At 42.6% G+C, this 279,503-nt stretch overlaps 3 protein-coding genes and 1 long non-coding RNA gene across 5 annotated transcripts; 1 reads left to right on the top strand and 3 right to left on the bottom strand.

Annotated features, from left to right (window-relative positions):
- Positions 1-17,096: 17,096 nt before the first annotated feature.
- Positions 17,097-27,158, bottom strand: LOC135509233 (uncharacterized). Its single transcript, XM_064929721.1, has 4 exons — positions 27,038-27,158; positions 26,544-26,760; positions 25,186-25,377; positions 17,097-19,446 (listed from the first exon to the last, which is right to left on the bottom strand). The coding sequence occupies exons 2-4, from the start codon at positions 26,740-26,742 to the stop codon at positions 19,118-19,120; spliced, it is 720 nt and encodes a 239-aa protein (XP_064785793.1). The 5' UTR covers positions 26,743-26,760; positions 27,038-27,158; the 3' UTR covers positions 17,097-19,117.
- A 1,104-nt stretch (positions 27,159-28,262) lies between these two features.
- Positions 28,263-39,155, bottom strand: LOC135509230 (1-aminocyclopropane-1-carboxylate synthase-like protein 1). 2 transcript variants are annotated; one of them, XM_064929719.1, is made up of 16 exons: positions 38,954-39,155; positions 37,947-38,668; positions 33,970-34,712; positions 33,727-33,786; positions 33,410-33,480; positions 33,144-33,213; positions 32,891-32,957; positions 32,615-32,712; positions 32,403-32,480; positions 32,191-32,291; positions 31,713-31,802; positions 30,590-30,635; positions 30,301-30,442; positions 30,082-30,224; positions 29,798-29,951; positions 28,263-29,580 (listed from the first exon to the last, which is right to left on the bottom strand). In XM_064929719.1, the coding sequence occupies exons 2-16, from the start codon at positions 38,620-38,622 to the stop codon at positions 29,156-29,158; spliced, it is 2,964 nt and encodes a 987-aa protein (XP_064785791.1). In that variant the 5' UTR covers positions 38,623-38,668; positions 38,954-39,155; the 3' UTR covers positions 28,263-29,155. The 2 variants fall into 2 exon arrangements, with proteins under 2 accessions (XP_064785791.1, XP_064785789.1); XM_064929717.1 differs by having other exon boundaries at positions 37,947-39,155.
- Positions 39,156-42,581: 3,426 nt separating this feature from the next.
- On the top strand, positions 42,582-265,280 carry LOC135509231 (furin-like). The gene is made up of 15 exons (XM_064929720.1): positions 42,582-43,374; positions 66,458-66,743; positions 155,350-155,448; positions 177,396-177,500; positions 184,175-184,303; positions 184,850-184,926; positions 213,852-213,940; positions 219,154-219,326; positions 223,649-223,861; positions 229,034-229,134; positions 255,812-255,915; positions 256,021-256,318; positions 256,835-256,962; positions 261,083-261,211; positions 261,943-265,280. The coding sequence occupies exons 2-15, from the start codon at positions 66,555-66,557 to the stop codon at positions 262,653-262,655; spliced, it is 2,547 nt and encodes an 848-aa protein (XP_064785792.1). The 5' UTR covers positions 42,582-43,374; positions 66,458-66,554; the 3' UTR covers positions 262,656-265,280.
- On the bottom strand, positions 80,967-97,127 carry LOC135509232 (uncharacterized). Its single transcript, XR_010450912.1, has 3 exons — positions 97,000-97,127; positions 81,283-81,443; positions 80,967-81,194 (listed from the first exon to the last, which is right to left on the bottom strand). It is a non-coding gene; the product is annotated as an uncharacterized LOC135509232 (long non-coding RNA).
- Positions 265,281-279,503: the final 14,223 nt, after the last annotated feature.

Genomic DNA, 279,503 nt, shown 5'->3' with positions numbered 1-279,503 from the left:
CTGAGACAGGAGTGGTCAGGAGACACTGTGGCCCCATCCGAGGACACCCCCGGACAGTGCCAAACAGGAAGGATATAACCCCACCAACTTTGCCAAAGCACAGCCCCCACACCACTAGAGGGATATCTTCAACCACCAACTTACCATACTGAGACAAGGCCGAGTATAACCCACAAAGATCTCCGCCACGGCACAACCCAAGGGGGGGGGGGGGCAACCCAGACAGGAATATCACATCAGTGACTCAACCCACTCAAGTGACGCACCCCTCCTAGGGACAGTATGAAAGAGCCCCAGTAAGCCAGTGACTCAGCCCCTGTAATAGGGTTAGAGGCAGAGAATCCCAGTGGAAAGAAGGGAACCGGCCATGCAGAGACAGAGCATTTCCGTTCAATCATATGACCCACTGAAGAGATGAGTCTTCAGTAAAGACTTAAAGGTTGAGACCGAGTTTGCGTCTCTTACATGGGTAGGCAGACCATTCCATAAAAAATGAGCTCTATAGGAGAAAGCCCTGCCTCCAGCTGTTTGCTTAGAAATTTGAGGGACAATTAGGAGGCCTGCGTCTTGTGATCGTAGTGTACGTGTAGGTATGTATGGCAGGACCAAATCAGAGAGATAGGTAGGAGCAAGCCCATGTAATGCTTTGTAGGTTAGCAGTAAAACCTTGAAATCAGCCCTTGCCTTGACAGGAAGCCAGTGTAGGGAGGCTAGCACTGGAGTAATATGATCACATTTTTTGGTTCTAGTCAGGATTCTAGCAGCCGTATTTAGCACTAACTGAAGTTTATTTAGTGCTATATCCGGGTAGCCGGAAAGAAGAGCATTGCAGTAGTCTAACCGAGAAGTGACAAAAGCATGGATGAATTTTTCTGCATCATTTTTGGACAGAAAGTTTCTGATTTCTGCAATGTTACGTAGATGGAAAAAAGCTGGTCTTAGCTCATTGATCCATTTACATTATTGTAAAGTTATATTATTGTACAGTCTTGTATAGTCTAAGAATAATGGATGCTTCCACAAGTCAGTGATACAGTCCAACTGTATCAGTAATTAAATACGATCAGAGGGAGAATACAAACATAACATTGAGTGTGCAGTGAACATTTGTTAACCTCTTACATCTATGGGGGCGCTATTTCATTTTTGGATGAAAAACGTTCCCGTTTTAAACAAGATATTTTGTCACAAAAAGATGCTCGACTATGCATATAATTGCTACCGTTCGAAAGAAAACACTCTGACGTGTCCAGAAATATAAAGATATTCTCTGTGCGTCCCCTAGAATGTGAGCTTCAGGCAAAACCAAGATGAGATGGCATCCAGGAAATGACAAGGATTTTTGAGGCTCTGTTTTCCATGGTCTCCTTATATGGCTGTGAATGCAAGAGGAGTGAGTCAACCCTTTCTGTCGTTTCCCCAAGGTGTCTGCAGCATTGTGACGTATTTGTGGGCAGATCATTGGAAGATTGACCATAAGAGACCACATTTACCACGTGTCCGCCCGGTGTCCTGCGCCGAAATTGGTGCGCAAAAGTCACCTGCCAGTATTTTTCCATGCGATACAGAGAGGAAAGCAAGCTTCCACGAACTGCATGTCAATGAAGAGATATGTGAAAAAACACCTTGAGGACTGATTCCAAACAACGTTTGCCATGTTTCGGTCGATATTATGGAGTTAATCCGGAAAAAGTTTTACGTTGTAGGTGACTGAATTTTCGGTTCGTTTCGGTAGCCAGACGCAATGTAGAAAACGGAACGATTTCTCCTACACACAGAAGCTTTCAGGAAACACTGCGCATTTGGTATGTAACTGAGAGTCTCCTCATTGAAAACATCAGAAGCTCTTCAAAGGTAAATGATTTTATTTATTTGGTTATCTGGTTTTTGTGAAAATGTTGCGTGCTACATGCTACTCAAAATGCTATGCTAGCTTTGCATACTCTTACACAAATTAGTCAATTTCTATGGTTCAAAAGCATATTTTAAAAATCTGAGATGACAGTGTTGTTAAGAAAAGGCTAAGCTTGAGAGCAGACGCATTATTTTCATTTTATTTGCGATTTTCAGAAATCGTTAACGTTGCGTTATGCTAATGAGCCTGAGGCTTTAGTCACAAACCCGGATCCGGGATGGGGAGTTTCAAGAAGTTAATTAATCCAGTTAATGCTGGCTCCAGTCTTACCAAGCAGATGTTTTACTGTAAATGACACGATCACTGGAGTGTGAACTTGATCTTTCATTTGATTCTGTTTTTCTTTGGGGGCAAAATGGATTTTAAAGAACTGATTTTAGCATTAAAAGACTCAGGCCAAGTACCATCATTGGGCCACGGGTGTGAAAGAATCAGCAGGCTACTGGTATTACTGATCTGGCTAAAAGATTATTGTCGCTCTGCTGGTTTCACTTTTATAGACACCTTCTGGAAACAAAAGACACTAAAGGAATGACGTAGTCCATCCAAATCATCTTTGCTCCTTGATTCTGTCCACGCATTTCAAGGCTGCATTGAAACATTGATTATCAAGGAGCTAAGACCAGTTCAGTTAATCCATACTATTGCGACACTGAGTCGTCATAATGCTGCATCAAATGCACATTATCCTATGGGCGTTGGCAGACACAATATAAGTAACTTAATGTATGTCCCCCTAATTGCCCTGAATACCTCTGTTGATCCTACAGCTATTGTATGCAGTAATCATGAGCCTATGAACCATAGTTACACTGTTAGCACTGAGGCAGTGCGCAATAGTAGGGAAACCACTTTGTGCAGCTCACCCTGTACTATCAGCTCCAATATAAATAACATGAGCAAGTCTACTTCTGATAAGCTTCCCAGTAAAGCATTAAATGTCACGCCCTGATCTGTTTCACCTGTTCCTGTGATTGTCTCCACCCCTTCCAGGTGTCGCTTATTTTCCCCAGTGTATTTATTCCGGTGTTTCCTGTCTCTCTGTGCCAGTTTGTCTTGTATGTTTAGTCAAGTCAACCAGCTTGTTTTTCCTGTACACCATTTTCCATTCTCATTTTTCTAGTCCTCCCGGTATTGACCCTTGCATGTCTCTGTCACGGCCGTTAAAAGAAGAGGGCCAAGGTGCAGCGTGGTGAGCGTACCTATTCTATTTATTAGAAAAGACGCCAAACGAAACAATAAACACTACAAAACAAACCGTGACGCTAAAGGCTATGTGCCATAAACAAAGTCAACTTCCCACAAACACAGGTGGGAAAAAGGGCAGCCTAAGTATGGTTCTCAATCAGAGACAACGATAGACAGCTGTCCCTGATTGAGAACCCTATCCGGCCAAAACATAGAAATACAAATAATAGAACATAGAATACCCACCTCAAACCAAATAGAGACATAAAAAGGATCTCTGAGGTCAGGGCGTGACCGTTTCTGGACTCTGTACCTGCCTGCCAGACCATTCTGCCTGCCTTGACCATGAGCCTGTCTGCCACTCTGCACCTCCTGTTCTCTGATCTGGTTTTTACCTTTTTGCCTGTCCACGACCATTCTCTTGCCTACCCGTTTGGATTATTAAACATTGTAAGACTCCAACCATCTGCCTCCTGTGTCTGCATATGGGTCTCACCTTGTGCCTTGATAATTTAAAAAATCAAGCAACACAGAAACGTGCAAAAAAAGCTCATATTAACATATGCAGCCTGAGAAACAAGGTCCATGAAGTCAATGACTTGCTTGCAACAGATGACATTCATATTCTGACTATCTCTGAAACTCACTTAGATAATATCTCTGATGATACAGTGGTAGCAATACATGGTTATAACATTTACCGAAAAGACAGAAATGCCAACGGAGGCAGTGTTGCGTTCTATATTCAGAACCACATTCCTGTAAAGCATAGAGACGATCTAATGTTAAATAGCGTTGAAGTAATATGGCTACAGGTTCATCTGCCATAAAATGATTGTGGGGGCTGTCTTGTTAGACTTCAGTGCAGCTTTTGACATTATCGATCATGGCCTGCTGCTGGAAAAAGTTATGTGTTATGGCTTTACACCCCCTGCTATATTGTGGATAAAGAGTTACCTGTCTAACAGAACACAGAGGGTGTTCTTTAATGGAAGCCTCTCCAACAAAATCCAGGTAGAATCAGGATTTCCCCAGGTCAGCTATCTAGGCCCCTTACTTTTTTCAATCTTTACTGATGACATGCCACTGACTTTGTGTAAGGCCAGTGTGTCTATGTATGCATATGACTCAACACTATACATGTCAGTTACTACAGCGACTGAAACAACTACAACACTTAACAAATTGCTGAAGTTAGCTTCGGAATGGGTAGCAACGAATAAGTTAGTCCAAATATTTCCTAAACTAAATGTATTGTATTTGGGACAAATCATTCATTAAACCCTAAACCTTAACTCAGTCTTGTAATGAATAATGTGGAAATTGAACAAGTTGAGGTGACTAAACTGCTTGGAGTAACACTAGATTGTAAACTGTCACGGTCAAAACATATTGATACAACATTAGCTAAAATGGGGTGAAGTCTGTCCATAATAAAGCGCTGCTCTGCATTCTTAACAGCAATATCAACAAGGCAGGTCCTACAGGCCCTGGTTTTATTGCACCTGGACTACTGTTCAGTCGTGTAGTCAGATGCCACAAAGAGGGACTTGGGAAAATTGCAGTTGGATCGGAATAGGGCAGAACAGCTAGCCCTTAAAAGTACACGGAGAGCTAACATTAATCAAATCCATGTCAATCACTCATGGCTCAAAGTGGAAGATAGATTGACTTCATCATTACTTGTTTTTGTAAGATGTGTTGACAAGCTGAATGAACTGAGAAATCTGTTTAAAATACTAGCACACAGCTCGGATACCCATGCATACCCCACAAGACATGCCACCAGAGGTCTCTTCACAGTCCCCAAGTCCAGAACAGACTATAGGAGGCGCACAGTACTATATAGAGCAATGCCTACATCAAACTCTATTCCACATCAGTAACTGATGCAAGCAGTAGAATCAGATTTAAAAAGTGGGGACTGTGAAGCAACACAAACATAGGCACAGACACATGCATAAACACACATGATAACATACGCACTATACACACACATACACATGGATTTTGTGTTGTAGTTATGTGGTAGTGGAGTATGGGCCTTAGGGCACACACTTAGTGTGTTGTGAATTATGTAATGAATGTACTGTAATGTTTTTAAAATTGTATAACTACCTTAATTTTGCCTGACCCCAGGAAGAGTAGCTGCTGCCTTGGCAGCAACTAATGGGGATCCATAATAAATACAAATACAAATCAAGTAATATCTTTTATTTAGTTTCCAAACCACCTCCCTCCATGTCTCCAATAAGACGGAACATTAATTAGAAAGCACTATTTAATATGTTATCTCTGTGGAGACAAACACAGACAGACAAACAAAATTTGCCCAAGATCAGTCTTGTTTAAATTCATCCAGAGGATGAATGTGGTATCTCTTCACCTGGGGAGACTCTCGCTTCGCCACTGTGCTGTATCTGCCTGCCAAGTCATTAGACACACAGTGAGCGGCCCCAGTAGAAGCAGTGGAGTTGTTTGGTCTCTGTTCTCTCCTACTCATCTCTGCCTTCCACTGTTCCACAGACCTGGAAGGAGGAACAGTACTGTATAGTGGTGGTGTTTGACTGTTGAGAAGGATGTTAGGTTATGTACATATAGTTAACTGGGATACAATGGGCCACACAAAAAGGCAGGTATATCCATATCTGAAACTAAAAATAAATTGAAGGAAAAAGTTTAAAGATCTGCAGTTCACCATATCTGTGGACATGAAGATATATGTATAGGAACCGATGATGGATTATGAAAACATAACCCAGAGTTCAAATTAGGAATTCGGAAGTGGGAGAGCCGTATTTGGAGGGGTAAGGGTTAAGGTTGAACCAGGGTGTGGACATGAAGCTTAGGTTAGGATTAGGGTGGAACCGGGGTGTGGACATGAAGCTAAGTTTAGGGTGAGTGTTATGGTTAGGGTAAGGGTTAGGGTTACTCATGTAAGTATGTATTACCATTCTAGGGTTAGGATACTATTATCCAACTTTCTATCCTACTCCTCTTTGGACCCATGCGGTGCTGGAGGTTGGCTCTGGGTAGCTCTGGCTCAATATAACCATCGAACCCAACCCCATGTTCTGTATAGTTATAGGTGAGCACATACAGACAAAGAGACAGAAAGACAGAAAGAAAAAGCTGCAGATGTATGTCCAATAAACAAGCAGGACCCCCTGAGACCCCCATCTGACTTGTTATTGATCAACTCAACGGCTGGTTGATGGATGCATGGAAATACAGCCTGGCAGAGACAGACACCTGGCATGTAGCTGACTGTTATGAATGTGGATTTGGGGAGAAGTAGAAGGACTGGGAAAGGAGAGGTGTAATGGATTACTTCCTGTGTCGACCATGTAAAGAGAGCCGTGACTTGGGTGGCTTTCCAGGGTGCTGAAGGTCTCTGTGGAGGTCTTCTCACATGTTGAAGGGTAAGTGGTACAATCCTACTATGACACACTGCATAACCAAAAAAAGACAAGCTCTGATGAAGACCATGAGGCCGACACATATGCTTGAATAAAAAATGAGAAAGAGCTATGTGCAGGTTTCTTTTTTCTTTGAAATAATCACATTCCTACGCACCTGCAACAAAGATACCTCAGATGTGCGAGTGCTTTTTGAATTTCAAATACAGACTATACAATCCAGTGAAGGCTCTTCAGAGGAGGAAGGGGAGGACCATCCTCAGTGAATTTCAGAAAACATTAAATAGTGAAACATTAAAAAGAAAATGAAAATGTGAAACATTGAAAAAATTATACTTTTCAGATAAAATTATTAAATATATTCACGTCACCGAATAATTGATTAAACCACATTGTTTTGCAATTAAGTTCTACAGTAGCCTCAACAGCACTCTGTAGGGCAGCACCATGGTGTAGCCAGAGGACAGCTAATTTCCGTCCTCCTCTGGATACATTGACTTCAATACAAAACCTAGAAGTCTCGTGGTTCTCACCTCTTCCATAGACTTACACAGTAATTTTGACACCGTTCTAAGACAGCATTGAAGTCCACAAGCGAAGGGAAAAGGTGAAAGGAGAAGAGCACGTAGATGCACAAAGGAATTATCCAACTATCAAAGGGAAGTTTGTATGTGGCTGCTATGAAAGGGAACTGTGTTTGAGTGTGATTGGCGGTATATTCATTCTGCCGATTCTGTTAAAAAAACTTTTTAAACTTCTTAAACGGAAGCAAAAGGAAGAAAACAGGGATAAACATGCAATTACAGCCTCGTATATTCTTGGGTATGACACTACAAGCTTGGCACACCTGTATTTGGGTTGGATGGGGAGTGTTGGAGCACAGCTCCATTCATCTTCCCCTTGATCCTGATTAGTCCCCCAGACCCTGCCGCTGAAAAACATCCCCACAACACCCCGACAGCATGATACTAACACCACCATGCTTCACCCTAGGGATGATGCCAGGTTTCCTCCTTACGTGACAATTGGCATTCAGGCCAAAGAGTTCAATCTTAGTTTCATCAGACCAGAAAATCTTGTTTCTTATGCTCAGAGGCCAATATGTGCCTTTTGGCAAACTCGAAGTGGGCTGTCATGTGCCTTTTACTAAGGAGTGGCTTCAATCTGGCCACTCTACCATAAAGGCCTGATTGGTGGAATACTACAAAGATGGTTGTCATTCAGGAAGGTTCTCCAATCTCCACAGAGGAACTCTGGAGTTCTGTCAGAGTGACCATCGGGTTCTTGGTCACCTCCCTGAGAAAGGCCCTTCTCCCCCGATTGCACAGTTTGGCCAGGCAGCCAGCTCTAGGAAGAGTCTTGGTGGTTCCAAACTTCTTCCATTTAAGAGTGATGGAGGCCACTGTGTTCTTGGGAACCATCAATGCTGCAGAAATGTTTTGGTACCCTTCCCCAGATCTGTGCCTTGACATAATCTTGTGTCAGAGCTCTACCTCGTGACTTAGTTTTTGCTCTGACATGCAGTTAACTTTGGGACCTTAAATATACAGGTGTGTGCCGTTCCAAATCATGTCCAATCAATTGGGTTTATCACGGGGGGACTCCAATCAAGTTGTAGAAACATCCCAAGGAAGATCATTGGAAGGTCAATTTCAAGTCACATAGCAAAGGGTCTGAATACATTTTATTTATTTTTTTGCAAAAAATGTACTTTGTCATTATGGGGTATTGTGTGTAGATTGATGAGGAAAATAATTAATGTAATCTATTTTAGAATAAGGCTGTAACGTAACAAAATGTGGAAAAGTCAAGGGGTCTGAATACTTTCCGAATGCACCCTACCTGAATTTGTCCATTAGAAACTCTCATTTGCAAGTGTTGGACTAATGATCACACCCTTGATCAGCTAGGTACAGGCAAGATTTTGCAAGGCTGTATTGAATGTGTCAATGTCTGTCACCTTGATTACTCAAATGTCTCTCGACCTGTGCACCTACGTTGTAAACTTCCATTCATAGGCTAGGTTGTAGCAACCTCATGATGGGTACAGGGAAAATTTGAGTATCATGTAGTAACCTAAACGTATAAATGTTACATTGAGCTGAGTTAATGGAATATGAATGGCAGTCATCCAATATACTGTGTCCAGAGTCTCCAGCGACGGTCTGCGGTCTAGAGTCTCCAGCGATGGTCGGCAGTCTCCAGTGACAGTCTAAAGTCCAGAGCCTCCGGCGACGATCTACGGTCCGGTTCCTCTGGCGACGATCCACGGTCCGGAGCCTCCGGAGACGATCCACAGTCCGGTGCCTCCGGCGACGATCCACGGTCCGGAGCCTCCGGAGACGATCCCCGCACCAGAGCCGCCATGGAAGATGACGTATCTGCGAGCGGAGTGGGTACTTCACCCCGCACCGGAGCCGACCCCGACGGTAGATGCCCACCCGGACCCGCCCCTATTGAGTCAGGTTTTGCGGTCGGAGTCCGCACCTTTGGTTCATTTGGACTCTGATACTCAGCCATTTATCAACACTACCTGTCAGAACAGTTCCCTATCCCAACCACTCATACTGCCCTCATCTGTCTCTTCCTCTCTCTTTCCTTCTATTTCCCCCTCTCTCTCCCGCTCTTGATCTTTCACTCTCCATATCTTTCTCCACTGTCTCCCTCTCTCTTCACCCTGACCTTGCTAATAGTCATTAATGGAATGATGGAGATTCATTACTTGCTCTCTCCCCCCCTCTCTCTCAGGTAGAGGTTCCATAATCACAGGCTGGCAGAGAGGGGACAGGGGAGGTGAGTGATGTCTTCTAGAGGCCTTGTTGGGGTTGGCCCTGCGACGTCACCCTGTGTGATGGGACTGTGTTGGAGTCCCCTGTGGAGAGTGGCAGGGCTTCAACACTGAAGTACACACACTGAGCATCACTACTCTTATCATTGGTCCTCAAATGTTCTACTCTCAAGTGCAAACATTGTCAATGTTAAAATACATTTGATTAATATTTCCCTCTTCCTGGTGCACAAATAAAGCTTTATGTTGATTAAGTGCAGATCTTTTTCTATTAAATTTTTCTGTTCTGTAGAGACTAGACAATATAGGAAACATATTTATTCAAATAACTTATTTATTACAAAGAAATCAATCCCAAGAGAAGCCTGCAGAGGTGAAAGTAAGCCGGAACGGTCCAGTAGGGAGGACAGGCAAAATAAATAGTGGGGCTACAGATTTACACCGTACTGGTAAAACATGAGCCTATCACAATAATTTAAACAAAGATGCCAAGAAAACTGTAAGCGTAGACTATTATTATCATTACGCATGTCAGTTGCATGAAAAATGTATAAATTAACTTGGAAACATGTGGAAATACAATACAAAATTTGCCAAGGCAGAGAAGAGTGTCCGAGAGCAAGACGCATGCGGACAGCAGTGGATGCATTAATTCAGGATACAAGTGTAGGCCTATTTGACAATCATCAAATGTCATTCATAACATTTTGTGACAGATGTGTATATGCCACATGAATAGGTTATATTTTAAATCAACAAATCTTTACTATTAGGCCAACAAAGATCCTTTAAATTAATAATTTAATGATTAGGCATAGGAGGTTAAAGAAGTTAAATCTACTTTCACTCCTGGAAGCCTGGTAGTATGTCTACAGACAGTACCCCACACCAGGAAGCAAAACATGGGTCTGATCAAGAGGCAGACACTCCACACGGTTCTGATCCACTCTCCGTAAAACCAAATCAAATTCAAGCTGGATTCAGGGACACCGGAGTAGTGTGGGTAATACAGCCTGGTGTCTTTAATAAAAACAATGCTCTTTAATTCTGTGTTAATTAACTGTAGATTTCCCTGAGTGAAGAGAGGGGCACCCGTGCGCCGGGGGGAACTCCAGCCACATGAACACTCACTCAGAGGATTTGTTTTGTGTTTAATCGCCTCTGTATGTTTTTTTAGAAACCCATACAAATGTACACAGCCAGCCCATCACCAGCAGGCTTGTGTCTCCTGGAAGAACCTTTACAGGAGTGTGCTCAGGCTCTTTCAAGGCACCAGTACTTTGTGCTACTGCTACAACTGGACAGATGTGGTGGAGCTCTTCAATGCTTATCTGGTTATAAGCAACAGTGTTATGGAACTCTACAGAGGTGGTCAGTTGTGTTTGAAAAGTTGTAGCCACCCTTTCCGAGAAAGAAAGGGTGGCTACAGAGAAAGCATAGGTTCGTCCAAAACCTGTAGATATTTCCTCTTTCATCTCATCTTTCTCTCCATCAGTGTATTGGGCAGATCGCTGACCACGGGAGAAAGGTGTGAAGAGAGAGAGAGAAAAAACTGTCATCCTGCTTGTCTGAGTGTGAAAAGAGCAGCGTTGTCTGTCAGCACCAGCTCCCAGGCCCCCCAGGGCCCGCAACCCCTGACGGTCCCCTGTTCTGGTCTCCACTCTCCTGGAAGATTCAAACAGCACTGTTCCCAAACATAGTTCTGGTTATTATTTTCCTGTCCTTTAACTAAAACATCCATTATGGGAAATGCCAGGACGACCGTGCCCTTTTCAGTGGAGTTGGTGTCATAGCTCAGACGGAGACAATGGCAACGTAACACACGTTGATTCAGGACTGATTTAGAGGGACTGTTCTTTAAACCAATTCACAGGCTAGTGATGTGAGGGGAAGGGAGAGAGGGAGACACTGGCGTCATCTGGAGGTTCGCTGGTTAAGTTGGCGATAGAAATAACGTGGAGAAGAGGAGCAGGAGTGAAGACTGTTGTCTTCTGGAGGTTGGCTGGTCCAGTTGGAGTGAGAAATGACAAGAAAACATGACTCAGAATACAACAGGGAGACATTATTTTACCAGCCTGGCTTTCTCTATCACACACACACACACCAACCTGTTGGTCATGAGGGTTCCCCTCTGAAGGAGGCATAGGTGTGTGGACACACCTGCTTAAGAAAGTGTTTTGGGATGGGGTAGATTTGGTGGTACATCATTGCTTCCATATCAACATATTTTACCCCCTCTACCTTCCAATCTCAATTTAACTCCCTAGAACACATCGTTCTAATACAAAACAGACACAGAGAGACAGAGCGAGAGGAAGAGAGAGTGAGACACACACAGAGAGAGAGAGACAAAGAGAGAGAGAGACAGAGAGTGAGAGGAAGACTGACAGAAAGAGCGAGAGAGAGTAGTTGAAATTGAGAAAGATAGCAAAAGAGAGAGACACAGAGGGAGAGAGAGAGACAGAGAGACTGTTTATTCAGTCAGATGGTCTAACATGGCTGGGATCATGGGAGCCTGGATGTGTGTGCATGCGTGTGCGTGCATTTCAATGTGTGCTAAACTATCATCATTGTCAAGTTATTGCAACATTGTAAGCCTACCCAAAACTATTATCAAACTCCCCCTTACATAGCGAAGTGAACTAGGAGATAACAGTGAAAAGGGAGAATACCTTTAAGATGGAACAGTGAAAAGTTTCACTTTAGGTTATCATTCTAATCACCTTTTTTAACAAATCTTTTTTTATACAAGGAAATGTCTGTTTCGATATACTTACTGTCTCCTACAACAGCTCTTTACACTATTCTAAATTATTCGCTTACACAAAACAGTAAATGCAGAAATGTTTCTGCCACCAGATTTCTGTACCTGTCTCTCTCACCACCACATCTCTCTTTCCCCAACCTTCTCCTCCAGATAGCTTTGTGAATGTGAACAACAGTGTAAAGAAAGTGTGTGACTACTTCGGCAGGTATAGGGCCAGGCCCATTATTTCAAACAAGCCTATGAGTAACTTCGCACCACGCGTCCCCAAAGCAAGCACACTCTATATGCAAAACAGATGCATGCCGTTAAAGAAACTGGCACAGAGTGATTATATTTGTCATTTAATTTCCTTGGTCACCGGGAGATAAGGGACGGGAGACTGCAGTTGACCAGGCATGAATAGAGAGATGAGAATGGAGCCACAGGCCTACACAAAAAGACACACACTAGCTAGGTCTCCATCCAATTGGCAAGAGATTTTCATGCCAATATTCTAAAATCTGCATAAAAACAATATGCACATTTTCCCACCAGACATGTATTTGCATCAAATAGACTTGTTGCAGATAAAAAGATGTGTGTGATGACATAGTGCACATAAAAATTACTTTTGTGGTTAAATTCCCATTTAGACGTTAAATCGGTTTCCATCGCATTTTCAACTCTACTGATGGTTTTGTCACCAAAACATTTTTATGTTCCATAGCGAATGTGTCTACTCTGGTCTTGGCATGTGTGTTCTAGCCAACTGCTCACAGTTACAGTGAGGGCAGGCTACCTACATATTATGCATTTTATTATGGACAAAACAGAGAAATGATTTGTATTTGTCAAACGGCAGCCAATGTCACCAAAATAAGACCCAAAATATTTATTGAAAGGTGCATCAAGCTCTTCATTGTGCACTTTCAGCACCATGTGAAGTTCTTCATAACATATTCATCTGTAGCCAAGTCAACTGTATGCTTTCCCGAGTCGTAGTATCATTGCATGACTCAAGGTTTACTTTCATATGATGGTTATCATATCAATATTTGAGCATAAGGTGTTTCCACTGACTTTTCTCACATAATTAGATTTACTGACACAAAAAGATTACCGTCAAATTTTGTTGTTTCCATCAGGCATTTTTTTTATCCGACATGTACTTTACATAAAACGGTTGGATGGAAACCTGGTTACACACACACACACTGGGCCTATACAGAAAGACACAAACACACACAGGCCCACACAAATAGACAAAAAAAAACATTGACATGCACAATAGACAAAGACAGTATAAAGGCCTTTGGAATATATGTACTGCCCTCATACACTGACCACACACATACGTACCTACACACATACAGACACTCACATACATACTCTCTACCAAAGGGATGACTGTGACCTTCGCCTCACAATCTCTGAAACATTTTCCTTTGCGCTCTCTTTCTTTCTCTCTCTCTCCTGTTGAAGCGAGTGTAATCAGCAGGGGTGGTCTCACTGGCGTCATGCGCCTCGGAGGCACAAAAGCGCGTGCCCCCTCATATTTGTCCTGTTTCAAACATTTTCAAATGTTAAACTAATTATTAAACTTTACACTGGAGCAAAGAGATGCCTAGCAGGGCGCTAGATAATCTAGTGCAGGGGTGTCAAACTCATTCCTTTGAGGACCTTGTGTCTGCAGGTTTTTCTTTTTTTCTTTCAATTAAGACATAGACAACCAGGTGCGTGGAGTTCCTTACGAATTAGTTACCTTAATTCATAAATCAAGTACAAGGGAGGAGTGAAAATCCACAACCACTTGGCCCTCCGTGGAATGAGTTGGAAAACGGTGCTCTAGTGCCATGCAGCATCATCAGCGCAGGAAAGAGAGTGACACACAGCCTTTGATTTGATTTTAGCTGCCGGTAATGAGCAGGAAGTATGTTTGTAAATTAATTTGATCAAGCTATGTAACCTATTGATTCCTTCTTGATGAATAAACAAAACAAAAACGTTTTGTTTTTTCTCTGTAATACTACCCACCTAGCAATTTTATGAAGTTGGCTTTAGCTAGCCAGCTACATAGGTTCCTAATCTCATCACCTTACCATCAATTGACAACAATTATTGGGTTATGATACTATATACCAGTGTGGCAGTTGTAATAAACTCCTATGGCATAAAACATCTTTAAAAAATCTATGTGCATCATTAATTAAAAGAGGTAAATATACATATTTTTTTTACATAGAATTAGGCATAATCATTATGGCTCTGGCTGTTTCAGGTGGTTGAAAAATGCAGGACCACCTCCCCTGACGTACTTCATGCCCCCTCTAAAATAATGGGTGCATGACGCCCCTTGGCGGTCTGGACGAGATGGGACACCAGTCACAAAGAGCAAAGGCACGCTTAACATTCACCAGGAGAGACGCACAGCCAGGGTCCTCCTCGCCAGAAGGGAGAGCCTGAAGGACACCAGGGCACTGAGTTTACTCTCCTCATGTCCATGTCCACCTTTATCTCTGTCTTTTTCTCTCTCTCTCTTTTACTCACTCTCTCCCTTTCTCTGGGAGACCAAACATCTTCGGATGTTTCCATTCACTTAGATACTGTAGACTGACCATTTATATTGAATGACTAAAATGTAAAATGCAAATGGAATTGAAGGTAGAGATCCCATAAGAGGGAACATAACTATTACATTATAGCAGAGAAAGAGAGTTAAAGAGACAGGGGAGGCAGAGAGAGTGGGAGGGAGGGAGGGAATTCTGATGGGCATTTTATCATGACAGGTCTGTGACACAACACAATTCAAACATTTGGTAGACTACAATGAAGAAACGTTAAACCATCTTCTGACTTCTCAAATCCTCACTCCCTCTCTGCCTCTCCAACATCTCATAATTTCCACCTCTGTTTATCCCCTGCTGTCTTGTATTTCTGCATTTCCCCTCAGTGTCTCTGCTCTAACATAACAGCATTTAACTGTCAGAGAAGTTACAAATATGCACAATGAATTATAGAAACCACAGAAAAATACAACTGCAGAGAACACTGAGTTCCTGCTTTATTTCATAATTTATCATCCCCCAAGAGGGAGACAGAGCTGAATAACAGCTGACTTATTAAATCGACCGCCGCATCCTGGCTCCTACTAAATATTCAGAAATATTGTTCTGGATACTTCATCAGGGTTTTTCAGGGTTTGTCTGTAATATATCAAGGCACCCACAAACGTGTGTGCACTCAGTCACACACGGACACATCATATGAGTCCATCTTCCGTCATTTCAATACTCATCAAATGACAACAAAAATATAACACGTTACACTAGCACCACCAAAAGGCCAAGTTGGCAAACAACACTAAACCACCTCGTCCTCTCTCTCCCTTTCCCTTCATCCTAAGCTATTCTTTTTTTCTATATTACTCTCTTTCTCCTTTGTCCATCACTCTTTCTCTCGCTCCATCAGACTGTCTCTCTCTTACCCTTGCTGTTTCTGTCTCTATCTCTCAGGATGGGGTGAGAGGAAGGTGAAGTGGGTAGAGGAAGTAAGTAGTAGAGGGGTTAAGTGCTACTGGGTTATATAGAGGGGCAAAGTCACACGATAAAGGAGTCACACTCACACTATAAAAACTGTATTTTTTACAGTCAGGGCCAAGTCTTAATGCTATGTAGGTATGTGTTAGTGTTTTTATGCAATACTAACAAGTAATTGTTCAAATATACCTTTCAAGCAAAACATCTCAAACTAGTGCTTGGTTAACATTTTTTTTTCGGAGGGGGGGTGGGCTATTGGCACACCTACATAACGTTCTGTTTTTTTGTGATAATCCATTAATGTAACATATCATCTAATGAAATACTTAGTTGACTATATCAGCACAAATGTTGGTATCATTTGATATAATATTTAATCATGAAAATACAAATAATTGAAAGAGATGTAACGGAGTTACATGGTAACGGAGTGCAAAATAGCCCATATTGTCTGTGGATATGTATTTTTAGGACAATTTCCTGATACAAAATGTTCTATATATCATGGACCATATGGGAGTCATAAAATGCATACAAATGATTTAAAGTAAGATGATTTGTTTTGTTTCTGGGCAGCTGTGACTATCACCCACCACTAATAGTTTTTTTGCATGACAGATACAGTATATTTGAACAATTACTTGTTAGTATTGCACTAAAGGACTAAGAAATACATTCAGATACATGTATAGCATTAAGATTTGGCCTTGATTATAAAACAATATCTGCATATTTCTATAGTGGGAGTGTCACTCCGTTATCACATGGCCTTGCCCAAAGGTCTCAAAGGGCCAGGCAGAGAGCCTCAGCTGTGGCTGATCAAATCAAATCAAATCAAATCGTATTAGTCATGTGCGCCGAATACAGTGAAATGCTTACTTACGAGCTCCGAACCAACAATTCAGTTTAAAAAAATATAGATAAGAATAAGAAATAAAAGTAACAAGTAATTAAAGAGCAGCAGTAAAATAACATTAGCGAGACTAGAAACAGGGGGGGGGGGTACCGGTAGAGTCAATGTGCGGGGGCACCGGTTAGTTGAGGTAAAATGTACATGTAGGTAGAGTTAGAGTTATGAAGGGCCCTGCTCTACTTAAATTAAGAGGCCAGGGAAGGGTCACATCTCCATGTATACACAATGTTCAAAAGTGGAAACCTGAACTCTTGAAGAGCAATACAGCACAAGGGAGGTACATTCAGTGCAGCTGGGTGCACTATACACACAACAACACTACACAAGACCCAACAACACACAACACATAACAAACCGACACGTGTGTCACAACACAAGGCAACACACCGACAACACAGCACCACACTGCATGTTTGTTGTCTATGTAGAGAAAAAGAGCGCACTTGATCTTGATCACACTCTCTAGCACACACTCTTGAGCAAGACAACCTTCAATGACATTCCACTCTCATTCCAACACAAATTAATCTCTACCCTGTTGATAAATTGTAAAAGAGACCCAAATCCTTGGCGGATTTAATAACACACTCATTAACAGGCACCAACAGGGCGGAACTGCCTTTTAATTAGAGCAACACCTGATTAGCGGCCAATTAACAAAGTCAGAGCCTGTTAATTCTCCCCTACTTTAACAAGGATCAGAACGTAAACATGTGGCATGATGGCAGGCAGGCAGCCCACTCTCTCCTCTCCTGTTGGGGAAGTAAGAGAAGAGAAAAGACTGAGAGAACTAAAGAAGGGCTGTGAGAGAGACTGGTAGACAGTAGCTTGGCAGTGCTGAGTAGATGGCTGACATGATTCAACTGTACTGCTGTATGTGATGGTTCTACTGCTCATAGGGGAAGAGGGGCGTAATAATAAGGCTTTCTGTTGGACTGGAGTGTGCTATGGCACTGTTCTCTGGTGATGCCAGGAAGACATCTGGAGCCTGGTAGAGATACTGGTTAACAGGGCTGAGTAAATAAAAGCAGCAGTTTTTTAAAGGTACAATATCAATAATATCACAGTCCCATTGCAAAAACTTTGCGATATCAGTCACTTTATAGTGGTGATGAGTATCAAGCTTACTGAGAAAAGGCACATTCACATAGGACTGTCTTAGAAGTATTAGTTAAACTGTTAAACTGTAAATGTATGTATCACTTTCATCTAAATTCAACAAGTAGTGATCCCACTTTGTACACAAACAACCAAAATGTGTGACTTTCCGCTAATTAATGTTGAATACTTGCGAACAGAACACTGCTGCCAAGCTGTATCAAAAATAGCTTTTTCAACATCAAACCTTGGTCATACTCACCACATGAGGCTGCTTTTGTAACATAAATATTTCCTTTACTACACAGAAAATCTTACTGAAAGTGTGCTTGGCAACAAACAACTACAAATAATAAAGGGGGCCCATTATCAGCAAACATCACTCCTGTGTTCCAATGGCACATTGTGTTAGCTAATCCGAGTTTATAATTTTAATGTACTTGTCCTCTTTTTCAGTTGTGCACCGCGGCCTCCCACTCCTCTTTCTATTCTGGTTAGAGCCAGTTTGCGCTCTTCTGTGAAGGGAGTAGTACACAGCGTTGTACGAGATCTTCAGTTTCTTGGCAATTTCTCGCAAGGAATAGCCTTCATTTCTCAGAACAAGAATAGACTGACACGTTTCAGAAGAAAGTTATTTGTTTCTGGCCACTTTGAGCCTGTAATCGATCCCACAAATGCTGATGCTCCGGATACACATTTAGTCTAAAGAAGGACAGTTTTATTGCTTCGTTAATCAGAATAATAGTTTTCAGCTGTGCTAGCATAATTGCAAAAGGGTTTTCTAATGACCAATTAGCCCTTTAAAATTATAAACTTGGATTAGCTAACACAGCGTGCCATTGGAACACAGGAGTGATAGTTGCTGATATTAGGCCTCTGTACGCCTATGTAGATATTCCATTAAAAATCAGCTGTTTCCAGCTACAGTAGTCATTTACAACATTAGCAATATCTACACTCTATTTCTGATCAATTTGATGTTATTTTAATGGACAAAAAATGTGCTAATGGAAATGTGCAATTGGACAAACAATGTGCTTTTCAAAAACAAGGACATTTCTATGTGACCCCAAACTTTTGAAAGGTATATATATATATATATATATATATATATATATATATATATTCCAGACTCTGACATTGCTCGTTCTGCTATTTTTTGGATTTGTGTATTTTGTTTTGTTAGGTATTACTGCACTGTTTGAGCAAGAAACATAAGCATTTCGCTGCATCTGCGATAACATCTGCAAAATATGTGTGCACAACCAATGAAATTGGATTTGATTAGTCTAATATTACATATTCTCAGAGTGTGTCTGTAAACATTCTCCTACAGTGGATAAATCTCTGATACAGACACAGACTAGAAGCTCCTCTCCCTGGTGAACTGCTAGTGTGAACATGGACCCCTATCAGCTGTGTGCCCAGTCCAGTCCCATTCTGCAGTCAGCTCAGTCTCTGAGCCTGAAGAAGGTTACACTAATCACTGTCCTGTGTACTCTCTATTCCTCCTCTCAGGGTACAGACATGTACCTCCTCAGCCCTCTCGCAATGTCTTCATCACTCTGGTCTTCATGACAACGCTGGTGACTCACGATGAACGAGCGCTGGGCGTACGGTACCTGGGAGGCGCCCCGCCACCCATCGGCAGCCTTCATGAGATCTGGCAGGATGTCCGGGACCACACACTGCTCCACCAGGAAGACCACAGGCAGAGCAACCAATAGCAGGACCCAGCCCAGGGTACCCAGCCAGAAGGAGGAGCCCAGGCATGTGAAGTCATCGCTGATCTCCACCCGGTGCTGGTAGGTGAAGAGGGACCAGCTGAGGAGGAAGAAGAATCCTAGAGAGAGACAGAGAGGGAGGAGAAGAGCGGAGTCAGTCAAGTTATCATCAGTAGATAGGAGTCTAAGGAGTCTAGACAGAGGAATCTGAGTGTTTACTGAAGGCAATACACAGTCAATCCATCTTCACTAATATACCTGTGTGGAAACACTCGACAAAAGCTCCTCCAACATAAAATAGGAGTGAGCAGAGGAGAAACTAGATTAACATAAGCAGTGACAGGGAAGGGAAATCTTCTCTGAAAACATGTTTTGTATTGTATAAAGCAACATAGATAGATGCTTGCAGGACCTTACAGTGAAATGCTTACTTACAAGCCCTAACCAACAATGCAGTTAAAATATATATATACACTGCTCAAAAAATAAAGGGAACACTAAAATAACACATCCTAGATCTGAATGAATGAAATATTCTAATTAAATACTTTATTCTTTACATAGTTGAATGTGCTGACAACAAAATCACACAAAAATTATCAATGGAAATCAAATTCATCAACCCATGGAGGTCTGGATTTGGAGTCACACTCAAAATTAAAGTGGAAAACCACACTACAGGCTGATCCAACTTTGATATAATGTCCTTAAAACAAGTCAAAATGAGGCTCAGTAGTGTGTGTGGCCTCCACGTGCCTGTATAACCTCCCTACAACACCTGGGCATGCTCCTGATGAGGTGGCGGATGGTCTCCTGAGGGATCTCCTCCCAGACCTGGACTAAAGCATCCGCCAACTCCTGGACAGTCTGTGGTGCAACGTGGCGTTGGTGGATGGAGCGAGACATGATGTCCCAGATGTGCTCAATTGGATTCAGGTCTGGGGAACAGGCGGGCCAGTCCATAGCATCAATGCCTTCCTCTTGCAGGAACTGCTGACACACTCCAGCCACATGAGGTCTAGCATTGTCTTGCATTAGGAGGAACCCAGGGCCAACCGCACCAGCATATGGTCTCACAAGGGGTCTGAGGATCTCATCTCGGTACCTAATGGCAGTCAGGCTACCTCTGGCGAGCACATGGAGGGCTGTGCGGCCCCTCAAAGAAATGCCACCCCACACCATGACTGACCCACCGCCAAACCGGTCATGCTGGAGGATGTTGCAGGAAGCAGAACGTTCTCCACGGCATCTCCAGACTCTGTCACGTGCTCAGTGTGAACTTGCTTTCATCTGTGTAGAGCACAGGGCGCCAGTGGCGAATTTGCCAATCTTGGTGTTCTCTGGCAAATGCGAAACGTCCTGTGCGGTGTTGGGCTGTAAGCACAACCCCCACCTGTGGACGTTGGGCCCTCATACCACCCTCATGGAGTCTGTTTCTGACCGTTTGAGCAGACATATGCACATTTGTGGCCTGCTGGAGGTCATTTTGCAGGGTTCTGGCAGTGCTCATCCTGCTACTCCTTGCACAAAGGTGGAGGTAGCGGTCCTGCTGCTGGTTTGTTGCCTTCCTACGGCCTCCTCCACATCTTCTGATGTACTGACCTGTCTCCTGGTAGCACCTCCATGCTCTGGACACTACGCTGACAGACACAGCAAAACTTCTTGCCACAGCTCGCATTGATGTGCCACCCTGGATGAGTTGCACTACCTGAGCCACTTGTGTGGGTTGTAGACTCCATCTCATGCTACCACTAGAGTGAAAGCATCGCCAGCATTCAAAAGTGACCAAAATATCAGCCAGGAAGCATAGTGACTGAGAAGTGGTCCGTTGTCACCGCCTGCAGAACCACTCCTTTATTGGGGGTGTCTTGCTAATTGCCTATAGTTTCCACCTGTTGTCTATTCCATTTGCACAACAGCATGTGAAATTTATTGTCAATCAGTGTTGCTTCCTAACTGGACAGTTTGATTTCACAGAAGTGTGATTGACTTGGAGTTGTGTTGTTTAAGTGTTCCTTTTATTTTTTTGAGCAGTGTATATATACAGTGCCTTGCGAAAGTATTCGGCCCCCTTGAACTTTGCGACCTTTTGCCACATTTCAGGCTTCAAACATAAAGATATAAAACTGTATTTTTTTGTGAAGAATCAACAACAAGTGGGACACAATCATGAAGTGGAACGACATTTATTTGATATTTCAAACTTTTTTAACAAATCAAAAACTGAAATATTGGGAGTGCAAAATTATTCAGCCCCTTTACTTTCAGTGCAGCAAACCCTCTCCAGAAGTTCAGTGAGGATCTCTGAATGATCCAATGTTGACCTAAATGACTAATGATGATAAATACAATCCACCTGTGTGTAATCAAGTCTCCGTATAAATGCACCTGCACTGTGATAGTCTCAGTTAAAAGCGCAGAGAGCATCATGAAGAACAAGGAACACACCAGGCAGGTCCGAGATACTGTTGTGAAGAAGTTTAAAGCCGGATTTGGATACAAAAAGATTTCCCAAGCTTTAAACATCCCAAGGAGCAATGTGCAAGCGATAATATTGAAATGGAAGGAGTATCAGACCACTGCAAATCTACCAAGACCTGGCCATCCCTCTAAACTTTCAGCTCATACAAGGAGAAGACTGATCAGATACAGCCAAGAGGCCCATGATCACTCTGGATGAAATGCAGAGATCTACAGCTGAGGTGGGAGACTGTCCATAGGACAACAATCAGTCGTATATTGCACAAATCTGGCCTTTATGGAAGAGTGGCAAGAAGAATGCCATTTCTGAAAGATATCCATAAAAAGTGTTGTTTAAAGTTTGCCACAAGCCACCTGGGAGACACACCAAACATGTGGAAGAAGGTGCTCTGGTCAGATGAAACCAAAATTGAACTTTTTGGCAACAATGCAAAACGTTATTTTTGGCATAAAAGCAACACAGCTCATCACCCTGAACACACCATACCCACTGTTAAACATGGTGGTGGCAGCATCATGGTTTGGGCCTGCTTTTCTTCAGCAGGGACAGGGAAGATGGTTCAAATTGATGGGAAGATGGGTGGAGCCAAATACAGGACCATTCTGGAAGAAAACCTGATGGAGTCTGCAAAAGACCTGAGACTGGGACGGAGATTTGTCTTCCAACAAGACAATGATCCAAAACATAAAGCAAAATCTACAATGGAATGGTTCAAAAATAAACATATCCAGGTGTTAGAATGGCCAAGTCAAAGTCCAGACCTGAGTCCAATCGAGAATCTGTGGAAAGAACTGAAAACTGCTGTTCACAAATGCTCTCCATCCAAACTCACTGAGCTCGCGCTGTTTTGCAAGGAGGAATGGGAAAAAATTTCAGTCTCTCGATGTGCAAAACTGATAGTGACATACCCCAAGCGACTTACAGCTGTAATCGCAGCAAAAGGTGGCGCTACAAAGTATTAACTTAAGGGGGCTGAATAATTTTGCACGCCCAATTTCAGTTTTTGATTTGTTAAAAAAGTTTGAAATATCCAATAAATGTCGTTCCACTTCATGATTGTGTCCCACTTGTTGTTGATTCTTCACAAAAAATACAGTTTTATATCTTTATGTTTGAAGCCTGAAGTGTAGCAAAAGGTTGCAAAGTTCAAGGGGGACGAATACTTTCGCAAGGCACTGTATATATACAAAACATTAAATAAAAGTAACACTTAAAGAACAGCAGGAAAAGAACAATAGCTAAGCTATATACAGGGGGTACCGGTACAGAGTCAATGTGCGGGGAAACCGGTTAGTCGAGATAATTGAGGTTTGAGGATAGAAGCTGTTTAGAAGCCTCTTGGACCTAGACTTGGCACTCCTGTACTGCTTGCCATGCGGTAGCAGAGAGAACAGTCTATGACTAAGGTGGCTGGAGTCGTTTACCATTTTTAGGGCCGTCCTCTGACACTGCCTGGTATAGAGGTCCCTGATGGCAGGAAGCTTGGCCCCAGTGATGTACTGGGCCGTACGCTCTACCCTCTGTAGCGCATTGCGGTCGGAGGCTGAGCAGTTGCCATACCAGGCTGTGATGCAACCTGTAGAACCTTTTGAGGATCTGAGGACCCATGCCAAATCTTTTCAGTCTCCTGAGGGGGAATAGGTTTTGTTGTGCCCTCTTCATGACTGTCTTGGTGTGCTTGGACCATGTTAGTTTGTTGATGATGTGGACATCAAGGAACTTGAAGCTCTCAAACTGCTTCACTACAGCCCCGTCGATAAGAATTGAGGGAGAGGTTGTTATCCTAGCACCACACGGCCAGGTCTCTGACCTCCTCCCTATAGGGTGTCTCATCATTATCTGTGATCAGAACACCCACTGTTGTGTCATCGGCAAACTTAATTATGGTGTTGGAGTTGTGCCTGGCCGTGCAGTCATGAGTGAACAGGGAGTACAGGAGGGGACTAAGCAAGCACCCCCGAGGGGACGCCGTGTTGAGGATCAGCATAGCGGATGTGTTGTTCCCTACCCTTACCACCTGGGGGCGGCCCATCAAGAAGTCCAGGATCCAGTTGCAGAGGGAGGTGTTTAGTCCCAGGGTCCTTAGCTTAGTGATGAGCATTGAGGGCACTATGGCGTTGAACGCTGAGCTGTCGTCAATGAATAGCATTCTCATATAGATGCTCCTTTTGTCCAGGTGGGAAAGGGCAGGGTAGAGTACAATAGAGATTGCATCATCTGTGGATCTGTTAGGGTGGTATGCAAATTGGGGTAGGTCTAAGGTTTCTGGGATAATGGTGTTGATGTGAGCCATTACCAACCTTTCAAAGCACTTCATGGCTACAGACGTGAGTGCTACGGGTCGTTAGTCATTTAGACAAGTTACCTTAGTGTTCTTGGGCACAGGGACTATGGTGGTCTGCTTGAAATAAGTTGGTATTACAGACTCATACAGGGAAAGGTTGAAAATGTCAGTGAAGACACTTGCCAGTTGGTCAGCGCATGCTCGGAATACATGTCCTGGTAATCCGTCAGGCCCTGTGGCCTTGTGAATGTTGACCTGTTTAAATGTCTTACTCACATCGGCTGCGGAGTACGTGATCACTCAGTCGTCCGGAACAACTGATGCTCTCATGCATGTTTCAGTGCTACTTGCCTCAAAGCAACCATAGAAGTAATTTTGCTCATCTGCTAGGCTTGTGTCACTGGGCAGCTTTTGGCTGTGCTTCCCTTTGTAGTCTGTAATAGTTTGCAAGCCCTGCCACATCCGATGAGCGTCGGTGCCGGTGTAGTACGATTCGATCTCATTCCTGTATTGAAGCATTGCCTGTTTGATGGTTCGTTGGAGGGCATAGCAGGATTTCTTCTAAGCTTCCGGGTTAGAGTCCCACTCCTGGTAAGTGGCAGCTCTACTCTTTCGCTCAGTGCGGATGTTGCCTGTAATCCATGGCTTTAGGTTGGGGTATGTACCTACAGCCACTGTGGGGACGATGTCATTGATGCACTTATTGATGAAGCCAGTGACTGATGTGGTGCATCGGAAGAATCCCGGAACATATTCCAGTCTGTGCCAGCAAAACAGTCCTGTAGCTTAGCATCTGCTTCATCTGACCACTTTTTTATAGACTGAGTCACTGGAGATTCCTGCTTCAATTTTTGCTTGTAAGCAGGAATCAGGAGGATAGAATTATGGTCAGATTTGCAAATGGAGGGCGAGGGAAAGCATTGTACACGTCTCTGTGTGTGAAGTAAAGGTGGTCTAGAGTGTTTTTCTCTATGGTTTCACATTTGACATGCTGGTGGAAATTTGGTAAAATGGATTTAAAAGCCCCTGTTCCAATAATTTACACATGCACCCTTTCTTCCTTTAAGGCCTGCGCCCTGGACCCATACTGACCTGTGGGTCCCAGAGTGAGGAGCAGCAAGACGGTGGGGTAGAGGGCCTGGCCTGCCATGAGGAGGGAGCGGGTGTTGGAGTAAGAGCGCACTGTCTGGGATGTCCAGCAGAGGGCGAACACGAGGCACAGAGCCCCTGAATTCACAGCCATGAGGAATGACAGCACCCCAAACACTTGCTCTGCCTCCAGGGCTGAAGACACACACATACAGTGGTTATAATATGTAAACAGTGACACATGATTTTACAGTGACTTGTAATAATTTCTGCTTCGGACAGTGTTTCTCAGTTATGTGTACATTGAACTCTTCTTCCTCTCAGCAGTGAACTAGAGTTCATGTCTAAACCTGTCTACAACTGCAGGCTATATTCAAGTCCAACATAGAAGAGAGAGCAATAACAGCCGGCTATGTCACTTCTGAAAAACTCTTCAAGATCCCAATAATGATTCCAAACGGAGATGAATACAAGGGCCATTGTCAACGTCAATACAATGACAATACACAATGGCATGTATTGTCAAATGAACTGCTGATCTATCATTCTAACATTGTCCATCTTTGATGTCATACTAAACAGGGAACAACAGTGAGAGGCCATTGATTTAATCAGATACCCTTGCTGCCTCAAAACCACACTGAACAGCGAACCTAACAAACCTGTCAGGCCCTAAAAGTTCATCAATAGAAGAAAAGCCTCCACACAGCATACGTCACTGCCGTTAATATACATTTAATGGGTGCAGGAATATAGCAGGGGAGCAGCATGTACTGTATGCAAAGCTTTTCTATCTTTAACATCAGTTTTTCCTTTACCCCAGCACTGGTGGAGGAATTTGGGATGTGTATATTACCTGTTGTACACCCTCTTCAGGCCTAAAAGTTTAATGTGACCCTCCCATCTCCCTCTCCTCCTGTTCTCTGAGAATGTGAATGATTGTTTCAGGAGCAAGTTCATACCTGTTCACATTACTGGGATTCTGAGGGAAAACTCCACAGTGCCAAAGGCAGGCAGCCAACCTTAAGTGTAACTAAAATGTTCAACTACACTCACAGTTAAGCCACTCCTTGTACGTCTTCTACCTTTAGCATTCCATTTGGTGCAACCACACAGTTTGAATTAGCAACCAGGTCTCTGATTTTTATCTCAATAAGAATAACCTGGTAAAATAAAGGTAAAATAAATGTTTCTAAACAGATGGTATTACCGTGATTAATTTAAAACATTATAAATGAAATTGTATAAACATGTCACTGACGTTAATACACCCTGCGTACACAGGAGTAATAAGCATTTCTCATTCTGAGTCAAACAGAGCGAAAGTTGATGCTGATGGTCAATGTAGCTTCTTGACTCACCGTTAAAGATGATGTCCCCAGTCTGGTCACCATCACTGTCTGTGTTGGTGCTGTTGTTGCCTACAGACCACAGTCCCTGGTCATTGAGCCAGCGAGGGGTCCAAACAGAGTAGGCCACGCACAGACACCCTGCCAGCCCCACACATGACTCAGCCAACCTGAACTGACTCACTGAGTCTCCCACCTCTAACACCTTCATACTGACAGACTGAGAGGCCTGAGAGAAAAGAGAATGAGACAGGGAGACGGGAAGAGAGCAGGGAGAGGGGGAGAGAAGGGGTGATGTGGCAAGACAGAGGGTGGAGCATTCACAGGTAAATCTACTACAGTATCAATCTGTTTAAAAACCTTCATCCTTATCAGTAACAGTTCAAAGTTTAAAAGGTATATAAAAGAGAAATTCAATTGGCGCCATAAATCAACAGAGCAATGTAGAGTGAATCAGCTACATGACAGTAGCAACAGACAGATTGTATAGTACATTTTCATCTTACCTTTAATTTTGTTTTGTTGATACAGAGGATCAGACAATCTTGTTATGTTGAACTCTGTCTGAACTGTGGACTCCTGAATGCTGGATTAGAGTGTGCAATGAAGCTTTGTATAAATCTTCCCAGCATGAGGAGCAGGAGCAGGTCAGATGCGTGATGGACTACTGTACAATGAGTTCACTGCCATCAAACACTCAGATACAGTGACTCACACTACCAGTGTAAAAGTCAGGAACGCACACATAGTGGTGGAATATGACACTAAATATTTTCCTCTGTGTTGCTCTCTGCCACCCCACTACAGTGGAAACCCCCCACTCAGTGTTTGAGTTCCCTCTGCATCTCTTGGCTGTGACACAAAGGATCATGCCGTTTGGAAAGTGAAAACAGCTCTCTCTCCCTCTACCATATCCACCGTGGTAGTGAAAGGTCAATAGTCAAACAACTTCTTAATTTTTTTTACTGCATTTATATCTGTTTTGAAGGGTGAGGACACTTTTAAAGCTTGGTCCCTGTTCCCTCACTCTGCAGGTGTGTACAAAGGACAGGTTATCATCATGGGGGGGGGGGATACCCACCACCACACACACACACATTAACACACACAAACACTTCGTGTGTCACATCTCGCCCACAAGAGTAAGTAACATGATGCTTTTACCAGATCACAATCAACCACAAGCTCCCACTCAGCCATGACATTATAGATTTCATGTGTTGGTGAACAGGGGCTCGTATGTGTACGTGTGAATGTGTGTGTGTGTGTGTGTGTGTGTGTGTGTGTGTGTGTGTGTGTGTGTGTGTGTGTGTGTGTGTGTGTGTGTGTGTGTGTGTGTGTGTGTGTGTGTGTGTGTGAACTCAGGAAAGGAAACTGCACTCTCTCACACACACTGGGTACCCCCACACAAATTAAGACATCCAGCTTCCTTTTCTAGCCCCCAGCCAGAGCAGGGTCATCTTGGAAAAACCCCACCTGCCCAGAGCCAAACTGTCAACAACAGCCTATGCAACTTTTACTGGTCAAATACTATGTATCAAAAGGCAGGCAAAAACAGATTATGTTGTGTCCTTGGAATATCTACAGTAACAAAAACAGGCAACATTATACTTCAATAATTTGGGTTTCAAAACTATTTAATCTGAGTTTCACTTCCTTGATTTACCAACTAAAAAATGAAGTCTACAGTATTTAGGCTTTCACTAGAATTGATTTGGAAAACCACGGTACTTCTCCACAAGTGGTAAAAATAAGGCTTTTATTGAACGTTGACCAATTTATCAACATTAAGACTTAGTGAAATATTCAGAACCATTTACTGTACATATGTATACAGTATGAACAACAACTGTCTTAAAAGCTCATGAATGGTACTATAGATGACCACGTCAAAAACATATAACCATATTCAAGGTTAATCATTAAAGTGGATTACAGAACAAAAGTACAACCAGAAAACGAGTTATAACTAAAGTATAAAATGCATTTGACAGAGACTTAAACTTAACTCTGTATATTTGTTTGAGTCAACATTGGCATTCAATGAACAGAACTGCAGAGATTACAGCACAGCCTGATACACTGACTTCTGGCTGAAATAATGAAGAACAGCTCTTATAACAACAAAAAATTAAGACATTCTGATGTGGACAAACTGGGGAACCTTTGTCGCCTATCCTGACTGATGTCCTTTCCTGCCTCCTGTCCTGTCCTTTCCTTCCACCTCCCCTCTCCCCTAACCATCCTCTCCTCTCTATCCCCTCCTCTTCATCCTCTCCTTTCTATCCCCTCCTCTTCATCCTCTCCATCCCCTCCTCTCCATCCCCTCCTTTCCTCTCCATCCACTCCTTTCCTCTCCATCCCCTCAATCCCCTCCTTTCTTCTCCATCCCCTCCTTTCCTCTCCATCCACTCCTTTCCTCACCATCCACTCCTTTCCTCTCCATCCACTCCTTTCCTATCCATCCCCTCCTTTCCTCTCCATCCACTCCTTTCCTCTCCATCCCCTCCATCCCCTCCTCTCCATCCCCTCCTTTCCTCTCCATCCCCTCCTTTCCTCTCCATCCACTCCTTTCCTCTCCATCCCCTCCATCCACTCCTTTCCTCTCCATCCACTCCTCTCCTCTACTTTCTGGCTCTGTCCAGCAGGTCTTTGAACACATCCAGAAGTTCTGGGTCCTCCCCAGCAGACAGTTCCGGAGTGTTCTTCTCAAGCCAATCAGAGGTGTGGATCTGTTGCCTCAAGGCACCAATCAGGGAGTCCAGACTTTCTGCGGGGTGGGACTTCTGGCAGTCAAGCAAGATCAAATCTTCACTGACCAATGGGATGGCATCAGGGATGTGATTATCCTTCTTCTCTGGCTCTTCTGGTGATCTGTTCTTGGACAAGGATGTTGACTTAACAGCAAGAGGTTTGTGTGAGTCTGTTGTGTCCCCCTGTGTTGTCTTCTCTATCCCTTTCTCCTCTGTGGCCTCATTGGTTGTGCCCGTGTCAAGGGTGGATGTGACCCCATCTATCTCCTCCAAGGCCCTCCTGATCCTCTGCATGCCTACAACAACCACATATAACACCATCTCTTTGATTTAGTTTTCATGTCATTGTATGACTTCACATATTGAGATGAAGAGATGGGAATTAGAGGAAAACAGGATAGAAGAGAGAAGAGGGCGAAAAGGGCGAAAAGGGAGGAGGAAAAAATATCAACATCTCCCTATATCTGTTTTCCTCCCCCGCTATCATGAGAAGAGAAAAGCATCTGAATGTACCGAGCGTAAGGTGTTGCTGTCGGTCTGTGAAGACAATGCGGAACCAGCCGGGAGTGGAGCAATGGAAGGCTTGGCCACAGCTCAGCACCACCTTGTGTCTGAGGAAACACCTCCACAGGGACAGTTCCTCCACAAATGACGGCTCATACAGGTACTGACCAAGAGAGAGAGAAAGAAAGAAAGAGAGAGAAATAAAGAGAGAGAGAGGAGGAACCATGTCAGGAAGAACCAAAACAGAAGCTCCACACCATGCAGTAAACCCCAACCTGTTTCAGTATTCTTACCTTCCTGAGGTCAGCCCAGATGTAGAAGCCAGCAGGCCGGTGGAGGTAGGGGACTCCCAGGCTCTGTAACTCCCCCGTCATGTACCTGTGAGCTGCCTGCATTCTCAGCCTGTTCTCTGGAAGAAACTTCCCATTGATCCAATCTACAGAGTAGAACACAGGTAGATTGAACTCCCTACTTGGATGGTATGTCCTCTCATCTAGTGTGTGTGTGTGTACCTTTGTCCTGGAGCAGGATTGCCATCTGGTGCTGTATGGGACCAGGGACACCATGAAACATCCCCAGTTTATCGAGAGCTTCCACCAAGTCCCTGTTATCAGAGTACACAGTGCCCACACGCACTCCTGCCATCGCAAAGTCCTGCACAGGGACAACACACAGGAGACAGGGGACAATCTAACAGGATGAACGCATAACCCCCAAATAGTCCCCACAGCAACATGTACGTACAAACACATTCAGACACATGCATATGCACGCACACACACCCTCCCTTTAAACTCTTACCTTGCTCATCCCCCACATCACATGTGTTCTCTGGGGGTCCGGCAGGCTGTAAGCACACCATTGTTAATGTACACTACCGTTCAAAAGGTTTGGGTCACTTAGAAATATCCTTGTTTTTGAAAGAAAAACACATTTTTTGTCCATTAAAATAACATCAAATTGATCAGAAATAGAGTGCAGATATTGTTAATGTTGTAAATGGCTATTGTAGCTGGAAATAGCTGATTTTTAATGGAATATCTACATAGGTGTACAGAGACCCATTATCAGCAACTATCACTCCTGTGTTTCAATGGCACGTTGTGATAGCTAATCCAAGTTTATCTTTTTAAAAGGCTAATTGATCATCAGAAAACCCTTTTGCAATTATGTTAGCACAGCTGAAAACTATTGAAAAAGCCATATCTCAGACTGGTCAATAAAAATAAAATATTAAGATGGGCAAAAGAACATAGACGCTGGACAGAGGAACTCTGCCTAGAAGGCCAGCATCCCTGATCACTGTTGACGTTGAGACTGGTGTTTTGCGGGTACTATTTAATGAAGATTCCAGTTGAGGATTGTACGAGATGTTCAGTTTTTTGGCAATTTCTCGCATGGAATAGCCTTCATTTCTCAGAACAAGAATAGACTGACGAGTTTCAGAAGAAAGTCATTTGTTTCTGGCCATTTTGCGCCTGTAATCAAACCCACAAATGCTGATGCTCAAGATACTAATCAACTAATCTAAAGAAGGACAGTTTTATTGCTTCTTTAATCAGAACAATAGTTTTCGCTGTGCTAACATAATTGCAAATGGGTTTTCTAATGATCAATTAGGCTTTTAAAATGATGAACTTGGATTCGCTAGCACAACGTGCCATTGGAACACAGGAGTGATGGTTGCTGATAATGGGCCTCTGTACACCTATGTAGATATTCCATTAGAAATCTGTTTCCAGCTAAAATAGTAATTTACAACCTTAACAATGACTACACTGTATTTCTGATCAATTTGATGTCATTTTAATGGACACAAATAGTGCTTTTCTTTCAAAAACAAGGACATTTCTAAGTGACCCCAAACTTCTGAACGGTAGTGTACATTTAATAGGCAGAGTTTGTGTGCGTGTGTGCATCATACCTGTCCATGCTGAGGACGCTATGGAAGGTTACTGTGTCTTCAAACACTGTCAGCATGTACACCTCATCTACAATGGCGTGCAACTTATGCCTTAGGCAGGGGGAAGGAATGGAGAGAACAGAGAGGAAAAGATAAATCATTTATCATAAATTTCTATTGCACTGTTTTATGATGTATACTGTTCTTTAACATAAAGGCAATACAAGCAGGCAGTAAAAGGCCTCTATCAGTAGGGAGCCGGAGGGAGCAGCGCATTGTAGAAACGGGCTGGTTTATGGTTACTACAGCTCAGTGCAGCTCAATGCATAGGGAGGTCTGTAGAGGGTGCTAATGCTGAGTGAACCACAGACTACAACCAATGGTTCTGGGAGAATCCTCAGCCCTTAGCTGCACTTTAAAATACAACTACAGTGTTATATGTGCAAGAGGGGAGAAAATATTGCACAATATGGAAATATGATATGAGGACAAAACTCACCTCTTGGCAAACTCCAGAAAGCCAGTCATCTCTTGAGGGGAGTAGACATCAGCCAGGGGATTATGGGGGTTCACCAGGACCACGGCCCGCACATTCAACCCCTGACAGACAGGGCCACAACAAGGGACAGTTACACCAATGAAACATTCAAGTACCTGTATCTTTGTTTTATCAATGGATAACTATTCTGTTTTATGGGGGGGGGGGTCAACCTCGCTAATCGCCTCCCTCATAGCTTCCTCCAGTTTGTCCACAGTGAGGTGGAACGGCCGACTGCCACTGCCACTAGGCTAAAAGCACACACAAAAAGCACTTCAGAAAATATATTGCCCAGAAAAATGGAGCCATCAAATAACATTTACAACAATACAACACAGGGTGATATTATGGTATAGGGTGTATTACGTTAAGAAAGGAGACCTACCTCACAGTCGAGATGAACATGGAAGAGCTGAACACCGCTGTACAGATGCATATCCTCAGTGATCACTCCATAGAATGGAGTTGGAATGAGGATTGCATCTAACACACACACAGACACATTGTCAGGATAAACCTTAAATTCAACCACTGAAATCCATGAATTAAACACCATATCTTACACAGTTTGACAAGGCATGGATTATATTTAAAACTATAATATGTGAGACATAGGTGAAATGACTGGACATACTTCTTGAGTCTACGGAGTTGAACTAACCTTCCGGGTCACAAAGCACTGCGGCTATGGATGAGAAGAGGGAGCCACAGCCATTCATCACCACAACCTGAACACACACACACACAAATAAAACACTAGCTTTATGAGTAAAAACATTCTTCATAATTGAACTATTCACACCCATAGATGAATCCAGCAATCACAGCCTTATTCCCTAATGGCCAGGATTATACACTAGATCAGAGCCATTATACAATACTACTAAGGGCTGAGGCGAGCTCAGTTCACTCACATTGTCAGCTCTCAGTGGCCTGGGCGAACCACAGTAGTGGGACAGGAACCTGGACACCTCTTCTCTCAGACTAAAGAGGGGATATCATCACCATCATTATTAACATCCTCATCATCCTTATCTTTATCGCTGCTGTAATCAACATCTTTCTTGTATGTAATAAAAATGTTATTGAATTGAACTTCAATTATCTCTAACGAATACAAGTACATTAACCATCCTTTTCCACATGACATATGAAGTCCTCATACAAGGTAATTTCTTACAAGCGGTGGCCTTTCCAGTCAGGATACTGCAGCAAGGCTGGGTCGATATGAAGCATGTCAGGCTGGGTCATCTGTGGCAGGGAGGCAGAAGCACAAACAGGGTTTTGATTTAGGGACGGAGAGAGAATGGTTACATTCCATTGGAGTGTAATGCAATATAGTTACAGTAAGTACAGAACCACATTCTCCAAAAGACACATCACCAGCTATAAATAATGTATCATTCTGATTGACAAAGTCAGTGATTAGCAATGTGGAGCAACCACATGAACCACTCTCCCTCCCCTATTTTCTCCTGTTTCTTCCCCCTCTCTCACCCGTTTGTGCAGCAGATCATAGCACAGCTTGTTCTCACTGGTGCCCATGTTGATGATGCCCTGGAGATGAGAGACATCAAAATCTATCAATCTATCTTTCAGTCAATCTATCAATTGTTATCTGTCTAGCACTTTTTACAGAAACATTTGCCACAAAGTGACATGACAAGTGGTATGACACCACACACAGGTCTGGAACGACTGTTCTCAACATGCGGAGCAGCAGCAGTGTTGCAGACTCACATTGGGGTTGTCAGTGTGCTGGTATTTGTCAGCGTGGTACTGGGTGTAGCCCTCCTGTAGAATGCCCTGGTGCTGTCTAATGGAGTTTCCACGGCGAGACAGGTACACACTGTGGCCAGGGGTCTCTGCACCACTTAGTGTGGCCAGTATGCTCTCAGGTTTAGTGGGGCAACGGGCTGGGATGGATGGTGGTGGTTCTGTAGTTGGGGCAGGACAGCCAAATGGGACAGACGAAGTAGCTGGTGCAGATAGGGTGTTAAGTATAGCGGTATGTCCAGAAGTGGCAGAGGGTACAGTTGAGTCAGTAGAGAAAGTAGGAGCAAATGGTGGAGCAGTAGGGGCAGTCTGTCTAACAGCGGCCAGGGCCCCAGTGAACATGCTGAACAGACGGAGCTCATGCTGTCTCTCCTGCTCCGCCCTCCTCTCCTCCTTCTGCTCCCGCCTCTCCTCCGCCTGCGCCTCCCTCTCCAGCCGTGCCTCCTCCAGGGAGATGAGCCGCTCCTCAGCAGACCTCTGCCAGCTTAGGAAGCTGACCAGGGCCTCGTCCAGGGGCCCCCGGCCCCCACATCCACCCCCTCCTCCCCCACCAGCCCCTCTACCTGCACGCCGACGCTTCCTCTGCCTCACAGGGGCTGCAGGTCGGGAACCCTCTGGGTCACGCTGGTTCCCTGTATCCCGGCCATCAGGACCAGCAATGGAGGCCCCTGTGCCTGAGGACCCAGCCTGGTTCTGATCACTGAAACCTGAAGATGGAAAGAGAGAGAGGAGAGGGAAGAAGGAATAATAGATCACAAAAACGTATTTTGCTTATTAAATCCATACTTACACGTACACTCCCCTACGTATTTATTTAGACAGTGAAGCTAAAACTTTAATTTGTCTCTGAACTACAATATTTGGGATTTGGAATCAAATGTCTCATGAGTCAACAGTACAGAATGTCACCTTTTATTTGAGGGTATTTTTATACATATCTATTTTAGTTTAGAAATTTGAAGGTGTCATAAGTATCGAGACAAATTCAGTTACACGTGTATTAAAGTAGTCCAAAGTTTAGTATGTGGTCCCATATTCCTTGGGACTCTTCAAGCTTGGGACTCTTTTGTCATTTTGGAGTCACTTTTATTTATATTGGATAATCATGAAGGAATCCTGAATAATGATGAGTGAGAAAGTTACAGAGGAACAAAGACCATAACTCCTAAAAAATGCTGTTATTGTGGCCTCGTGGTGAGAGGTTAGCATGATCATTGTGTCTCTAACTTTCTCACTCATCATTATTATTCACAATTAATTTACGATTATACATAATCATGGTAGCATCCACATTAATGTAGAAGTGTTCAGAGACATCTTCTATTCTTATTTACAATAAAAATGGGTCCAAAATTACACAAATTATTATTCACCCATTCAGTTCCTATTGGGCAAAAGATACAAAACTGCAAATGCAGTCACAAACTTGATATAGTCATTGATTGCTAAGAATATGGGACCAGATACTAAACTTTTGACAACTTTAATACACTATAAGTGAATATGTCCGAATACTTATGAAGAAAAAAATATATATTCAAATGAAGGGATTAGATACATAAAGTGATTTAACTTCTAAACGGTAAAACAGATATGTATGAAGGAAGCAGTGGCAGTCGGTGCCATTTAAGGTGATGGAGGACGCAATTTTTTTTCATGAGTTTGGCCTTATTTCTATTATAGCATATTAGATGACTTTCATTCATATTCTATTCAACCAGCTTAATGTAACATCGATAGGTTTAGGCTACTACATGATACTCAAATTTTCCCTATACCCATCATGAGGTTGCTACAACCTTGCCTATGAACGAAAGTTTACAATGTAGGTGCACAGGTCGAGAGAAAAATTTGAGTAATCAAGGTGACAATACCGCCTTCAACACACTTGACTGCATCTATCTGATCTAGTCATCTGATCTAGGGTGTAATAATTTGTCCAACAGTTGCAAACTAGAGTTTCTATTGGACAAATTCAGTTATGTTTATTCCCGTTTCGTTCAAGAAACGTTATTCAACAGAATTGGCGGAATGAATAAACCCCTGATCACACAAGAGTTCCCTTTCATAACAGCCACATACAAACAGTATAATTCCTTCTCGCATCGAAAGTGCTCTCCTCCTCTCACATTTTACCTTTGCTTGTGGACTTCAGTGCACAACACATCAGCTATCTGTGACCAGGCGAAAAAACCTTTCCAAGCCAAAACTTTATATCATAAGTGCTAACCGCTACACACAGCCTACATCGTTGTCACCATATTTGCTAACGTCATCGTCAACATAGCTACTAGAACTAACGCGTTAGTAAACCCGCTAAAATAATACAGTACGGTGTACAGTCAGCAAGCAGTTTAGCAGTTACACTGGCAGGTACTGGTGGCAATAAATGAAAAAAATCTAAAGCTTACCTTGACTTGGTAGAGTTCCATTGTTGGATAGCCATAGCCAGCTAGCCAACATAGCATCCCTCTCTGTTTGAGCCGGGTGTTTTAGGCTAAGCTAGCTAGCTGCATTTACTATCTAAGTGGAAGTGAAAACAAAATACAACAAAATATAGCTATCTCTCGCTTCTCTTTCATTTTTGTTCAAAACTGTTCAACTATTGTCTTTGTCAACTACTCACCACAGTTTATGCACTGCAGTGCTAGCTAGCTAATGCTTTCAGTACAAGATTAATTCTCTGATCATTTGATAGGGTGGACAACATGCCAGTTCATGCTGACAGGTTGGAGGACATCCTCCGGAAGTTGTCGTAATTAATGTGTAAGTCAAGGGGTTAGAACCACAAGCCTCCTAGGTTTTATATTGAAGTCAATGTACCCAGAGGAGGATGGAAACTAGCTGTCCTCCGGCTACACCATGATGCTACCCTACAGAGTGATGTTGAGGCTACTGTAGACCTTCATCACAAAACAGTGTGTTTTAATAAATTATTTGGGGATGTGAATATATTTAGTATTGGGAAAGGGGGATACCTAATCAGTTGTCCAACTGAATGTATTGCACTGAAATGTGTCTTCCGCATTTAACCCGACCCCTCTGAATCAGAGAGGTGCGGGGGGCTGCCTTAATCGACATCCACGTCTTCGGCACCCAGGAAACAGTGGGTTAAATAACTTGCTCAGGTGCAGAACAACAGATTACTACTGTTTCAGCTCGGGCATTCGATCCAGCAACCTTCCAGTTACTGGCCCAACACTCTAACCACTAATCTACCTTTTGTTTTATCTAAAAAGGAGCATTTTTTTCATGTTGCACTTTTTCATTTACTGAGGTGGATGGGAGGACCTCCTCTGAGGAGCCTCCATTGGTATGCAAATACCCTCAAATAAAAGGTGACATTCTGTACTGTTGCCTCATAGAAAACATTTGATCTCAAATCCAAAATGCTGGAATATAGGGCCAAATGTACTCATCTTCACTGTACAAATAAATACATAGGCAGAGGAGTGTATGGTTATCTGACCCTGCTGGTCATCTATGAACATTTGAACATCTTGGCCATGTTCTGTTATAATCTCCACCCGGCACAGCCAGAAGAGTACTGGCCACCCCTCATAGCCTGGTTCCTCTCTAGGTTTCTTCCCAGGTTCCGGCCTTTCTAGGGAGTTTTTCCTAGACACCGTGCTTCTACATCTGCATTGCTTGCTGTTTGGTGTTTTAGGCTGGGTTTCTATACAGAAACTTTGTGACATCAGCTGATGTAAGAAGGACATTAGAAATAAATTGATTGATTAATTGATATGTGCACAAATCAAAGTGTAATCATGTAGTGTGTTTTTGCAAGGACAAAGTTCAGTTCGAATTGCGCAATGATACAGTGTACCAAGTGTTGGGACTACAACATAATAGTTGTAACTCATACCCTCACTTTTAATAAAAGTACCGAATGAATATCCATGCAAAATTATACAGGGCAAGAGGCATTTTTAGCCAACCTGAAGGAGAGAATCGCGCGCTCGTCGTGCGCTCTCCTCTCGCCATCTCGACCGGATCCTCTTGGTCCAGCCCGGCAGACTTCCCATCGGTGTCATGCTCATCTCCAGACCCGGTATGGTACAGTAGCTCTGGGGGCGCAGCATCGGAGTTCAGCAATCCGTCCTCGGACTCTGCATGCTCACATTTGATCTCAAGCAGCTCCCCCAGCCTGGGCGGATGACCAAACAAGAACCCGCCCGAAGCAGTGGAACCAAAGGCACCACCTGGCAGACCATGGATGTATGCGTCTGCCCCACTAGGCGGGCTCTGGAGGACTTGGTGGGCTATAACGGCACCGCCCAATGAGGAGTAGGATATGGCCGGTCGGTTCGTTAAGACCCGGTCCATAACGTCATAAAACTTCCACGACCTCCCGCCGCGTATCATCCTGTGGTTGTCCTTAATGCGGCGGTACTCCAGCTTCATCTTTTTTATCTTCTCCCTGCACTGGTCGCCAGTGCGATAGATACCGTTCTCCCGCAGGACGTCCGCTATTCGGTTAAATACATGTTGATTTCGGAGGCAACTTTCCAGCTCCAGTTGGACCGACTCATCTGACCACAGCTGGAGGAGTTCGGCCACCTCTGGGTCGGACCAGTTGCTGCCCCGCTCATACTTTCTACCGCGGAAGTCCATTCTAGACGCCACTTTGACAGATGACAGGTCTTCTGAGTTATATTTTCTATGGAAATCAAAACAAAACTCTTGTTTTTTTCTCTCCAATCAAAGTAGTGATAGCCAAGCATTAGCCCGAGTTTGGCTGAAGGCTAATAAACCTGCTCGTACAGGCTATCCTATTCCCTATTATTTAGGCCTAACCTGTATTAGCTAATACATGATTTGTAGGCTAAAATTATTTAAATCGTATTATGAAGCATTCAACTAAAGTAATAACAAAATCGGAGCCTACAACCTCAAAACTAAGGTTTGTTATGCTTACAGTACTGCCAAGCTTCAGTAGACCTACCACTGCTGTCAGCTGTGACAGTTCACGCGACACTTCTGTCTATCCCGGTCTAGACCGGTTCAAGCGTGCCACAAAAGGACTACGTGTTCTATTTTTGACACAGTTAGCAACAATGTCACATAAAATAATAAAATATGGGAAGCGTATCGTACAAATTCTACATCCGGGTTGACGGCACATGCGTGCTGTCCTTATTCCGGGATAACTTTGACCCGTGTTAACAGTTGAGCCACGAGGCTGGAAAGAAACGGGCTGGTTTATTTCTCTTGAACCCGGCTGCTTGTCATGGGGTTTGTGTGCGAGCAAGCGTGTCAGAATAAAAAGGATGGCTCTTTTGCACCATCTAGTAGTCAACCGTACAACATTGAACGGAACCAATTGTTTATGCATGAACGTATGGTATAAATCCGGGAGATGGCGGTCGTAGACAACAGTTTGTGGTTGCGCAAGGTGGCGGCGTTCCACTTATGATCGAACGGTGATGTAGAGCTGTAGCACAGACACAGGGTTGCCATGTACATTCTTTTCTAGTAAATTGGAATACTTTTAAAACGATGCCGCGTTGAAAATGTATTGGTCGTGGTTTGCGGGTTATTGAGCTATTTCTAAGTTTCACCGCGGCCGCAATGGCATTTCTCTAAAAAATCAGTCGGAGGTGGTTACATCAATTCGCACGGAGATGGTTAACTTTGCTAAAAGAACGTTATCAAGGGAAGTGTTTTACGTATGCTCAGTTATTGTGTCTCGGGGGCTGCCTGAGTGGAAATGTGAAATGAGCGTGGTTCTTTTATGAAGAAAAGTACTATATGAAACTGACATTAAATGTGGAGAATGATACAAATAAATGTGCCCTTGTGTAGCCTACCTGGAGCTGGCAAAACAATTTAATAAATAGCCTATAACTTCAGTTTATTGTTGTTGTAAACATGTGTCGTTATGCAATTATTAATGGACATGTTTAGTAAATTAAATTAGAAGTCATCAAAGCTCTATCAAAATTCCCCATCAGTTGTTAGAACGCATTAGATTGATGGTAACAGTAGTAAAATTAGGCTAAAAATAAACATATTCAGTTCATATACAGTACCAGTCAAAAGTTAGGACACATATTCATTCAAGGGTTTTTCTTTATTTCCACTATTTTCTACATTGTAGAATAATAGTGAAGACATAAAATCTATGAAATAACGCATATGGAATCATGTAGTAACCAAAAAAAAGACATCAAAACTATGAAATAACACATGTGATCATGTAGATTTTAGATATGGATTGGAATGGAATCATATAGATTTGGAATCATATAGATTTTAGATTCTTCAAAGTAGCCACCCCTTGACTTGATGACAGCTTTTCACACTCTTGGTGCAGTACTCCATTGCTCTCCCTCCGGGTCAAATAGCCCTTACACAGCCTGGAGGTGGGGTTTGGGTCATTGTCCTGTTGAAAAACAAATGATAGTCCCACTAAGAGCAAACCAGATGGGATGGCGTATCGCTACAATATGCTGTGGTAGCCATGCTGGTTAAGTGTGTCTTGAATTCTAAATAAATCACAGACTGTCACCAGCAAAGTACCCCTACACCATCACACCTTCTCCTCCATGCTTCACGGTGGGAACCACACATGCAGAGATCATTCTTTTACCTGCTCTGCATCTCACAAAGACACGGCGGTTGGAACTAGAAATATCAAATTTGGACTCATCAGACCACAGGACAGATTTCCATTGCTCGTTTTTCTTGGTCCAAGCAAGTCTCTTCTTATTATTGGTGACCTTTAGTAGTGGTTTCTTTGCAGCAATTCGACCATGAAGGCCATGATTCATGCAGTCTCCTCTGAACAGTTGATGTTGAGATGTGTCTGTTACTTGAACTCTGTGAAGCATTTATTTGGGCTGTAATCTGAGGTTCAGTTAACTCTAAGGAACTTATTCTCTGCAGCAGACTCTGGGTCTTCCATTCCTGTGACGGTCCTCATGAGAGCCAGTTTCATCAAAGTGCTTGATGATTTTTGCGACTGCACTTGAAGACATTTTCCGAATTGACTGACCTTCATGTCTTAAAGTAATGATGGACTGTTGTTTCTAAATGCTTATTTGAGCTATTCTTGCCATAATATGGACTTGGTCTTTTACCAAATAGGGCTATCTTCTGTATACCACCCCTACCTTGTCACAACACAACTGATTGGCTCAAACGCATCAAGAAGGAAAGAAATTCCACAAATTAACTTTCAACAAGGCACACATGTTAATTGAAATGCATTCCAGGTGACTACCTCATGGAGCTCGTTATTTCATAGTTTTGATGTCTTCACTATTATTCTACAATGTAGAAAATCGTGGAAATAAAGAAAAACCCTGGAATGAGTAGGTGTGTCCAAACTTTTGACTGCTACTGTACATATTATTAATATTTAATTCAGTGATTAAAATGATGACCCCATCCGTCGTAGCTTATTTCAGCAGGCTATTGAGAAACACAAGCATTTCTTACCTCTAAATCACCTACCTATTCATGTTGATTTAATGAGTCTGTTCATTTTAACTAAGCAAGATGCTAAATTGTTTAGTTTACATATTGCCAACATCTTGTCTAGGCTACTGTAGACTATCTGAAATGAGATGTAGGCCTATCAGAGGCTATAGGCTACCTACCTTTATCTAAGCAAACCATGGCAAAATGTAATTACAATCATAAACCCAGATTTTAGTCTGTAGCCTATGCCTGTTGAAATGACAAGTCAATCTCGCAAATGGGCGGTTTATAGTATGGTATGTGGATGAAAGTCATGCTTAGGCAAATCAACTATAAAGGGGGAAAAATGGCTAGAGTTTACACTTTTTTAGTTATTTCATGAAATGTTTGTATTTGTATTTATTTAAGTATGGGGGTAATTGCCATCCCCCTCCCTCTTTTTAACTCACCTTTTTCTTTCTTTGCTGTTCCTTTTCCGTACAATCCAATATGTACAATTGCACTAAATATTATTTGAATAATGCAAGATTTTACATCCCAGCAGTCTTTAAAAGGACATTCAGGGGCAAACGGTGATCAAACGTTGTTTTAAATTAATTAAAAAAAATATATAGTTTGGAATATAATATTGGAATGAGATATATAGTTGAAGTCGTTGGCTGTGTCCAAGACTCGCCGTTGCATCATGCTTAGGAACAGCCCTTAGTTAGCTATGGTATATTGGCCAAATACCATAAACCCCTGCGCCTTAATGCTTAATAATGGCAGTCAAACAAGTTACATTTACATCCATTGATGGAAAATTATCTCGTGAGTTTAATAAGGTCAAATGATCTTTTCTCTTGCAACATATTAAAATTATTTTATTGCACCTTGTCATAGCTGCCAATAATTATTATTTTGAGGAAAACCTAATTTTGCTTCGAACGTCATTACAAGTTACTATGATATTCCTTCTTAATAAATGTCTCGATAACGTTATGGCAAAAGGGTTTATTGTATACATATGGCAACATCTCTTTTGCGTTGAAAACGTTTTTGGCTAGTTTCAGGACTTTAGAGTAGGTTTTGATAATCATTGTTTTAGAAATGTCAGCTTGCCTGGCAACCCTGCAGAGATATAACAATGAAAATAGTGGAGTGTGGACGTAGCTACTTCCTGTGTTTTTTGCTATTTTATTATAGGTAGCAAAGTGGACAAATATATCAGTTTCCCGTATAAAGAAATGTATAACCTTTTCATAATTTTAGAACATGCATTGAATATATTAGTGTGTTCGAGTAGAGCAGTATGCATATCACGGAACTGTTTTGAACGCCCTAGCTAGCTACATAGAAAAAACAACTGGGTTTTGAAGTACTACTCGTTCGAGACAACGATTAATAAGACGAGGAAAGTCTACTACGAACAAAGTGTAGCAGAGTGTTAGGTGTGACAATATTGCAGTACCAAGGTACACGGGGGACCTTGAGTGTTGTCTGAGTATGTCACACACGTAACTCCACAGAGTTCCTGAGCAACGCCGCGGGAGGAGAGAGCTGTCAACCGGGCAGCTGAGACGTGACGTGGACATTTTATCCGACAAATTGGTGCAAATGTCATAGCCAACGTGTATTGTTTTGCTCTTTGAGGAAAGAGGTTGGAGAGGTATCCCGAAGTGGCGGGGTGGGAGGGAACGAATTAACCAGGGAAGCATATATGGTAATATAAACTACAAGGCAAGAGCGCATTCTCTGGCTTTTATTCCAGTGTTTGACAGAACTGTCGATACTAGATAGCTACTTCACTTACCAAGTTGGAGCTCGGAGTTCGGGGTACGTTGGTGCTATAGCTACACAGGACCAGCTGACTGATGTGACTATGTTTTATTTGATGACATGAAGTCAGCCCTATAACGCTTGCTGATTGAGTGCACGTCCCCATCAAAGAAATAGCTCTTGGTAAGATCTTGGCATAATGTCAAATATTGATTTATTTGTCTGTAGTGTGTGATACATTTATTTGCCTTAAACATAGTTGATTGTTTGTGCGTGTGTGTCAGTGTATGTATTTGGTCCTTCCTTTTATAAATGTTCCTTTGTATAAATGTCTGAATCAGTTTTGTATTGTACATCTGATTTGCACATGTATTGCTGTCTTATTACTATGTTATAGGCGTTTTCTGTAGCCTATGTCATTGATATCAAGATCAGGATTTACAGATGAGCTGACATAATACTACTGGTCTGGATTTAGATGAATATCAAAGAAACAAATACAGTCCTGATTGACAGGATTATAAAGAGAGTCAGGCTTTCTTCTAAAACTGAATTTCTGTGACCCAGCTAATCCCTCTTCTGGTTATTGTATATCTGATTTTTCATGCCACAAGAATCTCAGTAGGGTAAAAACAAGGTCATACATTATTGTAGCATGCAACACCAAAGTGAAGTGTGCAAGAGTTGTACATACGCAGAGCTTTCCCAATAGGATTAACTCCATGACCCAATTTTCACTTTTTAGAGTATATGTTTTGGGTGCTCATCATGTCCAATATTCAGGAGCTCTTGTTTTGTTTGCCTGTGAACTTCTCTTCTGACTGGTTGAACTCGGGGTGTAACTGTTGAACACTTCGACCGGACAATTTCTAGAGTGACCTGAATCCTATTGACATGACACTCACTTGGAAATAGCCTTTATTTAGATGACACAGATCAATAGGGAGGGCCTAGATGTTTTGTTCATCAGTATTAAGGAGGTATAAAGTCAATCATAAGGTAATATAATGAATGGTAAGAGGCTGACATACAATTATCCAGAGGAATGCATTGACCCAGGCTGTGTCAGTGGATTAATGAACTATACAGTACTATGAGCTGGTGGCAGCATTCATTCTATCTTTGTGCATTCGTAAGTAGAGCCAGTCATGAGCTAAGTGGGACTGAAAAATAGTGGGAAATTCAGCAACTTGTCAAGGACAAAGAAAGTTCACTTAAAATTTTTTTTTTCTGTGGGTTTAAAACAAATAATTTGGGGGGGTTCACTACCGTTGTCCTTGAAGAGTTGCTGCATTATTTCTTCCTTTTCAGTTTGCTCCTCTGTACAGTGTGAGCTAAGCTCAGCGAGAGAGAGAGTAGATTGAGTTTTACCTAGTTATGCAGTCTCAGTGACTCACCTTTACTCAGCAGGTCCACACACTGATGAAGAGATCCGAGGTCACTGCCTGCCGTGCGGTGGCCTCTAGCCAGGTGTGTGTGTGTGTGTGCATGTCTGACTATGCTTGCAGTTAGGGTGTTTGTGTGCTTCCCACTGCTGTGATGATCGTTGTTCCACTCCCTGATCATTGTGTGTCTCTAGAGAAGATGTGTGGTGGTATGCTGTGCTTCACTCCTCTGCAGTTCAGTAGAAACTAGGGCTGAGGAATTGGTGCTTTTTGAGGTTGCTTCGGTTTAGGTATAATTATAAAGTAAATCATTTGATTATTTTTTTGAACATGAAATGTTTTATAAAATAAAGGACGTTACAATGATTTTAGAGCTTTTTAATTCAAAAGCCAAAAATAGTGAACATTCAATTGTCAAAATATTGAAGATATTCCATTGTCTCTGTCAGGTCCTGGTTTGGTGGATATCAATTTTTTTTAAATAGGAAATTACTATGAAATAATAAAACATTTCAGTTGTGTATTTTTCTTAGTTTTTATTTGATTACTTATTTGTCTCTTCTCAGCTCAGGCAGTCAGCCAGTCAGGCCATCTAATGTTTTAGTCATCCTATTTAGCTAGCCTGCCTAAGTATGTTGCAGAGCTGTCTGACAAAATAATGTTACTAGTTATTCAAAGTAAATAAGGTATACTTTTATGAACTGCATCTGTCCCTGTGGATGTTGTGTTGTGTACATTCCTCTCTCATGCGGTGTATGCGGTCTGTGTGTATCTGACCTAACGAAGCAGGCGCAAAAGTGTATCCGTCCAGAGATCTGTAGACAATTACAAGACAATCATGTCTATGCCCTTACAATGGGAGTCGTTGTCTCAAAGGCGTGAAGACACGCTTTGTCCAAAATATACCTATATAAATGCATTGGGCTTATTTTGGAAAGCTTTTGGCGAGAGTGAAACCTCTCGCTTCACCTCTTCCTCTCTGATCCGTCAATGAGCCAGAAAAAGCTGGTGCAATGGATTATGGTCAATGTGGTTATTTACCACGTTTCTGCGCTGAACTAGTTTGAATATTTGCTTAATAAAAACTACAACTCCCTTTAGCCCAGCGTCCCACATAGTTCACTTTATTTCTCAGATTTCTCTCGAGAATGATTTGATTTCTCTGAAGAGAAACAAAATGGATTTCAGGTAGTTAAACCAACGTCGGCCAATTAGCTCTTTAATAACAGAAAAAAAAGATGGTTAATCTCTCAGCACTAGTAGAAACTCCTTGAATATAAGCCTTTCTAAGATTAAGTCGTTCAGAGCTGGGTAGATGTCATGGTAACAAACTATAGTTTTGGCAAGTTGGTTAGAACATCTGCTTTGTGCATGACAAGTCATTTTTCCAATAATTGTTTACAGACAGATTATTGCATTTATAATTCACTCTATCACAATTCCAGTGGGTCAGAAGTTTACATACACTAACTTGACTGTGCCTTTAAACAGCTTGGAAAATTCCAGGGAATTATGTCATGGCTTTAGAAGTTTCTGATAGGCTGATTGACATAATTTGAGTCAATTGGAGGTGTACCTGTGGATGTATTTCATGGACTACCTTCAAATGCAGTGCCTCTTTGCTTGACATCATGGGAAAATCAAAATAAATCAGCCAATACCTCAGAAACAAAATTGTAGAACTCCGCAAGTCTGGTTCATCCTTGGGAGCAATTTCCAAATGCCTGAAGTTACCACGTTCATCTGTACAAAAATAGTTTGCAAGTATAAACACCATGGGACACGCAGCCGTCAATACCGCTCAGGAAGAAGATGTGTTCTGTCTCCTAGAGATGGACGTACTTTTGTGCAAAAAGTGCAAATCTATCCCAGAACAACAGCAAAGGACCTTGTGAAGATGCTGGAGGAAACAGGTACAAAAGTATCTATATCCACAGTAAAACGAGTCCTATATCGACATAACCTGAAAGGAGGCTCAGCAAGGAAGAAGACATTGCTCCAAAACCGCCATAAAAAAAGCCAGACTACGGTTTGCAACTGCATAGATCGTACTTTTTAACCATAATGACCATTGTTATGTTTGGAAGAAAAAGGGGGCGGCTTGCAAACCGAAGAACACCATCCCAACCATGAAGCACGGGGGTGGCAGCATCATGTTGTTGGGGTGTTTTGCTGCAGGAGGGACTGGTGCACTTCTCAAATAGATGGCGTCATGAGGAAGGAAAATTATGTGGATATATTGAAGCAACATCTCAAGACATCAGTCAGAAGGCTAAAGCTTGGTCGCAAATGAGTCTTCCTAATGGACAATGTCTCCAAGCATACTTCCAAAGTTGTGGCAAAATGGCTTACGGACAACAAAGTCAAGGTATTGGAGTGGCCATCACAAAGACCTGACCTCAATCCTAGAGAGATTTGTGGGCAGAACTGAAAAAGCGTGTGTGAGCAAGGAGGCCTAAAATCCTAACTCAGTTACACCAGCTCTGTCAGGAGGAATGGGCCAAAATGCACTTATTGTTGGAAGCTTGTGGAAGGCTACCCGAAATGTTTGACCCAAGTTAAACAATTTAAAGACAATGCTACCAAATACTAATTGAGTGTATGTAAACTTCTGACTTTAGGCTACTCATTCTCATCAACAGGAGATTGTTTATTGTTACTCGCTTGTATCATTTTACAAAATCAGCCTGGGGTCAGCCTGTCCGTGCTCAGACCATACGCCGTACACTGCATCAAATTGGTCTGCATGGCTGTCGTACCAGAAGGAAGCCTCTTCTAAAGGTGATGCACAAGAAAGTCCACAAACAGTTTGCTGAAGACAAGCAGACTAAGGACATGGATTACTGGAACCATGTCCTGTGGTCTGATGAGACCAAGATAAACTTATTTGGTTCAGATGGTGTCAAGTGTGTGTGGCAGCAACCAGGTGAGGAGTCCAAAGACAAGTGTGTCTTGCCTACAGTCAAGCATGGTGGTGGGAGTGTCATGGTCTGGGGCTGCATGGGTGCTGCCGGCACTGGGGAGCTACAGTTCATTGAGGGAACCATGAATGCCAACATGTACTGTGACATACTGAAGCAGAGCATGATCCCCCTCCCTTCAGAGACTGGGCCGCAGGGCAGTATTCCAACATGATAACGACCCCAAACACACCTCCAAGACGACCACTGCCTTGCTAAAGAAGCTGAGGGTAAAAGTGATGGACTGGCCAAGCATGTCTCCAGACCTAAACCCTATTGAGCATCTGTGGGGCATCCTCAAACGGAAGGTGGAGGAGTGCAAGGACTCTAACATCCACCAGCTCCGTGATGTCGTCATGGAGGAGGACTCCAGTGGCAACCTGTGATGATGGTGGCCACACAAAATATTGACACTTTGGGCCCAATTTGGACATTTTCACTTACGGGTGTACTCACTTTTGTTGCCAGCGGTTTATACATTAATGGCTGCGTGTTGAGTTATTTAAGGGGACAGCAAATTTACACTGTTATACAAGCTGTACACTCACTACTTTCCATTGTAGCAAAGTGTCATTTCTTCAGTGTTGTCACATGAAAAGATATACTCAAATATTTACAAAAATGTGAGGGGTGTACTCACAGTTTGTGATATACTGTATGTAAGAATGCTTTTCATCGACTACAGGTCAGCATTTAACACCATAGTACCCTCCAAACTCATCAATATGCTCGAGACCCTGGGCTGTGCAACCCTCGACCCCGCCCTGTGCACCTGGGTCCTGGACTTTCTGATGGGACGCCCCCAGATGGTGAGGGTAGGAAACAACATCTCCACCCTGCGGATCCTCAACACTGGGTGCACAAGGGTGTGTTCTCAGGCCCCTCCTGTACTCCCAGTTCATCCATGACTGTGTGGCCATGCACACCTCCAACTCAATCATCAAGTTGGCAGACGACACTACAGTGGTAGGCTTGATTACCAACAACGACGAGACGGCCTACAGGGACGAGGTGAGGGCCCTCGGAGTGTGGTGTCAGGAAAATAACTTCACACTCAGCGTCAACAAAACAAAGGAGATGATTGTGGTCTTCAGGAAACAGCAGAGGGAGCACCCCCCTATCCACATCGACCTGACAGTAGTGAAGAAGGTGGAAAGTTTTAAGTACCTCGGTGTACACATCACGGGACAACCTGAAATGGTCCACCAACACAGACAGCGTGGTGAAGAAGGCGCAACAGTGCCTCTTCAACCTCTGGAGGCTTAAGAAATTTGTCTTATCACCAAAAACACTGACAAACTTTTACAGATGCACAATCGAGAGCATTCTGTCGGCAACTGCTCCGCCCACAACAGTAAGGCTCTCCAGAGGGTAGTGAGGTCTGCACAACGCACCACCAGGGATAAACTACCTGCCCTGCAGGACACCTACACCACCCGGTGTCACAGGAAGGCCAAAAAGATCATCAAGGACAACAACCACCCAAGCCACTGCCTGTTCACCCCGCTATCATCCAGAAGTACATGTGCATCAAAGCTGTGACCGAGAGACTGAAAAACAGCTTCTATCTCAAGGCCATCAGACTGTTAAACAGCCATCACTAACATTGAGTGTCTGCTGCCAACATACTGACTCAAATCTCTAACCACTTTAATAATTAAAAATTGGATGTAATAAATGTATCACGAGTCACTTTAAACAATGCCACTTTATATAATGTTTACATACCCGACATTACTCATCTCATATGTATATACTGTACTCTATACCATCTACTGCATCTTGCCTATGCTGTTCGGCCATCGCTCATCCATATATTTATATGTACATATTCTTATTCATTCCTTTACACTTGTGTGTAAAAGGTAATTGCTGTGAAATTGTTAGATTACTTGTTAGATATTACTGCATGGTCAGAACTAGAAGCACAAGCATTTCGATACACTCGCATAAACATTTGCTAACCATGTGTGTGTGAACAATAACATGACCAATCAATTGGTCGAAAGAACAGACGATTCTCGTTGAGCAAGATTTGTTTCGGGACAGCCCTAGGTTCTACACACACATTCAGGTGTGCAAGCTAAAGAGAGAGAGTGTAAATTACAGAGCAGAGGGGAAGGAGAAAATCAAATCACTCCCCTGGATGTCACCCTGTATAGCCACAGTGTTCCTGAGCTCATTAGAAACAGAGCTGAACCTCAAGAGTGGGGGGGGGGGGTCTGACAGAGAAGGCGAAAGAGGGAGAGAGCGAGAGAAATAGAGAGAGGAGCAAACACACAAAATGATGCAACTAACATTCTCTCTCTCTCCACCCTGTCTCCTTTAGTCTACTACAGTGATGGACAAAAGCCTCAGATCAGATTAAAACAGCCCTTCCCTTCCATTAGATAGCTTCATTCCAGAATGAACGTCAAACTGTCAAAATTAGATATACTGTAGGTGCTCATTACTGGACTGAAATGAGAAGAGGCTGAAACGAATGGGGCAAGCATTCCAATAAAATGACATTTCTGATAATTATCATTAACAGTGCTTGCTGAAACATCTGTATACTAATGACAGACCTGCAAGTCTGGCTCCCTGAAACTGTGATACAGCCCATTACTGTGATCAGGGTACAATGAACAATTTGTTAATTTCTTCTCGTACCTCAATGAGGCTGCTATCCTAGAAGATAAAGTAGACTAGACCTAAAGGCATTTCTGTTCTGCTTAAAATGAACATTTGCTGATTCATTCTTTGAATTAAGCTATTATGTTTATTGTTTGTTTCCTAAGAAACAACTGACTTTCAAAAAGGAAGACACAGCTTGCATACATCCTGTAGTATTAAGAAAAACAGAGCAAGCATTTCAATACTCACCAGGGCTATACATTAGCTGGAGCTCCCAAATTTAAAAAATATTTAGTACCAGAAAAAGAGATTGATTAAAATGTATTTGATTTAGATATAGCCTACATTAGTCCAATATTAGTCTGATTAATCAGGCTTTTATACACAATTAATTGGTACAGTGCCTTGCGAAGGTATTCGGCCCCCTTGAACTTTGCGACCTTTTGCCACATTTCAGGCTTCAAACATAAAGATATAAAACTGTATTTTTTTGTGAAGAATCAACAACAAGTGGGACACAATCATGAAGTGGAACGACATTTATTGGATATTTCAAACATCACTCCCCAATTTTTTAACTGTAAAAATCAAAAACTGTGAGTATTGTTTTTGGTTATGGTGTTTGAAAAAAGCTGTTGTTTTGTAGCTTAGGGTGTTTTTGAATACTTATTGTTTCTTTTTCCAGGCCCCTTTTCCTGCTCCCCCATTACCGTGTGTTTATAAAATAACCTAGAGTTTGACGGTAGATTTCAGTTGTCGTGCTTATTTCAGAGTTCACACTTTTCCTTTGTCACAATAATAATTTGCATGAGTTACGAGTCTCATTAATCCCCCCTAGACTGTCAAAATTATTCGGGATATGTCCCCTTAAGTTATTCTTTTGATTTGAAATCACTTTGTTAAAGCGCGCCACCTTTTGCTGCGATTACAGCTGTAAGTCGCTTGGGGTATGTCTCTATCAGTTTTGCACATTGAGAGACTGACATTTTTTACCATTCCTCCTTGCAAAACAGCACGAGCTCAGTGAGGTTGGATGGAGAGCATTTGTGAACAGCAGTTTTCAGTTCTTTCCACAGATTCTCAATTGGATTCAGGTCTGGACTTTGACTTGGCCATTCTAACACCTGGATATGTTTATTTTTGAACCATTCCATTGTAGATTTTGCTTTATGTTGTGGATCATTGTCTTGTTGGAAGACAAATCTCCGTCCCAGTCTCAGGTCTTTTGCAGACTCCATCAGGTTTTCTTCCAGAATGGTCCTGTATTTGGCTCCATCCATCTTCCCATCAAATTTAACCATCTTCCCTGTCCCTGCTGAAGAAAAGCAGGCCCAAAACCATGATGCTGCCACCACCGTGTTTGACAGTGGAGATGGTGTGTTCAGGGTGATGAGCTGTGTTGCTTTTACGCCAAACATAACGTTTTGAAATTGTTGCCAAAAAGTTCCATTTTGGTTTCATCTGACCAGAGCACCTTCTTCCACATGTTTGATGTGTCTCCCAGGTGGCTTGTGGCAAACTTTAAACAACACTTTTTATGGATATCTTTAAGAAATGGCTTTCTTCTTGCCACTCTTCCATAAAGGCCAGATTTGTGCAATATACGACTGATTGTTGTCCTATGGACAGAGTCTCCCACCTCAGCTGTAGATCTCTGCATTTCATCCCGAGTGATCATGGGCCTCTTGGCTGCATCTCTGATCAGTCTTCTCCTTGTATGAGCTGAAAGTTTAGAGGGACGGCCAGGTCTTGGTAGATTTGCAGTGGTCTGATACTCCTTCCATTTCAATATTATTGCTTGCACAGTGCTCCTTGGGATGTTTAAAGCTTGGGAAATCTTTTTGTATCCAAATCCGGCTTTAAACTTCTTCACAACTGTATCTCGGACCTGCCTGGTGTGTTCCTTGTTCTTCATGATGCTCTCTGCGCTTTTAACATTTTACATTACATTTAAGTCATTTAGCAGACGCTCTTATCCAGAGCGACTTACAAATTGGTGAATTCACCTTCTGACATCCAGTGGAACAGCCACTTTACAATAGTGCATCTAAATCATTAAGGGGGGGTGAGAAGGATTACTTATCCTATCCTAGGTATTCCTTGAAGAGGTGGGGTTTCAGGTGTCTCCGGAAGGTGGTGATTGACTCCGCTGTCCTGGCGTCGTGAGGGAGTTTGTTCCACCATTGGGGGGCCAGAGCAGCGAACAGTTTTGACTGGGCTGAGCGGGAACTGTACTTCCTCAGTGGTAGGGAGGCGAGCAGGCCAGAGGTGGATGAACGCAGTGCCCTTGCTTGGGTGTAGGGCCTGATCAGAGCCTGGAGGTACTGCGGTGCCGTTCCCCTCACAGCTCCGTAGGCAAGCACCATGGTCTTGTAGCGGATGCGAGCTTCAACTGGAAGCCAGTGGAGAGAGCGGAGGAGCGGGGTGACGTGAGAGAACTTGGGAAGGTTGAACACCAGACGGGCTGCGGCGTTCTGGATGAGTTGTAGGGGTTTAATGGCACAGGCAGGGAGCCCAGCCAACAGCGAGTTGCAGTAATCCAGACGGGAGATCACAAGTGCCTGGATTAGGACCTGCGCCGCCTCCTGTGTGAGGCAGGGTCGCACTCTGCGGATATTGTAGAGCATGAACCTACAGGAACGGGCCACCGCCATGATGTTGGTTGAGAACGACAGGGTGTTGTCCAGGATCACGCCAAGGTTCTTAGCGCTCTGGGAGGAGGACACAATGGAGTTGTCAACCGTGATGGCGAGATCATGGAACGGGCAGTCCTTCCCCGGGAGGAAGAGCAGCTCCGTCTTGCCGAGGTTCAGCTTGAGGTGGTGATCCGTCATCCACACTGATATGTCTGCCAGACATGCAGAGATGCGATTCGCCACCTGGTCATCAGAAGGGGGAAAGGAGAAGATTAATTGTGTGTCGTCTGCATAGCAATGATAGGAGAGACCATGTGAGGTTATGACAGAGCCAAGTGACTTGGTGTATAGCGAGAATAGGAGAGGGCCTAGAACAGAGCCCTGGGGGACACCAGTGGTGAGAGCGCGTGGCGAGGAGACAGATTCTCGCCACGCCACCTGGTAGGAGCGACCTGTCAGGTAGGACGCAATTTTAACGGACCTCTGAGACTATCACAGTGCAGGTGCATTTATACGGAGACTTGATTACACACAGGTGGATTGTATTTATCATCATTATTCATTTAGGTCAACATTGGATCATTCAGAGATCCTCACTGAACTGCTGGAGAGAGTTTGCTGCACTGAAAGTAAAGGCGTCCAATTTTTCAGTTTTTGATTTGTTAAAAAAGTTTGAAATATTCAAAAAATGTCGTTCCACTTCATGATTGTGTCGCACTTGTTGTTGATTCTTCACAAAAAAATACAGTTTTATATCTTTATGTTTGAAGCCTGAAATGTGGCAAAAGGTCGCAAAGTTCAAGGGGGCCGAATACTTTCGCAAGGCACTGTATATACACCCTGAGAAACCTGTGTGCAAAATTTTGTAAATGTTCCTTATTGAGAAATCATGTGACTAAACTGAATAAAAATAAGAAACTACACTATGAAACAAAGATAAATTAAATAAAGAATGATAGTAAGAAGTTTTGGGGCACCTTAAATGAAATTCTGGGGAAAAAGGCAAACTCAGCTTCATCATTCACTGAATCAGATGGCTCATTCATCACAAAACCAACTGATATTGCCAACTTCTTTAATATTTTTTTAATTGGCAAGATTAGCAAACTTTAGGCATGACATAACAGCAACAAATGCTGACACTACACATCCAAGTACATCTGACCAAATTACGAAAGACAAGAGTTGTAATTTTAAATTCCATAAAGTTAGTGTGGAAGAGGTGAAAAAATGATTGTTGTCTATCAACAATGACAAGCCACCGGGGTCTGACAACTTGGATGGAAAATTACTGAGGATAATAGCGGAAAATATTGCCACTCCTATTTGCCATATTTTCATTTTAAGCCTACTAGAAAGTGTGTGCCCTCAGGTTTGGAGGGAAGCAAAAGTCATTCCGCTACCTAAGAATAGTAAAGCCCCCTTCACTGGCTCAAATAGCCGACCAATCAGCCTGTTACCAACCCTTAGTAAACTTTTGGAAAAAATGTGTTTGACCAGATACAATGCTATTTTACAGTAAACAAGTTGACAACAAAGTTTCAGCATGCTCATTGAGAAGGACATTCAACAAGCACAGCACTTACACAAATGACTGATGATTGGTTGAGAGAAATTGATGATAAAAAGAGTGTGGGGGCTGTTTTGTTAGACTTCAGAGCGGCTTTTGACATGATCAATCATAGTCTGCTGCTGGCAGAACTTATGTGTTATGGCTTTACACCCTGCTATATTGTGGATAAATAGGTACCTGTCTAACAGAACACAGAGGGTGTTATTTAATGGAAACCTCTCCAACATAATCCAGGTAGAATCAGGAATTCACCAAGGCAGCTATCTAGCCCCATTACTTTTTTCAAACTTTACTAATGAATTGCCACTGGCTTTGAGGAAAGTCATAGTGTCTATGTACAGTGGGGCAAATAAGTATTTAGTCAGCCACCAATTGTGCATGTTCTCCCACTTAAAAAGATGAGAGGCCTGAAATTTTCATCATATGTACATTTCAACTATGACAGACAAAATGAGAAAAAAAAAATTCAGAAAATCACATTGTAGGATTTTTAATGAATTTATTTGCAAATTATGGTGGAAAATAAGTATTTGGTCAATAACACAAGTTTATCTCAATACTTTGTTATATACCCTTTGTTGGCAATGACAGAGGTCAAATGTTTTCTGTAAGTCTTCACAAGGTTTTCACACACTGTTGGTGGTATTTTGGCCCATTCCTCCATGCAGATCTCCTCTAGAGCAGTGATGTTTTGGGGCTGTTGCTGGGAAACACGGACTTTCAACTCCCTCCAAAGATTTTCTATGGGGTTGACATCTGGAGACTGGCTAGGCCACTCCAGGACCTTGAAATGCTTCTTACGAAGCCACTCCTTCGTTGCCCGGGCGGTGTGTCTGGGATCATTGTCATGCTGAAATACCCAGCCATGTTTCATCTTCAATGCCCTTGCTGATGGAAGGAGGTTTTCACTCAAAATCTCACGATACATGGCCCCATTCATTCTTTCCTTTACACGGATCAGTCGTCCTGGTCCCTTTGCAGAAAAACAGCCCCAAAACATGATGTTTCCACCCCCATGCTTCACAGTAGGTATGGTGTTCTTCGGATGCAACTCAGCATTCGTTGTCCTCCAAACACGATGAGTTGAGTTTTTACCAAAAAGTTATATTTTGGTTTCATCTCACCATATCACATTCTCCCAATCTTCTTCTGGATCATCCAAATGCTCTCTAGCAAACTTCAGATGGGCCTGGACATGAACTGGCTTAAGCAGTGGAACACGTCTGGCACTGCAGGATTTGAGTCCCTGGCGGCGTAGTGTGTTACTGATGGTAGGCTTTGTTACTTTGGTTTCAGCTCTCTGCAGGTCATTCACTAGGTCCCCCCGTGTGGTTCTGGGATTTTTGCTCACCGTTCTTGTGACCATTTTGACCCCATGGGGTGAGATCTTGCGTGGAGCCCCAGATCGAGGGAGATTATCAGTGGTCTTGTATGTCTTCCATTTCCTAATAATTGCTCCCACAGTTGATTTCTTCAAACCAAGCTGCTTACCTATTGCAAATTCAGTCTTCACAGCCTGGTGCAGATCTACAATTTTGTTTCTGGTGTCCTTTGACAGCTCTTTGGTCTTGGCCATAGTGGAGTTTGGAGTGTGACTGTTTGAGGTTGTGGACAGGTGTCTTTTATACTGATAACAAGTTCATACAGGTGCCATTAATACAGGTAACGGGTGGACGACAGAGGAGCCTCTTAAAGAAGTTACAGGTCTGTGAGAGCCAGAAATCTTGCTTGTTTGTAGGTGACCAAATTCAAATTTTCCACCATAATTTGCAAATAAATTAATTAAGAATCCTCAATGTGATTTTCTGGATTTTTTTTATCTTCTCATTTTGTCTGTCATAGTTGAAGTGTACCTATGATGAAAATTACAGGCCTCTCTCATCTTTTTAAGTGGGAGAACTAGCACAATTGGTGGCTCACTAAATACTTTTTTTGCCCCACTGTATGTGGATGACTCAACACTATACTGTACATGTCAGCAACTACAGTGACTGAAATGACTTCAACACTTAACAAAGAGTTGAAGTTAGTTTAAGAGTGTGTGGTAAGGAATAACTCAGTCCTAAAAATTTCTAAAACTAAAAGTATTGTATTTGGGACAAATCATTCACTATACCCTAAACCTCAACTAAATCTTATAATAAATAATGTGGAAATTGAGCAAGTTGAGGTGACTAAACTGCTTGGAGTTACCTTGGATTGTAAACTGTCATGATCAAAACATATTGATACAACAGTAGCTAAGATGTGGAGATGTCTGGCCACGATAAGGCGCTGCTCTGCCTTGACAGCACTATCAACAAGGCAGGTCCTACAGGCCCTAGTTTTGTAGCACCTGGACTACTGTTCAGTCGTGTGGTCAGGTGCCGCAAAAAAGGAAAATTGCAATTGGTTAAGACAGGACAACACAGAACGCCCTTGGATGTACACAGAGAGCTAATTTTAATAATATGCATGTCAATCTCTCATGTCAATACCTCAACATGTCAATACCTCAAATATAATTTTATTCAACATTCTGGCTTGTAAAGACTTTTGCGTCTTTTTTACAAAGACTTGTTTCAGACTGTAACCATGGTAGCAGTCTGATTTTTAGGCAAGGCCAATATCTGAATTCTACTTTTGAAATACCTCTCCTGGATTAGCTATCCAGGAGCCCCTTTCCCTTCTTACAATGCCATCTTAAAACATACTGGTCAAGTTAACAAGTTGTTATCCAGCTAATGTCGAAAAACCTGAATGTATTTGCATTGTGATTGGTCCCTGAACCCCAGGACTCTATTTTGAAATAAATAAAAGCCTCCTTAAAGGTGCAATAACAAAGCGGCACCCCCTGTTTCTGTAAAAAGCTGAGGAATGACAGTGAGTGACTGTGTGACTAGCACCCATTGTCTCTCTCCTCCCTGCTGTAGCAACCACCACAGAACCATGTTGACTGAAAGTTCTGTTACTGAAATCCCTAATTTGTTTGGGAAAAATATTCCCTATTCTCTCAACCCTTGCTCTCTTTACGTGACACATGTATGCATTACATGCAAATTACCAATAGTGCCTGACCTATAGCATATCATAATCACACTAATAAACCCCAAACACTGTAGTACATGTAACAGAAAAGTGGATGCAGATGACATGACAAAAAAATCAAAATGGGGGAATGTTTGGTCACTATACTGGGAGGTAAACGGGAAGTCAATGTGTGGAATAAATTTGGACTAATTGTGGAAAATATGTAAAGAAAAATAAGTTAAGGAGCAAGTGCTGACCGTTTGGAACAACATCAACAACGCAAAATTGTTTTTTAGAGACCATGCAATTCAGTACTCATTTATAAAACAAAAGCAACTTAGATCAAAAGAGTCCATATTAACAAAGGAAATTGAAGGACTAACAGTACAGTTTGATAGCAATAAAAATCTGTAACATAGAGGCTCAGAGTAAGTTAGAGGAAAAACAAAAAGAAATGGAGGAACTTATTCAAGAAAGATCCAGGGTAATATATTATAAAAATGAAGCGAACTGGATGGAATATGGGGGAAAATGCACCAAATTATTTTTCAATTTTCAATATAGAAATGCTGCCAAAAAAAAGTATTGAAACTTGTTACAAATGATGGAGTCACGCATGATTCACCGAATTATATTTCGAAAGAGGGAGTAAAGTACTTTAAGAATATGTTTTCGTATCAGTCTCCTCCATCTCCACTAACCGAAGCTAATTGTATGGCTTTTTTTCCTAATAATAATAATGTAAAATGAACATCTGTGCAGAAAGACTCATGTGAAGGCCAAATTACAGAGGAGGAACTTCTTGATGCAATTAAAGCCTTTACGCTGGGAAAACTACAGGGCTGGATTGGCATACCAGTGGAAGTATACCAAACTTTGTTGGGTATACTCAGAGGACCATTATTAGCATGTTTTAACCACTCCTATATAAATGGCAGTTTATCGGACAACCAACAAGAAGGTCTGATATCATTATTACTGAAACAGGACCAAGTGGTATATATAAATTTAATAAATTGGAGGCCTCGTAGACTTCAGTGTTGTGATGCAAAAATCCTATCTAAATGCTTAGAGTTTAAAAAACTATTGTCAGATAGTATTCATCCTAATCAGATTTTTTTTACATGGATGATACATTGGAGATAATATAAGACAAGTACTGGAAACAATAGAATACTATGAAATATCGGGGACACCAGGCCTGGTTTTCATAGCTGAGGCTTTTGATAAAGTATGGCTGGAGTTTATATATAAATGACTAGAATATTTCAATTTTGGGGAATCTCTTTTATTAAATGGGTTAAAGTTATGTATAGTAACCCTATGTGTAAAATAGTAAATAATGGCTACATCTCAGAAAGTTTTAAACTGTCTAGAGGAGTAAAACAAGGTTGTCCATTATCGGCATATCTATTTATTATTGCCATCGAAATGTTAGCTGTTAAAATTAGATCCAACAATAATATTAAGGGATTAGCAATCCGTGGCTTAAAAACAAAGGTGTCATTGTACGTTGATGATTCATGTTTTCTTTTAAAACCATAATTATAATCCCTCCACGGCCTTATAGAGGATCTAGATACTTTTGCTAACCTCTGGATTAAAACCAAATTATGATGTGACATATTACGCATTTGATCACTAAAACATTTTTTTTTACAGTACCGTGTAGTTTACCAATAAAATGGTCTGATGGGGATGTGGACATATTCAGTATACAAATCCCAAAAGAAAGTAATGATCTCACTCCAATACATTTTTATAGAAAGTTAGCAAAAATAGATAAGTTCTTGCTACCATGGAAAGGAAAATACCTGTCTATTGTGGAAAAATCACCCTGATTAACTCTTTAGTCATATCACAGTTTACCTATTTGCTTATGGTTTTCCCTACAACTAGTGACCTGCTTTTTAAATTATATGAACAAAAAAGATTCAATTTGATTTGGAATGGCAAGCCAGACAAAATTAAAAGGGCCTATTTATATAACGAATATGAATTCGGATGGCAGACATTATTAAATATTTGAGCATTAGACCTCTTACTACAGGTATCAGTCATACAAAAGTTATACTTAAATCCAAACTGGTTCTGTAGTAAATTGGTAAGAACAGCTCTCTAATAAATTGGTAGGAACATCTCACCCCATGTACAAGAATGGTCTTTTTCCATTTATTCAGATTACAACTGCTCACTTTCAGTTTGAAAAGGAAATAATCTCCAAAATATAGTTATTTTTTAAACAAGTCTTAGAAAGTTGGTTGCAATTTCAGTTTAATCCACCTGAAAAGACAGAACAAATCATACAGAAAATACTGTGGTTAAACTCAAATATACTAACTGCTAAAAAAATATATTTTTTTTATTTTTTGGTGGATTTTTTTTTAATGTATAATTTTAGTGAATAATATCAGAAATAGGACTGGTGGAGTTGTGTCACACATGCAGCTAACACAGACATATGGAAATGTCTGCTCTACCCAAAATTACAACAAACTAATTGCAGCATTACCACAAAAATGGAAAAGGCAAGTAGAAGGGGAATTAAGTAAGGAACTTTTCTGTCTGCCCTGCATTAAAGAACATAAAAGTTTAAATAAATGTGTGATAAATAAAAACATATACCAATTTCGTTTATGGACCAAAAAATTGACAGCTGTGCCATATAAATTGCAAAATAGTTGGAAAGAGATTTTCGATGTACCCATTCCATGGCACATGGTTTATGAATTGACATGCAAAACAAATTCGAATTTTTCTATTTAAATTACTATACAAAATTATTGCAACCAATAGAATATTATATATATGGCGATACAATCTTCCCAGCCAGCTCTGCAGATTTTGCTGTGAGGAGGCAGAGTCATTAGATCATTTATTTTGGTACTGTCCATATGAACTTGTTTTTGGTCACAGGTCCAGGAATGGCTGAAGAATTGCAACATTTGCCCAGAACTAATGTTGCGGTTAGCAATACTGGGTGATTTGAAAAGTCATAGTCAATCAATCAATAATATAATAATTATTTTAGCAAAAATGTTTATCTTTAACAGTCTGTAGAAGCCATGAGAGTTGAAAGGTTCAGTACTTTTGTGAAGCATCACAGCACAGTTGAAAAATATATGGCAAATAGAAATCCAAAATGGATGATGTTAAGAGATAGATGGGAGGGATTGAATGGAGCTGAAGTGTGGGACTAATAACAAGATAACCAATGTAAAACATATGGGGTCTGAAAAATGAATATAGATTCAGAAATGTAGTGAAATAGCACAGTTACAAATCGAAATCAAACTGAATGGACATCATAATTAGAGGAAGGACTAAAAACAAACAAAATATAACTATTGTAAAATAGATTGTGTCTGTAAATTGTGTATAATATGTATAAACTGAAGGTAGAAGCCTAACACTGAACCAAAACCGGCTGCGCGCGTGCGACATCGTGTGCCATCGTGCATACATTTATTTTGTCCCCCTACACCAAACGCGATCACCACACGCAGGTTAAAATATCAAAACAAACTCTGAACCAATTACATTAATTTGGGCACAGGTCGAAAAGCATTAAACATGTATGGCAATTTAGCTAGCTAGCTTGCACATGCTAGCTAATTTGTCATATTTAGCTAGCTTGCTGTTGCTAGCTAATTTGTCCTGGGATATGAACATTGAGTTGTTATTTTACCTGAAATGCACAAGGTCCTCTTACTCCGACAATTAATCCACACATAAAACCGAATCGTTTCTAGTCATCTCTCTCCTTCCAGGCTTTTTCATCTTTGAACTTATATGGTGATTGGCATCTAAACTTTCATAGTATTACCACGACAACCGGCAAAAAAGTTTGCCTTTAAATCACCCACATGGGTATAACCAATGAGGAGATGGCACGTTTGTACCTGCTTCTATAAACCAATGAGGAGATGGGAGAGGCAGGACTTGCGGTGCGATCTGCGTCAGAAATAGGAATGACTTCTATTTTAGCCCTTGGCAACGCAGATGCTCGTTGGCGCGCGCGAGCAGTGTGGGTGCAATAATTGAATAACATGGATTTCTAAATATATTTTGCAACACTCGCGCACGCGACGTGTCTGGTCTGGTCAGCATGTAAGTGTTATTGTTTTGTGTTGTGTTATTAGTTTACTCCAATTGGGGGAAGGGTGATAGGGTTTGTGGGGAATATCAATGGTATATTAAAAAAAAAAGTATGTATATCTACAGTGGGGAGAACAAGTATTTGATACACTGCCGATTTTGCAGTTTTTCCTACTTACAAAGCATGAAGAGGCCTGTCATTTTTATCATATGTAAACTTCAACTGTGAGAGACGGAATCTAAAACAAAAATCCTGAAAATCACATTGTATGATTTTTAAGTAAAAAGAGGCAGGTGGAGGGGCTTGGTGTATGTGTAAACCATAGAGGAAGAGGTGAAGCACTAAAATCTGTCCAAAATAAGGCCAATGCGTTTATATGTGCTTATTTTGGACCTAAGTTTGTAGTCTGCCTTCCCGCCTTTAGGACAACGACTCCCATTGTTAGGGTGGAGATGTGCGTCTTGTCATAATATACAGATCTCTGGTGTAAATGGGAAGGCGCACACAGCAAAGAAGAGCATGAGAAAAAGCGGACATAAACGTTCATAAAAATGAAAAATAACAAAACCTTGATTCTTGCGATACAGGCATTTGGAATATCGTGCAAAAACATACATTCAAATTAATCTTATAAATTCTCTGTATCGCCCAGCCATAGCATTAGTGTAACCTGCAACCTGCAACCTGCAATAGATCCTCCCAATTAAAGTTAAGGAACGCAGTGTCCTTGATGTTTAGTGAAATGTTTTTTGACAGATCCAGATTTTAATGATCACCCTGGGACTGTGGGAAACCAATGGTTGTGTGACTCCACCTAAAGACTAATCATGATAAATAAATTGCCTTCAACTGTTTGAATAATGTGTGGTCCAGGTAGTGATGGGGTAAAAAATTGATATAGTTACATATTGGGATATTATTTTTGATGAGATATTGTATCATTTTGACAATATGGCAAAAACAATAATTGCGCTAGTTGGCTGTACCTGCACCAACTCCAGTATTTTCCTTCATAGCTTGTTCTCCATCTTCTTTTGAAATAGGGAGCCAATTTGTTTTCAGCACTTTTATTTATATGACTGATCAAAACTCATTTTCTCATGGCTCTCTCTTGTCCCTCTGCAGAAGTCATATGCTGAGCAATATGTTTGGAACGTAGAATTTCAATAATTGTATTTGTCACATGTGCCGAATAATAAAGGTGTAAACCTTACCGTGAAATACTTACTTACAAGCCCGTAACCTCTAAGGGATTGGTGTCCCTAAACCGGGGCAGTTGTTGCTCAATATGCAATAATGTGACTAGAAGGACATTGTAAACAACAGCCAACATGTCTTATATAGGCAGAAAGCTTACATTCTTGTTAATCTAACTTACAATAACCAATTTACAGTAGCTATTACAGAAAAAAATACCATTCTATTGTTTGAGGATAGTGTACAACAACAAAACACTTTTATCAAGCCAACTAGTTTGATACATTCACCTCTGAAGGTAAGTAAATGTACTTACATTCAGTAAACTTGCTCTAATTTGTCATCCTGAGGGTCCCAGAGATAAAATGTAGCAAAGTTATGTTTAAGAAAATCAATTTTTATATTATAATGTAGGAACTGGGGTCTACAGTTTGACCCACTGCTGTCTCCGTCTCCACACCCACCACGCCCGGAGGTTAGATGTGTAAAAGTTTGTCTATTTTCTGTAGGGAAACTAATGATCCATCATGTATGACATTCCTGGGAGTATGTCAACTTAATTTTTTTATTATAATAGCATTTTTGTATGTTCTCTATAGGTATTTACTTGAAAATGTATAAATTGACCAATTCGGCACATTTGGGCAAACTCCTGGCAGACTTGATACAAAATATTGTGTAGTGAACTAATTATTCACTGGATCAATCTAAAACTTTGCACACACACTGCGTGTGGACAACATCTAAATTACACCTAGAATCCTATCTCAATGTATGGCCTTTCTGTTGCATTTCAAAGAGGTATTATCTTTTACTTGATCTAACGTGTTATATTATATATCCTACATTCATTTCACATTTCCACAAACTTGTTTCCTGTCAAGTGGTATCAAGAATATGCATATCCCTGTTTCAGGTCTTGAGCTACAGGCAGTTAGATTTGGGTATGTCAAATTAGGCGGAAATTGAAAAAAAGGGTCCGGTCCTCTTAAACAAAAGTGCAGTTATTAGAAAATAGAGTTACTGAAGTAAAAAATAACAATAATGAGGCTATATACAGGGGACCGGTACTGAGTCAATGTGCGGGGGTACAGGTTAGTCGAGGAACTCTCAACGCGCACTACTTCAGCCTATTGATGTTAATGGGGGCCTGTTCAGCCCTCCATTTCCTATAGTCCATGATCAGCTCATTTGTCTTGCTCACAGTAAGGGAGAGGTTGTTGTCCTGGCACCACACTGCCAGGTCTCTGAGCTCCTACCTATAGCCTATGTCATCGTTGTCAGTTATCAGGCCTACCACTGTTGTGTCGTCAGCAAACTTAATGGTGTTGGAGTCGTGCTTGGCCACGCAATCGTAGGTGAACAGGGAACACAGGAGAGGACTAAGCACACACCCCTGAGGGGCCCCAGTGTTGAGAATCAGCGTGGCAGATGTGTTGTTGCCTACCCTTACCACCTGGGGGGCGGCGCATCAGGAAGTCCAGGATCCAGTTGTAGCAGGAGGTGTTTAGTCATTTTGCCACAACTTTTGAAGTATGCTGGGGGTCATTGTCCATTCAGAAGACCCATTTGCGACCAAGCTTTAACTTCCTGACTAATGTCTTGAGATTTTGCTTCAATATATCCACATAATTTTCCTCCCTCATGATACCATCTATTTTGTGAAATGCACCAGACACTCCTGAAGCAAAGCACCCCCACAACATGATACTGCCTCCCCCTTTTGCCTGCAAACATAATGATGGTCATTATGGCCAAACAGTTCTATTTTTGTTTCATCAGACCGGACATTTCTCCAAAAAGTACTTATCTTTGTCCCCATATTCAGTTGCAAACCGTAGTCTGGCTTTTTTATGGTGGTTGTGGAGCAATGGCTTCTTCCTTGCTGAGCGGCCTTTCAGTTTATGTCGATATAGGACTAATTTTACTGTGGATTTTACTGTTTTACTGTTTCCTCCAGGATCTTCACAAGGTACTGGTTGTTGTTCTTGGATTGATTTGCACTTTTCGCACCAAAGTACGTTCATCTTTAGGAGACAGAACACTTCTCCTTCCTGAGCGGTATGACGCTACGTGGTCCCATGGTGTTTCTACTTGCGTACTATTGTTTGTACAAATGAACGTGGTACCTTCAGGCATTTGAAAATTGCTCCCAAGAATGAACCAGACTTGTGGAAGTCTACAATTTTTTTTCTAAGGTCTTGGCTGATTTCTTTTGATTTTCCCATGATGTCAAGCAAAGAGGTACTGAGTTTGAAGGTAGGCCTTGAAATTCATCCACATGTACACCTTCAATTGACTGAAATTATGTCAATTAGCCTATCAGAAGATTCTAAAGCCATCACATCATTTTCTCGAATTTTCCAAGCTGTTTAACCTCTCTAGGGTATGTGGGACGCTAGCGTCCCACCTGGTCAACATACAGTGAGATTGCAGAGCGCCAAATTCAAATACAGAAATACTCAATACAATAATTCAGAAAATATACAACTATTTTAGATAGGTTTAAATATTAACTTCTTGTGAATCTAACCACGGTGTCAGATCTCAAAAATGCTTTACGGCAAAAGCATACCTTACGATTATTTGAGAACATAGCCCAGAAGACAAATCATTACAAACAGTAACCAGCCAAGTAGAAGAGTTACTTACACAAGTCAGAAATAGAGATACAATTAATCACTTACCTTTGATGATCTTCATATGGTTGCACTCAGAAGACATACATTTTTTCAATAAATGTTCATTTTTTTCGATAAAGTCTCTTAACATCCAAAAACTCCATTTTATTTGCTCGTTTTCTTCAGTAATCCACTGGCTCAAACACAGTAACACCAGGCAGACAAAAAATACAAATAGTATCCATAAAGTTCGTAGAAACATTTCAAACGATGTTCATAATCAATTCTCAGGTTGTTTTTAGTCTAAATAATCGATAATATTTCAAACGGACAATAACGTAATCAACTCTCTCGGTCACGCGCATGTAAAAGCTCTGTGACACGGCAGGGTCCACTCATTCAGACTGCTCTTACTCCCTCATTTTTAGAATACAAGCCTGAAACAATTTCTAAAGACTGTTGACATCTAGTGGAAGGCATAGGAACTGCAATTTGAGTCCTAAATCAATGGATACTGTAAGGGCATTGAATAGAAAACTACAAACAGAAAAATCCTACTTCCTGAATGGATTTTACTCAGGTTTTCACCTGCAAAATCACTTCTGTTATACTCACAGACATTATTTTAACAGTTTTGGGAACTTTTGAGTCTTTTTTATCCAAATCAATTATATGCATATCCTATCTTCTGGGCGTGAGTAGATGGCAGTCTAATTTGGGCACGCTTTTCATCCAAAATTCCAAATGCTGCCCCCATAAAGAAGTTAAAGGCACAGTCAACTTAGTGTATGTAAACTTCTGACCCACTGGAATTGTGATACAATGAGTTATAAGTGAAGTAATTTGTCTGCACCGTATCCTAGAGAAGTTAAAGGCACAGTCAAGTAGCCACAGTATTTTAACTTCTGACCCACTGGAATTGTGATACAGTGAATTATAAGTGAAATAATCTGTCTGTAAGCAATTGTTGGAATAATTACTTGTGTCATGCACAAAGTAGATGTGCTAACCTACTTGCCAAAACTATAGTTTGGTAACAAGACATTTGTGGAGTGGTTGAAAAACGAGTGTTAATGACTCCAACATAAGTGTATGTAAACTTCCGACTTCAACTGTACCTGGGTATGTGTGCGTATGCAAATGTGTGTTTTTCCCCCTCTTTTTCTCCAGGTCACTGCTCTACTTGGTTGCTGTGAGGGAGCTCAGGGCTGTGACTGGTAAGCAGTGAGACTTCTCCACCCCAGACAGTGCCCCTGCTCTCCTTTTCATGGATGCCAGGCTGGCCCTGCTGCAGCTTGGGACTCTCCTGGGTCTCCTGTCCTTTGCACTGGAGTTTACTTCTGAACCGACCGCAGCCGAGGAGGTCTACACTAACACCTGGGCAGTCCATATAGAGGGAGGACCACAAGAGGCTGACCGCATCTCCAGGAAACATGGTTTCATCAACCACGGCAATGTGAGTAGCACAGCAGTGGACTCTGTGGAGCCTCTCTAGTCAGAGTGTATGACCTGTCTATGCCCTGCATCTGTGGTCAGTTGAAGCCCTGTTCTATTGTCAGTGACAACCTGCTCAACAGGCTTCAATGCACAACAAGACACAAAGACATAACAGCCTATTAGCCCTCATGTTTTGAGAGTGCATGTCATGGCTCATCAATGCCTTGAGTTCAGCTGATAGCTGGCAACTAAAGCCTGCACTTCTTCTCGTTAATTGGGGCATACCATACCATGCATATGTGTGTGTGTGTGTGTCTGTGTGTGGTAGTTTACATGCCTCTGCTCAACACACAGCTGGGCAGTCTGTTTACTCTGGGTTCTATATGGAGCATCCTAGGAAAGAGTTATTTTAGGATTACAGGGGAAGTATGATTGTAATTGGGGAAAAGAAACAAGGAGGTTAGTCTGAGACTAGCCTGTCTAGTCCTGTCCTCTTTTGAGCCTCAGCCTCCTTCCATATCCCTCGCTTTGTGGAGAGAGCGGGGGAGAGGTAGAATTTGTGTGTGCGACTGTTCGTGTGTTTGAGTCAATTGGAATTTGATCCTTTTTCATAAACACACACACGCCCACACATGTTGATCATTAGTATATATTTCTCTGGACTCCCCGGTTATGTGCTTTGTTATTGCCAGTTAGTAGTCCTTCTACTCCTTCATCTTTTCAATCACAGTTCAGTCGTTCCACAGTAGACTTCACTCTATATTCACGTATGCATACAGTGAGCTTCACTACACACACCACTGAACAGCCGTCTGGATTCATCCGTGGGAATACATGCATAGGAGGTTCTGAACTCCCAAACCTTCCTTCACCCTCTCCCCCCCGAAAATAGGATTTTCAGAGCGGTTTGCAAAATTAATTTAGGCTTATCTTCTGCTTTCTTTATGTTGCTGTCCATGCAGCTTCTGTCTTGAGGACTGTTTTACTAGCACAGACTGGAATATGATCCGGGATTCATCCAATTGCATTGAGGAGTATACCACCTCAGTCACCAGTTTCATCAAAAAGTGTGTCGACGACATTGTCCCCACAGTGACCATACGTACATTTCCCAACCAGAAGCCATGGATTACTGGCAACATCCGCACCGAGCTAAAAGGCTAGAGCTGCCGCTTTCAATGAGCGGGACAGTAACCCGGATGCTAATAACAAATCCTGCTATGCCCTTAGACGAACCATTAAACAGGCAAAGCGTCAATACAGGGCTAATATTAAATCCTACTACACCGGCTCTGATGCTCGTCGGATTTGGCAGGGCTTGCAAAATATTACGGACCACAAAGGGAAACCCAGCCACGAGCTAGCCAGTGACTCGAGCCTACCAGACGAGCTAGATGCCTTTTAAAGCTCACTTCGAGGCAAGCAACACTAAAAAATGCATGAGAGCACCAGCTGTTCTGTGATCACGCTCTCCGTAGCCAGGTGTGTGCAAGACCTTTAAACAGGTCAAAATTCACCAAGCCGCGGGGCAGACGGATTACCAGGATGTGTGCTCAAAGCATGCGCGGACCAACTTGCAAGTGTCTTCACTGACACTTTCATCCTCTACCTGACCGGGTCTGTAATACCTATATGTTTCAAGCAGACCACCATAGTCCCTGTGCCCAAGGAAGTGAAGGTAACCTGCCAAAATGATTACCACCCCGTAACACTCGCGTCAGTAGCCATGAAGTGCTTTGAAAGGCTGGTCATGGCTCACATCAACACCATCATGCCGGAAACCCTAGGCCCACTCCAATTTGCATACTGCCCCACATATGACACAATATCAATTGCATTCCACACTTCCCTTTCCCACCTGGACAAAAGGAACACCTATGTGAGAATGCTGTTCATTGACTACAGCTCAGCATTCAGCAGCATACTGCCCACAAAGCTCATCACTAAGCTAAGGACCCTGAAACTAAACACCTGCAACTGCAACTGGATCCTGGACTTCCTGACGGCTCGCCCCCAGGTGGTAAAGATAGGCAACAACACATCTGCCATGCTTATCCTCAATCCAGGGGCCCTTCAGGGGTGCGTGCTTAGTCCTCTCCTGTACTCCCTGTTCACCCACGACTGCGTGGCCAAGCACGACTCCAACACCATCATTAAGTTTGCTGACGACACAGCAGTGGTAGACCTGATAACCGACAACGATGACATAGCCTATAGGGAGGAGGTCAGAGACCTGGAAATGTAGTGCCAGAGTAACAGTCTCTCCGTCAATGTGAGCAAGACAAAAGAGCTGATCATGGACGATAGGAAAAGGAGGCCAAACAGGCCCCCACTAACATTGACGGGGCTGAAGTGGAGTGGGTCGAGAGTTTCAAGTTCCTTGGTGTCCACATTACCAACAAACTATCATGGTCCAAACACACCAAGACAGTTGTGAAGAGGGCACAACAACACTTTTTCCACCTCAGGAGACTGAAAAGATTTGGTATGCGTCTCCAGATACTCAAAAAGTTCTACAGCTGCACCATCAAGAGCATCCTGACCGGTTACATCACCGCCTGGTATGGCAACTGCTCGGCATCTGACCGTAAGGCGCTACAGAGGGTAGTGCGTACGTCCCAGTACATCACTGGGGCCAAGCTTCCTGACATCCAGGACCAATATACTAGGCGGTGTCAGAGGAAGGCTAAAAAAATTGTCAAAGACTCCAGCGCCAAGTCTAAGTCCAAAAGACTCCTTAACAGCTTATACCCCCAAGCCATAAGACTGCTGAACAATTAATCAAATGGCTACCCAGACTATTTACACTTGACCCCTCCATCCTTTTTTTGTACACTTCTGCTACTCTCTGTTTATTATCTATGCATAGTCGCATTACAAATTACCTCAACGAACCTGTACCCCCGCACGTTGACTCAGTACCGGTACCCCCTGTATATATCCTCGTTATTGTTATGTATTTTTTGTGATACTTTGTGCTTTTTTTAATTTAGTAATTATTTTCTTAACTCGATTTCTTGAACTGCATTGTTGGTTAAGGGCTTGTACGTAAGCATCTTTTTTTTACCTTCATTTAACTAGGCAAATCAGTTAAGAACAAATTCTTATTTTCAATTTTCAATTCCCCTAGGAACAGTGGGTTAACCGCCTGTTCAGGGGCAGAACGACAGATTTGTACCTTGTCAGCTCAGGGGTTTGAACTTGCAACCTTCCGGTTACTAGTCCAACTCTCTAACCACTAGGCTACCCTGCCGCCTCATGGTAAGGTCTACACCTGTTTTATTTGGCGCATGTGACAAATAAAATGTGATTTTATTTGATTTTTTGATTTACCAGAAATTGGAGAACGTGATATATTTAATTTGCCTCTCTTTGTCTAGCCCATCACCACTCGATTGTCTCCTTGGCTCTGATTGTTTACTTGTCAAAGTAGTGTCTCGCTCTAGGCTGGCTTTGATTGGAATTCATTGGTTATTGAGTTAATCTAGCAGGGATTGCTGTTGGTGTGCTATGAAAGGATTGTGCTGCAGAGTGAGAGAGACAGAGGCAGGGAGGGAGAGAGGGAGAGAGAGAAACAAATGGCCTTTTTCAATATATCTTTTTTAACGGTTTTCTTGAGTTGAAGGAGAGGCGGACCAAAATGCAGCGTGGTTATTTGTATACATCTTTAATAAAGATGAAACCACAAACAGTATACAATAACCGTGAAAAAACCCTAAACAGCCTATCTGGTGCAAACAGAAACAGACACAGGAACAATCACCCACAAAAACCCAACACCAAACAGGCTACCTAAATATGGTTCCCAATCAAAGACAATGACTAACACCTGCCTCTGATTGAGAACCATATCAGGCCAAACACAGAAACAGACAAACTAGACACACAACATAGAATGCCCACTCAGATCACACCCTGACCAAACAAAACATAGAAACATACAAAGCAAACTATGGTCAGGGTGTGACACCATTAGAAATAATAGCCTTAAATAATGCCTAATTGAATAGGGCTATTAATTGCTTAATTTTCTGCTCCGAGACCGTGTGCATGCATATTTCAAGCAATCAAACTCCACAGATTGAAATGCATGAACACGCCAAATACACACGCCGCACACAGTCTCACACACACAGTTACACATACACAGTCACTCAAACACACACACACACACACACAAACACAGTCTCACACTGTCTTTCCCACAGAGGATAGTTTTGTGTTTATGTCTTCATCGCGACCACTTTATGAAGGTACTTCTGACTGACAGGGACAAGGGAATGATAGTATTGGATTCCGATGCCGTTTCCCTCTGTGCAGCCCTCTGGTATAGCCCCCACTACCACCAGTATTCCCAGTTAGTGCCCAGTCTAGAGCATGAAACACCTGTAGATCTCCCAGACCAACCCTCTGCCAGTAAAGCGCAGGGCAGACAGACACTTATCCAATCAGAAAGCTAGGGCTTGAAGCACTGGCAGGGGTTTGATTGTGGTTTTGGGTTTGATTGTGATTTTTAGTAACTTAAATTGGCCTGTCTTTTTTAACCTTGGTACAGATCATCGCCTTGTGGTGATGTGACTTGAGCTTAATCAAGTCTCTCTCTCTCTCTCTTTCTCTCTCTCTCTCTCTCCTTCTAACTCTCTCGCTCTGATCTTCACTCTTTCCCTCTCTTCCCCGTCACTCCCTCCCTCCTAGTCACAGATGCTGAGGCAGTCTCAGACTTATCAGTATAAAATAGTGCTGAGTGATTAACTGGAATTTCTGATTTTTTTATTTTTTTAAACAACTAATTGACTGAGGTCTGTTCATTTATTTGAATTCCATTTTGTTTGGGTTCTTTTCTGTGAGCTCACTGTGCAGTTTCTCTATCAAATATCTATCGAATCAGATCAAACATCACCTGTTGTCAGATGTGTGCATACTGGTAGCGAAGTCAGGTGCAGGAAAGCAGAGATTTGTGAACAAGCGCACACTTTATTGAGGCAAAAGTGCAAAAAGCGCAAAACAGTCACAAGAATAATGTTTAATAATAAACATCTTCGTGAAATACCACAGAAAAAACAAACCAGTCTGGCGCATTAAACAACACACACGTAACACAAACAATCTTACACAAAGACATGATGGAGAACAGAGGAGTAAATACATGTAGATTGATTGGGGGATTGAAAACCAGGTGTGCAGTGAACAAGATGGCTAGAAAGCCGGTGACGTCGACCGCCGAACGCCGCCCAAACAAGGAGAGGAGCCGAAGTCGTGACACCTGTGCAATGTAGTAGGGAGTTGTAGTTTCCAACAGGCCAATATTCTACATAGTTTAACCCAGAAAATGTGGCAATTATCTACAATGACCATAATCCACTGCACGCCTACTTGTCCGGTCTGTGTAGGGCAGACACGGAGAGAGAGAGAAGAGACAGATAGTGGTGAATCACTAAAACAATACAGAAATACACTATGGAAAAAGAAGGAACAGCACGTCAGAAATCAGCTCAATGTAATTGAAGAATCCATAGACTCTAACCACTTCTGGGAAAATTGGAAAACACTAAACAAACAACAACACAAAGAATTATCTATCCAAAATTGAGATATATGGGTAAACCACTTCTCCAATCTTTTTGGCTCTGTAACAAAGAATAAAGAGCAAAAACATATACATGATCAAATACAAATCTTAGCATCAACTATTAAAGACTACCAGAACCCACTGGATTCTCCAATTACCTTGAATGAGCTACAGGACAAAATAAAAACCCTCAAACCCAAAAAGGTCTGTGGTGTTGATGGTATCCTCAATGAAATTATAAAATATACAGACAAAAATTCCAATTGGCTATACTAAAACTCTTTAACATCATCCTTAGCTCTGGCATCTTTCCCAATATTTGGAACCAAGGGCTGATCACCCAAATCCACAAAAGTGGAGACAAATTTGACCCCAATAACTACCGTGGGATATGCGTCAACAGTAACCTTGGGAAAATCCTCTGGATTATCATTAACAGCAGACTCATACATTTCCTCAATGAAAACAATGTACTGAGCAAATGTCAAATTGGCTTTTTACCAAATTACGTAGTACAACAGACCATGTATTCACCCTGCACACCCAAATTGACAACCAAACAAACCAAAACAAAGGCAGCCTTCTCATGCTTTGTTGATTTCAAAAAAGCCTTTGACTCAATTTGGCACGAGGGTCTGCTATACAAATTGATGGAATGTGTTGTTGGGGGTAAAACATACGACATTATAAAATCCATGTACACAAACAACAAGTGTGCGGTTAAAATTGTTAAAAAACACACACATTTCTTCCCACAGGGCCGTGGGGTGAGACAGGGATGCAGCTTAAGCCCCACCCTCTTCAACATATATATCAACAAATTGGTGCGGGCACTAGAAAAGTCTGCAGCACCCAGCCTCACCCTACTAGAATCTGAAGTCAAATGTCTACTGTTTGCTGATGATCTGGTGCTTCTGTCACCAACCAAGGAGGGCCTACAGCAGCACCTAGATCTTCTACACAGATTCTGTCAGACCTGGGCCCTGACAGTAAATCTCAGTAAGACCAAAATAATGGTGTTCCAAAAAAGGTCCAGTCGCCAGGACCACAAATACAAATTCCATCTAGACACCCTGGAGCACACAAAAAACTATACATACCTTGGCCTAAACATCAGCGCCACAGGTAACTTCCACAAAGCTGTGAACGATCTGAGAGACAATGCAAGAAGGGCATTCTATGCCATCAAAATGAACATAAAATTCAACATACCAATTAGGATCTGGCTAGAAATACTTGAATCAGTCATAGAGCCCATTGCCCTTTATGGTTGTGAGGCATGGGGTCCGCTCACCAACCAAGACTTCACAAAATGGGACAAACACCAAATTGAGACTCTGCATGCAGAATTCTGCAAAAATATCCTCAGTGTACAACATAGAACACCAAATAATGCATGCAGAGCAGAATTCGGCCGATACCCACTAATTATCCAAATCCAGAAAAGTGACGTTAAATTCTACAACCACCTAAAAGGAAGCGATTCCTAAACCTTCCATAACAAAGCCATCGCCTACAGAGAGATTAACCTGGAGAAGAGTCCCCTAAGCAAGCTGGTCCTGGAGCACAATTAGACCCAACCAAATAATGAGAAAACAAAAAGATAATTACTTCACACATTGGAAAGAATGAACAAAAAAAACATTTGTGACCTAGTGCCACAAGAAAAGGGTATCCAGTAAAGAACAAACACCATTGTAAATACAACCCATATTTATGCTTATTTATTTTCCCTTGTGTACTTTAACCATTTGTACGTTGTTACAACACTGTATATATATAATATGACATTTGTAATATCTTTATTGTTTTGAAACTTCTGTATGTGCAATGTTTACTGTTAATTTTAATTGTTCATTTCACTTTTGTATATTATCTACCTCACTTGCTTTTGCAATGTTAACACATGTTTCCCATGCCAATAAAGCCCCTTGAATTGAATTGAATAGTGAGAGATAGCGAGCAGTTGCTTCGCGAGGTGAGCAGGTGAGCAGTTGCTTCTACAGGTGAGCAGTTACTTTGTGATGTATCTCTACCTGAAAATACATGATCTAAGCGATTGATAGTTGGGATTCAGCAGTCATAGAAGTATGCCTTATTTACTTTGAAGAATGACTAAAATAGTGATTTTGCCAGACAGCATAGGCAGCAGCTCTATAGAGATGAGATGATGACTTTGAATGAAATAATAAAGTCATCAAATAAATCAAATGTAATATACACAACTGAAATATGTTTTTAAAGTAATAAATTATTCTTAATAAGCTATGAGCAGTAATGGGCAGTCACTACCATCATGGGACTTTTAGTAATTATTTTATTCTGTGTTGTCACAGCATTCAACCCACATAATGCATAGTGCATTTAACCCTTGTATTGCGTTCATGTTTTTGTTATTCACCCAATGGTCCCATAACAATATTGGGGTTTTAAAACAATACAGCCATAACAATTTACGTAAAGATACTTACTACTTAGATGTTGACTTATATCAATTACAATCAATATAGACAGCATATGGTTAATATTTGGCTTTTACCATCTGCAAGATCATATTTATCAATTAAAAGCACTATTCGGGGTTTTTGTCTGTGATTTTTTTGTAAACAAAAATCAATTATAATCAAGACATGGGTGGAATAATCATGCTTATTTTGAACAAATATAAATGAAATAAATTTTACATACAGTATTTTATGGAAATGTTAAATGAGCCCCATTGAACACAAATGAAGGCCGGTGTACACACCACATGACGGACAGTTTTACTGTGTGTGTGTGGTGTTTCAAATGTATTTCTTGCACTTGATGCATGTGTACTGTGTCTTCCTGTCCTTCTTGGGTCCACCAGCTGCAATCTAGAATGATGAAAACACTTAGTTCAGGAATTTTACTAACATCTCACTCACATAATTGTTGGTTCTGTGGGTTGGGAGGATGGGGCACCAGCATCCTCCTCCTGAATCCTCCTCATGATGGCTGCAGAAGCTGGGGTCCTTGGGATACGTTGCCTTCTGTGGATTTGAGGTCTTACCCATGCCTTGCCCAGCTCCTCGAAAAAGAGCCATCTCCTCTGGAGCTTCCCTCTGTTTCAATCTGGGTTCAATGCTATCCCGATGACAAACGCGGTGTATGCCGAAATGTCCAAGATGTTGAAGAATATCACAAGTGACCAGCGTCTTCCTTTGCAGCTGTAGCCAGTCACCGGCTTGTCTACATTTTTCACCCCTCATTTTGTGGCATTGTAATCCATTATGATTTCTGTTTTTTGATGTTCCTGGCCACAGATTCTCCCATCCCTATGCAGCGTACTCATGAGTACCACATTTTTGCCTTTCTTTGGCACGTAGGACACTAGGGACGTGTCGGCCGTGAACACAAACTTAAGAGGAATTTATAGGCCTGTTCCGTGTATTCAACAGCTGAGATGGGAGCTCTGGCTCGTTTTTTTGTACTGTTCCTACCATCGTCAGCTTCCTCTTGAGGAGCTCCTGTCCCAGCTTGTGTGAAGTAAAAAAGTTATCGCATGTGTTGTTGTGGCCACGGAGTCCCTGTGTCACATCCAGGACAACCCGCATCCCTTGGTTCTTCTCAGGTGCTCCTCTATCTGGCTTCCCTGTATACACTTTCAAGTTCCACTCATATGATGAAGCAGCATCACAGGCAGCCTAGATCTTGAGTCCATATTTTGCGGGTTTAGACAGTATGTACTGCCTGAAGGGGCAGCAGCCTCTAAATGGCATAAGCTGCTCATCAACCGTAAAGTTGGGCCCAGGGTTGTAAACAGGGGAAGGCGGTCCACCCACTTGTTCCACACTGACCTGATTGCAGCCACCTTGTCTCTCTGCCGCTGAGCTGGTCTGGTTTATTGGTTATCGAAGCAGATAATTCTGGAAATAATGTTTTCCAGAGACATTGTTGCACAGAAAGCTTCTCTGCCATTTTCTGCATCCCACAGGAATTCTGTGGATTCCCCATTGAAAACACCAGCAAGGATAAGCACCCCAAAGTATGCATTTGCCTTTTTTTTGTTTATTGTCCTGCTGAAAAGTGAATATGTCACCCAGTGTCTGTTGGATAGCAGACTGAACCAGGTTTTCCTGAAGGATTTTGCCTGTGCTTATAGCTGTATTCTGTTTAGTTTCATCCTAAGAAATTCTCTAGTCCTTACCGATTCCAAGCATACCCATAACATGATGCAGCCAGTTTTGTCACCAAAGCCCCATACACTACCGACCATTGCGACCTGTATGCTCTCGTTGGTTGGCCCTTGCTTCATACTCGTTGCCAAACCCACTGGCTACAGGTTATCTACAAGTCTCTGCTAGGTAAAGCCCCGCCTTATCTCAGCTCATTGGTCACCATAGCAGAACCAACTCGTAGCACGCGCTCCAGCAGGTACTTTGGTCGTCTTTCCTTCCAGTTCTCTGATGCCAATGACTGGAATGTACTGCAAAAATCTCTGAAGCTGGAGACTCATATCTCCCTCACTAGCTTTAAGCACCAGCTGTCAGAGCAGCTCACATATCACTGCACCTGTACATAGCCCATCTGTAAACAGCCCATCTATCTACCTACCTCATCCCCATACTGTATTTATTTATTTATCCTGCTCCTTGACCCAAACTGGTGCTGGTAGTAGGGCAGCTTTGTTGTAAATTCCCGTGGAATTTTATGCATTTTTCTTGTAGTTTTAACGGAAAACAGATATAACATTGTATGTTTAAACATTAAGAAACATTTTCCATTGGTCACATCCCTACCCTGCAGTGTATCGCACATGTGCTTAAATAAAGAGAGTGATGGATGGGTTGTGTAGGTACAGTGCCTTGCGAAAGTATTCGGCCCCCTTGAACTTTGCGACCTTTTGCCACATTTCAGGCTTCAAACATAAAGATATAAAACTGTATTTTTTTGTGAAGAATCAACAACAAGTGGGACACAATCATGAAGTGGAATGACATTTATTGGATATTTCAAACATTTTTAACAAATCAAAAACTGAAAAATTGGACGTGCAAAATTATTCAGCCCCTTTACCCGTTCAAGGGGGCCGAATACTTTCGCAAGGCACTGTAGGTAGAGAGGCAGGAATCTATATATAAATGAGTAGGGGAGAAGTTAAAAACAAACAGAAGGGACCAAAAGAACTGGAGGAACTTATTCAAGAATGGAAAAAAAATTAAAAAATAAAGGAAATTGGATGGAATATGGAGAAAAAAACACAAAATTCTTCAACACAGGAACACTATCAAAAATAAGTAACATGAACTCGTTACTAAAGACGGAGTCATCCATGATTCTCCAAATTATATAAAAATAGGAAGCTAAATATTTGAAGTAGATGTTTTCTTTTCTGTCTCCTCCTCACCCTATGAATAACGATACTATAAGGAATTCTTTCCAAATAATAATAAATAAATAATTTAACAAATGCAAATTACAGAGGAATAACGTTTTGAGGCTATTAAGTTCTTTCATTCTAGAAAACACCCAGGGCTTGATGGCATACTGGTAGAGTTATATCAAGCCTTTTTTTGATATATTCAAAGCTCCTTTATTAGCTTGTTTTAACTGGGCTTATAGAAATGGTAGCCTGTCAGGTACTCCGCAGGATGGTCTGATTTCACTATTATTAAAACAAGACCCAGATGGCAAATATAAAGATCCAGTCCATCTTAAAAACTGAAACTGACAGGTTTTTTACTTGGATAATACATTGGATACATCTTTACGACAACTACTAGATATAATAGAATAACATACAACAACTAAGAAGCCAGGCATGGTATTCTTAGCGAATTTTGAAAAAGCCTTTGATAAAGTAAGACTGGATATGATGTATAAATGCCTGGATTTCTTTCCATTTTGGTTAGTCTCTTATTCAATGGGTAAAAGTAATGTATAGCAACCCCAGGCTTAAAATAGTAAATAGCTGCTACTTCTCAGAGAGTTTTGAACTGTCAATTGAAGTTAAACAAGGGTGTCCGCTGTCACCATATTTATTCGTTATGACCATTGAAATGCTAACTATTAAAATCAGATCAAATAACAACATTAGAGTATTAGAAATCCAAGGCTTAAAAATAAATGTGTCCATGTATGCCAATGACTCACATTTTATATGAAGTCTGCAAGCTAGACACCTGCAATGTCTCATTGAAGATCTAGATAACTTTGCTGGCCTCACTGGACTAAAACCTAATTATGATAAGTGTACCATATTTCATACTGAATCTTTAAATTACACAACTTTTACATTACCCTGCAGTTGGCCTATAAAATGGACTGATGGTGAAGTAGACATACTTGGCATTCATATTACCAAATATATAAATGAGCTCTCCACAATGAATTTCTATAGAAAACTAGTAAAAATAGACAAGATCCTGCAACCACAGAGAGGTAAATACCTGTCTATTTATGGAAAAATGACACTGATTAACTCCTTAGTCTTATCTCAGTTTAAACAGTTACCTATGGCGCTGCCTACTCCTGATGATTCATTTTTTAAATCATATAAGCAAAAAAATATTTAGCTTTATCTGGAATGCTAAACCAGACAAGATAAAGCGTCCCTATCTATACAATGAATATGAACTGGGTGGGATGAGATTAATAAATATGAAAGCACAAAACCTCTCTCTAAAAGCTTCACTTAACAAACGTTTTACTTCAAAATAGTAGATTACTAACAAAAGGTCATTGTTTGTTTAGAAATGCCCTTTTTTGCCTTTATGCAGATTGTCATTTCAAATGTTTGATTAATTGAAAATGAAACCAAACCAAAGTTCAAAGTGTCTCTCTTTTTCAAACAAGCAATGTAGAACTTGTTAGATATTCAATTTCATCCCCCAGAAAAATAAAATGAATATTACAACAAATATTATGGTTGAACTCAAATGTGCTGGTTGATAAAATACCTGCGTTTATGGAAAAGATGTTTGAGAAGGGTATTTTGTTTTTAAATTATATTGTAAATTGGAATGGTAGAGTTATTTACTTCGTGGAGCTATCGGGATTGTTATGGGAAGTTTTGCTCAATCCAAGATTACAACTAATTGATTACAGCACTACCCCAAAAACGGTGGAAGCAAGTGGCAGCGGGTGGAGGTTGGGAACTGGTCTGTCTGCACAATTTGCCATGTTATTGCCCTCGCGTAGCCGGTTTCTGGTCTCAAGTTCAGGAATGGCTGAAAAAGCATAATATTAATCTAGAATTGACCTTAGAAATAGCATTTTTGGAAGATTTGGAGAGACCTGGCCAGTCATTTACTAATATACTAATATTCTTAGTAAAATGATTTATCTTCAACTCACAATCTGTGGAATCTATTCAATTAGAGATTCAAATTGTATGTTAAACATCACAGCAAAGTTAAAATCAAATCAAATGTTATTTGTCACAAATTGTTGAACAATTCACAACAATACACACAACCTAAAAGTAAAATAATGGAATTAAGGAATATATAAATATTAGGATAGGCAATGTCGGAGTGCAATAGACTTAAATTCAGTAGAATAGAATACAGTATATACAAATGAGATGAGTAAAGCAAAATTATGAAATATTATTAGAGTGACTAGTGTTCCATTATTAAAGTGGCCAGTGATTTCAAGTCTATGTATATGGGGCAGCAGCTTCTAAGTTGCAGGGTTATGTAACCAGGTGGAAGCTGCCTAGTGATGGCCTAGTGATGGCCCTGAGATAGAAGCTGTTTTTCAAGCTCTCGGTCCCAGCTTTAATGCACCTGCACTGACCTCGCCTTCTGGATGGTAGCGAGGTGAACAGGCAGTGGCTCAGGTGCTTTTTGTCCTTGATGATCCTTTTGTCCTTCCTGTGACATTGGGTGCTGTAGCTGTCCTGAAGGACAGGTAGTTTGACCCCGGTGATGCATTGGGCAGACCGCACCACCCTAATGAGGGGCTTGCGGTTGCGGGCGGTACATTTGCCGTACCAGGCGATGATACAGCCCGACAGGATGCTCTGAATTGTGCATCTGTAAATGTTTATCAGGTTTTTAGGTGCTAAGCCACATTTCTTCAGCCTCCTAAGGTTGAAGAGATGCTGTTGCTCCTTCTTCACCATACTGTCTGTGTGGGTGGACCATTTCAGTTCGCCAGTGATGTGTACGCCGAGGAACTTGTAGCTTTTCACCTGCTTCACTGCTGTCCCGTCGATGTGGATAGGGGCGTGCTCCCTTTGCTGTTTCCTGAAGTCCACGATCAGCTCATTTGTTTTGTCTACATTGAGTGAGAGGTTATTTTCCTGGCACCACACTCCAAGGGCCCTCACCTCCTCTCTGTAGGCTGTATCGTCAACGTTGGTAATCAGGCCTATTACTGTTGTATCGTCTGCAAACTTGATGATTGAGTTGTAAGAGTGCAAGGCCAATCAGTCATGGGTGAACAGGGAGTACAGTAGGGGGTTGAGCACGAACCCTTGTGGGGCCGCTGTGTTGAGGATCAGCAAAGTGGAGGTGTTGTTTCCTACTTTCACCACCTGGGGAAGTCCGTCAGGAAGTCCAGGGCCCAGGGCCCCGAGCTTAATGATGAGCTAGGAGAGTGCTATGGTGTTGAATGCTGAGCTAAAGTCAATGAACAGCATTCTTACATAGGTATTCCTCTTGTCCAGATGGGATAGGGCAGTGTGCAGTGTGCAGTGTAGGGATAGGGCAGTGTGCATTGCCTGTGGATCTATTGGGGCGGTAAGCAAATTGATGTGGGTCTAGGGTGTCAGGTAAGATAGAGGTGATATGATCCTTAAATAGCCTCTCAAAGCACTTCATGTTGACCAAAGTGAGTGCTACGGGGGCGATAGTCATTTAGTTCAGTTACCTTTGCTTTCTTGGGTACAGGAACAATGGTGGACATCTTGAAGCAATTGGGGATAGCAGACTGGGATAGGGAGAGATTGAATATGTCTTTAAACACTCCAGCCAGCTCTGAGGACGCGGCTTGGGATTGCCGTCTGGGTCTTACTCACGTTGGCTACGGAGAAGGCGAGCCCACAGTTCTTGGTAGCGAGCTGCGTAGGTGGCACTTATCCTCAAAGTGGGCGAAGAAGCTATTTAGCTTGTCTGGAAGCAAGACGTCGGTGTCCATTGAATATTCCTTAGCACGGGTACTTCCTGTTTGATATTCTGCCTATAGGAAGGGAAGAGCAAAATGGAGATCAGTGATCAGATTTGCAGAAGGGAGGGTGGGGGACAACCTTGAAGGCACCCCGGAAGTTGGAGTAGCAGTGGTCGAGTGTTTTAGCAGAGCAAGTACTACAGTCAATGTGTTGATAGAACTTTGGTAGCGTTTTTCTCAAATTTGCTTTGTAAAATTCCCAGCTACAATAAATGTGGCCTCAGGATATGTGGTTTCAGTTTGCATAAAGTCCAGTGAAGTTCTTTGAGGGTCGTGGTGGTATTGGCTTGAGTGGGATATACACGGCTGTGACTATAACCCGAAGAGAATTCTCTTGGGATGTAATACGGTCGCCATTTGATTGTAAGGTATTCTAGATCGGGTGAACAAAAGGACTTGAGTTTCTGTATGTTATCACAATCACACCATGAGTGGTTAATCATGAAATATACACCCCCGCCTTTCTTCTTCCAGTAGAGTTCTTTATTCCTGTCGGCTTGATACACTGAGAACCCATCAGGTTGTATGGACAAAGACAGTGTATCCCGAGAGAGCCATGTTTCCATTAAACAGAGTAATGGAAACTTTACAATCCCTGATGTCTCTCTGGAAGGAGATTTTCGCCCTGTGCTCGTATACTTTATTATCCAGAGATTGAACATTAGCGAGTAATATACTCGGAAGCGGTGGATGGTGTGCGCGCCTCCCGAGTCGGACAAGAAATCTTCTCCGTTGGCGGTGTTTTGGATCAGCCTCTGGAATCAGTTCAATTGCCCTGGGGGGTACTAACAAAGGATCCAATATCGGGAAAGTCGTAATGCTGGTGAGTTACCGCCGTTCTGATATCCATAAGTTCTTTCCGGCTGTATGTCATAACACACAAAAACTTCCTTGGCTAATAATGTAAGAAATAACACACACAAAAGACTAAGTACTGCAAAGTTGCTTAGGAGCTAGAAGCAGAGCTGCAAAATCTGTCGGCACCATTTTACAGCTCGCTAGTTGAAAGATATGTGGCACGTAGAAATCCGAAGAGGGTGGTCAGCAGAGATAGGTGGGATAGGCTGAGGGAAACTGAGGGTTGGGATGTGGAACCGGAGACAAGTGGGAGTGAAGTTTCTGGGCTGGGATAGAGTGACGGTCAAAGAAGAAAAAAAATACATTTAACTGACACTAAAAGTGAACGTTGAGATCCAATAACTGTTTTCCTGAGGCTGTTGCCACACAAGCGCTTGTACTCGCGTACACAGGCATACACACACACACTCACATTCAAATGCACACACGTGCATACACACACACACACACACACACACACACACACACACACACACACACACACACACACTTAGATAGTGCCACACATGCATACAAACACTTGCTCTTTAGATTTTGTGGTCCTTGACGTCTTTTGTTTTTGCATTATTGTTTTTTGTTGATGCTTTTTTGTCTTTTGTTCTTTTTGTTGGCACTTAGGGTGGGTGGTGGTTTTGGTTGGGTTAGAGGGGGACGGTAGCTCAGGAGGGATGGAGATTTGGTGGCAGGGAGTGGAAGGGGAGGTTTTTCAAAGGAGGACTGTGCGGGGGGTCTTGGATGGTTGAGGGTCAGCTCTTGAGGGGAACTGTGGAGGGATCTTGCATGTTTGGTGGCCTGGTGGTTGGGAGCTTGTGCCGGTGGCCGATAGGTCGCTGGTTCGGGTTCCCGATTCGACTGGGTGGGGGATCTGTCCTTGTGCCCTTGGGCGGGGCGCTTGACCCAGGTTGCTCATGTGGGTCGCTCTGGATGGGAGTGTCTGCTGGATGACTGAATGTAATGTAATATGTTGAGCAGCTTCACTGCTGGTAGATTGTATGTTTTACAATTTCACAACTGAAAAAAGTGAGTGTAAGAACTTGGCAACAGAAAAGGAGTGGGAGAGAATGGATGGACGGTGGCTAAAGACAGAGTGAGAGGAAGAGGCAGAGGGAGGATTGCTAAGCAACATTTAAACAGTTGTCTGAAATTAGATTATGGAGCTATACATTCTTAGTCTTTGTTTTGGTGAGGCACCAGCCACACCACAATAAGGTGCCATATTTCAGCCTCTTGTCTCTGAGTAGGTGATAGGAGGCAGCAGGGATATAGTAAACATAGCTAATGCATTCCTGCAATGTCTGGGCTAAAACCGTAGACACACACTCACACACACAGCAGCTCTATTTGAGGGGATGGTTGGGTTAGATAAAGGATGCATGGCCTGGGGATGGTTGAGTGAACAGGGGGAACGATGGCTTAGTCATCCTCACTTCCTCTCCCTCTGGTGGCGGTTGTTCCCTGGGGCCAGCCAAACACATGCACACACATTGTCTGTGAGAGAGCTGGCAGAGGATGTGTTTAATCAGGAAGTCATGAGATGTTAACAGAGATGATTACAGCATCGTCAGGTAATATCTTTTTTGGTTCAGTGTTGTGCTAAATGGTTTATTGTTCAAATAGATTGTGCTTATGCATATGGTCTAGGTTTAAATCATGTCATGCAGTGTTTCTTATAAGCCAATCAGCTCATTGTTCTGTGAGAGGTGACACTGACTCACCTTGCTCAGTGGAGAGTGGCTCCAATGTCACATTCCATCTCTCTCACTCACTCACTCACTCAATCATTCACTCAATTAACAAAACAAGCTATGCCATTGCACAGCTGTTGGATTCTACAAGCAAGCGCCACTCCCTTGGTTACTGCTTTTTTGAAGATTGTTCCACAATATAATATAACCATCTGATATTACGGTTTCAATAAATAATCTTAAATGGCACTTGCTATTTTATTGACAATATACAGTGCATTTGGAAAGTATTGAGACCCCTTCACGTTTTCCACTGTTTTCCTAAATTGTTTAACTCCCCCACCCCCCCTTCTTCTCAATTTATGCCTAAAGACATACCCTAATCTAACTGCCTGTAGCTCAGGCCCAGAGGCAAGGATATGCATATTCTTGGTATCATTTGAAAGGAAACACTCTGACTTTTAGGGAAATGTGAATTGAATGTAGGAGAATATAACACAATATATCTGGTAGAAGAAAATACAAGGAAATAAACATAAACATACTAAATAAACATACGTTTTTGATTGTTTTCATCTTTCAAATGACCAAGAACAGCCAAACATACAGATAGGATGCTGTGGTTGATTTGAATGAAGAACATAAGATGGCAATAATAGATGAGCAAAGTGTTGGACAGATAACTTCAGAAATGAGTGAGCTACATGACATTGAGCATGAAGTCACCCAGGTGTCCCACACAAATGTGATACATTTTGAAGGAAAGAACTATATTCAAAATACATAAATGCTATTCTAACACCCCCCCAAAATATTTTTTTATATATATATAAATAAAATATATACAGTATATAAAAAAAATATATAATAATAAAACAAACGATTAACAAGGGTAACTATTTACATATTTTCTATTTACAATATTGTGAAGACCCTCAGTCCTCTACACAATATTGTGCTGCTGGTGCCATGGCCCACAGCAGTCTCTTTCTGCTCTAAAGCAAAGGCTTACTGAACAGGTGGTGCAGGTGATGGGGCATTTCCTGTGACAAAGGGCACAACGACGTCTCCCTACTGTGCCCTTTTTGCCCTGAGGCACATTCATGCCTGCAGAGATGAATCTGGGCAGGTGAACACCACTGGTTGGAGCAGAAGGGACAGAAGGTGCTGCAGTGGACTTGCTGTAGCTAGCAAGCTCCTGGATGAGCAGCTCCCTGAAGGCTAGCTGTGAGATGGGGGGCTGTCCACAGCTCTTGGCCATTTCCTTCTGGAGGATGAAGGAATTCACCACATCAATGTCAATGAAATGATAGAAAAATGTATTGTACCATTTCATGGTCTTGTGGAGAACATTGTAGTATCCCATCAGCGCATCTGACAGGTCCACACCTCCCATGCTCTTGTTGTAGTCCTTCACAGCAGCTGGAATGGGGACCATGCCCCGGCACCATCCTTCACACGCCTGACGACATGATCTCCACTGAAGGACTTGTGGATACTGGAGCGCATGACCACCTCTCTGGTAGCCATCCACTTCACAAAGGCCATCTTCACGGATCCATTGCATGGTACCCCGCTCAGCCAGCTTAGGCATGTCGTTCACCTTTGTCTTTGGAAAGCCCACTCTATTGGTCCGAATGGTGCCACAAGCCCACACATCCCGCTTTCTCAGCTCTGTAAACAGGGTAGGGCTTGTGTAGAAGTTGTCCACAAACAGTTTATAGCCCTTCCCCAGCAGTTGAAAATCCAATAACTCCATAACGGAATCATAACTCAGTCCATTACCGGTAGCAAAACTGTTTTTCCCCTCATAAACAAAAAAATTGCAAGTGTAGGCACACACAGAATCAGCCAAAACAAACCGTTTGTAACCTCATTTGGTTGGTATGTTAACGCATGTATTGTTTGAGACTGATTCTGGCCTTTGAGGCTACCATCCTCTCATCGATGGACAGGTTCTGGGCGGGCTGAAAATAGGTCTTGCAGGCCTCAACGATGTTGGGGTAGAGAGGTTTGTTTTTGCACAGCCTATCAAACCTTGGTGTGCCTCTCTTCTTGTCATTCTTCCCATCAACTTCTGGGTCACTGATGTGAAGCGCCCGTGAGATGGTCAGAAACCTTTTACAAGACATGACAGTCATGGGGAAAGGCAGTTGATAGAGAGCTGACATTTTCCAGTAGTCCCTTAGAGTTTTCAACTTCACCAGCCCCATGTAAATGACCATTGAAAAGTAGCAGAAAAGGTCTGACATGCGTCTTTCTTTCCTGCCTGCTTCTTAGCACCATACTTATTGGTGTTCGACACCAGGGAATCAACAACTGACGAGGTGAAAAACAGTTGAAAAAGTTGAAGGGGGCTGTACTTTGCAGTCATGTCTAGTTGAGGTCCTGGCTGCCTTTTGGGTCTATAAACTGGTGGATTTGGTTCCACATCATCTAACACGGAGTGCCAATGACCCTCTGGCCCTCTGTCTGCAGGTTTCTCTCTTCCCCACCTCCACTTCTTTGTCACTGACTTCACATCTCTAGATGGCCAGGTAGGTGTGGAGCCGGAGGCAGCGGGGGTCCGGCTGGATGAACCAGCTTCATAGGGAGATGGACACCTAGACATTGGCGGCTCATAATCAGAATCACTGCCACTGTGAAAGATTTTTAAAAATCCGTAACAATACTTTCACGTATGAGCCCTGTATCAACACGTAAATAAACAGATATATATAAAGTACAGGGAACATAATCACTATGGTGATACACATACACACACAGTATAGCCAATGTGCACTTTACACATTTCATTACAGATGATATTTTTATATATTGCAAATAAAATAAGAAAATCAACAAAAAAATCTCAAATGAATAATATTTGATAGTATTAATTTCAAACAATGACATTAGCATTATAACTTACCAATCCAGCAAGGCATCCTCGCCATGCAGAAACATGTCTTCCGCCTGGGAGACAAAACTAGTCCCGCTGAAAGATTCATCTTCCTGAAGCAACTCGGTCTCGCTGTATCTATTTCCTCTATAATTTGGGTTAAATCTGTATACCTAGACTTTGTTTTAGCTTTTCCTGATTTATTCTGCATATTTTAAATATATAAACTTGTTGAAAATGCTATTGAATATGTACTGCTATGCGTAACACCCGTGGCTCCGTCAGGTAAGATTTGCAATGGCGAATGAACTTCTTTTACGCCAGAGTTTACGACAAAGGCTGGTCTTCAAACATATAACCATTACATATTGCCGTTTACCTCAGCTCATTGGCTATCTTCTAAGCAAGATTTCCAGATGATCAGTGGTCATTGGGACAAAATACAGTCAATAGACCGGGCCTACCATTGGTGTGCAATGATGTCATTGATTGGTGTCTTCAAATCGGTTTGTTTCGGTCAATACATCCCGGGAAAAGAACCATCAAGTATGGTTGTGTTAGTAACAACGGGAGGATTGCAATGAAACCAACCATGACTGGATAAACGTTTGTTGGTTGTGTGTAATTACCACGAACGCTTCGTCCAAAGTTGAATGAGACGGAAATCATGACGCAAGCGGTTTACAAATGTTCCGTGTTAGGCTATAAGAATTGATTTGATCAAACAAAACCAACATTCACTGTGTAGTTAGGACACTTGGCATTGCCACCAGAGGAAGATCTTCACTGGTAAGAGATTTATTTTATTGTTATTTTTGACTTTCATGACACTAATGCTTGATTGGAAAATGCTAGTAATACATGTGTGTGCGTGGTGCCGTCCTCAGAAAATAGCAAGTTTGCTTTTGCAGTAACGGCTTTTTGAAATCTGACACAGCGGCTGGATTAATAAGACGTTCATCTTTTAAATGATGTAAAATACATGTATTTACAAGAATGTTTACTATAACAAATGGTGTATTTAGAATGTTAGCTCTCTGCAGTTTCACCGGATGTTGGCCTGGTGGGACGTTAGCGTCTCACCTACCCTAGAGAGGTTAACCACGACTGGATCAGTGTCCTGAAATTGTTACGTTACAGCCTTATTCTGGAATGGATTAAATTGTTTTTTCCCCTCATCAATCTACACACAATACCCCATAATGACAAAGAAAAACAGGCAAATGTATTACAAATATAAAAACGCAAATATCACATTTACATAAGTATTCAGACCATTTACTCAGTACTCTGTTGAAGCACCTTTGTCAGCGATTCCAGCATCGAGTCTTCTTGGGTATGACGCTACAAGCTTGGCACACCTGTATTTGGGGAGTTTCTCCCATTCTTCTCTGCAGATCCTCTCAAGCTCTGTCAGGTCAATCGGGTTCAAGTCCTGGCTCTGGCTGGGACATCATGGACATTCAGAGCCACTCCTGTGTTGTTTTGCCTCTGTGCTTTGGGTCGTTTGTCACGTTGGAAGGGGAACGTTCGCCCTGGGTCCTGAGTGCTCTGGAGCAGGTTATAATCAGGGATCTTGGCATTCAGGCCAAAAAGTTACATTTTTGTTTCATCAGACCAGAGAATCTTGTTTCTGAGAGTCCTTTAGATGCCTTTTGACAAACTCCAAGCAGGCTGTCATGTGCCTTTTACTGAGGGGTGGCTTAGATCAGCCCACTCTACCATAAAGGACTGTTTGGTGTGCTGGACTGTTTGGAGTGCTGCAGAGATGGTTGTCCTATGGTTTTTTATGCTCAACAGTTTAACGTGTATATCAAGAATGGTCCAGAATTGGAGTCGACATGGGCCAGCATCCCTGTGGAACGCTTTCGACACCTTGTAGAGTCCATGCCCTGATGAATTGAGGCTGTTCTGAGGGAAAAAGGATCAACTCAGGTGTAACTCAGGAAGATGATCCTAATGTTTGGTATACTCATTGTATATGGATGATTTATAAAGCCAGGCACATTTAACAGTTAGGCTATTGATTATAGATCTAATTAAGTTGAGGTTTCCTTTCTCCTAATTTTTCTAAGACAATTCAAGGGCTGTTTCCTCATCTCCTCACTCTGCTGCTGGCTCTGCCGCATTGTTCTCAACACCAAAATGCTGGTTAACTTCGCTATTATGCACATAGCAACATTTAGGAGAAGGTGCCAGTTCAACGGCGCAATGAAGATTGATTCAGGACAGCAACCTTGGAGAATGCGCATTTGTTATAAAATAATATTATATTTATTAATGTTGCATCATTATTCTTACATAGTATAAACATATACAATTTCAGTACATGTCTTAGAGTGATGGACTGTGCCATCCCCATAACCTCTGTAATGGATTAGTTCTCTGAGACAGGCATGAAGGCCTTGCACAGCATTTTTTTTTTTTACAAAAAATATGTGACTGCTTGACTAAAGAAATCTTGATCGACCAACAGCCTATCAACCAAACGACTAAAGGGATCAGCCCTACTGTTGATATCCTATGGCAGGTCATGATTTGTTGAAGTTAACTAACAGAAAAAGTGGATTGTTCTCTTTTCCGTGATGGTGTGTGATGATATGAGTCATTGACAAGAAACTGTTGCTTTCACTTACCACATTCAATCAAAATGCAAAACTTTAAAATGTAGCTGGATGTCTACAAGGTGTCCTCTACCAGTGATATACAAATGATTCCAATATTGTGTTTTTTGAGCTGTGCTAGTTTTAACAGGACATGCAACCTGATTTCTCCCCTCTCGCTCCATTGATTTCAACGTGTTATTGAGTAATTGTCAAAACAGCATTGCATTTCCCTTTCTACTTTGGCAACCTCCATATTAGAATTCAACTGAAAGGTAGCTGACTATTTTCTGTAGGTTGTCCTCTAACCAGTCATGTAAAACATATCTTCAGTTTCCATTTGTTAATTAGTTGTGTTAGTTTCAACAGCGCATACAACCTAATTTCCCCCTAATCAACGTGCTGCGATTTATCTTTAGTGGTGAAATGCCAGATATCCAGGGCGGCAGGTAGCCTAGTGGTTAGACCGTTGGGCCAGTAACCGAGAGGTTGCTAGATTTAATCCCAGAGCTGATTTGGTAAAAATCTGTCGTTCTACCCCAAAACAAGGTAGTTAACCTACTGGTCCTAGGCCGTCATTGTAAATAAGAATTTGTTCGTAACTGACTTGCCTAGTTAAATAAATTAATATCATCATGGCAGTTTGCCCTGCTAACCATCAGCAGCAGATTTGAATTTAGAATCGAAAATGAATGTGTTTATGTAACAAATGTTAGGGCATCGAATCATATCGCATCAAACCGAATTGCATCAATTTGTTCCTTTAATCGCACTGAATCGTTTCAAACTTAAACATATTGTGTCGGAGCCCATGTATCTAGATTAGAGGTCGACCGACTATGATTTTTCAACACCGATACCGATTCCGATTATTGGAGAACCAGTAAAAGCCGATACCGATTAATCGGCCGATTTTAATATATATAGTTGCAATATTGACAATTACATCAATACTGAATGAACACTTTTATTTTAACTTAATATAATACATCAATAAAATCAATTTAGTCTCAAATAAATAATGAAACATGTTCAATTTGGTTTAAATAATGCAAAAACAAAGTGTTGGAGAAGAAAGTAAAAGTGCAATATTTGCCATGTAAAAAAGCTAACGTTTAAGTTCCTTGCTCAGAACATGAGAACATATGAAAGCTGGTGGTTCCTTTTAACATGAGTCTTCAATATTCCCAGGTAAGAGGTTTTAGGTTGTAGTTATTATAGGACTATTTCTTATATTATATTATATATTATATATTATTATAGGTCTATTTCTCTCTATACCATTTGTATTTCATATACCTTTGACTATTGGATGTTCTTATAGGCACTATGGTATTGCCAGCCTAATCTTGGGTGTTGATAGGCTTGAAGTCATAAACAGAGCAATGCTTGAAGCACAGCGAAGAGCTGCTGGCAAATGCAGGAAAGTGCTGTTTGAATGAATGCTTACGAGCCTGCTGCTGCCTACCACCGCTCAGTTAGACTGTTCTATCAAATATCAAATCATAAACTTAATTGTAATATAATAAACACACAGAAATACGAGCCTTACGTCATTAATATGGTCAAATCCGGAAACTATCATTTTGAAAACAAAACGTTTATTCTTTCAGTGAAATACGGAACCGTTCCGTATTTTATCTAACGGGTGGCATCCCTAAGTCTAAAAATTGCTGTTACCTTATGTCATAATTATGTCCAATTCTGGCAAATTAATTACGGTCTTTGTTAGGAAGAAATGGTCTTCACACAGTTCGCAACGAGCCAAGCATCCCAAACTGCTGCATATACCCTGACTCTGCTTGCACTGAACGCAAGAGAAGTGACCAAATTTCTATAGTTAAAAGAAATTAATGTTATACTTGTGTATTGATTTTAAGAAAGGCATTGATGCTTATGGTTAGGTACACATTGGTGCAACGACAGTGCTTTTTTAGCTAATGCACTTGTTAAATCATCACCCGTTTGGCAGAGTAGGCTGTGATTCAATGATAAATTAACAGGCACTGCATCGATTATATGCAACGCAGAACAAGCTAGATAAACTAGTAATCATCAACCATGTGTAGTTGACTAGTGATTATGTTAAGATTGATTGTTTTTTATAAGTTTAATGCTATCTAGAAACTTATATTGGCTCCTTGCTGCACTCTCGTAACAGGTAGTCAGCCTGCCACACAGTCTCCTCGTGGAGTACAATGTAGTCGGCCATAATCGGCGTCCAAAAATGCAGATTACCGATTGTTATGGAAACTTGAAATCGGCCCTAATTAATCGGCCATTCCGATTAATCGGTCGACCTCTAGATAGTATTGAATCATCTTGAAAGGGAATTTGTCTATGAATTTGAGGGTGGTTACATTTCTCCAGCCCTATCCCTCAGCTTTTTACCAAAACAGTGGCTGGGAGTGTGCTTTGTTATTGTTTCAACTGCTGATTGCCGCTGTAATAAAGCACAGTGAATGACTGTATAAGATGATTACTATTGAATTTTTTGTGCCACCAACTGGAACTTAGTGCCAAGAGGGGAAAATGTTAGTCTGGAGCCCTGCAATGTGTTCTCCAATCTTATTAAACATTTTAGTAAGAGGCTCAGTGTTGTTATCCTTCTAAGGGGAGGGTGCTGAAAACATGTGCCAATAATTTTGACCCCTAACTTTTTAAAATGTATTTTGTTACTTGTTGAACAAAATCTCTTTCTCTGAGCAATTGTATTAGTATAAACAAATATAATTAACCAATTTTCTGAGGATATAATATAGCTCAGTAGTTATTTATTATATTTTAGTACTTAGGCTCATCTTTATTAAGGGTGCCAATAATTTTGGACCTGACTGTATGTCACTGCCTCTCCTATTCTTTCTTTCTTTCTTTCTCACTCTCTATCTCTTTGTCTATTACCCCTGTCTCTCCCTCTATCTTTGTCTTTTACCTCTCTCTCTCAATCTCTCTTTGTCTTTGTCACATAGAGTAGGCCAGAAGGCTAAACTGGATAACCTAACCTCTATCAAAATAAAAAGATGGCGGAACCGCAAAAGTTCTTCTGTGCAAAGGTGTTTATTTACAAGTGATTCCGGAACAAAAAACAGTACTGCCATCAACGTCTACCTTATGGGACAGCTTAAAACAAATGCTGCCCCATCCACAGCTCAATCCAAACTGCCTTTCCATGACTGAAAGAGAGGCTCCTTTTGTAGGGCTAGCCCCTCCCCTCAGAACAATTAACCCTAATTAATTAATCAATTAACAATAGAAACCTACATTTTCCATGAACTAAACATACTAAAGGATATACATTGCAATACGGTTTTAAACAATATCACAACATAACATTTACAACATTACATCACTACTGACAATATCTTTCAATATGCCCATATGCATTAATGAGCCATTTGGGACAGGCACTATAAAGCCAACCCAATTCCCTTAGCTCGGGTCCTTTTCCAGCATACCCGGAAGCTACAGAGATGGAGAGAGAGGAACAGAACAAACAAACAATGCGCTCATCCACAACATTGATAAGTATAATAATTATTGTATCTCTCAAATATGAACATTGACAAGTGTGAAATGCATGCACCAAGACAGAAGTTAATTTGTGTGTCGACCCACATTGTTAACTTATCTTATAATGGTGCAGGGAGGAGTGATGAATATGTGTGTGCGTTAAAGACCCAAATGCTGCCCGCGGCCAGTGACGGACTTCTACGTCACAGTCTTTTACCTCTCTCTCTCTATCTCTCTTTGTCTTTTACCTCTCTCTCTCTCTCTCTTTGTCGCTTACCTTTCTCACGCTCTCTCTATCTCTTTGTCTTTTACCTCTCTCTCTATCTCTCTTTGTCTTTTACCTCTCTCTCTCTCTCTCTCTCTTTGTCGCTTACCTTTCTCACGCTCTCTCTTTCTCTTTGTCTTTTACCTCTCTCTCACGCTCTATCTCTCTTTGTCACTTACCTCTCTCACGCTCTCTCTCTTTGTCTCATACCTCTCTATCACTTTTTGTCTATTTCCTCTCTCTCTAGCTCTCTTTGTCTCTTACCTTTCGCTCTCTCTTTGTCTCTTACCTCTCTCACTCTGTCTGTCTCTTACCTCTTGCCCTATATCTCTGTCTCTTACCTCTTGCTCTATCTCTCTTTGTCTCTTACCTCTCGCTCTCTCTCTTTGTCTCTTACCTCTCTCGCTTTCGCTCTCTCTCTCTTTGTTTCTTACCTCTCGCTCTCTCTCGCTCTATCTCTCTTTGTCTCTTACCTCTCGCTCTATCTCTCTTTGTCTCTTACCTCTCTCGCTCTCTCTCTTTGCCTCTTTGTCTCTTACCTCTCGCGTTCTCTCTTACCTCTCTCGCTCTATCTCTCTTTGTCTCTTACTTTTGTCTCTGGTACCTCTCGCTCTCTCTCTTTGTCTCCTACCCTTCGCTCTCTCTTTTTTGTCTCTTACCTCTCTCTCGCTCTATCTATCTTTGTCTCTTACCTCTCTCTCTCTCTTTGTATCTTACCTCTCACTCTATCTCTCTTTGTCTCTTACCTCTCGCTCTCTTTGTCTCTTACCTCTCGCTCGCTCTCTCTCTCTCTTACCTCTCTATCTCTCTCTCTATCTCTCTTTGTCTCTTACCTCTCACTCTATTTCTGTTTGTCTCTTACCTCTCGCTCTCTCTGTCTTTGCCTCTTACCTCTCACTCTCCCTCGCTCTAGCTCACTTTGTCTCTTAGCTCTCTCTCTCTCGCTCTCTCTTTGTCTCTTACCCCTCGCTCCCTCTCTCTTTGTGTCTTACCTCACGCTCTAGCTCGCTTTAGCTCTCTTTCTCTCTTGCCTATCGCTCTTTCTCTCTTTATCTCTTACCTCTCGCTCTCTCTTTGTCTCATACCGCTCTCTCTCTTTTTGTCTCTTTCCTCTCTTTCTAGCTCTCTTGGTCCCTTACCGCTCACTCTCTCTTGGTCTCTTACCTCTCACTCTCCCTTGGTCTCTTACCTCTCACTCTATCTCTCTTTGTCTCTTACCTCTTGCTCTCTCTCTCTCTGTCTCTTACCTCTCGCTCTATCTCTTACCTCTATTTCTCTTACCTCTCTCTCTCGCTCTATCTCTCTTTGTCTCTTACCTCTCTCTCGCTCTATCTCTCTTTGTCTCTTACCTCTCGCTCTCTCTCTTTGTCTCTTACCTCTCTCGCTCTCTTTGTCTCTTACCTTTGTCTCTTATCTCTCTCTTTGCCTCTTACCTTTCGCTCTCTCTCTCTTTGTCTCACACCACTTTCTCTCTCCCTCTTACCTCTCACTCTCTCTCTTTGTCTTTTACCTCTCGCTCTCTCTCTTTGTCTCTTACCCTTCACTTTGTCTCTTACCCCTCATATCTCTTTTTGTCTCTTGTCTCTCTCTCTATCTATCATTGTCTCTGACCTCTCGCTCTATCTCTGAATCTCAATTCAACGGCTCAGACACAAGAGGTATGTGGCAGGGTCTACAGTCAATCACGGATAACAAAAAGAAAACCAGCCCCGTCACGGACCAGGATGTCTTGCTCCCAGGCAGACTAAATAACTTTGGCTGGTGTGTTTACGGACATATTCAATCAAGCCTTATCCCAGTCTGCTGTTCCCACATGCTTCAAGAGGGCCACCATTGTTCCTGTTCCCAAGAAAGCTAAGGTAACTGAGCTAAACGACTACCGCCCCGTAGCACTCACTTCCGTCATCATGAAGTGCTTTGAGAGACTAGTCAAGGACCATATCACCTTCACCCTACCTGACACCCTAGACCCACTCCAATTTGCTTACCGCCCAAATAGATCCACAGACGATGCAATCTCAACCACACTGCACACTGCCCTAACCCATCTGGACAAGAAGAATACCTATGTGAGAATGCTGTTCATTGACTACAGCTCGGCATTTAACACCATAATACCCTCCAAGCTTGTCATCAAGCTTGAGACCCTGGGTCTCGACCCCGCCCTGTGCAACTGGGTACTGGACTTCCTGAAGGGCCGCCCCCAGGTGGTGAGGGTAGGCAACAACATCTCCACCCCGCTGATCCTCAACACTGGGGCCCCACAAGGGTGCGTTCTGAGCCCTCTCCTGTACTCCCTGTTCACCTACGACTGCGTGGCCACGCACGCCTCCAACTCAATCATCAAGTTTGCGGACGACACAACAGTGGTAGGCTTGATTACCAACAACAATGAGACGGCCTACAGGGAGTAGGTGAGGGCCCTCGGAGTGTGGTGTCAGGAAAATAACCTCACACTCAACGTCAACAAAACGAAGGAGATGATTGTGGACTTCAGGAAACAGCAGAGGGAACACCCCCCTATCCACATCGATGGAACGGTAGTGGAGAGGGTAGTAAGTTTTAAGTTCCTCGGCATACACATCGCAGACAAACTGAATTGGTCCACCCACACAGACAGCATCGTGAAGAAGGCGCAGCAGCGCCTCTTCAACCTCAGGAGGCTGAAGAAATTCGGCTTGTCACCAAAAGCACTCACAAACTTCTACAGATGCACAATCGAGAGCATCCTGGCGGGCTGTTAGGCTCTCCAGAGGGTAGTGAGGTCTGCACAACACATCACCGGGGGCAAACTACCTGGCCTCCAGGACAACTACACGACCCGATGTTACAGGAAGGCCATAAAGATCATCAAGGACAACAACCACCCGAGCCACTGCCTGTTCACCCCGCTATCATCCAGAAGGCGAGGTCAGTACAGGTACATCAAAGCTGGGACCGAGAGACTGAAAAACAGTTTCTATCTCAAGGCCATCAGACTGTTAAACAGCCACCACTAACATTGAGTGGCTGCTGCCATCACACTGACACTGACTCAACTCCAGCCACTTTAATAATGGTAATTGATGGGAAATTATGTAAAATATATCACTAGCCACTTTAAACAATGCTACCTAATATAATGTTTACATACCCTACATTATTCATCTCATATGTATACGTATATACTGTACTCTATATCATCTTCTGCATCTTTATGTAATGCATGTATCACTAGCCACTTTAACTATGCCACTTTGTTTACATACTCATCTCATATGTCTATACTGTACTCGATACCATCTACTGTATCTTGCCTATGCCGCTCTGTACCATCACTCATTCATATATCTTTATGTACATATTCTTTATCCCCCTACACTTGTGTGTATAAGACAGTAGTTTTGGAATTGTTAGTTAGATTACTTGTTGGTTATTACTGCATTGTCGGAACTAGAAGCACAAGCATTTCGCTACACTCGCATTAACATCTGCTAACTATGTGTATGTGACAAATAAAATTTGATTTGATTTGATTTTTATTTTTATTTGTCACTTACCTCTCGCTCTATTTCTCTTTGTCTCTTACCTCTTGCTCTCTCTCTTTGTCTCTTAGCTCTCGCTCTCTCTCTCACCTTTGTCTCTTACCTCTCGCTCTCGCTCTCTCTCTCTGTCTTTTACCTCTCGGACTCTCTCTTTTTCTCTTACCCCTCGTTCTATTTCTCTTTGCCTTTTACCTCCCGCTCTATCTCTCTTTGTCTCTTACCTCTCTCTCTTTGTCTCTTACCTCTCTCTCTCTTTCTCATGTTTGGTAGACAGCACAGCAGCACTCTCCAGTACAGTTACTTGGTCTCTCCCTCTGTGGTGTGTGTTGGTGTAGGCTACATCTCCTCTCGTTCTGTTCATGGCCACAGATAGAGTTGACTAAAGCACAGGCAATTAACTGTTTACTGGCACCCTGGCCACGCCACACAGCATAGTGCCGCTCTGCCTTCACAACCACCATATTGTTGCCATGGAGAAGGTTGCCAGCCAGTATGTTGTTATCATCAGATAGTGTGTGTGTGTGTGTGTGTGTGTGTGTGTGTGTGTGTGTGTGTGTGTGTGTGTGTGTGTGTGTGTGTGTGTGTGTGTGCTCCCTCCAAGTACACACCCTGCCTCTGGCTTTATGACGGGAAAAATTAGTCTTTGTAGATCACCAGGCCACTTGGCAGATTGGAACACATCCACCTCCATCCTGCTAGTGTTGTTCACTCACATCTTACCTCAGCTCTCTTCTCACCCTCCTTTTATCTTCCCTCCTTTTTCTATACCTCCTCCTTCTCATACTTCTTAATAATGTTCTCCTTATGTAAATCATTAAAACCCTCACCCCCACCCATTACTTCTACCTTTCATTTCAGCCCGCTTTACATCTTTTCCCAACATGCAACTCCTATTTTCACCTCTCCCTCTATCTTCCCATCACCTCCTCTTCTCTTTAACACCTTCCCCACGTGTGCTTGCTCCACCTCCCCTCATCTTCCAGCTCTCCCACTGGCATCAGCTAATGGCAATCCTAATAAATAAAAATCAACATCTCACTCTCTTGACATGAAGCTCCTTTTCATCTGTTTTGTCCAATCATAAGCATACATGGCTTTGAAGAGTATTTAATACAATCCTCTCATTGGCAGAATGAATGTCTTTCAGTTCTCGGGAGCTTACTTCAGTCACTCGTCAATCTTTTGAAATGATGTGCAGCCAGGAAACTTGAATGGCTAAATATTGAAAACTTCAATTTAGGTGTACAGTAATATTTCTGGCATTGTTGGAAAGCAAAATGTTTCTCCTTTTTAAGGGAATCACTGTTATTTACCCCTATCCTGAGTTTATGATGGTAAAAAAGGAACTGTTTGCCTAAATTGTTTAAAACCTCTATTGGATCAGTGTCCCAAAATCGGGACAGTTGCTGCTCAATATGTGATATTTGACTAGAATGGCATTGTAAACAAAAGACAACTTTCTGGGACATAGACATGTCTTATACGGTCAGAAAGCTTAAATGATTGTTATTCTAACTGCAGTGTCCAATTTACAGTAGCTATTACAGCGTGAAAAAAACATGCTATTGTTTGAGGATAGTGCACAACAACAAACACTTTTATCAAGGCAACTGGTTTGAAACATTCACCTCTGACAGTATATAATGTACTTACATTCAGTAATATTGCTCTGATTTGTCATCCTGAAGGTCCCAGAGAGAAAATGTAGCATAGTTTTGTTTGATAAAATCCATTTTTATATCCTAACATGATCCATGTTGTATACAGCATTTTTTTTCATGAATTCCAACTCTCAACTTGGAATCAAACCATCTATGACATCTAAAACGCTAAACCTTGTTTCACCCAGTCAAATTTGGTTTCTGTGCAACCCTCAGATACTCTAGAAGGCAGTCAAACATTGTTTCATCATTCCACATTACGTATTGGCTACACAACACCTATCTTAGATTGAGATTACATTACGCATCGCTCGATTACTTCTACAAAGTTTTCTCCATATTTAAGAAGTACAACATGGCTACTAAGAGTATAAACGCTAAATTGAACGTCAGCTATACACATTTGGATGCTATTTTTGAAGATATTGACCGGGAGAGTGACACGTGCGCGTGAAAGTTTGGAAGGAGAAGGTAATATAATTTATATTCATATAATTGCGCATCCAATAAATTGGTCTGCACCACCACTCGTAGGGATTCAGGGCTAATCTCTATAGCCAGCCAGCTAATAATTACAATGAGCAACTGGCTAAAGGAAAAGACAAGACTTTACCTCAGATGTTGGAGTTGGTTTCCCGATGCTTGACATAGGAGCTCAGTCAAGATTGCATAAAGTAAAAAGGCGGCACCATTTTTAAACCACTTCAATCCTTCCTTTTTGTTTAACTTTACAAGCTTGTCCCGCAACTGCCTCCACTTTTTGTGGCAAGCTTCCCCTTCCATAGATGTGGTAGAGATGTCAATGGAACTTGACCAAAACAATGGAAATGCCATTTAAACGTGTGGGGGAAAAATCTCGAATCTCCTCATTGCCTCCCAACAAAATTAGCCAACATTTAATCTATTGTTTATATTTGTATTTCACACTATGTTGAGGTTAAAATCTGAGTATAATGCTTGTGTGTATGTCAACCCCAATACATGTTCATATCATCGTCATCAATCAACTGCATTGTAGTTAAAAACAACTTTGACTACCAGCACCGATCCCTGTATGCTAGCTATGCTACCAGCTTATATGAACAGGAGTTGGCGTTTAGCAGTCACTTCTTCTAAACCTGAAAAGGGACAACTTCTAAATGTTATGCAGCGAAAACAGCCAAATATATAGAAGTCACATTGTTATCCTGTTACAGTACATCAATCAAGATGGATTTGACAAATATCCACTTTGTTAGATCTGATTTGTTGAATGTGTGCCAATCCAGCATCCTTCTAGCTCATCGGTCTGCATTCTATTGCCCTCCTTACCGCATCTATCCCCATTACAATCTCCACACCACATTGCCAGATCAAGCATAAATAACGTTTTAGATTCAGGCTAGCTACTGCGTCCACTTCAGCAACACAATGTATTATGGACTAGCACTGGCTAAGCTGGAGAGTGGTGAAAGTTATGCTGAATCTGATGGCGATTGGGCTCTCCTCGAGACGAGCTCTCCCTCTTCAGACTGTCTGCTTCTGTCTCCAGGGTGTGGAGGCACTGACTGATATTTTCCATGTTCAATTTCACATCTTTGTTTGAAAGTTTCAAATGACCCCACTCTGATAGTGACCCCACTACACTCTGATAGTTACCCCACTCCACTCTGATAGTGACCCTACTGATAGTGACCCCACTCCACTCTGATAGTGGCTCTACTCTGATAGTGAATCCACTCCACTCTGATAGTGACCCCACTCCACTCTGATAGTGACCCCACTCCACTCTGATAGTGACCCCACTCCACTCTGTTAGTGATCCCACTCCACTCTGTTAGTGATCCCACTCCACTCTGTTAGTGATCCCACTCCACTCTGTTAGTGATCCCACTCCACTTTGATAATGATCCCACTCTGATAGTGACCCCACTACACTCTGATAGTGATCCCACAACACTCTGTTAGTGATCCCACTCCACTTTGATAATGATCCCACTCTGATAGTGACCCCACTCCACTCTGATAGTTACCCCACTCCACTCTGATAGTGACTCCACTGATAGTGACCCCACTCCACTCTCATAGTGGCTCTACTCTGATACTGAAACCACTCCACTCTGATAGTGACCCCACTCCACTCTGATAGTGACCCCACTGATAGGGACCCCACTCCGCAGAGCACATTGTCTTCCCTGCACTGTATGTAAGCATGTGGATTGTGTGTATGTAAGCATGTGGATTCAGGAGAGAGTGGGGCAGCATAGCATTTTTTTCTTTTTTTTCTTCATTTTATTATTTCACCTTTATTTAACCAGGTAAGCTAGTTCAGAACAAGTTCTCATTTCCAACTGCGAAGATAAAGCAAAGCAGTGCGACACAAACAACAACATAGAGTTACACATGAAATAAGCAAGCGTACATTCAATAACACATTAGAAAAATAAAGTATATATACAGTGTGTGCAAATGGCTTGAAGAGGTAGGCAATAAATAGGCCATGGTAGCGAAGTAATTACAATTTAGCAGATTAACACTGGAGTGATAAATGAGCAGATGATGATGTGCAAGTAGAGATACTGGTGTGCAAAAGAGCAGAACGTAAATAGAAACAGTATTGGGATGAGGTAGGTAGATTGGGTGGGCTATTTACAGATGGACTATGTACAGCTGCAGCGGTCGGTTAGCTGCTCTGATAGCTGATGTTTAAAGTTAGTGAGGGAAATATACGTCTCCAGCTTCAGCTATTTTTGCAATTCGTTCCACTCACTGGCAGCAGAGAACTGGAAGGAAAGGTGGCCAAAGGAGATGTTGGCTTTGGGGATGACCAGTGAGATTTACCTGCTGGAGCGCGTGCTACGGGTGGGTGTTGTTATCGTGACCAGTGAGCTGAGATAAGGCGGAGCTTTACATATCATAGACTTACAGATGACCTGGAGCCAGTGGGTCTGGTGACGAATATGTAGCGGGGGCTACATTATAGCTAATGCTATAAATTATGAGATACTCTTTTTTCTGGTAAAAGGTTATTTGTGTAATGTTCCTAAGATCTGTTATTTGTCATGTGAGTTTAGATGGGTGTGTCTTTGCTAATAAGGATCTCAGTTGCCATTATGTTGACACTCTCAGAGAATTCATTTATGGACACTGAATTGATATGAGAGTCGCAGGGCTATGGTGAAGCTCATATAATTAAAGATGGACTTTATGATAACTGACTTGTGTGTGGTTTGCTTTCTCATGATTTGGGAATACAGGAAATTTTCACGACAGCATACAGGTCTCAGTGGTGGGTGGTATAAGGGGCTTTGGTAACAAAAAGGTTGGCACTGTGATTGACTGCATCCAGTTTGCTGAGTAGAGTATTGGAAGCTATTTTGTAGATGACATCGCCAAAGTCGAGGATCTGTAGGAAAGTCAGTTTTACTTGGGTAAGTTTGGCGGTGTAAGGGAAGGATGCTTTGTTGAGAAATAGAAAGCCGATTCCAGATTTAATTTTGGATTGGAGATGTTTAATATGAGTCTGGAAGGAGAGTTTACAGTCTAGCCAGTCTACACCTAGGTATTTGTAGTTGTCCACATATTCTAGGTCAGAACCGTCCAAGGTAGTGATGCTAGTCGGGCGGGTTGGTGCAGGCAGCAAACGATTGAAAAGCATGCATTTGGTTTTACTAGCTTTTAAGAGCAGTTGGAGGCCACGGAAGGAGTTTTATGGCATTGAAGATCGTTTGGAGGTTAGTTAACACAGTGTCCAAAGAAGGGCCAGAAGTATACAGAATGGTGTCATCTGCATAGAGGTGGATCAGGGAATCACCCGCAGCAAGAGCGACAATCATTGATATATACAGAGAAAAGAGTCGGCCCGAGAATTTAACCCTGTGGCACCCCCATAGAGACTGCCAGAGGTCCAGACAACAGGCCCTCCGATTTAACACACTGGACTCTGTCTGCAAAGTAGTTGGTGAACCAGGCAAGGCAGTCATTTGAGAAACCAATGCTATTGTCTGCCGATAAGAATGTGGTGATTGACAGAGTCGAAATCCTTGGCCAGGTCGATGAAGACGGCTGCACAGTACTGTCTTTTATCGATGGCGGTTATGATATCGTTTAGTACCTTGAGCGTGGCTGAGGAAAGTACGGTGGGATTCGAAATGGTCAGTGATCTGTTTATTAACTAGGCGTTCAAAGACTTTAGAGAAGCAGGGCGGGATGGATATACAGTGGGGAGAACAAATATTTGATACACTGACGATTTTGCAGGTTTTCCTACTTACAAAGCATATAGAGGTCTGTAATTTTTATCATAGGTACACTTCAACTGTGAGAGACGGAATCTAAAACAAAAATCCAGAAAATCACATTGTATGATTTTTAAGTAATTAATTAGCATTTTATTGCATGCCATAAGTATATAAAATCAGATTTTTTGACTTTGTGGCTGTGCTAGCTAGTGACCAATCTGCAGAGCTGCCTCCAAAAAAAGATTCAAGGTGCAAAACGCTAACCTGTACTGAGTGCTGGTGGCTGCTACTTCTAGCCAGGTCATTGTGTGTGCTGTGAGAGTTGTGCAGCTGCTGTATCATTCTCAGTCTACATTATGCAGGGAGAGTGCCTAGCCTGTCTGGGGACTGCTCATGTATGAGGAGGATGCACACAGACTGAGAATCTCTCAATACTCACCACTCCTTTTTATTATTTTATGGAATCATCGCAAACCAAGACTGACTGCAATACCACTTGAGCAGTCATCAAACGCCTGTACAAAAAGACAGTTCTCCAAACTATATTTTTCAAATGCTGAATAGCTGCTGGCATTTGTCTCTGAAAGGAAACTTGCGTTGTTCATCTTCACACCAAGGAAATCATCATCAACCTAAATTGGTCTGGCACCATTCTTTGCAGAATATAATCTAGAATGAGTAAACATTCTAGGAAACAATGCCAGAGCTGTTCTACTGGAACACAACTGCAGCCAGGACTCGATCTTCTCTCTGTTCCTCCTGGATTATTAACCAAACTCTACCGCCTCTCCTCTGCTCTGTAGATGAAACAGGTCTGGCTCTGCCTGGGGAAAGACAGACACCTTTGTTTCAAACAGGAGGAGGCCTCTTTCATCTTGCCTTGATTAAAGGAGCACAACATCAGCTCACATCTTCCTTCATGTGTTTAACTGCAACTCCCAGGGAACTCAACACAGAGAGAGAATGAAAGCGTCCACTGATGTTTGTGTTAGCTATTAAGTCATGCTGGAGAAGAGCTAGAGAATACTAAAGCACCAGCACCATGCCTTTCCAAACACTCAACATGTTGAATTTATGAAAGTTGGCTCCTAAATGAAAGAACTCCACAAGAGTGGCTTTCTCTCTCTCTCTCTCTCTCTCTCTCTCTCTCTCTCTCTCTCTCTCTCTCTCTCTCTCTCTCTCTCTCTCTCTCGAGCAGGCTACTAGGAAGCAGTTATGTGTAAGGGATTAACCATGCAATGGCATGTACAGTAAAGGGTTTTTTTAACCCTGTAGCTCTACTGTTTACTGGATGTTTGTGCAGGAGGAAGTGCTTACCAAAAACTGTAGCAGTATTGACTTAATAATGTGTTTGTCCACGGTGGCCATGGTGTCGTGTGGGAAGGAGTTGCCTTTTCCCTGTTGTACAGACAGTAATAGGACTAGCCTATCCTCCATCTGTAGCTGTACTACATGGCCAAAAGTATATGGACACCCCTTCAAATTAGTGGATCCAGCTATGTCAGCCATACCCGTTGCTGACAGGTGTTAAAAATCAACCACACAGCCATGCAATCTCTATAGACAAACATTGGGTGTAGAATGGCCTTACTGAGGAGTTCAGGGACTCTCAATGTGGCACCGTTATAGGATGCCACCTTAACAACAAGTCAGTTTGTCAAATTTCAGCCCTGCTAGAGCTGCGCTGGTCAACTGTAAGTGCTGTTATTGTGAAGTGGAAACTTCTAGGAGCAACAACGGCTTAGCCGCGAATTGGTAAGCCACACAAGCTCACAGAACGAAACCGCCAAGTGCTGAAGCGCATAGCGTGTAAAAATCGTCTTTCCTCGGTTGCAACACTCACTACTGAGTTCCAAACTGCCCCAGGAAACAACATCAACACAAGAACTGTTCATCAGCGGTGGCAGGTAGCCTAGTGGTTAGAGTGTTGGGCCAGTAACTGAAAGGTTGCTAGGTCGAATCCCCAAGCTGACAAGGTAAAAAATCTGTCGTTCTGCCCCTGAACAAGGCAGTTAACTCACTATGTATAGGCCATCATTGTTAATATAAATTTGTTCTTAACTGACTTGCCTAGTTAAATAAAGGTTCAATTTAAAAATATTACATCGGGTGCTTCATGAAATTAGTTTCCATGGCTGAGCAGCCGCACACAAGCCTCAGATCAGCAAATACAATGCCAAACATTGGCTGGAGTGGTGTAAAGTGTGCAGCCATTGGACTCTGGAGCAGTGGAAACGTGTTGTCTGGAGTGAAGAATCATGCTTTACCATCTGGCAGTCCGATGGACAAATCTGGTGGATGCCAGGAGAATGCTACCTGTCTGAAAACATTGAGCCAACTGTAAAGTTTAGGTGGAGGAGGAATAATGGTCTGGGGCTGTTTTTCATGTTTTGGGCTCAGCACCATAGTTCAATTCTGAAGAAAAATCTTAATGCTACATACAATAGCATTCTAGATGATTCTGTGCTTCCAACTTTGTGGCAAATGTTTGGGGAAGGCTATTTCATGTTTCACCATGACAATGCCCCCATGCACAAAACAAAGCCCATACAGAAATGGTTTGTCAAGTTTGGTGTGGAAGAAATTGACTGGCCTGCACAGAGCCCTGTTCTCAACCCCATCAAACACTTTTGGAATGAATTGGAACGCCTACTGTGAGCCAGGCCTAATCTAGAGTGTCCGACCTTACTAATGCTCTTGTGGCTGAATGGAAGCAAGTCACCTCAGCAATGTTCCAACATCTAGTGGAAAGCCTTCCCAGAAGAGTGGACGCTGTTGTTACAGCCAAAGGGGGACCAACTCCATATTAATACTCACCAGGAGCATGGTGTTTCCTCCGACATCCGGGTTGGATGTGCGCTGTGTTAAGAAGCAGTGCGGCTTGGTTGGGTTGTGTATCGAAGGACGCATGACCTTCAATCTTCGTTTCTCCCGAGCCCATATGGGAGTTGTAGCGATGAGACAAGATAGTAGCTACTAACAATACGATGAAATTGGGGAGAAAAAGGGCTAAAAAATTTGACAAAAGAAACACACACAAAAAAAAGTTTCCTGTAGTGAGAAAGTCGTGTGAACTACCCAAATAGAGTGCATCGCCCCATTTATCACCGTTATCAGGATTATCATGGGACCTCACAATAACCACTCTGTTCCTCCATATTTTCTCCGTTGCCATCTACACACACACGCACACACACAAATAATCAAGTGATAACGTTTCGTTTTAATTTTATACCACATTAATTTCATGCTCGGTGCAGTGAACATTCCAGACTCCGCAGTACCCTAATGAGGCTCCTCAAACATTAGCAGATGAATAATCAGCTCAACACTTCTTAGTGCCATAATAAATCAATTATACACTACCAGCTTCTCTCTTTCTCTGTTTTTTCTGTGCCTGTTTGTTGTTTTGGCTGCCAACAGAGCAGTGAGACTTGGCCATGTGATCACACAGAGCAGTGCTAAAATGAAATGGTTATAAATGTCATGCCCTTTGCAACCGTAGGACATCTCTACTTAAATAGCACTGTAACAAAGTCTACCTGACATGGCTGAATGTCATCCCAGATAAGCTCCCCGCCCTTTTACCTTTGATGCCTATGGTGAGTCTTAGCAGCAGGAAGCTAGTCTGTTCATGTCCTCAGTGTGTGTGGATTTTGTCTATGTTCGGTCCATGTTTATGTGTGTGCCCTGGCATGTGTCACCGTGGTCGATCCGCTTTGCATTGCTCCATTCCTCCATCACCCGATGGCACAGGGCCAGTTTGGCTAGGCTCAGTTCAGCGCTGTCCCTTCCTGGGGTGATGTGAGGGCATCCTGGAGGAGCCTGTGTAGAAACACAAGCCTATTCTCCTTACATAGACAAGACCTGCAGAGGTGTCGGGAATGTCCTGCTGCCGCCCTTCTCTGCTGGCTGCAGACTGTCACACTCTCTGATGTCCTTAGATCCCATAGCTCCCAGGGACTGTGGTGCTGTGCTGTAAAGTAATGTACCAGCCATTTCAAAAGGGCCTGTGTGGTTCAAAGCAACACCCCCCCCTCCTCCTCTCCTCCGTGCCACAGCCTCTATAACAGCCTGTCCTTGGTCCTTGAGCTGAGGCCTGTCTGTCTGGAGGCTTGGCTTCTCTTCCACAATGTCTGATGGGTCACAATCAACCTAATGTTCATATGATATGTAGGAATGGGAGGTTTTCCTGACCACGTGACTAGAATAAACTTTAGGTCCTAGTTATAGGAGACAGTATAAGGCCAGTTTTTCCTGTACATGTGATCATATAAGGAAAAACTCACTCGCTAGCTAGCCTTTATATTGTCTAGTCATATGATGTCCTATATTACTTTGACAGAATGAGGTCACAGGGATTGGCGGTGTAATATAATATAATATAATACCATAATAATAATCTTGTGACAAACCTAAGAGCTCTTGGCCCCAGAACAAGACTTAATGTCAGCTGGTCTACCTTAATAAATGCAACTGACCTCACTTGGAACTCTATTTCAGAGAAATGGATTTGAAGTCTATAGTGAGCTGAAATGGTGCTTAGGACCTAAGTTTCTCAAAATTCCTAACATTTAATCCTAGTAAAAATTCCCTGTCTTAGGTCAGTTAGGATCACCACTTTATTTTAAGAATGTGAAATGTCAGAATAATAGTAGAGAGAATGATTTATTTCAGCATTTATTTATTTCATCACATTCACAGTGGGTCAGAAGTTTACATACACTCAATTTGTATTCGGTAGCATTGCCTTTAAATTGTTTAACTTGGGTCAAATGTTTCAGGTAGCCTTCCACAAGCTTCTTAAAATAAGTTGGGTGAATTTTGGCCCATTCCCACTGACAGAGATGGTGGAACTGAGTAGGGTTTGTAGGCCTCCTTGCTTGCACATGCTTTTTCAGTTCTGCCCCCATAATTTTCTATGGGATTGAGGTCAGGGCTTTGTGATGGCCACTTCAATACCTTGACTTTGTTGTCCTTAAGCCATTTTGCCACAACTTTGGAAGTATGCTTGGGGTCATTGTCCATTTGGAAGACCCATTTGCAACCAAGCTTTAACTTCCTGACTGATGTCCTGAGATGTTGCTTCAATATATCCACATAATTGTCCCTCCTTCATGATGCCATCTATTTTGTACACCAGTCCCTCCTGCAGCAAAGCACCCCCACAACATGAGGCTGCCAACCCCGTGCTTCACGATTGGGATTTTGTTCTTCGGCTTGCAAGCCTCCCCCTTTTTCCTCCAAACATAACGATGGACATTATGGCCAAACAGTTCTATTTTTGTTTCCTCAGACCAGAGGACATTTCTCCAAAAAGTACCATCTTTGTCCCCATGTGCAGTTGCAAACCGTAGTCTGGCTTTTTTATGGTGGTTTTGGAGCAATGGCTTCTTCCTTGCTCAGTGGCCTTTCAGGTTATGTCGATATGGGACTCGTTTTACTGTGGATATAGATACTTTTGTACCTGTTTCCTCCAGCATCTTGACAAGGTCCTTTGCTGTTGTTCTGGGATTGATTTACACTTTTCGCACCAAAATACGTTCATCTCTAAGAGACAGAACATGTCTACTTCCTGGGCGGTATGACGGCTGCATAGCCCCATGGTGTTTATACTTGTGTACTATTGTTTGTACAGATGGATGTGGTACCTTCAGGCGTTTGGAAATTGCTCCCAAGGATGAACCGGACTTGTGGAGGTCTACAGTTTATTTTCTGAGGTCTTGGCTGATTTATTTTGATTTTCCCAGGATGTCAAGCAAAGAGGCACTGAGTTTGAAAGTGGGCCTTGTAATACAGCCTTGAAATTAGTCCACAGGTACAACTCCAATTGACTCAATTATGTCAATTAACCTATCAGAAGCTTCTAAAGCCATGACATAATTTTCTGGAATTTTCCAAGCTGTTTAAAGGCACAGTCAACTTAGTGTATGTAAACTTCTAACCCACTGGAATTGTGATAGAGGGAATTATAAGTGAAATAATCTGTCTGTAAACCATTGTTGGAAAAATGACTTGTGTTATGGACAAAGTAGATGTGCTAACCGACTTGCCAAAACTGTTGTTTGTTCACAAGAAATTTGTGGAGTGGTTGAAAACGAGTTTTAATGACCAACCTAAGTGTATGTAAACTTCCGACTTCAACTCTATAAGGGCCATTCTATGTTGAGTCATGTTGTAGGAATGTCCAGTCAGTTAACTTCTTGGTGACGGGGCAGTATTTTCACGTCCGGATGAAATGCATGCCCAAATTCAACTGCCTGCTACTCATCCCCAGACGATAAGATATGCATATTATTAGTATATTTGGATAACAAACACTCTGAAGTTTCTAAAACTGTTTGAATGATGTCTGTGAGTATAACATAACTTATGTAGCAGGCGAAACCCAGAGGAAAAACCATTCAGAATTTTATTTTTGCTGTTGCTCTCCTACCACTTTCACTGGACGTCACCAGTCTTTAGAAATTGGTTGAGGTTATTCCTTTGTGTAATGAAGAAGTAGCCCTGTTCAAAACGAGGGTCACTTGAAGTGTACTGTTTGTTAGAGGCACGTGACCAGAAAGGTAGCGTCAGTTTGTTTTCTTCCTGTATTGAACACAGATCGTCCAGTCTTCAATTTGATTGATTATTTCTTTTTAAAATACCTAAAGTTGTATTACAAAAGTAGTTTGAAATGTTTTGAAAAAGTTTACAGGTAACTTTTGAGATATTTTGTAGTCACGTTGCGCAAGTTGGAACCGGTGTTTTTCTGGATCAAACGTGCCAAATAAATGGACATTTTCGATATATATCGACGGAATTAATCGAACAAAAGGACCATTTGTGATGTTTATGGGATATATTGGAGTGCCAACAGAAGAAGCTTGTCAAAGGTAAGGCATGATTTATATGTTTATTTCTGCGTTTTGTGTCGCACATGCAGGGTTGAAATATGTTTTCTCTCTTTGTTTACGGAGGTGCTGTCCTCAGATAATAGCATCGTTTGCTTTCGCCGAAAAGCATTTTTGAAATCTGACATGTTGGCTGGATTCACAACACGTGTAGCTTTAATTTGGTATCTTACATGTGTGATTTCATGAAAGATTTTCATAGTAATTTATTTGAATTTGGCGCTCTGCATTTTCTCTGGCTTTTGGCCAGGTGGGACACTAGTCCCACATTAAGACACTTTTAAGTTGCACTGAGCTTTAACATATGGGTCAGTGGGCTTTCATTTATAGGGTTTTATAAGCTTTCTGGTCCAGTGTTGTTGAGTTGAGTGGGGAGACATTGAGCTGTTTGTATCATTCAGTTGTATCAGATGCTGAGCAGTATGTATCTAGTCAGGTTGAAATGGCTGGAGATCTATTGATTCTGGGACAGACACTTTAGTACACAGGCAGGGAGACAGAGAGATGGGAGGGAGGGGAGAAACTTGGATATGGAGAGCAAGAGAGTTAGATAGATGGAAAGAGTATGATACTGTATAGAGGGAGGGAGGGAGGGAGGGAGAGAGGGAGGGAGAGAGGGAGCAGAGAAATAGAGAAAGGGGGAGTATTAGGCTATAGGGAAATATACTAGAGTTAGAGAATTAGAAAGAAGGAAGTAGAGAGAGGAGAGAGAGTTAGAGATGAGTGGGAGAGTTTGGAGCAATTCAAGCGTTGAATGGTAAATGGAAATGGATCTCATTACCCAGTCTGTTTCCCAGAAGACCTCAGTGACAGCTGGGCGGCCGGCCTGGCACAGGGGACCCTGGCATACGTGACATGGAAGAGTAGGGAGCGCTGGGGTAGGTAAAACACACCCCCATGAATCATTTATGAGCCCCACCGGCATCCCACTGCTCTTAACAACCCTGCTCTCTGAGCTACATGCTGGAAGGGAAAGTTAGCCTGTAGAGGGCTACTTTACTGACCTGACCACACTGACAGACAGAGACAGAGAGAGTGTCGGAATGTGTGTGTGTCCTGTTTGTCTGTCTGTCTGTCTGTCTGTGAGAGTTAGAAATATTGCAAAAATTTGATCATTGGCTCATTCGAGAGAAGACAACCTTCTGCATTGGCCAGTGTTGAAATCTGACATTTGTGATAGACGTTTTCCTAATCTAAAAGTAATCTTCTTATTAACTTCCAGAGTAGTGAGAGCGAATTTATCACAATGCTACGCCATACCGGCTATATTTCTGCCTGCATGATTGGGAAAAGCTCATGATATACATGAAAACATGAAATGACCCCGGAATCGATAGAACATCGCTCAGAGATGCCCTAAAAGAATATCCAATTCAGAATGGGTGAATCTTTCCTTTAAGGCCTTCACAGACTGTACGATTGTAGCCGTGTTATACCACCATTTGCCATCCCAGACAAAATATCCACATTATTGGAAAATTCTTAGGCCGTAAACGATTGTCAGACGTCTTGGCTCATTCAGTATGACAGGTTCTAAGTCTGCTGATTAAGTACCACTACGTGCGATTGTAGGCGCCGACTAGGGGTGTGGCGTTTAACGGTGAAAATGTTTAAACGACATTGGGATCGTTCACATTTAGAAAAATCCGAAAACAAACATTTTATCACAGTGCAGTTATCACAAAACATGTTCTTTGCAGTGTTATAGCCTAACTAGACATGAGGCTATAAAGGCCTGGGGAAAGTTTAAATAAAACCAGGGAGGAAGAGGTGAACTTTAGACTACTTTGGTGAATATGTGAGATACAGATTACTAAGACATATGCGCACATCTCTATCTGTATGCCCCCTTCTCTCTCTCCCTCATGCTGACTTGCCTGCTCTTTCTCTTCGCTAATGCAAATGTGTGTTCAGTCTTCGGTCTGTTGCATGTAGAATATCCTACCCTATTCATTGATGATAGGGCCTGGCTTTACTGAAATTGAAATTGAGAAAAACAGCATTCCATTGCAAGATGCAACTTTTGATTACCGAAAGATGGGCCTAGTGACTGTCTGTCTGGTGGTTGACCTGCCTATACTGTGCCCCTCCTCTCTCTCTTTGTTGCTAGCTCGCTATGAAAAATGTGAGTGTTTATGTTCTCGGAAGTATCAGTCTCCTCCGTTCCAAAAATACTGAATTTTAATAGTCGATTCTTAGCTGAATCGAATCTTGACAGTCAGAAATGGGAGTTGACACCAGGAGTCGACGTGCGAAGAATCGAGATATTGACTCTTTAGGAGTTGACTCCCCACCAGCACATCAAATGCAAATCTGAAAGGGACACACCGTGAGACCTAGGGATGGAGTGCCGGAGTAGCCATGACTACGGTAGATGGAACTGTGTTGCCCACTAGCGGTCATACAGTGGGGCAAAAAAAGTATTTAGTCAGCCACCAATTGTGCAAGTTCTCCCACTTAAAAAGATGAGAGAGACAACTATGACAGACAAAATGAGAAAAAATATCCAGAAAATCACATTGTAGGATTTTTTATTAATTTATTTGCAAATTATGGTGGAAAATAAGTATTTGGTGAATAACAAAAGTGTATCTCAATACTTTGTTATATACCCTTTGTTGGCAATGACAGAGGTCAAAAGTTTTCTGTAAGTCTTCACAAGGTTTTCACACACTGTTGCTGTTATTTTGGTCCATTCCTCCATGCAGATCTCCTCTAGAGCAGTGATGTTTTGGGGCTGTTGCTGGGCAACACGGACTTTCAACTCCCTCCAAAGATTTTCAATGGGGTTGAGATCTGGAGACTGGCCAGGCCACTCCAGGACCTCGAAATGCTTCTTACGAAGCCACTCCTTCATTGCCCGGGCGGTGTGTTAGGGATCATTGTCATGCTGAAAGACCCAGCCACGTTTCATCTTCAATGCCCTTGCTGATGGAAGGAGGTTTTCACTCAAAATCTCACGATACATGGCCCCGTTCAGTCTTTCCTTTACACGGATCAGTCGTCCTGGTCCCTTTGCAGAAAAACATCCCCAATGCATGATGTTTCCACCCCAATGCTTCACAGTAGGTATGGTGTTCTTTGGATGCAACTCAGCATTCTTTGTCCTCCAAACACGACGAGTTGAGTTTTTACCAAAAAGTTCTATTTTGGTTTCCTCTGACCATATGACATTCTCCCAATCTTCTTCTGGATCATCCAAATGCTCTCTAGCAAACTTCAGACGGGCCTGGACATGTACTGGCTTAAGCAGGGGGACACGTCTGGCACTGCAGGATTTGAGTCCCTGGCGGCGTAGTGTGTTACTGATGGTAGGCTTTGTTACTTTGGTCCCAGCTCTCTGCAGGTCATTCACTAGGTCCCCCCGTGTGGTTCTAGGATTTTTGCTCACCGTTCTTGTGATCATTTTGACCCCACGGGGTGAGATCTTGCGTGGAGCCCCAGATCGAGGGAGATTATCAGTGGTCTTGTATGTCTTCCATTTCCTAATAATTGCTCCCACAGTTGATTTCTTCAAACCAAGCTGCTTACCTATTGCAAATTCAGTCTTCCCAGCCTGGTGCAGATCTACAATTTTGTTTCTGGTGTCCTTTGACAGCTCTTTGGTCTTGGCCATAGTGGAGTTTGGAGTGTGACTGTTTGAGGTTGTGGACAGGTGTCTTTTATACTGATAACAAGTTCATACAGGTGCCATTAATACAGGTAACGAGTGGAGGACAGAGGAGCCTCTTAAAGAAGAAGTTACAGGTCTGTGAGAGCCAGAAATGTTGCTTGTTTGTAGGTGACCAAATACTTATTTTCCACCATAATTTGCAAATAAATTCATAAAAAATCCTACAATGAGATTTTCTGCATTTTTTTCCCTCATTTTGTCTGTCATAGTTGAAGTGTTCCTATGATGTAAATTACAGGCCTCTCATCTTTTTAAGTGGGAGAACTTGCACAATTGGTGGCTGACTAAATACTTTTTTGCCCCACTGTATATGCAGGACCCTTTTGCCTTGTAAATTCACATGCAATTTAAATATTATTTTCTTACCATTTAAAGGTGGAAAAAATTGCCATTTAAATGTTCAGAAAAATTGTCAAATCGTCACATCCCTAGCTCCGACAAAGTTCTGGCAGTGTCAGAAATGTTTTGCCTTCATCATGTAGTATGGCTGGTGTAATGAGCCAATCCCGGTGACTGACCAATAGGAACATTGAGAATAGTCAGATTAATATAGTAGTTAGATTTAAACATTTACATGCTTTGCAAGTAGGGTTGTGCGGTATCCAAATTTTCCTATCGTCATACCGTTCTTTTCTCATCCCGGGATTACCTGCTAGGTAAAGTCCCCCCTTATCTCAGCTCACTGGTCACCATAGCATCACCCACCTGTAGCACGCTCTCCAGCAGGTATATCTCTCTGGTCACCCCCAAAACCAATTCTTTCTTTGGTCACCTCTCCTTCCAGTTCTCTGTTGCCAATGATTGGAACAAACTACAAAAATCTCTGAAACTGGAAACACTTATCTCCCTCACTAGCTTTAAGCACCAGCTGTCAGAGCAGCTCACAGATTGCTGCACCTGTACATAGCCCACGTATAATTTAGCCCAAACAATTACCTCTTTCCCTACTGTATTTATTTGATTTTATTTATTTATTTATTTTGCTCCTTTGCACCCCATTATTTTTATTTCTACTTTGCACATTCTTCCACTGCAAATATACCATTCCAGTGTTTTACTTGCTATATTGTATTTACTTCACCACCATGGCCTTTTTTTGCCTTTACCTCCCTTATCTCACCTCATTGGCTCACATCGTATATATACTTGTTTATACTGTATTATTGACTGTATGTTTGTTTTACTCCATGTGTAACTCTGTGTCGTTGTATGTGTCGAACTGCTTTGCTTTATCTTGGCCAGGTCGCAATTGTAAATGAGAACTTGTTAAATAAAGGTGAAATAAATAGAAAATAAAAATACATTTACAGTATTACCGGTTTGGTACACAAGGGGTGCTTAAAAGTTATTTTTGGCAAGCCTATTCAATTCTGTGTTCAGATGTATAAAGCTTTAAACTGTTTATAAAATGCATACTTTCAGTTTTTACGAACTCACTTGGGAGGCTTGCACTGCTGGTCCTGCAGCGCTGATCTAATACATCGCTGCAGTTGACAGCCTCGTAAGACAATCGCAGAATGTGAAGAAGACAGACCTAAAGCAAATTGTACAATCTGGCCAGGTTGATATCAAGATTTTATTTGGTAACATTGGACAGTGGGACATGTAATAATCATAAAAAACTGAATCTGACGTACAGTGTGGGAAGTCCTTTAGCCTTGTGCGATATGGGTTATTGAAGTCAAGGGCGCTTATGGGTAGAAGACATATTCCTCTCCTCCTCATTACCACACACACACTCTTAATTCACCTAAGAGGTTATTGTACACACACAGGCTCATTGCTTCAGATGCAGATGCATCCAATCTGCATCTCAGATGCATCCCATCTGCAATCATTGATTGATTGATTGAATCAGGTCTAGGACAGTTTTCTGAGTGCTGGGCTATTAATTTCTCATAGACGACTAGGCCCTGTATGTACTAACGAGACTTCAGCTCTCAACCTCTAGAAAACTTTGGTCCTTGTGTTTTGAGAGAGAGATTGAAAGAGATAAATAGGGAGAAGGAATGAAAGACAGAGGCCGTGTATGAATACCCATACTAGTGTACTACATACTTAAACTTCATACTATTTACTCATTGTGGCATACTATTTAGCACGCACTGTTTAGTAAAAAGTAAAAAGTATGCAGTATGCCAAGGCCGCAACGCCTTAGCGGCTCCTGATTGGCTAAGCAGGTTTGGCAAGGCTGAGTAAGGGTAGGGTTTTTCCAAATTCAACAGACATGCATTGCAACCAGCCTGATAATACCTCATTTCCAATTTGATTAATTTCTCTCATCTCTGAATAGAATATTTGGTATTTTATTAGGATCCCCATTAGCTGTTTCAAAAGCAGCACCTACATCCTAGGGTCCACTCAAAACATGAACCATGACATAATACAGAACAAACTTCTTGAAACTCCCCATCCCGTGAATAAAGCCTCAGGCTCATTAGCATAACGCAACGTTAACGATTTCTGAAAATCGCAAATAAAATGAAAATAATGCGCCTACTCTCAAGCTTAGCCTTTTCTTAACAACACTGTCATCTCAGATTTTAAAAATATGCTTTTGAACCATAGCAATTCACTAATTTGTGTAAGAGTATGCTAAGCTAGCTTAGCATTTTGAGTAGCATTTAGCACGCAACATTTTCACAAAAACCAGATAACCAAATAAATAAAATCATTTACCTTTGAAGAGCTTCGGATGTTTTCAATGAGGAGACTCTCAGTTACATACCAAATGCGCAGTTTTTCCTGAAAGCGTCTTTGTGTAGGAGAAATCGCTCCGTTTTGTACATCACATTTGGCTACCGAAACGAACCGAAAATTCAGTCACCAACAACGTCAAACTTTTTCCGAATTAACTCCATAATATCGACCGAAACATGGCAAACGTTGTTTGGAATCAATCCTCAAGGTGTTTTTTCACATATCTCTTCATTGATATATCGTTCGTGGAAGCCTGCTTTCTTCTCTGAATTCCATGGAAAAATACTTGCAGCTGAGTTTTGCGCACCAATTTCGGCGCAGGACACCGGGCGGACATCTGGTAAATGTGGTCTCTTATGGTCAATCTTCCAATGATATGCCTACAAATACGTCACAATGCTGCAGACACCTTGGGGAAACGACAGAAAGGGCAGACTCACTCCTCTCGCATTCACAGCCATATAAGGAGACAATGGAAAACGGAGCCTCAAAAATCCTGCTCATTTCCTGGATGCCGTTTCATCTTGGTTTTGCCTGTAGCTCACGTTCTAGGGCACGCACAGAGAATATCTTTGCAGTTCTGGACACGTCAGAGTGTTTTCTTTCCAAAGCTACCAATTATATGCATAGTCGAGCATCTTTTTGTGATAAAAGATTGCGCTTAAAACGGGCACGTCTTTTTATCCAAAAATGGTATAGCGCCCCCAGAGTTTCAAAAATGTAAAGGCACACGTAGCCTACATATCAATGCATACACACAAACTATCTAGGTCAAATAGGGGAGAGGCGTTGTTTTACCTGTTTTTTGAATGGAATGGAGTTATAAGCCTACTCAGGCGGGTTATAGGCAGACTATCACATTTGACCTATACCGTAGTAGACTATATAGCTCATCTATCCAGTTTAAAAAGGATTAAAGACAGAAACTGAGAAATTACTTCCATTTATTAATATTTATTAGTGAAACCAAAGTTCTGTAACATATCAAATGTAAATCAAATAGCCTAGTACACACACGTAAAGTTTTCAAATTATAAAATCAAAAAGCTTGATTAACATGACATCAATAACGCAGCCACATCCCAAGTCCCCGGTGCCAACACATGCAGAAATCTAAAGATGGTTTAGTATTTAGTTTTTAAAGCTCTGACGAAGGCCAAGAGAACAAGAAACCCATTTCAGTGAGAACAGAAATACACAACAACAAAAAATTACATTTTTTCAAGGTGCAATTCTTGAGATAATTTTAAAGAGAACAAAAACAACTTAACCTACATTTGAACATCACCACAGAAGCTTTGGCCATCTTCACAATTAAGTAGCCCAGTTTTGTTGTTGGCTACTTGAAAGAACTCGGGCCAATCACTCGCAGCCCACATCTTCCAATGCCAGAGAGCCATGGAAAGTTGGATATGAAAACAGACAGATGCAGAGAGAGAACGTTACAGTGATTGTTGGGAGGGTACAGGGTGAACGGATTGCATACTGTTCACGTTCGAATAGTTCTGAAACTTTTATGACTTTGCCATCTGGGCGACACGATGCCTTCGGCTCCAGGCTTATTCTGCAGAGTTAGTGACACTCACTGACACAACACTCAGTGCCCGCGAGACTGAAATTACCTAGCCAGATGCCCACACACACCAAGATAGTTTCTACAGGCTAGTTTCTCATAATGTCATGTTTCATTTTCAAAGCTGAGTGTTGGTAGCATTTTTCCCAAGGGAACACACTAATTTCTACCAGCGATCAAATTCCAAAGAGCAGTGGAGAGTGGTCAGGAGAGTGTTTTTTCCCCCCTACCATTGACATATGTTAGAACTAGGGATGGGCATTTGAAATCAATCAATCAATCAAATGTATTTATAAAGCCCTTCTTACATCAGCTGACGTCACAAAGTGCTGTACAGAAACCCAGCCTAAAACCCCAAACAGCAAGAAATGCATGTGTGGAAGCACGGTGGCTAGGAAAAACTCCCTCGAAAGGCCAGAACCTAGGAAGAAACCTAGAGAGGAACCACTCTATGAGGGGTGGCCAGGCCTCTTCTGGCTGGGCCCGGTGGAGATTGTAACAGAACATGGCCAAGATGTTCAAATGTTCATAGATAATAATAATCACAGTGGTTGTCGAGATTGCAACAGGTCAGCACCTCAGGAGTAAATGTCAGTTGGATATTCATAGCCGCTCCTGCTGTCTCTAGAGAGTTGAAAACAGCAGGTCTGGGACAGAAATCATTTCTGTGTTCTAGTACTCTCATGAAAAGAATTTAAGTACTCACATGTTAGTATGGCAAAAGCAATAGCATGGCAATTGGCCCAGCGTCGTCCGGATTAGGGGAGGGTTTGGCCGGGCGGGATGTCCTGTCCCATCCCACTCTAGTGACTCCTGTGGCAGGCCAAGCTCATGCACGCTGACACGGGCGCCAGTTGTACAGTGTTTCCTCCAACACATTGGTGCGGCGGAGTTCTGGGTTAAGCCAGCAGTGTGTCAAGAAGCAGTGCAAATTGGCAGGTTCGTGTTTCGGAGGACACATGGCTCTCGACCTTCGCATCTTCCGAGTTCGTACGGGGACAAGCGATGGGACAAGACTTTACCTACCAATTGGGGAGAAAAAGGGGCATAATAATTTTGAGACAACTTTTCTAAAACCAGCTCCAAAGTAATACAAGCACATCAAATAATTGACCAAGTGCAGGGTATATAAAATATGAAATTAGTAGAAATAGCAGCACACAGTTTGTCCCTTTGAGTGGCATTCTCCTTTGAGTCTTGAACATTTATTTTCTGTATTTTGAGTGGAGCGTCAAATCAAATGTTCTTTGTCACATGCCACAACGGGTGTGGACTAACAGTAAAATGCTTACTTACAGGCCCTCCCCAACAATGCAGAGATCAATAAAATAGAGATTAATAGAAAAGTAAGACAAATAATAATAGATACACAATGAGTAATGATAACTTGGCAATATCCTCTGTTAGTGTCGCATATAGTTGTACACACACAGGCTCATAAAACAGATGTTTTATTTAATGATTCAGGCATTTAGCAGAGATGACGGCTGTTTTCATTTGGCCTGTTTCTCAATCCTTGAAGATAGATGGGATCAACAGACAGAGTAACACCCCAGTGGCCAGAGCAAGAGCTAGCTAGCTACACATTCTGTTTCATATGCTGTTGATGATGAGCTTCTCTCTCTCCCTCTCGCTCACTCTCCTCCCTCTCTCTCTGAGTAATATTATAAGGATTACAGGGAGTAGCCTTCACCCCTCGCTCCTCTCTCCCAGCAGACCGACCATTACTCTGTATAACATTGGAGCAGAGATTATAGGCTTGTGTGATTACTAATGCTACTAATGTGATGAATACTGCTGTGATGTGTGTGTGTGTGTGTGTGTGTGTGTTGCACGCGTAAGGAAGAGATGAATCCAACTCCCTTAACTCCTATGAATATTCAATGCCCCAGTGAAGTGTAAATTCAGTGTTCACTGATTTGGTGAGCATATTTCATAACCCCAGAGAGGGATTTGAGATTCAAGGTTCATCCCAGTGAGAAAATGTTGAATTTTAGAAAGAGAGAGAGAGAGAGAGCTCTACAAGGTCTCGAAGGCGGTCCACAGGGATGCTGGCCCATGTTGTGTCAAGTTGGCTGGATGTCCTTTGTGTGGTGAACGATTGTTGTTACACAGTGGAAACTGTTGTGCGTGAAAAATTCAAAGGCACTTACGTCTTTTGTCTTGCCCATTCACACTCTGAATGGCACACATACATAATTCATGTCTCAATTGTCTCAAGGCTTAAAAGTCATTATTTAACCAGTCTCCTCCCCATCTACGCTGATTGAAGGGGATTTAACAAGTGACAGCAATGAGGGATCATAGCTTTCACCTGGTCAGTATGTAATGGAAAGAGCAGGTGTTCATAATGTTTTGTACACTCAGTGCATATGCATATCTGTGTCACATTCATCTAGCTGTGTGTGTACTGTGAAATTAGGGATGATGAGGCATTGCAGTGTGTGGGATGTGTGAGATATGGCTGGCCAGGAGATAGGGAAGGAATTCACACCTCTTCCTAATCCCATCCTCCCCATCTCTCCCTTCTCAAATCTCCCCTCTTCTCTCCAGTCTCCCTCATTTCTCCCCTTTAAATTCCTGCCTTGTTCTCTAATGTCTCCCCTGTCCTCTCCTCTTTTCCATTCTCCTGCTCTTTTCTCTTATTTTTTTTATCTGCTTTCCAGTGCCCCTCATCTCTTCCTCTCAAATCTCCTCCTCAGAGCTCTCCCCTCCTCCCTTCCCTATATCCTGCAGTAGACAGACAGACATCAAATCAAATAAAACCTTATTGGTCACATACACGTGTTTAGCAGATGTTATTGCGGCTGTAGCGAAATGCTTGTGTTTCTAGCTCCAACAGTGCAGTAATATCTAACAATTTCACAACAATACACATAAATAGTGATGCCAACAGGCCTAATAATGTAATGAATAACACATTCAAAACCAAAGTACTGCGAAGTTGCCTAGGGGCTAGAACCTCGGCTGCCCTCTCTATTGGCGCCATTTTTCCATCCATCCATCCAGACAGACAGACAGACAGACAGACAGACAGAAGAATGGATTGGAAGGAGTCCAACTCATCATGTATCATTGATCATGCTGACTGTGGAAGTCTCAGCCACTACTAAAGAACCCTTACATAAGCCTCCCTTCTTTCTCAACTCAGTCTTTCCTTCACTGTTATTCACACCTTTCACAATATAAAGGCTTTGTTTTTCTGACAACAGTGAATGGTTATCTAAATGGTTAGCTATGTATTTATTCTGTCTGGTAAGTCATTAGGAGCTGGCCCTTGTTACAGTGTTGCTCCCCACAACAGGTGTCATGAAATGACAAAGCCCATATCCAGATAGACATAATGGAACACATTGGATTAGCTCTGAGGGAGTAAACAAACAATTACCCTGCATTTCACAATAAACAATTAGCCTGAATTTCAAAACACACAATTATCCTCTATTTCAAACCAATAATTACTGTTTCTGAGAGAAACCTCAGAGTTTGACAGTTGTCAGTTGACCAGGACTGTGTCGATATCCCACATGTGGGGATTCACTAGGTTCACCTTCTCTAGGAAGAACATATCAAAAGCATATTTTGGAGACTCAGGTAGAGTGGCGAATGAGCCTTAAAAGGCCTCACGCCTATAAGATGCATACACAGTGCTCACTTCCGCTATCCATTAGTTGCGAGGCATCTAATGCGCTAGCTCATGCCTGTCAGGCTAATTCGCAGCAATGCTGAAAAACCAGCTACTACTGGACAGCTTGCTTCTCTCGTTTAGCACACCTAACGCTCACTTGTTCTTGTTGGCTAAACTGACCAACTACACTTCATGGTGCTATGGTCAAAAGAGACTCTCAAGACCGAAGAAACAAAGCTATGCACACGATTTTCTTTGGCTAACATGATACGAGCTAGCTTGGTTATTAACCAACTAGGTGAACACTAGCTAGCTAACCACCAAAAGCCTCACAGCTAAGTGTCGACTAGCATGGTATGGAAGGCCGTCCTTGTTCTACTGCTCCGCAAAGGTGGTGATCCCTGCAATCTTAATAATTATCACCCAATCTTAAAACGTTCTTGTTTAGCGAAAATATTAGAACACTTTCAGCTGCGGTCCTTTTTAGATAGAACATTTATTCTGAAAGCTCACCAGTCAAGCTTCAGGCAAGGACACAACACAATCTCGGCTGCTTCTTTAGTCATAAATTATATACAGTGCATTCGGAAAGTATTTAGACCCATTGACTTTTTAAAATGTTATATTTAATCTATCTACACACAATACACAATAATGACAAAGGGAAAGCAGGTTTTTAGATGTTTTTTCAAATGTATGAAAAATAATAAACAGAAATACCTTATTTACATAAGTATTCAGAACCTTTACTATAAGACTCAAAATTGAGCTCAGGAGCATCCTGTTTCCATTGATCATCCTTAAGATGTTTCTACAACTTGATTGAAGTCCACTTCTGGTAAATTCAATTGATTGGACATGAGTTGGAAAGGCCCACTCTTGTCTACAGTATAAGGTCGCACAGTTGACAGTGCATGTCAGAGCAAAAACCAAGCCATGAGGTCAAAGGAATTGTCTGCAGAGCTCTGAGACAGAATTGTGTTTAGGCACAGATCGGGGGAAGGGTACCAAAAACATTTCTGCAGCATTGAAGGTCCCCAAGAACGCAGTGGCCTCCATCATTCTTCAATGGAGGAGGTTTGGAACCACCAAGAGTCTTCCTAGAGCTGGCCGCCCTAATAGAGCTCCAGAGTTCCTCTGTGGAGATGGGAGAACCTTCCAGAAGGACCACCATCTCTGCAGCACTCCACCAATCAGGCCTTTATGGTAGAGTGGCCAGGCGGAAACCACTCCTCAGTGAAAGGCACATGACAGCCCACTTGTTTACCAAAGGGCACCTAAGGGACTCTCAGACCATGAGAAACAAGATTCTGGGGTCTGATGAAACCAAGATTGAACTCTTTGACCTGAATGCCAAGCATCACGTCTGGAGGAAACCTGACACCATCCCTACGGTGAATCACAGTGGTTGCAGCATCATGCTGTGGGGATGTTTTTCCATCGGCAGGGACTGGGAGACTAGTCAGGAACCTTGATGAAAAACTGCTCCAGAGCACTCAGGACCTCAGATTGGGGCGAAGGTTCACCTTCCAACAGTACAACGACCCAGAACACACAGCAAAGACATTGCAGGGGTGGCTTCGGGACAAGTTTCTGAATGTCCTTTTTAATTTATTTCACCTTTATTTAACCAGGTAGGCTAGTTGAGAACAAGTTCTCATTTGCAACTGCGACCTGGCCAAGATAAAGCGTAGCAATTCGACACATACAACAACACAGAGTTACACATGGAATAAACAAAACATATATTCAATAATATAGTAGAACAAACGAAAACAAAGTCTATATACAGTGAGTGCAAATGAGGTAAGTTAAGGAAATAAATAGGCCATGGTGGCGAAGTAATTACAATATAGCAATTAAACACTGGAATGGTAGATCGGCAGAAGATGAATGTGCAGGTAGAGATACTGGGGTGCAAAGGAGCAAAATAAATAAATAAATACCCGTATGGGATGAGGTAGGTAGATAGCCTATCTGTGAACAGCCCATCTAAGTACAGGTGCAGTGATTACTGCAATCACCACCTTCCGGAGACACCTGAAACCCCACCTCTTCAAGGAATACCTAGGATAGGATAAGTAATCCTTCTCACCCCCCCCCCCCCTTAAATGATTTAGATGCACAATTGTAAGTGGCTGTTCCACTGGATGTCAGAAGGTGAATTCACCAATTTGTAAGTCGCTCTGGATAAGAGCGTCTGCTAAATGACTTAAATGTAAAATGTAATGTAAATGTGATCTGTAAACGGCTCTGACAGCTGGTGCTTAAAGCTAGTGAGGGAGATGTGAGTCTCCAGCTTCAGAGATTTTTGCAATTCGTTCTAGTCATGGGCAGCAGAGAACTGGAAGGAAAGACGACCAAAGGAGGAATTGGCTTTGGGGGTGACCAGTGAGATATACCTGCTGGAGCGCGTGCTATGAGTGGGTGCTGCTATGGTGACCAATGAGCTGAGATAAGGCTGGGCTTTACCTAGCAGAGACTTGTAGATAATCTGTAGCCAGTGGGTTTGGCGACGAGTATGAAGCGAGGGCAAACCAACGAGAGCGTACAGGTCGCAATGGTGGGTAGTGTATGAAGCATTGGTGACAAAACGGATGGCACTGTGATAGACTGCATCCAGTTTGTTGAGTAGAGTGTTGGAGGCTATTTTATAGATGACATCACCGAAGTCGAGGATTGTTAGAATGGTCAGTTTTATGAGGGTATGTTTGGCAGCATGAGTGAAGGAAGCTTTGTTGCGTTATAGGAAGCCGATTCTAGATTTCATTTTGGATTGGAGATGCTTAATGTGAGTCTGGAAGGAGAGTTTACAGTCTAACCAGACACCCAGGTATTTGTAGTTGTCCACGTATTCTAAGTCAGAGCCGTCCAGAGTAGTCATGCTGGACGGGCGAGCATGTGCGGGCAGTGATCGGTTGAAAGCATGGATTTAGTTTTACTTGCGTTTAAGAGCAGTTGGAGGCCACGGAAGGAGAGTTGTATGGCATTGAAGCTCTTCTGGAGGTTAGTTAACACAGTGTCCAAGGAGGGGACAGAAGTATACAGAATGGTGTCGTCTGCGTAGAGGTGGATCAGAGAATCACCAGCAGCAAGAGCAACATCATTGATGTTTACAGAAAAGAGAGTCGGCCCGAGAATTGAACCCTGTGGCACACCCATAGAGACTGTCAGAGGTCCAGACAACAGGCCCTCCGATTTGACACACTGAACTCTATCAGAGAAGTAGTTGGTAAACCAGGCGAGGCAATCATTTGCGAAGCCAAGGCTGTCGAGTCTGCCAATAAGAATGTTGTGATTGACAGAGTCGAAAGCCTTGGCCAGGTTGATGAATACGGCTGCACAGTAATGTCTCTTATCGATGGCGGTTAGGATGTCGTTTAGAACCTACTAACTGTTAGCATGCCAACAAAGGGTATATAACAAAGTATTGAGATAAACTTTTGTTATTGACCAAATACTTATTTCCCACCATAATTTGCAAATAAATGTATTAAAAATCCTACAATGTGATTTTTTTCCCCTCATTTTGTCTGTCATAGTTGAAGTGTACCGATGATGAAAATTACAAGCCTCTCTCATCTTTTTAAGTGGGAGAACTTGCGCAATTGGTGGCTGACTAAATACTTTTTTGCTCCAGTGTATATACTGTACTCTATACCATCTACTGCATCTTGCCTATGCCGTTCTGTACCATCACTCATTCATATATCTTTATGTTCATACTCTTTATCCCTTTACACTTGTGTGTATAAGGTAGTAGTTGTGGAATTGTTAGGTTAGATTACTTGTTGGTTATTACTGCATTGTCGGAACTAGAAGCACAAGCATTTCGCTACACTCACATTAACATCTGCTAACCATGTGTATGTGACTGTAACGTGTATGTGTATGTGACTCGTCTGTCGAAGAAGCATTTACATTTACATTTAAGACATTTGGCAGACGCTCTTATCCAGAGCGACTTACAAATTGGTGAATTCACCTTATGACATCCAGTGGAACAGCCACTTTACAATAGTGCATCTAAATCATTTAAGGGGGGGGTGAGAAGGATTACTTTATCCTATCCTAGGTATTCCTTAAAGAGGTGGGGTTTCAGGTGTCTCCGGAAGGTGGTGATTGACTCCGCTGTCCTGGCGTCGTGAGGGAGTTTGTTCCACCATTGGGGGGCCAGAGCAGCGAACAGTTTTGACTGGGCTGAGCGGGAACTGTACTTCCTCAGTGGTAGGGAGGCGAGCAGGCCAGAGGTGGATGAACGCAGTGCCCTTGTTTGGGTGTAGGGCCTGATCAGAGCCTGGAGGTACTGCGGTGCCGTTCCCCTCACAGCTCCGTAGGCAAGCACCATGGTCTTGTAGCGGATGCGAGCTTCAACTGGAAGCCAGTGGAGAGAACGGAGGAGCGGGGTGACGTGAGAGAACTTGGGAAGGTTGAACACCAGACGGGCTGCGGCGTTCTGGATGAGTTGTAGGGGTTTAATGGCACAGGCAGGGAGCCCAGCCAACAGCGAGTTGCAGTAATCCAGACGGGAGATGACAAGTGCCTGGATTAGGACCTGCGCCGCTTCCTGTGTGAGGCGGATGTTGTAGAGCATGAACCTACAGGAACGGGCCACCGCCTTGATGTTAGTTGAGAACGACAGGGTGTTGTCCAGGATCACGCCAAGGTTCTTAGCGCTCTGGGAGGAGGACACAATGGAGTTGTCAACCGTGATGGCGAGATCATGGAACGGGCAGTCCTTCCCCGGGAGGAAGAGCAGCTCCGTCTTGCAGAGGTTCAGCTTGAGGTGGTGATCCGTCATCCACACTGATATGTCTGCCAGACATGCAGAGATGCGATTCGCCACCTGGTCATCAGAAGGGGAAAGGAGAAGATTAATTGTGTGTCGTCTGCATAGCAATGATAGGAGAGACCATGTGAGGTTATGACAGAGCCAAGTGACTTGGTGTATAGCGAGAATAGGAGAGGGCCTAGAACAGAGCCCTGGGGGACACCAGTGGTGAGAGCGCGTGGTGAGGAGACAGATTCTCGCCACGCCACCTGGTAGGAGTGACCTGTCAGGTAGGACGCAATCCAAGCGTGGGCCGCGCCGGAGATGCCCAACTCGGAGAGGGTGGAGAGGAGGATCTGATGGTTCACAGTATCGAAGGCAGCCGATAGGTCTAGAAGGATGAGAGCAGAGGAGAGAGAGTTAGCTTTAGCAGTGCGGAGCGCCTCCGTGATACAGAGAAGAGCAGTCTCAGTTGAATGACTAGTCTTGAAACCTGACTGATTTGGATCAAGAAGGTCATTCTGAGAGAGATAGCGGGAGAGCTGGCCAAGGACGGCACGTTCAAGAGTTTTGGAGAGAAAAGAAAGAAGGGATACTGGTCTGTAGTTGTTGACATCGGAGGGATCGAGTGTAGGTTTTTTCAGAAGGGGTGCAACTCTCGCTCTCTTGAAGACGGAAGGGACGTAGTTGATGAGTTGATGAGCGAGGTGAGGTAAGGGAGAAGGTCTCCGGAAATGGTCTGGAGAAGAGAGGAAGGGATAGGGTCAAGCGGGCAGGTTGTTGGGCGGCCGGCCGTCACAAGAAGCGAGATTTCATCTGGAGAGAGAGGGGAGAAAGAGGTCAGAGCACAGGGTAGGGCAGTGTGAGCAGAACCAGCGGTGTCATTTGACTTAGCAAACGAGGATCGGATGTCGTCGACCTTCTTTTCAAAATGGTTGACGAAGTCATCTGCAGAGAGGGAGGAGGGGGGAGGGGGAGGAGGATTCAGGAGGGAGGGGAAGGTGGCAAAGAGCTTCCTAGGGTTAGAGGCAGATGCTTGGAATTTAGAGTGGTAGAAAGTGGCTTTAGCAGCAGAGACAGAGGAGGAAAATGTAGAGAGGAGGGAGTGAAAGGATGCCAGGTCCGCAGGGAGGCGAGTTTTCCTCCATTTCCGCTCGGCTGCCCGGAGCACTGTTCTGTGAGCTCGCAATGAGTCGTCGAGCCACGGAGCGGGAGGGGAGGACCGAGCCGGCCTGGAGGATAGGGGACATAGAGAGTCAAAGGATGCAGAAAGGGAAGAGAGGAGGGTTGAGGAGGCAGAATCAGGAGATAGGTTGGAGAAGGTTTGAGCAGAGGGAAGAGATGATAGGATGGAAGAGGAGAGAGTAGCGGGGGAGAGAGAGCGAAGGTTGGGACGGCGCGATACCATCCGAGTAGGGGCAGTGTGGGAAGTGTTGGATGAGAGCGAGAGGGAAAAGGATACATGGTAGTGGTCGGAGACTTGGAGGGGAGTTGCAATGAGGTTAGTGGAAGAACAGCATCTAGTAAAGATGAGGTCGAGCGTATTGCCTGTCTTGTGAGTAGGGGGGGAAGGTGAGAGGGTAAGGTCAAAAGAGGAGAGGAGTGGAAAGAAGGAGGCAGAGAGGAATGAGTCAAAGGTAGACGTGGGGAGGTTAAAGTCGCCCAGGACTGTGAGAGGTGAGCCGTCCTCAGGAAAGGAGCTTATCAAGGCATCAAGCTCATTGATGAACTCTCCGAGGGAACCTGGAGGGCGATAAATGATAAGGATGTTAAGCTTGAAAGGGCTGGTAACTGTGACAGCATGGAATTCAAAGGAGGCGATAGACAGATGGGTAAGGGGAGAAAGAGAGAATGACCACTTGGGAGAGATGAGGATCCCGGTGCCACCACCCCGCTGACCAGAAGCTCTCGGGGTGTGCGAGAACACGTGGGCAGACCAAAATGCAGCGTGGTGGTTATTCATGTTCTTTAATGAAATGAATTAGACATGAAATAACTAACAATACAAAAACAACAAACGGAACGTGAAAACCTATACAGCCTATCTGGTGACAACAAACACGGAGACAGGAACAATCACCCACGAAACACTTAAATAATATGGCTGCCTAAATATGGTTCCCAATCAGAGACAACGATAAACACCTGCCTCTGATTGAGAACCACTCCAGACAGCCATAGACTATGCTAGACACCCCCAAGACAAAACGCACCACAATAAACCCATGTCAGACCCCGGCCTGACCAAATAAATGCAGACAAACACAATATATTTCGACCAGGGCGTGACAGTGACAAATAACATTTGATTTGATTTGAACTGTATTTATTGTAATGTGTAATTCATCGTAAATCGATAGTGTTTTATTTAGTGTTGACTTATCATGTTGATTTATTGTTCCCAGGGCACCCTTGTAAATTAGACTGGTGTCAATGGGCTTTCCCTGGTTAAATAAAGGTAAAATAAAATAAATAAGCACACATAAGAAATTATTTTCCCCCCGATTTATTACGGGCCCCTTTACTCCATGGGAAACAGGCATGCTCAGGCAGTTCTCAAACGAGTCCTGCGGTTTTACAGAGTACCAGCCTATACTGTGCTTAAGCCACGCTACTAGTCCGCACAGCTAACGCCAGCTAGCTAACCACCTGTTACTAGCTTAGCTCTCATATTTATTTTGCCTAGCACTGAATGTGCGTCTACTAACTAAAATACTTTATAGTACTTCTTAAGTATCTGTACTTTACTTTACTATTTATATTTTTGACTACTTTTACTTTTACTTCACTACATTCCTAAAGTAAATAATGTACTTTTTACTCCATACATTTTCCCTTTTTCTTGGAGAAGTGTTGTGACTAAACACTAAACACTGTTTTCCATGGTCTTATGCTCCTTGCTGGAGTTTTGGGACAGAGAGAATGTTCATCTTTGTCAAGGTCCTTTAGCCTCTTTCTCAGGCCTCCCAAGGCTCTGAGAATGATACAGTTTATCCATAATTGTTTTGTTGTCTCTGAAGCCGGGTGTACACTACACGATTTTGTCCCGGATTTAGCTGTCCCAGAAAGGTTTTTGAGATTGGATAAAAAATTCCACGTCTTTGCCTACTCAGGGCGCGTGTTAAATGTTAACGTGTCAGAGGCATAATCTGAGCACTACCGATTCCATCTTTTAGCCGTCCTACACATCCCAATGTTTCAGACATGTTTGATTTCATCAGCCCAAATTATGCAACGCTCTTGTAGTGTGAGATGCCATAATGAAATAATGCCATTGTGTCGCATCACCCAGAATGTGTAGACTTCTGCTAGTATGCTTTTGTACTTGCCAAAGTGTCAAATCAGTACTGCTTGAAAGTTCAATTCAATTCAATAGGTCAAATGAGTGGATTCAGCTATTTTAGCCACGCCCATTGCTGACAGGTATATAAAATCGAGCACACAGCCATGCAATCTCCATAGACAAACATTGGGTGTAGAATGGCCTTAATGAAGAGCTTTCCACCTTTCTAACAAGTCAGTTTGTCAAATTTCTGCCCTGCTAGAGCTGGCCCGGTCAACTGTAAGTGTTGTTATTGTAAAGTGGAATAGCAACGGCTGAGCCACGAAGGGGTAGGCCACACAAACTCACAGAACAGGACCACCGAATGCTGAAGCGCGTAGCACGTAAAAATCCTCTGTCCTCGGTAGAAACATTCACTAAATCAAATGTTATTTGTCACATGCACCGAACACAACAGGTGTAAACCTTACAGTGAAATGCTTACTGACAAGCCCTTAACCAGCAATGTAGTTAAGAAAAATACCCCTAAAAAATGTAAAAATAAAAGTAACAAATAATTAAAGAGCAGCAGTAAAATAACAATAGCGAGGCGATATACAGGGGGTACCGGTACAGAGTCAATGGGTGAGGGCGCCGGTTAGTTGAGGTAATTGAGATAATATGTACATGTAGGTAGAGTTATTGAAGTGACTATGCATAGATAATAACAGAGTAGCAGCAGCATGCACATAGTCTGGGTGGCCAGCTGTTTAAATGCCTCTGGGACCTAGACTTGGCGCTCCGGTATCACTTGCCGTGCGGTAGCAGAGAGAACAGTCTATGACTAGGGTGGCTGGAGTCTTTGACCATTTTAGGCCCTTCCTCTGACACCACCTGGTATAGAGGTCCTGGATGGCAAGAAGCTTGGCCGTACGCACTACCCTCTGTAGTAGAGGTCGACCGATTAGGATTTTTCAATGCCGATACCGATTATTGGAGGACCAAAAAAATTTGTAATAATGACAATTACAGCAATACTGAATGAACACTTTTATTTTAATTTAATATAATACATCAATAAAATCAATTTAGTCTCAAATAAATAATGAAACGTTCAATTTGGTTTAAATAATGCAAAAACATAGTGTTGGAGAAAAAAGTAAAAGTGCAATATTTGCCATGTAAAAAAGCTAACGTTTAAGTTCCTTGCTCAGAACATGAGAACATTTGAAAGCTGGTGGTTCCTTTTAACATGAGTCTTCAATATTCCCAGGTAAGAAGTTTTAGGTTGTTGTTATTATAGGAATTATAGGACTATTTCTCTCTATACCATTTGTATTTCATATACTTTTGACTATTGGATGTTCTTATAGTATAGTATTGCCAGCCTGATCTCGGGAGTTGATAGGCTTGAAGTCATAAGCAACGCAATGCTTGAAGCACAGCGAAGAGCTGCTGGCAAATGCAGGAAAGTGATGTTTGAATGAATGCTTACGAGCCTGCTGCTGCCTACCACTGCTCAGTCAGACTGCTCTATCAAATATCAAATCATAGACTTAATTATAATTTAATAACACACAGAAATACACGCCTTAGGTCATTAATATGGTCAAATCCGGAAACTATAATTTCGAAAACAAAATGTTTATTCAATGTTATGTCATAATTATGTACAATTCTGGCAACAGAAATGAAAAGAAATGCAGGTTTGCAGGCAATATTAACTAAATATGCAGGTTTAAAAATATATACTTGTGTATTGATTTTAAGAAAGGCATTGATGTGTATGGTGCTTTTTCGTGAATGCACTTGTTAAATCATCACACATTTGGCAATGTAGGCTGTGATTCAATGATAAATTAACAGGCACTGCATCGATTATATGCAACGCAGGACAAGCTAGATAAACTAGTAATATCATCAACCATGTGTAGTTAACTAGTGATTTTGTTAAGATTGATTGTTTTTTATAAGATAAGATTAATGCTAGCTAGCAACTTACCTTGGCTCCTTGCTGCACTCTTGTAACAGGTAGTCAACCTGCCACACAGTCTCCTCGTGGAGTGCAATGTAATCAGCCATAATCGGTGTCCAAAAATGCTGATTTTCGATTGTTATGAAAACTTGAAATCAACCCTAATTAATAGGCCATTCCGATTAATTAAGTTGGCATACCAGGCAGTGATGCAACCAGTCAGCTCTCGATGGTGCAGCCGTAGAACCTTTTGAGGATCTGAGGACCCATGCCAAATCTTTTCAGTCTCCTGAGGGGGAATAGGTTTTGTCTTGGTGTGCTTGGACCATGTTAGTTTGTTGGTGGCGGATGTGTTGTTACCTACCCTTAACACCTGGGGGGCGGCCCGTCAGGAAGTCCTGGATCCAGTTGCAGAGGGATGTGTTTAGACCCAGGGTCCTTAGCTTAGGGATGAGCTTTAAGGGCACTCTGGTGTTGAACGCTGAGCTGTAGTCAATGAATATCATTCTCACATAGGTGTTCCTTTTGTCCAAGTGTGAAAGGGCTGTGTGGAGTACAATAGAGATTGCATCATCTATGGATCTGTTGGGGCGGTATGCAAATTGGAGTGGGTCTAGGGTTTCTGGGATAATGGTGTTTATGTGAGCCATGACCAGCCTTTCAAAGCACATCATGGCTACATATGTGAGTGCTATGGGTCGTTAGTCATTTAAGCAGGTTATCTTAGTGCTCTTGGGCACAGGGACTATGGTGGTCTGCTTGAAACAAGTTGGCTTTACAGACTCAGACAGAGGTTGAAAACGTCAGTGAAGACACTTGCCAGTTGGTCAACGCATGCTCTGAGTATACGTCCTGGTAATCCGTCTGGCCCTGCGGCCTTGTGAATGTTGACCTGTTTAAAGGTCTTACTCACATTGGCTGCGGAGAACGTGATCACACAGTTGTCCAGAACAGCTGATGCTCTCATGCATGTTTCAGTGTTACTTGCCTCAAAGCAAGCATAGAAGTAAATTAGCTCGTCGGGTAGGCTTGTGTCACTGGGCAGCTCTCGGCTGTGCTTCCCTTTGTAGTCTGTAATAGTTTGCAAGCCCTGCCACATCCGATGTGCATCGGAGCCAAACTGCTAACGTCAGCACAATTACTGTTCGTTGGGAGCTTTATGAAATGGCTTCCCATGGCCAAGCAGCTGCACACATGCCTAAGATCACCATGCGCATTGCCAAGCGTCGGCTGGAGTGGTGTAAAGCTCGCCGCCATTGGACTCTGGAGCAGTGGCGTTCTCTGGAGTGATGAATCACTCTTCACCATCTGGCAGTCCAACAGACTAATCTTGGTTTGGCAGTTGCATGGAGAACACTACCTGCCCTAATGCATAGTGCCAACTGTAAAGTTTAGGTGGAGGAGGAATAATGGTCTGGGGCTGTTTTCCATGGTTATAGCTAAGCCCCTTACAACCAGTGAAGAGAAAGCTTGACACTACAGCATAGACTGACATTCTACAGGATTCTTTGCATCCAAGTTTGAGGCAACATTTATTTTTTTTTTTTTAGAACGACAGATTTGTACCTAGATATTCCATTTAAAAAAATCAGCTGTTTCCAGCTACAATAATCATTTACAACAGTAACAATGTCTACACTGTATTTCTGATAAATTTGATGTTATTTTAATGGTAAAAAAAAAAAAAAAAAATCGCTTTTCTTTCAAAAATCAAGGACATTTCTAAGTTACGCCAAACTTTTGAACGGTAGTGTAACTTTCATCCTTGAGAATAACCAGAGGTTGGGAGAGTGGCTTCTTTTAAGGAAGGTGAGGGTTCACCTTATTCGCCACTCTACCCATCTGCTTCCATCAGACACTTTTGATAGGTTCTCTCAAGAGTAGGTGATCCTAGCGAATCCCTACATGTGAGATGTCTCACTCATAATATTAGAGAACAGGAGTTACGCAAGTAACTTTTAGTTTGAATAGCCCACTCTTCACCTATCAGACTGTGTGCGTGTGTGTGAGTGTGTGCGCACGTCAGTGGTGGGCCATCAGGGCCAGCAAGGCCTTCTCTGCTGGCCTAAACATCATCAGAATATTTTTTTTTTTTTAATATATTTTCCCACAAATATGTATTAAATTATTCACCAGAGTAAGAGTATACTCTTCATTTCATAGCTTTCCTCTTGGTTGCACTGCTTCCAGCACCAGGTTGAGATTTGGAAGGCTGGTCTTTATGTTAGATCTTTTATCCAATCATATTCAGCCATCATGTGTTGCCAGGGGTCCAAAATCTGCCCTCAGGCCTTCAGAATCAACGGTGCGGGCGCTTGTAGCTTAAAGTGAATGGAAATGAACATTTAGTGTCAACCAATCAGCTTTAGAGTTGGCTATTGTACGCCTAGTGGCTGGCTCCAGTGTTACACAGGAGCCAGCTAGCAGGCGTAGTGCATGCACATCTTTTGATTGGATTACCAATATTGAGAGGCAAGTCCTATGGGCAGGTCTATGCAGAACCTCAGAACTAGGAAACTGAATTTGATAAACTAATTAATTTGCGTACTACTAAGCTGTTTTTTCAACCCACAATGGCGGAAGGAGGAGAAGATATCGATTTGTTTGAGGATATAATTATAACGCCCTTCTCAAGACAAACTTTTCAAGAAAAGTTAGACATTGTAAGGAGAGGTCGCCCGACGCCGACGATACAAAGCCTGTCACAGGCAGGAAAGGGGTTTGTTCGCCACTTTCAAAGTTCCAACTACGAGCGCTATCAATGGCTCACAGGCTCTGAGAAGCCCTGCAAAATGTACTGCTGGGAATACCTATTATTTGCAAGTGATCGATTTGGTGTTTGGAGCCACACTGGCTTTGCAAACTTGAGTTTGAGTCAAACTTGAGTCTAACCAAGGCAGCAATGGGACACCAAAGTATGGCTGGGCACTTACAAGCAGTGGTGCTTTTGAAAACTTTTGGGGACAGTGAAAAGGTGAAGAAAAATAGGGAAATATTGAAAAGACTCATTGATTGTGTCATGTTTCGGGGTCAACAGGAACTGTATTTATTTATTTTTTGGACTTAAAGGTCAAAGTTTGTGGACCAGAAATGGATAGAAGAAGAATATTAATATTACTCTGTTGCACTCGACTATGCTCTTGCCTATTAGTTGACCTGTACTGTATTGTACTCTTCCCCTGCAATTCTCTGAATATAAATGTCAATTTCAAGGTGACGCAATGCCTGGTTATACTGCGTTTCTGTCTAAATGTATAGAGCCATGGCATCATAATGATGGTAATAAGAGGTGGATTAATTCGGGTGGGACTGTGTAGGACCTCACTGAAGGCCCAGGCCCCAGGCCCACGGCACGCCACTGGTGCACGTGCGTGTGTGAGTGAAGGGCATATGTCCATGATAAGAACAACAAAGGCACAATCAATGTGCAATTCAGCAAAGCTGTTTTCAGAGATGCGCAGTGTGTGTTTGTCCATGCATGTGTATGTGAGTGAGTGTAAGGGCACGGAACATTAAAAAGCAGTGACAGCATGGTGGAGGGATGCAGCAATCAATGAGCTACGCTGTGAAGCTGACATTTCCTACTGGATGACTGACTACACACTGACTCATCTTGGTGTGTGTGTGTGTGAGAGAGAGAGCGAGAGAGAGAGAGAGAGCGAGAGAGCGTGAGCGAGAGAGAGCGTGTGTGTGTGAGAGAGAGACCTGTGTAGTGTGTGGCTCTGCTTGTAGATGCTAGGGTACATGGATATCACAGAGCCTAAATTGAAGTGCATAATGGCTAAATTGAATAATTACTGCCGCCCTAAACAACAATTGAGCCCACTGTTTTTCCTTAACTTCTTATGGCTGCAGGGGCAGTATTGAGTAGCTTGGATGAAAAGGTGCCCATAGTAAACGGCCAGCTCCTATATATTTTAAAAACAACCTGAGGATTGATTATAAAAAATGCTTGACATGTTTCTGTGAACATTACGGAAACTATTTGGAATTTGTCTGCGTTGTCGTGACCGCTCTTTCCTGTTGATTTCTTAACATAACGCGCCAAACAAACGGAGGTATTTTGGATATAAAAATGACCTTTATGGAACAAAAGTAACATTTGTGTAACTGCGAGTCTCATGAGTGAAAACATCCGAAGATCAGCAAAGGTAAACGATTAATTTGATTGCTTTTCTGATTTTTGTGACCAAGCTACTTGATGCTAAGTGTACTTAATGTTTTGTCGAGCGATCGATAAACTTACAAACGCTTGGATTGCGATCGCTGTAAAGTATATTTTCAATATCTGACACGACAGGTGGATTAACAAAAGGCTAAGCTGTGTTTTCCTATAATGCACTTGTGATTTCATGAATATCAATATTTTTAGTAATATTCATTGAATGTAAGCGCTATGTAATTCAGCGGTTGTTGATGACAATTATCCTGTTAACGGGATTGCAGCCACAACAAGTTAAGAGATGGAAATGATTGAAAGTCTCCAATGAGCTGGATAGGCTGTTGTGCACTCCCCCTGCTCAGACACCTAGGAATAAATAGACTGACATGGAACCTAAACAGGCTGCGCACATGCACGCCATCGTGCATTAATTTATTTTGTCCCCCCACACCAAAACGCGATCACGACACGCAGGTGAAAATATCAAAACAAACCAATTATATTATTTTGGAGACAGGTCGAAAATCATTAAACATTTATGGCAATTTAGCTAGTTAGCTTGCACTTTCTAGCTAATTTGTCCTGGGATATAAACATTGAGTTGTTATTTTACCTGAAATGCACAAGGTCCTCTACTCTGGTAATTTATCCACACATAAAACGGTCAACCGAATTGTTTCTAGTCATCTCTCTTCCTTCTAGGCTTTTTTTCTTTATATTGCAATTGGCAACTTTCATAAATTAGGTGCATTACCGCCACTGACTTCGTTCGTCTTTCAGTCACCCACATGGGTATAACCAATGAGGAGATGGCACATGGGTACATGCTTCTATAAACCAATGAGGAGATGGGAGAGGCAGGACTTGCAGCGCGATCTGCGTCAGAAATAGAACTGATTTCTACTTTAGTCCTTGGCAACTCAGACGCTCGTTGGCGCGCACGAGCAGTGCGGGTGCAATAATTGAATAACATAGATTTCTAAATGTATTTTGCAACACTCGCGCACGCGACGCGAGCGGTGTGGTCAGCCTGTGAGCCTCTACCAGACAGGGACTCTGTCTCAGTCAATCAAGCCCCAGTGGGCAGGCTGTGCCAAGCTAAAGAGAAATCCTGTCCCTGGCCGATTAACTAACTACCGCGTCTTCCAACATCCCCCCACCACCACACACACACACACATACCAACATACTGTAGGCATACACAGCACAGGCCCAGATTTGAGGCCAGCATACCTCTGGAGGAGAGAGAACAGAAAACAGGACAGGTCACACACAAGCACATACTCCAGGTCATTGAGTCAGGTAGTGTAGGATTATGAACATTGCCACAACAAACTGAAATCATGTGCTCTGCAATGGACTAAAACAGAATTATAACTGATAGAGATTATCCAGAACTAACAGCCAACAGAGCTGGTGTATGCTTAGTCCAGCATGAGTGAGATAGAGAGTGAGAGAGACATACAGAAAAGAGGAGAAGGTATGTCTAAAGAGAGCAAGATAAGGGCAGAGAAAGAAAAAACTAATGAGAGAGTTAAAGGGGAAGAAAGGCAGACTGTCAGTTAGAGAAACAGACATTGAGTGAAACAAGGTGTGTTGCAATGTGTTGTAGCTGCTGGGTGTTTCTTTGATGGCTGGCTGGCTGCTAGCATTCTAAGACTGTTCTGTTTGATAACAGAGCCTGATGACACCCACACTTATCCTAACTGCTGCATCTCTCTCACACACACACACACACACACGCTTAACACCCTAAACGCTGCACAGCTCATTTCACAGAGGAGAACTTAGCCTCAAATCCTATCAATGCTGCAGACTGATGACTAATTCACTCACGTCACCAGCAGTTTGTGTGTGTGCAGGGTTTTTCTGGTTCAAAAAGGAGCTTAGATGGGGGGCGTGGCAGGGGGCATACCAGGGGGCGCGACAGGCAGCGTACCAGGGGGCGTACCAGGGTGTGCGTTTGGCTCGTTGTAGAGAAATGTTTGTATTTTTAAACCAATTTCATGCAATTCTACAAAATTTCTCTATGGAGCTGAGAATTCTTTACAATTTAAAGCAAATTTCCTGTTTATTCTATACATTTTGCCATGCAGCTGAGAGAAAATTGTGCAGTTTTAAAGGTACAATCAGCAATATGACGCAGATGCAGAAAGTTAACAGCATAGTAGGTCATTGTACACAAAAACTAAGAACAAAGCACGAGGCTCAACTTCTCTGCTGTTTTAGTCCCAAGGCTCCCACGCTGTAAGAGCGTAACATGATCCCGTGAGCTGACACTGTGTGACTGTGTGAAAGCGAAGTATTGCATCTGGTCATCTCAATATCTGCAGTGCTACTTGTGCCAACATCATTTAGCTGAGTCATTTTGCCATGGCTAAAACTGTGTTCTATTACTCAAACATAAGAACAAAATCTATACTGTTAAGTGTATTGTTTTGGGAATTTTCAAATCTCCCTGACTGTTAAGCATTTATTTTGTGGTTGTTTGTATTATTTAAAAATATATAAAATATACCAGTCAAAAGTCTGGACACACCTACTCATTCTAGTGTTTTCCTTTTTTAAATATTTTTTTTTACTGTTGTAGAATAATAGTGAAGTCATCAAAACTATGAAACAACACATATGGAATGTGGTAATCTATTTTTTTAAACAAATCAAAATATATTTTAGATTTTAGATTCTTCAAAGTAGCCACCATTTGTCTTGATGACAGCTTTGCACACTCTTGGCATTCTCTCAACCAGCTTCATGTGGTAGTCACCTGCAATGCATTTCAATTAGGTGTGCCTTGTTAGAAGTTAATTTGTGGAATTTATTTCCTTCTTAATGCGTTTGAGCCGATCAGTTGTGTTGTGACAAAGTAGAGGTGGTATACAGAAGATAGCCCTACTTGGTAAAAGACCATATTATGGCAAGTCCACAAGTCCATATTATGGCAAGAACAGCTCAAATAAGTGGCTCCCGAGTGGCGCTGCAGTCATGGGCCTTAGGATTTTGTCACTCTCTGTGCATTCAAATTGCCATCGATAAAATGCAATTTTGTGTTCGTTGTCCGTAGCTTATGCCTGCCCATACTGTTCACAATGTTGACATCAGCAAACCCTCGCCCACACGAAGCCATACATGCTGTCTGCCATCTGCCCAGTACAGTTGAAACCGTGACTCATCTGTGAAGAGTATACTTCTCTAGCATGCCAGTGGTCATCGAAGTTGAGCATTTGCCCACTGAAGTTGGTTACGACGCCAAACTGCAGTCAGTTGAAGACCCTGGTGAGGATGACGAGCACGCAGATGAGCTTCCCTAAGATGGTTTTTGACAGTTTGTTCAAAAATTCTTTGGTTGTGCAAACCCACAGTTTCATCAGCTGTCCGGGTGACTGGTCTCATACAATCCCGCAGGTGAGGAAGCCGAATGTGGAGGTCCTGGGCTGGCGTGGTTACACGTGGTCTGCGGTTTTGAGGCCGGTTGGACATACTGCCAAATTCCCTAGAACGATGTTGGAGGCGGCTTATGGTAGAGAAATTAACATTCCATTTTCTAGCAACAGCTCTGGTGGACATTCCTGCAATCTGCGTGCCAATTGCACGCTCCCTCAACTTGCGGCATCTGTGGCATTGACTTGTGTGACAAAACTGCACATTTTAGAGTGGCCTTTTATTGTCCCCAGCACATGATGTACCTGTGTAATTGTTACGAATCCCTTTTGGCCGACAGTCTAGGGGGGGGGATGGTAATGAGATCCGTAACATAACTCAGGCAAATTATAATAGTGACAAAGTAAAAGTGTGAACGAAATAACCAGGACAACTGAAATCTACCGTCAAACTCAAGGTTTATTTGAAAACACACGGTAATGGGGTGGAGCAGGAAAAGGGGCTGAGCTGGACCCAAGGAAAGAATGAATAAGTATTCAAAAACACCCCTAAGCTAGACTAGCCTACTTTAACAACAGCTAACTAACCAAAAATACAGTGGGTGGTCCGCCCAGTTCTAACTAGTGTATTTAACAAAGTCTACCTACGGGTAGTGTATGCCCATGGGCGACTTGTCTTGGTTTCCCCTTTTCCCACCAGCAAACAAACACCATAACCAAAAACAATACTCACAGGTGAGGACAAAGTGCTATGGAGGTGCTCAAACAAAAGAGAGGTTAATACACAAAGAGAGCGTGAAACACAGAGACCTACAGACATGGCATTTACAGAGAGATTGAGCTCTAGAGCAAACAACTGACAGGGTTTTTAAACCAAGGGAAAGGAACTGTGATAGGGTAGGAAACAGGAGGAGGTGTGTCTTCTGATTGATGATTGGATTGGTGACTGATTGGGGAGTGATGATTTTCACCTGTGAGGGGAGAAGGAGTGAAAAAAACACAGGATACACACACAGGATATTGGTATCCGTAACACTCCCACCCTTAAGAGAGCAACCCTAGGGATTGCGACTACAGTATTTCAATGAATAACCCACAAGATCAACAACAAAGTCAACCTCACATACAAAAATCATTTTTACACACGAGACAAAGCATCTGCCAATACATTATCAGAACCCTTTTTGTGGCGGATCTCCAAATTATAATTTTGTACAATCAGCGCCCAACGGATAAGGTGCTGGTTCTGGTTGTACATCCGGTGGAGAAAAACTAAGGGGTTATGGTCAGTATATACAATCACTGGTAGGGCACTGGAACCAATATATACTTCAAAGTATTGCAGAGCCAACAACAAAGCAAGAGCTTCTTGTTCTATTGTTGCATAGTTTGACATTTATTAAATTTACGGGAAAAATAACACAACAGGATGATCCACTCCACTCTTGTCCTGCTGCAGTAGAACAGCATCAGCCCCTCTGGCACTAGCATCTACCCCAAGCTTGAACGGTTGTTCAAAATCCGAAACAGCAAGTACAGGGGTACTACATAAGAGTGCTTTCGCAGATTCAAAAGCTCTCTTACAATCAGGGGACCACACAAATGATTTAGCCGGACTGAGCAAATCGGTCAATGGAGCAACTACCGCAGAGAAATTTTTACAGAAGCTACGGTAGTAGCCAACCATCCCTAAAAAGCGGCGTAGCTCTTGTCTGGTGGTAGGTGCAGGGAATGCAGTTATAGCCAAGACCTTGGCATCAACAGGGCGCACCTGTCCATGGCCAACCTCTTTACCGAGATAGGTAACAGTAGCCTTCCCAAACTCGCACTTTGCCAAGTTCAGGGTTAGAGAAGCAGCTGCCAACCGTTCACATACTACCCTTAGAGAGTCAACATGATCTGACCACTCAGACGAATAAATCACTAGGTCATCAAGGTATGCACTACAATTTGGAACGCCAGCTATTATGGAGTTAACCAGTCGTTGGAAAGTGGCTGGTGCATTTTGCATCCCAAAAGTCATGACTGAGTACTGTAGAAAGTTGTCTGGGGTCACAAAGGCAGAAATCTCAGAAGCACGTGAAGTTAACGGGACCTGCCAGTAACCTTTTAAGAGGTCCAACTTAGTTACATACTTAGCAGCACCAATAGTGTCGATACAGTCGTCCAGTCTGGGTAACGGGTACGAATCTGGCATTGTGAATGAATTTACCTTTCGATAATCCGTACATAACCTGGACGTACCATCAGGTTTAGGAACCAGAATGCAAGGAGAACTCCAAGGGCTGGAACTTGGCGGAGCCAGGTCTTCTCCAACAAATATTTCACCTCATCCCTCATTATCTTCCTCTTGGAAGCGTTGATACGATATGGGTGTTGCTTGATAGGTGTAGCATTTCCAACATTAATGTCATGTTCCAACACGTTTGTGCGAGTAGGAACGTCATTAAAGAGACATGGAAAATTGTGTAGTAGCCTCACAATATCATTGGCCTGTCCATCCGTTAAATGAACCAGACCTGACTGGATAGACAGCAGCATTTCTGAGTTGGGCAATCTAACACACTGCTGCTGAGTATTGCGCAACTCCAATCCATCAACATCATCAATATGACAGTCCACTATCATCGCAGTAGTAGCAGAGGAGACAGCAGTACCTTCCTCTGTTTTTGAACTATCTAACTGTGTGATGGGTGTGGTATGCTTTCAACATGTTAATGTGACACACACAAGATTGGCGTTGTCTATCAGGAGTTTGAAGCACATAGTCAGTTTCAAGCTGACAGTGAAGATCCTGGAACAGGTAATAACACCAGTACTTGGTCACCTGGCTGTAGTGGACGAGAAACAGCCTCTTTATCATAGTGTCTTGTCATGCTCCTCTGTGAGGAAGACAGAGCTGCCTTTGCGAGAGCACAAGCTTGGTGTAGGCGCTCACGAAAGCGACTAACGTAGTCCAACACATTCTCATCTCCTGTACACAACTCTTGGGACAAGAACTGTTCTTTAAGGACTTTCATTGGTCCTCTCACTGTGTGACCAAACACTAGTTCAGCCGGGCTGAAACCTAGGGACTCCTGCACAGTTTCACGAGCAGAAAACAAAACTAGAGGAACTCCCTCATCCCAATCTTTCTCAGATTCCAAACTATATTTACGTAGCATAGACTTCAGTGTCTGATGCCATCTTTCAAGCGCACCCTGAGACTCTGGGTGATAGGCACTTGACGTCCGTAATTGACAAGGATTTTAACACCTGCTTGAAGAGCTTGGATAGGAAATTGGTACCTTGATCGCTTTGTACCACCTTAGGTAACACGAATGTTGTGAAGAATTTTATTAAGGCTTTAATCACTACCGGGGCTGTAATCCTTCGCAGAGGAATGGCCTCGGGGTATCTTGTAGCCATACACATAATCGTTAACAAAACCCGATTTTGTCTTCAGTAACGGTCCGACACAATCAACCACCACATGCTCGAATGGTTCACCTATGACAGGTATGGGACAAAGAGGAGCGGGAGGAATAACCTGATTTGGTTTTCCTGTTATCTGACATGTGTGGCATGTCCGACAGAACTGAGCCACATCTTGTTTTAAACCCGGCCAAAAGAAATGTCGAAGGATCCGATCATAAGTCTTTGTGATTCCTAAATGACCAGACCACTGGTGATCATGAGCAAGGGATAATACATTTTGTCGAAAGGCTGTAGGAATCACTATTTTGTAAACAGCATTCCAATCTCCACCCGCGTCAACATGGGATTTCCATTTACGCATGAGGAGATTACCATCAATGAAGTAAGCCACGTTCTTCTTCTTTACATCTTCCAATGATACAACACTAGAAAAACATTTAACAAGCTTGTTGTCAACCTTTTGGTTAGCAATCAGCTGCTCACAAGTGACTGGTAACTGTATTGCATCAGCAATAAGTTAAACGTTCTTTGATTCTTTCCTGGGCTGTTTGTCAGAGGTGATCAGCTTCTCAGAGGTATCACACAATCCATCCTCTTGATCAACCTCTTTGAACAGAACAGTGTTCGACAAATCTATCTCATCACCCTCTTGTCGTGCCTGAGCACGAGTGACAGCACAAGCGGGGAACACATGTGGATAACTCTGTGCCAGCTCATTGGAGAGAGAGTGGTCACTTTTATCCAATACTTCCAATACGGGTACTACCTTTCCTCCGGCAATATCGTTACCCATTATAAAGGTCACACCTTTCACTGGCAACATAGGACGTACCCCCACTCTGAATATTCCACTGATTAACTCAGAGTGTACTTTCACAAAGTGCAATGGCACTGGGACAAAACCCATTTCAATACCCTGCACTAACACACTGGAACCACAGTATGTATCGTCAGATAAGGGCAACACATCAGACAATATAAACAACTGCGCCGCACCAGTATCTCTAAGGATTTTAACCGGACGCTGAGACGCGTCGTCATTCGTTAGGGACACAAACCCCTCGAAAATGAATGGTTCATAATTGCGGTCGGGGACTGAGACTTTCAAACTACAAACTACTCACAACCATACGAATTAGACCAACACCTGTTGGCGGCTTGGCACGAAGAGGCATCCCTTGTTTGCGTTTAAGCATGAAACAATCATTAATCATATGTCCCACTTTATGACAATAGAAACAGGGACGCTCATTCTTCTGGCGTGCTTGATATACTATTGCTGGCCGACTATGGCTAAAAGTAGGCAACTCTGTGGCTCTACTCTCAGTTTGAGCCGAAAACACACTCTTGTGCGTCAACACAAACTCGTCTGCCAACACAGACGCTTCTGCCAGGGAGGATACTTTCTGTTCGTTTAGGTAAACTACAATGCGTTCGGGTAAGCAATTTTTAAGCAAATGAATTACTTAAAAATCATACAATGTGATTTTCTGGATTTTTCTTTTAGATTCCTTCTCTCACAGTTGAAGTGTACCTATGATAAAAATTACAGACCTCTACATTATTTGTAAGTAGGAAAACCTGCAAATCAGCAGTGTATCAAATACTTGTTCTCCCCACTGTATAAGGTCCCACAGTTGACAGTGCATGTCAGAGCAAAAACCAAGCCATGAGGTTGAGGGAATTATCCGTAGAGCTACGTGTCCAATCAGTTGAATTTACCACAGTTGGACACCAATCAAGCTGTAGAAAGAACTCAAGGATGATCAACGGAAACAGAATGCACCTGAGCTCAATTTTGAGTCTCATAGTAAAGGGTCTGAATAATTATGTAAATAAGGTTTCTGTTTTTTATTTTTAATAAATTTGCAAACATTTCTACAAACCGGTTTTCGCTTTGTCATTATGGGGTATTGTTTGTGGATTGCTGAGGAAAATGTTTTATTTAATCCATTTGAGAATAAGGCTGTAACGTAACAACATGTGGAAAATATTAAGGGGTCTGAATACTTTCCCGAAAGCACTGTAACAGGACAGTCAAATGGCTAGGGAAGTAAGTAGAAAAGCATCTTCCAAATCGATATAATTACTCCTGTATATAGCCTATAGAAATAAATAAAATAATTCAAAATAATTCAATAGAAAGCATGACTTAACCACAGAGGAATTTAAGATAATTAGCTTCTTTAAAAATGTTGCTGTGGATTGTTTCTAATCACAAGCTTCTAGGCCTATGCCTATTTGAGAATGCTGCAATTTGGGCAGAGCGTGTGGCAATAGACCTACCTGATTATTGAGTTGTGGCAGTCAGTGAAAAGCATCTAAAGTATGTGTGAAGATAATGTGTTTAGAGTATAATTTTAAATGTTGAGACAAGAAGAAGGGGAGGGGTGTGTGGTGAAGCAATAAGCAAATCTCTCTCCAGAATGGCTCAACTGTCAATTCTTGCACATTTTTTGTTTTATTATTTGAATTGTTTGTCCTTTGTTTATTTTGATCAATTCCCCATTACACATGTCACCAATAGTAAACATATGTAATAGGGAGTTGATAAAAAGAGTAGCTCATATCAAGACATATGGAAAGGGCGGCAGACAGACTGAGTAGATAGATGAATGCTATTGAAAGAACCTTAATAACTTTTTATGTATTTTTACTTAGTTGACAGTGGAAGTTATAGGCCTACTGCTGCATTTCCCTATCGGCTGTGAGTTCCATGGGCTCATTTCGTTAGCGTCAATGGATCACTGTGTATCAATGTGTCCATATGGCAGAGGCTGGCGCTCTCACATTCGTTGAATTTGAACTTTTAGATTTTTAGCAATCAGATATTTATGATTAACCACGTGACGAGGATTTTGAGAAACCAAAATGTTATAATTGAAATCAAACTATTCCTCTAAAATGTGCATATTAAAATCATAACTGGATATCAGCTATAAACTTTAAACCTGGTGCTCATCTCTGACCCCCTACACACACACACACACACACACACACACACACACACACACACACACACACACACACACACACACACACACACACACCTGAACACAGCATGAGTCACATACTAACATGGACAGTACAGTATACAGTGCCTTGCGAAAGTATTCGGCCCCCTTGAACTTTGCGACCTTTTGTCACATTTCAGGCTTCAAACATAAAGATATAAAACTGTATTTTTTTGTGAAGAATCAACAACAAGTGGGACACAATCATGAAGTGGAACGACATTTATTGGATATTTTAAACTTTTTTGCGACACAAACAACAACACAGAGTTACACATGGAATAAACAAGGGTACAGTCAACAACACAATAGAAAAAAGAAAAAGTCTATTTACAGTGTGTGCAAATGGCGTGAGGAGGAAAGGCAATAAATAGGCCATTTTTTTATTTTATCTTTATTTAACTAGGCAAATCAGTTAAGAACAAATTCTTATTTTCAATGACGGCCTAGGAACGGTGGATTAACTGCCTGTTCAGGGGCAGAACGACAGATTTGTTCCTTGTCAGCTCGGGGATTTGAACTTGCAATGCTCTAACTACTAGGCTACCCTGCCGCCATAGTAGCGAAGTAATTACAGTTTAGAAAATTAACACTTGGAGTGATAGATGAGCAGATGATGATGTGCAAGTAGAAATACTGGTGTGCAAAAGAGCAGAAAAGTAAATATAAACAATATGGGGATGAGGTAGGTAGATTGGGTGGGCTATTTACAGATGGGCTATGTACAGCTGCAGCGATCGGTTAGCTGCTCAGATAGCTGATGTTTAAAGTTAGTGAGAGAAATATAAGTCGCCAGCTTCAGCGATTTTTGGTATTCGCTCCAGTCATTGGCAGCAGAGAACTGGAAGGAGAGGCGGCCAAAAGAGGTGTTGGCTTTGGGGATGACCAGTGTATATGTAGCGAGGACCAGCCGACTAGAGCATAAAGGTCGCAGTGGTGTTTGGTATAAGGGGCTTTGGTAACAAAATGGATGGCACTGTGATAGACTGCATCCAGTTTGCTGGAGTATTGAAAGCTATTTTGTTAATGACATGGCCGAAGTCGAGGATTGGTAGGATAGTCAGTTTTACAAGGGTATGTTTGGTGGCGTGAGTCAAGCAGGCTTTGATGCAAAATAGGAAACCGATTCTAGATTTAATTTTGGGTTGGAGATGTTTAATATGAGTCTGGAAGGAGAGTTTACAGTCTAGCCAGACACCTAGGTATGTGTAGTTGTCCACATATTCTAAGTCAGAACCATCCAGAGTAGTGATGCTAGTCGGGTGCGGGCAGCGAATGGTTGAAACGCATGCATTTGGTTTTACTAGCGTTTAAGAGCAGTTGGAGGCAACGGAAGGAGTGTTGTATGCTATTGAAGCTTGTTTGGAGGTTAGTTAACACAGTGTCCAAAGAAGGGCCAAATGTATACAGAATGGTATCGTCTGCGTAGAGGTGAATCAGGGAATCACCCGCAGCAAGAGCGACATCATTGTTATATACAGAGAAAAGAGTCTGACCGAGAATTGAACCTTGTGCTACCCCCATAGAGACTGCCAGAGGTCCAGACAACAGGCCCTGCGATTTGACACACGGAACTCTGTCTGAGAAGTAGTTGGTGAACCAGGCGAGGCGGTCTTTTGAGAAATCAAGGCTGTTGAGTCTGCCGATAAGAATACAAGGATTGTCGAAAGCCTTGGCCAGGTCGATGAATACGGCTGCACAGTACTCTCTTTTATCATTGACGGTTATGATATTGTTTAGTACCTTGAACGTGGCTGAGGTGCACCCGTCACCAGCTCAGAAACCGGATTGATAATTTTAGAAAGAGAGTGTCCAGATTGTCTAGCCCAGCTGATTTGTACTGGTCCAGGTTTTGCAGCTCTTTCAGAACATCAACTATCTGGATTTGGGTGAAGGAGTAGCTGGGGAGGCTTGGGCAAGTAGCTGTGGGGGGTGCGGAGCTGTTGGCCGGGGTTGGGGTAGCCAGGAGAAAAGCATGGCCAGCCGTAGAGAAATGCTTATTGAAATTCTCGATTATTGTGGATTTATCGGTGGTGACAGTGTTACCTAACTTCAGTGCAGTGGGCAGCTTGGAGGAGGTGCTCTTATTCTCCTTGGACTTTACAGCTTTTTGGAGTTAGAGCTACAGGATGCAAATTTCTGTTTAAAAAGCTAGTCTTTGCTTTCCTGACTGACTGCGTGTATTGGTTCCTGACTTCCCTGAAAAGTTGCATAACGCGGGGACTATTCAATGCTAGGGCAGTCCGCCACAGGATGTTTTTGTGCTGGTCGAGGGCAGTCAGGTCTGGAGTGTTCTACATTTTGGAATGGGGCATGCTTATTTAAGATGGTGAGGAAATTACTTTTAAAGAACGACCAGGCATCCTCGACTGACATGATCAATATCTTTCCAGGATACCCGGGCCAGCTCGATATCCTTCCAGGATACCCGGGCCAGGTCGATTAGAAAGGCCTGCTCACAGAAGTGTTTTAGGGAGCGTTTGACAGTGATGAGGGGTGGTCGTTTGACTGCGGCTCCGTAGCGGATGCAGGCAATGAGGCAGTGCTCGCTGAGATCCTGATTGAAAACAGCAGAGGTGTATTTGGAGGGCAAGTTGGTCAGGATAATATTTATGAGGGAGCCCATGTTTCTGGATTTAGGATTGTACCAGGTTTAGGGTTGTCCTTGATAATTTGTGTGAGATTGAGGGCATCTAGCTTAGATTGTAGGACTGCCGGGGTGTTAAGCATTTCCCAGTTTAGGTCACCTAACAGAATGAACTCTGAAGGTAGATGGGGGGCAATCAATTCACATATGGTGTCCAGGGCACAGCTGGGAGCTGAGTGGGGTCTATAACAGGCGGCAACAGTGAGAGACTTATTTCTGGAGAGATTAATTTTTTTAATTAGAAGCTCGAACTGTTTGTGCATAGACCTGGAAAGTATGACAGAACCTTGCAGGCTATCTCTGGAGTAGATTGCAACTCTTCCGCCTTTGGCAGTTCTATCTTGATGGAAAATGTTGTATTTGGTTATGGAAATCTCCGAATTTTTGGTGTCCTTCCTAAACCAGGATTCAGAAACGGCAAGGACATCAGGGTTGGCGGAGTGTGCTAAAACAAACTTAGGGAGGAGGCTTCTGATGTTAACATGCATGAAACCAAGGCTTCTTCGGTTACAGAAGTCAACAAATGAGAGTGCCTGGGGACACGTAGGGCCTGGGTTAACCTCCACATCACCCGAGGAACAGAGTAGGATGAGGGTACGGCTAAAGGCTATCAAAACTGGTCGTCTAGTGCATTGGGGACAGAGGATAAAAGGAGCAGATTTTTGGGCGTGGTAGAATAGATTCAGGGCATAATGTACAGACAGGGATATGGTGGGGTGCAGGTACAGTGGAGGTAAACCCAGGCACCGAGTGATGATAAGAAAGGTTGCATCTCTGGACGGGCTAGTTATGCTGGGTGAGGTCACCACGTGTGTGAGGTGGGACAAAGGAGGTATCTGAGGCATGTTGAGTGGGACTAGGTGCTCCACAGTAAACTAAGACAATAATAACTATCCTAATGCACAGTGTACGAGGCATATTGACATTTGAGAGAGACATAAAGCGAGGCATAAAGCAATCACAGGTGTTGATTGGGAGAGCTAACTAAGGCAACAACAGGTAAGACAACAACAGCTAATCAGCTAAGACAACAACAACAACATTTGCCATCGTGACCCCACTAAAATGTCATACAGACACACACACACACACACACACACACACACACACACACACACACACACACACACACACACACACACACACACAGTCTCATGCAGGTCTCTGACTGCAAATATGCAAGCCTGCAGAATCCTGCTGCCCCCAGAGAGCAGCTCTCTGTCCTGCTGCGTCTGCAGTTCTCTCTCCTCACACACATCCATCCTGCCTGGCCCGTCGGTCACAGCCTCCCCCGCTCTCTCTCTCTCTCTCCCTATTTATCTTTCTCTCTCTCCCCTCCTTCTATCACTGCCCCCACCCTCTTCGCTTGTTCTCCCCCCCCCATCTCTTCTCCACACCGCTAACTGTGTGAAGGTGAGTCAGTTCCCAGTGGCATTACACTACAGTACATAATGGAACGCTTCTACAAACAAACGCAGCTCTCCTGTGAATATATGCAGATGTAGGGGGATGATGTCTCTCCTCCACCTCCCCTGCACATTCCCGGGCTGTTAGGGACCATGTAGTGGCGCAGTGGTCTAAGGCACTGCATCTCAATGTGAGAGATGTCACTACAGACCCTGGTTTGATTCCAGGCTGTATCACCACCTACAGTGATTGGGAGTCCCGTAGGGCGGCGCAAAATTTGCCCAGTGTCGTCTGGGGTAGGGTTTGGCCGGGATAGGCCGTCATCATAAATAAGAGTTTGTTCTTAACTGACTTGCCTAGTAAAATAAAAGTAGGAGGCTATGTATGATCTGTTCCGCCTGCCCCTGTCAATTGTCTCTAGTGTGCTGCTGTCCCCCTGTCTCTCTCTGTCTGTATGGTGTCCTTGACTTGTGAACAGTCAGTGATACAGAACTTTGGTACCACTCAGGTATTGCCAGACTGACAGCAAAGTTGGAGGTCATAGACAGAAGGTTGTGAGGAGGACAGAGGAAGGGTGTAGTGTACAGTATCTGCCTTTCCCTAGCATTAAAAGCTATTTCATGAGTGTATGGGATTGTGTAATGGACGATGGCACCAGCATTATGAAGTATGTGTCCCAGTGGCACAGTAACTGGGGGTTGTTTTCTTAATGGATGTGTCTGCTACTGCTAATGACCTGAGATGGATGTTACCAACCGTCCTCAGCCATGGGTAATAGATGTCTTAGTCTATGGAGGTGTGGTGTGTGTTTATGCATAGTGAGGACAAGTATCCTTCACTGGCTGGGTCTCTCTGTCCACTTCGCAGGTGTGAGATAGATGTATGAGTGTGTCTCTGTGTCTGCAGGTACCACAATGGATATGTGTGTGTCGCACAGCACAGGTGTTGTTTAAGCAATAAGGCATGAGAACCCAAAGATTATCACTTCATATTTCAGTATGATAATTCACGGCCCCATGTTGCAAGGATTTGTGCACAATTCCTGGAAGCTGAAAATATCCCAGATCTTCCATGGCCTCCATACTCACCAGACATGTCACCCATTGAGCATGTTTGGGTTGTTCTGTCTCGACAGCATGTTCCAGTTCCTGCTAATATCCAGTAACTTCGCACAACCATTGAAGAGGGGTGGAACAACATTCCACAGGCCACAATCAACAGCCTGATCAACTCTATGCCAAGGAGATGTGTCACACTGCATGAGACAAATGGTGGTCACACCAGATACTGACTGGTTTTCTGATCCACGCCCCTACCTTTGTTAAGGTATCTGTGACCAACAGATGCATACAGTGCCTTGCGAAAGTATTCGGCCCCCTTGAACTTTGCGACCTTTTGCCACATTTCAGGCTTCAAACATAAAGATATAAAACTGTATTTTTTTGTGAAGAATCAACAACAAGTGGGACACAATCATGAAGTGGAACGACATTTATTGGATATTTCAAACTTTTTTAACAAATCAAAAACTGAAAAATTGGGCGTGCAAAATTATTCAGCCCCCTTAAGTTAATACTTTGTAGCGCCACCTTTTGCTGCGATTACAGCTGTAAGTCGCTTGGGGTATGTCTCTATCAGTTTTGCACATCGAGAGACTGAAGTTTTTTCCCATTCCTCCTTGCAAAACAGCTCGAGCTCAGTGAGGTTGGATGGAGAACATTTGTGAACAGCAGTTTTCAGTTCTTTCCACAGATTCTCGATTGGATTCAGGTCTGGACTTTGACTTGGCCATTCTAACACCTGGATATGTTTATTTTTGAACCATTCCATTGTAGATTTTGCTTTATGTTTTGGATCATTGTCTTGTTGGAAGACAAATCTCCGTCCCAGTCTCAGGTCTTTTGCAGACTCCATCAGGTTTTCTTCCAGAATGGTCCTGTATTTGGCTCCATCCATCTTCCCATCAATTTTAACCATCTTCCCTGTCCCTGCTGAAGAAAAGCAGGCCCAAACCATGATGCTGCCACCACCATGTTTGACAGTGGGTATGATGTGTTCAGGGTGATGAGCTGTGTTGCTTTTATGCCAAACATAACGTTTTGCATTGTTGCCAATAAGTTCAATTTTGGTTTCATCTGACCAGAGCACCTTCTTCCACATGTTTGGTGTGTCTCTCAGGTGGCTTGTGGCAAACTTTAAACGACACTTTTTATGGATATCTTTAAGAAATGGCTTTCTTCTTGCCACTCTTCCATAAAGGCCAGATTTGTGCAATATACGACTGATTGTTGTCCTATGGACAGAGTCTCCCACCTCAGCTGTAGATCTCTGCAGTTCATCCAGAGTGGTCATGGGCCTCTTGGCTGCATCTCTGATCAGTCTTTTCCTTGTATGAGCTGAAAGTTTAGAGGGATGGCCAGGTCTTGGTAGATTTGCAGTGGTCTGATACTCCTTCCATTTCAATATTATCGCTTGCACAGTGCTCCTTGGGATGTTTAAAGCTTGGGAAATCTTTTTGTATCCAAATCCGGCTTTAAACTTCTTCACAATAGTATCTTGGACCTGCCTGGTGTGTTCCTTGTTCTTCATGATGCTCTCTGCGCTTTTAACGGACCTCTGAGACTATCACAGTGCAGGTGCATTTATATTTATACTTGATTACACACAGGTGGATTGTATTTATCATCATTAGTCATTTAGGTCAACATTGGATCATTCAGAGATCCTCACTGAACTTCTGGAGAGAGTTTGCTGCACTGAAAGTAAAGGGGCTGAATAATTTTGCACGCCCAATTTTTCAGTTTTTGATTTGTTAAAAAAGTTTGAAATATCCAATAAATGTCGTTCCACTTCATGATTGTGTCCCACTTGTTGTTGATTCTTCACAAAAAAATACAGTTTTATATCTTTATGTTTGAAGCCTGAAATGTGGCAAAAGGTCGCAAAGTTCAAGGGGGCCGAATACTTTCGCAAGGCACTGTATCTGTATTCCCAGTCATGTGAAATCCATATATTAGGGTGTGAAGTGAGGGCCAGCAGCATACCACCCTGCATACCACTGCTGGCTTGCTTCTGAAACTAAGCAGGGTTGGTCCTGGTCAGTCCCTGGATGTGAAATCCATAGATTAGGGTGTGAAGTGAGGGCCAGCAGAATACCACCCTGCATACCACTGCTGGCTTGCTTCTGAAACTAAGCAGGGTTGGTCCTGCTGCTGGAAGTGGTGTTGGAGGGCCAGTAGGAGGCCCTCTTTCCTCTGGTCTAAAACATATCCCAATTCCCCAGGGCAGTGATTGGGGACACTGCCCTGTGTAGGGTGCCGTCTTTCAGATGGGACATTAAACGTGTGTCCTGACTCTCTGAGGTCATTAAAGATCCCATGGCACTTATCGTAAGAGTGGGGGTGTTAACCCTGGTGTCCTGGCTAAATTACCAATCTGGACCTCAAACCATCACAGTCACCTAATAATCCCCAGTTTACAGTTGGCTCATTCATCCCCCTTCTCTCCCCTGTAACTATCACCAGGTCGTTGCTGTAAATGAGAATGTGTTCTCAGTCAATTTACCTGGTAAAATAATGAATAAATATAAAAGGGTATGATACATTTATTTCAATTGACTGATTTCCATATATGAACTGTAATTCAGTAAAATCTTTGAAATTGTTGCATTTATATTTTTGTTCAGTGAAAGTTTTATTTCATCCTTCTACCAGACGATATAGTATGGGCTAAAGCCTGTTGTTAGTTCTGAGTAAGGGTGTGCCGAGTGGTCGGAGAAAACGAGTATCGTAACGAATATGATACATTTTCTGAGTACGATTATGATCAAAATATTTTCGGGTGCCAGCAAGCGTCTTTTCTAAACCATACTGTCTTGTCTTTGAGTCAGTCATGTGTGTGGTCTAAATAACTCGACGGCCTAGTTTGCATGTCTGTAAAGAGAAGGGCTGGCAGTATGTTGATCCTGCCTCTCTGATTGGATGGAGTGAAGCTGTATTTCACCTGGTTGCCCATAATTTTACCCGATCACTTTTCCTCAGGTTTTCAGTCTGATCATTTAGATTGCTGCTACCTGCTACTATGATAAATCACATGGTCGAGTATGTTTTCTCCCAAACTATCAATGTGCATAATATCTAACAAGTGGGGCAAGGGTAGAGAGAAAAATGAACCGCTAATGCACTTTCTGACTGATCTGCCCAATGCAAGTTGAGGACACAGACACAAACACACCCACCCGTCCGCACGCAGCTCCTAATCTGCAGCTTTTTTTGCAGTGAGAACGTGCAGGGAGGTATTTTGCCAACATCTATTTAGGCATATTAAAACACGTAAGTTTTTTCCGATCACAAGTATCATCTGATCCAACTATCAACTCTCAATGTACTGATACAATTATGAATACCTGTATGGCCATGTCGGCACACCCCTAGTTCTGAGGTTCTGAAATTGCTGACCGAACAGGCTGGTGGTTATGTTATATTATCATGTTTTGACCCAGCCGTTCATTATATTCATTCCAAGTTGCTATGCTGAACAAATCATTGGCATGAAGCTAGCTAGCAGAGGTGCAATGATGACGAGAGACAATAACTTCAATAAATAATGATTTAATAAATAATTGATAAATAGGCAACAAAAACTTCAGCGAATAATGATTTAATAAATAATGTATAAATAGGCGACAATCCCCTTTAGATTGCCTCAAATTGTATTGTGTTACAAAGTGGGATTAAAATTGATTTAATTGTCAATTTCTGTCTATGATCTACACAAAATACTCTAATGTATGTATTCACCCCCTGAGTCAATACATATTAGAAACACATTTGGCAGCAATTACAGCTGTGAGTCTTCTTGAGTAAATCTCATAACTGCTTTACACACCTGTATTGTGCAATATTTGCCTGTTATTCTTTTCAAAATTCTTTAAACTCTGTCAAGGTGTTCGGGATCATGGATAGACAGCAATTTTCAACTCTTGTCACAGATAAGTTTGTCACTCAGAAACATCCACTATATTCTTGGTAAGCATGTTGTTATTGTCCTGCTGAAAGAGGAATTCCTCTCCCAGTGTCTGGTGTAAAGCAGACTGAAGCAGGTTTTCCTCTAGGATTTTGGCTGTGCTGAGCTCCACCCCGTTTCTTTTCATCCTGAAAAATTGCCCAGTCTTTGCCGATGTCAAATATACCCATACCATGATGCAGCCACCACCATGCTTGAAAAAAGGAGGCAGTTACTCAGTGATGGATCCCTCCGGATATACTGTCCACGTCCATCCAGCAGGGTTCTCCATACATCGCACGGACAGAAAAAAAGGAAGAAAAATAAAGGTGAAATGTATGTTCATGATAAACTACTCATGGTGTGATCTGGAATACCTCACCATCAAATGTCAACCTCATTACCTCCTGAGAGAATTCTCTTCAGTCATCGTCCTGGCCGTGTATATTCCCCCTCAAGCCAACACCGTAACGGCTCAAGGAACTACACTGGACTTTGTGCAAACTGAAAAACACATGTTCTGAGGTCGCATTTACTGTAGCTTGGGAATTAATAAAGCAAATCTGAGGAAAACACTACCAAAGATGTATCAACTCGCTCATCGAAAACTCTTGATCATTGCTACTCCCCCTTCCTGGGATGGCTACAAGGCCGTCCCCCGCCCTCTCTTTCAATTTGCTATTCTTTGGCTATATCCATTATAGTGATCCTGATAAATGAATTCGCCTGGATCACAGAAGCTGTCAGTCTCATGACGTTCATATGCATGGCACGGCTGAGATTTTAAAAAACTATGGCTTTCTGTACAGGTCGGATAACCACGCAGCGAGGCTTATATTAACCCCCGCTGTACCAAACCAAATACTAGGCAGGGAGCATGGGGAAATAATGTCTAGACCCTTTTTTCCAGGGGAGATTAAGTTTATGTATGCCTGGCTGGGCTGTGGGACAGTGGATGCACATTGATACATGTAATGGAACTGGTAACAGGCACTCCCTGCTATCAACCATCAGCATCCAGGATCCAAATGTAACCGTTTTATGAAATTTATTTGTCTGTCTCTAGTGATCTGAGAATGTAATGTGTGTTTGCGTGCGCGTGTGTATACATGTGTACAAGGGTGCGCTAGTGCTATCGATATGTATCTTTGGTTTTCATTGGGACTGCATATCTGTGTCTCAATGTTATTTTTCTGTGTCTGCAGGTGTTTGGGGGTTATTATCACTTCCGGCATCACACCGTGGTGAAGAGATCCCTATCAGGCCACAGGGGAACACACGTACGACTACAGAAGGAACCACAGGTAGGTTACTGTACACAGCCAATGCACCATATAGCAAGATTTGCCAAATCTTCACTACTCAAGTGCATGCCATGTTGCCAACATATTTTCCAAAACAATTAGGCCTACAAGTAAAAATGCAAAGAAGAACGTTTCTATCATGAAACGCTTGGTGCCATCATGGAGGACAGTTTGTCAAACTCTCTACATACTGTTCCCTATATCAACAGCTTTGCACACTTCCATCCATATGCTTCTGTTCTGACCTCCCCCAGGTGTGTGGAGTCATAAATATGCAAATCTTCCCCCAAACAACACAACAACAACAGCTGGTCTGTGTGTTTGCGTTCTCATTTTGCGGCAAGTCTTGTAAAAGCATTGTTTTTATCCAAATGTTAATGAGAAGAGGAATCCAGACATTGGCCCATCTGTTATACAAAGACGTTCACAGCTCGAGGAGTAAGCTTCATTTAGGCAGCTGGCTGTAAATGAGCTCTCAGCTCTCTCAGCGCAAGAGAACTAGTCTTTTTTACCTCAAAGTCAGCTTGTTCAATTCAAATCCTCCAGCATAATTCTGCATCAAAACTCTACTTGTCAAGTTCAGTTCCTCTAGCATGCGCTCATTCTGCATTCTGCAGTATAGTTACAGGCAGAACTGTTGTTTGGATGAGGAGATGGAGGTAGGGGACCTTGTCTGCAGGGCAGCTAAACACTGAGGTCATAGTTATAAAGTGTATAAAAAAAGTATGCAAGCATTTCGCTACACTCGCAATAACATCTTCTAACCATGTGTATGTGACCAATCAAATTTGAATTGAAGTGAAAACAGGTGTGCCGTGAACAACCTGCAGCTAGCTGTCCCTCCTAGCCAGGGTCAAGTTCTTGAAAAGTAGTGTATGTACATCCAGGAGTTTTCCTGATGCGGAGCCCAAAAAAACAGAAGAAGAAAAACTGATGTAGACTGTTGCAATTAAAAACAGTATACAGGAGCTGTCAACATTGCTGGTATCTATTCCTTTCTTCAGGCTTTTCTGCCCTTTTCCAGAAAGAGAAAGGAGCTTTCACCCAGGCTTAGCTATGTCAACCTAAGTGGACAGTGAGCTACTAGGCTATGATAAGCTATAGAAAGCTGTGGGTGTCAGTCTAGCTGGAAGCTTAGTGAAGATTACATTCAAAAAGCAATAAGATACAGTAGGCGTTAAAGATAACTGGAGAAATAAGATCTGTGAGAAAGTAATAAGATGGGGAGATCAGATGAAATAGGAATGAATGAGAGAAGGAGATGGAGGCAGGAATCCATCTAACTTAGGGTGCTTTGGTATTTGGGTAGTCTTACTGTATATATACAATATATCTACAGTGCATTCGGGAAAAGTATTCAGACTGTCACGCCCTGACCTTAGTATTCTTGGTTTTCTTTATTATTTTGGTTAGGTCAGGGTGTGACATGGGTGAAATGTGTGTTTTGTCTCATCTAGGGTGTTTGTCCTGTCTAGGGGTTTTGTAGATTTATGGGGTTGTTTACATCTAGGTGTTTATGTAGGTCTTTGGTTGCCTAGATTGGTTCTCAATTAGAGGCAGGTGTTTATCGTTGTCTCTGATTGGGAACCATATTTAGGCAGCCATCTTCTTTGGGTATTTCGTGGGTTATTGTCTTTGTTATGTTGCACGTTAGCACATTGTTTATATAGCGGTCACAGTCGTCTTATTCGTTTTTTGTTGTTTTGTTTCTAAGTGTTCTTCGTGTTCTTCATTCAATAAAGAAGAATGTATTCACACCACGCTGCGCTTTGGTCCACTCCATATGACGATCATGACACAGACTCCTTCACTTTTTTCACATTTTGTTACATTACTTATTCTAAACTTGATTCAATAGTTTTTTCCCCCTCATCAATCTACACACAATACCCCATAATGACAAAGCAAAAACAGGTTTTTAGAAATGTTTACAAATGTATTAAAAATAAAATAACGGAATTATCACATTTACAAAGTTTTCAAACCTTTACGAAATACTTTGTTGAAATTACTTTGGCAGGGATTACAGTCTCGAGTCTTCTTGGGTATGACGCTACAAGCTTGGCACACCTTTATTTGGGGGATTGGTCAGATTCTTCTCTGTAGATCCTATCAAGCTCTGTCAAGTTGGATGGGGAGTGTCGCTGCACAGCTATTTTCAGGTCTCTCCAGAGATGTTTGATCGGGTTCATGTCCGGGCCCTGGCTGGGCCACTCAAGGACATTCAGAGACTTGTCCCGAAGCCACTACTGCGTTGTCTTGGCTGTGTGCTTATGGACGTTGTCCTGTTGGAAGGTGAACCTTAACCCCAATCTGAGTTCCTGAATGCTCTGGAGCAGGTTTTCATCAAGGATCTCTCTGTACTTTGCTCCGTTCATCTTTCCCTCGATCCTGACTAGTCTCCCAGTCCCTGCTGCTGAAAAACACCCCCACAGCCTCACCGTAGGGAGGGTGCCAGGTTTCCTCCAGACATGATGCTTTTCATTCAGGCCAAAGAGTTCAATCTTGGTTTCATCAGACCAGAAAATCTTGTTTCTCATGGTCTGAGTGTCCTTAGGTGCCTTTTGACAAACTATTTTACTGAGGAGTGGCATTCATTTGGCCACTCTACCATAAAGGCCTGATTGGTGAAGTGCTGTAGAGATGTTTGTTCTTCTAGTAGGTTCTCTGGAGCTCTGTCAGAGTGACCATCGGGTTCTTGGTCAACTCCCTGACCAAGGCCCTTCTCCTCGATTGCTCAGTTTGGCCAGGCGGCCAGCTCTAGGAAGAGTCTTAGTGGTTCCAAACTTCTTCCATTTAAGAGTGATGGAGGCGGCTGTGTTCTTGGGGACCTTCAATGCTGTAGACAGTTTTTGGTACCCTTCCCCAGATCTGTGCCTCAACACAATCCTCTCTCGGAGCTATACGGATAAATCCTACGACCTCGTGACTTGGTTTTTGCTCTGACATGCACTGTCAACTGTGTGACCTTATATAGACAGTTGTGTGCCATTCCAAATCATGTCCCATCAATTGAATTTACCACTGGTGGACTCCAATCAAGTTGTAGAAACATCTCAAGGATAATCAATGAAAACCGGATGCACCTGAGCTCAATTTTGAGTCTCACAGCAAAGGGGTTGAATACTTGTGTAATAAGGTATTTCTGTTATTTGTTTTTAATAAATTAGCTAAAAATTCCAAAACCTGTTTTCACTTTGTCTTTATAGGTAATTGTGTGTAGATTGATGAGAAAAATATAAATATTTAATTTAATTTTAGAATAAGGCTGTAACAACTAGAGGTCGACCGATTATGATTTTTGAACGCCGATACCGATTATTGGAGGACCAAAAAAAAAAGCGGATACCGATTAATTGGGCGATTTAAAAATAAATAAATAAATGTGTGTGTTTGTAATAATGACAATTACAACATTGTATTGTTGTAATTGTCATTATTACAAACACACACATTTTTTTTAAATCGGCCAATTAATTGGTATCTGCTATTTTGGTCCTCCAATAATCGGTATCGGCGTTCAAAAATCATAATCGGTCGACCTCTAGTTGTTACAGCCTTATTGTCACGCCCTGGTCTATATTTATTATGTTATCTTCATTTATTGGGTCAGGCCAGGGTATGACATGGGTTTATTTGTAGTGTGTTTCGTCTTGGGGTTGTGTGGGGTGTATAGATTAGTCTATGGCTGCCTGAGGCGGTTCTCAATCAGAGTCAGGTGATTATCGTTGTCTCTGATTGGGAACCATATTTAGGTAGCCTGGGTTTCACTGTGTGTTTGTGGGTGATTGTTCCTGTCTCTGTGTTTGTTGCACCAGTCAGGGCTGTTTCGGTTTTCGACGTTTGTTGTTTTGTATTGTTCGTGTTCTTCATCATTAAAGATGTATCTAACGAACCACGCTGCATTTTGGTCTGATCCTTGTTCCACCTCTTCGTCAGAGGAGGAGATGGAAGAAACTCGTTACAGAATCACCCACCACAAACGAACCAAGCAACGTGTCAACAGGCAGGAGCCACAAGAGAAGCAACAAAGGCAGCAACAGCGATCACAGGACTTCTGGACTTGGGAGGAGATATTGGACGGAAAAGGACCCTGGGCACAGCCTGGAGAATATCGCCGTCCCAAGGAAGAACTGGAGGCGGGGAAAGCGGAGAGGCGCCTGTATGAAGAGGCAGCGAGGCGGCGCGGTTGGAAGCCCGAGAGTCAGCCCAAAATTTCTTGGGGGAAGGCTAACAGGGAGTATGGCTACGCCAGGTAGGAGACCTGCGCAAACTCCCTGTGCTTACCGGGGGGCTAGAGAGACCGGGCAGGCACCGTGTTATGCTGTGGTGCGCACGGTGTCTCCAGTGCGGGTGCATAGCCCAGTGCGTTCTATTCCAGCTCCGCGTATCGGCCGGGCTAGATTGAGCGTCGAGCCAAATGCCATGAAGCCGGCTCTACGCATCTGGTCCCCAGTGCGTCTCCTTGGGCCAGCTTACATGGCACCAGCCTTACGCTCGGTATCCCCGTTTCGCCTGCATAACCCAGTGCGGGCTATTCCACCATGCCGCACTGGCAGAGCGACCGGAAGTATTCAACCAGGTAAGGTTGGGCAGGCTCGGTGCTCAAGAGCTCCAGTGTGCCTGCACGGTCCGATCTACCCAGTACCACCTCCACACCCCAGCCCTCCGGTGGCAGCTCCCCGCACCAGGCTTCCTGTGCGTGTCCTCGGCCCAGTACCACCAGTGCCAGCACCACGCATCAGACCTACTGTGCGCCTCGCCTCTCCAGCGCTGCCGGAGCCTTCCTCCTCTCCTGTGCTGCTGGAGCCTCTCGCCTGTTTAGCGCTGCCAGAGCCTTCCGCCTCTACAGCGTTGCCGGAGTCTCCTGCCCGTTTAGCGCAGCCAGAGCTGTCAGTCTGCATAGAGCAGTCAGAGCTGTCAGTCTGCATGGAGCAGCCACAGGTGTCAGTCTGCATGGAGCAGCCCGAGCTGTCAGTCTGCTTGGAGCAGCCAGAGCTGTCAGTCTGCATGGAGCTGCCAGTCTGCATGGAGCTGCCAGTCTGCAAGGAGCTGCCAGTCTGCAAGGAGCTGCCAGTCTGCAAGGAGCTGTCAGTCTGCATGGAGCAACCAGAGCTGTCAGTCTGCTTGGAGCAGCCAGAGCTGTCAGTCTGCATGGAGCTGCCAGTCTGCATGGAGCTGCCAGTCTGCAAGGAGCTGCCAGTCTGCAAGGAGCTGCCAGTCTGCAAGGAGCTGTCAGTCTGCAAGGAGCTGCCAGTCTGCAAGGAGCTGCCAGAGCTGTTAGTCTGCATGGAGCAGCCAGAGCTCTCAGTCTGCAAGAAGCCGCCAGAGCCGTCAATCTGCATGGAGCAGCCAGAGCCGCCAGTCAGCATGGAGCAGCCAGGGCCGCCAGTCAGCATGAAGCAGCCAGAGCTGCCAGTCAGCGTGGAGCTGCCAGAGCCATCAGTCTGCCAGGATCCGCCAGTCAGCCAGACTCTTCCAGATCTGCCAGTCAGCCAGACTCTTCCAGATCTGCCGGTCAGCCAGACTCTTCCAGATCTGCCGGTCAGCCAGACTCTTCCAGATCTGCCGGTCAGCCAGGCTCTTCTAGATCTGCCGGTCAGCCAGGCTCTTCCAGATCTGCCAGTCAACCAGACTCTTCCAGATCTGCTAGTCAACCAGACTCTTCCAGATCCGCCAGTCAGCCAGGATCTGCCAGAACTGCCAACCAGCCAGGATCTGCCGAATTCAACAACCTGGCTGGGCTTCCTCTCAGTGCTGGGCTTCCTCTCAGTGCTGGGCTTCCTCTGTCCCGAGCTGCCCCTCTGTCCCGAGCTGCCCCTCTGTCCCGAGCTGCCCCTCCGTCCCGAGCTGCCCTTCGTCCCGAGCTGCCCCTCCGTCCCGAGCTGCCCCTCCGTTCCGAGCTGCCCCTCCGTCCCGAGCTGCCCCTCCGTCCCGAGCTGCCCCTCCGTCCCGAGCTGCCCCTCTGTCCCGAGCTGCCCCTCAGTCCAGTGGGGTTCTGGGTGAGGACTACTAGGCCATGAGGGGGGACTAAGACATTCATAGAGTGGGTTCCACGTCCCGAGCCGGAGCCGCCACCATGGACAGACGCCCACCCGGACCCTCCCTATTGTTTTGATGTGCGTCCAGGAGTCCACACCTTGGGGGGGGGGGGGGGGTTCTGTCACGCCCTGGTCTATATTTATTATGTTATCTTCATTTATTGGGTCAGGCCAGGGTGTGACATGGGTTTATTTGTAGTGTGTTTCGTCTTGGGGTTGTGTGGGGTGTATAGATTAGTCTATGGCTGCCTGAAGCGGTTCTCAATCAGAGTCAGGTGATTATCATTGTCTCTGATTGGGAACCATATTTAGGTAGCCTGGGTTTCACTGTGTGTTTGTGGGTGATTGTTCCTGTCTCTGTGTTTGTTGCACCAGTCAGGGCTGTTTCGGTTTTCGACGTTTGTTGTTTTGTATTGTTCGTGTTCTTCATCATTAAAGATGTATCTAACGAACCACGCTGCATTTTGGTCCGATCCTTGTTCCACCTCTTCATCAGAGGAGGAGATGGAAGAAACCCGTTACACTTATTCTAAAATTACATCAATAAAATCAATTTAGCCTCAAGTAGATAATGAAATGTGTTCAATTTGGTTTAAATAATGCAAAAACAAAGTGTTGGAGAAGAACGTAAAAGTGCAATATTTGCTATGTAAGAAAGCTAACGTTTCAGTTCCTTGCTCAGAACATGAGAAAATATGAAAGCTGGTGGTTCCTTTTAACATGAGTCTTCAATATTCCCAGGTAAGAAGTTTTAGGTTGTAGTTATAATAGGACTATTTCCCTCTATACCATTTGTATTTCATTAACCTTTGACTATTGGATGTTCTTATAGGCACTTTAGTATTGCCAGTGTAACAGTATAGCCTCCGTCCCTCTACTCGCTCCTCCCTGGGCTCGAACCAGCAACACATCAACAACAGCCACCACATCGAAGCAGCATTACCCATGCAGAGCAAGGGGAACAACCACTCCAAGGCTCAGAGCGAGTGAAGTTTGAAACACTATTAGCGCACGCTAACTAGCCAGCCATTTCACTTCGGTCACACCAGCCTCATCTCGGGAGTTGATAGGTTTGAAGTCATAAACAGCGCAATGCTTGGCGCACAACGAAGAGCTGCTGGCAAAACGCAGGAAAGTGCTGTTTGAATTAATGTGTACGCGCCTGCTTCTGCCTACCACTGCTCAGTCAGATACTTAGATACTTGTATGCTCAGTCAGATTATATGCAACACAAGACACGCTAGATAATATCTAGTAATATCATTAACAATGTGTAGTTAACTAGTGATTATGATTGATTGTTTTTTATAAGATAAGTTTAATGCTAGCTTGCAACTTACCTTGGCTTACTGCATTTGCGTAACAGGCAGTCTCCTTGTGGAGTGCAACGAGAGAGAGGTCGTTATTGCGTTGGACTAGTTTGGATTCCCCGAGCTGACAAGGTGAAAATCTGTCTTTCTGCCCCTGAACGAGGCAGTTAACCAACCGTTCCTAGGTCGTCATTGAAAATAAGAATGTGTTCTTAACTGACTTGCCTAGTTAAATAAAGATTAAATAAAGGTTTTAAAATTGTTATTGTTATGAAAACTTGAACTCGGTCCTAATTAATCGGCAATTCCGATTAATCGGTCGACCTCTAGTAACAACAAAATCTGTAAAAAGTCAAGGGGTCTGAATTCTTTCTGAATGCACTGTATATACTACTATTGTAATTTGAGGTAAAGAGTAGTTTCCTGGATATATCCTGTCGTGGAAATTCAGTTCTGAGAGAGATTTGGTTACTTATTCAAACAATCATATTTATTTAATATGGATTAATTATTGCAGTAATGAGGCTGGTCGACCCCCCATCCTTGAGTGTTGGACCCAGTAACCTAACCCTTACACAAATGCAAAGTCCTATATATAGCTGACACTAACAATGCTCAGTCATGGTTGGTTCAACCCCCCTCATGCAGATTATGCAGATTGGGGCATCATAAACCACTATGGGTCCATCCTGTCATTATCTGGACTTGGGTTGTCTTAACCCTACACTGGCTTAGTTTCTCAGATGATTTTGAGACAATGAGGGATTGTCCTACACCTAAGCTATCTCTAAAACACATTCTTGTCTCTGTAATGCAGTCTTTAACCCGTTTGTCAGCTCAAGCCATCTCCAGTGGCCATGCACCCAGATTAGCTACAGGGAACTAGAGTGGAGACCATAAAAACAAAGACACTAGTAGGACAGAAATGTCTTACTATTAGTTAAATATCAATTGTTAACCATTAATATAGAATTAACCAGGTAAATATGCAATTTTTCTATCACAATCCCATTCAGGAGGACTCTTTAGACAGTTTCAAAGGACAACTTCAACCTGGTCACACACACACATACTCTAGTTAACCCCAGGCTGCAGGTGAGCAGGGTTCAGGCTGGGGAACAGCTTGTCCAGGGCATCCTCACTCTCACAAATCCTGCCCAAAGCAAAGCCAGGCCATGGGCACTTTGGCAGACAGCGACCACAGCAATACACTTTAGACACTTTAGAAAGGGTCAAATGTGTGTGGGTGCGTGCACACCTGTTCTGAATAAAACATATTCAGTGTGCGTTGGATTTGTGTGTTTTCCCCAAGATGGATGTATTAAATATGGTTTCATCTAAATATTAATGAACTACATGTTTTTGCTGAAAGTGGCGTAATACAGAGGAAGGATGACGGTCTATAGGTTGGTGACTATAATGTAAGGCTTAGGTAAATTAGTGCATGTAAAGCTTCCGCTAGATCCTGTCAGTGTAATCCTGGGCCTGTCTCTTCCATTCCTCCCATTGTCTTGTGTCTTCAGCCCTGCCTGACTGACTTAGCTCCATTCACTTTGAATAATCACACACTGCAAAGATGACATTGGCAGAATCGCATAACCCCCACCATTAAACCAGAGACTTTTTGTCATCTTTTTTCTCCCTCTCTCTCCTCTCTTATACTCACTCTGTCTCTCTCACCGTGAGGGATGGATGAAATCTATTTGTTTTCGGGGCAGCTTTTTTTATTCCATCTTAACAAGCCTAACTGTTACTTATTGCATACTTAGGAGGGGATATTTTCAGGTCCACTCTCTCCAATCTCCTCTCTCCCTGTGGAGTTGTCAGTAGCTATCACACACACACACACAAACACAGTGCAATGTGTCTGGAGGCTGTGGCAGCGGTATTGTGGTTTATGTATCTCCTAAGCCAGATACAGTATGAGGATCAGAGAGGAGACACAGCGTGTCTAGCAGCCCATCATTAGAAACCAGGCCTACCTGAGGATCTGTCTTTTTCAGCAATCTATTTCCTGTGTTTGACGGGTGCAAAATCCACTTTTCACTTAAATCTTGTTGGATTGATTGCTTTCACTTTACACCTGTGACTCTTTCATACTCTAGCTTTTGCCTGTGATTTTTTTCCTCCGTGAGCATTATGACCACAGGAATGTTTGTAATGAGCTGTGAAACACACTCTGGTAATGGCTGAATGGGATCCATTGTATTTCTGTTGAATCTATAAAGGCTTGTTCACATTGGCAGTTACTCAAATCCTATTTATTTGCATATCTGATTTGAATCTGTTATTTTTCCTGCAGTCTGAACAGCCAAAAACACATGGAATCAGATCAAGCCACGTTTCAAACCACCTTCATAGGAGGTTTGAAGTCAGATACAAATCTGATTCCTGGCCATGTGATTTGTGTCTGAACGGTCAAATCATGTTTATTTGCCCTCAAGTGGTTTTTAGACTGTTATTCTGCTTGTTGCTTGCTAACTACTCTGTTGACAGTTTAACAAGAACATGTGGTAGCTAACTGTTTACAAACAAATTAGTGAATGTGCTAGAAAGCTAAACAGGTACTGAGCTAGCTAGTTGACTGCTGTGGCTAGCCAAAAACAGCTACCTACCAAGCTAGTTGACTACTGTGGCTATCCAAAAAGGACTTGTTTTGAAAGTTGGATCATGTTATCCTTGGAGGCTTTAAAAGTGTTCTTATCCTATGATTTTGAACATTCAATGCAGCTTGGAATCGTTCATGGCAGGCATTGTTGTCACCTTAGCTTGCTTCTTCTGAGTGATAGGAAACAAACACCACCACCAATCAGTCTACACCACTGCACACACTCCCATTGTTACTAGCGTAGCCTTGTCAGCAAATTACTACTGTCTAAACACACACAAATCTGATTTGGTCACTTGTAACTTGCTGTTTGGACAGTCAGGACAGTTCAAATCCATGTTGATCTACTAACTGTCCAAACAGCAAGTTACAAGTGGTGACCAAATCAGATTTGTGTGTGTTCAGACAGCAGTCCGTAATGGGTCTGCGGTCAAACAACCACCCGCTGCACTGTCAAACACTCCCTAGAACACTTCAGCGAGCAGGCCTTTCTAATCGACCTGGCCCGAGTGTCCTGGAAGGATATTGACCTCATTCCGTCAGTAGAAGATGCCTGGTTATTCTTTTAAGGTGATTTCCTCACAATCTTAAATAAGCATGCCCCGTTCAAAAGATTTTGAACCAGGAAGCCCGTGGTTCACTCCAGACCTGACTGCCCTTGACCTGCACAAAACATCCTGTGGCGTACAGCATTAGCATCAAATAGCCCCGCGATATGCAACTCTTCAGGGAAGTTAGGAACCAATATACACAGGCAGTTAAGAAAGCAAAGGCTAGCTTTTTCAAACAGAAATTTGCATCCTGCAGCACAAACTCCAAAAAGTTCTGGGACACTGTAAAATCCATGGAGAATAAGAGAACCTGCTCCCAGCTGCCCACTAGGAAACATTGTCACCACCGATAAATCCACAATAATTGAGAATTTCAGTAAGCATTTTTCTACGGCTGGCCAGGCTTTCCACCTGGCCACCCCTACCCTGGTCAACAGCCCTGCACCCCCCACAGCAACTTGCCCAAGACTACCCCATTTCTCCTTCACCCAAATCCAGATAGCTGATGTTCTGAAAGAGCTGCAAAATCTGGACCCCTACAAATTAGCAGGGCTAGACAATCTGGACCCTCTCTTTCTAAAATGATCCGCCAAAATTGTTGCAACCCCTATTACTAGCCTGTTCAACCTCTCTTTTGTATCGTCTGAGATCCCAAAAGATTAGAAAGCTGCCGTGGAGGGATCACGTGACCCTTGAACGAGATGAACTAAGAGCTCCGCACAAATAGTTTCCAATTCCTAATCTTACTTCCACTCCATGTTCAAACTCATTTAGCTTTAGTAAGAAAAAGTCATGGTGGCTACAAAAGGCGACACTACAGGTGACATTTTTACCCGGACTCGAGTATTAGCGATGGAAAAAGCCTCCAAGAAGAAGATAGCTTCAGAAAAAACTAGCGCCATTAGCCAGGAGCAAGAGAACCCGCTCCCCCCCCGAGGCACAATGAATGCCAACCTCGCACTCTGTCGAAGACATCCTTTCTGAGTTGAGATCACCTCGTACAGAACTAAACACCAAATTAGATGCCATTAACTCTCAGCTCAGTGCGATAGGGGGGCAAGGTGACAATCCTGGAAAACGCTTTGTCTGACATCAACAACAAGATAACCATAAACGCGGGGCGCCTGGACGAGGCAGAGGGGCGAATCCTATCCATGGAAAACTTATTGACAGATGCCATGGAAACAATAGCATATGCTAAAAAGAAAATTGAGCATCTGGAAGAGAAAACAGAGGAAAAACAGGGGGCGAAGGAATAATTGTGTTCTATTCAATCTGGGCGAAAAAGAAGAGGGAAACATGCCACTGATCCACTACCTGCAAGACAAACTTCCAGAGTGGCTCCACCTGTCCACCGACAGGCCCATAGAACTCGAGAGAGCTCACCGAGCACTGAGGCCCCCACCAGCAGCCAGACAACCACCGCACCCAATCACCATACGTTTCCTGAGATTCACCGACAAAGAACGAGTCCGACAGGCGGCGAAAAACAACACCATCACAGTGAGAAACGCCAAACTCGCTTTACACCAGGACCTGTCAGCTGGAATACGCCGAAAGCGACAAGAGTTTGATGAAGTGAAGAAATACGAGGCATCTTCAGGGGATTCAAATACCCAAAAGAGCTCAGGATTCTTCACCAAGGAGCCTTGCGAAACTTCAAAACTCCCGAAGAGGCCCAACGTTTTTTGAAAGACAATCCTGGTCAATGAGAAACAGACCAATGACTAAATGTGATTAATGCCATTACTAAAGGAGGTAAGACAACATATAGCTGATATCCAGAGACCCACCCCCTAAATGTCATGATAGCTGTCCAATTTATATTTATTTTCCTTTAACTGAGAGGGATGGGCTGTATAGCCTAACCTAGGCCTTATAATGTTTCAGCCTACTTTTATTTCGGTGTTTTTTGTTGCTATTATTACTTGGGGTTCCCTATGTCCCTTGGGGGAGGTATATGTAGGCTGGGCTATTGATTTTATTTTTCTCCCCTCTTTTACTGTGGTCTGGACGAGGGCAACTGTGTTATTTACTCAATGCGAGGTGGAGAGGGTGAGGCACTTCTTTGGTGGGGAGAGGGAGACGTTGTGCATTGTTAACTGTTCCCGGTTTCGGAACACAGAATTGAGACTGAGCGGGGGGGGGGGGTAATAGATCCAACAGGATGTGTCGAGTTGTTTGGGAACTCGGCTGGGGTGTTCAGAGATTATTATTTTATGTACACCATTTATTTTCCTTTTATGTGAACGCAGCTGTAACTACTATCCACTTTTACCCAGCGATGACTTGCACTAAAGTTCGATTACTGTTCGATGACAATGACTAGTACCTTAAATCTATTGACATGGAACTGCCATGGTCTAGGGCATGCAGAAAACGGAAAAAGATACTATGTGCTCTAAAAAAGGAAAAGGCAGACATCGCGCTATTACAAGAGACACACCTCTGACATGCCAAACTCCGCAGAGCTTGGGTGGGACAGGTGTATTTCTCATCTTTCAAATCAAACAGTAGAGGCCCAGCCATACTAATCCATAAAAATGTTCCATTCATAATTGACAAAAACATATCTGATCTGGAGGGGAGATTTATTTTGATAACTGGGTCACTATATGGTCAACCAATTACTATATTAAACATATACGCCCCTAACACAGATACTCCTGCCTTCATGTCAAAAATGATAACCCTGTTCAAGGAGCATTGTGTCTCCTTTAGCGTGGTGGCCGGAGATTTTAATTGTACCCTTAACCCAACCCTAGACAAATCATCTCAAGTCCCCACCACAAATCCTAGATCTGCAAAGATGTTGAACTCTCTTACTAAAGAGATGGGACTGATAGATATCTGGAGAGAGACTAATAGCTCATCTATGGACTATACATACTACTCTAATGTCCATAACACCTACTCCCGTATAGATTACATTTTTATCCCAAAGAGTTTCATAAATTCAGCCACATGTACAATCGGACCCATAGCACTTTCAGATCATGCCTTTGTCCACCTCCGCTTTGACCTCTGCAAAAACGTCCAGAGGTCAAAGAGCTGGAAATTCAACACCTCCATGCTATCAAACGAAGCATTCCATACATTGGTAACTACATGGATAGACAACTACACACAAGACAACAAAGAGTCTCCTGTTTCTCCGGCCACAATGTGGGACGCTGCTAAAGCCACACTAAGAGGCCATCTAATCGCATATGATTCCTCTAAGAAAAAAGCAATGGAAGCACACAGGCTACATCTTGAGAGGGAGCTGGAATGCTGTGAAAGAATACATGAACAATCCCCAGACAGCACCTCCTGGAGTCATCTTAAAGCAGCCAAAGCCAAACTGAATTTGGACTACACTCGGGAAATAAAAAAAGGTTTTCTTTACTAAACAGAAATACCATGAGTATAGCAATAGGCCCAGTAGATTGCTTGCTTACCAATTAAAAAAGGAGCAGTCAGAGCATACAATCATGGCTATCCGAACAGCAGAGGACGAGGTCACATACGACCCAAAAAATATCAATTTAACTTTTCATGATTTTTACTGCAAACTATACACCTTTAAGAGAAAACACACGGAGGCAGAACTCCACTCTTTCCTAGAAGGAATCTCGCTACCTAAACTATCAGAGACCGACCAAGAAGATCTCCACTCCCCCTTCACTCCTGAGGAGATCCTGGAGGCAATTACCTCCATGCCACCTAATAAGTCCCAGACTCGATGCACACAGCCGGCATTACAGTGTTGCTAAAAAAGGACAAGGACCCCCTATCCTGCTCGTCCTTTCGGCCCATAAGCTTGTTGGATTTCGACTATAAAATAATTACCAAATTGCTCGCCAAAAGACTAAACACTCTTCTTCCCAAAATAATAAAAGCGGACCAAACTGGATTTATTAGAGACAGATACTCTTCTGATAACATTCGCCGTCTTTTTGATATTATTGATCAAGTAAACGCACAGAAGACCCCTGTCCTGCTGGCTTCACTGGATGCTGAGAAGGCGTTTGACAGGATGGAGTGGAGCTTTCTGTTTTCAGTCTTAGAAAAGTTCAATATGGGCCCATATTTTATTAAATGGATCAAATCACTATACTCTCATCCAAATGCCATGGTGACTACTAATGGACTGAACTCTGACAGATTCCCTCTGGAACGGGGCACAAGACAGGGGTGCTCGCTGTCCCCCTGCTCTACTTGTTGGGGGCGGAGCCTTTGGCAGAGCTGATAAGGAGCAATCCAAGTATTATGGGTGTTTCTGCAGGCGGCCTGCAGCACAAGATTTCGCTTTACGCGGATGATGTCTTGCTCTACATATCCAACCCTGAGAAATCCCTCCCTCTCATTTTAGACACAATTGCTCAGTATGGCAAGTTTTCAGGTTATAAGATCAATTTTAACAAATCCACTGTCTGCCCTCTCAATATTACACTCACCAGCTCTATGAAGACACTATGTCCTTTCCAATGGAAAACACAGGGGTTTCAATACCTCAGGATCTTCATAACACCAGATCTGAATAGCCTTTTTAAGGAAAATTATCTTCCACTCCTGGATCGAATCAAGAACGATCTCCAAACCTGGATCTCCCTCCCAATTAGCTTAGTAGGAAGAATTAATGTCATCCGTATGAACGTCCTCCCTAGACTGAACTACTTATTTCAGATGCTCTCATGCTATCTCCCAGTTTCCTTCTTCAAAACAACTAACCAAAGCATCACCAAATTTATATGGGGCAATAAAAAACCTAGGATCAAGTTTTCCACTCTATCGAAACCTGAATCTAAGGGTGGTCTTGCCCTTCCCTCCCTTCAATTGTACTACTGGTCTGCCCAAATCTGAAACATGCTAACATGGATCACAAACAGACAAGAGTCGACGTGGATTCAGATAGAAGCCCAATCCTGTGGTTCATTGCCCTTAAGCTCAATTATATTCATTAATAACTTTAGTGAAGTGGGCAACATAGCCAAAACCTTTGTGATTTACAGCACCCTACTAGCGTGGAGGGACTGTAAGAAATACCTGGGCAATTCCTCCCAAATATGTTCTCACTCGCCTATAGTAGGCAACCCAGACTTGCCAAAAGCCCTGAGGGATGCCAACTTTAATCTTTGGCATACTCTAGGAATCAGGACCTTTTCAGACCTATTTCATCAGAAAACCACTACACTGAAATCCTTTCAAGAGCTCTGCAGTGAATTCGATGTGCCAAGATCCAATTTTTTTTAAATATCTTCAAATTAGACATGTAATTTCCTCATTTACCTCCAAGAGGAGGTTTAGAACTCAGTTGAATGAAGTTGAAACCCTTCTTGTCACAGCACAATCCATTAAAGGCACAATATCTTACATCTATAGACTCCTTTCTGAGAAAGGAGGCTCCTCCTTTACTCCTTTGAAAATAATCTGGGAAAAGGACCTTGGTCTGACTATCAGTAATGAGTTATGGGCGGAGGTTTGCGACAGGGCATACTGCTCCTCTACCAATGTAAAAATGAAAGAATCTAATTACAAATTTTTGTACAAATTTTATTATACTCCTTTGAGACTCATAGAATGAAAACAGATATCTCTCCGAACTGTAAAAGATGTACCTCTGAAAGTGGAACCTATAGGCATGTATTTTGGAGCTGTAGAGAGATTGCCAGATGCTATACATACTGCTGCACAGAAAATACTAGTGGTACAGTTTGATATGACCCCGTGTATCTATCTTCTTAATGCCCAGCAGGACTTTGTTCTTGATCCTGACAGAGAAGATTTGCTTATGACTATTACATACTTTGCTAAGAAATGTATTATTCTATTGTGGGCCTCTAATACCCCTCCTACTTAAAATGTGGATTGACCAGATTGTTGACTTTCTCCCTCTTGAAAAGCTCACTTATGACCTCCACAAGAGACAGCCCAAGTTTGATAGACTCTGGTCTCCACTACTCAACTATATTTCAAACTGGACAGAGTGAACGGGGTGACTAGGGAAATGCGCAGATACATGTTGTGTAAGGTACTATAAAACCTAAAAATGAATTATTGGCCCGTCGTCTCAGCGAATGCAAGAAATAGCTGATAAGAACCGTGATAGTGCTGCAGCAAGTGTTATATATGTTTTTTTTGTGTGTTTTTATTTTAATTTTGTTTTTGAGTACGTGTGCGTATGTATGTATGTATCTATGTATGTATGTATGTATCTATGTATGTATGTATGTATGTATGTATGTATGTATGTATGTATGTATGTATGTATGTATGTATGTATGTATGTATGTATGTATGTATGTATGTATGGGTATGTGTGTGTGTATGTATATATGTATGTATGTATGTATGTATATATGTATGTATGCACCAAGGAAAAAAATTGATAAAGTCAAATAAAAATAAAAACACTTATTTTTCTTAATCTTTCATTTTAATTTTATTTTAATTTTTTCAAAAGTACTATTATATATTATACTATTATATACTATTATATTATATTTTTATTTTTTTAAGCCTGTCACATCTGTGAATGTGAAATGTGTTTTGTTGGTTGATTGAAAAATAAGAAAACTTCATAAAAGAAAAAGCTGCCGCGGTCATCCCCCTCTTCGAAGGGTGAAACACCCTAGACCAAAACTGCTACATACATATATCTATTCTACCCTGCCTTTCTAAGGTCTTCGAAAGCCAATTTAACAGAGATCACTGACTGTTTCGAATCCCACCGTACCTTCTCCGCTATGCAATCTTGTTTCCGAGCTGGTCATGGGTGCACCTCAGCTACGCTGAACGATATCATAACCGCCATCGATAAGAGATAATACTGTGCAGCTGTATTCATCGACCTGGCCAAGGCTTTCGACTCTGTCAATCACCACTTTCTTATCGACAGACTCAACAGCCTTGGTTTCTCAAATGACTGCCTCACCTGGTTCACCAACTACTTCTCAGATAGAGTTCAGTGTGTCAAATCGGAGGGCCTGTTGTCCGGACCTCTGGCAGGTGGTCACAGGGTTCAAATCTCAGGCTGACTCTTTTCTCTGTATACATCAATGATGTCGCTCTTGTTGCTGGTGATTCTCTTATCCACCTCTACGCAGACGACACCATTCTGTATACTTCTGGCTCTTCTTTGGACACTGTGTTAACTAACCTCCAGACGATCTTCAATGCCATACAACTCTCCTTCCGTGGCCTCCAACTGCTCTTAAATGCCAGTAAAACTAAATGCATGCTCTTCAACCGATCGCTGCCCGCACCTGCCCGCCCGTCCAGCATCCCTACTCTGGACTGTTCTTACTTAGAAAATGTTCTTACTTACAAAACTACAAATACCTAAGTGTCTGGTCAGACTGTACACACTTCTTCCAGACTCACATTAAACATCTCCAATCCAAAATTAAATCTAGAATCAGCCTACTATTTCGCAACAAAGCATCCTTCACTCATGCTGCCAAACATACCCTCGTAAAACTGACTATCCTGCCGATCCTTGACTTCGGCGATGTCATTTACAAAATAGCCTCCAACACCCTACTCAGCAAATTGGATGCGGTCTATCACAGTGCCATCTGTTTTATCACCAAAGCCCCATATACTACCCACCACTGCGACCTCTATGCTCTCGTTGGATGGCCCTCACTACATATCCGTCCCCAAACCCACTGCCTCCAGGTCATCTAAGCCCCGCCTTAGCTCAGCTCACTGGTCACCATAGCAGCACCCACCCGTAGCACGCGCTCCAGGAGGTATATTTCACTGGTCACCCCCAATACCAATTCCTCCTTTGGCCGCCTTTCCTTCCAGTTCTCTGCTGCCAATAAATGGAACTAATTTAAAAAATCACTGAAGCTGACTAACTTCAAGCACCAGCTGTCAGAGCAGCTCACAGATCACTGCACCTGTACATAGCCTATCTGTAAATAGCCTATCCAAATACCTCATCCCCATACTGTTATGTATTTTTTTGCTCCTTTGCACCCCAGTATCTCCACTTGCACATTTCATCATCTGCACATCTATCACTCTAGTGTTTAATTGCAAAATTGTAATTATTTCACCACTATGGCCTATCTATTGCCTTAACTCCCTTATCTTACCTTATTTTCCGCATACGGTATATAGACTTTTTCTCTATTGTGTTATTGACTGTATGTTTGTTCATTCCATGTGTAACTCTGTGTTGTTGTTTGTGTCGCACTGCTTTGCTTTATCTTGGCCAGGTCACAGTTGTAAATGTTATAAATGAGAACTTGTTCTCAACTAGACTCAACTAGCCTACCTGGTTAAATAAAGGTGATTTTTTTGCTGACAAGGCTACGCTAGTCATAGTAATGACGGTGTGTGTGCAGTGGTGTAGGCTGATTTGTGGTGGTGCTTCCTATCACTCAGAAGTTATGTAGCAAGCTAAGGTGACAATAATGTGCCTTTATCTGTATGCTAACATCACGCAACAATGCCTAATTTATCATGACCATTACAAATAACAAGTTCTAATTGCTAAATTGCCCTATATACACTTCCAATCAAAGCTAGGGAGCACTTAGAAATGTCCTTGTTTTTTAAAGAAAAACACATTTTTTGTCCATTAAAATAACATAAAATTGATCAGAGATACAGTGTAGACATTGTTAATGTTGTAAATGTCTATTGTAGCTGGAAACGGCAGATTTTTTATGGACTATCTACATAGGCGTACAGAGGCCCATTATCAGCAACCATCACTCCTGTGTTCCAATAGCACATTGTGTTAGCTAAGTTTATTATTTTAAAAGGCTAATTGATCAATTGAAAACCCTTTTGCAATTATGTTAGCACAGCTGAAAACTGTTGTGCTAATTAAAGAAGCAATAAAACTGTCCTTCTTTAGACTAGTTGAGTATCTGGAGAATCAGCATTTATCGGTTCGATTACAGGCTCAAATGGCCAAAAACAAAGACCTTTCTTCTAAAACTTGTCAGTCTATTCTTGTTCTGAGAAATGAAGGCTATTCTATGTGAGAAATTACCAAGAAACTGAAGATCTCGTACAACGCTGTGTACTACTTCCTTCACAGAAGAGCGCAAACTGGCACTAACCAAAATAGAAAGAGGAGTGGGAGGCTCCGGTGCACAACTGAACAAGAGGACATTAGAGTGTCTAGTTTGAGAAACAGATGTCTCACAAGTCCTCAACTGGCAGCTTCATTAAATAGTGCCCGCAAAACACCAGTCTCAACGTCAACAGTGAAGAGGCGACTCTGTGATGCTGACCTTCTAGGTAGAGTTGCAAAGAAAAAGCCATATCTCAGACTGGCCAATAAAAAGAAAATATTAAGAGGGGCAAAAGAATGCAGACATTGGACAGAGGAACCATGCCTAGAAGGCCAGCATCCCGGAGTCGCCTCTTCACTGTTGACATTGAGACTGGTGTTTTGCGGGTCAATTAGTTGCTGATAATGGGCCTCGGTACGCCTGTGTAGATATTCCATAACAAAATCAGCCATTTCTAGCTACAATAGTCATTTACAACATGAACAATGTCTACAATTTCATGTTTTTTAATGGACAAAAAAATGCTTTTCTTTCAAAAACAAGAAAGTTTCTAAGTGACCCCTAATTTTTGACCGGTAGTTTATATTCAGTCAATAAAAACCAATTGCCATTTGAGAGTCATTCATTGTTACCATAATGATTTGTGTGACCTGCTCAGCTCTGGCAGTGTCACTAAGATGTGATGCGAGTTTTCTGCTCCGTCTTTCCCCCTGTTTTTCTCGCAAAAAAAATTGATAAAACGCATAAGAAATGTCTTGCTGCATTTTGTAAACTCAGATCTGAAAATATTATTTTTGTAATTTCTGCTCGACATCAGACTAATTTTGTGTCCGTTGCGCTTCTCAACTGGGAAGAAATTTCATGAACTGGGATTCTATCAGCAGACAGCGTTTGTAGCTGTCTGCTGGTGTTTAGCAACTTTTCTAGGTACTTTTCATGGTGTAGCCTCCAATTTTCTGGTAGAATGCAAGATTGACTTCAAGCAAAACATTAGATTAGTGACTGTAAATGACTGTAACCAAACATTATTATTATTATTTATTTTTTACATTTTTATTTAACTTTTATTTAACTAGGCAAGTCAGTTAAGAAAAATTCTTAAACATGACTGTAACCAAACATTCTAGATTAATGAGGAAATGGCAGTGATTAACAGTAGCCTACATTTACTACTGGTTATACTTTTGATGTATAGCAGGGAGCACAAATTGGCGGGAGACTGCACATGGAGAGAGAAGTGCCTAGCGTTTTGTCGCCACACAGTATTTGAAAAAAAAGTGATCTCTGGTTAAAGATTAATATTTAATATCAGTTCAAGTACTTGATTACTTATGCCCATCCCTATTTTGGGGTAACAATTAAGTACCTTACTATAATAGTTGTCCATTCAAATAGCAAAAAAAAGCTAGAATTTTGCTAGGACTGTCTGGGAGTGGTCTGAGTGGGAAGGGGGAAACTGAAAACTAGCTGTTATTGGCAGAGAGGTTTGGAACTCTCTTTGTTATTAGTCTATTAACCAATTTACCAGCTTGTGATCACACCAGGCAAGCCGAAACTCCTACCATTGCAAACCTGCTGATTAGGAAATCCTGTGCAGATTGTATTTTCAACCAGCAACTATCAGGATATAATAGTAATTACATTTGACTTTTTTTTACTTTAACAGTGTTAGTTTCATCAGCTGTTGTACAGTATGATGCAAAACACAAAACACAGGAAAAATAATAATTTGGACTGCACTGGCCCTTTAATACATTTTAAATGTTTTCAAATGAGATAGTGGTATTATGTCTGATCTCACAAACAATGTAAAGTATGTATAGATAGGTGTAATCTAGAGGTAAGCGTATTGATTTTTAATCCGGGGGTATCCTGCTATTGACATACTTATTGAATTATGCAGGAGAACATGACAACAACAGTAATTAGTGAGGCAATCTAGACAGCACAGGTGAGTGCAGGTAGGGTAGACAGAGGAAGTGTTTGATGGCTGTTTCCCCCCTTTGTGTTAATGTATTCATATATGCAAATATATGTTTTTAATGCAAATGAGGCACATATAATTTTCTTAGTTTTAACACAAAATATAAAAAAATAAATACCTGATGCAATATATTTTTTAGATATGCATTCTAAGAAAGGGAGGCAGAGAGATGAAACACACACACACACGTCTGAGGATTCAGATGAATCAGATTGGTCTCCCTACTCTCCCTTTAGATGTTGCTGATGTAACCCAGCTGGGTGGTTTGTAAAGTCTTACTGCAGCTGTAGGACCTAACCATCGGAGCGTTGATGGCCACTTGAAAGCCACAGTAGGAGGCAGACTGTGGATAGTTGTTTCTCATGTCATGGTCATTTCATTCATTATCAGTGCTAATGTGTGTGTGTGTTTGTTTGTGTGTGTTCCTCTTTAGGTGAGGTGGGCGGAACAGCAGGTGTCGAGGCGGAGGAAAAAGAGGGATGTCTACACCGAACCATCCGACCCCAAATTCCCCCAGCAGTGGTACCTGGTGAGCAAGGTAGTTGTAACGCTGGTATAAATAATTTTGGAGACAGGCACAGGAATACACAATAGGGTTTTTTAATACACACAAAACAAACACGTATACAAAAACACTGGGCTGTACCCAAAAGGGAACAATAACCGACAAAGAGAGGGAACAGAGGGCACATATATAACATACTAATCGGGGGAAATGGGAACCAGGTGTGTTTAACTTCTTGAAACTCCCCATCCCGGATCCGGGTTTGTGACTAAAGCCTCAGGCTCATTAGCATAACGCAAAGTTAACGATTTCTGAAAATCGCAAATAAAATGAAAATAATGCGTCTGCTCTCAAGCTTAGCCTTTTCTTAACAACACTGTCATCTCAGATTTTCAAAATATGCTTTTGAACCATAGAAATTGACTAATTTGTGTAAGAGTATGCAAAGCTAGCATAGCATTTTGAGTAGCATTTAGCACGCAACATTTTCACAAAAACCAGATAACCAAATAAATAAAATCATTTACCTTTGAAGAGCTTCTGATGTTTTCAATGAGGAGACTCTCAGTTACATACCAAATGCGCAGTTTTTCCTGAAAGCGTCTGTGTGTAGGAGAAATCGTTCCGTTTTCTACATTGCGTCTGGCTACCGAAACGAACCGAAAATTCAGTCACCTACAACGTAAAACTTTTTCCAGATTAACTACATAATATCGACCGAAACATGGCAAACGTTGTTTGGAATCAATCCTCAAGGTGTTTTTTCACATATCTCTTCATTGATATGCAGTTCGTGGAAGCTTGCTTTCCTCTCTGTATCGCATGGAAAAATACTGGCAGGTGACTTTTGCGCACCAATTTCGGCGCAGGACACCGGGCGGACACCTGGTAAATGTGGTCTCTTATGGTCAATCTTCCAATGATCTGCCCACAAATACGTCACAATGCTGCAGACACCTTGGGGAAACGACAGAAAGAGTTGACTCACTCCTCTCGCATTCACAGCCATATAAGGAGACAATGGAAAACAGAGCCTCAAAAATCCTTGTCATTTCCTGGATGCCATCTCATCTTGGTTTTGCCTGAAGCTCACGTTCTAGGGCACGCACAGAGAATATCTTGGTATTTCTGGACACGTCAGAGTGTTTTCTTTCGAATGGTATCAATTATATGCATAGTCGAGCATCTTTTTGTGACAAAATATCTTGTTTAAAACGGGAACGTTTTTCATCCAAAAATGAAATAGCGCCCCCATAGATGTAAGAGGTTAATAAGACAAGACAGTCTGGGGTTGATGATAATGAATCCCTTTCAGTGAAGCCTAGAAAGCCGGTGATATAGACCTCAGAATGAGCATCAGTACCGTGACAGTAGTAGTCAGATCCCCCAGAACACCGTAGCCTCTACTTTTGTTTACCACATTCACATTCTGGACTAGTAATCGGAAGGTTGCAAGTTCAAACCCCCGAGCAGACAAGGTACCAATCTGTCGTTTTGCCCCTGAACAGGCAGTTTATTTTATTTTATTTTATTTTACCTTCATTTAACTAGGCAAGTCAGTTAAGAACAAATTCTTATTTTCAATGACAGCCTAGGAACAGTGGGTTAACTGCCTGTTCAGGGGCAGAACGACAGATTTGTACCTTGTCAGCTCGGGGGTTTGAACTTGCAACCTTCCGGTTACTAGTTAACCCACTGTTCCTAGGCCGTCATTGAAAATAAGAATGTGTCCTTAACTGCCTTGCCTAGATAAATACAGATCAAATAAAAATTCATACCTTTAAAACATAGAGACCTGCTGCCACACAGAAAAGGCAGGATGTAGTAATCAGAGAATTTCAGTGAGGAGCAGGTTTTATTTCCCCCAGTCAGTAAGCCTCTTGTTGACATTTATCTGAACGCTGGATGTGCTCCCTGCTGAGAAAACTCATCATCTGGGTATCTGTCATTTAACTAAATGTCGTCAAAATGTTCTAAAGCGCTCTTCACTTTGTTTACTTCAACTGTAAAGGCCGAAGTTCATTTCCCATGTGTAGTGAATACATGATGGCAACGAATACATGGAAATAATACATTGTCTGCATGTAGCGCTGGAAGGACAGTTTGCCGAAGTTGAGAGCTGATTAACAGGACTGAGACTGTTATTATAGAACGACATGGATTTTTTAGGGCCGATACCGATTTTTTGGGGTCAAGGAGGCCGTGATCACGGATTCTTATGAAACTAGTAATTGTAGTAATTTTCCGTGATCGGGAAAAAGTGTTTTTTTATAGCTGTCAGGACGCATCTCTGAATAACTCAGCTGCCAGGAAGAAGATTCGAAACAACTCAATAGGCTTATTCAGCTATCTGTCAAGCAAAGGGCGTATGTAACTACTTCTACTCTGCTCCCTTTCACATCTCCTCACGTCTCTCTCCATCGCTCATATCACTTTGTGCTGTTTACTGCTAATTTGAGAATTAGCTCAATGGCAATGAAATTTGCTACCGATCCTAAATGTGCAACAACTGTAGAAAAAAATATGAAACAACGATGCACGTTCTGTCTGAATGTTTCAAACCTGCCCATAGTTTGAGAAGTGAAAACGCACACGCACACGCTGATTTATACAGCTTTGTAGGTCCATAAACATGCAGGAAGATTCTTAGGTAGCTAAACCTATTGCCAACCTTTATTTAGGCATTTTGAAACACTTCCTTCTTTCCCTATTACGACAATCATTTAATCAGACTATCAACTGTCAATTTAAGGATATGATTGCTGATGGTCAGATCAGCACACCAGTAAATAGCTAACGTTACACCGTCAGATGGCTCGTTTCCAAAAATGGTGCATGGTCAAAATGATAACCAGCTAACATTAGCTAGCTATATTGGCTATTCACTCCTATATGATATATTAGCACAATGTTTATCTAGCCAGCTAGCTAGCATAGTAGCTAATATAGCTAGTGGGCTGACACAACAGAGGAAAGGGTAAGTTATCGTAATATTTGCCAACAGGTCACATAGCTATCTTCTTAACTAGCTTGCGTATGGCATGCATGTCCGGGCACGTCAACACAAGCTTTATTATTAGTGAATTAACTAAAGTAATATTTGCAACAGGAGTTTTATATTGGTCACTGTGTCAAATCATCCATTTGTCAATACTGCACCTTTCTGTTGGAGTATGAGCTAGCTTGCTGCTGCTGCTGATTATCCCAGCTAGACATTCCTCGGCATTGTGCAGGGCTCGTGGCTCGGTGGTGGGTGGCAGCGGGAATAGCAGCAGCTTTGCTATGTAGAGGGACTATAAAATGCCAACATCGGCTCGGTATATCGGCTTGGCCGATAATCGGTCGTTCTCTATCTGTTATCAACCAGGTGTCATTCATCAAGATGCCCCTCAGGCTGAGGGCTCTAAGCCTGTTCTGCTGTGTGTTTGAGGCTGTTCAACAGTCCCTCTGAAGCCAAACACTGGTGGCTTGTCTGTAATGAGGTTTACATGGTTTGCATTGGGATTAATGCAGATGTTATAGGGTGATATTGCATACAAGCCTTTTGGACAGTGTATCCAAAGCTTTTCTTTTTCCTGTCTGACAAAACAGAGTTTGCACGTAGTAGGTTCTGCCATAGACTGTTAAACTGATGATTGAAAATAGTTTCCAGGGCCTCCCGAGTGGTGCAGCGGTCTGAAGCACTGCATCGCAGTGCTAGTGGTATCACGACTGACCTGGGTTCGATCCCAGGATGTATCACAACTGGTTGTGATAGGGAGTCCCATTGGGCGGTGCACAGGTTGGGGGAGGGTTTGACCGGCGGGGCTTTGCTTGGCTCATTGCGCACCAGCGACTCCTTGTGGCGCGCCTGCAGGCTGACCCCGGTCGTCAGTTGAATGGTGTTTCGTCTGACACATTGATGTGGCTGACTGGTTAAGGGGGTGGGTGTTAAAAAGCGTGGTTTGGCATGTCATGTTTCGGAGGACGCATGACTCGACCTTTGCCTCCTGAGCCCATTGGGGAGTTGCAGTGATGAGACAAGATTGAAATTGGGGAGAAAAAGGGGGTAAAATACAACAACACCAAAAAATATATATATACAGTACCAATCAAAAGTTTGGTCACACCTACACATTCCAGGGCTTTTTAAAATATTTTACTATTTTCTACATTGTAGAATAATAATGAAGATATCAAAAGTATGAAATAACACATATGGAATGATGTAGTAACCAAAAACGTGTTAAACAATTCAAAATTGAGTTGAGTTTCTTCAAAATAGCAACGTTGCACCCTCTTGGCATTCTCTCAAACAACTTCATGAGGTAGTCACCTGGAATGTATGTTCAATTAACAGGTTTCAATTAATCAGTTGTGTTGTGACAAGGTAGGGGTGTTATATAGAAGATAGACATATTTGGTAAAAGACCAAGTACGTATTATGGCAACAACAGTTCAAATAAGCAAAGAGAAATGACAGTCCATCATTACTTTGAAGGTCAGTCAATCCTGAAAGTGTCAAGGACTTGGAAGGTTTCTTCAAGTGCAGTCACAAAAACCACCAAGCGCTATGATGAAACTGGCTCTCATGAGGACCGCCACATGAAAGGAAGACCCAAAGTTACCTCTGCTGCAGTGGATAAGTTCATTAGAGTTACCAGCCTCAGAAATTGCAGCCCAAATGAGACTGTGTGAATCAGGCCTTCATGGTTGAATTGCTGCAAAGAAACTTCTACTAAAGGACACCAATAAGAAGAAGAAACACAAGTAATGGACATTAGACCGGTGGAAATCTGTCCTTTGGTCTGATGAGTCCAAATTTGAGATGTTTGTTTCCACCCGGTGTTTCTTTGTGAGATGCAGAGTAGGTGAACAGATGATCTCCGTATGTGTAGTTCCCACCGTGAAGCATGGAGGAGGAGGTGTGATGGTGTGGGGGTGCTTTGCTGGTGACACTGTCATTGATTTATTTAGAATTCAAGGCACTCTTAACCAGCACATCTACCACAGCATTCTGCAGTGATACGCCATCCCACCTGGTTGGGCTTAGTGGGACTATCTTTAGTTTTTCTACAGAGCAATGACCCAACACACCTCCAGACTGCAGATGCATCAGATGACCTGTTCTCCACAATCACCCGACCTCAAGACAATTGAAATGGATTTGGACGAGTGAAGGAAAAGCATCCAACATGTGCTCAGCATATGTGGGAACTCCTTCAAGACTGTTGGAAAAGCATTCCAGGTGAAGCTGGTTGAGAGAATGCCAAGAGTGTGCAAAGCTGTCATCAACTCAAAGGGTGGCTTCTTTGAAGAATCTAAAATCTATTTTGATTTGTTTAACACTTTTTTGGTTACTACATGATTCCATATGTGTTATTTCATTGTTTTGATGTCTTCACTATTATTCTACGATGTAGAAAATAGTAAAAAATAAAGAAAAACCCTTGAATGAGTGTCCAAACTTTTGACTTTCTATATATTTTTAACTTTCTATTTATTCTATATATTTTCCAGATTTGCTTCCTCATAGTCTGTATAAATAAGGCTACATTATACTGTATCCCTATATGATTAGAAAAAGAGTAGCTAACTGCCTTCCTCTGTGTAGTCTCATGGTAATTCTGCCCCATGTGTATAGGAATCGTGTCTGTGTAAGCAGCACAGTGGCTGCCCTGGGGCCAGGGATATTAAGCTCCCTCACTAAAGGCCCTGATGCTGCTCTGCCGTGGCCCAGCAGGAGGCCTGCCCTGTAGGGAGAGATCAGCAGGGAGCAGGGGGTGGTGGAAGTGGAAGTGGAGGTGGAGGTGGCCTGGAGCTCTAGGGGAATCACATTTTCTCACTCTACCTTTTTCACTCTTTTTCTCTCTCTCTCTCCCTATCTTTTTCCTTATTTTTTCCTCATTCTATCTACCTCTACATTTCACTCTTTCTTTGTCACTTCCTTCACATTTTTCTCTCTCCTTCTTCCCACATTTCTCTGCTCTTTTCCCTCTCTCCCTGCTGGTTAGTGTGGAGCTCCGCTTTATAATTTCCCCTGTGAGCAAGGTGAATGCTCTCACCAGGTTCTCACTTATTCATATTTCCAGCTGCAGGCTTGCTTCCTCTGACAGGGAAATTATAGTTAGCCCCCCATGCTCTGCGGGTTAGCCCCGCTAAAGAGACTTCCCAGTGACACACTGTGTGTGACTTTGCCTGTCTATGTGTGTGTGCGTGCATGTGTGTTTGTGGTTGTGGTTGTGTGTTGTGGTTGTGTGTGGAGGGTAGGGGGTTTCAACAGGGTATGAACACAGTCAAACATCTAACACAGCCCCCAAGTGTTACATTAGCAGGTCTATTCATCTTTCATCTGATCCAACCTGATCTCTTTTCATGTGTAGTTTTGCTGATGCTCACATTTTTAAATGGTTGCTCTACTTGTCTGAGTAATGTGGCTTGCGTGTGTCAAATGTGAGTCACACAAATGTCCTTAAGCATTCTCTCATTTTTGGGGAAGTTTACAGAGGGATGTGCTTTGTGCTATTGTTGTGACTGTATATATAACTGAGAAATAAAGGAAGATTGTCCAAAGGCACTCCAAGTATACTCTTTAAAAAAATCTGTATATTGTATTGGCATTTTCATACACAAAAAACAACAGATGCCCTATGTGTTTCAGCACCATATTGGCCTTCATCAGGGCTAAACCATGTGAAACTATATGATACTATCTGTCTCCCTGCCAGTCCAACCCCAGCCAAGCAGACCTGAATGCCAAGGGAGCGTGGTCCCAGGGTTACACTGGGAGAGGAGTTGTGGTCACCATCCTGGATGACGGTATAGAGAAAGACCATCCAGACCTGGCCACCAACTATGTGAGTACATACAAACACAACCTGCTCTGTCTGGATGGATGGAAGAAGAAGTAGCCTTCTTCCCAGCTCCACATTGCTTTCACCTTGCCTGTGTTTTCACATAGTGCAGATGAGATAGAAGAAGAACAGTCATTTCATCTCCATTCTTTGAGACACACAGCTAGGTGAACGCAATGTGAGGCTGCCTACTTCAGCCTCAAATTACTTTCCAGGAATTGCTTTAAAGTGCAGCAACAGCTGGAGGAAAAGAGACTCTCAATAAGGCTGTTGAGATGCATTCTGGGAGTTGTCACTCACCATATCCTTATAATTTAGCAGACACTCTGATCCAGAGTGACTTACATGAGCTATTAGGGCTAAGTGCCTTGCTCAAGGGCACGTCAACAGATTTTACACCAAGTCGGCTCAGGGATTTGAACCAGTGGCCTTTAGGTTACCGGCTCAACACTCTTAACCGCTAGGCTGGCCTTTACCACCCATATCATGAAGGGATGTAATTCAGCCATATCCACAGTCTCTAACACCTGTTTCCATCTCTGTTCCCAGGACCCTGAGGCCAGCTATGATGTCAACGATGGAGACTCTGACCCCCAGCCACGCTATACACAGCGCAACGAGAACAGGTCATGTGATATCCTGCTCTGCCCCACACCTCAACTGGATTATGCATACATACATTCATACAGCAAAATGGGCTCTGACAAAGTTTGGTAGATTTGTTCAAGCACATTTTGCAGGTTCACTTGGTTGGGTAATGCTGTCTCTTTAAGTAAAGGCCCTCAAGCAAGACCTTGCTTTTCAGTATGTCTGCCCTCATTTATAAACAGCACTGCTTCTCTGACACAGTGTCATCCATTAATGGTTTGTCAGGAGATTGTTGACTGGTGACTGAATCAGATGAAATACCAATATGCCCTGTAACAGTGCTTCTTACATACAGCCCAGCCTCAGAGACTCTGTCCTCGAGGTTCTTATGCATGTTGTTGACCCATTATTTATTTCCCCTAAAACCAGTCAGGCCAGATTAGCGGCAGTTGTGTAGGCATTTTTTGGACTGCTCCCAATTTGAAAAAGCGTTTTGTATTTGTTTCGGTGGATCAGCCATGCTGCAGTAACAACATTAAGAAGTTCCTCTCCCCATCCTCCAGCTCCCCTCACCACCCCAGAGCCTGAGCCATTTTGGCAGATTGTTTGTTGCTAGTGCAGTAGTTGTTTATTTGCCCCTGGCTGATACCAGCAAGTCTCTCTCCGGGCTTTTGGGTTTTGAATTTTTAAAAACACTGGTCCAAAAGTAAAAGGGCGGCTTCTAAATTCCTTAAGCACCTTCTCCTCAGCCCCTCTCACCTCACTCGCCCTAACCCCAGCGTGTGTCTGTCTTCTGCTGTGGTTCCATTCCCCTGGATCAGATGGGACACTGCTGCATTCCTCCCGCCTCTGAAACAAACAGCAAGATTTGCCTCAATTCTCCCCCTTTGTTTCTGGGATGAATTCCAGTCTTCTTTATTTTTTTTTGGTTGGTTTTTCTCATTTATTTTGTTTCAATACTTAACAGGATCTTGAACTGAATTCTCTCCAAAGCAGGACATGGTTTAAACTTTCCCAGACTGTCTTTGAGCTGCCTCTGTCTCTACTGTAGATACTGAAGAGAGATTCACTGCATTTCCCCCTGTGAAATGAAAACAATGGCTTTGCATGTCATATCACCAAATGTTTTCCCTTGAACACAGACCTTGTTTCCCCTATCTTCTTCTCTTTAAGCTGCCTTTCTACTGTACATATTGAAGCGATTCCCTCCCTCTTTAACTCCCACTAGAGAGCCTTCCCAAACGTGTGTGTGTGTGTGTGTGTGTGTGTGTGTGTGTGTGTGTGTGTGTGTGTGTGTGTGTGTGTGTGTGTGTGTGTGTGTACTGTATATACTGTACATATTGAAGCGATTCCCAACCGTCTCCTTGGTTTGTATAGTCAAGGCCAAGTGCTTTCACTTTAACCAGGGACCTTGTTTCCATGTTTGCCTGGAGTGGTACTAGCTCTGCCTAAGCCTACCCCTGCCCACTTGTCTGTTTGAGCCAGTCACCACTCAATCCTGATTACTAGGGAATGCAAGACTACTCCTTGGTTGGTACTGCTTCTTCTAACCAGCTCCACTGCTGCTGCAGCTACTGTTACTGTAACTTCAGAACACACACATGCACACATACACATTGTAACTAAAAAAACAAATGCACACACAGTACAAACACAGTACAATACACACCATGTTTGGCTGGTGCTCTCAAGGCGATTATCCAGGACGGAATCAATTTATGACCAAAATATGAGAAGTGTGTGTCTCTGTCAATAGCACTGAGCGCTGTGTGTTTGGAGTGACCTGAGGAAAAATGAAAGCAGATGAGTTCAGTAATTCCCCATAGAGGCGCGCGGCCAGAAGCTGAGTAATGCTCTTCGCCTCCCGACATTGAGATTATATTCATATATTCATATGACTATATTCATGGGCAGAAAAAGGAACAGGAGACTTAAGTTAGAAACTTACGTCCTCTTACACTGCCAAGGCGGGCTCATTTGTATCGGTGACATTCAAGGCTGGGTTTTGAATTCACATCCATTAATAAGGAGTTGTTCCGGGTAGATGCTTTGTACTGCGAATTGGTACGACTGTCAGGTATTGTTGGAAGGGTTTCAAGCCAGGCTGGAGCAAGGCTCTTGCCCAAGCAGGTCATTATTTTGTGCTCCATCGTCGGAATGTTTGTCCTCTCTCAGTGTTTCTCTCCTGTCCTCCATTACAGTGCAGTCACTATTGTTTATTGGAGATTAGAGAGGGTGAGAAGAGACTGAGAGATGCTAGGGGTACCAGTGAAGAAAGGGCTGTGGTCCACAGCCTTGTAGTTTTTCATCCACCCACCAGACTATCTGTCTCTGGGCTTGGCCTTAATCCTTCTTACTGTCTATCCTATCAATGGTGAGAGGAGAGGCAGAAGAAGAGGTACCAACCAGAGTGCACACATTTTAATTTTTTACAAGTTCTCATTTACAACTGTGACCTGGCCAAGATAAAGCATAGCAGTGCGACAAAAACAACAACACAGAGTTACACATAAACAAACGTACAGTCAATAACACAAAAGAAAAGAAAAATAGAAAGATCTGATCTATGCACACTGTGTGCAAATGTAGAAGAGTAGGAGGAAGGCAATAAATAGGCCATAGAGGCGAAAATAATTACAACTTATTTTGTAAATTATATTACCGAAGTCAAGGATCGGTAGGATAGTCAATTTTGCGAGGGTATGTTTGGCAGCATGAGTGAAGGATGCTTTGTTGCGAAATAGGAAGCCAATTCTAGATTTAATTTTGGATTGGAGATGCTTAATGTGAGTCTGGAAGGAGAGTTTACAGTCTAACCAGACACCTAGGAATTTGTAGTTGTCCAAATATTCTAAGTCAGAACCATCCAGAGTAGTGATGCTCGTCGGGCGGGAGGGTGTGGGCAGCAATCGGTTGAAGAGCATGCACTTAGTTTTACTAGCATTTAAAAGCAGTTGGAGGACACGGAAGGAGTGTTGTATGGAGTTGAACCTCGTTTGGAGGTTTGTTAGCACAGTGTCCAAAGAAGGGCCAGATGTATACAGAATGGTGTCGTCTGCGTAGAGGTGGATCAAAGAATCACCCGCAGTAAGAGCGACATCATTGATATATACAGAGAAAAGAGTTGACCCGAGAATTGAGCCCTGTGGCACCACCATAGACCATGCCAGAGGTCCGGACAACAGGCCCTCCGATTTGACACACTGAACTCTATCTGAGTAGTTGGTGAACCAGGCGAGGCAGTCATTTGAGAAGCCAAGGCTGTTTAGTTTGCCGACCTTGGCCAGGTCGATGAAGACGGCTGCACAGTACTGTCTTTTATCAATGGCGGTTATGATATCGTTTAGGACCTTGAGCGTGGCTGAGGTGCACCCATGACCAGCTTGGTAATCAGATTGCATAGTGGAAAAGGTACGGTGGGATTCGAAATGTTCGGTGATCTGTTTATTAACCTGGCTTTCAAAGATTTTAGAAAGGCAGGGCAGGATGGATATAGGTCTGTAACAGTTTGGGTCTAAGGTGTCTCCCCCTTTGAAGAAGGGGATAACTGCAGCAGCTTTCCAATCTTTGGGGATCTCAGACGATACGAAAGAGAGGTTGAATAGGCTAATAATAGGGGTTGCAACAATTTCAGTGGATAATTTTAGAAAGAGAGGGATTGTCTAGCCCAGCTGATATGTAAGGATCCAGATTTTGCCATATATCCAGTCTGATCCCGAATGGGTGCACCTTGGTTGTTATGAAGTAGTTCCAGTATACTGTATATTTGGCTCTGAGGAGAAGCAGCTAGCTGCAGCAGTTCTTTTCACATCCAAAGTACTCCACTGTGACAATCACCCACTGGCACAGTGATGTCTGAATGTCCTTGTCCCTTTGTTTCCCGCCCCTGAACAACCTTCACTTAACGTCTGGACACATATTTTCTCCTGCATGGTTGGATTTGAAGAGGTAGAGCCTGGTGTATAAAATATGTTCTCTCTTTCACTGCCTCTCTCTCTCTCTTTTACATAATTCAATGGAAAGTCTCGCCCTTGACTCCTAACTTCAATGTTTAACACATTAAGAGCGCCCATCTATTCCAAGGCCTGGCTATGTTGTTTACCATCTTTCTATCTGTGACTCTGAGACTGTGTGTTTATTTCCCAGACGGCCCAGAGCCTTGAGATGAATCAACAGATGTTAGGAAGTGATGTCTGCAGGCAGGCAGGCAGGCTCTCTCTCTCTCTCTCTCTCTCTCTCTCTCTCTCTCTCTCTCTCTCTCTGTATCTCTCTCTCTCTCTGTCTCTCTGTATCTCTCTCTCTATCTCTCTGTCTCTCTGTCTCGCTCTCTCTGTCTCTCTGTCTCTCTCTCTCTCTGTGTCTCTCTGTCTCTGTCTGTCTGTCTGTCTGTCTGTCTGTCTCTCTCTCTCTCTCTCTGTCTGTCTGTCTGTGTGAATGATTGAAGGATGCTGTGCTCCTGCTCCAGCCACTTCAATAAGTGATTGAGTACTGTAAACGTCCTGAGCCCCTGACCACCCCTAGCAGATTGGACACCATCACCAATATACAGATACAGATACTGGGCAGGCCTGATGAATGGCAGATTTAAGCAGGTGTGTCACTGCTGTGAAGAGTTAGACCTCCCTCAGTGAGGCACGACACAGCTTAGGCCAGCTTGCTTTGTTGCTTTGTTTAGAAGCCTCTTCATCTCTTAAAGCCATTTTCAGAAACTTTATCATTGAGTTAGCTAGTCTTATCGCATAAGCCCGGTCGAGTCACCTGATAAGTGACTCTCATTAGATGTGGCAACCAGAGACGTGTGACCACTGGCCAGGTAGGTGGGAGGAAAGAAGCAGTAGATTGTGCTCTTCCCAAGGCCTGAGAGAGAGAGAGAGAGAGAGAGAGAGAGAGAGAGAGAGAGAGAGAGAGAGAGAGAGAGAGAGAGAGAGAGAGAGAGAGAGAGAGAGAGAGAGAGAGAGAGAGAGAGAGAGAGAGAGAGAGAGAGAGAGAGAGAGAGAGAGAGAGAGAGAGAGAGAGAGAGAGAGAGAGAGAGAGAGAGAGAGAGAGAGAGAGAGAGAGAGAGAGAGAGAGAGAGAGAGAGAGAGAGAGAGAGGTCCTGATTGGTTGGGCTTAGGAGGAACTCCAGAGTAACCGTTTGAACAGCGGCCCGGCCCATAGCTGCTTCGGGGATCAGTTAAGCCGAGCAGAAAATAACCAAATCCTTTTAACAGGCCCCTTGATCCAGCCACCATCCAGCCCTATTCACTCACACTGCCACAGATACCCCACAGCCAACAGCACCACTACAGCAGGCAGGAGCAGAGCACTAGTCCACCAAGTCAGCCAAGCACGCTGCAATGTCCGTCACACTCTATAATATACATCTGAACATGCACAGTGCATGTTTTGTCTTGGAGTCTAAAATCTAAAATCAGAACATTATTTGCTGGAGAGACGTAATAATAGCCCAAAATGGCTTTATTGCTCCATGCCATTCTCAAGTAAAAGGACAAGGCAACCAATAGGCTGGAAGAGGTTGTATAAGCCTGAAGGGGAGCTAGATGAAAGCATTCCCTCTCTCAGTCAGGTAGGATAAAGAGAGCACAGTGACCCTGTAGATAGTGTATAGGTTACCTTTTTTATCTACCATAGAGTACTGCAGGGGTGGCCTTTCAACAGTCCTCCTGGAGAACTGCTGGGTATGCAGGCTTCTGGGTTAACACTGAGGAGTGGGGGCTGCATGATGGAAGCAGTACTTTATAATTGGTCTTTCCACACATTTAACACCAAACAGGGAGTGACTGGGGGACAAAACCCTTTCCTTTCCTCTAAAATAATTTCCTGTGATTTTTGTTTTGACAAATTTAGAATTAAGATGTCATCTGGTTGTCAGACCCCCCTCCTTGGCCACTCTCCACACATTAAGCTGTCGCCTGTCTGATCTGAAAGGCATCCAGTCCAATCATACCCTGTAATCACGCGGCAGCTGTGTGTTTGTCTGTGTGTGTGTCTGGTAAACGGCTGTTCTGTGGATGGCTGCCCTCCAGCACCATGTGAAAGTGCCTTGGGGTATAGTGCTTTAGTTCCTTCCCACTATGAGTGTAGTGGATAACCTTCCTCCCTGCTTGCACATGTCTGGCCAAATGACGATTGTGCCGAGATACCCTCTGCCACAAATAACATTTTGAGATACTATGGATGAAACAATGATCTCGCCGGTAGCTAGGAATCCATTTTGGGGAAACGCTCCCAGCTTGGTCGATTGCCTCCTGGCCACGGTGCTGCTTGTTGTCTGGGATTGGGCCAGTATAGACCAACTCAGTGAGCAGGGCTGCTATCTGTTCTCTCTCCTGATAGTGATTAAAACATTTAGCATGGTGTGCCTTTAGAATCCCCCCTCTCTTTAAAAGTCAATGTGATGCTCTCATAAAAGAATGTGACACATGGATTCTGTCTACGGCAGGGTAAATTATGGTTTAAAGGTTCTTATGTTTGGCCAGCAGCCATGGGAAAAACTATGTTTGGGTGGGTGTGCGTGCGTGCGTGCACTGTGCTAGGGTACATGTTTTAAGGCATGTTTAGGATTTAACTTTCACGTTCAGTGTGTGTGCGTGTGCTTGTGTGCGTGCATCAACATGTTCAAGCTTGTTGACAAGTTGACTGTTATGTTCAGACTAATGCTATTCTTAATTGCTTATATTTAACTTTAATTGATCGTTGTGTTAAAAGATGATGTACAACATGTTAGCATAAGCTTTGCAAGGCACCTTGGGCAAAGGACACATCTGTCAGTGAGCAGTCAGTGAGCCCTTGTCCATGACAGTGTCATTGCTAATTTATAAATCACTCTAATCCAAAGTGTGAACTTTATGACAACTCAGGTCAAGTGGTAAACAATGTGTAAACATAATTTAACATCAGATACTCTTGTTTTCTCTACTTACCAATCCTTGGTCACAAGTGCCATTATAGCTGGGTACTTTAATAAAGGAAATCTGTGGAAAATGCTACCAAAGTTCTATCAAAACATCTTCTGTGCTACTTGCGCATCGAGAACTCAGGAACATTGCAACTCCTCCTTCCGGGACACTTCCAATTTGCTCCTCCCCTCCTATAGGCAGAAAATTAAATGACTGTTCAATGTTGGTCTGACCAATCAGCATCTATGCTGGGAAATGTTCTCGGTTGCCTGAGAATAGTACTGGCGTATACACTGACTCAGTGACTGAGTTCATCAGGAAGGGCATAGATGATGTTGTTCCCAGTAGGACAATTGGAACTTATTCAAACCTAAAACGTGCATGGAAGGCAGCATTCACACAAAACTTAAAGAGCAAACCACCGCATTTAACCATGGCAAGATGACTGGGAACATGGACGTGTAGAACCAGACCAGCTATGCCCTCCGTAAAGCAATCAAAGAGGCAAAACCTCAGTACAGGGACAAAGTAGAGTCGCAATTCATCGGCTCAGACACGAGACATATGTGGTAGGGTCTCCAGACAATCACAGATTATAAAGGGAAAGCCGGAGCTGATTGTGGACTTCAGGAGATGGCAGAGAGAGCTTGCCCCCATCCACATTGACAGGGTCACAGTGTAAAGGGTGATAAGCTGGAAGTTCCTCTGCGTGCACATCACTGACAAACTGAAAAAGTCCATACACAGACAGTGTGGTGAAGAAGGCGCAACAGTGCCTTTTCAACCTCAGGGAGCTGGAGAAATTTGGTTTGATCCCTAAGACCCTCACAAACTTTTACAGATGCACCCTTGAGAGAATCCTGTCAGGCTGTATTACTGCCTGGTACAGCAATTGCACCGTCCACAACAGCAGGGCCCTCCAGAGGGTGGAGTGGTCAGCCCAACCCATCACCAGGGCACACTGCCTGCCCTCCAGGACATCTACAGCACCCGGTGTCACAAGAAGGCAAAAAAGATCATCAAGGAACTCAGCCAACCGAGCCATGGCCTGTTCACCCCACTACCATCGAGAAGCATCTAGAAGGCGGAGACAATACAGATGACATTGCTTATTCTGATATTTTTATTTGTGGGATTTGTGTGTATTGTTTTGTATTGTTAGGTATACTGCACTTTGGAGCTAGAACCATAAGCATTTTTGCTGCACCTGCGATAACATCAGCAAAATATGTGTTTGTGACCAATAAAATGTGATTTAATTTGACTTCTCTTAAGCTATGTGAACCTTTACTCTGTGTCGATTAGTATGAATTGTGAAAGTCTCTTGTGTGGCCTTATATTTTTCCTCTGTATTTGATGGGAGGAAATCACAGTAATCCTCCGCAGATGAAAGTGTTCTAAAAGCTAACATTTTTTTATCCTTAGGGCAAGTCAGTAAAAAACAAATACTTATTTTCAATGACAGCCTACTGGGGAAGAATGACAGATGTTTACCTTGTCAGCTCGGGGATTCAATCCAGCAACCTTTCGATTACTGGCCCAACGCTCTAACCTATAGGATTCCTGCCACCCCTATACATAATGGGTAAATAGCAGGTGGGTAATGTAATGTATTACAGAGTTGTGCTCCAGTGTAATCAGCTTCTCAGCTGGAGATAGAACACCCTCCCTTTGTCCTCTGACTCACCAGCAAGGTGGCGTGGAAAATACCAGTTAAGACTAGGGCTGTGGCGTTCATGAAATTTCGTTAGCCAGTTATTGTCATGCAAAAGACTGTTGGTCTCACGGTAATTGACCGTTAACTTCTTATGACTGGGGGCAGTATTGAGTAGCTTGGATGAATAAGGTGCCCAGAGGTGCCCAGAGTAAACTGCTTGCTACTCAGTCCCAGAAGCCAAGATATGCATATCATTAGTATATTTGGATAGAAAACACTCTGAAGTTTCTAAAACTGTTTGAATGATGTCTGTGAGTATAACTGAACTCACATGGCAGGCAAAAACCTGAGAAAAGATCCAACCAGGAAGTGGGAAATCTGAGGTTTGTAGGTTTTCAACTGCCTATCGAGGATACAGTGGAATATTGGTCATATTGGATTTCCTAAGGCTTCCACTAGATGTCAACAGTCTTTAGAACCTTGTTTGATGCTTCTACTGTGAAGTTGGGGCGAATGAAAGGGGAATGAGTCAGAGGTCTGCCAGAGAGCCACGAGCTGGCCATGCTTGTTCACGTGAGAGCAAGCTCTGTTCCATTGCATTTCTACAGAGAAAGGAATTCGCCTGTTGGAACATTATTGAAGATTTATGTTAAAAACATCATAAAGATTGATTCTATACATCGTTTGACATGTTTCTACGGACTGTAACGGAACTTTTTTGTCTTTTCGTCTGCTCCTAGTGATCGCGTGTCATAAATTTGGATTTGTGAACTGAACGCGCTAACAAAAGGAGGTATTTGGACATAAATGATGGACATTATCAAACAAAACAAACATTTCTTGTGGAACTGGGAGTGCATTCTGATGAAGAGCCAAGGTAAGTGAATATTTATAATGCTATTTCTGACTTCTGTTGACTACACAACATGGCGGATATCTGTTTGGGTTGTTTTGGCCTCTGAGCGCCGTACTCAGATTATAGCATGGTGGGTTTTTTTAAATCTGACACAGCGGTTGCATTAAGGAGAAGTGTATCTATAATCCCATGCATAATAGTTGTGTCTTTTATCAATGTTTATTATCAGTATTTCTGTAAATTGATGTGGCTCTCTGCAAAATCACAGGATGTTTGGGAACTAAACATTTTTGATATAAATATGAACTTTATCGAACAAAACATACATGTATTGTGTAACATGAAGTCCTATGAGTGTCATCTGATGAAGATCATCAAAGGCTAGTGCTTAATTTTAACTGTATTTCTGCTTTTTGTGACTCCTCTCTTTGGCTGGAAAAATGGCTGTGTTTTCCTGTGACTTGGCTCTGACCTAACATAATCGTTTGGTTTGCTTTCGCTGTAAAGCCTTTTTGAAATCGGACACTGTGGTGGGATTAACAAGAAGTTTATCTCTAAAATGGTGTAAAATACTTGTATGTTTGAGGAATTTTAATTATGGGATTTCTGTTGTTTTGAATTTGGCGCCCTGCACTTTCACTGGCTATTGTCCTATCAATCCCATTAGCCGGATCTCAGCCCAAAGAGGTTTTTTTAACTAACTTAACCACTTTTGGCATCTCCAGGCCTCCACGCATACAAGCCTCTTACAAGCAGCTGATGTGGACCTTTGGAACATCTACATTTAGAAAAGTATTGGAAATCAATTGAATATACACCATCACAATAAATCCATTCTTTATTTTAAGAATGCCTAAAGAAATATTATGATATAAAGAAAGTGTATCTGGCTATACTTCATTCCATAGGCTGTAGGCTTGTTCATTTAGCTGACAAGATATGCTTATATGTCACGTGCCATTATTGTGTATTATATGATTCTATAGAAAGAAGAATATAATTGAACTAGAAAGTATATTTTTTCCATTCCGTAGCAAATGCGCATATGAAGTGTCTATGTTTACAGTAAAAGGGATCATTTGAAGCAGGTCCTATACGCTAGATTTAGAGTTATTTGGCAACTATAGTTTTGAATGATACAAACCTTAGAATGTCTTAGAAATTAAAACATATATGGGCTGCAGGATGCGACTATAGGCTATTGATGATTTGAGAAAGTCACACAAAAAAACTTGCGCCCTGTTCCTTGCCTCCGGCTACACACGCTGTTCTCTCATCAAGTGATCATATTTTCACCCATCAGACTATTCTCAATTTTCGTTGTTGTTGTCTTTACTAATAAATCAAATTTGTTTTGATTCAGAATGGCCCATAATTAAATGGGCAGGAACAGGGGGAAAATGATCATCTGTCTGCACTTGAATGGATGCCAATTTCCCGACATTTAGTTTTTTAATTATGCCAGGTAGGCTAGAGGAAAGCGGATACCTAGTCAGTTGTACAACTGAATGCATTCAACCAAAATGTGTCTTCCGCATTTAACCCAACCCATCTGAATCAGAGAGGTGCGGGGAGCTGACTTAATCGACATCCCACGTCGATAGCGCCAGGGGAGCAGGTGTTGTTGGGGGTTAACTTATTATTTTTATTTTCCCTTTATTTAACCCAGCAAGTCAGTTAAGAAAAAATTCAAATTTACTATGACGGCCTAACCCGGACGACACAGGGCCAATTGTGCGCTGCCCTTGCTCAACACCGAGGTAAAGCCAGTTTCAGGTTGGATATTCGCCGGATATTCGCCTGTCGTTTTCCTTACGTCCACCAACAGCAGTTAGGGACCGTCAACATAGTGACAAATCAAAATGTTCAAATTTCAATAGCTATTTAACCATTACTCCTAAAATGTTCAAAACTGGTTCTAGCTAACCCAATGGCATAGACACACATTGCACACATTTATTTTTTGTCGATTTACATCTCGCACTATTTGAAATTATTTATTTACATTTTTGAATTTCAATAGCTCATTGGTCATAAGACCTACTGGACTCAAACAAGGTTCAGAATGTCCACTGAATACCCTTCTATGTTGCACACCCTTTAGTTTGTCCATTTTCATCTGACACGTTTTTACATTAATTTTTCCAAATGTAAAATTTCAATAGCTCCTTGATCATGTGACCTAGGAACTTCAAACAAGGTTCAGAATGTCTAATGACTACCCTTCTGTATTGCACACCCTTTAGTTTGTCCATTTTCATCACATGATTTTACATGACATTTTCAACATTTAAAATCTCAATAGAACCTTGGTCATGTGACCTAGTGACTTCAAACAAGGTTCAGAATGTCCACTCAGTGGGCCTACACATTGCACACCCATTAGTTTGTCCATTTTCATCTCACAAGAGTTTACATACATTTTTCAACATTTAGAATTTCAATAGCTCCTTGGTCATGTGACCTAGTGACTTTAAACAAGGTTCAGTATGTCGACTGACTACCCTTCTATATTGCACACCCTTTAGTTAGTCCATTTTCATCTCACAAGATTTTACATTAATTTTTCAACATTTAGAATTTCAATAGGTCCTTGGTCATGTGACCTACTGACTTCAAACATGGTGCAGAATGTACCCTTCTATATGGCACACTTGTTTGTGTGCTGTATAATCATGTAGTTTAATGTACATTCTTCATAGTTTTATATTTGAATAGCTCTTTGGTGTTGTAAATTACACACCTAAGAAGCGTGCAGTGGATAGACACCCATTTTGCATAACCTCTAGTTATGTCTCTTCTATATTGTTGTACATTAATATTAGTTTGGCAATTAGGGGGTTCAGTCCAGTGTTGTGTTTACCCTTTTCTTTAATATCTATCTATAATAATTGGTAGTTCTAAGTACTTATTTTCCCTGTTTTTCCCCCACAGTATTTAACAGCAGTACACAATAGGAGTGAGACAGATAGTGTCTCCTTTTGTCGTTAATATCAACCATAAAGGAAAAGGGCAAAGTACGAGAGTCATGCTATTAATTGTCCAAAGCAGGGATGGAGAGTGAGCTAGTGAGGTAGACTGCAGTGGGTTTGCTGGTCGATACATATACTGAACATTTAACCACAGTATTGGTGGCCAGTATATCAATGAATAAAAATTGAATATTGACAAATTAAACAGAAATTGTAGACCTTTAATCTTTTCTAACATGTCATCAGACACTTAACTTCAAGTAAGTATGAAACATTTCACAGTGTTAATTTTCTCTTTAACTCTGGTTGATGTACATTTCAGAGCCTCTTCAGAGTGGATGGGGTATAGCATACATTTTCATCAACAAAGACTGCACTTCCAGTTTGTGTTCTTTACTCTGTTGAACTATTTTGTCCTCATTCCTAGTTACAGCACATGAAACCACCGTTGGCATGCAAAACATTCAATCTAAAACAAAACAAAGCATAACACTTTATAAATAATATCAAATATCAATGTAGTATGACAAATGACGAATTAGCCATCCATTGTGTTATATCATGAATTGTCTTACATGCCGTCACTGTTGTCAAAAGATTATAAACATGTTAAATAAAGTTACTAACCCAGGCAGTCTTTGGGACACATCCAGGGTCTTTATCAGTGGCACACATGAAGCAGTTGTTGGCTTTGTTGAACTCTGAAATCATAGGCATGAACTGAACATATGGCTGTCCCACACAACAACATAAAAATAAAAGAATTTACATTTACTTTGAATTAAATGTCATTAAATACCAGACATTTTTAGTATATCCTCAGCCATTTCAATTGAAATTTTACATTTTGAAAAATGTATGTCAAATCATGTGAGATGAAAATGGACAAACTAAAGGGTGTGCAATGTTTAGGCCCACTGAGTGGACATTCTGAACCTTTGAAGTCATTCTGAACCTTTGAAGTTTGAAGTCACTCGGTCACATGACCAAGGAGCTATTGAAATTCTAAATGTTGAAAAATTCATGTAAAATCTTGTGAGATGAAAATGGACAAACTAAAGGGTGTGCAATATAGAAGGGTAGTAAGTGGACGTTCTGGACCTGGTTTGAGTCAAGTAGGTCACATGACCAATGAGCTATTGAAATTTGAATGTAAAAAAAAAGTTTGTACTTTGTTTACGCTCCCTAACTAATTGAACTAGGAATACAAAATCCTGTTCACATTTCCACATGTTTATTAGCTTTGGAAAGCGAATTAATGTCCAAATCGTGAAAATAAGACCTGCGCAATTTTTCCAACATAATGACACTTATTTGGAGTTTGTTGCTCAAGTGGTTTGAAAGCTATTGAGGTTTGAAAATGTGAATATCCGCCGAATATCCAACTTGAAACTGTCTTTACCTCGGTTTGCTCAACTGCAGAATGGCAGTTTCTTACACCTTGCTGCCTCGGGGATTCTAACCAGCGACCTTTCGGTCACTGGCCCAACGCTCTTAATAGCGGAGCATGTGCCTAATTTGATCAGCTGAGAAATAAGTATAGAATCAGCTGGGATCCTCCTCTTTTTAGTGGCAACCATCAAAACTTTGCTCTCACATGAGGTTGCATATAGAAATGTCTGGGCTTATATGAACACCTATTTCACTCCATGCATCAACCACTGTTTGAGGAGCATGCGGCATGAATGAACCAACAGATCGCCTAGGCCTATGCGTTCTGTCCCGGACTCATGGATATAAAGTTTGGAGTGTGGAAAAAGGTAACCAGTCCACCCAGTATGCATACTAATACATTCCACACTCAAAGACAATTATTAGAATTTGTTTAATTTTAGAGTATAGGCTAGACCAATTAAATTACCAAAGACATCTTAAGTAATATGTGGTAGGCCATGTATTGTATAACGGCACAATCATTATTTTATTTCAATTTGTTTTCTGGCTTGGGCTCATATAGGCCTATGCATACTCACTAATATGGTATGGGTGTTTTGAAATAATGGCTGTCCATTTCATTGTGTTAGGCTTTGAAACAACATCCACAATGACCATGTCTTGTTTCCACTCAGTTTAAACTTTTTTTGTTCAAATTGATTGATCACAGTGAGGTGAGTTTAAGAGCACAATATTATTTTGATAATAAGTGTTTGATGTGATTTTCAATTGGATTTGCATTGATATCAGAGTTAAAGGGACAATAGAGCCCTGAGTATCAGGCCATTAGCAACCTGATGGTCTTTAGCGAGTTGGGTATGAGAAGAGATTATGTGACTCAACAGATACAAAGAATTTTACTACGGACATGACTCGTGACTGCCGGTGTGGCGGTAATATGATCACCGCAACAGCGACAGTTAAGACAACATAATAATTCCGCGCTGCTCGTTCAATTAAAAAAATCGCGTTCATTTGACCAGCTCTGTTGCTGATTCTACAGGATTAGTATTGAAAACGTGACTAGCGGTCGGGAGAACAAGTAATAAAAGGGGTGTAGATCATTTAGAAAACATTTAAATTAATATAGTAACAGTAAAACAGTTGTTTGCTGGGTAGTTATCTGAAATTCACTACGATTGGGTTTATTTTCCACTTTGATGGCAAACTTCCTGTACTGCTACCATTCAGTCCCAGTCACTTTTTGCTCCAGCTATTGTCCAATTAATTTGTTTATTTTCTAACTCTTCTGCATGGAATTATTAGTTGTCTTAACCTTTGTTATCTTCAACCTAGGACCCAACCAGGACGTGTGGAATTACTGGATCCTCCAACAACAATAAGTGTTTTATAATTAACCCCAGCGGTGTTTCCTATTATGTGGATGGACAACGTCCAGGGAAAGGCATGAAAGTGTGTGAGCCTCCTAATCAGATAGCTGCACTGTAATCAGGAAGAGATCTTAATGTCTGATGTAATGACCTATGTGAAATGCCAACGCTTGCTCTGTTCCCTCAGATTGCATTCTGATCCCATTGCACCAGGTCCTGAAACAAGGGCAGGCTGCAGAAGAATACAGACATTTTAATGATCACACAGTAATGATCTCGTCTTTCAGCTGACTGACTTTTGCCCTGAGGGACTAAAGTCATTAAAAGTTAGACTAGGTTTTTATTATCAACGTCTTGTATGGAGAGGGGTAGGTACTAGGTAGTTGCTAAAGGGCAATTCCACGTTAACAATTCCACGTTACACTTCGACTCAACATTTTTCACTTTAAAATATATGCCAAACAAAAAACATTATTTCAAAGTTTAACAAACCATACAATTCTATGCACAAGGACTACTTTGAACAATTTACACAAAACATTTACAGAAAGACCACATTTTCCAAACAACTCACTTAAATACAGTATCTGCTCTGAATTAAAATTCAAAGATGACTGCAGAAAGAATGGGGTGTCAGCTATGTCATGAGATCTTGAGTTTACCTACTATAGTAGGTGAAGTTGATTTACATCCAGTAACGGAAGTACATTAACAGCATTACGTCATGGGTCCCTGATCTGTACTATAATTATAGACATGAATATAATTCTCTTCATGGTGAAGTATCCTGAATAGGTACACAAGGTAAGAATATATATGGGGCGGCAGGGTAGCCTAGTGGTTAGAGCGTTGGACCAGTAACCAAAAGGTTGCAAATCCCCGAGCTGACAAGGTACAAATCTGTTGTTCTGCCCCTGAACAGGCAGTTAACCCACTGTTCCTAGGCTGTCATTGAAAATAAGAATTTGTTCTTAACTGACTTGCCTAGTTAAATAAAGGTTAAAAAAAATACAATATCCTTTGCATACAGTGCCTTGCGAAAGTATTCGGCCCCCTTGAACTTTGCGACCTTTTGCCACATTTCAGGCTTCAAACATAAAGATATAAAACTGTATTTTTTTGTGAAGAATCAACAACAAGTGGGACACAATCATGAAGTGGAATGACATTTATTGGATATTTCAAACCTTTTTAACAAATCAAAAACTGAAAAATTGGGCGTGCAAAATTATTCAGCCCCTTTCCTTTCAGTGCAGCAAACTCTCTTCAGAAGTTCAGTGAGGATCTCTGAATGATCCAATGTTGACCTAAATGACTAATGATGATAAATACAATCCACCTGTGTGTAATCAAGAGTCTGTATAAATGCACCTGCACTGTGATAGTCTCAGAGGTCCGTTAAAAGCGCAGAAAGCATCATGAAGAACAAGGAACACACCAGGCAGGTCCGAGATACTGTTGTGAATAAGTTTAAAGCCGGATTTGGATACAAAAAGATTTCCCAAGCTTTAAACATCCCAAGGAGCACTGTGCAAGCGATAATATTGAAATGGAAGGAGTATCAGACCACTGCAAATCTACCAAGACCTGGCCGTCCCTCTAAACTTTCAGCTCATACAAGGAGAAGACTGATCAGAGATGCAGCCAAGAGGCCCATGATCACTCTGGATGAACTGCAGAGATCTACAGCTGAGGTGGGAGACTCTGTCCATAGGACAACAATCAGTCGTATATTGCACAAATCTGGCCTTATGGAAGAGTGGCAAGAAGAAAGCCATTTCTTAAAGATATCCATAAAAAGTGTTGTTTAAAGTTTGACACAAGCCACCTGGGAAACACACCAAACATGTGGAAGAATGTGCTCTGGTCAGATGAAACCAAAATTGAACTTTTTGGCAACAATGCAAAACGTTATGTTTGGCGTAAAAGCAACACAGCTCATCACCCTGAACACACCATACCCACTGTCAAACATGGTGGTGGCAGCATCATGGTTTGGGCCTGCTTTTCTTCAGCAGGGACAGGGAAGATGGTTAAAATTGATGGGAAGATGGATGGAGCCAAATACAGGACCATTCTGGAAGAAAACCTGATGGAGTCTGCAAAAGACCTGAGACTGGGACGGAGATTTGTCTTCCAACAAGACAATGATCCAAAACATAAAGTAAAATCTACAATGGAATGGTTCAAAAATAAACATATCCAAGTGTTAGAATGGCCAAGTCAAAGTCCAGACCTGAATCCAATCGAGAATCTGTGGAAAGAACTGACAACTGCTGTTCACAAATGCTCTCCATCCAACCTCACTGAGCTTGTGCTGTTTTGCAAGGAGGAATGGGAAAACATTTCAGTCTCTCGATGTGCAAAACTGATAGAGACATACCCCCAGCAACTTACAGCTGTAATCGCAGCAAAAGGTGGCGCTACAAAGTATTAACTTAAGGGGGCTGAATAATTTTGCACACCCAATTTTTCAGTTTTTGATTTGTTAAAAAAGTTTTAAATATCCAATAAATGTTGTTCCACTTCATGATTGTGTCCCACTTGTTGTTGATTCTTCACAAAAAATACAGTTTTATATCTTATGTTTGAAGCCTGAAATGTGGCAAAAGGTCGCAAAGTTCAAGGGGGCCGAATACTTTCGCAAGGCACTGTATGTGGGTATATTCACTCTACACACTAGCTATTATACTAATGAGCCCTACCACCAAACAAGACCAGGTTTGGTTGGTCCGGACCAGATCAAATCTGAACCAATCATAAACATATATGTTTCACAAGTTTGGACATCACAGTACAGTACACGAGGTGTCATGGTACGTGTCAGTTAGAGCCGGGAGAGGTGACATAAACAGGTAGCCTAGCGGTTAAGAGCATTGGGCCAAGCGAAAAGTTACTGGCCCACAAATATCCTACCCCCCTCCCCCCAAAAAATGCTAACCTCCCCTGTTATTGTAATGGTGAGAGGTTAGCATGTCTTGGGTATATGATATTTGTGCAAAATAACTTTTCACTCATCATTATTCACGATTCATTCAGGACTATCCGGAATCATAGTAGCATCCACATTAATGAAGAAGTGTTAAGAAACATATTTTATTATTATTTACAATAAATTGACTCCAAAATGACTCAATACATTGTTTACCATTAATTTGTGTGCTCAGCCCCCTCCTCTACTCCCTGTTCACCCATGACTGCCTGGCCATGCACGCCTCCAACTCAATCATCAAGTTTGCAGACGACACAACAGTAGTGGGCTTGATTACAAACAACGACGAGACAGCCTACATGGAAGAGGTGAGGGCACTCGGAGTGTGGTGTCAGGAAAACAACCTCTCACTCAACATCAACAAAGGAGATGATTGTGGACTTCAGGAAACAACAGAGGGAGTACCCCCCTGTCCACATTGATGGGATAGCAGTGGAGCAGTGTAGAAGGTGGAAAGTTTTAAGTTCACATCACGCATCACATCACAGTGTGGTGAAGAAGGCGCAACAGCGTCTCTTCAACCTCAAGAGGCTGAATACATTTGGCTTGTCACCTAAAATCCTCACAAACTTTTACAAATGCACAATTGAGATCATCCTGTGGGCTGTATCACCGCCAAAAAGATCATCAAGGACAAAAACCACCTGAGCCACTGCCTGTTCACTCCGCTACCATCCAGAAGGCGAGGTCAGTACAGGTGCATCAAAGCTGTTACTGAGATATTAGTACATATACAGCAACATACATAATAGTATTCTGATTAGTCAGTCCTGATTGTAATGTATACATAATTAGTCATCATTGATAAAAATTTCCTTAACAATCATCATCATTTATAAACTCAGCAATAAAAGAAACGTCCCTTTTTCAACACCCTGTCTTTCAAAGATAATTCGTAAAAAATCCAAACAACTTCACAGATCTTCATTGTAAATGGTTTAAACACGGTTTCCCATGCTTGTTCAATGAACCATAAACAATTAATGAACATGTACCTGTGGAACGGTCGTTAAGACACTAACAGCTTACAGAAGATAGGCAATTAAGGTCACAGTTATGAAAACTTAGGACGCGAAAGAGGCCTTTCTACTGACTCTGAAAAACACCAACGTGAATGTGTCTTAGGCATGCTGCAATGAGGCATGAGGACTGCAGATGTGGCCAGGGCAATAAATTGCAATGCCCGTACTGTGAGATGTCTAAGACAGCGCTACAGGGAGACAGGACGGACAGCTGATCGTCCTCGCAGTAGCAGACTACGTGTAACAACACTTGCACAGGATCAGTACATTTGAACATCACACCTGCGGGACAGGTACAGGATGGTAACAACAACTGCCCTCCATCAGTGATCAGACGGTCTGCAATAGGCTGAGAGCGTCTGGGACCTGTTGGATCCCTGAGTGAGGGCTAGGGCCATTCCTCCCAGAAATGTTTGGGAACTTGCAGCTGCCTTGGTGGAATAGTGGGGTAACATCTCACACCAAGAACTGGTCATTCTGGTGCAGTCCATGAGGAGGAGATGCACTGCAGTACTTGATGCAGCTAATGGCCACACCAGATAGTGAAAATAAACGCAGTTGACAGTGAGAGGACGTTTCTTTTTTTGCTGAGTTTATGTATACATTCTTATTCCATCCCTTTACTTAGATTTGTGTGTATTAGGTAGTTGTTGTGGAATTGTTAGATTACTTGTTAGATATTACTGCACCTTCAGAAGTAGAACCACAGGCATTTCACTACACTCGCAGTACCATGTGCTAAACATGTGTATGTGACCAATAACATTTGAATTGATTTGATTTCTATTGGGCACAAAATAATCTGAAACACAACCAAAACAAACACCAAATACATCCAACAAGTTTGTAGTCACAAGCTTGATTGGAAAATGGGACCAAATACTAAACTTTTGAATACTTTAATACACCTAAGTGAATTTTTCCCAGTACTTTTGGTCCCCTAAAATGTACAAAACATTTCTAAATTGTTCACCCGATATGGATGAAAATACCTTCAAATTAAAGCTGACAGTGTTCACATTCACATTTCACATCCAAAGAGCTGGAGTACAGGGCCAAAACAACAAAACATTTGAAACATATTTTTGATCAGAAATCAAACCATTTGCTTATTCCAAATGTTTGGTTGGAGAATGTATAGATGCCTTAATTTTCTCAAATATAGATTCTTAACTTACATTTGACACCCAATTTGACATGCTCATATGAACTTCACATGCTGGTGCTCATGGATTATTTTAGATGGAAATGCACTAAAGCATTGTGTTTTTGAATAATGAAAGGTCAAAATTTGCTTCATGAGTGCATGTCCCTAGGGTGGCAACACATACATTCTAAGTGATTTCAATTCAACTTCAACTTCAAAAATAAGGTCCGTGTGCGAGGTCTGTGTGGAAAGTGGCATAGAGAGAGAGAGCGGAGAGAGATGACTCAAGTAGCGGAGTAAACTATAAAAATGGATGTTACACGCAGTGTAATACATTTAACAAACCAAACATTCAAGTATCGTTATAGAAGGTAACAAAAAAAACTATATCGGCCAGCCCGAGAGTGTGTCGTGTCTGGACTACCATTAAATGTGAAGACTTATTTATATCAAATCACTTCTCTAGATTTAATTAGTACGTGATTAAACTAATCATGTAACCATGAATTAACTAGGAACTCGGGGCACCACGGAAAATGTTGAGATTACAAAGTTAGAATTTTCAGATATTCAGATATTTTAATATCTGTTCAATTAGTCTTCTATTAATGAATAATTAATTGTTACCTCATTAGTCTCATTCCAAACGTCATAAAATTCTTGGTTATCTGCACAAATCTTAGTTTCCATAATGAATCAGAAATATACAAATTGGCTTAATTATTTATTTACTAACTAAATAATCACAGAAATATATCACAAACAAACAGTAAATCTTGGTTACTAACAATGATACAAATAATAAGTCCCTAGCGGGCTCCACCGCTTGGTAGACAAAGGAAAGGGGTGGGGACTGAGAAAGAGAGGGAAAGACAAAATGGATTCACTACACACAGTCTCTAATTATATTAATTGAAATGCTAATCCTTTGCACATGAACGGCCGCTCATTTGAGGTTAATTGCAATGTATATATTTACGCCCGTATGCCGTTGTTGTCTCTCCGTTGAAAACACTCAATCGTCCTGTAGAGTTCATCAGAGTCTCTGGTTAACTTTCCCAGAAGTCACAATGTCTTTCATTGTTGTAGGGGTTTAGAATGGATACTTCAGAGAACCATTTGGAAATGTTCTCATAGATTAGATGCTTCGGCGATTGACGGTATTCTCGTTCTAGACTTACGTAATTTCTAGCTGCAGACTAGTAATTATACGTCTAAGATTTGCTCATTCTGTAGTGATCAATAGTCTCAGAGTTTAACCATTTCCAGCCATGTAGCCACAGCTGTATTGTCTCCGTGGCCAATAGAATTGTAACCATTCCAACTTGGGGACTCTTACGTTTTTTCACAAATAGTTTCATGTTTAATCACATTGGTTTCACAATATTTAGATGTAAATCTGACAGCTGGAATATGTACATTTTAAGAGATACAGTTATGTGTGTTTCTTGTCCTTCATGAGATCACCAAATGAAACACACTCGACATGACTGTCCCTTAAGTGTCCACGGACCATTCCCACATTCTCAAAAGTAGAAATATTGTTTAGTTCTACCATTTTGGGGATTGGGAGTTTTGAACTAAGAGAAGCTCTTTGTTCTGGTAGACTCTTTCAATACTGCATGGCAGTTTCTACCAGCCCAGGGCACATCATGACAAGTGCGTGCATGATGCCCAACGGCATGCCAGCAGCTAAGTAGGGCTGAGAGATGTGATGAACCTGCCATCTTAGATCACCTGTCTCTTTACACAAGACACAGCTCATATAATTGATGGAGGACAAAGTAAATAATTATATCAATATTATCCCATATCTCTCTCTGATGGCCTGCATTCAGAGACCGTCCATCATAGTTTTAGAGAGTACCATGTCCTTGAGGTTTCACTTCACATTTGTTTGTAATGGGGCCTGTCTTGAGGTTATTCCAGTTTGTCAATATCTAAAATATTATATATATTTGTACTGCATCTCAAAGAAAGCTCTTTCACCACAGTACTGTAGAGATATGAAACACTACACATTACATATTCATTCCACAACACCAAGTGTTAGCCTGGTGTGTTGGTGGGAGTCAATGCCCTGTTATTTTTATTTTATTTAACTAGGCAAGTCAGTTAGGAACAAATTCTTATTTACAATGATGGCTTAGGAACAGTGGGTTAATTGCCTTGTTCTGGGGCGAATGCTCTAACCACTTGGCTACCTGACACCCCAGGCTACCTTCTCCATTCGGTTAGAGTGGAGAAGACCCAGCTAGCACATAACATTCTGAGAATGATATGTTTCATAGAGCTTGGTGAGATCATGTTTGTCCTGTGGTTATTTTGCATACAACTTTCCCACAACTTTCTAGGATTTGAACAGGATAGTCGCTTGGCTTTGGAACATTCTCAGCACATTTAAGGAACTTGACAAAAAAAATATATTTTCTTGATATTTCATTACTTTAACAGAACATTTCCTTAAAGTTCAAACATGATTATATTTAATTTATATTTGGTCATGTTCTAGGAATGTTCTCCAACTGGTTTGACATAAGGAAAGTTCTCAAGTAGTTCTGAGAGTGTTATGAAACAACATTCTTTGGTGGGAATTTCAGTACTTCAGCATAACGTTTCCCACAGGTTTCCTCATGTTTTTATTTAAAGTAATGTTCTCAAATTGTTCTGAGAAAATTAAGAAACGTTCTTCTGTGGGAATTTCAATACTTCCACAGAACATTCCACAAAAGTTCCAATGTGGTTCTATTTAATGTCAGATTTGACTACATTCTAGGAATGTTTTTAAAATGTTGTGACTGAAGCGATGTTCTCAGAATGTTCAGACAATGTATGGTTGTCTTTTATGTCAGTTGTTGCCAATATTCTGGGAATATTTCCAGAAATGTTAACATCAATTAGCTTTCAATTAACAACAATTAGTTTCAAATTCTGTTCTCAGAACTCACCATAAAAACCACAAGATTAACAAAATATTGTAACATTAGGAAAACGTTCTAAGAATGTTATTTAAAAACATACTGTACAGTGTACTCTGAACAAAAATATAAACGTAACATGTAAAGTGCTGTTCCTATGTTTCATGAGCTGAAATAAAAGACAAAAGCTGAAGAACATTCGAACATCCAGGCATTTTCCACATGTGCTGGAGTTATAGACAAACTCATGGAAAACAGAAAGGAAAAAGCTACACACTTCTGCTTATGCTCCCAGGTGGTATTTATTTACAACAATGTTTCCACCATTAGGTCTTCATCAGGCATCCATATCCCAGGTGAGGGGGGAAGCTCCAACTATTTTCTTTTCAGAGGAGACTTTTTCAGCACCACCTGTTTTTTAAACATTCCTAGATTTAAGTTAGCATAATTAGGAGCAATAGTGCTCCCCATTGCTGTCCCTTTGTTCTAGAGGTCTCTAGAAGTCTCCTCTGAAGAGAAAATAGTTGGAGGTTAGTATTAGTTCAGCCAAGTCCACAGTACAATTGGTGCTGGGAAGAGCATTAAGGGGACATTCATTGAGGTAGAACTTGATGGGGGATGTTAGTATATAGACTGGTAACATTTGAGATTGACTGTGTTTTTCGGTAATGGGGTTGCTTTCATCCAAGTCCACTTATTAAAAGCCTCCCTATAAGTCAATTCAGTCGCATCAGAAGAATATGCAGCTCTGATGCTTCTTATCAGTAACAGACCATGGACCTCACACAAAGGTTTAAGGAAAGGCAATTGGTAAACATGCCAACACAGTTGGAAAGTCTGGGGCTTCTCCATCTGTCGGAGGCCTGCCACAGGCGCTGGGAGCAACGGGCTCAAGTTATCCTGCCTCTCACCCATCCATAAAGGGTTCTCCGAATCCTGAGAAGCGTGAGAGTGTGCAGATTTCCTCGCCCTTCTCGCCAACCGTGATTCTGGGCAGCTCCATGGTAAGAAATGTGACCATCCCTGGTGCAAAAACAATGTCTTATCCCGGAGCTGGAGTAAATGACATTACTCAGCTGCTCCTGAATACACTACATCAGGACATGGACATCGATTATATCGTAGTCCATGTGGGTTTGAATTACATTATGAAGGGCAGTTTTGAAAAGCTGAAACTGGATTTTAAAGAGTTGATTGACTCTGCTAAACACTAACAAAAGACCCATCATATCTGGCCCTCTGCCATCTCTGAATCGCGGGATTGAACGCTTTATCAGGATTCTCTCTCTTCACAACAGACTATGTGATTATTGCAGCTCAATGGGTGTAAGTTTTGTTGACAATTTCAATACCTTTTGGAAACAAAACAGCTTTTATAAGGAGGATGGGATCCACCCAAATCATTTGGGATCCTGGATCCTTTCACAGCATTATAAGGCTGCGTTGAGACAATGACTTATCAATGACTAGCCCAGACGGCATCCCCAGCCGCGCCCTCAGAGCATGCGCAGACCAGCTGGCTGGTGTGTTTACGGACAAATTCAATCAATCCCTATACCAGTCTGCTGTTCCCACATGCTTCAAGAGGGCCACCATCGTTCCTGTTCCCAAGAAAGCTAAGGTAACTGAGCTAAACGACTACCGCCCCGTAGCACTCACTTCATCATCATGAAGTGCTTTGAGAGACTAGTCAAGGACCATATCACCTCCACCCTACCTGACACCCTAGACCCACTCCAATTTCCTTACCGCTCAAACAGGTCCACAGACGATGCAATCTCAACAACACTGCACACTGCCCTAACCCATCTGGACAAGAGGAATACCTATGTGAGAATGCTGTTCATCGACTACAGCTCGGCATTCAACACCATAGTACCCTCCAAGCTCGTCATCAAGCTCGAGACCCTGGGTCTCGACCCCGCCCTGTGCAACTGGGTACTGGACTTCCTGACGGGCCGCCCCCAGGTGGTGAGGGTAGGTAACAACATCTCCTCCCCGCTGATCCTCAACACTGGGGCCCCACAAGGGTGCGTTCTGAGCCCTCTCCTGTACTCCTTATTCACCCACGACTGCGTGGCCACGCACGCCTCCAACACAATCATCAAGTTTGAGGACGACACAACAGTGGTAGGCTTGATTACCAACAACGACGAGACGGCCTACAGGGAGGAGGTGAGGGCCCTCGGAGTGTGGTGTCAGGAAAATAACCTCACACTCAACGTCAACAAAACTAAGGAGATGATTGTGGACTTCAGGAAACAGCAGAGGGAACACCCCCCTATCCACATCGATGGAACAGTAATGGAGAGAGTAGCAAGTTTTAAGTTCCTCGGCATACACATCACAGACAAACTGAATTGGTCCACTCACACAGACAGCATCGTGAAGAAGGCGCAGCAGCGACTCTTCAAACTCAGGAGGCTGAAGAAATTCGGCTTGTCACCAAAAGCACCAAAAGCAAACTTCTACAGATGCACAATCGAGAGCATCCTGGCGGGCTGTATCACCGCCTGGTACGGCAACTGCTCCGCCCTCAAACGTAAGGCTCTCCAGAGGGTAGTGAGGTCTGCACAACGCATCATCGGGGGCAAACTACCTGCCCTCCAGGACACCTACACCACCCGATGTTACAGGAAGGCCATAAAGATCATCAAGGACATCAACCACCCGAGCCACTCCCTGTTCACCCCGCTATCATCCAGAAGGCGAGGTCAGTACAGGTGCATCAAAGCTGGGACCGAGAGACTGAAAAACAGCTTCTATCTCAAGGCCATCAGACTGTTAAACAGCCACCACTAAACTTGAGTGGCTACTGCCATCACACTGACACTGACTTAACTCCAGCCACTTTAATAATGGGAATTGATGGGAAATGATGTAAATATATCACTAGCCACTTTAAACAATGCTACCTTATATAATGTTACTTACCCTACATTATTCATCTCATATGCATACGTATATACTGTACTCTATATCATCGACTGCATCCTTATGTAATACATGTATCACTAGCCACTTTAACTATGCCACTTTGTTTACATACTCATCTCATATGTATATACTGTACTCGATACCATCTACTGTATCTTGCCTATGCTGCTCTGTACCATCACTCATTCATATATCCTTATGTACATATTCTTTATCCCCTTACACTGTGTATAAGACAGTAGTTTAGGAATTGTTATTTAGATTACTTGTTGGTTATTACTGCATTGTCGGAACTAGAAGCACAAGCATTTCGCTACACTCGCATTAACATCTGCTAACCATGTGTATGTGACAAATAAATTTGATTTGATTTTGATTTGATTTGACTAAAGCCCAGCTCAGTTAATCCCTACCATTGTGACGCAGAGTTGTCATAATGCTTCAGAAAATGTACATTACACCAGGTGTGTTGGTAGACACAAAATAAGTAACCTAATTTATGTCCCTTTAACTGCCCTGAATGCCTCTACTGATTCTACAGCTATTGTATGCAGTAATCATTTGCCTATGAACCAGTTATACTGTTATCACTGAGCCGATGGGCCCTAGGAGGAAGTCCACTGTGAGCAGCTCTCCCTGCTCTAACATAAAGAACATGAGCACATCTACTGCTGCTACATTCCCCAGTAAGGCCTTCAGACTGTTAAACAGCCACCACTAACATTGAGTGGCTGCTGCCAACACACTGTCTCAACTCCAGTAATTTTAATAATGGGAATTGATGTAAAATATATCACTAGCCACTTTAAACAATGCTACTTAATGTAATGTTTACATACCCTATATTACTCATCTCATATGTATATACTGTACTCTATATCATCTACTGCATCTTTATGTAATACATGTATCACTAGCCACTTTAAGCTACGCCACTTTGTTTACATACCCTACATTACTCATCTCATATGTATATACTGTACTCGATACCATCTACTGCATCTTGCCTATGCCGTTCTGTACCATCAGTCATTCATATATCTTTATGTACATATTCTTTATCCCTTTACACTTGTGTGTATAAGGTAGTAGTTTTGGAATTGTTATGTTAGATTACTTCGTTGGTTATTACTGTATTGTCGGAACTAGAAGCACAAGCATTTCACTACACTCGCATTAGCATCTGCTAACCATGTGTATGTGACAAATACATTTGATTTGATTTGATTTCAAAACAAGTAAGCATCCCAGAAGAAAAGTTGTGCACAAATTTGTTTACATCCCCATCAGTGAGCAATTTATTCTTTATAATCCATCCACCTGACAGGTGTGGAATATCAAGAAGCTAATTAACAACACAATGCCACAGATGTCTCAAGTTTTGAAGGAGCGTGCAATTTGCATGCTGACTGTAGGAATATCCACCAGAGCAGTTGCCAGAGAATTGAATGTTAATTTGTCTAACATAAACTGTGTTTAGGAGTATTTCTGTCTGTAATAAAGTCCTATTGCAGGGGGAAACTAATTCTGATTGGCTGGGCCTGGCTCCCCAGTGAGTAGGCCAGGCTACCAAGTGGGTGGGCCTATGCCTTCCCAGGCCCCTGCCCAGTCATGTGAAATCCATAGCAGAAGGCCTAATTCATTTATTTCAATTGACTGATTTCTTTATATGAACTGTAACTCAGCAAAACCTTTGAAATTGTTGCATGTTGCGTTTATATGTTTATTCAGTATACATTCCGTTCTAAGAACATGAAGAAAACGTTCCATAAAAAAACACAAGATAACTTTAGTAATGTTCAGAAAATATTTCAAGAATGTTTTTTAAAAACATATACTGTACATTCCGTTCTCAGCATCAACAGAACTCTCTCTATCCTCTATCTTGTTAAGTGTGTTCAGGTGTGTTGGATATCCACTAATTGGCCACTCTTAATGAGTGCTTGTTTCCTTTGAAATGGGGTCTGTTTGAATAGACTATAATGAACTGTTTTGTATGCGTAAAAGAACATGGCATGTTAGCTCCATCCTGGTGGCACATCCCTAATTCCATGGATAGAGAACAAACGATCATAGGTTCAAATCTCACTGATGCCATTTCACAATAAAAAAAAAACTGTTTGCATCATTAATGCCTAAGCAAATTCATTTCCATGCGTCATACTGTATCTGTGCTTGGAGTTGAAAAAAAAGTTAACCCAAAATAAGCTAGCAGTGTTATTGAAAGTTTAATTGAAACATTCAATAAGGGGACATTTTTATTTCTGTTATCAGAACCAATGGGAAACCAAAAACATACTTCCAAGGTTCCAAATGTGCTAGCTGGGGACCTTGTATAGAACTTTTGTCCTTCCACCCAGGTTCATGTTATTCATTCCCATCCTCTGTGCAAAGGGGAATTGGTAGTTATAGACAAATTGGACACAAGTTCTTGGTAGAGTATGTATTCATGGTCTTTTTCCCTTCCTTTCTGTCCAGTGGGGAGTGTTTACCTGCGATTGCTTATTATAGGTCCTTCAGCAGCATTGGCCCTCCATGTGTTTTTCGTCTATTCGTTGGTGTGCTGCTGTGTATTTTTAGCAGTCGTTCTGTGAGGTATTGTTTTTGAAGAGCCCTGCACTGTTCAGGGTGGTTGAGAAGAAAGGAGTGTTTTTGGTCATAAATCCTAACTGCTCTCTTCTCTCTCTCTCTCTTTTTGTCTGTCTCTCTTTCACTTCCTCTCTCTTTCGCTCTCTCTGTCTCCATGTCTCTCTCTTTCTCTGTGTCTCTCTCTTTTTCTGTATCTCTCGCTCATCTAGACATGGAACACGGTGTGCTGGAGAGGTTGCTGCAGCCGCCAACAACAACGTATGTGGGGTGGGCGTGGCATACAACACCAAAATTGGAGGTGAATGAGGCATGCTGTAATTGAAGAAGGCTTTGCCAATGGCCAACAATGATTGGTTGACTTGGGTCTACTGTCAGATGAACCGGAGTCATGTTCAGTAGAACATGACTTGCTATCCGTCACTTCTGAATATTTACCAACTTTTGTCTCTAATCTTTCGTCGAAGACAAGTACTCTAATCAGTCTAATGGATTCTTTCAAGCCACTTTCTGGCCCTTACCAACTTGTGTCCCTAAGCACTGTCAAAGACAAGCAGCCAGCCAACAAGACTCAGTGGAGCCCTGAGGGCAGTCCCTTCCACAGATTGTAGCCATAACTCTCCTACTCCTCCTAGTCTTCATTAGCATGCATCTCCTGCTCTAACAGCTCATTGGCTCCTGCTCCACACATATTCCTCTGACAATCTGCCCATGTCCCAGGGTTACACAATTGTTAATAAACAACACAGTTTGCTGTGTGCCTCGTTCCCCATCGGGTGTGTCTCCACACACCCACACACATACACACTCATCCCACACACACACACGGCTCACAGCTCCCATTACTGTTCTGAGGCGGCCCACATCAAAGCTGCAGACAGGCCAGTTCAGGTATTATGATAAAAGATGGGCCGGTTTGTTTCTCTCAAGGTCACAGACGCTGTTGGAGGCACCATTAACTCTCCAACACTCATTCGTTAGAAGGAATGTTGTGTTGTTTTTGTGTTTTTTTGTGAGTTGTCTGTCTGTTGTCTTACCTGGTGGTTTCTTGGAGGAGAAGGTCTTGACTCTTGTTTTAATGGCCAAAGTGTGTGTGTGTGTGTGTGTGTGTGTGTGTGTGTGTGTGTGTGTGTGTGTGTGTGTGTGTGTGTGTGTGTGTGTGTGTGTGTGTGTGTGTGTGTGTGTGTGTGTGTGTGTGTGTGTGTGTGTGTGTGTGCGCGTGTGTGTGTGTGTCTGAGAGAACGATTGCTCATCACATCTGGCAGTGTGACAGGCTCATAAGCCCTTTGTCTCCCCAGTCAGACTGTGTTTGTCAGTATGACAGCCAGACACACAAGGCTTTGTTTCCCAACTGCATCATGTTTATAACACCGAGGGAGTGAATGTTATTTACAATAAGGGTTACATGGAGAAAATCTGATCTCTCTGAAACGAAAATGGATGGCCCTCCTTTCAGCAAAATATGTTTAGCTAAACCCTCCCTGAACACTTGAAAACAAACAAGTGACCCTCCCCTATACCCAAAATAATAATTAAAACAAAATGGATAGCAGTTTACCCTCACTTTTTGGACAGACCAGAGCCTTAGATATGCAGTTTTAGAAACTGTTCTTTGTCCTGTCAGCATTACATGGCAATGCAGGAATGTTTATAGCACACAGGGCTGTGGGCCAAAAGGTTGTGGATTCACAGACAACCGTGGACAAGAGTCGGGGTGGAAAGATCTCCTATATAGTAAAAGCATTAAATTAATCTATCATCGTCTTTGCAGGTCCGATGAAAAAATAGCCTTTATAAAAATGTCATGCAATTCTACGTAACTTTGCATATTAGTGGAATCTTTTTTTTATATCACACAAATTACCAAAATGATATGCTAAGAATAGACAGCGAGATAGGAGAATGTGTTTATCTCATATTTCTCCAATGCCAAATCCGTGTGTCTTGTTTGCAACAAAACTGTCCCTGTTTGCAAATAATTCAATCTTAGACGTCATTAGGAATCTGAGCATGGTACTGTCAAAAGTTAGGCTTACCTTTCCACCCATGACAGAGGAGGCCTACCTTTCCACCCATGACAGAGTAGGCCTACCTTTCCACCCATGACAGAGTAGGTCTACCTTTCCACCCATGACAGAGTAGGCCTACCTTTCCACCCATGACAGAGTAGGTCTACCTTTCCACCCATGACAGAGTAGGTCTACCTTTCCACCCATGACAGAGTAGGCCTACCTTTCCACCCATGACAGAGTAGGTCTACCTTTCCACCCATGACAGAGTAGGCCTACCTTTCCACCCATGACAGAATAGGTCTACCTTTCCACCCATGACAGAGTAGGTCTACCTTTCCACCCATGACAGAGTAGGTCTACCTTTCCACCAGAGTAGGTCTACCTTTCCACCCATGACAGAGTAGGCCTACCTTTCCACCCATGACAGAGTAGGTCTACCTTTCCACCCATGACAGAGTAGGTCTACCTTTCCACCCATGACAGAGTAGGTTTACCAACACAGAAACATTTAAGCTTTAACTGCTGGCTACTCTTCTTCTGTGGCTTCACCCAATGAGAGAAAGTCACAAGTGATTCCCTAAAGCTGTCTGGGTTTAAACATCTTCTATTTTTGCAGAAAGTGAATAGCTTAATCAATTGATAGTGACAGAATTAGATTACTTTCCAAGCAAATTCAGCCTCTGAATGTCAAAGAAACGAAACAATGATATACCCATATGCATTGGAGTCATGTCTTTCCTGGGTATTTTGCAGCTTGTTTCTAGCATAAAGCATCGTGGACCAGCATTGTTATATATTACTTTATATAATCGGATTTGTTCAATTTTAAGAAGGACTTTCAACAAGCACAACACTTACACATATTACTAATGATTGGCTGAGAGAAATTGATGATTGATGATTGGCTGAAAGAAATTTTCTTCAAAATCTGAAGCTAACAAGGGGTAGGCCTGAGCTTTTTGCCATTTTCTTCAATAAAAGGTAGGCCTATGGCATACCCTCTCAAACCACCATCAATTTGAGTCCTGGCTTTAACTTAACAGCCCTTCACTGACACAGAGGTAGGCTTTTTAAAGAGTGCATGGTGGGTGGTTGAATTGACCGAAAAATCTATGTATATAGCAGCCTATGACCTAATTTTGTCTGTCAAACAGGTAGGCCTACCTCTTATTTCTTAAATAGGAAGAAATAGTCTCCACGACAAAGCCCTCTTGTTCTCAATGAAGTCTATCTAAAATGAAGATGGTTTAAATGAATTATGCCTACTCGCATTTGCCTACTTTCAGCACCATAAGCTGTCCATTTCCGATTGATTGTGTCGTGGCTGCTGCTTCAAGTTTCAGGACCACAATGTAAGTTACTCGAATCTGGCTAATTGTGAGGTCAATAACTGTGATAAATACATCATGTGCAAGAATTATATTATTTTTAATAAAAATCTATGATATGGTCCCCCCTTTTCTGCCATAACAGCCTCCACTCTTCTGGGAAGGCTTTCCACTAGATGTGGGGACTTCCATTCAGCCACAAGAGCATTATTGTGGTTGGGCACTGATGTTGGGCGATAAGGCCTGGCTTGCAGTCGGTGTTCCAATTCATTCCAAAGGTGTTCTATGGGGTTGAGGTCAAGAATATGTGCTCGCCAGTCAAGTTCTTCCACAAACCATTTCTGTATAGACATCACTTTGTGCACGGGACCTCACTTTGTGCACAGGGGCATTATGAAACAGGAAAGAGCCTTCTGCAAACTGTTGCCAAAAGGTTGGAAGCACAGAATTGTTAAGATTTCTCTTCAATGGAACTAAGGGGCCTAACACAAACTATGAAAAACAGCCCCAGACCATCATTCCTCCACCACCAAACTTTATGGTTGGCACTATGCATTGGGGCAGGTATCATTCTCCTGCTATCTGCCAAACCCAGATTTGTCCGTCGGACTGTCAGATGGTGAAGCGTGATTCATCACTCCAGAGAACGTGTTTCCACTGCTCCAGAGTCCAATGGCCGCGAGCTTTACACCACTCCAGCCGACGATTGGCAGGGATCTTAGGCTTGTGTGAGGCTGCTCGGTCATGGAAACCCATTTTATGAAGCTCCAGACGAACAGTTATTGTGCTGAATTTGCTTCCAGAGGTAGTTTGAAACCCGGTAGTGAGTGTTGAAACCAAGGACAGACGATTTTTATGCGCTATGTGCTTCCGCACTCGGTGGTCCTGTTCTGTGAGCTTGTGTGGCCTACCACTTCGTGGCTTGTAGAGATTGTTGCTCGTAGAGATTTCCACTTCACAAACAGCACTTACAGTTGACAGCTCTAGCAGGGCAGAAATTTGACCGAACTGACTTGTTGGAAAGGTGGCATCCTATGACGGTGACACGTTGAAAGTCACTGAGCTCTTCAGTAAATCCATTCTACTGCTGTTTGTCTATGGAGATTGCATGGCTGTGTGCTCAATTTTATACATGTGTCAGCAATGGGTGTGGCTGAAATAGCTGAATCCATTAATTTGAAGGGTGTCCACATACTTTTCTATATATAGTGTTTCAAAGTTTGCCTCCGGGTCCTCTTTCTCATCTAAATGCTCTCCTTCTCAAACTGAACAGAACATAGCCTATAGGCTAGTCTGTGCTTAAGATTTTGGAATAGGCCTAATCAAAAATAATTTTCGGGAAAAAACCTTTGACTCTCCTCCACAACTGCCACCGTAACCCGACACAGCACAGCAAAACATTTTTGATCAGCAAGAGCAGAGGAGGCTGGGGCTCAGGGTTGGCATATCCATTGCAGTGTGTAATGCAGCCTAGTTTTATTTACACCATCCCAGCAGCTATTTTAGAAATATGACTTTGCTCTGTGCTTCCCTGAGCATGCACTTCGTAGGCTATAGTCAAAAGGCTATGGATCGTTTTTTTAGAGACCACATTAAATAGCTTGTAGGCGCAATTGATATTGCGTGCCCAGCGGAGAATCAGAGATGAGGGGCGGAATCAGGCACACATCGATATATAGCCTAATAAACGACTAATTCTAAAACACTGATAAATATTGAAATTTCATCCATTACAAATTACATGACCCTCCCCTGGATTAGATTTAAAAATACTAAACTCTCTCCTTGACTGAAATTGAAAAATCATAACCCTCCCACTTTTTCCTCCAGGTAACCGTTCTGTACATTTTGATCTGTTCCCTGCTACTTCTCCTCTCATGCTGTCTCTCTCTGTCACCTTCACCTTTTTTTCCCTTTCTGCCTCACCCTGCCTGTATTATTTTGTTTATTTCCCCTCTGACTTCACCCCCCACTCTTTCTATCTCTCCTTGTGTGTGTGTGTGTGCATGTGCGTGTGTGTGTGTGTGTGTGTGTGTGTGTGTGTGTGTGTGTGTGTGTGTGTGTGTGTGTGTGTGTGTGTGTGTGTGTGTGTGTGTGTGTGTGTGTGTGTGTGTGTGTGTGTGTGTGCGCGTGTGCGTGCGTGTGTGCACTTGTATGCATGTGTGTGTGTTCAGGTGTGCGTATGCTGGACGGGGAGGTGACAGACATGGTGGAGGCCCACTCCCTCAGTCTGAACTCACAGCACATCCACATCTACAGCGCCAGCTGGGGCCCAGAGGATGATGGGAAGACTGTAGACGGCCCCGCCAAGCTAGCCAAGGAGGCCTTCCTCCGAGGAGTCACTGAGGTCAGTCATTACTGGAGCAAACATGGTTCATGATACATACTTACCAGATGTTGTTTCAAAGAAAAACACATAGAAAGGATAGGATCAACTGTATTGTCCCAGAGTGGAAACTAGTCTTGGACTCACCGTACTGCTGTATCAAATTCTACGTTATACACACATACTCACAAATTATCTTAGAAGATGATTAGGTTTTCCATTATGATATCCAGTATAAATTATTTCTAAAGTAAAACTCTGACAAGTGATGAAACCGCCATACTTGATCTAGAGCGTGTTCTGGCCTGGAGCACCAGCAGGAATTACTGTCATGTCACGCCAGAACTGTAACTATTCACCACTGTCTTATTTGATGGGTTTACTGAGAGTATGTTATTGGCTTAGCAGAGAGCACGCTGTAGACCTGTACACCCAATACAATATCCATGCCATACCCATCATACACATCTCGTAGAACCACATACAATCCCCTCGCCTAGTTTCTTCCCCTGCCCTCTGAGTCCGAGCAGGCCCATTGGGTTTGATGGAGTGAGCCCCAGATGGATTGGACAAATCATCTGAGGTTAACGAGACCATTCCTCATGTGTCAGCATGGGACATTAACAGAAACCCATTAATACAATGGTGGAATGACAAATGGGAGAGAAGAAATAGGAGAGAAATTGCTGACGTAGGGTCAGATTTAGACAGGAGGGAAATAGAGCAGGGGTTCTCAAAGTTGGGTCCGTGGCCAGATATCAAAATATATATAACAAATCTTTAATGAATATTACTAACAACAACAGATTAAACCAATTTTGGCCAAGGGATCTGTGGAATAAGTTTAAAGGTTGTAAAATAATACAATGTAATATTATTATTCTACAATTTCTGTTCTTAACTCTGGGCAACATGGGTCTGAGATGCTCACAGGCATATTGGTATTCACTGTAGTCTACCAATTACAAATATTTCAACTCGATACTTCTTGTATTCCCCATTTTTTTATGCACTGTAATTTAAGCTTTAAAACTGCAATTTTTTAAAGTTGTAACATAAAAAAAAATCTCTCTGCCCCTTGACAAAATGTGTGGAATTGCAGGAAATTAGCTTAAAGACTTAAATGTTCCTTCCAGGACCTGAGACTTGGTTCGTCCGGCCATGCACTTGCCAAAGTTATAGTAGACCTCCTTGTATGCTATTTTTTATCTCACTCAAGCTGTGTTCTGATTATGAGGGGGTCCCTGATGAATTTGCTATCACAAAAAGGGTCCCCGGTCCCAAAAGGTTTGAGAAACCCTGGAATAGCGAATAGCCATCTTTGTAAAAATGTGGGAGAGGGAGTTTTAATGGAAGACATATGATTCATATAGTAAAATCTCATATCTAACACTAGTTTAATGGCAGGTTGATGCTTATTGTTATGAGTCTTAGATAGGCCAGCTGCAAAGCCATACTTTGCTATACTGTAAAAATTCATGAAAAAAGTGTACTTTTTGTTGCTAATTTGAAGTTATGGTTAGACATTAGGGTTAGCAGTGTGGTTAAGGTCAGGGTTAAGTTTAAAATCAGGTTTTGAATTCATGGTTGTACCAGCTAGTGACCACTCTGCAGAGCTGCCTCCAGTACAATTTGATGAAAAATGCTAACCTACAGGATTATAGAGCAATGGAAAGAAAATAAATGCCTGCAGCAAAACAGGACATTCCCGGAAAGATTAGGAATACCTGTTGATTTAGTCATTAAGAAAACAAGCAATGCATCAGTGGTGAGAATAAAATAGGGATTGTGAGGGCTGTTGGCCTTTTAAATGCCCATCCAGTGGTGAGCAGGAGAGTCCCACTAAATCATGCTGGGGCAAACCCTCCACAGAGGACAGGGATTAGGAAATAACATTCTCACAGCACTACTTTAAATCCATACAGACTGTGGCTAAGTTCCCTAAGCAGTGTTGTGTGTGCATGTGCTTGTGTGAGATATGATTTGTTTTGTTCATGTCGCTGGCACTCCCACGCCCACCTCCACTGCTTCTCATCTCAGTCTCAGCTGGAGTTGAGGCACAATGCAGTGTGAGGTAGAGTGTGTGCCTATTTAGCCCCTCTATCCCTCCCTTCATCTCGCTCTCTCCCCTGCTCTTTTATGCAACCTCTTTCAATCAATCCCTCTATTTCTTCATATCTGTCCAACTGTGCCACTCTGCTCATATCCTTTTCATTATTGAATGTTGTCTTTTTCCACCTCGTTTTCTCTCTCTCCCTAGCTCCTTTCTCTCTCCCTCTCCCTCCAAATGATATCTTCTCCTCAGTATATCCTCAGTATACCTCTTCTCATATTTGGTTATGAAAAGAAAAAAAGCTTCAAAGTATATCTTTATTGAGATATGCTTACCACCTGTTGTGATGGAAAGGCCCAATTAATCTGTTTCATTTAGTTGTAACTAATGGCATCTTTATGGAGATGAAAGATGGAGAGGAGGTGGATATAAGTGTATTCAGTAGATAATATTATACTGTATCATGAGGCCGCTCCTCCCAGTACAATGATGCCCTAATTTATCTGTCTAACAAATCACAGTCAACTAACTGTGTACAGTAAATAGCCTGCCATTGTTTATGAATTACAGTGCATTCGGAAAGTATTCAAACCCCTAGACCTTTTCCATATTTTATTACATTTCAGCCTTATTCTAAAATTGATTAAATTACACACAATGTCCGATAATGACAAATCAAACAGGTTTTTAGAAATGTTTGCAAATTTATTACAAAATAAAAAAACAGATTTACCTTAGGTAGAGGCAGGTAGTCTAGTGGTTAGAGCTTTGGATTAGTAACCGAAAGGTTGCAAGATCAAATCCCTGAGCTGACAAGGTAAAAAATCTGTCGTTCTGCCCCTGAACAAAGCAGTTCCTAGGCTGTCAGTTCCTAGGCTGTCATTGAAAATAAGAATTTGTTCTTAACTGACTCGCCTAGTAAAATAAATACAACTTACATATGTATTCACACGCAAAAACCAAGCCATGTGGTTGAAGGAATTGTCTGTAGAGCTCCGAGACAGGATTGTATCACGGCACAGGTCTGGGGATGGATACTAAAACATTTCTTCAGCATTGAAGGTACCCAAAAACACAGTGTCTTCCATCATGTTTGAAGTTTGGAACCACTAAGACTCTTCCTAGAGCTGGCTGCCCGGCCAAATTGAGCAAACGCGGGAGAAGGGCCATTGTCAGGGAGGTGACCAAGACCCCAATGGTCACTCTGACAGAGCTCCAGACTTCCACTGTGGAGATGGGAGTACCTTCCAGAAGGACAACCATCTCTGCAGCACTCCACCAATCAGTCCACTCCTCAGTGAAAGGCACATGACAAGCGTCACGTCTGAAGGAAACCTGACACCATCCCTGAGGTGAAGCATCGTGGTGGCAGCAGAGAGATCCTTGATGAAAACCTGTTCCAGAGCGCTCAGAACCTAAGACTGGGGGCGAAGGTTCACCTTCCAAAAGGACATCAACCCTAAGCACACAAGACAACGCAGGAGTGGTTCGGGACAAGTCTCTGAATGTCCTTGAGGCAGCCAGAGCCAGGACTTGAACCAGATCCAAAATCTCTGGAGAGACCTGAAAATAGCTGTGCAGCGAAGCTCCCCATCCAACCTGAAAGAGCTTGAGAGGGTCTGCAGAGAAGAATGGGAGAAACTCCCCAAATACAGGTGTGCCAAGTAGCGTCATACCCAAGAAGACTCGAGGCTGTAATCACTGCCAAAGGTACTTCAACAAAGTAAAGGGTCTGAATACTTATGTAAATGTAATATTTCAGTTTTACATTTTTTTTATACATTTGCAAAATAAAAATAAAACATTTTTTTGCTTTGTCGTTATGTAGTATTGTGTGTAGATTGATGGGGGGGACAATTTAATACATTTTAGATTGGTGCTGTAATGTAACAAAATGTAGAAAAAGTCAAGGGGTCTTAACACTTTCCGAATGCAGTGTATGCCAGCAGCAGTACAGTGTTTGTCAGTAGAAATACAATAACATACAGTATCATAGGGAGGGAAGGGATGTCAAGGCTTTTGCAGAATGGGGGAAACCATCCTTGTCTGGTGAAATATTTCGTACTATCAGTCTCTCAACTTGAAACAAATGCATCCACGCATGCACACACACACAAAAAAAACTCCATCTCTATCCATCTCTCCACATACACACACTGGAATGTGTGGGTGTGCTATCTATGCCTGTGTGTACTGTATGTTTGTTTAAATGTGTGTATGTGTGTTATCTGTTCTTGTGTGTGTTCTAGATGCCTGTGTGTTATCCTTACCTATATGTGTACATTTCCAGGGCCGAGGCAGGCTGGGCTCCATCTTTGTGTGGGCATCGGGGAATGGTGGTCGTGAGAAGGACAGCTGTAACTGTGACGGCTACACCAACAGCATCTACACACTATCCATTAGCAGCACCACCCAGTACGGCATGGTACCCTGGTACAGCGAGGCCTGCTCCTCCACCCTCGCCACCACCTTCAGCTCTGGGAACCCCAACGAGAAACAGATAGTGAGTAATAATAATAATACAAATAATAATAATAGTAATTTGGTGGGTGAGTACCACTGATACACACATACATACACACTTCCACCTTCACACCTACACTCGCCACATATTTTCAGCTCCGGAAACCCCAATGAGAAACAGATAGTGAGGCATCATTAGCAATCCCTCGAGGTCCAGGAGGATCTCTTCATCACACACAATAAAGCACAAAAGCACAACATAAAACAGTCTCCTAATAATTTGGAATAATGATCCACCCACACACCCACAGTAATGGCAACCTTAACCAGAAACTTTTAGCAAGTACCTCTGATACACAAACACATACACCCATACACACATGAGGAAACCTCATAGAAATAGATTGACACTGGCACACAAACACACTCATATCTACAGCAGAGTAAACCTCCACGTGAAAAAGACATTGATTCATACCAAACTAATGGCCTAAACTCACCGAAGGCGAGCATGTGTATTATTTATTTTGGAATGCATTGTTTTGAAGTATAATGACCCAACCGAAGCAGGGCGGGTCCGCTTTGATGCCTTGCTCAATTAGAGCGTGTCTCTATTTTTGCGTTTTATCGCTGCCACTGTAGTCACACAAAACAATAGAAATCATGTTATCATTCACTCTCTTTCGAGCTCATTTGAATTGGAAGAGGTAGTTAAGGGTTGAGGCTTTAGCATACATGCTAAATTAGACCAATTCATCCACCTATCAAATCTAATTTTATTGGTCACATACACATGTTTAGCAGATGTTATTGTGGGTGTAGCGAAATGCTTATAGAAACACAACATCACTATCAGCAAAGATGATTGGAGACTATCCTGCTAGCATACATTCACTGCTCTGCCTGTCCCATCCTTTCCACCCGCCTCTCTCTACTTGCTCCGCCCGCCCGCTTCTGGTCAGTTTTTAGCTTAACTTCATGCAACGAGCAATCCCGTATCCGGGATCCTATTTATAGCCTCAAGCTCATTAGCATAACGCAACGTTAACTATTCATGAAAATCGCAAATGAAATTAAATAAATATATTTGCTCTCAAGCTTAGACTTTTGTTAACAACACTGTCATCTCAGAGTTTCAAAATATGCTATTGAACTATAGCTAAACAAGCATTTGTATAAGAGTATTGATAGCTAGCATACAGTGCCTTGCGAAAGTATTCGGCCCCCTTGAACTTTGCGACCTTTTGCCACATTTCAGGCTTCAAACATAAAGATATAAAACTGTATTTTTTTGTGAAGAATTAACAACAAGTGGGATACAATCATGAAGTGGAACGACATTTATTGGATATTTCAAACTTTTTTAACAAATCAAAAACTGAAAAATTGGGCGTGCAAAATTATTCAGCCCCTTTACTTTCAGTGCAGCAAACTCTCTCCAGAAGTTCAGTGAGGATCTCTGAATGATCCAATGTTGACCTAAATGACTAATGATGATAAATACAATCCACCTGTGTGTAATCAAGTCTCCGTATAAATGCACCTGCACTGTGATAGTCTCAGTTAAAAGCGCAGAGAGCATCATGAAGAACAAGGAACACACCAGGCAGGTCCGAGATACTGTTGTGAAGAAGTTTAAAGCCGGATTTGGATACAAAAGGATTTCCCAAGCTTTAAACATCCCAAGGAGCACTGTGCAAGCGATAATATTGAAATGGAAGGAGTATCAGACCACTGCAAATCTACCAAGACCTGGCCGTCCTTCTAAACTTTCAGCTCATACAAGGAGAAGACTGATCAGAGATGCAGCCAAGAGGCCCATGATCACTCTGGATGAACTGCAGAGATCTACAGCTGAGGTGGGAGACTCTGTCCATAGGACAACAATCAGTCGTATATTGCACAAATCTGGCCTTTATGGAAGAGTGGCAAGAAGAAAGCCATTTCTTAAAGATATCCATAAAAAGTGTAATTTAAAGTTTGCCACAAGCCACCTGGGAGACACACCAAACATGTGGAAGAAGGTGCTCTGGTCAGATGAAACCAAAATTGAACTTTTTGGCAACAATGCAAAACGTTATGTTTGGCGTAAAAGCAACACAGCTCATCACCCTGAACACACCATACCCACTGTCAAACATGGTGGTGGCAGCATCATGGTTTGGGCCTGCTTTTCTTCAGCAGGGACAGGGAAGATGGTTAAATTTGATGGGAAGATGGATGGAGCCAAATACAGGACCATTCTGGAAGAAAACCTGATGGAGTCTGCAAAAGACCTGAGACTGGGACGGAGATTTGTCTTCCAACAAGACAATGATCCAAAACATAAAGCAAAATCTACAATGGAATGGTTCAAAAATAAACATATCCAGGTGTTAGAATGGCCAAGTCAAAGTCCAGACCTGAATCCAATCGAGAATCTGTGGAAAGAACTGAAAACTGCTGTTCACAAATGTTCTCCATCCAACCTCACTGAGCTCGAGCTGTTTTGCAAGGAGGAATGGGAAAAAACTTCAGTCTCTCGATGTGCAAAACTGATAGAGACATACCCCAAGCGACTTACAGCTGTAATCGCAGCAAAAGGTGGCGCTACAAAGTATTAACTTAAGTGGGCTGAATAATTTTGCACACCCATTTTTTCAGTTTTTGATTTGTTAAAATTTTTTGAAATATCCAATAAATGTTGTTCCACTTCATGATTGTGTCCCACTTGTTGTTGATTCTTCACAAAAAAATACAGTTTTATATCTTATATCTATATCTGAAATGTGGCAAAAGGTCGCAAAGTTCAAGGGGGCCGAATACTTTCGCAAGGCACTGTAATGCATTTTACATACATGATACTTTTATATATAGCAATCACATAACAATAATACATCACCGAACATCAGCTCTTTAATGCCACACTCAGCCCATCCCACCTATCACCATAGACCTCAGCTCTTTAATCCCACCCCTCAGCCACACTCAGCCCATCCCACCTATCACCATAGACCAACCTCCATTGGTTTCCGTGTGCCATATATTTTTCAATTGTGCTGTGATGTTTTACATACATTTTGAACCTTTCTAATCGTATAGTATCCACAAATTGTGAACTAAAGATGAAAACCTTTCCAACAAGTATTATTATATAAAATCACCCAACACTGCTATATGTAAAGTTAATTTTAAGTGGACGTTGTGATTTTTTAACTATTCCTGAACCTGTGACCAGAAACAAGCTACATAGGGGCAATACCAGAATAAATGATCTAGTGATTCTGTCTCTTCGCAGCAAAAATCTACAGAGATGAGATTGTTGTATGCCCCATATATATAGCATCCTGTTGGTGGCAAGAATGCTGTATAATAATTTAAATTGAAAAACACAAGTGTCGAATCAAGTGTTGCTTTTTTGTATCAGTTCATAAAACCATGTGCCATGGAATCGGTACGTCAAAAATCTCTTCCCATTTATTTTGCCACCTGTATGGTGCAGCTGTCAACATTTTTTGTCCTCAAATTAAACTGGTATATTTTTATATTTATGCCATTTATTTTCATACAATTTGTATCTACAATATATGGCAGACCAACAAGTTCCCTACTTCAACTTGCATCCTCCATTTTTGTGGTAATGCTGCAATCAATTGGTTCTAAGTCTGGATTGAGCAGACATTCCCATATATTTTCGATAGCTGCATATGTGACATAACGCCATCGTTTCTATTCATAATATTATTAATAAATATAATAAAATGTTCACACACAAAAATCCATAAAGAATGTTTTATTATTAATCAGTATACTGTATTTGAGTTTAACCATAATATTTGTTGTAATATTTGTTCTATCTTTTCTGGAGGATAAAACTGAAATTGTAACCAGCTTTGTATGGCTTGTTTAAGAAAGGACAATACTTTAAACAAAATTTAATTTTCAATCAGTCAGAAATGAGAAGTTGTAATCTGTATAAAGGCAAAAAAGGCTGGTTTTGAACAAAGTATGAGCCTTCCTTAATAATCTACTGGAGAACCATTTTGAGTTTAAGTATAACGTATGTATGAGGGAAGCTTTTAGTGAGTGAGATGTTTACATTTTTTAATTTAATATTTTTTCCCCCCAAACGGGTATTCATTATATGAATAGGCACATTTAATTTTGTCTGTCTTAGCATTTCAAATTAAATTTAATATTTTGGCTCATAAGATTTAAAAAACGAGTTGTCTGGAGTAGGCAGTGTAAGTAAACTGTGATAGGACCAAAGAGTTAATCAATGTGATTTATCCATAAATAGACAAGTGTCTACCTCTCCATGGTTGCAGAATCTGCTTTATTTTTGCTACATTTCTATTGAAATTGATTGTGATAAGTTAATTTACATTTATTGAGATATGAATACCAAGTATGTCTACTTCACCATCTGCCCAATTTATTGGTAAACTACAAGATAGTGTAAACACTGTGTCTTTTAGCGATCCAATACGTAATATGGTACACTTTTCATAGTAAATAGATAGGGAGACAATGGACAACCTTGTTATACTCCTCTTAAAAGTTGAGAAGTAACCATTATTTACTATTTTACACCTGGGGTTGCTGTACATAGCTTTAACCGAATGTATATGAGATTCACCAAAATTCAAATAATCCAGGCATTTATATATAAATTCTAGTCGTACTTTATCAAGTGCCTTTTCAAAACCTGCTATGAAGACCAGGCCTGGTATCTTTGATGTTTCAACTACTTAGCATGTTAGCTAACCCTTTCACTAACCTTAACTCTTTTAGCTAACCCTAACCCTAACTTTAACCCTTTGACCTAACTCTTAAACTTAACCGTAACCGTAACCCCAACTCCTAGCCTAGCTAACTAGTTAACGCTAGCCACCGAGCTATAATTCATAACATATCATATGTTTTGCAAATTCGTAACATATTTTGTAATATATCATATGAAATTTGTGATGGACATCCACAAATGAATACAACCATACGAAAATTGAGTGTCTGAGATTTACGTACAGAATAATACGAAATGCTCTGAGACCAGATTGCCTAGGCAGAAGTCACCCAATGACAAAATCCTTACTTGAGATCCACATACTTAAACTTCTTTTGCATAGATAAATAAAGCATTTACACAAGTTGTTAAACTTCCATGCAAATCATGGTGAGATCTCTATATAGCTGATGTTGTTTCCTCTCGTCTCTCTCTCTCTTCTCCTAGGTGACTACAGACCTGAGACAGAAGTGTACAGACTCCCACACGGGGACGTCAGCCTCAGCCCCCCTGGCTGCTGGGATCATCGCACTGGCTCTGGAAGCCAAGTGAGTTATCTCCGTTACACTCTAATATCTCCGTTAACCTGCCATCTCTCACACGAGAACATCTCGTCATCTCTCTCTCTACAACATCTCTATTCAATTCGTCTCTCAATAGAATATAGTCTCTCAATATCATAAGACAACCGACTGGAAATGAGTTGTGTGTGGTGGAAGGTGAGTCTGGCATGGCCAGCCAGTGATCAGTTCTGTAGAATAAACTCTTAAAAACAAAAGATGCTAAGTACAACCATATAGGATTCTTTGGTTAGTCCCCATAGGGAACCCTTTTTGGTGCTAGTTAGAATCCTTTGCAGATTGTAGAGTCTAGAGCCCAACCAATATGGGATTTCTGAGTCCGATAGTGATAGCGATTTTAGGGAGGCAAAAGTCACCAATTACTGATTTATACTGTAGATAGTCTAATATATCTATGGCAATGGATAAGAAAGCAGAAGTGTAGGTTTTTTAACAAAATATAAAAATTAACATTATTTAACAACATTTGATTTGTAGTTTACATGAAGCAACTATATCCTCTATAAATACAAAACAATTATTCAGTTTACCTTCTTAGGTTTGTGAATATGTATCTATCTATGGCTGTGGATAAGAATGCAGAAGTGTTTGTGCTGAAGTACCACAAGCACACTAATAAACAAGGGGCTGAATGAATTAAACTTTGTGTCAAATAAATCTGAAACTGCACTGTTCCCAAGTTCACAAACGTTGCTGCGAAATGCAGTAACATGCAGTTTGTCATGTCACCACTAGATGTTAGCATTTGTATTGAGCATATTCACTACAGTGCTTTACAACAGTCAAATGTTATGTAAAGAAACACTTTATGGCAACCTTGCAATGAGAGGGGTACGAACTTACTTGAACAATCAGATGAGGGAGTGTGATGGGGAGACGAGATCCATCAATGAATTTGGTTATTTATTAGATATAATAAAACTAACCATTCTAAATGCAAAGTGGTAATCGGATGTCTTATTCAAACTCAGCTTGCGAGCTTATCATGATGTTTGCCCTTACTCATAGTTACTTGTCTTAACCCAAAATAGGTTTACTCCAATAGCTGCATTGTTTTTAAAATGGCATGTAGACAAACAAATTGACACATCTTGAATTTTTATTCTATTTTCAAAATCCACAATTGAAACATACAGAGTGTCACAGACATTTCCATTTGATTTTGGAATAATTTAAGATGAAAGCTTCAACCGTGTTACTTTATTTGTCACTTAGGCACTTTATTTAACTTAACATACCCTTGCAGTCCGCCAGTTTCCATCTCTGTACAAAGGCATGGTCTTCAAGCTATGGAAGATGGCAAAACATTGAATAATAATAATAATTATTATTATTGTTAATTTGCACTTTTCTAGACACCCAAAGCTCTTTGGAATGTAAGGGGAGACTCACCCGTACCCCAATTACCCCACATGGCCCATCCACTCGCCTCTACAGAGGACAAAAGTAACAGTTTTACATTTTTGTTTTCTACAAATATTTTGTTACACATTATTCATAATTCCAAGTTGGAAGCTCTGGCATCTTTCTAGAGCTCCAACTTTCTGACCTGAAGATCACTGACGTCATGATTTGACCTAGTTTTTTCCCCAAGTTTCTCGTTGTCTTGAAAGCACCAATACTCTTGCAATGCCATGGGATCTTTAGTGACCACAGAGTTGTGACCACAGAGTTGGAACATCCGTTTAAAGCCCCATCTTCTTCAAGTACTTAACACTTAAACATCATTAAAATGTAATGAATGTTGTAAAGTGTTTGGTATAAATTATAGTGATTTGTCTTTGAACTTACTGGCTTGTTCTTGTTCATTTCAGCAGCAAATTTTTATTTGGCTTTTGATTTTCTGTCTTTCCCTGGTGGCATTCATTGTCTTTGTGCCCACAACTTGAAAGTGAACACAATTGAATGGGAGACTTTTACACTCCCAACTGAGTTTTTTTACTGACAAAGGTTGTGTATCTATTGAAGGTCGTTCAGAAATGATTCACACCCCTTGACTTTTTCTACATTATGTTATGTTACAGCCTTATTCTAAAATTGATTAAATCATTTTTTTCCTCATCAATCTACAGACAATACCCCATAATGACAAAGCAAAAACAGTTGTTTTTTTTGCTACTTGATAAAAAAAACACTGAAATATCACATTTACATAAGTATTTAGACCCTTTACTCAGTACTTTGTTGAAGCACCTTTGGCAGTGATTACAGCATCAAGTCTTCTTGGGTATGACGCAACAAGCTTGGCACACCTGTATTTGAGGAGTTTCTCCTATTCTTCTCTACAGATCCTCTCAAGCTTTGTCAAGTTGTATGGGGAGCGTCGCTGCACAGCTATTTTCAGGTCTCTCCAGAGATGTTGGATCGGGTTTAAATCCGGGTACTGGCTGGGCCACTCAAGGACATTTAGAGACTTGTCCCGAAGCCACTCCTGCGTTGTCTTTGCTGTGTGCTTAGGGTCTGAGGTCTGAGGTCCTGAGCGCTCTGGAATAGGTTTTCATCAATGATCTCTCTGTACTTTGTTCTGTTACTCTTTCCCTCTGTCATGACTAGTCTGCCATTCCCTGCCGCTGAAAAACATCCCCACAGCATGATGCTGCCACCACCATGCATCACCATAGGGATGGTGCCAGGTTTCCTCCAGACTAGGGCTGTGGTGGTCACAAAATTTCATCAGCTGGGGATTGTCAAGCAAATAACTGTCGGTCTCACACGGTAATTGACCATTAATTAACATAAACACATTTAGCATCTCCTGGCTTCCACACATTCCACATATTTTAAAAATGATAATAAATCCATGTAATATAGCCTACACCTTCACAATAAATCCATTATTTATTTTAGACAGGTTTAAAGAAGCATGATATAAAGAAAATGTAGTCTATTTCAGAAGAAAAGATGAGCATACTCTGAGTTGTCCTTATGTTAGGGCCTGATGTGGCGGTGTCAAATGGCTGTGGGCTACACTAGTTCATTTAGCAGACAGGATTTATTTAGAATTCTGTTTCATTATTTTATATTATTTTATAGTATGAAGAATACAATTGAGAAAAGCTGAATATAATACATATTTTCTCCAAACGATTTGAGGGAGTGTGCACATGCGGCTACTCTTGTTAACAAAGAAGTAAGTACTTCTATATGTTTAATTTGTAATTATTAATGTAGCTCTAGTTGTTCTACAAATGTTGGGCTATATGTTTTCATTTATAATACATTGTAAGGCTACAAGTTGAGACTCAAATGATGATCTGAAAAAAGTTGCTTGAAATGCATGAGGTCTGCTTTTTTGTGCATGTTGTACACACTCAAATACTCGCTCATTCACAATTTGACAAGCACTTGATAATGCCTCAAATTACATGGCAGCATCTCCTTTGTTGCCATAATGCACCCTAAAAAAATCCATGCCTTTTGCGGCCCGGAGTACTGCGTTTGCCCTGAATGTGCTGCGCAATCCGAAGCGTCTCTCACTCGCATGGCTCTCCATCACATGATCGGGTCTTTCTCACAGGATACAAGTTAAGACAGACACATCGGCAACGCAACTGCGAGCGTCCTTATCCAATTCCGAGGGGCATATTGAAGATATTGGATGAACTGTCCACATGTACTTTTCGTCAGCCAACAAGATTAGTAGGCCTAACAAATAGCAAAAGCACTAGCCTATGTCAATATACTATCCCCCATAGTACAAAAGTCAACCTATTATATTCTGTGCGAAAAATAAATGTTCCAAACAGTCTGTGACAGTTGTGGGATGGGATAGATTGTAAATTAATACAACCACTAGCATAAAAAAAAAAACATTTTTTGTGCAAAGTAGCTAACGCAACAGATCAGAACGTTTTGCTTAAAAGGTTGATAAACTATTAGGCTATTTTTTTCACATTATAAGCGCAGCAATGCACAGATGGTAGTAGGCTAAAAGCGCGAATGTTCCATTCACGGAAAACACCATTATCAAAAGTGACCGCAAATGCAATTATGCATGTAATGCTTTTATTGTAAAGGTGCATTTTTATGTTGAAAATGAGTTTGCAGTCACTTAGAAATGAAGCACATTTTTTTGTCCATTAAAATAACGTCAAATTGATCATAAATGCAGTGTATACATTGTTCATGTTGTTCTGGCTCAAAATGTCCAGAAACAAAGAACTTGCTTTTGAAACTTGTCAGTCCTGTTCTGAGAAATGAAGGCTATTACATGTTAGAAATTGCCAAGAAACTGAAGCTCTCATACAACGCTGTGTACTACTCCCTTCACAGAATAGCGCAAACTGTCTCTAACCAGAATAGAAAGAGGAGTGGAAGGCCACGGTGCACAACTGAGCAAGAGGACAAGTACATTAGAGTGTCTAGTTTGAGAAATAGACGCCTCACAAGTCCTCAACTGTCAGCTTCATTAAATAGTACCCACAAAACACCAGTCTCAAAGTCAACAGTGCGGAGGCGACTCCGGGATGCTGGCCTTCTAGGCAGTTCCTTTATTCAGTGTCTGTGTTCTTTTGCCCATCTTCATCTTTTCTTTCTTTTGGCCAGTCTGAGATATGGCTTTTTCTTTGCAACTCAGCCTATAAGGCCATCATCCCGGAGACGCCTCTTTACTGTTGCGCAACATTGAAGTGTTTCATTAGATTGTCAAAAACATTTGCATTGATGTCAGAGTGATTAGAGGGCCAATAGAGTGCTGTGTACCAGGCAGTTAGCTACTTTGGTAGGCTACTAATGACCATCAGCAGCATCAGAGCTTGGAAGCCTAATTGCCGTGACTAAATGGTCATGTGGAATTTGACTGCCTTCATGACTCGTGACCGCTGGTGTGGCGGTAATATGGTCACCACAACAGCCCTACCCAGACGTGCTTGGCATTCAGGCCAAATAGTTTCATAAGACCAGAAAATCTTGTTTCTAATGGTCTGAGAGTCCTTTCGGTGCCTTTTGTCAAACTCCAATTGAGCTGTCATGTGCCTTTTACTGAGGATTGGCTTCCATCTGGCCACTCTACCATAAAGGCCTGATTGGTGAAGTGCTGCAGAGATAGTTGTCCTTCTGCAAGGTTTTCCCATCTCCACAGAGGAGCTCTGGAGCTCTGTCAGAGAGACCATCGGGTTCTTGGTCACCTCCCTGACCAAGACCCTTCAACGCTGATTGCTCAGTTTGGCCGGGCTGCCAGCTCTAGGTAGAGTCTTGCTGGTTCCAAACTTCTTCCATTTAAGAATAATGGAGGCCACTGTGTTCTTGGGGACATTCAATGCCGGAGAAATGTTTTGGTACCCTTCCCCAGATCTGTGCCTCGACACAATCCTGTCTCGGAGCTCTAAGGACAATTCCTTCGACCCCATGGCTTGGTTTTTGCTCTGACATGCACTGTCAACTGTGGGACCTTATATAGACAGGTGTGTGCCTTTCCAAATCATGTCCAATCAATTTAATTTACCACAGGTGGACTCCAATCAAGTTGTAGAAACATCTGAAGGATGATCAATGGAAACAGGATGCACCTGAGCTCAATTTTGAGTCTCATAGCAAAGGGTCTGAACACTTATGGAAATAAGGTAATTTCTTTTTTTTATGTATACATTTGCTAGCATTTCTAAAAATAAAAACACGTTTTTCCTTTGACATTATTTGGTATTGTGTGTAGATTGATGAGGAAAACATTTATTTAATCAATTTTAGAATAGAGCTATAAGGTAACACAATGTGGAAAAGGTCAAGGGGTCTGAATACTTTCCATATGCACTGTGTCTGTCAAGTCCCTCAGTCGAGCAGTGAATTTCAATCACAGATTCAACCACAAAGACCAGGGAGGTTTTGCAATGCCTCACTAAGAAGGGCACCTATTGGTAGATGGGTCAAAATAAAAAATCAGGCATTGAATATCCCTTTGACCATGGTGAAGTTATTCATTACGCTTTGGATGGTGGATGGAGTAACAACATGCGTTCTTCCTGTCAATGTTCTAGGTGAATGGTATAAGGCGGAGTCAGGCGCAGAACACAGGTATGAGTAAAGCCACGATATTTACTCAAATTCAACAAATATCCAACAAGGATAAACATAAACAATCCAGATCACGTACACAGAACCACTTGACAAAAACAATCACTCACAAAACAACAGGGGAAGCCAGAGGGTTAAATAAGGAACACTGATATTGGAATGGAAACCAGGTGAGTATAATGAAGACAAAACAAAAGGAAAATGAAACATGGATCAGTGGTGTCAAGAAAGCAGGTGACGTCAACCGCCGAACATCGCCCATACAAGGAGAGGGACGAACTTCGGCGGAAGTCGTGACACTTCCTAACTCAGTCGCCGGAGAGGAAGGAAACATTTTCTCCTGAATACAAAGTGCTGTGTTTGGGGCAAATCCAATACAACACATTATTGAGTAACAATCTACTTATTTTCAAGCATAGTGGTTATGGGTATGCTTGTAATCATTCCGTTTTTCAGGATAACAAAAAAAAAGAATGGAGCTAAGCACAGGCTAAATCATAGAGAAAAACCTGGTTCAGTCTGCTTTCCACCAGACTCTGGAAGAGGAATTCACTTTCAGCAGGACAATAACCTAAAACACAAGTCTAAATCTACACTGGAGTTTCTTACCAAGAAGACAGTGAATGTTCCTGAGTGGCCAAGTTACAGTTTTGACTTATCTACTTGAAAATCTATGGCTTGACCTGAAAATGGTTGTCTAGCAATGTTCAACAAATGTTGCACAATCCAGGTGTGAAAAGCTCTTTGAGACTTACCCAGAAAGACTGTAATCACTGCCAAAGTATTGACAAAGTATCTACAAAGTATTGACTCATCGGTGTGAATACGTATGTAAATGAGATATTTCTGTATTTCAATTTAAATACAATTTCTAAAAACATATTTTCAGTTTGTCATTATGGGGTATTGTGTGTAGATGGGTGAGGGAACAAATATATTTAATTCATTTTGAATTCAGGCTGTAACACAACAAAATGGGGAATAAGTCAAGGGATATGAATACTTTCTGAATGCACTGTATGTTACTATTAGGATGAAAGGCTTTTAGGGAAACTAACAAAATGAGAGGGTCATGGCTAAAAGGGATCCAACTTTAGTCAGAATTTACTTTTCGTAGCGGGTTTATAACTTACACGGCAGTTAGGAGAATAAACGTGTCAGGTTAGGAGAATTAGGTTAAGGTTAGGAAAAGGGTTAGATAAAATCTACTTTAGACTTAAATTTGATAAAAGCTTGATTCCATCTAGACCTGATCCAATGTGAGCTTGTTATGACAAGCACACATTAGCTGTTCATTATGAAAATGTTTTCTTTCTGAAACTATCAAGTAAATTACACTGTTATTCAATACCAAATGTATCAGCTATATATTTCAAATGTAAATAGAATGCACTGATGACTGAAAACATTCATACAGGAAAATGCTTGCCGCACTGGTTTTAGTCACACATGTTCTAGTTTAGTTAGTTACAGTTGAAGTCGGAAGTTTACATACACCTTAGCCAAATACATTTAAACTCAGTTTTTCACAACTCCTGACATGTAATCCTAGTAGAAATTCCCTGTCTTAGGTCAGTTAGGATCACCACTTTATTTTAAGAATGTGAAATGTTAGAATAATGATAGAGAGGATTTATTTAAGCTTTTATTTATTTCATAACATTCCCAGTGGGTCAGAAGTTTACATACACTCAATTAGTATTTGGTAGCATTGCCTTTAAATTGCTTAACTTGGGTCAAATGTTTTGGGTAGCCTTCCACAAGCTTCCCACAATAAGTTGGGTGAATTTTGACCCATTCCTCCTGACAGAGCTTTTTCAGTTCAGCCCACACATTTTCTATATGATTGAGGTCAGGGCTTTGTCAGGGCTTTGTGATGGCCACTCCAATACCTTGACATTGTTGTCCTTAGGCCATTTTGCCACAAATTCGGAAGTATGCTTGGGGTCAATGTCCATTCGGAAGACTTATTTGCGACCAAGCTTTAAAACCTCTTAGAGCCACCCGACACACTAGCGTCTCACCTTGCCAACAAGAAATGCAAATGCGCAACGCCAAATGCTAATAGCGCTCGTTAAAACTCAAACTTTCGTTAAAACACACATGCAGGGTACTCAATTAAAGCTACACTCGTTGTGAATCTGGCCAACAAGTCAGATTTTTAAAATGCTTTTCGGCGAAAGCATGAGAAGCTATTATCTGATAGCATGCAACACCCCGAAATACCTGAAGGGGACGTAAACAAAAGAATTAGCGTAGCCGGCGCTACACAAAACGCAGAAATAAAATATAAAACATTCATTACCTTTGACCAGCTTCTTTGTTGGCACTCCTATATGTCCCATAAACATCACAATTGGGTCTTTTTTTCGATTAAATCGGTCCATGTATACCCAAAATGTAAATTTATGTTTCTAAACGCAACGTCATTTTTTAAAATTAGTTGCCTATAAACTTTGACAAAACACTTCAAACTACTTTTGTCATCCAACTTTAGGTATTAGTAAACGTTAATAAGCGATCGAATTCATCACGGGGCAATCTGTATTCAATAGCAGCAGGTCTTGAAATGATGGTCGATATTCACTCTACCAAAACTGCCCTTGTGATGCACTGATGACAGGAAGTGCCTTTTCTTCATTGAACCAAGGAATAACTTTACACCAATTGCCAAGACTGGCGACATCGTGTGGAAGCTGTAGGAATTGTCAACTGGGAGCTATCTATTTTCCCTTGCCATAGACAATACAGGCAACTGGCGCATTGATATATATTTTTTTTTGGTGATCAGTTTTCCTTGGGGTTTTTCCCGCAACACACGTTCTGTTATAGTCACAGCCGTGATTTAACCAGTTTTAGAAACTTCAGAGTGTTTTCTATCCACACATACTAATCATATGCATATACTATATTCCTGGCATGAGTAGCAGGACGTTGAAATGTTGCGCGATTTTTAACAAATTGTTGAAAAAAGTAGCCCTATCTCTTAAGAGGGTAATTACTTGGCTGATGTCTTGAGATGTTGCTTCAATATATCCACATAATTGTCCTCCCTCATGATGCCATCTATTTTGTGAAATGCACTGGTCCCTCCTGCAGCAAAGCACCCCCACAACATGATGCTGCCACCCCCGTGCTTCACAGTTGGGATGGTGTTCTTCGGCTTGCAAGCCTCCCCCTTTTTCCTCCAAACATAACGATGGTCATTATAGCCAAACTTTTCTATTTTTGTTTCATCAGACCAGAGGACATTTCTCCAAAAAGTAAAATCTTTGTCCCCATGTGCAATTTCAAACCGTAGGGTTTTTTATGGCGGTTTTGGAGCAGTGGCTTCTTCCTTGCTGAGTGGCCTTTCAGGTTATGTCGATATAGGACTCGTTTTACTGTGGATATAGATATTTTGTACCTGTTTCCTCCAGCATCTTCACAAGGTTCTTTGCTGTTGTTCTGGGATTGATTTGCACTTTTCGCACCAAAGTACAGTCATCTCTAGGAGACAGAATACATCTGCATCCTGAGCGGTATGACGGCTGTATGGTCCCATTGTAACGGCTTTCTTCCTGGGAAGGAGAGGACCAAAGCGCAGCGTGGTGAGTGTTAAACATCTTTAATAAAGACGAATACCGAGAACACTACAAATATACAAAACAATACATGTGAAAACCGAAACAGTCCTGTATGGTGAAACAAACACAGACACTGAAATAATCACCCACAAACCCCAACACAAAACAAGCTACCTAAATATGGTCCCCAATCAGAGACAATGACTAACACCTGCCTCTGATTGAGAACCATATCAGGCCAACCACAAAAACAGACAAACTAGACACACAACATAGAATGCCCACCCAGCTCACGTCCTGACCAACACTAAAACAAGGAAAACACACAAGAACTATGGTCAGAACGTGACAATACCCCCCCCCAAGGTGCGGTTGACCTAAACCTATAGGGGAGGGTCTGGGTGGGCATCTGTCCGCGGTGGCGGCTCTGGCGCTGGACGTGGACCCCACTCCATCATTGTCTTAGTCCACCTCCTTAGCGTCCTTTGAGTGGCGACCATCGTCGCCGACCTTGGCCTAGGAACCCTAACAAAGGGCCCCACCGGACTGAGGGGCAGCTCGGGACTGAGGTAGCTCAGGACTGAGGGGTGGCTGGCTGAATGGCGGCTCTGGCAGATCCTGGCTGACTGGCGGCTCTGACAGATGCTGGCTGAATGACGGCTCTGGCAGATGCTGGCTGAATGGCAGCTCTGGTAGATCCTGGCTGAATGGCGGCTCTGGCAGATCCTGGCTGACTGGCGGCTCTGGCAGAGCCTGGCTGACTGGCGGCTCTGGCAGATCCTGGTTGACTGGCGGCTCTGGCAGATCCTGGCTGACTGGCGGTTCTGGCGGATCCTGGCTGACTGGCGGATCCTGGCTGACTGGCGGCTCTGGCGGCTCCATGCTGACTGGCGGCTCTGGACAGACGGGCAGCTCGGGCGGCGCTGGGCAGACGGGCAGCTCAGGCGACGCTGGGCAGACGGCCAGCTCAGGCGGCGCTGGGCAGACAGCCTGCTCAGGCGGCGCTGGGCAGACTGGAGACTCCGGTAACGCTGGAGAGGAGGAAGGCTCTGGCAGCGCTGGACAGAGGAGCTCTGGTGCCTCTGGACTGAGGGGCTCTGGCGCCTCTGGACTGAGGGGCGGAAGCTCTGGCAGCGCCGGACAGGCGGGAGACTCCGGCTGCGCTGGAGAGGAGGAAGGCTCTGGCAGCGCTGGACAGAGAAGCTCTGGCGCCTCTGGACTGAGGGGCTCTGGCGCCTCTGGACTGAGGGGCGGAAACTCTGGTAGCGCCGGACAGGCGGGAGCACCTGTATTGATGGGACGGAGAGACAGCCTGGTGCGGGGTGCCGGCACTGGTAGTACTGGGCTGGGAACGCGCACCTCAGGGTGAGTGCAAGAAACAGGACACACTGGGTTGTGAAGGTGTACTGGAGACCTGGTGTGTATAGCCGGCAACTCCAACACAAGTTTCAGGCTGAGTACGAGGAACTGACACAGGTGGCATCGGACAGCTAACACGCTCCTCAGGGCGAATTCCATGTATACTATGCCAAACCAACAGCTCTCTCTCTACTCCACATATGTCAGAGTCAAGGCCCGCGGGCCACATCCGGCCCGCGAGAAGGTTTTTTACGGCCCCTGGGATGATCTTGATTTATTATTAGAACCGGCCCGCAGACCGCAGCAAGCCGGCAGCCCGCAGATCTTTTACACGCACCAATACTACATTTCCCACAATGCAACGGTGACGCACCGAGCAGTAGGCTGCTTCATTTCAATATTTATTGGCACAGCAGTCGTCAGCATCACAGTAAAATTAACTTTCAGATACCCATCAAAAATGGCAAAACGGAAGGTGGACACTGAGAACCGGGGGTTTCAAACAAGGTGGGAGTCGGAGTATATGTTCACGGAGGTAGCTGGAAAACCTGTGTGTCTTCTGTGTGGAGAAAGTGTGGCGGTACTGAAAGAGTATAATCTGAGACGACATTATGAAACGAAACACGCGGACAAAAACAAGAATATGGACATGGAACAAAGGCTACAAAAGGCAGAGGAATTAAAACGAGGCCTCAAATCTCGACAGGCTCTGTTCAAAAAAGCCAAATCACAAGGCCAGGCTGCTGTCAAGGCCAGTTTTATTTTGGCAGAAGAGATCGCTAAATCAGCCCGGCCATTTACGGAGGGGGATTTCATCAAAAACTGCATGATTAAAGTTTGTGACGAAGTTTGCCCAGAAAAAAGGCAACTCTTTTTAAATGTGAGTCTGAGCAGAAACACCATTGCCGAGAGAGTAGACCAGTTGTCCATCAATCTAAAAGAGCAGCTTGTGAAAAAGTGAAAAGATTTCATTGCATATTCCTTGGCTGTGGATGAGAGCACCGACATTTCTGACATTGCCCAGTTGTCAATTTTCATCCGCGGAGTGGACTCCAGCCTAAGCGTGACAGAGGAGTTTTTGGCTTTACGTCCTATGCATGGCACAACTACGGGGCATGATTTGTATGAAGAGGTGTCAAGATGTGTAAATGAGATGGAGCTGCCTTGGGAAAACTCGTGGGTTTGACAACCGACGGAGCACCTGCGATGTGTGGACACAGGAGCGGACTGGTGGCGAAGATACGGGAAAAGATGCAAGAGGAAAACGCGACAGGTGAGCTGACAGCTTATCATTGTATCATACACCAGGAAGCGTTGTGCGGTAAAGCCTTGAAAATGGAGCATGTAATGAGCATCATCACGCGCACAGTTAACTTTATCAGAGCCAAAGGTTTGAATCACCGCCAGTTCAAGGCATTTCTGACGGAGTTAGAAACGGAGCATGGTGATTTGCCTTATCACACAGAGGTGCGATGGCTAAGCCAGGGAAAGGTGCTTCAAAGATGTTTCGAGCTTCGTGAGGAGATTTGTCTGTTCTTGGACAGCAAAGGGAAAGACACAACACAACTCCGAGACGAAATGTTTCTGTGTGAAATGGCTTTTCTGTGTGACATTACGAGTCATCTGAATGCAATGAACTTGCAGCTGCAGGGTCGGGATCATGTCATCTCTGATATGTACAGTACAGTGAAGGCATTTAAAACCAAACTGACTCTGTGGGAGACGCAGATGCGGAAAGAAAATTTGAGCCACTTTCCCAGCTGCCAGACCATGAAAGAGAAGCTCTCTACCAGTGCGTTCCCGAGCGCACAGTTGGCTGATAAAATAGGTATGCTTGCCGCTGACTTTCGACGCCGATTTGCTGACTTTGAAGCACAAAAAAGCAGGTTGGAACTGCTCGGTAACCCATTTGCTGTTGACGTGGAAAGCTCACCACCAAACCTCCAAATGGAGTTGATTGACCTCCAATGCAATGATGCACTGAGGGCAAAATATGCGGCAGTGGGTGCTGCGGAGTTCGCCCGTTTCCTCCCCGACACAATGCCCCAGCTGCGCATCCAGGCTGCTCAAACGTTGTCTATGTTTGGCAGCACATACCTGTGTGAACAACTTTTTCTTTGATGAACCTGAACAAAACATCACACAGAAGTCGACTTACTGCTGAACACCTCCACTCAATTCTGAGGATTTCCTCAGCTCAGAGCCTTACCCCGAACATTGATGAACTTGTGGAAAAGATGGGACACCACCAAGTATCACCCTCAACCTCAAACAAGTGAACATTACTGTGCAATCACATATTTAGAGTTTTTACTCAGTTCAAGTTTAAAAGTTAAAGTTTAATATTTGTTTTCACTGCATGTTACTTCTCCTTAAACAAAGTGTTGTTTTTGATTAATAGATTTTTGCACTTTATTTTATTGTATTTCAATCCAATTATATTTTAAAAATATTTCAGTTGAGTGGATGATAGAAAATTGCTATTATTGTTTTTTTCTTTGAAGTAAATTTAGCCCACTTTTGCTAAAATAGAAAATATAGGCTACTGATGGTGCCTTGAATACCGGTTTCTTTCATTTAATGTTCATGTTATGGGGATTTTTATATAAAGGAAATTTGTCTTTTGTGTCTGTTGAAAATTAAAGATTACTGACAGAGCCATAAGAAAATATTGCTTTATTTATCTGATCATATTGGAATATATTTGTTAGGTTTTCAGTAGGTTCAATTAGGTTCACTAGACTATATGCGTCATTTAAAAATTTTTCAATGAACATTCGAACAGTCCGGCCCTCGGCTTGTAGCTAAATTTTTTATTTGGCCCTCCGTCCATTTGACTTTGACACCCCTGCTCTACTCTGTCCAATACCTCCTCAACATTCCCAGACGCACACCTCAACTTCGCTGACTGCTCTGATTCCATCCATGGCTCCTTACGGTAAACAGGGGGAGTTGGCTCAGGTCTGACTCCTGACTCTGCCACACTCCCCCTGTGCCCCCCCAAGAAATGTCAGGGGCTGTCTCTCGTGCTTCCTATCACACCGCCGTGCTCGTTTCGCCAACCTCATTCTCCTGTAACCTTCCTCGCACTGCTCCATCGAATCCAAGGTGGGCGCCGACACTCTCCCTGGGTCGACCGCCCACCTGTCAATCTCTTCCCAAGTTGTATAGTCCAGATTCTGCTCCCATGTCCCGAAATCCTGACATCGCTGCCTCTCCTGCTCCTCGTAATGCCGCCTCTCTGCTTTTGCTGCCTCCAGCTCTGCTTTGGGGCGGCAATATTCCCCTGGCTCTGCCCAGGGTCCTTTTCCGTCCAACTCGTCCTCTCCTGCTGCACCTGTTGCTTCTCCTGCTGCTGCTTTTGCTGCTGCTGTTGTTGCCGCTGTCTGTTACCACGCCGCTTGGTCCTTGGTTGGTGGGTGATTCTGTAGCGGCTTTCCTCCGGGGAAGGAGAGGACCAAAGCGCAGCGTAGTGAGTGTTAAACATCTTTAATAAAGACGAATACTGAGAACACTACATATATACAAAACAACAGTCTGTGTGGTGAAACAAACACAGACACGGAAATAATCACCCACAAACCCCAACACAAAACAAGCTACCTAAATATGGTTCTCAATCAGAGACAATGACTAACACCTGCCTCTGATTGAGAACCATATCAGGCAAACCACAGAAACAGACAAACTAGACACACAACATAGAATGCCCACCCAGCTCACGTCCTGACCAACACTAAAACAAGGAAAACACACAAGAACTATGGTCAGAACGTGACACCCATGGTGTTTATACTTGCGTACTGTTGTTTGTACAGATGAACGTGGTACCTTCAGGCATTTGGCAATTGCTCCCAGGGATGAACCGGACTTGTGGAGGTCTACAGTTTTTTTCTGAGATCTTGGGTGATTTCTTTTGATTTTCCCATGTGTGCAAGCAAATGGCCTGAATGACAGATCTGCGCCAACTGTCTTGTTTTTTGCAGATTGCATATTTTGATTGCAAACTAAATAAGACCACAAACATAATAGGCCAAGACAAAGGGTAATATTTTTGTATAAAGGAAGTCCAGTGCTCACACATTAAGTAGCACAGATTGCTGGCTAATCTAACTACCTTGCTGGCTAGATAGAGCCTAACTACATTGCCGGCTAGCTATCCAGCTAACGTTAACTAGGTGAACTAGTTAACATTTGACGAGGAGACGTATTTGTTCAATCTATGTTTATAATATTGGAGCTTTATTTGTGAAATAAAGACCGAAACAAATATTTCTATGACAGGCTAATATCCATAGCCACGGGACAAGGTTTGGGCGTGGGGGCCAATACACTACTTTTGTGAAAATGTTTCAACTAAATTCATTTAAGTGTTTACCAACAATTGTCCATTCAGTCTGATAATTATCTGTACAAAACAGTTTATCAGATAATACTTGTGGAATATAAACACTTGCTTGATATGTTTTCCAGTTTCTTGAAATACTTTGTAAATGTCACTTATTTCTTTGTTAAAACTGAGATGGTCTATTCATTCCTTTTCCATTTTAGTAGCACTCTTATCCAGAGCTACTTACAGTAGTGAGTGCATACATGTTCATACTGGTCACCCAAGGGAATTGAACCCACAACCCTAGCATTGCAAACACAATGCTCTACCAACTGAACCACATCATCACAAACCACTTGATATCTCAATGTACTCAATTACTGTATTGCACATTGCTTTTCTTCTTGGTGATGAAAAGTCTACAGGTACAAACCTAGATGACCAGCCTATGTACAATGCGGTCATGTACATTTACAATAAGTGGTTTGTAAGTGATTGTTTTCCATGTTATTTAATCAAGAAAAATATTTCACCCTCCCAGAGTGCAAAGAACCTTGGCGTGACCCTGCAAACATCAAAGTAGTGACTTCCTAATGCAGGTTCTTGCTATACAACATCAGTAGAGTACAACCTTACCGCACACAGGAAGCGGCGCAAGTCCTAACCCAGGCACTTGTCCTCTCCTGTTTAGATTACTGCAACTAGCTGTTCGCTGGGCTCCCCGCTTGTGCCATCAAACCCCTGCTACTTATCCAGAACGCTGCAGCCTGCCTGGTTTTCAACTTTCCCAAGTTCTCTCATGTCACCCCGTTCCTCTGCAAACTCCACTGGATTCTAGTCGAAGCTTGCATCCACCACAAGACCATGGTACTTGCCTACGGAGCAGCAAGAGGACTTGCCCCTCCCTACCTTCAGGCTATGCTCAAACCCTACACCCCAACTCGAGCAGTCCACCACCTCAGGTTTCTTGGCCCTCCCACCACTACAGGAGGGCAGCTCCCGCTCAGCCCAGTCCAATAACTTCTTTGTCCTGGCACCCCAATGGTGGAACCAGCTTCCTGCTGAATCTAGAACAGCAGAGTCCCTGCTCATCTTATGAAAACATTTGAAACCCTACCTCTTCAAACAGTGTCTTAAATAATCCTCTACTTTCTATGTAGTTTCTATGCCTGTGATATGTGTTTGTCCCACCTAGCTATCTTAAGATGAATGCCCTAACTGTAAGTCACTTTGGATAAGAGTGTCTGCTAAATGACTAAAATATAAAAATGTAAATGGATGTTTTGTGTCTTTGCCCATAACTTTGCACCTTTTGATGTAAATGTTACCTGGATTCGGTCCTATGTAGCAAGATTTTAAATGGTGTTTTTTACATTGGATAAAAGTAGAGACTCAGAGCTAGAAAACGGTATGTCATACACTACAGCCGAGGAACAATGGGAAAGTAATTCTGCTTTGAAAGCTAATACACTTGTAACCCTACTTATGAGAAAATGGCCCTTGAATTTTTGGTACACCTACTGAAGAGCTCTTCTTTGTCTGCACCCATTCAGCATTCACACCCTCTTAAGCCTTGGTCCCACCCATTTCTTTAAGGATTCACATGTGAGGCCATGTGCTAAACAACCAAAGATTTCAAGACTAAAGGCTGGTTTATACTACGTATATCGACATGTCTGTAGACAGTTGTTGAAGTGACATCATGAACATTCTATTGTCGTCTGACATCAAACTTGTTGTCGTTATGAAAAATGATAAACACAAAAACGACAGGGTGCTTGACATCAGCAGCCTGGTGGTTCATATAAAAACGAATGTAGGATATGTCAATCGAGCAAACCAGGCAACTTTAGGTCCATTTCTAGCTTGTTAGCTAGCTAGCTAATGTTAAGTTAGCTGGCTAGCCAGTTCAAATAATGACCATATCATAGCTGACATCATCTTAACTTTATTCATTATTTATTATTACGGGAAAATACACTCACAACAAGATCATTATTTACAATTTAATGGCAAGCTAATTATAGAAAATAGCTTACGGTTGGTTGTGAGTGTGACAAAATAAAAGCAGAGCCTTTTACCTGAGAATTTTAGAACTTGGGCACTGTCTCGCACTGTCTCGTTGGCCTAACGTTATATCCTAATTTGACTTTAGTGCAGGTCATGTTATTATTCACATTACCATCTCTGGTAAACACACACTATATCAAATAAAATCAATGTTTATTTGTCACATGTACAGGATACCGAAGGGGTAAACGGTACAGATAACGGTTACTTGCATAATGGAGTCTTTTATTTAGATGTGTAGCTAGCTAAACAGTGAACCATAATCCCAACTAATAATGTTACTACCATGCATGAATATGCAGATAACTGAAGTTCACCAACTAGGTTCAATGTTTAGCTAGCTAGCTAACATTAGGCTATAACTAGCAATGCAAATTGCTTTTTGAGATACAAAATAATATTACTACACAGATCATACACGTAACATTAGCTGGCGAGCCAGCCAACTAATGTTAGCTAGTTAGCTAACAGTACGCTTTAACTTGCAATGAAAATGACTTTCTGACTAAATTTGAACATGTAGTATCTGAAAATGTGGCTAGCTAGACTCTCTTACCCGTATACATCGCTTCTCCCTCTCTGTCACGGATGTCATGGTTGCCCTTAGTTTGAAGATGTAATCCAGAGACAGGTGTTTTATACAAAGCCTTCTGTGTGTTCTCTTTTCAACTCCCTCCGCAAATTTGCAAACTCCAGAATTTTCTCCATCTCCTTAGCTATCATACTGTTTCCACTGGGCATTCCACTGATTTCAAAACTCAGTCAACTTCTTCATTGCAGAAGCATGCTACATGGCAGACCAATCCGAACTCATCTCTCTGCATGTCCAGCCCATCCTGTCTCTTACAATTCCAACTATCCTGCAAGATACTGTTCTTAACCTTTTCACACGTACCAACAAACGGGTGTGATCATTCTACAGTGGTCCCTGCAGCGTATGCTCAAACCGGTTTGATTAATGTCCAGTTTCAATTGACGAAACAGTCAGCATTTGAGCTAGCCACACTGTTTTTTCACAGAAACATTTTGCACAAACACAGTCCATACAAAGTTATGTCCTGAATGTGACAAGTTTATTTTTGGATGCAATGTTCAGACATTCACAGAAGTAGCAACAGCATACACAATCATCCAAACCGGAAAATGTAAGATAGATTAGTCCTGGCGCTAACTGAGGAAATATTGAAGTAACACAAGCGGTCATATTTACATAACTCTCGGCAGACAGAAATCACAATATGAATGAGCTAATAGCAATTACTATTTATAATTCATCACATCACAAGTGAGCTCAACATTGATCAAAATAATTGAGCAAAACACTTTCTAGAAGTCGAAAGTAATGCAATGATGGGTAGTTTGGGTAGTCGAAGAAGCCGGTGTTTGGAGGATATATTGGCACGGCTGTTGTTAGGCAAACCGTGCCAATATATTCTCTAAACACCGGCTTTGAGGGCATTATTGTCAGGATTTGGCCAGGGTTGTTCCGGGTTTTGGTCACTAGATGCCCCCATTGTGCTTTTTGACCTCATGTTTTTTCCCTTGTTCCCCATTATTATTTGCACCTGTGCCTCGTTTCCCCTGATTGTATTTAAACCCTTAGTTTCCCTCAGTTCTGTGCTCTGTGTTTGTATGTTAGCACCCAGCCCTAGTGTTCTGTGTATTCTTGTCGATTCCTGTTGGATGCTTGTCTTGTGGAATTCTGTTTTGCTGGGGCCACCCATTTTTGGAGTATCTCGTCTGCTAAATGGGATATATATTCTGTTTTTTTTTGCTATTCCTTTTACCACCTTTTGGATTTGCCATTTTTTGTATTGAAGGACTTCTCCTTTTTACTTTATTAAATACACCGTCTTAAGTACTGCTGTGTCTGCCTCATCTTCTGGGTTCTGCTGACTATTCGTGGCTCAGTTGGTTAAGTGACTGTTTCTCACTCCGGAGACCCAGGTTCGTAACCGGGTCCTGACAGAAACACAGAGCCATAAATGAACCCAGAGGCAGCCAGTTCCCAGGACCTTTTTGCCATGCTGTCCCACCACCAGGAGACTGTCCAACGCCACGAAGCCGCCCTGGTTCAGCAAGATGGCTTAATGGCTAGACATTCTCATCTTCTGTCGGAGATGCTGACTTCCATTAAGCAAATATCTGATCGTCTTACCCCGGCAACAGTTCCCGTCCCAGTACCTCAGATTCACGTACCCATGGCAGTTAACCCCCTGGCTGAACCTCGTCTTCCACCTCCCCAACGGTTCTCAGGTGATCCAAGTGCTTGTAAAGGGTTTCTCACCCAATGTTCTCTCTCCTTTGAGTTACAACCCTCGTCGTTTCCCACCGACCGGTCTAAGATCGCTTATATCATCACCCTGCTGTCGGAAAAAGCCCTGGCCTGGGCTACTGCTGTGTGGGATGCCCATAGTTCCTGCTGTGCCAGCTACTCTGCCTTTGCTGAGGAATTCAAACGAGTGTTTCAAGGCCCAAGCAGTGGTTCTGACTCAGCCAAACAGCTACTGACTCTCCACCAAGGTTGGCGCAGCGTGACGGACTATGCCATCCAGTTCCGCACGGTGGCAGCAGCAAGTGGCTGGAACAACGAGGCGCTCACGGTGTGCTTTCTGAAAGGCCTTTCCGATACTATCCAAGATGAACTGGCCACTCGGGAACCACCGGACAATCTCAGGTCCCTGATCAAGTTGGCCTCAAGCATTGACCAGCGTCTGAGAGAGAGAGAACTCAACCGTAGACCTCTAGCCCCTATCAGTCCCAGCTCCGAGTCCCCACCTTTATCCTCGCTGGCTCCATCGGAACCCATGCAGATTGGACGCATCTCCCAGGCTGAGAGAGACCGCCGGATGAGGGAGCGACGCTGTCTATATTGCGGCAAACCGGGCCATTTCCGTTCCACGTGTCCCGGGCTCCAGGGAAACGCTCTGTCCCGTACAGACCGGGGGAACTGTAACGGGAAACATAACCTCCTCCCATCCGTCCAACTCCCGTCTGCTCATTCCAGTCACCCTCTCCTGGGACAACCACAAGCTTCACCTTCAAGCCTTGGTAGACTCTGGAGCCGCAGGTAACTTCATGGATGGTGTCTGGGCGAAGGAGAATGGCGTTCCCTCTGAACCTCTAAGTGAACCCATGAGGGTCACTACATTGGATGGAAGCCCTTTGGGATCTGGACTTGTCACTCATGTCACTACCTCCTTGCGACTTTCAGTTTCACAACACCAGGAATTGATGAACTTTCATTTGATCTCCTGTTCCGAGTTCCCTCTCGTCCTTGGATACCCCTGGCTTCACAGCCATAACCCTCACATCGACTGGTCTGTGGGCACTATCAAGCAGTGGGGTCCTACGTGCCAAGCTACTTGTATTTTCCAGAATTCCCCGAGTTCTACTCCCGAGTCTTTAGAATCCATCGACCTGACCCGAGTTCCCGAGTGTTACCATGACCTCAAACTGGTGTTTAGCAAACAGAGGGCCACCATGCTACCACCCCATAGACCTTACGATTGCCCCATCGACCTGTTTCCGGGCACTTGCCCCCAGGGGTCGGATCTTTTCCCTATCTCCACCCGAACGAGCTGCTATGGATACCTACATCAAGGACGCTCTGGAAGCAGGCCTCATGCGTCCATCCACCTCCCGGCGGGAGCAGGGTTTTTCTTTGTGGCCAAGAAAGACGGTGGATTACGTCCTTGCATCGACTACCGGGGACTCAATGCCATAACCGTCCGTAACCGTTACCCGCTACCCCTTATGGCCACAGCCTTCGAGCTGCTCCAGGAAGCAGTTGTTTTCACTAAGCTTGACCTGCGGAACGCATACCATCTTGTGCGGATCAGGCCTGGTGACGAGTGGAAGACCGCTTTCAACACGCCTACTGGTCACTATGAATACTTGGTGATGCCCTTCGGCCTGACCAACGCCCCAGCGGTGTTCCAAGCGCTCATAAACGATGTGCTTAGGGATATGCTTAACATATTTGTGTTTGTTTACTTGGATGACATCCTCATCTTTTTGAGCTCCCTTCAAGAACACACTAAGCATGTCAGACAAGTACTCAAACGCCTCCTAGACAGCCATCTGTACGTTAATCCGGAAAAATGTGAATTCCATTCATCCCGAGTACAATTCCTGGGATTTGTAGTGGAACCCGGTCGAGTCCAAATGGACCCCAGGAAGGTAGGGGCGGTAGCGGATTGGCCCACCCCCAAATCCGTTAAGGAAGTTCAGCGTTTCCTGGGCTTCACAAACTTTTACCGCAAGTTCATCAAGAACTTCAGCTTGGTGGCAGCCCCTCTCTCAGCTTTAACCAAGGGTGGCAATGCAAGGTTTTTGTGGGGAAGAGAAGCTGAGACGGCCTTCCAAGGACTCAAGCAGCGCGTTCTCTCTGCTCCCATCCTGATACTACCGACTACGGATGAACCATTTGTGGTGGAGGTAGACGCATCAGAGGTTGGTGTTGGAGCTGTCCTGTTTCAGAGGGGTGAAGACAAGAAGCTTCATCCGTGCGCTTTCTTCTCACACCGGCTTACCCCGACTGAGAGGAACTACGATGTGGGGGATCGTGAACTCCTAGCGGTTAAGATGGCATTGAAGGAATGGAGACACTGGCTCGAGGGGGCTTCTCACCCGTTTCAAGTGCTTACGGACCACAAAAATCTGGAGTATATCCAGCAGGCGAAGCGGTTGAACTCTAGACAAGCTAGATGGTCTCTTTTCTTCAATCGATTCCAGTTTATCCTCACCTATCGGCCCGGGTCGAAGAATCTCAAACCGGATGCCCTGTCCCGAGTCTACGCTCCTGCCATTCGAGATGACACGGACATGCCTGTCCTTCCTGCTGCTAAGATTGTGGCTCCGATCTCGTGGCAAGTTGAGGATACCGTGAGACGTGCTCAAGCTAGCGAACCGGACCCGAAAGGAGGTCCTGCCAATCGGTTGTTTGTCCCCAAGGCAGTGAGGACTCAGGTCCTTCTGTGGGGACACTCCTCTCGCCTCACCTGTCATCCGGGCGTAGGTCGCACCTTGGAGTTCATCCAGCGTAAGTTCTGGTGGCCTACCATAAGAGAAGACGTTGCCACTTTCGTCAATGCCTGTCCCGTGTGCTGCCAGAGCAAATCTTCTCACCTCCGCCCTCAAGGACTCCTTCACCCTTTACCTGTTCCCCACAGACCCTGGTCCCATATCTCATTGGACTTTATTACTGGACTTCCTCCATCCCATGGCAATACTACTATCCTAGTCATAATCGACAGGTTTTCAAAGGCGGCCAGGTTCGTCCCTCTGACTAAGTTACCTTCTGCCAAGGAAACGGCTGAGTTGGTAATTAATCATGTGTTCCGAGTCTTCGGCATTCCTCAAGATATGGTTTCTGACAGAGGTCCCCAGTTCGCCTCAAGGTTTTGGAAGGCCTTCTGCCAACTCATGGGGGCTTCTGCCAGTCTATCTTCAGGGTACCATCTGGAGTCCAACGGCCAAACAGAGAGGATGAATCAAGAGCTGGAAACCACCCTCCGATGTATGACTCGTGACAACCCGTCCACATGGTCATCCTTTATTGTTTGGGCCGAATACGCGCACAACACCTTGCGCTCCTCCTCCACTTGTATGTCCCCGCACGAGTGTCAGTTTGGCTATGCTCCTCCATTGTTCCCGGACCAGGAGGCAGAAGTCAGAGTGCCTTCAGCCTTGAAGTTCGTCAGACGCTGTCGGCTTATGTGGAGGAAGACCCGTCTTAATCTTATGCGTTCCTCACAGAGGTACCAACAACAAGCCAACAGACGTCGCCGTCCCGGGCCTACCCTGCGCCCGGCCAGAGAGTCTGGCTCTCCACAAGAGACTTACCTCTACGGGTGGAGTCTCGCAAGCTGTCCCAAAAATACATCGGTCCCTTCAAGGTTGCCAGGAGAGTTAACCCAGTTTCTTATCGCCTACACTTACCCAGATCCCTTAAGATTAATCCCACATTTCACATTTCATTGTTAAAACCTGTTGTTTTTTCTCCCCTTGTCCCGGCAGACAGACCTCCCCCTCCGCCTCGTGTCATTGGAGGCCAGCCGGCTTATACCGTCCATCGGATACTGGATTCCCGCCGGGTGCAGAGGTCCTGGCAGTATCTGGTGGACTGGGAAGGCTACGGTCCCGAGGAGCGCTCCTGGGTTCCTGCCAAAGACATCCTGGACCCTGACCTCATTCGTCAGTTCAGGGCCCTCCACCCTGAGAGAGCTGGTAGGAACGTCAGGAGCCGTTCCTAGGGGGGGGATTCTGTCAGGATTTGGCCAGGGTTGTTCCGGGTTTTGGTCACTAGATGCCCCCATTGTGCTTTTTGACCTCATGTTTTTTCCCTTGTTCCCCATTATTATTTGCACCTGTGCCTCATTTCCCTTGATTGTATTTAAACCCTTAGTTTCCCTCAGTTCTGTGCTCTGTGTTTGTATGTTAGCACCCAGCCCTAGTGTTCTGTGTATTCTTGTCGATTCCGGTGGATGCTCTTGTGGAATTCTGTTTTGTTTTTGAGTATCTCTTGAGGCTTTTTTGTGCTATTCCTACCACCTTTTGGATTTGCCATTTTTTGTATTGAAGGACTTCTCCTTTTTACTTTATTAAATACACCGTCTTAAGTACTGCTGTGTCTGCCTCATCTTCTGGGTTCTGCTGACTATTCATGGCTCAGTTGGTTAAGTGACTGTTTCTCACTCCGGAGACCCAGGTTCGTAACCGGGTCCTGACAATTATCACTTTTATACAACGGGTTACCAACATATTCAAATTATGTTCAGAAAAAAACGTTATTTTGATTAATTTATTCATACTATTTCATCCTTCCACAAGATATAGCCACGTCACAAATCTAGGTTTGCTACCGAAGCCGGCTGGACATTTGTTCTATCGGTTCGGTTGCTAAAAACAAGACCCAATCGTTCAGTCTTTTTGTTATGTATCTATGGACGCGACCCAGTCATCCATTCTAAGTGTTCAATTGCCATACTGGCTGGCAACATTCTTATCCCTTGCTTGCTATCTAGCCAACTATGGCTAACTTACAGACAGAATAACAGCAAAGTAGCTGCATTTGCATTTGTTTACGCTGTTTTCTAGTAACATTTATTTGGATGCATCCATAACAATGAGCTAATGAAGCGCAATTTCACCTGGCATAGAAAATGTGCTCACTCGTCCGAACACTGTTGTTCAGAGGAGCTAGCCAACAACACAGCTAACACAATCATTTCAAACTGAAGCTGGAAAGACTGCAAACTAGCTGCACTTCATTTCGTTTGACCTTTTTTCAATTAACATTTCTTTGTATATATCCATAAAAATTATGCCAGCTGATTTATGATTTAGACTGAATGAGAAACGATGCCTGTCTGTACGTCTCATCCCGACACATTCGTTACTATGGGACAGATGGAGATCGAAAGTGAATATTGAAACAATGTTGCAAATGTCAGGCGAGACAGACAGCAAGGTTTATACAAATCTCCACTGTTGAAAACTAAATGTTAGTCTAAATGAAATGTGAGATAATGTCTAGATGCTTTTTATAGTGGAGATCTAGTTTATAAATTGCTTGGCTGGGCTGATGAGACAGTGGATTGCGTAGTCAGATGGAACAGAGTAAATAGGCTTTTTAACACAAGTTACCACCAGCTACACTGGCTGGAATGCAGTTTTAACCAATCAGCATTCAGGATTAGACCCACCCATTGTATAATATGATGTTAAAGGTTCTAGGTAGAACACTTTGCCTTTACAAGATCCCTCGTCTTCTTAAAAGGCTTCTTCAGATAAAAACAGTTCTTGGTAAAAACTATCCCTCCACAAAGAACCCTTATGGAAACTTTTTTAGATAAAGCCACTGTCAAACACACTCCACCACCACCACCCCTCCACCCACACACATACACACATACACAGTGCTTGACTTGGGCAGGAGCACACCAGAGCTGAGTACCGACACCTAAATGCTCTACTGCTTGAGCTTCTGTTCCTCTTAGAGAATATTACCTCACAAGTATTGTGGAGCTCCTGTGCCTAAATATAAACAGTACCGGTACTCAAAATGGGTACTGGCACCTATTTCAGTGCAACTCAAGCATTGCACATACACACATACAGTACAAACATATACTGCATACTGGTAGTCATTGCCAATCCTCCATCCACTGCAGCAACAGTGAAGGGCATTGTGAAGGCAAGTTTGCTTCAATATACAGACAATGACAGTCCAAACCCTTTAATTATCCAAAGTGTAGATCACCTCAGCATTTTCCCAGAGAGAGCAAAGCGTTGCAGCTTGTATTTCCTCAGGAGATGGAATTCATGTAGATGGAATCATTTAATAGGGACGGCACTGTTTTTCCAGCGAGGTGGCATTGATTGGATGGAGTTTCATGTCTATTAATAACACATGAGAGTGTGAGACGTGAATGCTGATGGAGGGAGTGTGTGGATGTGGAAGGTTGTTGAGGTGAGAGTCTGCTGCTGCCTCTACTGCTGTCGTGCTGCGGAGTGGTTCTATTGCTTCTATTTTTGTCTTGGCCCGGCGCACGGCGGCGAGCAGTGAGGTGAGCAGTAAACCCATGTGATTCATGGTTTGATTATCATCGCCCGCAGTCCTCATTTTCTCTGCTCACTACAAAGGCATATGCTCCATTAACGTCTAGTCCACTCTGCTCTACCTACCTACCTCCGCTAAATCAGCTGGAGAGATTTAATATGACCCTTGTACTTAGTGCAATGTGACCTGTCCCAAGAACAAAATCATTAGGAGCTACATGAAGGCTAGTTGTCATTACTGACTGCTTTACTGGTGCTCCACTGTGGGTAGCGCCAAGTTCTCACAGCTGGCCCGACCACGTGATCTGCCCCGAAAATACGAAGACAGTTGAAAACAGCCGCTCAAAAGAGCGGTACCACTGAGGGAAATATTTCAGCTCAGCTTGAAGTACAGTACCCTGTTATCCTACTATAAGGTTTTACTGTGTTTTCTCACCATTAAACACCAGTGTTTATGGCTACCTTTATAACGGTGCTGTTACTGGACACTGCTATTAAAACATTATGGACCACTTCCATTTCACAGCTATGGGACCGACATGTCCCTGATATATCCCTCAGGCCTCTAGTGGTGATTTATGCATCTTTTTTGTATTGTATGTCTTTATCTTTCTTATCTGCCTGTAGAATGAACCTGATATGGAGGGATATCTCACTCACTAGAATATCTCTGTTCAGCTCTCCTCTATTTGTTTAGAATATCTCTAACATAAGAATACATATATCTTCGTCTCTCTCTGTATAGTATGAACCTGACGTGGAGGGACATGCAGCACCTGGTGGTGAGAACCTCTCACCCCGCCCACCTCAGCACGGACGACTGGAGTACCAATGGAGTGGGCCGCAGAGGTAACAGGGAAGCTCTCATTGGACATGCCTTGGATAACTGAACAACATAATAAATGGACTCACTTGACTCTTCATAACTTCTCTCATGCTTTTTCTGTTTTTCAGTGAGTCATTCGTATGGGTATGGTCTGCTGGATGCGGGGGCCATGGTGGCCCTGGCTCAGAACTGGACAAGTGTGGGCCCACAGCACCAGTGTGTTCTCACCATGCTCTCAGAGCCTAGGGACATAAGCAGCCGGCTGCTGTTCAGTAAGACATTGGACGCCTGCTGGGGCAAACCAGAGTATGTCAGCTCTCTGGAGCACGTCCAGGCCCGCCTCACTCTCTCCTACAACCACAGAGGAAACCTGGCTATACACCTCATCAGCCCCCTAGGGACACGCTCTACCCTGCTGGCACCCAGGTACTCTCACACGCACACATCTACTGAAGAAATACAAAGGAAACGTCATCAACCTCATACAGTATCAGACCGCTACACAATCCTCCAGGTAAACAGACGTTCACAGAAAAACACATGCAGTGCTTGTTGTTTTTCATCTCTGTTCGCTTGAAGTGCTGTGTATTTTTGACAGCCGGTCTGGGATGTATTGTTCTTGAAGAGCCCTGCACTGTTCAGGGCGGTTGATATGAGATTCATGTTTTCGGCTGTGAACCCTAACTACTCTCTGTTCCTCTCTCTCTGTTTTTGTCTCTCTGTCTCTATGTTTCTCTCTCTTTCTCTCTCCCCCTCTCCCTCCCACTCTCTCTTTCTCCTGTCTCTCTTTCTATCCCCTCTTTCTCTCCCCCTTTCACTCTCCCCCTCGCACTCTCTCCCGATGTCTCTCTCCCGATGTCTCTCTCTCTCTCTCCCTCCCCCTCTCTCTCCCTCCCTATGTCTCTTTCTATCTCCCCCTCTCTCTCTCTTACCCTCTTTTAGGCCTAAAGACTACTCATCAGAGGGATTTAATGACTGGGCCTTCATGACCACCCACTCGTGGGATGAGGACCCTCGAGGGGAGTGGACCCTGGAGATAGAGAACGTCTCAGAACAAGGGCACGACTATGGTAACAGGACATCTGTGTACCTTCATACCCCTCCTCATATACACCAGAGGATCCGTGCTCCTCTATTCTTTCTCCTTTCCCTCCTCCTCACTCCAGAAGGTCTCCTCTGATGTTGTTTGTTGCAGTCTCAGTGTAGCAGGGGAAATAAGATGAGTGCTTCTCTCTACTCCTCCACCTCTCCTTCATCCCTATTCCTGTCCACACTATATCACTTCACTTTCCTTTTCTCTCTCTCTCTCTCTCTCTCTCAATTCAAAGGGGCTTTATTGGCATGTGTTTACATTGTGTAAGTGAAATAGATAATAAACAAAAGTGAAATAGAGTGAAATAGAAAAAAGTTAAATAGAAAATGAACAGTAAACATTACACTCACAAAAGTTCCAAAGGAATAGAGACATTTCAAATGTCATATTGTGGCTATATACAGTGTTGTAACAATGTACAAATAGTTAAAGTACAAAGGGGAAAATAAATCAACATAAATATGGGTTGTATTTACAAAGATGTTTGTTATTCACTGGTTGCCTTTTTCTTGTTGCAACAAGAAGTATTTCACCCAATAGATATGGGATTTTATCAAAATAGGATTTGTTTTCGAATTCTTTGTGGGTCTGTCTAATCTGAGGGAAATGTGTGTCTCTAACATTTGACAGGAGGTTAGGAAGTGCTGCTCAGTTTCCACCATATTTTGTGGGCAGTGTGCACATAGCCTGTCTTCTCTTGAGAGCCAGGTCTGCCTTTGGCGGGCTCTCTTAATAGCAAGACTATGCTCACTGAGTCTGTATATGTTCAAATGTATATGTTCCTTAATTTTGGGTATGTCACAGTGGTCAGGTAAGCTTCTACTGTGTACTCTCTTTTTAGGGCCAAATAGCATTCTAGTTTGCTCAGTTATTTGGTTTATTCTTTCTAATGTGTCAAGTAATTATATTTTTGTTTTCTCATGATTTGGTTGGGTCTAATTGTGTTGCTATCCTGGGACTCTGTGGCGTCTGTTTGTGTTTGTGAACAGAGCCCCAGAACCAGCTTGCGTATGGGAACTCTTCTCCAGGTTCATCTCTCTGTAGGTGATGGCTTTTGTTATGTAAGGTTTGGGAATCGCTTCCTGTTAGGTGTTTCAGATTTCAACAGCTCTTCTCTAAATTTTGATCATTAGCGGGTATCGGCCTAATTCTGCTCTGCATGCATTATTTGGTGTTTTACGTTGTACAGGGGGGATATTTTTGCAGAATTCTGTATGCAGAGTCTCAATTTGGTGTTTGTCCCATTTTATGAATTCTTGGTTGGTGAGCGGACCCCAGACCTCATAACCATAAAGTGTTAATCAAATCAAATCAAATTGTATTGGTCACACACATATTTAGCAGATGTTATTGTGGGAGTGGAGGAATGCTTGTGTTCCTAGCTCCAACAGTGCAGTAGTATCTAAAATTGATTCAAGTATTTTTAGCCAGATCCGAATTGGTATGTCGAATTTGATGTTCCTTTTGATGGCGTAGAAGACCCTTCTTGCCTTGTCTCTCAGATAGTTCAGAGCTTTGTGGAAATTACCTGTGGCGCTGATGTTTAGGCTGAGGTATGTATCTTTTTTGTGTGCTCTAGTGCAACGGTGTCTGGACCTTTTTTGGAACACCATAATTTTTTGTTTTACTGAGATTTACAGTGCATTCGGAAATTATTCAGACCCCTTAACTTGTCCCACATTTTATTACGTTACACCCTTATCAATCTACACACAATACCCCATAAAGACAAAGCAAAAGCTGTTTTTTGTAAATGTATAAATAAAATAAAAACTGAAATATTACATTTACATAAGTATTCAGACCCTTTACTCAGTACTTTGTTGAAGCACCTTTGGCAGTGATTAAAGCCTTGAGTCTTCTTCGGAATGATGCTACAAGCTTGCCACACCTGTATTTCAGGAGTTTCTCCCATTCTTCTCTGCAGATCCTCTCAAGCTCTGTCAGGTTGGACGTGGACCGTCGGGTTCAAGTCCGGGCTCTGGCTGGGCAACTCAAGGACATTCAGGGACTTGTACCGAGGCCACTCCTGTGTTGTCTTGGCTTTGTGCTTAGGGTCATTGCCCTGTTGGAAGGTGAACCTTCACCTCAGTCTGAGGTCCTGAGCGCTCTGGAGCAGGTTTTCATCAAGGATCTCTCTGCACTTTGCTCCGTTCAACTTTCCCTCAATCCTGACTAGTCTCCCAGTCCCTGCCACTGAAAAACATCCCCACAGCATGAGGCTGCCACCACCATGCTTCACTGTAGAGATGGTGCCAGGTTTCCTCCAGACGTGACACTTGGCAATCAGGCCAAAGATTTCAATCTTGGTGTCATCAGACTAGAGAATCTTGTTTCTCATGGTCTTAGAGTCCTTTAGGTGCCTTTTGGCAAACTCCAAACAGGCTGTCGCTGTACCGTAATTGTATTTTTATTTAAATTGTATTTAACCTTTATTTAAATAGTCAAGTCAGTTAAGAACAAATTCTTATTTTACAATGACGGCCTACCCCGGCCAAACCCTCCCCTAACCCGGACTATGCTGGGTCAATTGTGCACCCCCCTATGGGACTCCTGATACAGCCCAGGATCGAACCAGGGTCTGTTGTGACACCTGTAGCACTGAGATGCAGTGCCTTAGACTGCTGCGCCAATCGGGAGCCCAAATAAAGGCCTGATTGGTGGACTGCTGCATAGATGGTTGTCCTTCTGGAAGTTTCTCCCATCTCCACAGAGGAACTGGAGCTCTGTCAGAGTGGCCATCGGATTCTTGGTCACCTCCCTGACCAAGGACCTTCTCCCCCGATTACTCAGGTGGTTCCAAACTTCTTCCATTTAACAATGATGGAAGCCATTGTGTTCTTGGGGACCTTCAATGCTGCACACATTGTTTTGTACCCTTACCCTGGTCTGTGCCTCAACACAATCCTGCCTCAGAGCTATACGGACAATTCCTTCGACTTCATTTAATTTTTATTTGTTTTATTAGGCAAGTCAGTTAAGAGAAATGTTTTATTTACAATGATGGCCGAACGCTAACCCAGACGACGCTGGGACAGTTGTGCACTGCCCTATAGGACTCCCAACCACGGCCGGTTGTAATACAGCCTGGAATTGAACCAGGGTCTGTAGTGACGCCACTAGCACTGAGATGCAGTGCCTTAGACAAATCTGCCACTCGCGAGCCCCCTCATGGCTTGGTTTTTGCTCTGACATGCACTGTCAACTGTGGGACCTTATATAGACTGGTGTGTGCCTTTCCAAATCATGTCCAATCAATTTAATTTACCACAGGTGGACTACAATCAAGTTGTAGAAACATCACAAGAATAATCAATGGAAACAGGATGCACCTGAGCTCAATTTTGAGTCTCATAGCAAATGGTCTGAATACTTATGTAAGTAAGGCATTTCTGTTTTCATTTTGTCATTATGGGGTAGTGTGTGTAGATTGAGGATGTGTTTTATTTAATCCATTTTAGAATGAGGCTGTAACGTAGCAAAATGTGGAAAAATGGAACGGGTCTGAATACTTTCCGAATGCACTGTATATGTTGAAGAGGGTGGGGGTGCATCCCTGTCTCACCCCACAGCCCTTGGGAAAGAAATGTGTGTTTTTTTTTGCCAATCTTAACTGCACACTTGTTGTTTTGTGTACATGGATTTTATAATGTTGAATGTTTCCCCCAACACCACTTTCCATCAATTTGTATAGCAGACCCCTCATGCCAAATTGAGTCAAAAACGGTTTTGAAATCAACAAAGCATGAGAAGACTGCCTTTTTTCTGGTTTGTTTGTTTACAATTAGGGTGTGCAGTTACCTCTCTCTCTCTCTCTCTTTCTCTTTCTCTCTCTCTCTCTCTCTCTCTCAGATGTTCTTAGTCAGCCTTCGTTCTCTCCCTTTGTTTGTCAGTCAGCTCACCTACCTCTTCCCTCTTCCTTCTCCTCATCATTATATTACTATCTCTCTGACACTCACCCAGTCTACCTCTGTCCTCTTGGTGGTATTGAATTGTTCATTCTCTCTGTTCTTCTTTCTCCTCTCTCTTGAGTTTGAAATGTGTTCACTCTCTCTCTCTTCCTCTCCTCCCTCCTTTCTCTCCTCCCCCTCTCTCAGGTGTGTTGAGTCAGTTTACTCTGATCCTGTACGGTACAGGCTCCAGCTCCATTAACCCCTTGTCTCCTGACTTCCCCCGGCCGTCCAACAACAGCTGCAAGACCTTCGACGCCCAGCAAATCTGCATAGGTGAGACACACTGAGACAGCGAGCTAGCACGAAGATTCCTACTCTCTTTACACATTGAGACATCGCCCTCCATAGGTAACTGCTGGTACTGAGGATGGGACATGTTGAGTTCCATGCTCATTGCTATGGACAGTATTCACTTACTTGACCTAGTTATGAAGTTATCTAGCCTAGCTCAGGTCATAATATATTCAGAGTGTCTAGTTTGAGGGCTGCGCAAAACCATGAATACACATTTAATGACAAACCAAACCCATTTGAAAGTGAAATGTCTCACTTATCGTGATGTTGTGATTCCTGTACGCCAGCTATGAATATGCATCACCCTAAATATGTGAGAAAACAACATATGTGGTGTCACTAGAAAAGCAGAGAGGGTATGTAGTAGTGGCTGGCAGGCAGGCAGCAGTAGGGCTATGACATTGAGAGAGGTGTTGGGTTGGAGAGCAGCTGTGTTTTGGGAGGCTGAGAGGAGGCAGATGGGGTCAGAAGCCTCTTGGTGATACTCAGCATGTGGATGTGGGCTTCTCATGCAGATGGCAGGATTGTTAAAAGGTTTCAGGCATGTTTTTGCCTTTTTGTGTAGGGGTCTATGTACGAGCATTTGTCCCCACTGACTTCTCAGAAAAGCAGCACCTCATCCCCCTTTGTATGTGTATCATCTCGCTTTTTCACTCTCTCTCATCTCTTCCTCTTTCTCTTTCCCTCTTCCCCTTTCTCCACCTATCCAGAGTGCAGCCCAGGCTTCTCCCTGTTCCTGCAGGGTTGTGTGAAGCTCTGCCCCCCCGGATTCACCTCAGGCCCCCAGCTCCTCAACCTGTCCCTGGACAACTGGGTGGACTTGTCCTCCGTCCAGGCCTGCCTGCCCTGCCACCCTGCCTGCCTCACCTGCTCTGGCCCCGGGCCCAACGACTGCCTCTCCTGCCCCCCTCACAGTCACCTGGTCCTCACCGCCTGCCTGCACCAGAACCAAGTCCAGCGCAAGTCCCCAACCGGCCAAGTCCTCCAGGGAGAGGGGAGTGGACCAGGGGAGAGTCCAGTGGGGTCAGAGCAGGGGGGAGAGGGAGAGCCTCCAGGGCCTAACCTGGGCCTGTCCTCCCCTCTGATTACCCTGCTTGCAGTGCTCAGCTGTGCCTTCATCTTGGCAGCCTTCGCCGGGATCTTCCTCCTGCTGCAGCTGCGCTCTGGTGGCGCCCCCTGGGCCCGAAGGACCAAAATGCACTCTGTGGAGACAGGGGGAGGGGCCTCGGAAGGCATCCGTGTGGGCATTGGCTTCGGACTGGGGCTGGGCTGGGAAAGGCAGGGCAGGGTGTCTTATAAGGGGATCCCCACTGTGTGGAGGGACGAGGACCAGGTAACACTGGGGGGCTCTGAATCGGACAGTGAGGAGCTAGACTGCCACAGTGAGAGGACAGCCTTTATCAGGACACAGAGCTCCCTCTAGCCCCCTCTCTGACCCCTACATCTGGGGGAAACTCTCTTCAGAGGGGTTAGTCTCTCCGGCCCCTCCCTCTGCTAGAGCTCATGGGTCTGTGGTTTGGGTCTGGCTCAGGCCTCGTCCCTTGCTGAGACTGATACACAGAGATGCTGATCCAGGGATGTGATGGCAGGCCAGCAAGCACCTCCAGGTCCACTGATTCACCCTCAAGCATTAATCAACAGAAAATGTTTTAATTCTATAAGTACCATATTTTATTGTATATTTTTTACCTTTGCTTTTAAAGACTTTAATAAGATTATTCCCCTGGCCCAAGGGTCATGGTAAAGGGAAACTACAGTTTCTGAATTGAGTTGGGGAACCATAGTTTTCGCTAATGTTTCCCATTGACCTTATTTTTGTTGCGGTATACACATGGCCCTGAGCCTCTGTCCTAATATGAGCAGGCATGGGAAGAGATGTCTGTATGTATCAGCATACGTGTGTGTGTATGTGTGACAGTGACTTTGTACACAAGAGCTAAATAGCCGCCCAACACAGTTTCTGAGTGGATGAAGAACACAGCAGGGTTTATTTAATGTACAACAGAGAGAGAAAGAGAAAGTTTGGATTTGTTAATTAGATTCTCTCTGTGATAAACACCTTCTGATTAAACTTTTTCCTACTGCTTGTTCTTTGAGAGCTTCCTACTCTGCTCCATAATCCGTGGGCTGCTGCACTTCTTCAGCAGCTAATACAACCCCACTATACACTGAGTGTACAAAACATTAAGAACCCTTCCTAATATTGAGTTCTACAAGGTGTCGAAAGTGTTCCACAGGGATGCTGGCCCATGTTGACTCCAATGCATTCCACAGTTGTTTCAAGATGGCTGGATGGCTTTTGGGTGGTGGACCATTCTTGATACACACAGAAATTGTTAAGCATGAAAAACCCAGCAGCGTTGCAGTTCTTAGCACAAACTGGTGTGCCTGGCACCTACTGCCACACCCCGTTCAAAGGCACTTCAATATTTTGTCTTGCCCATTCACCCTCTGAATGGCACACATACACCATCCATGTCTCAATTGTCTCAAGGTTTTAAAAACATCTTTATTTAACCTGTCTCCTCCTCTTCATCTACACTGATTGAAGGGGATTTAGTGGCATCAATAACAGATCATAGCTTTCACCTAGATTCACCTGGTCATGGAAAAAGCAAGTGTAGAAACATCAGAAATCCAGCACAGACTCTTTTGGAATAGTCTTCACGGTTTTGATAACTATTGAGCTTTAGTTTAGAAATATTGTCCACAACAGCTTAACAGCTGAATACCAATATAGGCAGTTGAAAGGCAAAAGTCCTAGTAGTGTGGTTGTTTGTTGGACATAAGCAGAAAGCCCATGCATCAATCAGCAAACACACACCCCGTAGAACAAATGGGAGGAGGGATGGTAGGTTATATTAGTAAGCCACCTGATTATATTGGCACACTGGTTTAGCTATAGAGGGATTACCAACCCTGCGGTAACGTGTGTTCCCATCTTTCTAAAAAAGCACTTAACCCAAAGCTATTTGACCTTCTCAACATTTCTCTATTCTCTTGCTTTGGGCAAAAATGACATCATATTGTCTTCCTTCTCCCTCTGGAGGCTGTATTGATTTTCAGGGTTTCTTTCACCGCCAAGTCTTTATCAGTGGAAAGAAGAGAATAGTGTTGTATTGGCCTGCTAGTATTTTTCACCTTGGCAGATATGCATTATTAAGTTATTGGTATTATGTTATACACTGCTCAAAAAATAAAGGGAACATTAAAATAACACATCCTAGATACGAATGAATGAAATATTCTTTTAAATACTTTTTTCTTTACATAGTTGAATGTGCTGACAACAAAATCACACAAAAATTATCAATGGAAATCAAATTTATCAACCCATGGAGGTCTGGATTTGGAATCACACTCAAAATGAAAGTGGAAAACCACACTACAGGCTGATCCAACTTTGATGTAATGTCCTTAAAACAAGTCAAAATGAGGCTCAGTAGTGTGTGTGGCCTCCACATGCCTGTATGACCTCCCGACAACGCCTGGGCATGCTCCTGATGAGATGGCGGATGGTCTCCTGAGGGATCTCCTCCTCCTCCTCTCTCAGACCTGGACTAAAGCATCCGCCAACTCCTGGACAGTCTGTGGTGCAACGTGGCGTTGGTGGATGGAGCGAGACATGATGTCCCAGATGTGCTCAATTGGATTCAGGTCTGGGGAACGGGCGGGCCAGTCCATAGCATCAATGCCTTCCTCTTGCAGGAACTGCTGACACACTCCAGCCACATGCTCCTCCTGCTCCTCCTTGCACAAAGGCGGAGGTAGCGGTCCTGCTGCTGGGTTGTTGCTCTCCTACGGCCTCCTCCATGTCTCCTGATGTACTGGCCTGTCTCCTGGTAGCGCCTCCATGCTCTGGACACAACACTGACAGACACAGCAAACCTTCTTGCCACAGCTCGCATTGATGTGCCATCCTGGATGAGCTGCACTACCTGAGCCACCTGTGTGGGTTGTAGACTCCGTCTCATGCTACCACTAGAGTGAAAGCACCGCCAGCATTCAAAAGTGACCAAAACATCAGCCAGGAAGCATCAGAACTGAGAAGTGGTCTGTGGTCACCACCTGCAGAACCACTCCTTTATTGGGGGTGTCTTGCTAATTGCCTATAATTTCCACCTGTTGTCTATTCCATTTGCACAACACAATGTGAAATTTATTGTCAATCAGTGTTGCTTCCTAAGTGGAGAGTTTGATTTCACAGAAGTGTGATTGACTTGGAGTTACATTGTGTTGTTTAAGTGTTCCCTTTATTTTTTAGCAGTGTATTTTTAAGAAAATACAGTACCAGTCAAAAGTTTGGACACAACTACTCATTCCAAGGTTTTTCTTTATTTTTACAATTTTCTACATTGTAGAATAATAGTGAAAACATCAAAACTATGGAATAACACATATGGAATCATGTAGTAACCAAAAAAAAGAGTTAAACAAATTTTAGATTCTTCAAAGTAGCCACCCTTTGCCTTGATGACAGCTTTGTACACTCTTGGCATTCTCTCAACCAGTTAAAAGTTAATTTGTGGAATTTCTTTCCTTCTTCATACGTTTGAGCCAATCAGTTGTGTTGTAACAAGGTAGGGGTGGTTGTACAGTAGATAGCCCTATTTGGTAAAATACCAAGTCCATATTATGGCACGAACAGCTCAAATAAGCAAAAAGAAACAACAGTCCAACATTACTTTAAAGACATGGTCAGTCAATCTGGAAAATTTCAAGAACTTTGTTCTTCAAATGCAGTCGCAAAAAACATCAAGCGCTTTGATGAAACTGGCTCTCATGAGGACCGCCACAGGAAAGGAAGACCCAGAGTTACCACTGTAGCAGAGGATAAGTTCATTAGAGTTACCAGACTCAGAAATTGGCAATTAACTGCACCTCAGAATGCACCTCACAGAGTTCAAGTAACAGACATATCTCAACATCCACTGTTCAGAGGAGACTGCGTAAATCAGGCCTTCATGGTCAAATTGTTGTAAAGAAACCACAACTAAAGGACACCAATAAGAAGAAAAGACTTGCTTGGGCCAAGAAACATGAGCAATGTACATTAGACCGGTGGAAATCTGTACTTTGGTCTGATACGCCATCCCATCTGGTATTCGCTTAGTGGGACTATCATTTTTTTTTTCAACAACAGGACAATAACGCCAAAATAAACATCCAGGCTGTGTAAGGGCTGCATCAGATGACCTGGCCTCCACAATCACCCGACCTCAACCCAATTGAGATGGTTTGGGATGAGTTGGACCGCAGAGTGAAGGAAAAGCAGCCAACAAGTGCTAAGCATATGTGGGAACTCCTTCAAGACTGTTGGAAAAGCATGACTACCACATGAAGCTGGTTGAGAGAATGCAAAACTGTCATCAAGGCAAAGTTTGGCTACTTTGAAGAAGCTAAAATGTATTTTGATTTGTTTAACACATTTTCGGTAACTACATGATTCCATACGTGTTATTTCATTGTTTTGATGTCTTCACTATTATTCTACAATGTAGAAAATATTTAAAAAATAAAGAAAAACTCTTGAATGAGTAGATGTGTCCAAACTTTTGACTGGTAATGTTCAGTTGAAGTCAGAAGTACACCTTAGCCAAATTTAAGAATGTCACATTTAAAAACTCAGTTTTTCACAACTCCTGGTATTTAATCTGAGTATAACTTGCATGCCTTAGACCAGTTAGGATCACCACTTTATTTTAAGAATGTGAAATGTCAGAATAATAGTAGAGAGAATTATTTATTTCAGCTTTTATTTCACATTTCCAGTGGGTCAGACGTTTACATACACTCAAGTAGTATTTGGTAGCATTACCCTTAAATTGTTTAACTTGGGTCAAACGTTTCGGGTAGCCTTCCACGAGCTTCCCACAATAAGTTGGGTGAATTTTGGCCATTCCTCCTTACAGAGCTGGTGTAACTGAGTCAGGTTTGTAGGCCTCCTTGCTCGCAGACACTTTTTCAGTTCTGCCCACAAATTTTCTACAGGATTGAGGTCAGGGCTTTGTGATGGCCACTTCAATGCCTTGAATTTGTTGTCCTTAAGCCATTTTGCCACAACTTTGGAAGTATGCTTGGGGTCATTGTCCATTCGGAAGACACACTTGCGACCAAGCTTCAATATATCCACTTGATTTTCCTCCATGACGCCATCTATTTTGTGAAGTGCACCACTCCCTCCTGCAGCAATGCACCACCACAACATGATGCTGCCACCCCTGTGATTCACAGTTGGGATGGTGTTTCTTTGGCTTGCAAGCCTCCCCATCTTCCTCCAAACATAACAATGGTCATTATGGCCAAACAATTCTATTTTTGTTTCATCAGACCAGAGGACATTTCTCCAAAAAGTTGGATCTTTGTCCCTATGTGCAGTTGCAAACCATAGTCTGGCTTTTTTTTATGGCGGTTTTTGGATCAATGGCTTCTTCCTTGCTGAGTGGCCTTTCAGGTTATGTCGATATAGGACTTGTTTTACTGTGGATACAGATACTTTTGTACCTGTTTCCTCCAGCATCTTCACAAGGTCTTTTGCTAATGTTCTGGGATTGATTTGCACTTTTCGCACCAAAATACATCTCTAGGAGACAGAACGCGTCTACTTCCTGAGCGGTATGACGGCTGCGTGGTCCCATGGTGTTTATACTTGCGGACTATTGTTTGTACAAATGAACGTAGTACCTTCAGGCATTTGGAAATTGCTCCCAAGGATGAACCAGACTTGTGGAGGACTACAATTTGTTTTCTGAGGTCTTGGCTGATTTCTTGATTTTCCCATGATGTCAAGCAAAGAGGCACTGAGTTTGAAGGTAGGCCTTGAAATACATCCACAGGTACACCTCCAATTGACACAAATGATGTCAATTGGCCAATCAGAAGCTTCTAAAGCCATGACATCATTTTCTGGAATTGTCCAGGCTGTTTAAAGGCACATTCAACTTAATGTATGTAAACTTCTGACCCACTGGAATTGTGATACAGTGAATTATAAGTGAAATAATCTGTCTGTAAACAATTGTTGGAAAAATTACTTGTGTCATGCACAAAGTAGATGTGCTAACCGACTTGCCAAAACTATAGTTTGTTAGCAAGAAATTTGTGGAATGGTTGAAAAACGAGTTTTAATGACTCCAGCCTAAGTGTATGTAAACTTCCAACTTCAACTGTATATTCTGAACTCGTCGATTCAGTCAAGCCGATACAATCAAGGTTACAGCATATTTTAAATAGATTACATTGGATTGTATTTTATATCCTTTTTTAAATTTTATATCCTTTTTTATTTCACTGATGGTTGATGTCAATATTGTGGGGATAAATATCATGCTGAAATAAAATGACTTTGGGAGGTCATGTGAAATGAGATCTGTTGTGTTGACCCATTCTGTGCTCTGTATCACCGTTGGGGAGCCTTGCGTAGGCCTGCTTTCAAAGCAGTCAGCCAAAACTTACAGACATACTCACACAACACACTCACAGAGCTAATGCCTTGTCAGAGGCTACCAGCTGTACACAAGCCCACTTCCTGATCTCTAGGGCTTGGTTTGGTTGTGCTGCCAAGTTAACTCTACTCTACCTTTTTCTCCTCCACACTACTCAGCTACAGGAAGAGCATTGCCCGATCCCCCAGAGATATAATAACTTCCTCTAGCCCGAGATACTGCTGAAATACTAGTACATTAATATTTAACCTAGATTAATTTGAATGGGAAAAGTTGTGCATGTCCGTCAGTAGAATATGCAGAGATCATTAAGAGGAGTTTTCCTCCAGCCTCCTGAAGAGTAGAGAGGGGAGCAGGTCTAAGATAATAGTGCATCCTGAATGTGCCCCATAATTAGATCCGCATGGAGAAATTGTAGCTCATTTAGGAAATCCGTAACCTGTGCGTGCCTTGCATGGCAAGTACGTGTGTGTGAGTGAATGAGTGTTGTGTTGAATCTGCAGAGGAGATGGAGAGTGACTTGCCATGAACTTTCACTCACCCATGTAAGTGTGTGAGCGTGTGCTGTAGGGGTTTTTCAGTGGTCATTCAGTCTGCCCTCTGTGTCCTTGCTGCAGTGGGATGTCAACTGTAGTATTTGTATTGTTTTTATTAAGGATGCCCATTAGCTGCTGAGAAGGCAGCAACATTAAGTCCACTATTATGTAGAAAATATTTTTTTAAATAAAGAAAAACCCTTTAATGAGTAGGTGTGTCCAAACCTTTGAATTGTATTGTATACAGTCATGGCCAAAAGTTTTGAATGCCACAAATATTAATTTTCACAAAGTCTGCTGCCTCAGTTTGTATGATGCCAATTTGCATATACTCCAGAATGTTATGAAGAGTGATCAGATGAATTGCAATTAATTGCAAAGTCCCTCTTTGCCAGGCAAATGTACTGAATCCCCAAAAAACATTTCCACTGCATTTCAGCCCTGCCACAAAAAGACCAGCTCCCATCATGTCAGTGATTCTCTCGTTGAGACAGGTGTGAGTGTTGACGAGGACAAGGCTGGAGATCACTCTGTCATGCTGGTTGAGTTCGAATAACAGACTGGAAGCTTCAAAAGGAGGGTGGTGCTTGGAATCATTGTTCTTCCTCTGTCAACCATGGTTACCTGCAAGGAAGCGCGTTCCGTCATCATTGCTTTGCACAAAAAGGGCTTCACAGGCAAGGATATTGCTGCTAGTAAGATTGCACCTAAATCAACCATTTATCGGATCATCAAGAACTTCAAGGAGAGCGTTCAATTGTTGTGAAGGCGGCTTCAGGGCGCCCAAGAAAGTCCAGCAAGCGCCAGAACTGCCTCCTAAAGTTGATTCAGCTGCGGGATTGGGGCACCACCAATATAGGTGTGAGTGCATCTGCACGTACAGTGAGGCGAAGACTTTTGGAGGATGGCCTGGTATCAAGTGGCCTGGTGTCAAGAAGGGCAACAAAGAAGCCACTTCTCTCCAGGAAAATCATTAGGGGCAGACTGATATTCTGCAAAAGGTACAGGGATTGGACTGCTGAGGACTGGGGTAAATTCATTTTCTCTGATGAATCCCCTTTCCGATTGTTTGGGGCATCCAGAAAAAAGCCTTTCTGGAGAAGACAAGGTGAGCGCTACCATCAGTCCTGTGTCATGCCAACAGTAAAGCATCCTGAGACCATTCATGTGTGGGTTTGCTTCTCAGCCAAGGGAGTGGGCTCACTCACAACTTTGCCTAAGAACACAGACATGAATAAATAATGGTACCAACACATCCTCCGAGAGCAACTTCTCACAACCATCCAGGAACAGTTTGGTGACGAACAATGCTTTTTCCAGCATGATGGAGCACCTTGCCATAAGGCAGAAGTGATAACTAAGTGGCTCGGGGAACAAAACATCAATATTTTGAGTCCATGGCCAGGAATCTCCCCAGACCTAAATCCCATTGAGAACTTATGGTCAATCCTCAAGAGGCGGGTGGACAAACCAAACCCCACAAATTCTGACAAACTCCAAGCATTGATTATGTAAGAATGGGCTGCCATCAGTCAGGATGTGGCCCAGAAGTTAATTGACAGCATGCCAGGGAGGATTGCAGAGGTATTGAAAAAGAAGGGTCAACACTGCAAATATTGACTCTGCATCAACTTCATGTAATTGTCAATAAAAGCCTTTGACACTTATGAAATGCTTGAAATTATACTTCAGTATTCCATAGTAACATCTGACAAGAATATCTAAAGACACTGAAGCAGAAAACTTTGTGGAAATTAATATTTGTGTCATTCTCAAAACCTTTGGCCACGACTGTACAATTTAAAATATTACATGACATTACATTTCATATAACTTTTCACATCACATTGTGTGTTCCCTCAGGCAACTACCCTACTACCCCATTATCCACAATACAAAATCCATGTGTGTAGAGTGTGTAGAGTGCGTGTCTTATCATGTACATGTGTGTCTGTGGGTGTGTGTGTTTATCGTCACAGTCCCCGCTGTTCTATAAGGTGTATTTTTATCTGTTTTTTAAATCTGATTCTACTGCTTGCATCAATTACCTGATACAGAATAGAGTTCCATGTACCCATGGCTCTATGTATTACTGTGCACATCCCATAGTCGGTTCTTGACTTGGGGATTGTGAAGAGGCCTTTGGTTGCGTGTCTTGTGGAGTATGCACAATGTTGGTGTCCGAACTGCGTGCTAGTAGTTTAAAACAGAGACCTCGGTGCATTCAGCATGTCAACACTTGTTACAAAAACAAGTAGTGATGAAGTCAATCTCTCCTCCACTTTGAGCCATGAGATATTTACGTGCATATTATTAATGTTGGCTCTCCGTGTACATTTAAGGGCCAGCTGTGCTGCCCTGTTCTGAGACAATTGTAATTTTCCGAGGTCCCTCTTTGTGGCACCTGGCTACACGACTGAACAGTAGTCCAGGTGCGACAAAACTATGGCCTGTAGGAGCTGCCTTTTTCATAGTGCTGTTAAGGCAGAGTAACGCTTTATTACGGACAGACTTCTCCCATCTTAGCAACTGTTGTATCACCTCAACTTGCTCAATTTCCACATGATGTATTACCAGATTTAGTTGAGGTTTATGGTTTAGTGAATTATTTGTCCCAAATACAATGCTATAAACATTTGAAATATTTAGGACTAACTTATTCCTTGCCAACCATTCTGAAACTATCTGAAGCTTGTTGTTAAGTGTTACAGTGTAATCACTCGCTGTAGTAGCTGACTTGTATAGTGTTGAGTGGCTTTACTTAAGCATGTCATTAGTAAAGAGTTTTTTAAGTAAGGGACATAGAATCAGGAATTCCCCAGGGTAGCTGTCTATCTGGGTTATGTTGGAGGCTTCCATTAAAGAACACCCTCCATGTTCTGTTAGACAGGTAACTCTTTATCCACAATAAAGCCATAACACATACGTTTTTCCATCCGCAGACCATGATCGATAATGTCAAAAGCCGCACTGAAGTCTAACAAAAGAGCTCCCACAATCTTTTTATCATCAATTTCTCTCAGCCAATCATCAGTAATTTGTGTAAGTGCCCTGCTTGTTGAATGTCCTTCCCTATAAGCGTGCTGAAAGTCTGTTGTCAATTTGGTTACAGTAAAATAGAAATGTATCTGGTCAAACACAATTTTATGAAAAAGTTTACTAAGGGTTGTGTTACGAGAATTATGTTCTCAATGTTCATAACCCAATTCAATTAAACTACTCAGTCTGTAACCCAGGATTTGTAAGATACTGGTCGAATGAAACAGATGGAGGCCCAGCTAAAATGGTCAAAAAGGTTTATTCACGAGAGCGCTGGTTAGTTGTACAAAACCATTCATTTTATACTGGCTTCTTACGCACACACTTTCACACACAAACATTAGGTATCCTACACACACACTGTCCTACTACCCAGCCAACCAAGATTAGTGGAGGCCATGAGAATCACTCCCTGTTCTCCCTCAAGATAGGGAGACCGTGGGAAGTACTTCCCGTTCTTTCCCCAATCTCTCAGAGGCCCTAGCCAGGTCGGCACCGAATTCTGCTTAGACAGTCTGTTTTTAAGATACTATAAAGACATATTGTACAGTTATATTGTTTTACCCTAATTCTGACTAAAACTACTCACATCATGACTAAAACTACACACATAATTTATTATAATTTTACTGACTAACACTACACGCATGAATTATCATTTTATGATTCTGATCAATTTCACTATCCTTTATATGGTTTCAGGGTGGAATATTCGAATCACCAATTTGTAAGTCGCTCTGGATAAGGGCGTCTGCTAAATGACTTAAATGTAATTAATTTAAACATAAATTCCATCAACAGGTTGGTAACGGGCTGATTTGTCGGCTATTTGAGGCAGTAGTGGAGGATTTCTGCCTGGTTTTGATCTCCTGGAGGGCCAGGCTGGCTGGATGGATTCTGGCTTTTATGCAGGTCCTTGTAGAACAGTCATGGTCTGTGGAATACAGTTCACTATTATTCCAGTTAGTTTATCAGTTGGCTTTTAAAGTTCTTGGTTTATTTTGAGTAGTTCTGTAACATGCCCGTCTCTGGTAGGAAATGGGATAAGAAATACTGCTGTAGCAAGAGACAGGGATGTTGTTGCAAAAACTTGGTAAAATCATGATAAAGCACTACCAGTCTAGTTCAAATACAAGCTACGAGATATAGAAGGAATAGTATCTTGTCTACAGGATAAGGAATAGTATGTCAAAAGGTCAGTTAAAACATCAGAAATTCAGCATTGAATTAGGAATTAAAATACTAATTTAATAGGATCTCTATGGTTTGTTGCTCCAGGGTTCTTCCAGAATCATCACTCTGCTCTCAGCTCTACCTCCCTGGATCCATTATCTCCCTCTCACACAGCTGGCTCTCTTCTCCTCTCCATCTCCGTGCTGTAGAGAGCACACTTAGTAACCTATCCAACCCTGCCTATCTAAATGTAATAAGTTAGTTACATGTCCAAAATTGTAATTCAGTAATGTAACTTTGGGATTAGCCAAACTCAGTAACGCAATCCAATTACTTTCCCCATAAGAGCCCCCCCCCCCCAAAGTCTCTAATTCCTCTAATTGTCTCTCTCCCTCCTCTCCCGGAGGAACTGAGCCCTAGGACCATGCTTCAGGACTACCTGGCCTGATGACTCCTGGCTGCCCACCTGGTTGTGCTGTTGTTCCAGTTTCAACTTTTCCGCTTGCTATGGAACACTGACATGTTCACCGGACGTGCTACCTTGTCCCGGACCTGCTGTTTTCGACTCTCTCTCGACCTCTGAGTGCTTGGGTATGAAAAGCCAACTGACATTTACTCCCGAGGTACCTGTTGTACCCTACAACCACTGTGATTATTATTTGACCCTGCTGGTCATCTATGAACATTTGAACATCTTGAAGAACAATCTTGCCATAATGGCCACGTACTCTTATTATCTCCACCCGGCACAGCCAGAAGAGGTCTGGCCACCCCTCAGAGCCTGGTTCCTCTCTAGGTTTCTTCCTAGGCTCCTGCCTTTCTATGGAGTTCTTCCTAACCACCATGCTTCTACATCTGCATTGCTTGCTGTTTTATGCTGGGTTTCTGTATAAGCACTTAGTGACATCTGCTGATGTTAAAAGGGCTTTATAAATACATTTGATTTGAAGAAGACAAAAAGGATCCATCAAAGAAATATGTTGTGTCATCAAAGTGGTCTCTGACTTGTGGTCAGACTCACTGAGTTCGAACAAACTTAAAAAAACATGCTCCTTTTTTCAATGCTGAATTGAATGTCATTGAGAAAACAGAAAGGTGTCAATGTCATCCAAGAAGTAATCATTTACACTAAACAAAAATATAAACGCAACATGCAACAATTTCAAAGATTCTACTGAGTTACAATTCATATAAGGACATCAGTCAATTTAAATAAATTCATTAGGCCCTAATCTATCAATTTCACATGACTGGGAATACAGATATGCATCTGTTGGTCAACGATACCTAAAAATAAAAAAAGTAGGGGCGTGGATCAGAAAACCCGTCAGTATCTGGTGTAACCACTATTTGCCTCATGTAGTGCGACATCTCCTTCGCATAGAGTTGAACAGGCTGTTTACTGTGGCCTGAGGAATGTTGTCCCGCTCCTCTTCAATGGCTGTGCGAAGTTGCAGGACATTGGCGGGAACTGGAACACGCTGTCGTACATGTCAATTCAGAACATGCTCATAGGGTGACATTTCTGGTGAGTATGCAGGCCATGAAATAACTGGGACATTTTCAGCTTCCAGGAATTGTCTACAGATCATTGCCACATGGGGCCGTGCATTATCATGCTGAAACATGAGGTGAATGGCACAACAATGGGCCTCAGGATCTCGTCACGGTATCCCTGTGCATTCAAATTGCCATCGATAAAATGCAATTGTGTTAATTGTCCGTAGCTTATGCTATCTTCCATCTGCCTGGTACAGTTGAAACCGGGATTCATCCATGAAGAGCACACTTCTCCAGCATGCCAGTGGCCATCAAAGGTGAGCATTTGCCCACTGAAGTACGTTACAACAACAAACTGCAGTCAGGTTAAGACCCTGGTGAGGACGACGAGCAGGCAGATGAGCTTCCCTGAGAGTTTCTGACAGTTTGTGCAGAAAATCTTCAGTTGTACAAACCCAATTTCATTAGCAGTCCAGGTGACTGGTCTCAGACGATGCTGCAGGTGAAGAAGCCGGGTGTGGAGGTCCTGGGCTGTCTTGGTTACACATGGTCTGTGGTTGTGAGGCGGCTTAGAGTAGAGAAATTAAAATTCAATTGTCTTGCAACAGCTCGGGTGGACATTCCTGCAGTTATCTTGCCAATTTCACACTCCCTCAAAACTTGAGACATCTGTAGTGGCCTTTTTCCCCCAGCACAAGGTGCACCTGTGTTATAATGCGGTTTAATCTGCTTCCAAATATGCCACAGCTAATGGATTATCTTGACAAAGTAAAAATGCTCACTAACAGGGATGTAAATACATTTGTGCATACAGAAAATGTATTTTATTTCAGCTCATGAAACAGGTTGCATTTATATTTTTGTTCAGTGTAGTTTTTCCAAAAGTGTCTAATCTGATTACAATATTTTTGATGATAAACTGATCATGTATTCCCCAACCCTGCCCTTTCGGGATCCATCTCAATTTCGCTTAACTTTGTCCTTGGTCTAGTTCTGGTTTGAGTCCCCTTTTTTGTTGTAGTTTTCCTCCACATGCAGTCTCCTGTTTGACTGTCTGAATAATTTAGTATTTTGTCACCCATAAATACCCTCCTCTTTGTGAGATAAAGGGGAGAAATCTCTCTGCCAGTCGTTTCTGCCTCCTGAAAGAGTGATCTCAAAAGCACTTGAGCCAGTGCAGCCCATAGCTGCTGGGGTCCTTTGGCCTGGCTGGCTGGTCTGTCTGTCTGAGTCTGTCTGTCTGTCTGTCTGTCTGTCTGTCTGTCTGTCTGTCCTCACCCTCAGTGTGGATGACCAATACAACTGGCTCATACCCGGGGCACACCTGGGTCCTCATTTACAAAACGCATTCAGTTGTATAAATCACAAAAACTTTACATTTATAAAATGACCCATTTTAATTCAACATTAAATAAATTGAGCATTTTCATGTCAAGTTCAATGTGTTGAAATATAAAATCGCAGCTTGGTGAGTATTTAAAACCTCTGTAGGACTGAGACAAACAGCATGGCTCACCACTGATGCTTGTGCTTGTCCCACAAACTAACTTAGTGCTTCCCCCTTCAACAAGTTTGACAAACTAGAGATCAGTAGCTAAAAAAACCAGTTAATTAAAAGGTGTTAACATAAAGGGTTAGTGATAAGACACCAAGTATCATATTTGATCTTTATTCTGACTCCACAGCATTTGCATTTTTCTTCTATGCATCTTTTTTTGAAACACACATCCAGGAATAAACAAATAAAAGAGAACAAAGACATTTGTCCTTCATAAACTCCATCTTAAAAAAAGTCCTACAACAAATATCACATACAAAAGACAAGTCTACAGAGGAACTCAGACACAGAGACAGTAGGTGAGCGGGAAGAAAGGGACAATAGGGGGGAGTGCCGTATTAGGAACAGGGGTAGTGTTATGACATATAGCTAGAGGGAAAATGCAATCCGAAAAGACAGTGTGGAAGTGCTGATGATGAAAAGTGATGCAGGCTACATTGGTAGTCTGGTGGTCCAGTCTGTTGGTACGTACAACCAACTCCTCTGTTTCTTTGTTCTCATACCAAAAGATAGTGACATCAAAAGAGGAGTTGGCAACAGCACATCCGCTGTATGGGGCCAGGCTAGTGACTGAGCATTGTAGAGTGAAATGTTGGACTGTAGCTACGTGTGTGCTGAGTGAGGAGTGTTAAACAGAACACAGCAGGGTGAAAAAATATTTGGATAGTAGGATGGTCTAAGAGATGGTAGAGGAGAAACATATAGCGAGAAATGTCAAAGATAACTGATAAACAGGGCATCTGCCATTACTGATGTATGCTACTGATGTTTAGCCTTCCACACCAACACCAAAGGCAGAAATGAATCATAGACAGGTACCTTAACCCCACCAAGATCAAGGCTATAGAGATGTTTTATGATGAAAGCTGATAAAAAAATACCATGTTTGCACCAGTAAACTCTGTCAAAGTCAGACCTGAAGGATCCGTTTGTTCGTTCAACGGACCATTTCTCCAAATCATCATGAAGAGAAGGTTGAACCACGATCCTGCCTTTAAAAACAGAGTCTCCATGCCTGGCTTTGAAAGCCAGATCCTCCAACCCCACTACACAGACTCACTAATGATGATGATTAGCAGTACAGTGCTATGAACAGATACCTTGTCCCTGATACTGCACTCCGGATCTTAATACTCCTCTGGCATACTGTTTCTTCACAGAAGTTTCCACATCAATATACATACCAATGTGTCATATGTTAAATAAGAGGTGTCGTCACCATTCGTCCATCAATTGGCGTATACACACAAAGAACAGGGGCACAGGAATGGCTTTAGGAGCATTTAAATACAAACATAACTTAAATTCCACCACAGCCAACTCATCTGGACATGATAGCTTTGAGAGGCTCACGTAACAATAGTTTGAAAGTCTTCAGACCATCTACAAGCAAGGGGGGATTGAAAGGATTGCAGGCCGTACAGTCATGCAATAGGGAGATAATGATGACTAAAAACAAAAAAGTAGCATGGGGATTGGTATTTCCTTAGAGAGAGACCTAATCCCCAGCCTGGTAGTGACTAGAGTGACGGACTCTGCTTGACATACAGTATCTTACAGAGCCATAGCCTCAGCTCCTCTACTGCAGAGATAGAGAGAGCAAACATTCACACTGGTAGTACCCAACTGCATTCAGTCGGTCAATGCAATCAATAAAAGTTCTGCAGCAGGTGGATAGGCTCCATAGTAGATTAAAAAAACTGTCCAAACTAACACCGCATTGATGTGCTAGTCGGAATTGGTTGCTAAGTGGTTGAAAGCGGCACATGTATAACTACAACCAGAGTTTCCTAGCTTTGACTAGCACGTGAACGTGGCAAAAATAAAGCATTTATAAATTGCACTCGGTCGCCATGTCATTCCAAGGTCCTTATACATGTGATATTTACATTCATTAGTTAGTCTAGGATGGGATTTTTTTTTTTAAGAAAACAAATATAGTTCATTTAAAAACTGAAAGAAAATTGTTTCCACTAACTTGACATTATAATGCAAAGGCAGAAGACCACCAGTATCTCTTCTGTGATAAAGTCATCACCTTTATTATCACAAGCACAAAAACTAAATCACCAAAGGTTTCTGGTTCTCTGAGAAAGATTGGAGACAGCCACTGTGTGTCTGACAGCCATCTGCCCCCTGCAGTTATAGTCTAGTCATGGTGGACACCTGCTTTTCCAAGCTGACTTTACAGTTCAGGGTGTGTATGGTGTAGTGTGGTGCAGAGAGGTTTAGTGTACTGTATGTTGTAGACACAGGTTGGACCAGGAAGCCCCAGCTTGGCCACCCCTCTGTTCACTGGGAGGCAATCTTCCTATAGACTAGAACTGAACAGACAAAACCAGGTGGGACCAGGCCTGGCCTGGGTGTGTCTGGTCTGATATGTTTATCTGAGCCTGGCTAGTGCAGTTTGAGCCTGAAGGCTGAGATCTCCATGGGCTCCAGGCTGATGGAGGAGTCATTGCCCAGAGGGGGGCTGGAGTACATCAGGGACAGAGACACAGGCTGCAGCAGCTGGAGGTCCAGGTTACGGAACAGAGAAGACACACCCAGGTGGAGGAACAGACAAGGAGAGAGAGCGAGAGATGGATACAGTTTGTGAAAGAGAGGAGGTAGAAAGAGTGTGTATGAGAGAACAATTTGTCCAGTCACTCCTCATGTCTAACACAGAGAATAATCTTTCCCGACTGCTATGTTTGTGTGACTGCTACAAATCACACAAACATATTAGCATCAATGGTTAGTACACAGAACCCTACATGTATTATATCTTCCAGTATATTGGCGTTCCACAAACAGGACAATTACTTCTTCACTTCTAGTTACCTGGTGCTGGACGCTGCGCAGGTTGAGCACATGGAAGGCACAGGGCAGGGCCCCCGTAAGGGGGGCAAGCCACGCTTCTTGGGCAGCACGGGCAGCGCCAGCACCTCGTGGTTGAGGATGGCCGAGGTCATGTGACTAAGTAGGGAGGGGAAGCTGGTTGGTCTGCTGTCCACCACCTGGGAGGCAGGAAGACAGGT

Source organism: Oncorhynchus masou, chromosome 22, assembly GCF_036934945.1.
Source record: "Oncorhynchus masou masou isolate Uvic2021 chromosome 22, UVic_Omas_1.1, whole genome shotgun sequence".
Classification (NCBI taxonomy): Eukaryota; Metazoa; Chordata; class Actinopteri; order Salmoniformes; family Salmonidae; genus Oncorhynchus; species Oncorhynchus masou.
The sequence above is the reverse complement of the archived record's forward strand: the minus strand, read 5'-3'. Positions and strand labels throughout refer to the sequence as shown.

Coding starts and splice junctions, on each gene's coding strand:
- LOC135509233 (XM_064929721.1), bottom strand. CDS start 26,742: ATGAAGGTGTTAGAGGTGGGAGACTCAGTGAGTCAGTTCAGGTTGGCT. Junction 25,378..26,543: donor TGGGGACATCATCTTTAACG/GTGAGTCAAGAA, acceptor GTGTGTCTTCAG/CCCTGGAGGCAGAGCAAGTG. Junction 19,447..25,185: donor CCTCACTCTGGGACCCACAG/GTCAGTATGGGT, acceptor GTCTCTCTCTAG/GATTCTTCTTCCTCCTCAGC.
- LOC135509230 (XM_064929717.1), bottom strand. CDS start 38,622: ATGGACTTCCGCGGTAGAAAGTATGAGCGGGGCAGCAACTGGTCCGAC. Junction 34,713..37,946: donor CGCGCGATTCTCTCCTTCAG/GTTGGCTAAAAA, acceptor TTCCATCTTCAG/GTTTCAGTGATCAGAACCAG. Junction 33,214..33,409: donor GACTGGAAAGGCCACCGCTT/GTAAGAAATTAC, acceptor TCCCCTCTTTAG/TCTGAGAGAAGAGGTGTCCA.
- LOC135509231 (XM_064929720.1), top strand. CDS start 66,555: ATGGATGCCAGGCTGGCCCTGCTGCAGCTTGGGACTCTCCTGGGTCTC. Junction 66,744..155,349: donor GTTTCATCAACCACGGCAAT/GTGAGTAGCACA, acceptor CTGTGTCTGCAG/GTGTTTGGGGGTTATTATCA. Junction 184,304..184,849: donor CAGACCTGGCCACCAACTAT/GTGAGTACATAC, acceptor CTCTGTTCCCAG/GACCCTGAGGCCAGCTATGA.